This window comes from Cnephaeus nilssonii (assembly GCF_951640355.1).
Source record: "Cnephaeus nilssonii genome assembly, chromosome: 14".
NCBI lineage: Eukaryota > Metazoa > Chordata > Mammalia > Chiroptera > Vespertilionidae > Cnephaeus > Cnephaeus nilssonii.
In genome coordinates this window covers 25,294,950-25,583,307 of record NC_137085.1, presented here as the reverse complement: position 1 = coordinate 25,583,307, position 288,358 = coordinate 25,294,950, and the positions used below count along the sequence as shown (strand labels likewise).

Genomic DNA, 288,358 nt, shown 5'->3' with positions numbered 1-288,358 from the left:
TAACTTCTCTAAGCCTTGGTTTTCTCATCATACAGTGGGTATTACAATAATCATTTAATCCTAATAGCTAATATCTTGTGCCAGACACTGTTGTTCTATGTCTTCTGTGGGTGTAACACATGTAATCTGCTTCTCAGGATCCTTCTCAGGCAACTGCATAAAGTACCTGATAGGCTAATAGGCACTGGACAAGAATGAGCCTTCTCTCTGCACCCTTCTGCCCCATAAAATTTGACTGCTCTAATGCAGCCAATTTTCTTTCCTTTATCTACTTACCAGCTGTGTAGCCCTGGGCAAGTTACTTAACCACTCTGAGCCTCACTTTTTTTCATAAGGTAAAACAAGGAGTAATGACCTCACAGAGTTGTAGGAATGAAATGAGATGAAGACAAAGTGCTGAATGCAATGGGTAGCACACAGTAAATTCTCAATGAATATTAGTTGTTTTGATGATTATTTATAACCCCTCATATATGTGTCACATTTTTCACCTTATGAAGCCTCTCCATATCTCTTAACTCTTTGGATTTATATTCTGAATCATTATTAGAATTATTATTCCTATTTGACACACAAAGAGATGGAGGCTCAGAATGGTGGAGTGACTTATTCAAGGTCATGTGATGAACGAGAAGCAGAGATGAAACTTAAACCCAGATCTCCCCCCCCCCCCCCAGTGCTTTTTCTTTTCCAAGAAGCTGCTGAGAGTCACAGGCAACTGTGGAAGTCAACCCCTTCGAGCTGTCTCTTTGATCTGGAAAGGAGTCCCATCCGTGAAGCCAGTGGCAGTTGATGGTGGGTGAAAGTCAGGGACCCTGAGTGAGCCCAGAGTTTCCGTGGCTGCTCTATGAATGGAGGGCAACTAGAAGCCCTTGAGGATAACTTCTAGTAGGCACGTTTATGAGTTAGAGAGAAGAGGGCCATGGCTCTAGGTGGAAACAATTCCTGTTGAAGTCCTCAGACATCATAGGGTATCATAGGGTCCCACAAATTAAACACTAAACTGTAGGCACAAAGCCTCCAGATAGTTTTCTGGGGAGAAAGTCCAAAGCTTTTAATAGATTCTCAGAATTAACCCTGACCCACAGAAGGAAAAGAGCAGCTATTCTAAGCTGCCATGTAAGTTCCACACCTGAGTCACCCTCTTCCAAGTCCTGCTCCCTGGGAGTGGCTCCTATTGACCATGACCATGACCATGACCATGACCATGACCATGACCATGACCATGACCATGACCATGACCATGACCAAAGGAAACAGCCACCAGCCTCTATCTGCCTTGCCTGGTGTGATTTTTATTTTCTTCTTATATTCTTATCTGTATTTGTCAAATTTTCTTTAGCAAATAAAGAGTACCTCTAAAACAACAAATATATATATTTTAAAGTTTTAAGTTCATTATTTAACCCAAGAAACACAAGTTAACATAAGCAGGGTTTACCACTTTGCCTTAACAAATACAATTTAGTTGTGCTGTTTCTAATGAAAACCAAAACAGAGCAAATAATTAAGTTAAAAACAACAGCATCAATTTAGTGGTTTACCAATTAGCAATTCAGTCCAACATGTATGGAGTAAACGCTGAGCTCACAGAGCACCATGCTTAGTGCTCCTGGCTTAATTGGCGTCTCTGCAGCATTTGGCATATCTGGCCTCTGTCATCTCACCACCACCTTCCCTTGGTCTTGGTGAAACACACTTCTCTCACTCTCTGTGGGTTCCTTGTGCAGATTCTCATGTAGGTTTCTCTTCCTCTGCCCTCTCCTTAGATACTGGCTCTGCCCACAGGCCCCTTATTTTCTGGCTGCGGTCTCCCTGATGGTTTCATTTGCTTCCATGACTTTGGTAACCATTTATATATTAATGATACCCAAATATGTAACTCGAGTCCAGCTATCTCAAAAGAATTCTAGGCCAATAATGCCAATCTCCTCCTGGACACCTCCATCTGAAGGTCCCACAGGCATTGCAACTTAACATGTCAGAAGCTGAACTTATCCCCAATATTAACCCACCTCCAAACCATGATGTCCCTCTTGTGCCTCCTATTAGAGAATCTAAGCAAGAATCATGAATGTTTGATTTCCTTTTTCCTACTGCCATGTGCAGCAATGCTAAACATGCTGGTTCTTCCTCAGTACCTTCAGTAACTGTCAAATACCTTGGTTACTCTTTTTACATTACTCACCTGGATGATGGTACAGTCTTGTATAGGTGTCTTTGCCTCCATTCTTGCCTGCTTTGACCTATTCTTTATGTAGCAGCCAGAGTAATTTTACCAAAATGCAAACTAAATCATGTCACTCTATTGACTACAACTCTCCAGTGGCTCACCAATGCCTTCAGCATGTCTTACCTGTTCCTCTGTGTCTGACCCCTGTCTCTCTACCTTCTTCTTTAGACTCCATCTACTGCCATCTGCATTAGTTAGGATTGAGGCTCCAGCTGCTATTACAAATACACAAATATCATAGTGTCTTTAAAACAAGGTAGATGACTTCTCTCTCTCTCTCTCTCTCTCTCTCTCTCTCTCTCTCTCTCTCTCTCTCAGCAATCCAAATGTAAGCAGTACATGACTGATACAGGAACCCAACTCCTTCTACCCTGATGCTCTATTAGCCTCACTATGCAGCTCCCACCTAAAGTGATTTGACGTGATTGCTCCTGCTCTCATCATCACTTTCCTTTCCACCCAACAGTGAAGGGCTAAAGGGGCAAAGGAAGAATTCAGAAGAGGTAATACACCCAACCTCATCCCATGGCTTATAATTTAGTTGCTTGCCCACACTTGGCTTCAAGGGTAGCTATGAAATGTAGTGTTTTGCTGAGAAGCTATGTGCTAACTCATACTTGCTTCCACTTAAGTCTTTGTAACCACCAAGAAGCCTTTCTGCCCCTGTGCTTCCCCTCCTGAAGAACTTATTACACCCAATTTTAATCATCTGATTACTTATCTATTTTCCCATCTAGGCTATGAGATTCTTTAGAGCTAACACTGTATCTTGTTCATCTTTGTTTCCTTGATGCCAGACAAAATGTCTCATGCATAATAGGTTATAAATAAATGCTTGCTGGTTGGATTAATGAAAGAAAACACTAAAAATAGGATCCCAAATTGTATAAACATGGTATGAACGTAACTATGAAAAAACACAAGCAAACAATAACAACAACAGAAACCAACAACATAAAAAGAGTCCTGAATGAAAACATGTCAAAATGTTAACAGAAGTTCCTTGTAAACATCAAGATTATGAATGGTGTTGTTCTGCTTCTAACATCTCACCACCCTCTATTGTAATGGGGGAAAGGGGGTAACATTAAAAACAAAGTAGAGAAATTTTGTTCCTTTTAATTCATATGAAGATCTTTAAAAGTTTTACTTAAGAATTGACCATTGTGGAGAAACCAAGATGGCGGCATAGGTAAACACCTAAACTGCTGCCTCACACAACAATTTCAAAACTACAACTAAAAGACAAAACGGACATCATCCAGAACCACAGGAAAGCTGGCTGAGTGGAAATTCTACAACTAGAAGGAAAGAGAAAAGCACATGGAGACTCAGAGGAGCTGCAAAAGGCTGAGGTATGGAGACGCACATGCGGAAAGGACAGGTGGCTGAGTGCCTGGCTGCCTTTCACAAGCTGGAGGATGACGGAAGCTCCCGACTGCACTGAACCCCAGTTCCAGGTGAGAACCTGGGGACCCAGACTCATACGGCAGGAATCTGGACTGTCAGGAAAAGAGAAAAGCACACGGAGACTCAGGGGAGCTACAAAAGGCAGAGGTCTGGAGGCGCGCATGCGAGAGCAAGCGGAGAGGACTGACTGCTGAGTGTGCCCCTGGCTTTCTTGGGCAGGAGGGAGACGGAAGTTCCCGACTGTGCTGAACTCCAGTTCTGGGTGAGAATTTGGGAACCCAGACTCATTTGGGGAGAAACTGGACTGTCTGGCAGCGGGCGAAACTCGAGGGCGGCTTTCTCTCAGAGGTGCTTACAGCAATTACCGAGGGACACTGAGACCCAGGGGCCTCATAGGGCAGGGCTGATGGGAAGCCAAGGCTGTCTGCTCCGCCCTGAGACTCCGCCCCATCCAAACTGAGCACAGAGGCTTTTTCAATTTTGCAAGTCTTTTCTCATAAGGGTGTCTCCAGCACAGAAGTTCTCCCAGCATAGACACAGCTGATCCTCACAGCCAATTGGCCTGGAGGTCAATTCCTCCCAGTGATACCAACAACAATCAAGACTTAACTACAACAAGGCTATACACACAGTCCACAAAGGGGTGCACCAAGCGTGTCCACCTCAGGTAACTGGGGAGGCTGAGCCACTGGGCCCAATAGGACACCTAGTACACAAAGCTACTCTACCAACTCAGGGAAGCAGCCAAAATGCAGAGACAAAGAAATAGATTACAAATGAAAGAAATGGAGGAAAGCAAACGACTGGATATAGAGTTCAAAACCACGGTTATAAGGTTTTTCAAGAATTTCCTAGAAAAGGCTGATAAATTTAGCGAGACCCTTGAGGATATAAAAAAGGACCAACTAGAAATTAAACATTCACTGACTGAAATAAAAAATGTTATACAGAGACCTAACAGCAGACTAGAGGACCGCAAGAATCAAGTCAAAGATTTGAAATACAAAGAAGCAAAAAACACTCAATCTGAAAAGAAAAAAGAATCCAAAAATTTGAAGATAGTGTAAGGAGCCTCTGGGACAACTTCAAGCGCACCAACATCTGAATTATGGGGGTGCCAGAAGAAGAGAGAGAGCAAGATACTGAAAACCTATTTGAAGAAATAATGACTGAAAACTTCCCCCACCTGGTGAAAGGAATAAACTTACAAGTCCAGGAAGTGCACAGAACCCCAAACAAAAGGAATCCAAAGAGGACCACATCAAGACACATCATAATTAAAATGCCAAGAGCAAAAGACAAAGAGAGAATATTAAAAGCAGCAAGAGAAAAACAGTTAATTACCTATAAGGGAGCACCCATACGATTGTCAGCTGATTTCTCAACAGAAACTATGCAGGCCAGACGGGAGTGGCAAGAAATATTCAAAGTGATGAATAGCAAGAACCTACAACCAAGATTACTCTACCCAGCAAAGCTATCATTTCAGAATTGAAGGTCAGATAAAGAACTTCACAGATAAGAAAAAGCTAAAGGAGTTCATCACCACCAAACCAGTATTATATGAAATGCTGAAAGGTATTCTTTAAGAAGAGGAAGAAGAAGAAAAGGTAAAGATAAAAATTATGAACAACAAATACATATCTATCAACAAGTGAATCTAAAGTTCAAGTGAATTAAAAATCTGATGAACAGAATAAACTGGTGAATATAATAGAATCAGGGGCATAGAAAGGGAGTGGACTGACAATTCTCAGGGGGAAAGGGGTGTGGGGGGTGTGGGAAGAGACTGGATAAAAATCGTACACCTATGGATGAGGACAATGGGGGGGAGGTAAGGGCAGAGGGTGGGGTGGGAACCGAGTGGAGGGGAGCTATGGGGGGAAAAAAGAGGAACAATTGTAATAATCTGAACAATAAAGATTTATTAAATTTAAAAAAAAGAATTGACCATTGCATTGTTTTTGAGCTATTGTTCTTTCAAAACAACAAGGAGCCACTGGAATAAACATTTTTTAGGTTAATATTTAGAGTGATTACTAGGTGCAGCCTGGTCATTTCATAGATGGGAAAATCGAGGTCCAGAGAGAAGATGGGCCTCCATGTTTAATTATTATTATAATTATTATTGTGGTATGAACATATAACATGAGATCTACCCTCTTTGTTCTGGGCTCTCTATTCTGTTCCATTAGTCTATATATATGTTTTTTATGCCAGTATATTACTGTTTTAATTACTTTACAATATATTTTGAAATCAGGAAGTGTGATAGTGTGATGCCTCCAGCTTTGTTCTTCTTTCACAGGGTTGCTTTGCCTATTTGGTGTCTTTTGTGGTTTTTATTTCTGAAAAAAACTGTCACTGGGATTTTGATAGGGATTTTATGAAATCTGTAGATCACTTTGGTTAGTATGGACATTTTAACAATATTGAGTCTTCAAACTATGAATACGGGATGTCTTCCCATTTACTTTTGTCTTTAATTTCTTTCATCAATGTTTTATAGTTTCCAGTGTATAAGTCTTTCACTTCCTTGGTAACATTTATTCCTAAGTATTTTATTCTTTTTGCTGCTGTAGTAAATGGGATTGTTTTCTTAATTTTCTTTTCAGATAATTTGTTGTTAGTATATAAAATGAAACTGATTCTTATACGTTGATTTTGCATCCTGCAACTTTATTGAATCCATTTATTAGTTTGAATTAATTAGCTTGTGGCTCTGGATGTATTAGGCTTGGTTTCATTTTTTTTTTTTAAGGAATGCCTTTGATAGGTATTTTTCATTTTAATTGTTCTCATTTTCAACCATGATGAACCGTCAGTCTAGAAACAATGCATCCCACTGTGTGCACAGCTCAAATTGGCTCATTGGCCGGCACATTGGATATAAATGATGAAACCAGTCCTAGTGGCCCATTCTAGATGCCACCATATCATAGCATCCCCAGACAAAGCCATTTGTCGGCAGCTCTTCTAGGAAGAGGACTCTGGCAGAGCCCATCAAAATAAAAGACGAGGCTGCCAAATGTGTTTCTTTTTCTTGATATGCGTGTGGAGGCCATTTTGTAGTGATTAAAATACATATGTGAGTTTATTCTTCTTTCCATTTAACTCTTTACCCATTGGTTATGTGGGCAGCTAGAGGGCACAGAAGGGTGAGTAATTTTTTATGGACTTTAAAATCAAACAAATTCAAGGGGAATTGGAGACTTGTCTCTCTATCTCTCTTTTGTGTGCCATGCTCTGAGAGATTAGACTCCTTTCTCAGCATAAATACACGAGCATGCCTAGTTTGGCATCTTTGCTCACAGCTTCTCCTGTTCCTTGAATTATCTCTCCCAACCCCCATATCCAATGGTTCTACCTCCTCCAGGAAGCTTTCCTGATCTTCCTGGCTCTCTAGTCTCACCTGCCTCAGAACTCCTAGTTTATGGTCTATATATGTGTACTAATTCTTTTGCACTTCCCATATACACCTTAGACTGTGATAAAATTTTTCATGTGAATCTGCTATGTTTCCCAAGATCATGGCTTTCCTGAATCAAGGGCCATATCTAATTCAACTCACTTTATTCAATGACTTGCCCTCGCTAAGCTCTCAGGAAATTCTGATTGAATCAATAAGATCATCCAAGATCCAACCCTTGAGAGCAGCTTTACTCTGGGGTTTGAGCCAAGATTCCCTTCCCAGCTAACCCAGAGCTTCCAGCTTTCATTCATAGATCTTTTGAACCAAGTTGTCCATTTAGGCCTTCAGCTTGAGGGAAAATGGAAATAAAAAAGTGTGGAACTGGTGAGGAGGAGTCCCGGGTGCATGTCCAATTTCATCCACTGCTAATTGAATGAGTCATTTCATATTTTCCAAAAAGAGGGATTTTTTCCCAAATGCAAAATAGTTGTTGTTGTACTTCACAAGTTGTTGTAAGGATTCAATATAGTAGTACACACACAAAAAGCTTGCAGGCAGGCTAAAACACGAAAAGGCAACTTTGTGCTTTTGTGCGTATTACTTTTCCTTCTCCACTTACAGCCATCACTATTTTTCTCTTTCCTTTCCATCCATGTCTGACCTATTCACAATGTTGCTATTCACCCTAGCATAAGATGTTCTTGCCAGAGCAAAGAGCAGTCTTCAGAAGTTCAAATTTCGTAACTGTAAATGAATCATCCAAGAATACCAGGGTCAGGTTTCTACATAGGGGCTCCAGAAATAGCAATAAATATCAAATGGCCCCTCTATTTTTGTAGAGAGTCAATATAGTCTGGAGAGATTCATTTGAGTAGCAGGAAGGTCCAATGACAATAAAAGGGATGTGTAAATGGAATTGTTACAAATTACACTGGGCATCCTGTGCAAAGGCCCAGTGTCCAGCTCCCTTTGTTTATAATGCTGCCAGCACATCAGCATTCTACATTTGCCTATGGTTGAGGCCACTTGGGGGAACCTCAGAACATTTCTGCGGCCGTGTGTGTGTGTGTGTGTGTGTGTGTGTGTGTGTGTGTGTGTAGTAGGGCCTGGTCATCTAAATACAGCATGGATCCTTCACCTTTCCATGATTTCTATATGTAGAATTTATACAATGTGAGTGTTCATCTTTTCTCTTGATGCTAGACTTGGGGGAGGGGAGTGGCTCATACATGAGTCAAAGAGAAATATCATTGGTGCCAAAATGGGAGGAGGGCCAGATTCATGTGAGGCTCTTGGGGGCTCTTATATAATGGATTATGCCCAAAGGCCAGAAGAAGAAAGTATTATTGGGTGAGACTTTAGAAGACAAACACTTCTGAATTGGGGGCAAAGGTCACAGTGACAGGTTGTTTATTCTGTCTCTTCTGCAAATACATTTCCTATGGGATGGGGGTTGTTATGGTGATGGAGGTGGGGTGGGACTGAACTTAGAAGGAAAGAGGACATTTTGCTATTGGTCATGGCTTCTCTGCTCTCCTGCCATCTTCATGTCTCCATTCCCAACCACAGTCAAGTCAACCTTTACCAGCCATGGGCCTTCTACCTTAAAGCCACTGCAACCCTTCCCCCACACATCTCTACCCAGTAGTAGCTCACTCTCAGGTGCTTCTTCTCTAATGGGTTCCTTTCAGACTTGACTTCTCTCCTATGCACTGGAGGCCCAAGGCAAGGGAGGCACCCACAGTTCCTGAGACACTGCCCTTGCTTAGACATCTGAGCGCCAGGTCCTCCTTTCGGAAAGAGAAAGCTGGACGTAGCATAAACATACTCTCTATGATATGTGCATAATGTCCTGTAAGATTATCTCATTGGATTAGAGCTCAGTCTGACCCTTTGGAAGAATATACTTTCTTTGTCACTAAATGAGGAGCTCCGTTGTCTTTAGCTAAGGGTTGAACTACACATTGTTTACTCAGCTAGAAGACATCTTTGTGAGAAAGAGCTTGGAGCTGAAATTGGCTGTGGGCTCAGCAAGGGTGCGCAGTGCGACATGACCGCTTAGCAAGCCTATGGCATCTTGGGCAGCCTTGGTAAATGAGAGGAATTCAAATGAATGGGAAGGAAAAGGGCAGCCCCATTCTACCCTGTGCTGGTAAGTCCATAGCTGGATTACCCTTCTTCCTATGACAAATCCCTTCACAGAAGACAAATCATCTGAGTCCATAGTAGGAAGAGGAGCAGGGTAGACAAAGAGTCAGATATATAACAGATCTGAAGAAAGTGGACATCTTTAACTGGTGGAGATAAAGGCATTTGAGGCTCTTGGAAGAGTTGTCTCCAACTACCTGGAAGGCTGTCATTTGGAAATAAGATCAAACACGCTCTATGTGAAAACTAAACCAATGGCTGAAGATAAGTTCCTTTAGGCTCAATGTTAAGTACATCTTTTCTAACAGAGCTGGCTGTCAGTGGAAGAGGCTGCCTTGTGAAGGGAAGAGCCCCCACCAGTGGGAGCATTCAAACAGAGGTCCAAAACAAACTATTAACCCTTTGCACTCGCTTGCTTTTTTCTCGATTCCTTTATTCTAATGCTAACCGTGTCGAGTCACACTCGACATCCGAGTGCAAAAGGTTAAGAACATGGTCTCAGAGATTCTAAATTGTGGGACTCAAACTTGATGACCTCTGATGGCCTTCTCAATTCCACAAAGTGTCAATGCCAAAAGGGAGCCCAGAACCTAATTCCAAAGAGCAGCCCTTTCTCCACCTCCCTTTCAGTTCCCAGCACACTAATTTTCTCTCCACCGGTGCTAGTAGGAAGCAGGACTCCATGAGAGCTGGTAAGTGAGACAAGGCTCTGCCCAACCCTCTCAGCAGGACTGGCAATTAGCTGGACTCCAGCCCCCCAGGACTCACAAGCTCTCAGCAGGTCTCAATACTCCACCAGAGCTTATTCAGAACCCAGGGAAGGAGGTAGCCACAGGTAGCAGGGGCTTAATTCTGAACCCACGCTAACCAAACATTAACATTTGCATTTAAAATCAGGAGCAGAAAAAAAGAGCAATGAAAACTCTACTCAATTAAAGCTGTCTGCAAATGCAAATATGCCTGACAGAAGAGAAAGGGGCTCTCTAGTGGCCACCCCTCTCTGCTGACATTTGTGACCAGATAGGAGAGGGTATTATATACATATGTAGGAAGAAGAAATTAGACCGGAGAGAGGAGGGTGAGTGGAGGATGAGGAGGGACAGAACATAATTTTGATCTATACCATGAAACCTATAATTTCACTTTGACATGAAAATTGGCTCTGGAGCTAATTAGCTTTCTAATATCATTTGCTGCCATAGAAAAGATACAGTTTATGAATTTATGAACCTACCTGAAAAAAGAAAAATGGAAGTGTTAGTTTGCAAGAGGGTATTAGCTGATTCAAATTACAGGGGCCACTTCAGGGGTTAAGCCTATCCTGCCTTTGAACCCCGAAGAGCCTCCAGAGCAGGCCTCCTGCGATGCTGTGCACCATCAACCCTGTGGCTGGCTTGGCCTCTCTGAGTGAGCCTTCCAGTATCTGGAAAACCCTGCTGGAAAGGGTATCCTCATACTATGCTGACTCTCTCCTCCACAGCTCCCCACCACTTGTCCTAATGGTGTCCTCTGGAGCCACTGAGCACAAGACTCACCTGCTGTGACTTGGAATAATTTATGAATCTGGCCATGAGTCCACTTGGCAGTTGGTCAGGTTACCCTATCAAGCATCCTTCCTTCACCTCTCTGGACTGCTCTAGTCCCCTTGGCCTTCCCTACCAAGCTCAATATGACCCACTTAGAAACTCAGCCTGGCCTTGGGCAATTTTTCCTTCATTTTAATTTTCTTTAAAATATAATCATAGGATGTCATCAAGATGGCAGAATAGGAGGTTGTAACCCTCACAACTCCCACAGAAGCACTGGTTTTTAACAACCACTCATGGATGAGAGTACCTTTATTGACGTCCGGCAGTATAGCTGAGAGGTTCCAGGTGGAGCTAAATATCCTAGAGCAGATGCACTGGAGAGCAGTGTCACTTTACCTCTGCCAACCCTCCCCCAAGGTGGAACAATAGTGTGATGCCTGCAGCTTTGTTCTCATGCAGGATGGTTTTGGTTATTCCAGGTCTTTGCAGCTCGCTGATTTCCACTTTCATTAGCTCCATGAATTCTCCCCTTCCCTAGGGTGTAAGCGAGCCGCACAGAGATTGAGTGGCCTGCCCCCTGTCCACACCTGGCAATTGGTGGTTCTGGGGTTGGGACCCAGACTCTGTTCCATTCTCTCTATACCACAGTGCACTGACATACACCTACCTGCTAACTATTTTGTCTTATTGTCCCTAAAATTGTTTTCTTTGTATTAACCAACTTTCAGGATTATTACGCCTTTCATAAAATACAACCAAAAAGATTTAACAAGTGAGATGACACAGAGCGGGTGTTGAATGCCTGCCAGTAATTAAACTTATTTTTAAGGCCCTTTTCCATCAGCCCCTAAACATGATGCAATTGCATTCTAAGGCTTCTTACATGCAGATAAATACCAGCTCCCAGCCACATGTAACCACCAGGCTCTGGGTCCAGACCACCACAGTCCAAAACTCCTGGGGATGGGAATCCTTCAAAGAAGGTCCTACCCAGCTCCCCTTCCACACCAAGCTCTCCCCTCACAGGTCCCTTCCAGCTTTGACTACAACTCCCACACTGACCCCTAAGTTCCTAGGTCAGAAATCTCCTGGGCTGGGGCCCACGAACGGTTCCTCTTCAGCCTCCCCAACCATGTTTGAGCTCCAGGCCACCTGTTAACTATAATCAGACCCTACTTCTTACCAGATTTCTTGATACCCACGGTTTGTAATGAGCTCAGCCCCAGATAAAATACTGTAAAAATAAAGAATAATATAATCTATTTATCTAGTAAAGTCCACAGTACATGGAGCCTCCTGAGTACAGTGGGTCCTCAGTAAAAACCATTAATTAAGCTGAATTTAAAAACATATCTAGTTAACACCCTCTTTCCAAATATCACTATGAATTAGAGTTCCTTAAATGATTACCTTCACTAGTTGTAAGAAATTTATTTAGAGATGTCTTAAAAAACAAACTTGAAGAAGAATCAAGCAATGCTCCCTGATACTGAAATTGCTCAACTTCTCATCCTATCTAATAAAGAGGGAATATGCAAATTGACCCTCACGTCCTCACAAAGATGGTGGCGCCCACAGCCAATAAGGAGGGAATATGCTAATTGACTGCCAAGCCCTCAAATATGGCGGCTCCCACAGCCACAAGATGGTGGTGCCCAGTCCCCTCAGCCTCGCCAGAGCAGCAAGTGCACTGCACGGCTGCCCCCTCCCCCCGCCTCCCCCCTACCCCCCCGCTCCAGGTAGGTCCGGCCACTCTGCGTGCCTGCCTCCAGAGTTCCCCAGTCCCCTCAGCCCCCCAGCCGCCCAGGACTGGCTCAAGGCACAGGCAAGCCTTGGATGGCAGCTGCCCAGCCGCCCAGGGCTGCCCGAGGCTCAGGTAACCAGGGCCAGCTGAGGCTTATGCTGCTGGCAGTGGCAGCAGCAGAGGTGTGATGGGGGTGTCGCTTTCCCCTGATTGCCAGGTCGCCTCCCACCCCTGAGGGCTCCCAGACTGTGAGAGGGGGGCAGGCTGGGCTGAGGGACCCCCCCCCCCCCCAGTGCATGAATTTTCATGCACCAAGACTCTAGTAGAATATAAAAAGAAAATTTACTTTTAAAATATTCTCTTGCAGGTTATGGGGCTTAGGAAACTGATTGCAACTGCTACTTGGCTACATCTATAAAAGGTCTGTGATATTCAATAATAGTATTCTCAAAGAAAAACTAACATCTTTAGGATACAATTCATGAATATTACTCATAGCAGCTTATGGAATCCGATCAAAAACACAGCCAAGGGACCAATGCCTGGTGAGTATCCAGAAATAGCCAGACCTGGCTGTCTGGTCAGAGGCCTCAGCAGTCCAACCAAGGAGTGGAATGGGACTCAGGGGGCATGTGAGTAAATGCTTCCCACAGTACCCCGAAGGTGGCCATCTGGCTCAAGTGCCCCCCAGATTCAATGTCTTCATTCCCAATAGTGCCCTTAAGAAAAAGTCAGCCTTATTTATTGTAATAAGAGTGCATCCAGTTTTGATGCTCTCATGCCTTATTTAAGAATGCATCCCTTCTTTCTGTTTTTATAGACTCTATAGCACTTTTATAGTTGAGCTTCACCCATATTTTGGTAATGATTTCTGTTTTTCAAAACTTGTGCTGAACTCCTGTTTTCTTCTTAAATGATTAAGAGTCCCTGTTGTCCAGGGAGCTGCCTTTTTTTCTTTCTTTCTTTCTTTCTTTTTTCCTGCCCATGCATTGTTAAACCCTGCAATTCCCTTCTTTAGTCTCTCTGAAGTGGGTCTCACCTGAAATAGACTTGCTACTCTGTTCTCTAGATGGGTCCTCCATTCATTTTTCCATGCATCTCCTACCCAGCTTCTCATTTCTTCTGTGGACTTCCAACTCAGCCCGGACATCTGAGCCATTCTGGCAGCCTGCTTCAGAAGGAACTCCTTTGTCCCAGCTGTTTGTTTGCTGTGCCTGGTGTTTAGCCTTAATGATTTTGTTTGCTTGTTTTATCTCAGTGTTGTTGTTGCTGTTTTTTCACTTTCCCCATCTCCTCTTGACGAGCATCATCTTGATTTTCCCGTTGGTCACTAAACCCCTTCAGAATATAATGGAAAGGAAATAAGGTGGGAAGGATGGCTTTAGAAAACTTGAATGCAAACTGCACTGCTAACAAACTGTGTGACCTAAGGAAAGTCGCATAGTATCTCTGAGCCTCCATTTGCCGTTTTGTAAAAGCGAGTTTATCTTCCCAGGATTGGAGCAAGATAAAAGGGAATGATAAAAGGGAAGGAGCTCCACAAATCACAAAGAATTGTCCAGTAGAAAGATGTTTACATTCCTGCTTTCATCTGGGCAGCTGTTAGCATAAATTTTGAGATGTGATGGGCAGGGGTTTGAATTCTGCCATCAACCCTTACTAGCTGTGTGGTTCTGGGCACGATCAGCTGCCTCCTGTACACACCCGACCAGGAATCATACCCACAGCCTTGTGGTGTATGGGACAACACTCCAACCAACTGAGCCACCTGGCCAGAGAGAGCCCCTGGGTATGTCTTTTAACTTTTGTGAGTCTCCGTGTTCTCACCTAGAAAATGAAGACACTAACACCTCACAGAGACACTCAGTAGATAATCGTTATGATAATGATTACATTATAGGAATTCAGAGAGCTTGTTTAAGGAGCATCTAGTTTTACTGCTGCTTTCACTGGGATTGTTAACACTTCCTAATAACTTGTTAACCAAGTCCTAAGGCTTTCTGGGGCCCCCAAGCTATTCACAGGCCCAAGGAGGGAAACCCTTCACAGTCCCCTGGATGACCTACATTCTAGGACATCTACCAAGATAATCCCCTTTCTCATACCATGCTCCATATCTCCGGAAAATGGAAATAATAAAAACATAACTCTTGGATGAATTCCAAACTAAACCACTCACTGTTTCCCCAAATAAGCCCCTTATATTCTTGCCTAAATCCTAGTCTTTGTCCAACTCTCATGCTCTCTCTCTTCCCCCAGTGTTCAGAGTTCTTGGTTAACACATCTCATGTTCTCTGCCTAGATGGCAGAGACTCCGCTACTGTCTCATTGGGGAGTTCAGAGTGGGGCCTAAGGGGAAGAGAGGGTAGGGATGGTGGAACCAGTGACTGATACAGGAAAAGAAAGAGCAATTGCTGAAGTCAGGGAAAATCCGAATATGAGGACAACCCCATGTTCAGACAGGATTTTCATGAAGGGAAAATGCAGTGTAGTGTAGAAACCACACGAGAGAAGAGCTTTGGAGAGTCTTTGCCCCGATAGAAAATATCCTCACAGGGCTTTCAATATACAATGTTCTAGAAATCCATGATTAAAATCCATAAATAACAAGAAGCTAGATGTGAATGTAGAATTAACATTAGTGTTCAACCTGTGCAGGGATGATCATCACCTATTAGGCAAACTGGAGAGTCTCAGAACAGCAGAGATGTTCAAGGCATGCCAGAGGGCTCCCCTCCTCCGGGGAGTTTCGGTGTGTTTAACATTCCTTTTCCCTGCAGTATCCTGTGTATTATGATTGTCCTCTTATGGGGCTCCTCGGAGACAAAGCTGAGTCTGATTCCTGCCTGTCCTCTTGGTACCCGGCAGAGGCTTAGCCACAGAGTCCTTCTCCATCCCTGGGTGCTGGACCATGACTCCTCACACCTGAATGAGCCCTCCACACTCAGTCACAGAGTTTTCATTCTGAGATCAGCATGCTTCCAGTGCAATACAATCATCATGCTAGCTGAGAGGCCTCCATGAATATATGCTGACTGAGACCTGCCCACCTCCTCATCCCCTCTTCTTTTGCCTGTCTAATCCTGTCAATCCTTCCTGTAGCCCCCCAATTTTTGAGATAGACTCTACTTGAGGCTGTTGGTCTATTACATGCTTACTGACTTGCATGGTCAATGCTATCACTTTTAATACTACTCTATAAAAAGTAGTTGATACCAATGGTTCCATCCAGGGGGCTTCTATCCCACACAGTTACTGAGAAACTGCTCCATCTGACTCCTGGAGTACAGTGCTAAGTGAGACAGGCAAGATTTCTGCTCTCATGGATTTCACATTTGAATGGTTCTCAAACCAGGCTTTTTTAGAAATAATGAATTCTTGGGACCCACCCTAAACATACTGAATCCACCCAACATTTGGAAACCAAATGTTCTCAACTACTTCACCTGCCATTTACCCTATAATCCACAGGAATGGTTTCCCCTCACCACTTCACAGAAGTGGTTCTTGTTAACATCGCCAGTGAACTCCTGATAGCTAAGTCAATGGATTAGTCCTCCCTTCATCTTACTTTCTCCCTTTGTGGCATGATGTATACAATTGGCCTCACTCTACTTCTTAGAATCCACCTCCCTTGGCTTTTGACAATGTTCTCTTCCTACCTTCACTCTGGTTGCTCCCTCTCAGTGTCCCCATGTTAATCCTCTTCCTTTCCCACTTGATCAATGCTGGTGTTGCTCAGCATTCTGGCTTCAGTCATCCCTTCTCACTCTCCAAAATGTCACTGGGTGATTTTCTCCATAACTCTGGTAGTCTATGTCAGTAACTTGTGACCCTGTATACCAGACAACTTTCCCCAAGATCAGTAGCACTCTGTAGCATACAACACTCAATAAACCCAAAGATGTAACTCATTAATTCCTGAAGGATATGTTCATTAAGCTCTGGACTACCATCTGGGATTACCTCTGATTATAATTAAACCCATGAAGTAATTTAATTCAAACTACATGGTGAACTTCTTCTTTATGTCTGTGCTCTCACATAATTGAGGATACTTTATTGAGAATATAATACAAAATAACCAATTGAAAAATTGATTTGCATCTGGTTTCTCAGGAAAAAAAAAAAAAAAAAAAGGAAAATGTTAGCTTTTCCTGCCCCAAAAAGTTAGCTAGACTTTTGTTTTAGAGAAATCACCAGATGAGAGTGGGCTCTTTCAAAGATGAGTGCTAAACAATATTTTTGTGTTTTTAATTCTGAGCCTGAGAGGGAAGAGGGGATGAAAGCTGTTTATTGAAGGCTGAAGGGAAAGGAAGGACAGGGAAAAAGACAAGGGTGGCATTAATATGACATGCTTTACATATGTGTGAACATATGTATCCTATATAATAAAAGGCTAATATGCAAATTGTCTCCTTGACCGGGAGTTCGACCAGGGAGCCGGGCCGGCTGGCCAACTGCCCATGGCCCCTCCCCCCGGCCAGCCCCGCCCCGATTGGCCCCCCCAACCCTGATCAGGGTGAACTGGCTGGACCCCACCTGTGCACGAATTTGTGCACCAGGCCTCTAGTATAGTATATGCATATATATGTATATATACATACTATATATGACAATATATGGAGATTGAATGTATAAAATGAAGTAGTAGTACCTACCCCATGTGATTATTATGAAAAGTAAGTTAACTAATGTAAATAAAACACTGAGCACATATCTGGTTCTCAGTAAGGGTGCATTAATGTTAGTGCCCTTCCACTCTCTCCAAAATCCTACTTGCTTAAGCAAATACAAAAAATTTCTACTTAAGTCAGACCCAATTGTTAAGCATAACCATAGGCCAGAGGGTGGGTAACTGCACTCTTGAAACTTTAAATGTTGTACAAATATGCATATGTTTCTTTTTCTGAGGATAGAAGCCATAATTTTCATGAGATTCTCAAAGGAGTCCTTGTCTCCTAAAATGTCCAGAATGCCCGGGTATTATCTGCTGCTCAACATTTCAACAATTATTACCATTCTCTCTGGTTCCCAAGCCCAACACTTTCCCATCAAGATATGCACCAGTGACAAAGATGCTCCTTTTCAAGCCTTCATTCATTTATGCATTCATTCATTCACTTGTGCAATAGGCAATCATTTGTACTGCTTCTTTATGTGGTCCATAAATTTACAAAGCGATTCTAGGGAGCTAATGTTCTATCCAGCTATTCTGTTACGGCCAAGATGGCATTAGCTTTTGTGACTCGAGGATAAGACGGCTTCTTCCTGAAAATGGCCAAGTTTGGGCCAAGTTGTAAACATTATTTACATCAACCTTAGACAGCAGCTGAGTCTGTGGTCAGGGTGCCAGTGACTATATGAGAAAATCAGGCAGCCTTAATCTCTGTAACACGTGGGAGGAAATAAAGACCACCTTGACTGATGGTTGGCTTGATATGTCTGAAGAGGATTAAGTCTGGCTGCCACAGAAATGGCTAGGGGACCAAAGTGAAGAGAGCTCGGTGAGGTATGGCCTTCAAACTTTAAACTTCTAATCTCCAAGGACCAGAGTGACTTCGTAGAGAATTCAAGAAGAACGCAATTTACTCAACATATAATAAGATCCTGAAATCCTAAGAATGTTTCCTGAGGCCAGAAAAAGGAAAGAAGTGTACTGGTGCCCACTGTGGGGTGACAAGTATCAGGCAGATGGCAAGTGCTACTTTGATAACTCACTGCTACGCAGGTATTAGAGGATTGATGACATTTGCAGGTGTTCACACCTACCCAAGCTCATCCTTGGAGAGCTTAATAGATTGAAGAAAATGGCTCAGCATATCCATGCATTCACCCAAACTAGCAAAGAGGCAAAGCCAAACCCAGAAGTAAATAGTTTAATTTCTGGAGTTTAACTTTAAATTCCATCATTGGATTTTTGAGGAGATTCTCTGACCTCCCCCCCCCCCACTCCCCTCCCACTGTTTTTCTTTCTTTAGGGGGAAATAAGCTCTTGCTGCATTTGCAAACTATAGACAGCGAACTTCCAGACTGACTTCTCAGAGGGCGAGGCAAACATGAGGGAAACAAGAAACCCAAAAGTCAGAGGCAAGTGGGAGTGTGAGGCTCTCTTTTCCCTCCATTCTCTGGGGAGTCCAATTCATTCAACACGCTCACATTCTGGTTTCATTTCCATTTTCTATAATAAGAGATGAAGATGTAATATGTCAATGTTGATGTATCAGAGAGATGATGAATTCCAGGCTAAAACACGGCGACATCTGCTTGGGAACATGATGGAAGAAATTAAGATGCTTACCATGATTATTTTCCTCCTGAGCAAATTTATAGTATCTTTGGTCTCAAGGGCAGAAATTCCAGACAGATTAGCTTTTCATCTCCTAGGTAACTCTCTGAACTGCATAGCTATAGAAATTCATTGCTTTAACACTGGGTGTCCTTATTAGGGAAATATCTTAAATTCTGTGCCAACAAAGAAACTCATTGACTACTAAGCAATAGTCATGAAAATATTTATGACATGGACTACAAACAGGTGCTCCAAATTGAATAAAAGCTGGAATTATTTCACCACTTGGACTAACTGGAAAAAAATTATTTATACCTAGCACAATATATTTTATGCTTTTAGTAAATATTGTTTCAGCGTTATGTGTCCTTATATTGTAGGAATGGCAAATTTGCTTAAGTACCAGAGGGATTAGCAAATGTGAACAGAGCTACATAAATGGTAGGTGCTAGAAGTATAGAATTGCCTACTGGTATACTACACTCATTCCTAAATTATTCAACAAGGACTTATCCATTCCCTACTACATGGTCCGTGTTAGACACTGGAGACACAAAAGTAAATATTCTATGACCCTGCCTAGTTCAAAATTTGTTTTATTTACTCTTTGCAAACACCTTAGGAAACTGTGCAGGCATAGTATGTCCATTTTATAGATTAGGAAGCTGAGGCTGGGCAAGGTCACACACCAAGAAGTGCCAAAGTCAAGACTGGCATATCCTCCTAACCTTCTTTTTTCAAGTCCAGCGCTCTGCCCACTCACTCATACACTGACATGACTGAAATGAGACATGAATGGGATTTCAATGACCCAAGGGCAACCACTCACAGTGTCTGAGGAGACCAAGGCTAGTTTTGACCCAGTATTAACATTCCAATGCATCCCATTTTTATTTTCATCCAGATGTTTAGCACCATGTAGACACAGCTGTGGTCTCAGTCAGGACTAAGTGATACTTTTCAGGAATTACTGAAATGCTCATTGCAAAACTGTTCTCTTCTAATTGTGTTATGAAGTGATCCAATGGGGGAAAGGGTTTAGGCCTTTTTGAGTCAGCTTTCTCTTCTCTCAGAACTTCAGCAACAGGAGTTAGTTGTAAAACGTTCCCCAAAATATTGCTTGGCATGAAAACCTCTTTCAATGCAAATCAGCCATTGATAAAAAGAAATTCATTAAGAGAGACACGAGTTGGGGTGAAGCTCATTAGCCATTTGGTTGCCAAGGGAGCAAAGCAGCCTGAGAAGTCAGGATTGGAGAGGAATGCCCGAGGGGGGGCGAGAGAGAGGGGGAGAAGGAATGAGGGGGGGGGGCAGGGGGAAGCTTGGCTAAGCACATGGGTTATTTGCAGTCAATAAGGGACAAAGAGGACATTTTATACCCATCTCAGGTACTATTGATTTGGTTTTTTATATTGACATAATTAGTATGTGACTATTCCAAAATAATCATGACAAAATGGAAACAAATGGAAATGATTTTAGGGTCAAAAAACCTAGCTTGAGGTTTCCCTCACCTACTAGTTGTGTGATCTTGAGCAAGTCAGTGAACTTCTCTGTATTTCCATTACCTTGTCTCTAAAATGAAGATAATAAAGCCTCAGCCGGGTAGCTCAGTTGGTTAGAGCATGGTCCCAAGGTTGCAGGTTCGAGCCCTCATCAGGGCACATATAAGGACCAACCAACGAGTGCATAAATAAGTGGAACAACAAATCAATGTCTCTCTCTCTCTCTCTCTCTCTCTCTCTCTCTCTCTCTCTCTCTCTCTCCCTCTCTCCGTCTCTCTTCCCCTCTCTCCTCTCCACTCTCTCTAAAATTAATAAATTGAATAAGGGCCCCACAAGAGTAGCATTTGGTCTTTTTTATTTATTGCCATAGCCCCACCACTTAAATTAAATTGGTACTGGGTGGACACTTTCAGAGGCTGTGTGATGCATCTCATCCCTGAGCTCATCAGGAGACCAGAGCTACCCTTTCGTTGGGGGCATACTGAATCCAGTTTGGTCCGTGGTATAATCAGACCATGCATCAGTTCACAGGTGTTCCAACTGGAGCTGAGGAATACCAAGCAGTGACTAAAGAACATGAAGATCCCGAGGATTGCAGCACAGCCAGGACAGAGGTGCCTTGAGCTCCAGCACTCCTGGGGGCTGGCAGAAACCCTCTCAGAACAACAAAGGGCCCTGGCCTCAGGAGTGCATCCCCAAGCCCAGTTCTCCTGGATCTGATTTCACCAAGGAGCTCCATGATCATGAGCCCAAGAGAGATGGCCATCCTCTAAGTCAGTGATTTTCAACCTTTTTCATTTCATGGCACACAAAAACTAATAACTAAAATTCTGCAGCACATGTAAAAGTAGTATTATATTTTGACGATCTGACCAAAAAAAAAAAAAAAGGTATAATTTTGATTCATTCACACCAGGCAGCTATTGCTGTGTTGGCTATTGTCACTTTTTAATGGACAGTCTAAGAGAAAAGAGGTCCATGCCCCTGACTAAATAGTCAGGTATTGCATGTTTTGAAAATTCTTATTGCACACCGGTTGAAAATCGCTGCCCTAAGTAAATGAGCAGAACAAGGAGAAATTTCTACTTCCATTTCTTCTCTTACTGACAAAGGTTTAATGTCATTTGTTGAGGGCCTGGTGCTAAACAATGTGCATGTGTTAACATCATTTATATTATTAAGAAATGAGATGTTATCCCTACCTGACAGGTGAGAAAACTGAAGCTCACAGGAGTTAAGTAACTTGCCCAACATTGTACAGATAGAAAACAGAAAAATCGAGATTTGAATTGAAGGGGCTCAGAACATGCCACCCCCAAACACGCCACTTTGGCATCTGGCTTCTTTTGAGCTGAAAGCACTTGACAAACAGCAGATGCGGGAAGGGCTCTCTGACCGCCTCCTTTCGACCTAGAAATCGGTTATAAAATTTTCCATGAGAAAGGTGACCTCCCTGCACCAGGAAGAGAAGATTGCTTTATCACCGAGGAGATTCAACACCAAATGGAGCTGTACAAACAAACCTACCACCATGGTCCTTACTGTCTGTTAGTTCCCCCACACAGTTCCTAGTCACTTTCCCACTATCTAGAAGTTTGTTTTTTTCCTTTGTCTTGTTACTTTTCTACAAATGTGTCATTCTTTGTTAAGAACAGGTATGTAAGCTCTCAGTCCTAAGGGCTTCTCAAGGTCTTCATTCTTTTTCAGGTGCTACTATGTGTGTGTAAAAATACTTAATAAAAGTTGTATGCTTTCCTCCTGTTCACCTGTCCTACGTCAGTTTAATTCTCAGGTCCGGCCACAGAACCTAAGAGGGAAAAGGAAAAGTGTTTCCTCTTCTATAGCCAAACTCTACAGAACATTGCTACCTCCCTAATGCATCTCAACCTAATGGAGTGTCCCTGCGGTATCCCCCAGAGGTAGGCGAGCTGAACCTCTGAGTCAGTCCCTGCAGATACTGTAGAGTGTCTAGTGCTGATCAGCAGACACATTGAGCCTGGACCATGATGGCCACCCCAAGGAGCTCTGGTGGCTGCTCCTCTGACACCCAGGAGGCTGTGTGAGGTGCGGCCTCTTCTCGGGCCCTGGGAGTGTCTTCTCAAAGGAGACTGCAGCCTATTGGCCCAGCCTGAGCTGGTATCATGGGATTTGCCCACAGAAAGGGTGAACTACAGCTTGGTTAATGGTTGTGAAACTCTGTAGGTTTCAGTTCCTAGGACTAACTCTCTAATTCTCTTGAAATCTCTTAGCTATGAAAGCCAGTCTCCAGGAAAGTGTTTTTAAATATTTTTCAAGGAGGCTGTCCTCTTGGAAAGGACATCCTGATCTCAGAGGCTTACCAGGTCCTCCAAAGTTGGCAAAGGAGATGGGCCAACGTGTGTCCACACATCTAAGGAAGGGGACACCACTGAGCCTTGATAGAGACACTTCTCTCCTGTCTGTGAGAGGCTGAGTCCTATCCCTTCTCCAAAATCCTCATGCACTCTGAAGTGTTGTCTTAACCAAAGACAGACTAAGTGAAAGTCTTCAGCAAGACATTCAGATCTCATACAAGTATCAGTTCTGTGGCACCCACCCCCCCAAACTCTCACTATGCTCAATAACCACAGTTCTCTCCAGAGCATGCTGAGAGAGAAAGCTATTTCACTGCAGATTGTTTCTTTGACATTCACGCACCAACAAGGATGGTCTCTTATGGGCCTAATTTGACTTCTTTATGTGCCAAGAGGAAACTTTCTACCTGAAGGGCAGGCATACAGATATCTGAAGAGGTCTTCAGGAGGCACTTTATAATTTCCTTGAATTTCCTCGAATGTTTGAAGAATGATGTGTATTGATTAACTGTCTCTTTCGAAATGCTTAAAGTTCTCCTATCCTTTCGTTTTTTAAAGGGAATTAACAGTGAAGAAAAAATACATACCGACTCACCCATGTTTTCTAACTACCGTATTTTCCGGTGTATAAGACAATTTTTTAACCCAGGAAAATCTTCTATACACCCAGTCGTCTTATACGCCAGAAAATACGGTAAAAGGAGTGTGGCCTAAAAATCCCATGAACTGTGATGGAGTCCCCCAGGACAGAGGAAGCCATGCGGCTATTCCTGATACACTTGGAATTGGAGCCATGGACATAAGAGAGGTGGCAGTGTCTCCATGAGACCATGTCATAATCTGAATCTGGCACTAGGATGGCCGGTGTGACTGCGCTGCGACTCAGGAGTCTAGGATTGAGATGAGGGACACATGACCTTCAGCTGCTCAGCACAAAGGGCAGTGGGCATCTGACAATACCACAGACAAAGTAGTCTGTGCCATTTAATATACAAAGCAGGGGACACCCTTAGGCCAACGTTCTGATATAGAATTCTGCTTCCAAACAATGACTTGGCACAAAAACAGTAACAAAATGTAAAGCTATGGCCAATGATATCACATAATAGCAAGACTAGCATATCAGAGGTTGTTTGTTTTTTGTATATATAGTGCCATACATGCGGGGTTTCAGAACCTTTTTCTTGCAGTCCAGGCCTTACGTGGTTACCTCAGGAGATCAACATTTTGGCATACTGACGACCCCTTGGTGGCACATGGATAAGCCATGGCACGCAGGTTGAAGCTTTGCTAGTGGAAAGAGCACTGGATTTAGAGACACAATATCTGGGCTGCATTCCTGGTCGTTGCTGCTAGCTGCATAACTTTATACAAATTACCAAATTTTCTGAGTCCTGTTGCTGCATCTATAAAATGCAAGAACTGGAAAATTCAAAGGCATTAAGATCCCCATGTACAGGTGAGGAAACTGGCCATGGAGTTAATAAGGGAAAGAACCAAGTAACATGATTCAGGTTACATTTCTAGTGTCTGTCTACACCAAGCACGTCAAACTCAAAGGCTAACACAGGCCAAATAAATGAGGCATGTGGCCCATGGGCCACAAGTTTGACATGCTTGGACTACGCCATGATCCCTGGGACAGCCTTGAGGGGAGGACAAGGAGGGTAGGGAGTGGACGTCCCAGCTGTGAGAAGCCCCGGAGGGGTGTAGCACAGGGAAAAGAATGGCAGTGGAGCTGCTGCTTACCCATCCTACACAGCCCACTCCCACCCCTGGGATCTGGCCTCATGGCTTTTAAGCCTCTGAGGACCAGGTAAGTGACGTGCCTCTCAAGTGCAAACAAAGTCCCGGTGTCCACTCAAGGGACCGGATGATTCTGAAGCCTTTGCTTTTACATTAAATGCCTTTTGCATTCAATTAATTAATTAACCCATCATGCAGTAAAAGTTTCACATTAAACTTCCTCCACTCAGTCCCATTTCCAGTTTGAGGAGGCAAAAAATAACAGCTCCTGAAACCATTTTCTCTTTTTTTCAAGCTGCCCTTTGAGGAAGTTTCAGTTACTACAAAGGAAGTAAAACAGAACCTTTGTTTGGGTCTTCTTTCCAGCTCTCCCATCACTCTTGGGTCCACCCTCAGTGCCAGCCCCACCTCCTTTCCTCTAATGGGTCTCAGCTGCAGCCTCACTTCCTCAGGGAAGCCTTCCCTGGTTTCACTTGTCAATGAACTCCCCACCCTTCCCATGCAAATCATCTGGAACCCCCCCTCTCCTCATGTCGTACACTGATGCTTGTCATCCAACCGTGGCATGTCTTCCTGAGAGGCACTGAGCTCCATGAGGACAGCGACCATGAATGCTTTGTTCACTGTTGAGCCTGCAGAGCCTAGGACAGTGTCTGACACATGTGTGTAGGTGCTGGATAAAGAGGTATTGGCTGAACCCACCCTGTTCAGTAGTTTCTCCCTCCCGCTTGAGACCTGAATCACCCACCATCATGCCCAGTGTGTGGTATTGTGTTGGGTGACATGGAGCCCAGGAACTTGTGTCCACTCTCTGAGTGAGCTGGCACTGAGACAAGAGGCAGCTGCCATTGTGGCATCTCAGAAACAAGTTTGCAATCAGGACACTCTGCTTTGAACCTCAGTTTCCTCATTTGAAAGAGGAATATAAACCCCTAATACATTTACCTTCCCAGATCTAAATTCCTAACTCTGACTTGTGAAAACCACAAGAAAATCCAAACACACATACACACACAAAAACAAACAAACACAAAAAGACCCAAAAACAAGGATCTTTAGTGAGCTAGAAACACAGTCTTAAGCTCATAAGGCAAAATTTAACTACATTTGACAAAGTAGAGTGCAGTCAGCTTGATATTTAGCCTTGAATGTGAAAACACTTCAACTAAAGTGGTTTCTTCTAGTCATTAATTCTCCCAAAAAGAAATTTACCTAAAAGTCACCTCCTTTAAAGTGTTTTGCAAATGAGAAGATATTAAAATAAGGATGCTAAAAAATAATTAGGCAATTGTTTTAGGTGGCAAGATTTTACTTTATTGACCTAGAGCCTTGAATGTCAAGTTAGAGAGTTCTACTATTCTAGAAAATATAGGAGAGATCACCAAAGGGCAGTGAGCCAGGGGTGTGCTCTCTAGAAAGGCTAACTTGGCCGCCATGAGAAGGATGGATTAGAGAAGAGACTGGAAGGCCATTGAGGAGGTCATGGTAAAGATCCAAAGGAGAGAGCTGAGGCAAAGGCAGGGCCAGGAGGGGCCGGGTGAAAGGGAAGCTCAAAGACATGGCAGATGTACAATGGCATTGACTCCTGGCTGGTGTGGGGAATCAAAAAGGGATAAAGCCTGGATTTTAACAGTCAGACAAGGGTGAAAGGAGAAGAAGGAGCAAAAGTAGGCCGGAAGATGAGCTGGGTGTTGGCAACAGTGAGGTTGATGTGACCATGGGAACCCCAACCAGTTAAATGAATTTCAATCTGCTCATTTCTGAACTTTGTTTTAGTGACAGAAATGGAAATTTCCATCTTGTACAGATCACTGATATTTTGGGTTTTCTGTCCCTTGAAATCAAACATAAACCTAACTAATGCCAATACTGGGGCTCTTTGTGGTCCTTACAACTGTAATATCCTTTGAAGAGATAACTATTCCATCCCCAGAATATTCCACAGTTTTGAAAAAAGCTGCTTCTCCTTGTAAGAGTCGCCATATTCAATCTGCCTCCAAAGCTTACAGGTTCTTCTTTAAAGACAAGCTTCAGACTTCCCAGGCTAACGTCTCCACGGATGCTCCTGTGTAGGTAATCACTCACCTGGTAAGGTACGTCTCCTCTCCATGTCACCAATGTAAACACGGCTTATGGTCTGCCAGGCACTGCCCTCACTGACAGCCTTACAACCTGCCCTGACAGTCCCTAATGCCCCACTTAATTGTCAAGATTCTCCCAAATCTAAACTCAGATCTTTGGCTGATCTGAAATTATTTCCCACCTTTCTCCAATATGAATTCTAGTTCTAATCAGGCCAGTCTTCTTTCCAAAATACCATGCCTATTCCCAGTTCCACAATTCACTCCATTGATTCTTTATGCATGGAATATTTCCTTACCCTTCACTTGGCTACAGTATGCATCTAGCTATCTCCACCTTTCAAGGACTTGAGAAAATTAATAAGCACCAAATACGGAGCAAGTAGGACTTGAACCAAGTAAAAAAATCCAGCAAGACTGTAAGCAAGTTCACAGCTAGAGACCATAGCAACTTGAGAGTAGAGATCCTAATATCTACTCAATATCAAACCCCTCCCCATAGTTCTGAGCCAGCAATACTTAATCTTAAGAGATTCTCCAAATGAGGGAAGAAAAATAATGCAAAAATGAAAGTGAAATCATTAAAAATTCACAAGTTGTTAAAACTATGTGATAAAATAGATTCCCACACACAAATATAATTGGATTAAAAATTAGAATCTGTAACTTCATACCCATGAAGATAGATACTAAAACCAGAAAATAACAAGTGTTGGTGAGAATGTGGAAAAATTAGAACCTTTGTGGGGATGTAAAGTGGTGCAGCCACTGTGGAACAGTATGGCAATTCCTCAAAGAATTAAAAATAGAATTACCATATGATCCAGCAAGTCCTCTTCTGGATATATACTCAAAAGAATTAAAAGCAGGGTATCAAAGAGGTTTTTGTACATCCCTGTTCATAGCAGCATTATTCGCAATAGCAAGAATGGCGAGTGTCCACTGATGGATGGATGGATAAACAAAATGTGGAATATGCATACAATAGAATATTATTTAGTCTTAAAAAGGAAGGAAATTCCAACACATGCTCCAACGTAAATGAAACTTTAGGACATTATGGTAAATGAAATAAGCTAGTCACCAAAAGACAAATACTGTATGATTCCACTTATGTAAGGAATAGGCAAATTCATAGAAACAAAGTAGAATGGTGGTTGCTAGGGGCTGGGGGCAGGGGGCTGAGAGTTCTTGTTTAATGGGTTAAGAGCTTCCCCATTTGGGAAAGTGAAAAGAGTTCTGGGGATCTGAACGTACTTAACACTACTATAGTATATATTTAAAATGGTTAAGATGGTAGGTTTTATATTATGTGTATTTTACTACAATTAGAAATATACACTGAGTGGCCAGATTATTATGACCACCTGACGTTTGTAGGCAAATTAGCCATACACTGCATTGTATGGGATATGGAAGCCAAAGGCCTGTTCGAACACCTTTGCTGTCTGCAGTTACCAAGATAAAACGTCTCCAATTCACACAGGAACACAAGGATTGGACAGTCGAGCATTGGAAAAAAGTCATGTGGTCCGATGAATCATGTTTCCAGTTGCATCATGCAGATGGCAGAGTGAGAATTTCGCGGAAACAGCATGAAAGCATGCACCCTACATGCATGAGTACAACCCTTCAAGCTGGTGGGGGCAGTGTTATGGTTTGGGGCATGTTTTCCTGGCATGATTTTGGCCCTTTAATTTGTGTGGAACAATGTCTGAATAGCACAACATACCTAAGTATCATTGCTGATCAAGTTCATCCTATCATGTTGATGGCGTATCCCAATGGAGATGGCTTCTTCCAACAAGACAATGTGCCATGCCACGGTGCTCGTATTGTGCAGGAGTGGTTTCAAGAACATGAGGGAGACTTTACCTTGCTTAGGTGGCCCCCACAATCACCAGATCTCAATCCAATTGAGCATTTGTGGGACGAAGTTAAAAGAGCCATCAGGCAGCTGGTTCCACAACCATCAAATCTCACAGAACTGGACAGTGCTATTCATCAGGCATGGTGTCAGATTCCTCGCATCACCTTTCAACATCTTGTGGAGTCAATGCCAAGAAGAATCGCCGCAGTATTGAAGGCAAAAGGTGGCCCAACGAAGTACTGATGGGGTGGTCATAATAATCTGGCCACTCAGTATATATATATATATATATATATATATATATATATATATATATATATATATTTAAATCAGTGTCTACAGAATTTAGTGTTTATTTCTGGCAATGCATTTGCATCACCTGGGGAATGATTAAAATAAGACATTGATTCTTCCCCTAGAGATACTCATCTAATTTATGTGAGATAGGGTCTTGGATGATTCTAATGTATAACCAGGGAATTACTGGTGTAGGAATTAGGAAAAATTGTCAGCAGATCTCACACATATTTTATAGACATAGATTCTTAGAAGAAATGTGTGAGAAGAAGGAGAAAGAACTTGGACTTCAGTTGAGCATACCTGAGGTTGATTCCCATCCTACTACTCGCTAACTTTGTGACATTAGACAATGTATGCCCCAGTAAAATACTCAGTGTCCAGCCTAATACCTGTCCTGGCACTAAATATTAATATTTAGATATTAAATAAATAAATAAATAAAATCTCTCTGGGAGCATAATGACTATATTGTCACATACTCTGAGAATTAGCTACTAGATAGGAAACAATAAAGGCAGAGTCCCAAGATAGTGCTTGGCACACAATAGGCATGCAATAAATCATAGATATTATCAATGTTATGGAAGGATCTTCAAATATCACCTAATCCACTCTTCTCATTTAGCAGATGAGAACACTGGGAACCAGTTAAGAGAAAGGATTCTTTATCCAGTGTGTTTTTTAAATTATGTAATAGCCTTTCACTTTCTTCTTGTGTCTGAATTGTTTTCGTGTAAATGCCTACACTAAGATTTCCAAAAAAATCAATGCTTCTGTTCAAACCATCACTTATAACAGGAATTGGGATGTGTTCAGATAAGCCTGCAGGTGACTCACTCAGCTATGTTAGATGGCAGAATGTAGCTCTTTATAACAATCTGTGGAACATCAAATCTGAGATGATGACCTCGAGATGCCACAAGTCTAAGTCACTCTATATATTGAAGGCAATTTCCCAAGGTTCCCCAGGGAGTAAATCACTTTTGCTGATTTTCAAGAGTTTTCTCTAAAATGAGGCTTCAAAGCTCCCAAACTGTCAAGACCTCAGTGACCTACCAGCAATCCACAATACCCTGAGTCTCTCAGTTATTCACTGACAGGCCCTACAGAGTGTGTCCAGAGGGAGGCACGCAGACCACCTGTGGGGCCTGTTAAAAATGAAGATGCCAAGACCTGAGTCTTTATTTTCCTAGACTCCCTAGTGACTCTGACACTTGCTAAAGTTGAGAAGCATTGTCATTCTGGGAACCATCTGGCAGTGCATTCATTCTGGTGTTGGACATTTTATTGAGCAGGTACTCCAGGCAGGCCCTGGCCTTAGCACTATAATTATAAAGTCAAAGAAGACATCATCCTTATCCTCAAGGAGCTGAGAATCTTCCAGAGGACAGATAAATAGAAGGTAATGTGATACAGTGTAATCATTCATTTGTTTCATTTAATCATTCAACAAATAATTATCAAGAACCTACCATATTCTAGGCATAGAGTCACAAATAGAAAGGTTACATGGTATAGTGGTTAAACTATGAACACAGCACCAATCCTAACTGGGTTTGCATTCTAACTCCTTTACTCACTAACTGAATGACCTTGGGCAAGTGGCTTAACCTATGTATGCCTCAGTTTCCTCATCTGTAAAATTGAGGTATTAATAAAATGTCCTTCACAGGATGACTGTAATGATTCAATGAGTTGATATATGTAGATCTTAAAATAGTCTCTGGTGCATAGTAAGTCCTGAGTATGTTTTCAAAGGAATCTAAGCTCATGAAAGCAAGGATTTTTTTTGTATGTTTTATCCCTAATACCACATAGTAGGCAATCACTAAATATTTGTTGAATGGATAAGTGAATTTCTGTAAGAGATTGCCAGTTGTATGACAGGCTGACTTGAAATTAACTGATTCTTTTCCCCAATTCCAGCACATATTTATAAAGAAACATTTTAAAAATACATATCTGGGCTCAAAAGAAAAATAAATTCCCAGGTACTAAAAATAGCAAAGAAAGAAACCACAGGCAGATTTAAGGAGAAACTGGGACATTAGGAGCCTCAAAAATTGCCAATTATTTTAATGGTGGTTATGATGATGGTGATGGGGATTGTGATGATGATGAAAATGATGGCTAGGTGAAGATAAGTCTCAAGAAGAATTACAGGGCAATTCTTTCTCTATCAACTCCTTAGGTAGTTATTCCTTCCCCAACTTTTGCCTGTGGCACCCATATATTTACCATATAAACTGTGACCTCCATGAAGATGGAGCGACCTAGCTTCTCTCTTTATCTCAACTGTTTGGGTTCTTTGCATGATTATTGCACTTCATAAACTGAACTAGGCTTAGAGACTTTCCTAAGGCACTTTCTTCTGGTCTTGGAGCATCCATACACAGAGTCATAGACTCACAGACTCAAACATTTAGGAAACACTTAACATGTCAACCAGTTCAAACTTCCACCCTGTGTTCAACTTCACGGCTCACCATAGCCACCAAAGTCGCCTGCCCAGCCTACTGATCAAACTTTCATAAGTCTGTTTGAAGAGATTACTGTTGAGAATTCCTTACAGCCTGCTGTATATAACCTATTCTAGCTCTAGCTGTTTAGCATACCAATCTATAAGGGATGGTAAGACATTATTGGGATAAATAGGAATATGGTCCCAGCTAATTCAGGTTTCCACACAGGTCCTTTAAATAACTGACAAAATATAAATGGGACCTGCTGAAACCAACATAGACAGCACATTGGAATAAAAATTTTAAAATGATTCTTAGCTGGCAATCCAAGGTGAGTACTTTAGTTCTTTGCATATGCAAAGTGTACAGTACAACTACGGGATGCACCACCAACTCTGAGACCAGCTAGCTAATATTCTAAAACCAAACAGTACATAGTGTAGAGTTGTTCATTGGGAACAGGTGATTCATTTTATTACTCAAATTTCAACCCCTCCCGAAAAGCTTTCTGATTCTAAAAAATCACAATTCCCAGACAATTCTAAGTAAATTAAAGTGTTATGGTACATTGAGTAAACACAATAAAGCCTTTATTTTTTAAATGTAAACAGGTATACTATTTTTATTACTAGAAAACCAGTTTCTCTCCAAACTTACTAGAATATTAAACAAGTATTTAGAGGTTCTCTTTCGCAAAGGTGCTCACATGTCTCGGTCTAGCCCTGGTTCTGTCATTACAAAAACCTTCCCAACAACCACTGCCTCTGGTCCTCCAAACACCCGCCTCATGCCTGGGCAGTCTCTGAAAGCCCAGGTTGCTTCTGGATAGTCAGGACTTCCTGGAGGAAAGGTGACGTGTGGACACCTCAGTTTCCTTTCCCACGGTCAGAGGCAGCCTGGTGCACTGATTAAGGCCCTGGAGTCAAACCACCTGGCTTTGCTTCCTGGCTCTAGAATGATCATGTGACCATCCAATAACCATCTGACCTTCGGCCAATATCTCAATTTCTCTGAGTCTGTAACTCATCTATAAGACAGGGATGAAAAATAATATCTTACTCATAGTGCACCTGTGAGCTACAATGAGTAAACACATGAATAGCACGGAGAAAAGTGCTTGGCACACAGTAAGTGCCTGATACATACTAGATATTATTGTTGTTGTCACCATGCCTTCTCTAATTCTAGATGACTCTTTCCTTCCTCTCCACTGGCTCGGGTTCGTGCCACCTCACACGCAAATTTCTGCCAAGATTTGGGGCTGGTAAGGGAATGCAGTAGTAGGCATTATGAAAGATTTCATGAGGGCAATAAACATTAAAGTTGGACCATAAAAAAAAAATTACTTCCTCCCATTTGGGTACTTATCAGAAAATTAGGAAAGGAAGAAATTAAAGAATTGAATAACCTTCAATCAGATTATGCAATTCATTATGGGCCAATCAGGGCCCCCTCAACTTCCTTCTATATATTCTCAGACTGGTATATTTAGCATTCTCTCTCTCTCTCTCTCTCTCTCTCTCTCTCTCTCTCTCTCTCTCTCTCTCTCCATCTATGTAACATCTTTCCAATCTTGTTGTTACTCATTTTAGCCGTCAGAGCTTTCCCCCTAATTTTATCTGTTCTAAACTTTCTGAGCCCAAAGGAATGCCATGTGCCAGCTGCAGTAGCACCAGGCCTTAGCGGAGCAGGGTAACACATCCAAATGTTCCCTGTGCTCTCTAGTCCTAAGAATATGATTAACTTTAGAGAAACCACACACCAGGAGAGCACTCTTAACTGCTTCTGTTGCTGCCTGATTTGAATAGATTTTTGCTCAAATAAACTCATAAAAATTAAGAAATCACACACAAGACTTTAGGCAAAAATAAAATGAAGTGGCTTACTGGACTCAAATTGCTTTTTATTTGTGCCATTCCTATCAGTGTCACACTTGAATTTTAATTACGCTAAAAGAAGAATTATGGGCTGTCAAGAGCACAGACTCTGAAAATGGCAGGGTTGCTGCAGGTTACGAACGTTGTTCAGTGCACAGAGGCAACCGGCTGAGGGGTTGGGGCCTGAAATATAGCCTCTCACTCAAAGAGCCATGTACAGGCTGGATTTACTCAGAAAAGGCATCTTTTTCTATTTTATACAAAGATACCATACGGATTAGTAGTCTTACATTCAGGGGCATTGATTAAATAAGTAAATATATTGAGAATAATAGATCCAAGACTTCTCATTGTCTGAAAAGGGAGTTTCAAATATGGAAAGGGTAGTAGATTGGATTTGTACATATCAATGTGAATTCATAGTTTTTAATATAAGTGGATATAGCTTATGTGGATGTGTGGAGGTGTGTACGAAATATATTTTCTGGCTGTTTCCACCAAGAGGGCCTAGAATCCAGGATACAGGAGTAGCTGTGATCATACTCATGCTCATATCTTGGTTTCTAAAATCTACTCTTCACTAAAAGAAATCAGAGCCCTTTGGAAAGAAGGAGGATTCCAGGGCTGGGACAATAAAAGGGAAGATGAGCAAGGAACATCCGTGGTTCTAAAAAGTATAAAAGTGCTCAGAAATCTTGGGAATATGTCAAAAGTTCACAAGGCCAGCTTGAAAGGGCTCTCTCTTACCTGTGTCTAGTCTCCCAAACACCTATACTCAAACTTGGCCAATCAGAAAAAATCTGAGCAGCAAAATAAGCAATGACAGACATAACTTTATAACCCACTGAGTAAAATTATAATCTATGAATCCATACCAAAACAAGTGAATAAAAATAAAGTAATGGGAGAGAAGGTAAGCTGTACCTTAAAACAGAATACCAACTCGTAAATGTAGAATGAATGATAAAATTTGAAAATTGTCATTTGGTAACCATCACAGTCATAAATGATTCAGGAACAATCATCAATGGATGCTAAAAATAAATGGGATAAAGTCTGATGGGGAACAGGATATTTACATACTCCCAAAATATCATCCCATAAAATACTTATTAATTAGTAAATACAAAATACATATTTATTACTTAGTACAAAGTAATAAATATTCATTAATCTTAGAGTGGATAACCTAGCAGACACAATCTTAACCAAGTGACAAAAGTTAACATCACCAATAATGGGACAAGTCACATTAGGTGCCACCTGACATACTGTGCTGAGAAAAATATGTCATCGTGTCTATGGTTTTTCTGACAAATATACATAATCTGAATCCAATCGTTAGGAAACAGACAAATCCAAATCGGGAGACATTCTACAAAGTAATGGGACTATACTCGTTAAAATTTCAATATCATGAAAGGTAAGAGTAAAGAATGATGCCAAAGTACAGTGGCACATGACCCTGCGTTAGAAGGATGTCTGTAAAACACAGATCTGAACTCTGTGGAAATGTCTTACCTCTGCTGAAAAAATTCTTTAAATTCCTTAATGTTGTGCAAATTCTGGCCACCTGTCCCCAGGCTGGGGCACAAGCACCTTCCAAAACAGATCAGCCCCAACCTCCTGGCCACTGTCCCCACTCCTTTTGGCTGTCCCAAGGCAGGTCTGGTCCTGCCTCGCTGCCTGGCCCTTTGAATGGTGGGCCTCCTCAGGCTGTAAATCTGGGCCTGGGCCTGCCTCACATCTTGGAAACACTCTGTGGACCCTCCCCCTCTTCACTCCACATCTGGGGGTGAGCCTTCATCCAGCCCTCACTGCCAGAACCCCATACCAAGCCCAGGCTCTGGGTACCCACTTGCCTAGGAGGAGAATGTGGGTAAGAATCGTATATTAGACTGATAATAATCTGGCCACAGTTCAGCCTCCTGTCTCAGCCCTCAAAAAACCTGAGAATATTTACCAATCCCTCAATGCACTGTGTTCTTTAACACGTGCTCTTCCCGCTGCCTTAAATGCCTCATCCCCTCCTCACACACAACTGCCTTTCACCCACCACATCTGTCTGTGGAACTCCTACTCATTCAATCAAGGCCCAGCTCAAATGTCACCTTCTCTCTTCATGCACCCCAGTCAGAATTAAATATGGTTTTGGTGGTTATGCTATACTCTGACAGAGGTATATGTGAGTCTCAGTCTACAGATCAGGGGCTTCAGAAATATGGAGACCTTGTCCTGTTCAATGTTATATACCTAAAGACTAGCTCTAAGAATTAAAAGCAGGAATTGTGCCATCATTCAATGAACAAAGCTGATAGGCATTAACAAATTGTCTTTTAATAAACGAATAAATGTTTTAGAGGTGGCTTCTGTTTATTACACTCTTGAGCACCAATATCCCTTATCCCTGTCATCATCAGCATGAGGGTATACATTGAATTCATTGATTCATTCATGTACTGAACCCCTAATATTTCAACATAATGGGCTAAATGCTGGGGATATGAAGGTAAATAAAACATAGATCCTGCCTTCAAGGAGGTCAGATTCTCCTACAGTCAATTGTAAAACAATGTCAATGTGTATTAACAGACAATGCTTAGGGTTAATACAGTTTAAAGAAGCATATTCTTTTAAAACAATATGAGTTCACATGCTTATGAAAATGTTATTTAGTGGCTGGTAACACTGTAGAAATGTGGAAATGGTTTTATCACCAGCCATTTAATTCTCTGGGTGACTTTGGTTGACACCAAGCTCATCAAGCAAGCTTTTAAATAATACTTATTTAAAGCTGAAAATGTGAATGAGTTTCCACCTGAAAGAAATGATGACTCCTTTTCCAAAAAAAGAGATAATTGTTAGCAATTTCAGAAGGTGAACTAGTAAAGGATTCATTCTCACATTGTTCTCAACTGTCTGATGAAGATGGAAGGTTTATATAGGCTTGACTAGTCCCCATGGCAACAGCCTTTCTTCTGGGTTACCATAGGAATTGCGAAGGCCTTTCTAAACCTCCATTAGCAGAGCCTAGGCCAGCAGCAGTCAGAAACATCTGCCGAGGAAGACACTGCAAAGTGTCAGCAAGGGCATCTGGGAGTTAATTTACCTTAGAGTAGCTGTGCGGGTCTGTTCGGCCCCCACATCTACATCTATGAACACTAGATAACACCAGAATCAGTCCAATACCTTGAACACTTCACACAAAAGAGTTTTCAAAATCTAGCCACAAACAGATATGAACAGATTTCAAAAGATTTTTGAGACACTAGGAAGGAGCCTATTCTGACAAAGCCTCACATAGAAGAGAGGTAGAGTCATGCCCCTCACCCTAGGAGAGGGCATTAAAGCCATATTAATAAAGAATATAGTGATGGATGGTGGTGATGGTTATGCAACAGTGTGAATGTTCTCAATGCCACTGCACTGGACACTTAAACATTGTTAAGATGATAAATTTTATGTTACGTGTATTTCACAAGTAAAAATAAATAATAAAAGGGTTGTGATTATGATACTACCATTACTGAGCATTGACTATATCCCACACATTAATGCTAGGAGCCTCAGATATTCTGTGTCCATAATCCCACAAATCTGTGCATAATTATCTCTACACTGAAGATTATTATTCTTCCTACTTTGAAGATGAGGAAACTAAGGCTTATAAAAATAAGTGGCTCCATGGTACACACAGCAGTCAAGCCCAGGTCTCTCTGATTCTGGAATATTGGCCCTTAACCACACAACTTCATCATCAACGTCATATATTCTACAGCAGCTCATTGATACAGAATGTGTTGAACTGATGCAAGGAAGCTGTTGTTGAATTCTGTTTAAATGTTTGTTGTTTTCTTTTTTAAGACATAAAGGATAATCTATTAGGATGCCAATGTCGGAGGACTTTCATTTATAATCTAACCTTTGAATTTTTTTTTACAACAGTCATGTATCTTTAGAAAATACAAAGATATTTCTATTTTTAAAAAGTTGCATGGTATAAAAATAACTTCTGGAGCTTCCAAATAGCAATCTGTATTAAAAATAAAACCATCCACTAAAATCTACAGGAGAGTTGCATATGTGGAGAAATTGCTTAGTAAATAGCTGGAGAATTGCAGGCAATTTTTACACACTGGAAAGCCACCTCTGATCAGGACAAAGAAAATTATCATGTGTCATGCTAGAACATGTGGAATGCATGTGGTAGTAATCTCCCCTTTGAGCTTTGGTCAGGCCGTATGGAAGAAATACAAAAAAAAAAAAAAAAAAAAAAAAAAAGAACTCTAGGGAGAAGGAATTCTAAAACATTATGGAATTTCTTCAGTAGCAAGAAGGAAGTCAACAACAGGAATTGATTCTTTAAAAATGAGCCTATGGGCCCTAGCCAGTTTGGCTCAGTGGATAGAGCGTCAGCCTCCGGACTGAAGGGTCCCGGGTTCGATTCTGGTCAAGGGCACATGCCTGGGTTGCAGGCTCCATCCCCAGTAGACAACCAATCAAAGATTCTCTCTCATCATTGATGCTTCCATCTCTCCCTCTCTGTTCCTCTCTGAAATCAATTAAAAATTTATATTTAAAAAAATAAGCCTATGGGGCATGCCACCAGAGAAGACAACACGTCCCCCTTCAAGGTTTCTTCTGCATGCCTGTCATAGCAGTGAAGGACACTAAGTGGGATCCTTCTACCGAGGGCCAAAAAACTGGGTCACGGCCCCTGAAGCTCTCAACCCTCAGTAGGTAAATGGAAGAAGAAATTACTTTTTTCTCTTCAAATACTTAAGTGGAAAAGAGGATACTAATTAGCAAGCCATGAAAATATACCAAAATTGCATCTACTTTTCTTTATTTTGTTTTTGAAATACAGTTTCTTAAATATCTGGCAATGTTTCTCTTTAGCTACTTTAATAATTATTTGTTTTAGAAAGTACAATTGAAAGGAAATGGGGATTTGTTGTTTAATGGGTATAGAGTCTCAGTTTTGAAAGATGATAAAGACCTGGAGATCTGATACACAACAGTGTGAATGAACTTGACACTATTGAACCGTACACTTAAAAATGGTTAAGATAACCAATTTCGTTATGTGTTTTATACCACAATTTTTTTAAAAGGTAAAATTGATGACATCTCTCTTTGTTAGCTCAGGCTACTATAACAAAATACTATAGGTTGGGTGGGTTACGCGAGAGACATTTATTTCTCACAGTTCTGGAGGCTGGTGAATCCAAGATCAAGGTCCTGGCAGGTTCTGTTCCTTATGAGGTCCCTCTTCCTAGCTTGCAGAATGGTCACCTTCTTGCTGTGTCCTCAGGAGGTAGAGAGAGTAAACTCTGGTCTCTTCCTCTTCTTATAAAGATACTAATCCCATCATGCGGGCCCCACCTTCAGGAATTCATCTAAATCTAGATGAATTCCGAAAGAGAGGGCCCTGGGCACTGAACAGACAAAATTGAAAGCTCTCTTGCTTTGCTCTCATTTGACTTCACTTCCAGTCCTATGTCTGCATTCACTCACCCCCTGATCTCTTACTCTGCCCTTGCTCCTGGAAATTATGATGGACATGACTTCTTTGACCTTGACCCTTAATTGTTCTCCTGAGTCTTCATGTTGAACTTGCCCTCAGGGTTGATCTATTTCTGACTCATTCTGAGCTGCCATCTGGGCCCAGGTCTCTGAATCTTATTCCACCATAAGGGCCCAACCTGGCCCACCTCAAAAGTCGGATGTGTTGGACATAAAACCAAAGATATTATCAACTCACTGGACAAAAAATATTATAAAACAATAAGCTAAAATTTAACAACAATAAATTTAACACTCTGCTCTTCAAGTCAATTGTTTCAATCTAGAATTCCAGATGTGGCTTGATAGTAATTCATATAATATAGATTTAGGGTCTTTATTGACCAATACTGGCAAATCCAATATTAATCAACAGTATGATAAGGTCACAAAGATGACTAATATGTTTGGTTACATTAGAAAGTTGGCAAACATTTTTTTGTGAAGGGATAGCTATAAATATTTTAGACTTTGCAGGCCACACAGTCTATCATAATTACTCAACTCTGTCATAATCTATGAAAAGCAGCCAGTGTCACTGTAAAAACTTTGGTGTGGCTATGTTCCAACAAAACTTTAGGGATCAGTTTGCTGGCCCCTGGGCTATAAACTATAAATCCAAGATCACAGAGTTTATATTTTCACTGCATCCTGCAGGCATCAAGCCATAAGGCAATTCTTGAGTTCATTTCTGGGCTCTAAAAGTTTAATTGGTCAAAAACTAGAGAGAGAGAGAGAGAGAGAGAGAGAGAGAGAGAGAGAGAGAGAGAGAGAGACCTCCCCATTGGTCATTATTGGTTTATTAATTCATCAACTTTGAGCACAGTTTTTCAGTTTGCTAAGAATCTACCTAGAAGTACTGACCTTCCATTTGAACGTTTCCATCTGGTCCCCAAGGGGAACATTACCATCCCTATCAAAGTCTTGCTGGAATCAGACCACCCAAGTCTACCACAGCACTGCCAATCAAAGAGGGGAGGGATGTTAGCGTGTGGCATGTTGGTCCCTAGTGAACCATGTAGCTCCTAAGGACCATCAATCCCTTTAAAGTGCTTGCCAGGTGATCTTGTAATAGATTGTACTAGTTTCTTAGCTATAAAGAGACAGATTTATGGGCAGAAGTCGCAAAATGGTGGCCTCTTGACCCTATCTGTCCCCACACTTGTTTAATACACTCTGCAAAATGTTTTTAAGCTTTAAACAGTTATCCCCATTTGAAAATAATAAAATTCAACATAAAAATGTTGAAGTTCTAGCAATTTGGGACATGGCTACAGCCAAGTGGAGCTAAATAACAGCTGTCCCTTCAAGAGAGAGCCTGCCCTTTCCAGCTCACTAAGGTCTCCATCCACCCTATGTGATTCTTTTTAGTTGTACTCTGGTCTGATAAACATTCCAGTTTACAATCCCTCTACATAACCCACTTTCCCTCTTTTAGAAAATCATGACTATGCTTAGCTGATTCCAGTCTTCTGACAACCCCCATTTTTCACAGCTCCCTCTGAGATAACCAAAAGTGTCTCAGTAATCTCATTTGCAAGGTCTCACAGTTCTCTAGAATACAACGTTCCTGGGCAAGAGACTTGAAGCTCACAGTCTCTCCACCAGTTTAGCCTTCAATGATCTTTTTTATGCTCCCGTTTGTTCTACCCTTTGCATTCATAAGGTCATTCTCCTTGGCAGAGCAAACAAAGGCCAACAGTTTTTGAATAGCTTTGAAAGTATTTACCCAGGACATTTTCTGTTGCCTTTCTTACTCTTCAGCTTGCTCCAAACAGAATTTTGTGTCTTTTATGATGTCCTGAGCATTGTCCACAAGTTACAATTTATCCCGAGCTTTTGCTTTTCTGACGTCATTTGTACAAATCGTCATCATCCTTTATATTCATTCTTTTGTTCTGGTCATGTCTTTTGAAGACCTCAGCTTGAATAGAGTGGAGGATTCTTTCTATTTAGAGACCACTCTGTTTCTTCTTCATTGGGATTGCTTACAGTTTCAGAGACAAATTGTCCATACGTGGACCTCCCCAACCCTTGTGAGACATCTACCACTTCAGAATTGCAAGACAACTGAATCTCTTCTCTGGATTTTTTTTCCCCCATGGCTAATAGAAGCTATTTTCAATTTCTCTCCTTTTTAAAAACTCAAAATTAAGTACAGAAAGGGTCTCATCACTTCATCTACCTGCTGGGAGGAAAAACATTGTGGGGCAAAGAAGGAGTTATTAGGAGGTGGGTGAAATCTGAGATTTGCTTAGGTCTGACACCCTCTGGTTTCTATCTTTGTCCTTTGAATTATATGGGAGTTGAGGAGCCTCCCAGTGGGGGAAGAACTCAGATATTCATGGCTCATCAGAGTAAGTGAGATAGGGGAACTTAAGAGAAAGTAAACTGCAAAGGACTTGCAGGACCTCTTGGAGATAATTTCTTCAAAACAAGAGCAGCCTGCATGACTAGTTGAACTCAGTGATGAAGTCTGTGGGTCTGTGGGGAGAGAGGTTCCAAGTATCAAGATGGGGAGATTTATTTGAACCCACTCTGAGGCCTCAATCCAAGCAGATATGTACGCCCTAGAAGGATGGGAGCAGTGAGTCAACTAAAAGTTTTCCATCAAAATTGGTTGTGGGCTCCTCTAAGACACTGAGATGTGGAGGAAGGAAAGGACCAGCCAGCCAGAGTAGCAGTGGGCATCAAGTGATGGTATAAAAGCAAGCTGGGGACAATCAAGATACCACACCTACACACCTTGCTTCCTTACCAGACCTACGATCTGGTCGTGTCTTCTGAAGACCTCTACCACTTCAGAATTGCAAGACAACTGAGTCTCTTCTTTGGTTCTCTTTTCCCCCATGACTAGTACAAGCTATGGGTCAGGAATACATTTCTTCCATCTGGCTGGCTAATCTTCAGGAGGTCCTCATGTTAATAATAGCTTCTTTTCTTTTATACTTCTGCCTTTTTCAATATTTGATTCACAGGCCAATGCATCTCTATTCAAGTATTTGTCTTGTGATATGTAGCACTTCCACACCTCTTCTTCTGAAAAATCTGTTTCTTTATAACAAGGTGAACACCTCTATTACAATATTTAGGTGTGAGGATTCACCCATCAAGTCTCTGAGAACCCCTAAAACCATATATTCCTTCTTGTATTAAAATATCAAAATTACTCTATTTTATAATGCTAATAAGTCTTTCTAACTCCTTTCTTAGTTTCCATCTTTCATTCCCTGAGCTTATCTGCCTCAGTCTTATGCTTCTGGATGAGTAGTAACCAGCTCTATAATTATATTTGAAAAATCACTAGAAAATGCCCTGAGTTTGCCAGTTCTTGTGTCATAATAGCTACTAATAATGATAATGATAGGTACCACTTACTGGGTCTACTATGTGATGCTTACATATATGGTATTCTCTCTTATCTTTGCATGTGATATTTTCATCCCCACTTAACAGATGAAAATACTGAGATTCAGGAACCTGAATAACTTCCTGAAAGATCCAAAGTTATTAAGTGGGTAGGCACTTATTAAGTCTGACAGGGTCCAGATGAGAAATGATTGAAGAGTTTAGTGAATAGACCATTTTAGGGTATGAGCAGAGTTATAGAAAACCTGCAAGGAGGCATAAAACAACCCATGGATAGAAATAGCAGAAAGCTTTTACTATCCTTGGGCAAGAAGGGACAAGAAGGGCCAGTGGTCAGTAGGGCCTAGAGAGAAAGCTGTAGGAGAAGGACAGGTATCAGAAGCATCCATGGCCAAACTGTAGCCCAGCAGAGAGAGAGCTGGGAAAATAAATATCCTTACCTCACTTCCCCCCATCTGAATACCAGCAGTACCTTCTCTTGGCTAAACCCAACAAGAAGCAAGAGAGCAAATCTTAGGTCAACCTCCCAGCACACAGAGTAAGGTGGAGAAGGTTGCAATGTGCATCTGGAGGAAAATGGAGAACATCCCAGAGAGCTGATATTTGAACCCTGCTTTGCCTAACTCCAACTCTCTTTTCAAAATGCCATGACACCTTTATCTCAAACTAAGAGCTTATCATTTCAGTTTCTAATATCTTGGTCTCCAAATCCAAATTCTATACCCAGATATGCATCTTAGGCAGTGAATACTTCCCAGATAACCCTATTTCTTCTGAGTTATTCTTCCAAATAATGGCCTGAAGAAGCAGAGAAGAAAGCCATACCAGTGCCCATCAGTGCTGCAGTTTCCTGTTCAGCACAGAAGAATCCCTGGAGATACTGATGATAACATTTGCCCACACAAATGATTCATTGAGAGGCATATCTTAGCAGACTCTGCCACAGGCCATACAAGAATAATTCTCTCCTAATTGGATGCCTAGCCCAATCCACAATCCCTTCAAATCCTTTACTCCTATATTTTTCTCTTTGGCCTTTATTCTCCTTGCCTCATCTATTGCTTTCTTTTCTTTCTTTCTGTTTTGTTGTTGTTGTTTTAAGTCCTCACTTGAGGCTACATTTATTGATTTTAAAGGCAGGGAGGGAGGAAAGGAACAGTGATCAGTTGCCTCCCATACGTGCTCCAACTGGGGATTGAGCCTACAACCTAGGTATGTGCCCTGACTGGGAATCGAACCTGCAACGTTTTTGGTGTACGGGATGATGCCCCAACAAACCCCTTGGCCAGGGGTCATCTGCCTCTTTCTTAAGGAGGAGTACCAAGAGGCATTCATCAAGCTCTTTCACATCATCTTCAGTCAGGGAAATCTGTTAAGACTTCCCATGACTGCTGGTTACTGACTCACTATATAACCAACATGCCCTCATCTATGCAGGTTATTGTCCATGAGTTTCCCAAAGATGGGGAAATTGTAACTGTATTGGTCAGTTTCCAAGACAAGAATTGAGCAGTATCATTACTTTAAAAATTTATGTGAAATAAAACACAATTACATAGGCAGAAAATCCAAAATCTACAAAAAAAAAAAAAACCAAAAAACAAAAAAACACCCCACCACCCTGCTAAAACTAATAAGTGAATTTAGCAAGGTCACAAGTTACAAGGTAAATATATAAAATCAATTTTATTTCTTATGGTCTATCAATGAAAATTTGAAAACAAAATCAAAGGAACAATACCAATTATAATAATAGAAAATGAAATAAGACATATATGCAAGACCTGTACACTGAAAACTATAAAATTAAAAATATCTAAATAAATTAAAAGGTATACATGTTTATGAATTGCAAGTCTCAATATTATTAAAATATCAATTCTCTCCTAATTGATTTACAGATTCAATGCCATCCCTACCAAAATCTGAGCAGTCTTTCCTGGTAGAAATTGACACATTGATTCTAAACTGTATATGGAATTACAGATGATCTGGAATATCCAAAATCATTTTGAAATAAAAGCACAAAGTTGGAGGACTTGCCTACCTGACTTCAAGACTTACTATAAAACTGCAGTAATCAAAACAGTGTGATGTTGGTGTAATGACAGACAAATGGGTCAATGAAACAGATTAGAGAGTTCATGCATACATGTTTTCAACACAGCTGCCGAGATAATTCAATGAGGAAACGGCAGTCTTCCACCAATGTTGCAGTAATGACTGGATAGCTATATGGGAAAAATGAGCCTCAACCCTTACCTCACATCACACACAAAAAGTAACCTGGGATAGGCAGTGCCCTCAGCGATCCCCAGGCTCTGTCTCTTGCTTCTACAGTGCTTGGATGGAACAGCCCCAGGAATGCCCCTTCTTCCATGGATGCCTCTTCTTCCAGCCTCCGACCACCCCGCAGCCTATTTTCCAGTCAACACCTTCAGAATCACCTCAGCCATCCTCAGCCTCCAAGACCAGCCAGCACCGCTTTTTGTGTTGTTGTTGTTGTTGTTTTTTACTTTAACTCTTTATTGCAGAACAACTATGAGCTCCCAATTTCATCAGAATTATTTCAGCGAGGTGGAGGCTGCCGTCAACCACCTGGTCAATCTGCATCTGCGGGCCTCCTACACCTAACTCGCTCTGGGCTTCTATTTTGACCTCAATGATGTGGCTCTGGAGGGTGTGGGCCACTTCTTCCGAAAGTTGGCCAAGGAGAAGCATGAGGGCACCAAGCATCTCTTAAACATGCAAAACCAGTGTAGTGGCCACCTTAATTTCCAGGACGTGTGGAAGCCTTCCCAAGATGAGTGTGGGTGAAACTCAGGACACCATGGAAGTTACCATGGCCTTGGAGAAGAACCTGAACCAGGCCCTTTTAGATCTGCCTGCCCTGGGTTCTACCTGCCTAGACCTCTGTGACTTCCTGGATAAGGAGGTGAAACTTATCAGGAAGATGGGTGATAACTAACTAACCTCCTCAGGCTAGTGGGTCCCCAGGCTGGGCTGGGTGAGTATCTCTTTAAAGGCTCACCCTCAAGCACCACTAGGAGGCTTTGGAGCCCAGAGGCCTGCATTCCCCTAGTGTATGGCTTTTGCCAGAGCCTCTCCCTGAAACCACTAGTCATCTTTTTAACTACCCTGCAGCCCTCTCCCATGCATTGGACCAAATGGAAACAATAAAGCTTTTTGCAGGGGGGGGAAAAAAAAAAGAAAAACCCTGAAATAGATCACAGAATAAAACATAAAGCTACAACCATAGAGGAAAACGTAAGAGAAAATCTTTGAGACCTGGAAACAGGCAAAGATATTTTTACTCAGGACACAAAAGGCCTGAGACACAAAATAGAAAACGGATGAATTTAACAGCAATAGTCCTGAGGCCACTGCCCAAGCAGTTTAGGCCACCTTGGCACCCAGATGAGTCTCTCTCTACTTATTTTTGCCCTTGTGTTCACAAGCGTGTTGAACTGAACCTTGGCTGAAGCTTGAGGGAGAGTGCTCCAGCCCAGCCTATCAAAGTTCTCTGCATTAGCCTCAATCCCAGCTAACAATGAAATGCGAAACTGCCTTTGTTCTCTTAAATGCACATTTTAAAAAATATATTTTATTAATTTTTTACAGAGAGAAAGGGAGAGAGATAGAGAGTTAGAAACATCGATCAGCTGCCTCCTGCACACTCCCTACTGTGTATGTGCCCGCAACCAAGGTACATACCCTTGACCAGAATCGAACCTGGGACCCTTGAGTCCGCAGGCCAACGCTCTATCCACTGAGCCAAACCAGTTAGGGCTGTAAATGTACATTTTTGTAAATACACAAGAAAAGAAGAGGCTGAGCCAAGACAGAATTTCTGTTTTCCTGAGACCTACACCAAAATAATATCTAACACTGTCAATGCTCTGTGACTAGCATAGGCTTTATGCACTATTGTCACGTTTTGTCTCATTCCATGGTCTAAGAACAAGTGTCCCCTACTTGTTAAATTAGAATCTGTAAATGGAATTAATTAGAGGCCACATTTTCTGACCCTATCCTGAAGAAGGTAAATTCTTCCCAAGAGGATGTTTCAACCGTAATCCACACCGCCACCTTTAAATAACAGTTTCCCAGCTTGTTGTGGCTATTGTCCCCGTTACTGAAACTAAAGTCCCACTAAAGGACCCAACCCTGACTTAACTAAGGATATGGACATTGATAAAAATGTATCTCCACTTAGAGGGCCCACAGATGTTTTAACTGCGTGAAACTCCCGTAAGTTCCCCTTGAGGGTTAGGACAATGAGATGGACCATAGAAACCTAAAGATAAAAGCAGCTGAGCCCGAATACATCCTTTTTCAGAAAGAGCGCACATCAATGGTTTTATGGCTATGAATCCATTGACCCTACCTCTGACTTCGTCCCTTTCCAGCACTGGGCCTATGGACTTGAGTCTTTATTCTTCTGTATGAACCCAGCAGTTTCTGATCATGCTGAAACCTCCCCTCAGCCCCATAGGATTCTAGTGATGTCTACAGTTCCTTTGAATGTCCCAGCCATTGGTCACTTATTCTGTCCTTTAATAAGAGCACAGAGATGAGGAAGGCGTTTGAGGTTTTGCTGCAGCTCCGTCTCAGACTGTTCAGTTTAGTTCTTTACTGGCCCATGGAGACACAAAATGGTCCTTGACTTCCAGAAAATTACCCTAGAAACTAGAGCAAGTCCCATACTTTTTTGAGCTAAGACCTGCCCTGCTGACATGTGTAATGACTTCACATACACTCTGAACATGAGGAATGTCACATAAAATGTGTCTTCTGTTAGAGGCTGTGTTACTGAGATCTTCATTCTGAAAACAATGAAGTCCTACAAATTAAATAATTAGCAGGAACCTTACTTGAATTCTAGATTGAAACCCAAAATATAATGACTTAAGCAGTATGCTGTCTTGATCTCCTTTGTATTTCATTAAAGATGGTATTTCAGGTACTGTTTTAAAGTGTTTACTGTTTTCACTTAACAAAATAGCCCCTTCAACCAGACATCTGGGCCACTCCTCTAGCCAGAAAGGACACTCTACATTTTTTTAAATTGTATTTTATTGTTTAAAGTATTACATATAGTAGTACATATATCTCCTTTATTTTCCCCATTGACCTTCCCCAGCCTCCCTTATCCCCGTCACATGCAGGAAGGCTGGGGAGTGTTGGGCGGGGGGGAAGAGATAAACCGAAGGACTTGCATGCATGCATATAAGTACAACCAATGGACACAAGACACTGGGTAGGGGGGTAGGGATGAGGACATAGGACACTCTACATTTAATAAGCTTCGGAGACAATACTGAAATGGGTCCTCTGCTGTCCCCAGAGCCTTCTTGGACTCTACCCTCATTCTTCAGAGAAAGGGCTTATAAGTACCCTATTCTCAATATAAAAGTAAAGCCTTATAGCTGGTAAGTTAGACTTAATGCATGCTTAGCTTTCCACTCTTTTCCTCCTCACTCACCCCTACTCTGTCTCATTTGTCTACATGTTCACCTCCACACTAGATCCTAACCTCATTTGAAAACAAAAAACTGTGTCTCTCTTTTTGAGGAGGCCTCTAGCACTGTCTAGTTCAACGCTTTGCACACAATACATCCAAATACACATTTGAAAATAAATTGATCAATACTCTAAAGCCCCTCTCTCTCTCTCAAAAAAAAAATTATCCCTGGGAGCTGGATATGACCAGTAAGGACAGTGGGACCCTTGCTCCTTTGTCTGGGGTTTGGGCAAATGTGAAATGGTCAACAGAGAAGTGGGGTTACAAAAGGCACTGTTGTCAGAAATTGGAAAGTTGCTAATGTGAGCCCAGTCTTTCTCAGAGGCACCACTGGGAACTTGGGAATTACACACCATTAAGCCTCACCTCGGTATCAGGACAACAGATTGAGATTTAAAGAAGGACAGGCTAGTACAACACAGATAAGGTGGACGTGACACTAGGTCTCAGCATGGCTTTCCCTGGGGAGACTGAGCCTCTGCAGCCAGGGAGAGTTCTTTGATAAGGAGAATGAAGAAACAGACCTTTCAACACGGTCGTACTAGGATCAGATTTGCTCATGTTTTCAGCCAGTTTGGGTGGTGAGTAGAACACAGATGCTCTAGGAAGAAGTAATAGAAAAGTCTGCATGGGATCTTGCCCTGATTCAAGCATCTTTCTAGCAGAAAACAAATATGATTAACTTGGGTAGCAGTGGGCTGGGAATTCCTACAGTCGCTTGATAGAAGAAATACACTCTTGCCAGGTTTGTTATAGGGGATGTTCTGTTGGTGAATCTTATATCCCTACTAACTGTATTTTTTTAAAAAATATCAGACGAAGGACTTGTGTGCTTGCATATGAGCCTAACCAGTAATCACGGACAACAGGGGGAGGGGGGCATGCGTGTGGGGGGTTTGGGAAGGGAATGGGGGTGGGGTTGATGACAAATATGTGATACCTTAATCAATAAAGTAATTTAAAAAAATATATCAGACGGATATCCTTTTGGAGTAGAGACCAATACTCCAACAAAGTATACCAAAATATTGATCATAGGCAGGGTGCTAGACCCAAATGGCTGTTGATTCTTCCTACCTTGATAGCTTGCCAGCATCTGAAACACCTGGATCCCACACTAAATCATAGGCCCTCCCAAACTCACTTTCCCACCTAAGCTTTCTGTTTCTGAACTGTCCTCCCAGTCACAAAGGTGGGAAACACAGGAGCTACCTTTAATAACTCCCTCTTGGCAGTTCTACTCCACTTCTTCATATCCATGACCTCTGCCCTAGGTCAGATTTCATCAGGTCTCACTGGACTAAAATAATATCTTCCCAGTTGGTTTTTCTGCCTCTGATATTTCCCTTCAAGCTCATTCCATACAGTGCCTTCCAGTTCAGTCTTCAAGAAGCATTTATCATTGTGTCACACTCCTGCTCATAACTCTCAAAGGCTCCCCCTTGTCCAAGCAAAATCGAACTTTGTAACCTGGAATTCAAGAGCTGCATAATCTGGATCCAACATATTTTCCAAATCTTTCGTTATTCTCCTGAATTTCCACTTTTCTTGAAATTTAACATTAATTAAAACAATATCTACTAGTTATTGAATATAGGCCATTTTCTCTATCTCTATTTCTCTCTCTCCCTCAGCCCCTCTATGAGATATATACATTGATCCCACATGACATAAGAGAAAATGGAAATTGAAGTCCAAACAGATCAAATAACCAGCCAAAGGCCATCTGATCAGTAGGTGGAGGTCACTACTTCCAAAGCTCAGGTTTTTGGCCACAGCCTCTGCCCCCTATAATTTCCCAGTTCAGGGAGTACTTGTACTGCCTCCTCTTCCCTATAGAGGGGAAATGTTTATGTTACTCCTGCCCGATGCTTTTAGTTCCTTAAAGTTTTGTACAACCTGGAACTAACTAGGAGTTAGTGGGGACTGGTTCACGATGGACCAGGGACTCAGGGGCACAATGGATTGGGGTGGGAAGTTATTGTGAGAAAAACTTGGATCAGTCAAGAAATGAGTGGAAGACCAACAGGAGAAGAGTCAGGTGTGGCCTTGCATGATGAAATAGAGAAATGCTGTGATGAGAGGCCCAATCAAATATTCTAACTATGGCCCTTGTACCTGTGATACCAGAATGGGCCAGGGTCTCAAGCAGCGTCTGCCTGGTCTCAGGGAGACCAAGAAGTCTGCTGGAGGTTTGCAAACAGATCTCGAGAGCCTTCTTCTTGTCTCCCAATATTCAAAAAGAGTATTCTTAGCTCATCCCAAATTATTTTTTTATCCAAAATAAGTCTTCCAATTAAAAAAGTCAACTCTCAGTCTTTTTAAATATGCTAAATTAAAATGTGCAAAATGACTATTCTCTTCTTCCTTTAAAGAGAAACAGAGAAGCCTTTACATCTGCTTTTTCATATTTCAGAGAAAAAAAAATGGAGCAAATGATATGATTGAAGCCAAAGTTGTCTATAAAGTGTGAAAGCACTTCCTTTCCTTTCCCAGGAGCCAGGGCTAACACTAGGAGAGAGAGGAAATTAGCATGAAGGTTTTACTTAAATTACAAGATGGGTAAAGACCTTGCCCAAAGATGATATCTCCCTGTCTCCTGTGACAGACAATGAATGGCTTTCAAGACCAAGGTCATTCTCTTTGTTATGTAAATAGCTTCCAAGAAGCTCATAGAGTGCTCTATTGGAATGAGTGCCATGGTGCTGAGAGCATGCTGACCCAGGAGTTTAGAGTCTTCCCACTGCTACCTATGCACCTCTTGACTTAGTTTGATTCTCTGTTTCCCCATTTTCAAAAAACCTAGAACCTATGCCACAGAATATCTATGAAGATTAAATGAGATGACGATGGGGAAATTGCTTTATAAGGTGAAACGCACAAGATGCATGTTTGCACAAGATACTAGATTGACCTAGAATTGATGCTTCTGTATCCACAGTCTAACCCTTGGCTGAAGTAGTAACAACAGTAAAGGCAGAAGGGTGTCCTCAGGTCACAGAATGCAGTGAGACAGAAACTTTAGGCAGGTCTTGAAAGCATCTTAAAGCACAGTGGACGGGAGCCCTTCCTTTATCTGACTATAACTACCCCGCATTCATCTATTTGAAAAATTTTCAGAGTGGGAGTAAGAAAACACATTATTGTTATAATTTTCTTTATAATCCAATCAAGAGACAAAAGAACTTTTTAAAAATTACATTAAAGACATATACATTTATCCTCTATAATAAAGAAGTAATATGCAAATTGACTGTCACTCCAACACACAAGATGGCTGCTCCCATGTGGTCAAAGATGGCCACCCCCATGTGGACACAAAATGGCTTCCACAAGATGGCTGGTAGGGGAGGGCATTTGGGAGGGACCAGGCCTGCAAGGGAGGGCAGTTGAGGGCGATCAGGCCTGCAGGGGAGGCAGTTAGGGGTGACCGGGCCAGCAGAGGAGGGCAGTTGGGGGGGACCAGGCCTGTAGGGGAGGGCAGTTGGGGGGACCATGCCTGCAGGGGAGGGCAGTTGGGGGGGACCAGGCCTGCAGGGGAGGGAAGTTGGGGGGGACCAGGCCTGCAGGGGAGGGCAGTTGGGGGTGACCAGACCAGCAGGGGAGCATCCCTTGAGGGGTCCCAGATAGGAGATGGTACAGGCTGGGCTGAGGGACACATACTCCCTCCTGTGCACGAATTTCATGCACCAGGCCTCTAGTAGTTACATACGTATGTAAGTCATAGGTTATTTTCTATTTGAGAAATACTTACATATATACATATACATGTATATATACCACAAATATAAGTAATCATATGTGTGTGTGTGTGTGTGTGTGTGTGTGTGTGTGTGTGTGTGTGTATATATATATATATATATATATATATATATATGAAAGGTAATATATTCAATTCTTGTGTACATCCCCAGTTGGTTGCCTACCAGTTCCTTAAACTCAAAGCCAAAAGTGGAGAAAGAAACTTAGTGGTTTAAAACAATTTATTGTTTTTCACAACTCTGTGGCTTGGTTGGATAGTTCTTCTTGCCTGAGATCATTACTGTGGTTCATTCAGCTGGCAAATCTGGGGGCTGGGCTCAGCTGGGGCTGTTGACTGAAGGGCTCTGTTTCCCTGCCCAGGGCCTTGGGCTTTCTCATGGCATGATGGTCTCGAGACACTTTTCCAAAAAGAAGCATTGCGAGAGTGTGAAAACAGAAGCCACAAGGCTTCTTAAAGCCTGGACTCTGAAGCTATAGTGCCACTTCAGCTATGTGTGTGTGAAGAAAAGCTAATATATTCAATAAAAGTTGAAGCAAGTCACCGGGCCAGCCCAGGTTCAGGAGAGAGAAAACAGACTCCACCTGCTGAGATAGCTACAAGTATCACTGCAAAAGGCATGCAAGATGAGCGATATTATTGCAGCCATCTTTGGAAATAATCTGCCCCATCTGCTCCAGTCCTTCCTTCCTTTCTTTCTTTTCATTAAACTTATAATAACTGAGCATCTTCTATGAGCCAAGCCCTCTTCTAGGTGCCAGGGACAAACTCAACCAAGACAGATCAGACCCCTCCCCAAATGGATCTTAACTCTAGTGGAAGTAAGCAAATAGATGAATAAGCTCATTTCAGCTAGAATGAGGTGAATAAAAACCTGAGGTTGGAGATGAGGAAGGAGTGAGACAACTTTAGACTAACTGAATCAAAGAAGCCTCTTGAAAGTGGTGATGTGTGAGCCAAGTGTAAAAGCTCAGAGGCAGGAGCAGATATGGGCATGCACAGCTGCAGCATCATGACTTGGGGAGAAGGGCAGGGCACGTGTTTCCCATATCAGCCACAGACAAAACTGTGCATCAACCTTTCAAGCTAGAAATGTCAGCGTCATTCTCAGCTCCTTCTCTCTCATCCCCAGGTTCACTGGGGACAAAGTCCAGTTAATTCTTCTAAAACCTCCCAGATAGGTCTTTTCCTTTTCTTCCCTCCTGTCACTCTTCTTGGTCTCTCTCACCTAGATCTTGCATTCATTCTCCTGCCTGCCTCTGCTTTCTTCCCACTTTAATCCCGTCTTCAAAGGCTATCTGAATCGGCTCTTGAAGATACAGCTCAGCTATAGCTCAAAATCCTCAGTGGCTCCCGTTACCATTGGATGAAGTCCAAACCTCTCAGCTTCTCTCTGGAAACCTCCATAATCTGGCCTCCATCCACTTTTTGAGTCTATCTCCCCACTCTGTATCTAAACTCTATTGTGAGAAAGCCATTCTTCTGAGGTTGAAGTATTGCTCCTCTCCTGAAATGCAAGTGAAATGAGAACTGAGGCCATAACCCGCCATTAATGTATGTATCTTTCAGCATACATTAGAAAAACACGTTTCTAAAACCAGCTGTTTGGGGCAGCAGAAAATTGGATCAGAATAGCATCAAAATGAAGAGGGAGGAGAAAAGAGATAGGGTAAGAGCTAAGGGTAGGGATCAAGTTTAAGCCTGAACCTGGAGTAGCTCTTAGGGACAGGTAAAGTACATGAAGAGTTGGGGTGAAGGAAAGATCAAGTGTCATTGACAGATGGTAATTTGTAAATAATCCATAATTCACAGAAAACCAGACCTGGAAATGACCTTAGAGGTCATCAAGTACTATCTTTTTACATGAGAGTAACCAACCCAGAGAGGGAAAGTGTCTTGCTCATGGTCACACAGTGAGTCCATAAGAGAGCCTGCCTGGCCCTCAGGCCCCAGACTCCTGGGACAAGCTCCTCCTGTCACTTCCCACTAATCCACCCTCCCACCTCTCCAGGGTGGAATGACTTCATGGAATCAAGCCTGGAAGCAGGGAACCCAATGTTGCTTTAGACTGCAGCAAAACGCCAAGGGGTGGGGGTGTTTCTCCAGCATGCATACTTCCCCTGGCCTGCAATGGAGGCACCAGGTCCAAGCGCCTGAGTCAGAGACAGAGGCTCCTTATCTTTGGCTGTGCTAATGTGACACGTCGAGAAGCTGACAGGAAAACAACCAAGTCCATTTATTTGACTGTCATGATAAGTGAGTTGGATCAGCTATGCAGTCGGACCAAGGAATTGCTTAGAAAGATGTCATTAGGGTGGCCAAGAGAAAAGAATCAATCCTTGGCAGCCAACCTAGTGGGCTCTTAGTGCTAAAATTAGCCCTAGCATCGTAATATTTCCAAAGAGGTTTCAGATCCATTATGTCAAATTCTCCACCCAACATGTCTATGAGGTAGGTACTATTTTCACTATTCAAGGATGAGGAAATGAGAAGCTGAGGCCGCACTCAAGGTCACATGAGCTCATCAGTAGAAGAGTTGGAATTTGGGCACAGGTCTTGTGATTCAAACCCACATGACTAATATTAGTTAGCCTTAAAAAGGAATGAAATTTTGACATATGCTACAACATGGACAAACCTTGAAGATATTATGCTAAGTGAAAGAAGATGATACAAAAGGACAAATACTAAATGATACTTAGGAGGTGCCTAGAGTAGTCAGATTCATAGAGACAGGAAGTAAAAGGGTGGTTGGAAGGAGGAGTGGGATAATAATTGTCTACCGGGTACAAAATTTCAGTTGGGAAGATGACGTCCTGGCAACAGATAGTAGTTAAAATGGTAAAATTTATGTTACATATACTTTACCTCGATAAAAAATAAAATTAAAAACTATTTTTAAAACAATCCACATGAATGCAGTGATACACCTTTTCTAACAATTCCTTTCTAAGTCATAGTTTGCCGAGCACTAGAACTGAAAGCAACCCTTAGTTTACAGAAGAGGAAACCAAGGCCCCGAAAAGGACATGCGTGAATTGGGGTCAGTCAGAAAGTTAGCAACAGAGTACGTCCTCCCAGCTCTCTTAGTGCTTTCTAGCCTAAGTAACCTCTGCCTTTTGTCAAATTCCCATGGCTCGTGTCTTAGACAGCTAGGGCTGTCATAACAATTCCACAGGCTGGTTGCTAAAATCTAAACAATTCTGGAGGCTGGAAGCCCAATATCAGGGGGCCAGCCAATTCCATTCCCGGTTAGCAGCCTCCTCCTGGCTTGCTGATGGCCACCACTAGACTCAGGACTCCTGCAGGGCAGAGGCCATGGCTTTGCCTATTTGCAACCCCATCCCAGGACCTGCAAATAGCAACAGCAATAACAACAGTGGGAATTTATTGAACATTTGATATATGCCAAGTGCTGTTATAAACACTTTACCTGCACTCCAATATATTCATTGAGTAAATGTTAAATAGATAAAGCCATCTTTTCTCATTATCTTTAGAATATAGCAATAGCCACAGTTTTAGCCCCATCTAATACTCAAGCTCAATACCAAATGTGCAAATTAAGTCATATTAAATTGGAGAGGCTCTGAAATATCAAGAGTAGGTTTATTTCTGTCTTCTGGTCTGAATCCAGAATCCCAACTCATCACCAATCAGCCTGTCTAATGAATGAACAGTTACTGTGAATAGATTTATCCATAGACTCTGATTGGACAAACTGGAAAATAATGACTAAGATACACAGAGGTGTTCCCGGTTTCCTAACCACTCTCCCATATACATTTATTTCTCAGAATAGCCTGTACAAAAGCAAAAGATGTATTATTGCTCTCATTTTATGACAAGAAAGTCTAGATCAGAAAACCTAAATAGCTTGCCCAAGGTCACCCAAGTAGTGAGGTCATAGTCTAGATTTCCTGTCTTCTAATTCCATACTGTCCTACTAGGTTGTGCTGCCAAGTAGAACATCATATGCCTTTTAGAAAGGGGACCGTCCATGCAGAATGGCAAAGCTCAGCTTCCATGCGGATCTGTGGTCTCTGCCAGCTCCTCGGGTATGGCTTGCTCACTCTTTCAGATCACCCAGCTCTTCCAATTACAAGGTTTACAATTTCTCAGTCTGCACAATGAAAGAGAGGCCCTAAGAATTCAAATCACTCCATAAAGTCTACACACACACAAAAAAAGGAGATGGAATAATTGCTGTTGAAATGGTTTTATATTTGTCCTGAAAAAAAAAATTTTTTTTCCTGAATATAAATTCTGCATGACATGGGATTCAGGGAAAGACTTTGGCAAGTTTAGGAGGTTTCTATTTTGTTTTCTTTCTATCCACTTTTCTAAGCATCTTTTCTATTTCCACAGTGCTTTAAAAAGAATGCAAGAGAACTGAGGCGCTGGGATAAAGAGAGAAAGAAGAATCCTAGAGTTACGGAGCCTGGCTAACCCCTTTTCTGTGAAGATCTGTGTGCTCTTTTGTGCCGTAATGAAGAGGTGCAAAGAAAAGAACTGTCCCCACATTATCCACCACGAGGCCAGCCAAAAGGACCTCTGACTCGAGGAGCAAGTGCACCCCACTGCAGGCTCGTCCCCCTCACTTCCGCGCTGCCAAACAACGCTCTCAGAGGGTGATTCTGTCCCCGCAGCAATTGTCTGTGAATTTTGGGTCAGGAGCTGCCACAGGAAAAGTATCTAATTCCACTTTCACACACTTGTGGTGTCAGCAACTCAAATACAGAAATCTATTTTGGCCACATTTTAGCTGCTCAAGTTAAAGGCACAGGAAAAGAAGCCCACCTGTTGGAATCAATGAGGAAATCTCCTAAATCATTCCTGGGCTAAAATCATACAAAACTTGCCTCACCAAACAGCTTACGAGGTTTGGTGTTTCTAAGATCAGTCCACACTGCACACTCTGGCCAGACAGAACTTTCTAAAGTACAGATCTCTGCCCTTCAAGTCTGTTTTCCAAATTGTCACCAGAGTGATTTTTCTAACACACACACTCATTTATTCCACAAATACATATCCGATCGCTATCAGGTGCCAAGCACTTTTCTAGTTATGTTAAGTGATCAAAGAAGACAAGTATTTGTGTTTGTCTAGAGAGAGGAGACATTATGTAAGTAAACAAATAAACAAGATTGCTTCAAGTAAGTGATTAATAATAGAAAGAAATCAAAATGGGTCTTGGAATAGAAAGTGACCTGGGGGAGATACTTTAGGTGGTATGTCACTTTTGAACCAAGATCGTAGAGATAAGAAAGAAATTGTGCTAAGATCTGAGAGAAGAGCCTTCTAGACAAAGAAAATGGAAGATCCAGAAGGTAGAAATGAGCGTGGCTGTTTGAAGAACGCAAAGGAGGCCCAAGAGGCTGGAAGATAGTGAGTAAAGGAATGTGGTAGGAGGTAAAACAAGAGAAATGAGGCAGCAGCTGGGATGGTGGTGGTAGGAAAGAAAATTAAAGAGGGTGAGAGCTCAAAACATATTTTTGAGGTAGAGTTCACAGTAGTTTCTGATAGATTTGACATGGAGTAATGGGAAAAAGTAATCAAGGATGATGCTGGCTTTTGGGGTTGAGCAACTGAGTGGATGGTAGTGCCATTTTGAATGGGAACAATGAAGGAAACTAAGTTGGGTGAAATATGCTTTGAATATGTTATATTTTAAGTATCCATTAGACATTCAAGTGAAAATGTCTAGTCTATAGCTGAATACACAAATCCAGAGGTAAACAGAAAGTTTGGACTAACTATGTAAGTTTAAGTGTTATTGGCATAAAAACCTGTTACCTAAAGCTATGGAATTCCTAGGGAGAGGGGTAGAGAGGGAATAGAAGAGCCCCAGGGTACTCTAATATCCACAGGTGTAACAGTGGAGAAGGAACCAGACAGAGTGGCCTTTGGGGAGGAGAAAAACAAGGGAATGTCACATATGAGCCAGGAGAAGAAAGCACGATAAACAGTCAAATGTTGATAAGCAGTCTAGTAAAAAAGAGAGAGAGAGTGAGAGAGAGAGAGAGAGAGAGAGAGAGAGAGAGAGAGAGAAAGGAAGGAAGGAAGGAAGGAAGGAAGGAAGGAAGGAAGGAAGGAAGGAAGGAAGGAAGGAAGGAAGAAAGGAAGGAAGGAAGGAAGAAAATGACGAAGGAACAGGAAATAATAAAAAAGAAAAGAAAAAGGAAGAAAAGTGCCCAGGGACTTGGCAAAGTGGAAGTCACATGAGTGACCTTGAGAGAAGCAGTTTCAGTGGAATGGAGAGTTAAAAAAAAAAAAAAGGAGTAAAATTTTGTCTTATCATGACCATTTTTCCATTTAAAACCCATCAGTGATTCTTGTCCTTCAAATAAAAGGATAAAGACCACATTTTTATCCTTAAAAGTAATTTCCCACCATCAAACTCTATGGAGAATACCAGTAATTGTCGGGGTTCTTAGTTACAAACAGAATCTGCTTTAACTTAGGTGAGCAGAAAGGGATTTATGAAAGGATATTAGGTATCTCACAGAATGTCCAGAAGGGCCCAAGAACCACACTTGGACACTATTATAGTCAGAAACAACAAGTGCAGGAGCAACACTGTCAGGAAAAAGTCCCAATCAGTTCATAGAACAGTTCTGGCATTTTGAGCCAAGAAACTCCACCAGTTGCCCCAGAAGGAGTAGATGCCACCAGCACCTGTCAGAAGAGCCAACCTGTCCACATGGTTAGCAGCTCCCATTGTTCGCTTCATACTCCAGTTGGCAGATCCCTTGGCACATGTAATCCCTTAAATGCTAAGGCGTCTGTGGAATCTACAATGTCTATCATCTATTTCCCCTTGTCTTGACAACTACTCAGATGTTTTGTTAACCTGGTCATACACTGGATTTGGAGGAAGCCGACTCTAGCCTTAACCTATGGATCATACTTACGACTTGGTCCAGGGCACTGAGCATAGTCCCCACTGCTGGCCACAGATATAGGTACAGGGATGAACATATGACCTAATTCAGGTTAATGAAATGAAAGGAGACATTTGCTTGAGTTTTCTGTGAAAGAAGCTACCTTAATCTTCCGAGAGAGTTCCCAGAAGCTATCATCTCTTCTACTCCTGGAATGAGGCCTGCCACACAGAAGAACAGAGCCCTGGGAGGGGTTAGCTGACAGCCATCTTTTGGGTACCAGCCTAGAATGAAGCTCTGACCCTGCAGAAGGCAGAGGAGAAAGACTGAAAGAAGATAGACTTGAAGAACATTACTAAGCCACTGAAATAAACCAATTCTGAAATCTGCCCTACTCCTGGACTTTCCAGTTCCCTAAAACAATAAATCCCTTGTAATGGTTAAGCAAGTTTGAACAGACTTTAATTAATAGCAATGAAATGCATTATAATTGGTTCAGTTCCCAAACCCACCTTTCTGGGCTAATTTCTTAGCATCACTCATATCCAGGCACATCAGCCCATAAGCATTCTGTTAAGACTGGTCACTCTGCCTGAATACCCTTCCTTAATTTTCTCCTTTGCTGCCTGCCTACTTCCTACTCACACTTAAGACCCAGGTACAATGTCACCTCCTCCCTGAAGACTTCTTGATTCCTCTTAACTTGCTTTATCATGGTATGCATGACTCTGATCTGTATTATAGCGACTCTCTCCAGTGATTGCAAAAAATATGTGGAAGGTGGAGATTTTCTCTACCGTGATCTTATAAAGTCGTGTGATGAGATCACCTTGAATAAATATTCTCACCCAATGCCCAAAGAACTAAATGATCCTTGATAACAGCTATTCCTAGAACCGCTGAGTTCTCACAGATCACCTAATCCACCATCTCATTTTACTAAAGAAGAAAGTGAAGCCCAGAGAAGGGAAGGTCATGGGCTGTTAGGGCAGAGGTCAGCCTTGAAACCAATGCTTCCTAATTCACTGTCTATTCTATAAAACAATTTGCCCCTTTCCTGTCGGCCCTGAGAGTTTGGGGTAAGCAGGACGGATCATCACCCCTGACATCTTTGGCATCTGTGATATGCCCTTTTGCCACCCCCATCTTTCAGGAGCCCTCCTGCTCTCTGCCTCCATCACAGCTAATTGAAGAAGGCACAGATGGGAACTCTATAGGGAGTGGACGAATATCCCTTCCATCTTACCTTTGATGGGAAGGGAAAAATCTTATTCCTCTTAAAGAAATTTCTCTGCCTCATCCCTGCTTTATTGAGGTATAACTGGCAAATAAAAATTGTATATATTTAAGGGTACAACATGATGTTTTGATCTATCAAATGTATACATTATGAAATGATCACCACAGTCAAACTAATAACACATCCATCACCTCACATAGTTATTTTATTATATGTGGTGAGAACACTTAAGATCTATTCTCTTACCTATTTTTAAGTAAGCCATATAGTATTATTAATTATAACCACCATGCTGTACATTAAAACCCCAGAACTGCCCTGGCTGTTGGCTCAGTTGGTTGGAGTGTCATCCCATACACCAAAAGGTGGCTGGTTCCATTCTGAGTCAGGGCTTGCACGGGAGGCAACTGATTGATTTACTCTCTCTCTCTCTCTCTCTCTCTCTCTCTCTCTCTCTCTCTCAAACAACAACAACACATAACAAAACAAAAAAAGAAATAAACCATAACTTGAAGTTTGTACCTTTAACTGTTGGAGGCCATCGAGAGGATGTGACTGCTAATTGACCCATCAGCTGGACCCAGGCACTCAGAGGCTCCTCATCCCTCCTCTATCCTTGGAATGTATATTCCTCCCACTATTCCCACACTAGGAGCTGTTTTCAAGGACACGACCTTAAGAAAGCAATGTGTTATTGAGACCATCTGGAAAATATACATGACTGAGCCTACTAAAGCTTCTCTATAAACTTTTAAGGTTCTGGTGAGTGGGTGCAGAGCACCACTTGTCTTGCAGTTGCCTAAGACAAGCCTCGTGTGTGAGTTCCCCTGCTTATTAAAACTGCCTCCTACCAATCTGGAGTGATCTGCCTCTTTCTTCAGTTTCTTCTTGCCCTCCATCTATGGGGAACAGTTTCAGATTTTACATGGGGAACTCCCAAGGTTGTGAACTAACATTGGCTGACATCTCCCCATTGCTCCCAACCCCCAGCCCATAGAAATCACCATTCTACTCTCTGCTTCTGTAAGTATGACATTTTAAAATTCCATGTATAAGTGGGATCATACATTATTTGTCCCTCTTCCTGGTTTATTTCTCTTAGTATAATGTCCTCCCGTCATCCTTGTTGTCCCAAATGGCAGGATTTCTTTCTTTTTATGGTTGAATAATATTCCATCCTATCTAATAAAAGAGTAATATGCAAACTGACCATCACTCCAACACACAAGATGGTCGCCCCCATGTGGTCAAGATGGCTGCCCCCATGTGGACACAAGATGGCTGCCACAAGATGGCCGGCAGGGGAGGGCAGTTAGAGGTGACCAGCTGGCAGAGGAGGGCAGTTGGGGGCGACCAGGCCTGCAGGGGAGGACAGTTGGGGGGGAGACCAGGCTTGCAGGGGAGGGCAGTTGGGGGCAACCAGGCCGGCAGGGGAGAGCAGTTAGGGGTGACTGGGCCAGCAGGGGAGGACAGTTGGGGGCGACCAGACCTGGAGGGGAGGGCAGTTGGGGGTGACCAGGCCTCCAGGGGAGGACAGTTAGGGGTGACCAGGCCAGCAGGGGAGGGCAGTTAGGGGCAATCGGCCCAGCAGGGGAGCAGTTAGGCATCGATCAGGATGGTAGGGGAGTGGTTAGGGGTGATCAAGCTGGCAGGCAGAAGCAGTTAGGGGCAATCAAGCAGGCAGGCAGGCAAACAGTTGGGAGCCAGCAGTCCTGGATTGTGAGAGGGATGTCCAACTGCCCATTTAGGGATCGGGCCTAAATGAGCAGTCGGATATCCCTTGAGGGGTCCCAGATTGGAGAGGGTGCAGGCTGGGCTGAGGGACCCCCCCAACCCCCATGCACAAATTTTGTGCACTGGGCCTTTAGTATGTATATAACACATTTTCTTTATCCAGTCATCCACTGATGGACACTTGCCTCCATATCAGGAATTTCTGAATTTGTATGAAAAGGATGAGAGGTTTTTTGAGGGTAGGAGGGTTTTCTCATAACCTCTGCAATTTCAGCTACCTATTTCTTCCCAGCTACCTCTACTTTTACTTCTAAATTCCTTTGAGAATCTGCCACAGGCTGGGGTTAAAAATTGGGGGTAAGAATATCTATAAGTTCCTTGGAGGCCCTTTGCACCCTCCCTCACAATGTGTCTCTCTCCTGCCCAGCACTGTGCACGCACCTGTCTGACCGGCTTCATTCCCAGACTCAGGCTATCATTGCCTTCCAGGCCAGTGAGCCATGTGCTACAGGGTCGTAGAGGAGGCCACACGTGACAGCACCTGCGGGACTTGGGGAAGGCTTTACGCACAAGGTGATGTTTGAGCTTCTATTTTAAGGATAAAACAAGTTCGCAGGGTGAAGAAAACATGCTGAGAGTGGACAGGTGGGAATGTGGTGAAGGACATCAAAGGTAGAGAGAAGAGAATCTATGCAAAGGCACAACTGTGGAAGGACTTGGTATGTCTTGGGATGGTGTAGTGGTTGAATGGTACCCCCACCCCACCCCCAAAATATGTCCATGTTCTAACACCCGGAACCTGTGAATGTGACCTTATTTGGAAAAGAGGTCTTTGTAATTGTTAAGGACCTCGAGATGAGTTCATTCTGGATTAATCTGGATTATTATGACAAGCATCCTTATGATAGAAAGGCAAAGGGAGATTCGAGACAGAAGGTAAAGATACACAAGGAGAAGGCGATGTGAAGATGGAGGCAGAGATCAGAGGGATGCTGCCACCACCAAGGAATGGCTGGAGCCACCAGAAGCTGGCAGGGGCACTGGAAGATTCTCTCCTAGAGCCTTCAGAGGGAGCAAGGCCCTGCCAACCTCAATTTCAGACTTCTGGCTTCCAAAACTACAAGAGACTACATTTCTGTTATTTTAAGCCACCAAGAGTGTGATGACTTGCCACAGCAGCCCTCGGAAACTAATACAGATGGCCAGAAGTTCCCTGTGGCCAGAAGTTCCCTGTGGCAGGAAGTCAGGATGTTTTGCTGGGTGCCCCCTCTGGTAGGCCTTTCTATCAGGTGTGGATCAGAGCCACACTATCCTTTCCTGGGCAGCAAAGAAAGCAGCCACTCAAGGAAAGCCAGGCTTGTTAGTCAAAACCAGACACAACAGTTGAGGGCACCTGGGTTTCTAAAAGGGGCAAGGCCAAAATGTGCTAATGGACAGAAAAATCCTTTCCTGGCTAGGACTTGAAATAGGGTTGATTTGTTTAAAAAAAAAAAAAAAAAGAAAAGAAAAGAAACAGAGAGAAAAACCCACTGCTGTTTGGATGAAGCATTGTTTGCCTCAGGTAACCATGTAAGGAATCAGCCAGTGCCCTCAGTGGGAGGAATCTGAACTGGAACTGTGGATTTAGTCACCCCAGTGACGAGAGCCACCTTCACCTCTCCCTCTGGGACCTGCTGCTGAAACCTGAGGTGTCACTCATGTTTGCAGGATCGGAGAGCAGAGACCTGCCTCTTGGGCAGAGGTGTGCAGTGAGGACACCACACTGAGAACTGCAGAGGAAAGCTGTGGGGGCGGGGCTCGGTAGAGACAGGAATGCATTGGCCTTCTCCCAGGCTTGGCTGTGCCTCGCTGAGGCGGCAGACATCTCCTCTGGGGGGACCTAAGGCCTTTTCTTGTGTGGCATAAAAGGACAATGATTAAGTATCCGGAGTTTGTATCTTGATACTATTATGTCCCTTCCTAGATCTGGGAAAGAACCTCATATAATGACACCATTGTCCGGTGGATGGGTCTGGCGGGCGGGGTGGGGAAGGCGGACACCGCGAAGGGACTGGCCTTAGTTGCCTCTGATCTCTTGCACTGGATGGGGTGCTGTCCTCCGCGGCAATTCCTACGTAAGAGAAGTCACCATGGGCTACGACGGCGGCAAAGACCCCCACCCTCCCGCAACTAAGCTGGGAGTACAACCAAGGCGCCCAGGTTTTTCAGCCCAGGAGGGGCATGATTGGATTTGCTTTTTATAGAGTCCACTCTAAGTGCAGTGTGGAAAAGGGAGTGCGTGGAAAGAAACTGGTAACAGAAGGATCGCGTTCCAGAATGTTTAACTAACAGCCCAAGAGAAAGATGAAGAAGACCAGACGAAGGCAGTGGCCGTGTGGGCAGAGCGCTGACTGGAGAGGGGGTTCTAACTTGGGAGCTGAGCGGAGAGCTGTTCTACCAGGATCTGGACAGAAGACAAGCAGCAGAATTCTCCATCTGATTCCTGTGCCCAGAAAACGGGGGTCCTCGGGGGTGAAGAGAAATCCTGGGTATTTCTATGTTTGAGGCTTTGGTACTTAAGTCAAAAGGAAGAAATGCAAAAACAGGACCAGACAAACCGTAGTATCTCTGAAGTATTTGCTTTTTAAAAAATTATGGCTTTTCAACAATACGCACAGTGCAATGTATGCATGTTTACTCTTCAAAGACAATTACAGAATTTCCCAATTTATTTAGGGCTCTAGTCTCATGAAGAGATTCAACTGTCAGTTGTATGAGAAGGGTCTTCTCCCAGGCGTGGCCGTGCCTCCCTGAGACTGTACAGCCCTGATTAAAGATAAGATTACAAACAGGCATGGGGGACCATCACCAGTGTGAGGCCTGGGCATGCAGTCCTCTGGATAGACACCAAGGCCTGGTTGTGGACGCTCTGAGCGCTGAACCCTGAAAAACCACCCAAACAAATAGCTAATTTAAAGGTGCTAGCTGGAAAGATCTAGAAGCTAGGGAGACCCGGCTGAGAGTAAAAGCTAGAAGCAAAGGGGGTGGAGCCCAGAAGCATTCCCAAGCCCACCAGCTGGCAGCCACACGTGTGGGGACTTGCTTTGAGAGTTGAAGGAGGTAGCCTGGAGCTGAATTGATCTTAGTCTCTCTGGCCAGCTCGGCAAGAATAAACTCACGTTCCATGGGAATGCAGAGGTTTCAACCAGGTGGGAATTTGTCTCCTCTCCATAGCACTCTTTGGAGCCCTAAGTACACTATAGTGACTTTTCCTGATTCCGGCTTATCTTTTCTTACTCTTCTGTCTCGAGCACCTGGCACACATACTATGAAGCAGTGGTCGGCAAACTCATTAGTCAACAGAGCCAAATATCAACAGTACAACGATTGAAATTTCTTTTGAGAGTCAAATTTTTTAAAACTTAAACTTCTTCTAACGCCACTTCTTCAAAATAGACTCACCCAGGCCGTGATATTTTGTTGGAAGAGCCACACTCAAGGGGCCAAAGAGCCGCATGTGGCTCGTGAGCCGCGGTTTGCCGACCACTGCTATGGGGCAATATAGGACCATGAGAAAAGCACTGGTTTCCAGTCTCACACATCTATCTTCAAATTCTTGGGCACAGCAGTGCGTTCTGAGCCTCGGTTTCTCTACCTGTGAAATGTGGGTGACAGTACTAACCTCATAGGATTTGTTGTGAAGCTGAACAGAAAACTGCTGGGAACGTGCCTTGTGGTCTCAAAGCGCCACAGACACCACCAGCCCAAAGTGAGACCATCCATATTGTAATTGACGTGGGGAACTCCTCCTGGCCTGGGGACCAGAGTCAGGGCTTGTAGCCACAGCATTATGACTTGCAACCTGAGGTTCCACACAGCCGCAGCCCCCTCCCTGTGACTCAGTGCCATGGGGCGCCTTTCACCCCCACTTCTCTTTCTCTGCTTCCCATAGCTACCTGTCTCACTTCAGCTGGCTCTTGCATGGCCCAGTTTGGCCTTGAGCACCATCCTGAGCCCAGGCCCTCAGTGGCCCTTCACCACCACACCCGTTTGATAAGGGCTCTCGCTTAGACACTGACTGCCAGCGTATCTGTCTCTATTGGCTGGAGGAGCAGAATGGGAAGAGGAAACATGGTCGCACTGACCTTTCAGCAAGCATGCCTCCCCCAGCCCCATGAACAAGGCTCCCTGGTTGGTCTGCGAAGTCCAGTAACGTGTAACCTCCTCTAGAAAGCTCCTTGATGTTCCAGAGGTTTTGATTCTGAGTCCCATCTGCCTCCTCTAACAGCCCTGAACACTCTGGGCCTTACATGATAGTGATCTGAATTCATCTAGATATTTCCCCCACCATACCATGAGCTCCCTGATTCATTACGTGTCCCTTTCAGTGCCGGACATGTAGTAGATGCTCAGTCATATTTATGAAGGTCATAACAAATTCTCTCATTAAGGTTTTCTATTAACCAAAGGTATCTTTCCCCTCCTCACCCGCCCTCCTCACCGCCCCCCACCCCTGACAATCTCAGTGCTTTATAGCAAAGGTTAGAAAACTATGGCCCACCATCTGCTTTTGTAAATAAAGTTATATTCAAACGCAGCCACGTCTACTTGTTTATTCAGTATCTATCTCTGCTTTTGTGCTACAATGACAAAGTGGAGAGTCTTAACAGAGATCTTAAAACCCGCAAAGCCTAAAATAATTACTATCTAACCCTCTGCAAAAATGTTGGTCAAGCATATTTTATAGCAAGGGAAGTTTACATTTTTTCATGAAACACAGGGTTAATAGCCAACATCACAGAGATGTCTTTTTTGATCTTCACAACAGCTCTGTGATGCTGGGGTTGAGTGCAGATGTGAGGAGTGTGAAGGTTCACTTGGGGGACAGCTTGTCCCATCAGAGGTGACACCTGGTAAGTATGCAGTGCCTGCACAAATACAGAACTCAAATATCTGAACACAAGGAGTCAAATTAACCCCACCCTCTAGGGTAGAATCTCCCTGACCAACAGGAATCCAGATGGGGCTCTGGCTCCCGGAGAGAATGAAATAGGCCCCTGAATGTTCCTGCTCCTCATCTGTGACAAACGCCCTGAGAAGTAAGGAAGCCCTTTAATTAATGCCATGGGCAGATTTGCATAACTACTGGTTAGGGGAGATAAGAATGATTTTTTACCAGATTTGACAGAGCTAACATGCAAACCCCAAAATATTTTCGATTAGCCTCCTAGCTAGTTCTCAACATGGTTCTCTTACTTCCTAAAGCGGGCCTCAGAGTCTTGAGGAAGTGGCCTGTTTTAAGACGCAAGAGAAGTGTGGGTCATGGTATAGGCAGGCGGGGGCACAGCCTGAGTTTATACGGAAAGAAAAGACACTTCCTTGTGACTGAGCTGGAAGACGGGCTTGTCGTGAGGGCAGAGCTGGGGCTGAGATGGGAAGGCCATGCTGCTTCTCGCCACGGGCTGCCCGCGGGCGGGGATGGCGGAATGGGAGCTGTTCTCCTAGTAGGGGCTTGAAGTGCAGCTACTTTTGTCAGGCTGAGTTGTGTCATCCACCTTAATGAGATATGAAGTCTTCCCAGAAGGGGGGAGAAGTGTCAGTGGTGAGAGAGTCAGGGATGGCGATAAGCTTGACCCCAGGCTCCTCATACCCACTTGGGCACCCTCTCCCCACCTCATTGCCTTCACTGCCATCATCACACTGAATCTGGCTAGGAAGGAAACCGGGGGATGGTTAACCCTCAGTTGTGCAGAGGAGGAAACTGAGGCTCAGGAACTAAACACTCCATGGGGCCTCCCGGCAATGGCACACACAGATGGAAAACCTGACCCAGCGCTGTGGTCCTCCTCTCCACCACGCTGCCCACTGTGGGAATGGCCTCCTGGTTCTCCGGTCCTGATTGCAAATCTCCCAGCTGGCCCTTGTAGTCCCATCGCCAGCAGTGACGCTGGACCTCTGCTCAGACCAGACTTTCCATCTGAAATTCCCCCCACCTGGTCCATGTGTCATGGATGCACGAGTCCTTCCAGGGCTGGGACCAGGGGGAGGAAAGTGAGGCAGCAGGGCACAAAATTTAAGGAGGTGCTCACGCCTTGTTGTGAGGATTAAATGAAAGAATAAAGTGCTTAGAAACAGAACCTGGTGCACAGGAAGTGCTATAAAAATATTCGGAACTTAGCGGTAGTAGCAGTACTTGTAGCAGCAGTACTGAGAGAACCTCTGTTTCTTCCTTTGTTAACAGGGCAGGAAAGTAATTTTTGTCAGTGCATAGACTATGGACATGATAAAGTTATGTGAATGTATGAATGTGAGCTATTGCTCCAGAGGGGGCTCAACTGTCCCTGAATGAGGAACAGTTAACTTTGTCCTATTCAATGGCCACAGTGACCCTCTACCCTGCCTCTCCCCACCTTGCACACTAAGAAGTTTGGTTCCAGGTTGGAGGTAACAGGAGCCACTGAAAGGTTTCAAGCTGGGAGTGATATGGCAAATCTGTGCCTGACAAAGACCCCTCTGGCAATGGAATCCTGGACTGGAGCAGGCTGGAACTGAGGCAGGGAGGCCACTAGAGGCAAGTGAATGGTCCTGCCAGGAGGCAATGGGACCTGAAGTAGGGCAGTGGTAGTGCGGATGAGAAAGGACCAAGCAAGAGAGTGGATGAAGAAGTAAAATCTGTTCATCGCTCCTGGAAAAACAACTGTGAATCAGTGATACCATCTTTATCCCCAAAGCAAACAGATCCTTCATTAGTGCTAGCAATTGAGAGCTGTGTGAGGTTTGGTACTCACTAGCTGCTAAACATGCATATAAAAGGAAGCACACCATATGCTGTGATGAGTTCATGCCAATTGGCCCCACTCAGATATATACTACTTTAATTTTAACACTTTATATGAACAAAAGTCTACTTCTAATAAAGCTCAGGATTCCCAGTGTTTCTTCTTGCTGGCCAATTCAACTTGATTTCTTTCCTCGCTGATGAAATGTCTCTTTTCAATTAAGTATGGCTAGGATTTGGATGTCAACTCCATAGAATAGAAACTCTATGGACAGATGAAATGAGATGCCTTTGAAGTAGTGAGTTCCCTGTCATTGGAGCATTCAAGAAAAATCTGGATGACCACTTGATGGAGTTGTTGCAGAAAAAATTCAAAAATCAGAAGATGAGTGGGATGAGGATGTTAGACTTGCTGACCTTTAAAGTTTTTAAGAACCATGGAATTCTAGGAGGTTGAATCACAAATGTAGTTCTTGGTTGATCAGGGGATTCCCAGAATCATTGCAGCATGAGAATGAGGATCTAGGATTTTTCAGGCAAATTCAGAAATTAGAACCACCTTAGGAAGAAATCTGAATAACTCATCAGTTAAGATGGCCCCAGGGCATAAAATGGAGACCATTGGAAGAAAGAGCCTGGCACAAATGAGAAACTTCTGGGACTAACAATTAGGAGAACTGTGATCTTCCTTTCTATAGAACTGACCATGTGTCTTTTCACAGTGGCCATTAGGAAGCTCATAACTTGATTTGCACATGAAAATGGTAACTGTGCGGACACTTGTATTCTGTGGTCATCGGTGCTCTCTCCTACCCTACCTCACCACCATTCTGGCCCCTTATTTTAATGTATACCTTTCCTAGTCCTAATTTTGTTTTTAATCCACAGTTTACCTTCTAGTGCTTCCTATGAATTCTGAGAAACAAGGAGGGAAGTAAGTAATAAAATAAATAACAAACCACCAGTCACTGGCTCCCACTAGCAAATCGAGGGAATAGCAGTGGGAACATTAGACAGGGGGTCACTTGAGTTGTCAGCATTCCTCTACCAGGATGGGGGCATGGGGAAGATGCTTCCTGAACTCAAGCTCCCCTCTGTAAGACAGGGGGCTGGACACTGGCTGGGACTGGGCTTTGGCTCCCAATAACTCCCTGTCTGCCAATTGTCCTGCCCAGGTTCCCAAGTGCATCTCCGATCTGTCCCTCTACCAAGTTCAGGCCTCCCCTGGACTTTGGGGTCTCCTGCGTAGAGACAACAGCCTAGGATTTTTATTTATTTCTTAAACAGCACATGCACATAGCAATCATTATGTTCCTTTCACTATTCTGAATAATTCCATATAGTAATTAAGGTAAAGTTCATAAAGATTTTATGAGAGAGGTATTCTTATTTTGTCCATTTTACAGATAATAAAACCAAGGCCTTTAGGGGTTAAGTAAATCATAGATAATTGGCAGGGTCAAAACCAAGGCAACCAGGCTCTGAGTTCATGCTCTTAGCTAGATGTTCTTTGAAATCTAATCATGACTTTGGCTCAGCTCCCTGACCTTTTCATAATCCCTAACCTGGATTATTAGCTCTCCTGGATTATTGCCCTCCTGCATCCAATTAAGCAAAGACTTTTCTGAGTGCCTACACTGGATCAAGCTATATGCTAAATTGGGGATAGGCATGCATCCAATATGGTCCTACCCAACATGAGCTGTCCATTTGAGGAAGGAATCAAACATATACCCCACTCACCAGAATCCAAAGAAAAATTAAATAAATGCTATGTGGAAGTTCAAGCAGTGGATATGTCAATGGGACTTCCACTGTGGAGATGGTGATGGAAGAGGGTAGGAAGAGCATTTCAGGCAGAGGGAAAAGAATGAGTAAGTCCCAGAGGCATGAAAGTACATGGTATGTGTCACAGAGTCTGATGCTTGGCTTTTTCTCCAGTCATGTCTTATAGTACTCTTCCCACTCAACTGTTATTAATATATATTTGTTGAGTGTCAACTATGAGTCAGGTACTGCTATAGGTGCTGAGGATAAATCAAGAATCAAGAAAGTAGCTTTATTCATGACCCTCACAAGGTAATGGAGAAACCCAGTTCATTAATAAATAAAAATGATATGTCAGGGGGTGATAAGTGTGAAAAAGAAACAACACGCAGAGTAATGGGACAGAGAGCAAGAGAGGGCCACTATTGCAGGAAGAGGGATCAGAGGAGGCCCCTTTGGTAAGATAACGTTTTAGCAAAGTGGCTCCCAAATGGAATCAGGGAGTGAACTATGACAATATCTGAAATGAGGCAGAAAAAAAAAAGCAAGTGCCCAGAAATTGAACTATGTTTATCATTTTAGGATAGAATAATGAGCCCAGCAGGAGAGGAGAAAGGTGAGAAAATGAGATCTAAGCTACAGTAGGGCTGAACCATGTGGGATCTTGTTTGCTAGAATGAGAACTTTGAATATATATATTTTATTGTTGATAGTATTACAAATATCTCCCATTTTTCTCCCCTTCCTCCCTCTTCCCAGCCCCATTCACCTCCCACCCTCAGGTCTTCACTGCCCTATTGCCCGTGTCCATGGGCTATGCATATAAGTATATAAGTTCTTTGGTTTATCTAGAACAAGGCCTTTGGATTTTGCTCTCAGTGCAATAGGAAGCCATTGCAGCCTGTCCTACCTCAGGGCCTTTACCTGTGCTGTGCCTTCTGCCAGGAATGCCCTCCCCCATTTTTTTTTTTCTGAGCAATGTCCTATTCCCCTAAATATGGTCCCTTGGATAAGCTGATTCTGACCCTCCTAAACAAATTAGATTCCCCTGCTAAACAACCTCAGCACTCTACTTCCCATTTGTGGTATTTATCAAAACTACAACTTCTTAATATAAACCATTACATAATATAACTTTCATTTTTTACTGTTTATTCCACTAGATATGGAGCTCCATGAACTGAAACTGTGTGTCTTTCCTCTTTACCCTTGTATCCTCAGTACCCACTCCAGGGTCTGAGTCTTAAGAAGTGCTCAATAAATATTGAATGAATGCAAGAACAAACGGGGTGAAAGATAAGGATGAGAAGGGAGGTTGGAGCCTCTAACTCTGGGCTGGGGAAGCAATTTTTGGCCTGTAAGCCATAGAAAGGCCACACAGAAAGCTTATGAGGGGTGTGGTTCAAGGTACACTTACACCAAGCCCCCAGTGACACGAGAAACTGAAAGGTATTGAGACTGGAGGCAGGAAGAATAGAACGCAATTTTCAAAACTGTTTGATGGACTCCCTGCCCTATGTAAAATTTTCATATTAAAAAAATTTTATGTTATAGATGCTGTCATGAATTTGGGGATTCCCAAAGACCTCAAGATTTATCCCTTGGGATGTTGCTATGGATGATGATAATAATCAGTGATTGCTAGTAGATGACCAAACAACAATAGCAAGTGCCAAGTAGGAGAAATTACACTTTAATGGAAGTCAGGAAAACTGGGTTTGTTCATTCACTTATTCATTCATTCATTTATTCATTCATTGTTCATGTAGTAAATACTGGTTATTGACCACAAACTAGGGACTAGGCCCTGTGTGATAAGCATTGGGTTTAGATTCTGTTTGTCACCTCCTAAGTATACAAACTTGGACAAATAATTTAAGCTCTCTGTAGGAGGAGGAAAGGAACTTTCATTTATAAGGGAATGGTCTTCCTTCTTTAAGGAAAACACAAAGCCCCCCGTACTTGAGCTGGGTCTCCACCTGGGAAGGGATAATGCTATAAAAGTCCTTACGTTGGTCCCATGGAGTTTCCTTTTCCCCTTGGAGTTCTCACTTTCATTCTGGCTGACATACCCAAAAAGTCTAGAATGGTTGTCATCATCTGCTTCGAAGCCTAGCAAAATCCCTTCTTGTTCCTCAAAGCCCATATCTAACATCAGGGCTCCTGAAACCTGCCCTGGCTCCTTACTCCCTGGAGCAAAATGAATCTTTCCTATCTTGTCCTGCTTTGAACACTCAGCTCATTGACTATTATACAGCTGACCACTCTGTGTGACTTATAGTTGGGTTTGTCTGTGAATTGTGTTTTCTCCCCTCTGTTTCCCCAGCCTTTGGCTGACTGTCTGGCCCAAAGCACATTTTCTATAGCTAGATGGATAATAAGTCACCAGACCAACAGAACAGCTGATGAACCATGCAGGGGTAGGAGGAAGTCCAAACAGACTTGCTATGACCCAGAAATAAGAGACCAATTAAACCAGCTAAGAATATCAATACCTACGTACTGAGGGGCATTGAGAGACCATGGGACATTGTGGGGGATTGAGGTCAATGCAAATTGCCTGTTGAGAAGACAGAATGGTGGTTGAGTATTTATTTTCTTTAATAAAATTACATCATAGCCCATACCTTTGCAATTTAGAGGCTGCTGTAAGCTTAGGAAAGGCATTTAACCTATCTGTATAAGAAAGAAAAGAAGATGGCATATTGAACAGTCTATGCAGGGATGTTCCCAGGTCCCCAGATGGGAGTTTGAGCCTGAAGTGACACTCTTGATGCCTTTTATGCCTTGGGCACCTCTGACTCGGGGTTGCTAATACTTAACTTTTTCTCATAGAATGTTAATAATTAAGGGACAAATACAAGACATGAATTCTTAAGTAGAGGAGTTGCCACGTGTTTCACTACATTGTTTTCACTTTGCTTAAAAAAAATGAACTTTTGTTTGTTAAGTATTACTTTGTGCAGACATTGTACTAAGGGTTTTTATGCAAAATGGAGGACGCTGTTTTTATATTTTCCCTTAGAATATCTCAGGGAGAAAACAAATATTATTGCAAGTAATATCTTGATAGGGCATTTGAGTGAGAAATGAGATCTCAAAAGACATGCTAATAAGTGTTAAAATTCCTTCTGATAGATGATAGTCTGATGTTCACTTCACAGCAGGGCTGCTGGGAGGTGAGATGACTGGACAGTGCAATGGTGTGCAAGTCTGGGTCAGAACTGAACTGCTCAGAAGTAACAGAGGAGAGGCTGAGGACAGTGCTCAGGAGGGATCTTGGGATCTGTGAAAATCCCACTGTGGGACATGTCATGAAATGTCCCTCTACATATCCCTTAGGACATTATCAGAAAATTCTTCCTTATTCCCCAGTCCTCTCGTCAAGACAGAAAGAAAATCTGACGTCAGAAAAGGCAGCAGATATAGAAAGATAGCCATAAATCTGGATGACATTTAACCCACAACCTTATTAGCAAAAAGCACTACCTTCATTTTAAGGGTGAGGAAACTGAGGCTTATACAAGTTAACAAACTTGTCCAACACACGTGGTAGCTAAAAGTAGCTGGGCAGCCATTCAAAACACGTCTGCTTGATTCCTAAACCTCTAATTTTAATCCTAGGAGATTCTTCCCTCTATGATTCTACAACTATTTACTGATGATAAGAAGGTTGATAAGTGTGATTATTGTTCCCTCTAGTTGTATTTTAAGCCATATTAATAACAGGAGAAATAGTTGTACATAGAATGGAAAGAGAGGAATCTTCCCGGCCATGAAGTATAAATAGCCTACTGATCTCCAGTCTTCAGAAAGGGACCCGAAGTGTAAATTGCATGTGAGGGAGGGGAGCAGCCTCTTTGCACATGGGCACATGCTACCGAAAACAAGGTTTGAGTTATCACTGCCATAGTCTCGACAAACGCCCACCATGGAATGACATCACTGCCAAAGCCCAATTAGCTCAGAGAAGACCCTGGCACTGGATGATGTTCCTTCAAGATGGCATGAAATTCCAAATATAAATTGGGTCTGGGCGATGATTCAATGGATCATATTGGCCAGTTCACAGGACGCTTGGCAACTAGAAATCCTTTATCCAGACTTTTGAAACTCTAACACCTCCTAAAAAGACAGAGGTATCATTACACCCCAGATACCTCAGTAAACATCTAGAAAAAGAAATGCAGAAGTTCTCTGTAATGATGTTGCTACCATATTATAAATTATATTTACAGAAGATGGAGGAAAAATCTATTAAAATGCATCATCTTCTGGAGTTACTTTGTCTTTTCAGGAAAACAATTGATGAACATTTAAAATAGGAAAAGTCAATGCAAACTTCCATGTACTTTACCAGTTCTTATTTACCCTTTCCAACAACCCAGTGGGATGGATGCAGTTATTGTTGCTATCGCATAGACAAAAACCTAAAGTTTAGAGAGGTATATTTTGAGGATTATTTGCGAGCAGGGATTTTGTGCTACCAGCATATTTCCTAAGGCCTGACATATGACAGGGATACTATACATGTGAATAGAATGGAATGGAATATATTGGTATAGAACTGAGTGACTTGCCTAAGCAAGAAAATAATAGCAACAGGATTCACAGTTCAGTGTTCATTTCTACCTGGTATGCTACTACATTATTTGGTCAGATGTTGTCCATGCACCTGTTTGGTGTCTGGGCATTTTATATACACTGAAGGGCCAGAATATGATGGGGGAAATCCTTGTGCAATAGAAGCATAAGACATGGCCCTTATGAAAGACTAAATATATGGCCAGACCATCTATAAAGATAGAACTCTAACACACAATTCACCATCAGTCTCAGAAGCCAACCCACTAGCTACAATCAACACTCAAGAAGGCCAAACAACAACTCTTTTAGCAATCAACCCAAAATGGTGAGAATTGATTAATAACTGATAGCTTTCCTAATCTTTTCTGGCTTCCAAACTTGGGACCAATCAGAGAAAGTCAAATGTGTACCCTTAACCAATCACATTGAATGCCCCACTGCTGGCTGGCCTGCCTCCAGCTTCCCCATGCCAACAGCCTCCAATCAGGGCACACGTGACGCTTTCTCTTTTTTTCCACAATAAAGCTTTCCAACTCTTCTACCTGCTTCTGAATCTTTGCAAAACCCAAGTGATGATGGTTGAGTCCCTTGCTATGACAAAGGCTGAATATATAGCTTTTGCTTCTACTCATTTGTGTGGTCTTTGTTTATTTCTACATGTATATTTAAGGAACTTATACTACAGTGAGTAGAGAGGAAAGAATGATGTATACATAGGAAACAACAGATGGGCAATAAAACAATGCCAAAATAAGCAGTCAACTGCCTGAAAAAATAAGAATTCTTAAGTGCTAGCAGTGAAAATAAATCCTTTATACCTGCCTGGAGGAGGCATTTCATGATCAAGGTTGACTTGTCTTTGTTGAGGGGTGAGGAGGTAGCCTGGATGGACATGATGTTAGAAATACAGTCACAAAATATCACAGAAATGACCAACTTCCTAAACTCACCAACTACTACACATGTCTATAGATCCATAAAGCATCCAAAAGACCAGGGACTGCATCTCTTGTCACTTTGAAGTACTAGCTAAAAACGGAAAAACTAGGGGGCCCACTTCTTCCCATTGAAAGATGTTATCTTGAAAGATAAGCAACTATGGTAGATGAACATTTGGCTACATAAGAAGGGTATGAGAGTTAGGTATTTAGGGCTGTGGTTGGCAATGGGTTTTTGGAAAAGTATAAGGGAATCCTATCAGAACTAAAAAATTCTTTATTAACCTGCTAAGACATTAATTCATACAATAGTCATTGAACAGTTAAGCTGTGCCAAGTATTCTTCAAGGGGCTGTAGATACAATAGTGAATAACATGGTCTGTGCCCTCACAGCCCTTTCAGCCACTTGATTTCATTGAAAATTTGAAGTAAAAGGAAGAAAAATGGCAGGAAATTTCTAAACTAGATCATAATAAAGATATAAGACATCTTCTTATATTGAAGATATAGGAAATATCCAATAGTGATGAGAATCCATTATAGGCTATCCCTATATCCTGGGAAATCTATATACCAACACCCAGAGTATGGACATAAACAAAATCACTCTAAAATGTTAGCATTTACTAGAATGTATGTAGAACTTAATAATACTCATATGTCAGTCTTGGTATCAACTGAGCTTCCTCCAATCCTTGCCATCCTCCAAAGGCCATCAGGATAGTGTCTTAACTCCAACATATTTGTGATTATGTCACTCTTCTGCTCAAAATGTTTTGGTGGCTCCCATTACCGAGTGCATGCTTTGCAAGGCCCTCTATTATCTATTTTGTGACTTCAATAAATCTTCCAATGCAATCTTCCAAAATCCCTATTCCCAAAAGATCTCTTGCTCTAGTCTATTTGTCTACATATGACTATTTCCATTTAAATTGATTAAAATTAAAGATTTAGTTCCTCCCTTGCACTAGTCACATTTAAAATGCTCATGGCCACAGGTAGCTAGTGGCTCTCATATCAAGCAGCACAGATACAGAACATGTCTGTCATCGTGGGAAGTTCTGTCAGACAGCACAGTTTTAGACTAATCACCAGTCTAAATACATTCTTTGATTTCTCACTTCTATGTCTTTAGCCATTCTGGTCCTTTGTCTAAAATGCCATTCCCCATCTATACCTATTACAATTCTAGACATCATTAAATTTTCAGTTCAAACATCACTTCCTCTAGGAAGCTTTCCTGAGTAAATATTAATCAGCTGCCTTCTGTGTTCCTTTGAGCTACTTGGAACTACTACTTTGTCATTACTCTGCCTTGTACTAAGGTCCTTTTGTAAGTAGCTATTTCCTCCATCGAAGAGCAAGCTCTTTTAGGGCTTTGTATATAATAAAGTGTTATAAACATAGTTAAGGACCAAAAGACTTTTGGCTTTCTGTTGCATCCTGATGGAACTGACTTCTAACTAAAACAAAGCAATAGCAGGTAGAAAAACAATAACCAAATGAAAGAATGGTGGTAGGCAGAATAATGCCCCCACAAAGATGTCCACATCCTAATCCCCAGAACCTATGAATACGTATATTAGGTGACATGACAGATGGGGAACTAAGATTGCAGATGGAATTAAGGTTGCTAATTAGCTGACTTTAAGATAGGGAGATTATTCTGAATGGTCCAGGTGGGCCCAGGGTAATCATAGGCATCCTTATAAATAGAAGAGGGAGCTAGAGAGATGGCAGTGTGAGGACCTGACACAACATTGCTGGCCTTGAAGATGGAGGAAGGGAACCATGAGCCAGGGAATGCGGGCAGCCTCTAGAAGCTAGAAAAGGGCAGGAAATGGATCCTTCCTAAAGCCTCTGGAAGGAACACAGCCCTGCTGACACTTTGGTTTTAACCCAAATGAGACCCATTTTGGACTTCTGACCTCCAGAACGTTAAGATAATAAATTTGTATTTGTTTGAGCCATTAAATTTGCGATGATTTGTTACAGCAGCAATAGGAAACTAATATAGAGTGGCAAAATGTTATTATCAGTCAAGATGCATGATTCTTGTTTGGGTCAAAAACTGACAATATTTGTATCCTTCATCCAGAACTTTACCTCCAAATATTCATCCTAGGAAAATAACCAGAATTTTCATGAAAGTTTACATCAGGATGTTCATTTACAGCATCATCTATGTGCCAATAAAAGTCCAATAAGGAAGGGACTGCTACACGTGCTTATACAATCTTCAAACCTCCCCCCTAGACCCTAAGCCAGGGCTTGGGCAGAGAAATGGAGAGACAAAGAAATTAGTTACATGGCACCTGAGAAATCTCAGAAGGGAGGACCCAACCTTAGCCTCCCTCCTCCCAAGTGCAAAATGTGTAAACAGTAAATGGAAAACAAAAAAGTGCAGTTAAGTGGCTCCCTTTCCTTCTCCCTGGTATTTTGGGGGGAAAGGATATAGAGGCTCATAGGAGGCAAGTTGGGCTTTTCTACTGCCTGACTGCTTGTTGAACATAACCCGGTGAAGCAGGGAGGGGCCAGTTTGCCCTTACCCACAGATCTAGGGCAGTCCTTGTTCTTCATTTCCACAGCTGCCAGTTAGGTGAATTGGTCAAGGGTCAGTCTTTTGAGCCTGACTTAAGGCTTGGATAGCCCTGTCTTTCCCTGTTGATTATGTGGCATATATATATATATATATATATATATATATATATATATATATATATATTATTATTTATATAAATATTCCTATGTACAAAAAAAGAGAGAAGGGATTGCTAGTCATTCACACAACACAGCATTATATGGATATTTTTTAAAAATCTCTTTTTTGAAAAATATTTAGTGACATGGGAAAAGATGATCAAGTTTAAGAAGCAGGATACAAAATGATATATGATCCAAATTTTGTGAACGTTGAAGAAAACATACCAAAATATTAATGATGGATTTTAAAAATGTTTTTAATGTTAATAATGGTTATCTTTCTGGGATAAGATTAAGGGAGATTTTTTGTTTTCTCTTTATAAATTTCTGTATCTTCCAGGTATTCTATAGTGAGCAGGAATTACTTTTATAATAAGAAAAATAAGCCATTTGTTTTATCAAAAGCAAGCCCCTCGGGTAACAAAAACACAAAATTAATCATGCCTTTGACTGAGTAATCTCATTAATGGAAATATATCCTAAGGAAATGATTCAAAACAAGAAAAAAATATTATAAATAAAAAGGCTTTTATAGCAATGTTGCTTATAATATGAGCTACTTGGAACTACTACTTTGTCATTACTCTGCCTTGTACTAAGGTCCTTTTGTAAGTAGCTATTTCCTCCATCAAAGAGCAAGCTCTTTTAGGGCTTTGTATATAATAAAGTGTTATAAACATAGTTAAGGACCAAAAGACTTTTGCCTTTCTGTTGCATCCTGATGGAACTGACTTCTCAGTTTAAAATTGGAAGCCATCTGAATATCCAGCAAATTTTAATTATAATATATTTGCTTGGTAAGTGAAAGAACAGGACTTGAACACTGGCCTTCAGATTCATGCAACCTCTACTATAAAGGGACAGGCTGCCAGGGCAAGAGAGGGCAAAAGAGGGTGAGGGGATAAATACTGAAGTCACTAACAATGCAGTCAGCATTTATAAGATGAGAAAGGGCATTTTCATGAGAATTAAGATAGGCTATGAAGATCAAATTCAGAGTGAATAGGATATATGTTATACCTATAAAATAAAAGGTAGAATGGGCTAAAAGAATGAATACAAAAATTGAAAGAAAATCAAATGAATTCAACAGAATGGGCCTTACAATCTTACCTGGAGATTCCAAAATAGCAGACTAGTCTCTAAAGTAGGAGCCAAGTCCTATTTTTCTCTTATTCCAAGTACCTAGAATAGGAGCTGGCACTAAAGAGGGACTCCAGACATGTTGAATTAATAAATGAATGAAAAGATGTGCTATTAAAAAGTACAACGAGGTTTTAGCTTTCTTGTTTCTCCTCAGTCACTTGGTTCTTTCTGTTTAGGGGGACTGAACATCAATTTCTTACATCTTTAGTAACTCAGATCCTGAAGTACTTCTCTATTGCTCAAAACCCAAACAAAATATTCATTGCTTGAGCCAGTCAACAAACATTTAGTAAACTGGATTTAGAATATGTCACATAAGAAACACCTGCTCTATTATCCTAACCTTAACATTTAAGACATGAACAATGCCTGGTTTGAAAGGCACACAAAAAAATCCTCATGCCCAAAAGTCACAGATCCAAACAACAGAGAATCTACAAAACAAGAAACCTTGATCTGACATAGAGAAATGGCTCTGATGAAACTAACAGGAGTATGGAACAAAAAGACATCAATGAAAAACTCAAAGACTTTTGAACCAGCCCATGGAACACCAATGGCTATCTAGTTTATAAGTGGATTGTAGAAAATATATTTTTGGAAAATTGGTCATTGGACAAATCAGCCTTTAGGGAATTCATTTTTTACCAACTAATCTTGGAGAATTGACCTTGAGCCAAGGCTGGATACTGACACGAGGCACTCTGTGGCATTTCATAGCCTGCCCATTGACGCAACCCATAGTTCTTAACTGACCATGGTTCTAGGATACATGTCAGGAAAAGGACAGGTCTAGTTTCAGATAAATTAAGAGGCAGTGTTTGCCATAAGAAAGGATTTAAAGGATGTGCCAAGAGGTGCCTATCCCAGAATGAGCTAAGTGTCTTATCCCATCTGCCTTCTCTCTGTGCCTTATTATGTATTATCGTCTAGCCAGAGAACGGAGGGTGTGGACAGAAATCCCACTCGAAGAACTAGGGCTGGATCCTCCAAAGACAGTTCATATGTGCATCTACTCCAATGGACGCTGCCATCCCCCAACCCAAACATCATTTGCTCATTCTCTCTTTTAATAAATACTTATCAAGTGACTATACACTACTCTGGGGTGCGAGAGGGTGCGGAGGGGGGATGCAGTAGTGAACAAGACAGGTAAGGCCTGGGTTCTCACCAAGCTTACGTTCTAGAAGGAGGAAACAATAAGAAAACATCAGAGACTGAGAAAGTTGAAATCACCCGGAAGTTTTTGCCACTGGAGTCAACAAAGTGTTGAGTCTTCATTCCATCTCCCAGTGACATTAGACAAACACGTGCCATTAAAATGCAGACCAAACAAACAGCAGACCTACGGGGGCTGGAGAGTAGAGAATTTCTCTATTTGGTCCAATATCTAAATGGGAACTCACAGTGTTTGATGAATAATGAATGTGGATAATTAATGCATTTGAGAAAGGAAAATTTCTTACCTGTCAGTTACTTATCTTGGAGATTACACATCTATCACTCCTCCCCCGAGGGGCTAGACTCATCTCCATAGAAACTGGGGGCAACCCAGAATGTTAATTATGCCTCAGTGACAGATTTCCCCGCTCAGAAGGTGACTCACCAGAAGACCTTCTAGGGCTAACTTGTTCTGAAAAGTAGAAAATTTAATTTATCTGACATTTTTAAAAGCCCCAAGTAAGTACCTTAATGAGCCTAAGAAACCATCAAAAGACTGACTCTGTGCACACATATGGGAAAGGATTTCATAGAAGCACATGCATCCTCTGGGAAAAAGGTTGAATGGAAGTAATGGACCATTGATCCATTAATGACATAAGTACCAGCACCTAGAACAATGATAAGCACATAACAGATGCTCATTGAATATTATTTTTATTTTTGAATGAACTACCAATTCTATGCTGTGAGGATATAACAATTTTCATTTTTATGATGACATTGTACACAATGTCATTTTGATACACTTTATTTAATTTATTCCTTATAACCTGAAAAATAGTACAGGTACACAATATATTATCTGTAATTTAAAACACTCCAAAAATCAAAAGTTTGGGGGGAATTCATATGATTGATTACAAAGCCTGATTTGAACTGAAATAGGCCTCTTCACAGCCTTTATTCTATTTACTTAATTATCAATAAACTTTGCTGCAGACATATTAATGTGTTGAGGGCTACCCAGGTCCTGCTGGGTTTGTTTTGCTCTATCTACATTGTATGCAACACATACAATGTAAAATCTGAACAAGTCTAAATTCCAAAACACATCTTGCCCCAAGAATTGTGGTTGCAAAGATCATGGACTCACAGTGTCATTCCCATTTTATAACCGAGATTCTTTGGCTCAGGAAAGTGAAGCAATTTATCCAAGATCATAGACCTAGTAAATAGATACTTCAACCCAAATCCTCAAGTGCGAAATCTGTGGGGGTTTTTTGCTGCCCTCCCCCCAACATTACAACTTCAAATAATCTGAAATTGAGTATTAAGATAATTGTCTGTCCTATTAGCATAAAAGAGGTCAATGGACCAGAGACAGCACCAACTTGGTCATTGCGGCAGAAACAGGGAAAATGGCACAGGGTCTGGAACTAGGCGAGGGCTATCTCAGGTGGAGAGACCTCTGCTCCCTGAAGAAACTGACCTCTGAAACTTAACTCGTTCTCCAGTGCCGCAAGTGCACATGAAGCAGGAGCCAACCAATGACTGTCCTGCAGTCATCGCCAAATAAGTCAGATGTGGCCTTACTTGATCCTATAATGCCACATCCACTTTTTTTTTCTAATATTGAGTCTTTCATTTGAAGGCGAATGATACCCAGATATCTCTCAGCGGGGAGAGAGAATAAGAAGACTTGATTATAAGATTGGTTCTTGTATCAGTCAGGATAGTCTAGGTTAAACTGCAGTAAAAAAACAAAGAAACAAACAAACAAAAACACCATGAGGCTCTGTGGCTTAAAACAACAAAGGTTTGCTTCTTGCTCATATTACGTGCTCATCACAAGAAATCAGGAGAGGCTCCATTCATTGTGATCACGCTGGCATCCAGGCTGATGATATAGCCACTATTTCAAACACTGCTATTTGCCTGACAGAAGGAAGGAGAAGGCAACAGAGCATGCACTGTCTCTATAAGCCTCTACCCAAGAGTGATATATTGTCACTTCCACTTACACAGTTCATTGGTCAAAGTAAGTCATTTAGTCACACCTAATATCAAATGGGTAGAAACACAAAATTCAGGACTTTCAAGGTTTTCAATAAATTTTCCTATTCAATAAATATTTTCCTGAGTGCCTGCTAGTGCTGAGCACTGTTCTATGCACTGAGTGTTGAGTGCTCTGAAGAAAAATAAACCAGGGTAAGGGATAGTGAGTGATGGGGCTGGGGATGCAGAGGTGAAAAGTGAGTCCAGGGAAGGAGTCTTTGAATAAGAGACCTAGAAGAATTGAGAGCAGGAGTGGGGGAAGGGACATTTTGTCTTGAGATCTAAATGAGACCCAAAGAACTCAAATTCCAGGAAAATCCAAAATGAATCCTAAAGTGGAGACAGAGAGGTGCAACATACTGTGTGTATCTGTGGGACTGAAATAATTTGGCTGTTTCTACCCGTAATACACCTTCCCACTTCCTTTTTTTCAGCCTGAAGCAACACATGCCACAGAACACTTCCTTTTTCCCCTGGTTAAGCCACATGCAACATGCAGAAACATTTTATTTCGGGAGAGAATAAAAATCAGCAAGTGTTCTGTAAATAAATAAAATTATCCACCATTTATTGAGCAAAATCCATACTTCTGCAAGAGTCCCAGGTGTTTTCCTTTATGTCATTGAATAGGGTTGTTGTAAAACGGTTGCGATCTCTAGGGTTGGTATTACCATTTTACAAATGAAAAGGCTATGAAGAGAGGTAACTGACTTTCTGGAAAGGCATGCAGATTTTTTGTGGCAAAGATAGAGTCTAAACTACCAAGCCTGTGCTCCAAATTTCCATGAAACTTAGTAAATGTTAGACTTTCAGGGAGGAAAACTTGTGAAAATCCACGTCCATGTGAATTCTTGGTTGGTAATTTAAAGATGGAATCGCCCCTCTAACAGAAAAACAAACATTATCTAGGCCTCTTTGCTAAAGAGACTTCTGTGAGGGTGATCGGGTCTTCCTATGAGTAAGACAACCCGGGCTACTTCCTCACACCTTCAAACACTCCTGCAAAGGTCACCTTCTCAGTGAAGCGTCTGCCTATTTAGAATTGCAATGCCTCTTCCTCAGCCATTCCCAACCCCTCTCCCCCTGCTTTGTTTTGCCCCATAGTACTTATGGCCTTTTCATAAACCGTATGTTTTATTTGTTCACTGTTTGTCATCCACCACTAGAATGTAAGCTCTGTGGGTAAGGAAAATTCTTGTCTGATTTTTTTTATCACTTTTATTTCCCCCAGAGCATAGAAAAGCACCTTATACTCATTTAGTAATGAATGAATAGCCAGAATGAAAGAAAGAATGAAAGAAAGAAAGAAAGAAAGAAAGAAAGAAAGAAAGAAAGAAAGAAAGAAAGGAAGGAAGGAAGGAAGGAAGGAAGGAAGGAAGGAAGGAAGGAAGGAAGGAAGGAAGGAAGGAAGAAAGAAAGAAAGAAAGAAAGAAAGAAAGAAAGAAAGAAAGAAAGAAAGAAAGAAAGAAAGAAAGAAAGAGAAAGAAAGAAAGAAAGCATTCAGAAAAGGATCTCTTAAAGTTCTTAATCTTCAGGGGTTCATTAATGGGCTTGGGGGTATCTGCTAATATCTTAGAGTTACATGCAATTTTGTAGGGAGAAGAGTGAATTTATGTGTATGGTCAGAGTCTCAAAGAAGATTATAACCCAAAGGTTAAAAACCTTTATGTGGTATATCCAGGCAACAGAATATTATTCAGCCATAATAAAATATCAAGTACTGATCTATGTTACAACAGGGATGAAGCTTGGAAACATTGGGCTAAGTGAATGAAGCCAGACACAAATTGTAGGATTCCATTTAGATGAAATGTCCAGAATAGACAAACCTGTACAGACAGACAGCAGGTTAGTGGTTGCCAGGGGTTGGAGGGTAAGGAGAGAACAGAATGGGAAGAGACTGCTTAATGGGTATGGGGTTTTCTTTGGAGGTGATGAAAACATTCTGGAAATAGATAGTGGTAATGGTTGTACAACTTGTAAATGTATTAAATGTCACTGAATTGTATACCTTAAAATGGTTAAAATAGTAAATTTAATGCTATGTAAGTTTTATCACAATTTTAAAAAGAACCACTTGTGCATAAAGGGAAAGAAACAGATGACAGTCACAAGGTAAATGATCTCGAACCTCTGACAGGGTGGATGGGGGAACCTCAGTCTGAAAAGCTGTCAGTTACAATCGAACATCCTAACAATACATAAAATTGGAGTATACCAGGAATAACAACTTATATTTGTATCAGGTTGTGTGGCTTTGAACAAATTTCTCAGTATCTTATTCAATTTAACTCCTAGAAAAAAACTCGTGAGGTAGGCAAGGTCAATACAATTCATGATTATTTCCATTTTATAAATGAGAATGATGAGATTCAAATAATAACTTTCCCAGAGTTGCAGAGCTACCAAATGATAAAATGAGGATCTAAACTCATATCTGTTTATGCTTTTGGCAATTTGATTCCCCCAGCTCTTTCAACTTTTCAACATCTTTCCAGAAATCACAAGTTTTCCTGTGATAAGGCTCCCTAAGAAAGGTCAAAGGCCAAGTTTCTTCCATCTGTAATTATATTGTCTCAGTGTGGTTATACTTGATACTTCATTATACCAGAAGTTCTCACTAGAAATGATACACAACTATGATAAATGAAAGCACTAGGACAAGACAGATTATTACTTATGTAAATTTTTGAGAGTGAGAACGTTTTAAAATGTGGGATCAATGGTAAGAAAAAGGTAGTCAAAGCAAATGAACCCAACTTCCTCATCTTACCAATGAAAAAACTCAGGCACAAAGAGAATAGTAGCTTGTCTAAGATGACTCAAAGAGTTAGTGTCAGAGGTAAGACTAGAATACAAGGCTTTTACGCGCTCTGTAAAAACGCAGGGTTCCTAGGGACCTAGCCTTCCAACAGAGTAACTGGGTAGAGATTATTTAATTTGTGTATTTAGCAGTACAATGATGAGTTGACATTTATTAGAAACACAGAAAGGAAGAATTAGGGATTCAGTGGTAATAAATGGCCCAAATACTTAAATCTAGCCTCCAATGAATCTTTTCTCCACCCTTTCTTGTCTCCACAGAGCTAAAGCACAATGACATGGTGGTTTTCTATTTTACCCAGAAGTGGTCAGTTATCCAGCATTTACCAGTCATGTTTTGTACACGTCTGTGGCTGGCTGAATAATGCAGACCCACAGTGTCACGTCCATCCGTGGAGACGCAGATGGTCAGAGCTTAGGGCCTTAGAGATCTTCCAGTCTGGGGTTTCCCAGCCACAGTCAGCTGACCTCCAGGGAGAGTGTTGGCACTGCCTTGAGCCAGCGTCTCACTCTACCTTTCTTCTCAGAGGCAGAGCTTATGTTTGGCTCCCCTCTCCCTCCTCATCTTATGCGCCTTCATTCTGAGGTAGGTTGAGGGTTTACAATAAATGCTCCTAAGATGGAGCATCAGCCATCTCAGAGAAGACATGGAGGAGAAAACTTGAAAGAGAAGAAAGAACCTGCTAGAGCAAAGTAAATTTAGCAAAGCTCCTCAGTGTTTGCTCTGAGCTGGGAAGAAGGTGGTCAAAATCATTTAAACTAAGCCTCACTCCTTCCATGAAGAAATTCAGAAACAGAAAATGGATATGACTTGTCGAAAGTCACAAAGTCAGGAAGTAGCTGAATTAAGACTAGAACTCAAACCCTCCCAATTCCAGCTGAGTGCCTTTTCATGATACTTTCTATGTTTCCATCTTTCTCTTTTGGATAAAATAACCATGATTCATAACACATTGGGGCCACATCAGGCACTGGCCACACTACATATTGTTCACAAGTTTCACAGGGTATATTTTGAACTCATGACATGTGAGTGACATCATAGGTTTTTGTCCCATGTACCTATATCTCTTTGTAACTAGCACATGGCCTGTCTCATAGAAAGTATACATGATTTGTTTGATGGATGGATGCTATAGATGAGACAGGTGAGACAGGTAGGGTTCTACTATGGTTACTAAATTCTCTCAAAACACACCATCCTTTCCTCAAGGTGAAAGCCTTCTCTTCATGTCCCCTCTACCCACCTTTTCCATCCGTTGAAATGTTTTCAAGCTGCAATCAAAAGCTGCCTCCTGTTATCTCTAGAAAGAAAATTGCCAAGACTCTGGCATCAAACAACCTTGAATCTGGATGCCACCCTGGTGAATGCTCACTGTGTGATATAGGTGAATTACTTAACCTCTCTGATATTCAACTTAGCCAATTATAAAAGAGTTCATAATACAGACCCCATTTGATTTTTTCCATGGAAGAAATACCATTCAGTCTATAAAATTTCTTGCACAACATGTGCTACATAGAGAGTCCTCCTTCCTCGGTGTCCCATGACTCTTTGCTTACTCTTCACTAATCTATTTGCATTATTTTACAGATATTGGTGACTCTAGACTACTTCTGTCTTCCTAGTAGATTAGAAACTTTCTTTGAGGGCATGACTATATCAGAGAAATCTTTGTATTTGCCCCGCTGTGACTTCCCATCGCATCTAGAATGATGCCTGGCATAAATGTGGCACACAGAATTTGGTTTTGTAGAATTGAATTGAAGTGTATGTGTATGGTGGTGATGAGGGGAGCTTATAATGTATGAGGCCTTTTAGATAATTTGTCTGAAAAACAATTGCCCTTATGTTGGTGTCTTCATCTTATGATTGTTTCCTCCTCAGAGCAGGCAACCAGGTGTTTGCCAACGACACTCTTCCATTAAAAATGAGCATCTGATGAGCCGACACCCCCTCCATGAGTGCTGGGCTGTGTTTCTGTTGGGTCTTCATGCCTCCACAAAGAGGAAGTGGACTTCAGGGATGGCAGATGACACCGTGATGTCACCCATCTCCGTCAGTGCTCATTTCATTTCTTCAATTTCAACAAACACATAGTAGAAAAGGTTGTTCCTTTATCTCCCAGAAGGCCCATCTTTATTATTTATTAGTAAAAATACGGAAGGTTCTCTCTTTACCCAGCCTGCCACTACAGAGCTTCCCATTTCAGTTCTTACCCTCATACCCTAACTTTCTAGAAGAAGTAAATTCCAGTAACTGAAACTTAAATGGTAAACTCATAGATCATAATCTAACAGAATAAAAGAACAAAAGTTTTTTTAAAAAATTAGAGTGTTGATATCTATGCATTCCTAATAATAATAATTAAAATTAATAAATGTCTATAAATGATTATTACCCGACAACAATTATTGAGTTCTGGTTGTGATCAAGTCACTACACTTTATGTTCAATTACTTCGTCTACTCCTCAACCAGCCCTATAGGGAGGGTAGTATTAGCAGAGAGTGTAAATAACCTCTTTAATTTCCTACATACAGCTAGCAAGAGACAGGGCTGGAATGTGGACCCATGTTTGTCTGACTCAAGAGGATGCACTTATAATATTTACCTATACTGCATCTGTGCTGGGATTCAATCATGAGTTAGTAACATGGAAGATGAGGATACACAGCCCTCTCCCTGAAGGAGAAGCTAACAGTTTGCATATAAATACATATAATAATATACATGTGTGTACAATACATATATAGAGAGCGAATATATGTAATTATAATATAGAATGATTACTGCTGTATTAACACTACAAAAAAGGGCTATGGAAGTTCTCAAAAGGCAGAACTGAACTCTAAGTTGAAGTCTGGGTAAAGAAAAGAACTGAACATCTGATTTTGTGCCAGAGGTTGTTCTAGGTGCTGTCACATAGGCAATCTTATATCGTTTTCTTTCATTACAAAATACTCCTTGTATGGTAAGTGGGTAATACTATCTCACTTTACAGATGTGAAAACCAGGTCTCATATGATAATAGCAAACACCTATTTAACACTTATATGTATTGGGTGCTATTCTAAGAACTACAGGTGTATCAATTCATTTAATCCCCACAACAATTTAACCATGTAGGTACAAAACCCATTTTAGAAATGAGGAACTTGAGACCCAGAATGTTTAAGTCATTTGGCCAGTGTTCTACCATCAGTAAGAGGTGAAGCTGGGAGAAGGAGCTCCTGAGTCCTTGCTCTCAACCATCATGTTACTGTTCTGTGGGGTTAAAGTAATGTGCCCAAAGTTACCACCTAAACTGGGCAGAGCCAGGATTTGGACCCTGTCTGCCTTTCTGTAATATTTCTAACAATGCTTTTAATTTTTTTTTAAATATTTTATACCAGGAAAAAGAGACTAGAAATATAGGTTAGAGCAAAATGCTATAAATGCCATAATAAAGAGTGAGAACTATATTCTATGACAAGGGCAATCTTAAAGGATTTTGAGCAGAAATTTTAAAAAATCAATATGATTAAATTCCCCTTTGAGAAGGAAAAACAGCTCACTAGAATGTAAAGAATGACTGAGAAGTGGGTGAGGCAGGAAGTGATTAACCTAATCAGGAGGATGCTGTAAAACCCCAACGATACAGGTGTGAGAAAGGACAGGGTCACGGTTAATAGAGGATGGGGGTGGGAGGATTCAAGAGAGTTTTCAGAGATATCATTGGCAGGATTTAGCCAATGTGGAAGGAAAGTGACGTGTCAAAGAGAAACCCAACATTTGTAGCTTGAATGACTAAGATAGCTGTGGTGCTCTAAAATGAACTGGGTAATGTAGAGGAACAAGAAAACTTTGGACATGTGAAGCTAACCAAGAGAGAGTTATTTCAGGAACTAAGAATTAGTCTCCTGGTCTCTGGCAGAGATGTTCCTAAGTAGCCTTCAGGATGGAAAAACCAATCTGCTCTTTGTAAGCTGTTCTAGCCAATAAAGCAGCAATTAAACCTCTTTTCTGTGGCAACACATGGGGAGGATGCCACTCATGGATAGCATCCCCTTAGCCACACCCAAGATCTCTTAGAACCTTCATGTTAATGCAGATGGTACATTGGGCACAATTCCCAGAGTGCCAGACACCATTTCAAAACAAAACGTTTTTTTCTTTAGAATTTCTAATGACTTGGGGAAATGATTAGGTCATAATCAGGTTAAGTGGGGAAAAGGTAGAAAAAAAAATATATATATATACACTATATGCCGAAAATATACATATATATTACACATAGAAAAAATACTGGGAGGAAATGCATCACAATAATAACAGAGGTCCTTCACTAAGAAAATATTTATTGAGTGTCTATAATATGCCAGGTATGGTGAGGGGGAAAAATAGACCTATATGATGCCCTCATACAGCTTAGAGTTAGTGGACTAAGCTAAGCTAAGAACTTAAAGATACCCATGAAGCAATCTGAGTATAGAACCCTTCTAGTCTTTAATAATTGACAAGAGGCCTGGTGCACAAAATTCGTGCATGGGGGGGGGGGTAGTATCCCCTCAGCCCAGCCTGCACCCTCTCCAATCCAGGACCCCTCAGGGGATGTCCGACTGTCAGTTTAGGCCCGATCCCGGACCACTGGCTCCTAACTGGACCACTGGCTCCTAACTGCTCACCTGCCTGCCAGACTGATCGCCCCTCACTGCCCCCCCTGATGGCCCGATCACCCCTAACTGCCTCTGCCTGCTGGCCTGATCACCCTCAACTGCCTCCCACACTGGCCTGGTTGCCCCCAACTGCACCCCCTGCCGGCCGGGTCGCCCCACGCAGCCTGCTGCTCAGTTGTTTGGTCACCCCTCACTAACCCCCCTGCCAGCCTGGTCGCCCCACGCAGCCTGTTCAGTCGTCTGTTTGGTTGCATCGGTTGCTTAGGCTTTTATATAGATAGATGGGGTCTTTGCTATCACTCGTTGTGTTAATGCTTTGTACAATTGAAAGAAATACAATGCTAGAGTGGGGGAGAGTCAAACTGTGGACCATGTCTGTCTCACACTCACAATGGTACCAATTCTTTTAGTGGCTCACCATTATCAAGTGTTTCTAAAACATTCCATTTAGTTCTCATAGAAACAATTCTCTTTTGCACATATATTTCATTGATTTGCATAATATTTAAGTAAGTTCTAAGTTCTATAATTATAATAACAAGTATAATGACATTTCCATACTTATGAATAAACACAAGTGATTCTTGGTAAGCATGGACCTACCTGGTGGGGACGCAAGTGGCTGAGCACACTAGAAAATAGGTCACTGGCCACCAGCATTCAGCATGCTGTGGGCATTGGTCCATATAATTCACAGAAATAATCGAGAGAATGCATCAGTCTAATATGTCAATTAAATGGAAACTGATTAAGAGAACATATTTTCTGTCATATTTTTAGTCACACAGCTTGAGATTGCCATAGCTTTAGGCGTCCAGTTAAATCATATTGACCTCCCTGTCAGCTGAAATCTTATTTGCATTTTTACTATATCTGCCACTAAGTCACAACTTTGTGCTTGTTATGAGCAGAATTGTGTTCCCCCAAGATTCATATGTTGAAGTCCTAAACCTCTAGTAGCGCAGAATGAGATCACATTTGAAGGTAGGGCCTTTAAAGAAGTAACTTGAGTAAAAATGAGGTCATATGGGTGGCCCCTGATCCAATATGACTGGTTTCTTTATAAGAAGAGGAGATTAGGACAGATAGCAAACACATGTGAGGACAAAACGAGAAGTTGGCTGTCTGCAAGCCAAGGAAAGAAGCCTCAGACTTCTAGCTTCCAGAACTATGAGAAAATAATTTCTTGTTGCTTAAGCTACCCAGTCTGTGGTTGGTTGTTTTTTGTTTTGTTTTGTTTTGTTTTTTGTTTTGTTTTTTTTTATGGCAGCACTAGCAAACTAATACAGTGCTATCTCAATGACTGGTACATGGTCAGCACTTCAATGTTGATTAAATAAATAAGTGAATGAGGAATGCATTTTGTGATTCATTTATTTATTTATTTTTAATCCTTATGGAAGTATTTTATTTTACCGTATTTTCCAACATATAAAACGACTTTTTAACCCAGGAAAATCTTCTATACGCCCAGTCGTCTTATACACCGGAAAATACGGTAATCATGCAGAGGTGTGCTCTAGTTATCTGCTAACACTAAGATTTTTAAGATAGGAGAGTAGGCCTTCCCTTTCATTGATTCTACCTCTTGATCATAGGACTGAGGAAAGGAGTTCCTATAAGTTCCAATTTAAGAGCATGTCAAATGATCAGAGCCCAAATCCCAGCACTATTAGAACAGAGCCAGTCCTCTACTGCTTCTTGAAAGCCTTTAGCTCCCCTGTGCTGGGCAACAATGTCTCTTGGGGCTTCACTGAGGCCCCTGGTACACACAGACAAGGTTAAGATGTGAAAGGGCCAAGAAAATTGGCAGGCAGCCAAGAAAATCTCCCAGGCCTTTGATAGATAGATAGCATGTGAGGTCATGGGAACCAAAGCTGAACTTTATTCCTCCCTTTTCCCTAAGGACAAGAATTAAGGTACTTGAAGAACCTGACACACCCACCTGGATGTGCTCTTAGCAATGTGACCTCAAAACTGGAATGGTAAATTACCTGGATTGTTAGCATTAGCACAGAATGCCAGAGCCCACCTGAACTGCGAAGGTGGTCCAGTCTTCTCATTTTGAAAGAAAGCAAAATGAGGCTTTGAAAGGGGGAAAGGTCTACCCCTGCTCTTGTCATCAGCATTTCTTAAGCCTTTGCCACAGAAGCCAAAGACAGAATTGAACACATCATTCTTTCACATTGTTACTTTTTTAAAGATAATTTCTTCCCCAACATTCCTAGTGAGTGGCCACTAGACTTTGCTCAAACTCGGCTAGGATTGGGGAACTCACTCACTGTTCCCTGGGGGAGTGAGGCAATCTTTGAACAGATTCAGTTGTAGGTAATTCCTTCTTATTGAGCCCAAATCTACCTCCCTACATCTTCCAACCAGTGGTTCTCATTATGTCTTCTGAAGTATCATGGAATCAATCTAACTCCTCTTCTCCATGGTGGACTTCAGATATCTGAAGACAAAAAAAACCTTTTAATAGTATCTTATAGGTCATGGTTTTGAGCTATCTACTCATCCTTGTCACTATTGCCAACTGCTTTAAATCCTCATAAAGACTAGTCAGTGACACATCAAGAGAAATATAACCTTCTAATACATGAGCATGGGTCCCTTGACCCAGAATAAAATTATCTATGTATCATCCCTAAATGGGTGAGAAAAGTGAAATGGGAATGCTTACCAATAAAGAGAAGAATGGGCCCTTCCAGAACTAGGCATCCTATCTGAAACCCATAACTTTCCTATATAACCCCTAGACCTTTTTTAACAAGCTCAGCCTAAAGTTTTCCCTGGCCTCCTCCCTGTATATTGGTCACTACTGCTCCTGCCCCTTGCCATCCTCAGCCTGGTTAGTTTTGCCCCCAAACCTCTGGTGGTTATTTGACTGGATGTATGGAAGGACAATCCATGAAGCCTCAAGCATCTGTTAAATTTCTTCCAAGGGAAGCAGCTCCAAGCAATTTTCCTGCTTTCTCTTGCTATTTTCTTCCCAATATACTTATGTTGAAGTGAAATCAACACCACTACCCTCATCACAGTGGATTGGAATAAAGACTAGTGCCCATGCTAAGGCTCTTACATGAGCAGGAACCATAAAGACTATCTGCCCCTCAGGAACTGCTTACTGAGGAATCTTGGGAAGCTGAGCCAACCAAATCCTCCTTGTTGAGAAGCAAAATGAGTCAAATAAACAGAGGAGGGCCACCAGTTCTCTTGAACTGCTTGAGACTGGATGGGAAATGTGTATTGAAGAAGTGGAAGCCTGGGTGGCTGAGTGGTTGATAAAGGGACATTCCCATATTTTCTTGTAATAAACCTACATGTCTAAGATGAAAACTCAAGAGTGGAAGGTTTTTAAATCTGTTTGTTCCTGCTTTTTTTCCCCCCTCAAAGTTGAAGGGCAAGCTATTTGCATAAGACTTTTCTTTGTTCTCACTGTTTTAGGATCCTTCTTCTGTATTTAGGATATTCTTAACAGGGATTTGATTTTACCTTGTCTGGTAACTGAAACCTATGTAGATTGGATATCAGAAGGGTGTACAAGGATTTAGAATTCTTTTGCATGCAAGGAAGTCTGAATGATTAGAGATGTCTAAAATAACAAATGACTTGGTTGGGGGTTTCTGCAAGGAAGAAGATACTCCCTCCGTAGTGCCATAGGACCAGGGCTTCTTCCCCGTTGCCTCTTTTGTTTTGTTCATGTTGAGATGTGACAAGGAGGGATGAACTTAGTAAGGAGCAAGAAAAGAATAGGCCCCAACTCATCCCAAACTCCAGACGCTTCTGCTTTGCCAGAAATAAATACCCTGCTTTCCGTTTCTACACATAAGCCTCATGTGAGATCAGGTTTAGACAAAAAGGACTTATTTAACAAATTAATTCAGCAACTGCTCAAGTTGTTGAAGATATACATTGGTCATGTGGGGATAAATAGAGCATACACGGTTCTTGTCTTCATGGAGTCTATAATCAAATGATCTCTGTGCCTCCTTCGATTGGAAGTTTCGCAAATGGAAGTCTTTACAAATGGTAGTGGTTGGGGTTGGGAAACAATCAATCATGCCCTAAGTATCTTGCTATAAATTAAATGTTTATATTGCCCCAAAATTTATATATTGAGATTTAAACACCCCATGTGATGGTGTTTGGCGATGTGGCCTTTGGGAAGTAATGAGGTCGTGAGGGTGGAGCCCTCATGATGACTTGGTGCCCTTATAAGAAGAGACATGAGAGAATTTGCTTCCTCCCTCTGCTCTGCATCATGTGAGTATCCAACAAAATGACGTCTATCTGCAAATCAGGCCCTCATGAGGAACTGAATTGGCCAACACCTTGGTCTGGGGCTTCCCAGCCTCTAAAACTGTGTGAAATAAATTTCTGTTCTTTAAGCTACCCAGTCGATGGTAATTTTGTTATAAGGGCCTGAACAAGACACATCTACGTGTGCCTAGCTGTAAGCACACACCATTGAGGAAGTAGTGGTGTACAAAAGACATCAATGTGGATTCTGTCCATGATGAGCTCAAAAATCTAATTGGGAAAATAAGATACACATGTGAAAACTGTTGGTCAACAGAGTAGTTTATAATAAAGTGCTACATTGAACGGTACAGATGGTTGATAACTAGAAAATATACAATAAAATGTTACGTACATGGTCTTGGCAACAAATGTTAAAGAAGTTTAATTTACGGAAGAGCACTATAGAATAGAGACAACAGAAAAGGCTTTATCAAGAAAGTGGTTCCAGAGTTAATTCTTAGAGGATGGGCAGGAGGGGGTGGGCATTCTGGGCAGGAGTAAAGATACAGAGTCAAAAAAAGAACCCGGCAGTCACTGTGTAGGGGTAACGGAGGAGAACCAATTAAATAACCACAAATTGTGAATGTTATAAAACAAAGCCAAACAATTCAGATCACACCTAACAAACAAAATTATAATAGAAATACCATGTCTGCTCCTCAAACACATGCACATTCTAACACATTCTTGGAAAGAGTGCTGTAACGTTGATTTACATCTGACAGTCCAAGGAAAAAAATGAAAGAACTGCCAAATCTGCCTATATAAATCCCAGTGATTTCACATGTTTTTATCCCATGAGCTGAAGGCAGAAAAAGAGATTGAAGCCTTTGAGATAGCAGACAATAAAATGGTACCCTCGTGGAGCTCCTCAGAGGAGCCACTAGAATCACATTTATCATGTCCAAGACTGACATTAATTCTAAGGTGCAGACACTCTTCAGCATTCAGATGCACAATATTCAATAACTAACAGGTGAAGTTAGTAGGTTAGGCAGAGGTGCATTGAGTTGTACAGAGGGACATTCTGACTGGGTTATTACTCACAGTCACAGGAGCCAAGCTAAGTAAGCTTCTTCTAACAGCCAGATGACTGAGAGGGCGCTCCAAGATCTACCTGGTTTGAGGTGATTCTCTTTTTCTTTGTGGTATCAAACTCATGGACTGCAACCTCCTCAAGCAACTGCTCAGAACCAAAACTGCTTCCTAAATAAGAGATGTCTGGGCCATGCTTTTGGTAACCCTGACCGGGCCATGACACGGAGGAGTGAGATGAAAACATCATTGCGGCTGCTTCCTGGCTCCTATAAAGAACGCCTGGCTTCCTGACTTCACTTGAGTCCCAAGTATTAGCTAACAAGCTACTTACTGCCCTGATCAAAATCCCAGCTAAGAAGTAAGAATCCCAGGCACAGGGCTCTATGGGGCAGAGCCAGAAATCTGCATTGCTGACAAGCATCCCCAGGTAGCAGTTCCCTCATTTAGTTGATTACCAAAAGCATCTGGGAGCAGTTTCAAAATGTGGATTCTCAAAACAGACCCCTTGAATGGAATCTCTTATTTAGGAAGCAGTTTGTAAGTTATTATCGAAGTCATGGATCATTATTATGCTGTTCAGAGTTGTTTACGTAATGATGAAAGTGAGAGATTCCAGTTGGTGTACGTGTCGCTTCTCTCTAAATGTTTGCTTCCTTTTATAAGAAAAGAAGAGTTAGGGAGCCCATTGTTTCCATTCTTGCCTTGGACACCAGGAAACTGAAAGCTGTCGGTAACTATTCCTGGCTTAGATTTCTAGGTATAATTGTTTCCCTTTCTATTATTGGGTTCTTGATTCTTTGGAAATGTAACTTTGAATTCAGTCACCTAGAAGTAGTCGGAGCATAAATTACAAATAAATGCAATATAAAAAATGTCAATTCATGCTTTACCTTAAGTTTCAGAAAGTCACCTTCTCTATTCAGCTTGTAAATGTGGGTGAATCATACGATGATGGGCCGCCCTCCCATCAACCTGCCTCCCTGGACAAATGACAGAAGATGGCGGTTCCAGAAGAACTGCTCTACCTGACAGAGTGGAGGAACCAAGGTCTTGTTCTGTCTCTCCAGATGCCCAATTGCTCCCTTTCAACCCAGCTATCTGCTAAGGAGGGCCAGCTATAGAGCAGAGAAAAATCAAGGTGTAAACTGGGGTTCCCAATGTGGATGGCACTCCACAGGTCATGACTTCTTCGGGCCTGGTTCCCTCATTTGTGAAATGAGGGTACCAACTTTCACCTTACCTGTCTCTTGGGAGTTACTATAAAAGGCTTTGTAAAATGAAATATTTTATAAGATACAAATTATTTAACAAATAATGAAAACAGGTCAGAAATGGTAAATAAAATATACTCAAATTGGATAACTGACTCTTCATCGAAGAGGGCTTTCTTGCTCCTAGGAAAGTGGGGGTAGGTTTTAAAAAGAAAGCGGGTGTTCTGATGGGCTCCTCAAACAGATGAAAATTGGCAAGAGGACAGCGGGGAAGGATGGCCTCTGCGTGTCAGGGCGTTTAGGTTTACATGGACTTTGCACCGATGAGATGAACGCTTGGAGCATTGCACTCCATCCTACAGCTCACCGTAGGAGGGCTTCACCCCTTATGTAGTGTGTCCGTAGGAAACAGACCAGAGAAATAAGGGGCCTGGAAACCGTGACCCCTCAAAAATCGTTAAAGGAACTTGGCACATATGGGCTGGAGCAGACTCGGGGGCATGGCCCTGTCTGCAGATGTATGCAGAGAAATAGGATTGCCATGGAAAAGAGGAAATCGTTTCCTTCAGTGTGGATGCCCCAAAGTTTGAAAGTTGCTGGAGACAAGACGCCGATTCAGAGGAAGGCCAGTTTCAGAATGGAGTCTACTAACAAGTGAAATGGTGATGCCCACAACATCAATTTTCCGATGTTCCGAAAGGAATTCGTACCCTTGGTGAGAAGTTGTCATGGATACTCTTGGTCACGTTCCGATCACGGGATGCTCTAAGCCAGTCCCCTTACCGTTGGCAGACCCGCTGTTTCCCATACTTGGAGACAAACTAAAATCCTTCTGCTAAAGAACCTAAATTGCACTTCAGGTTGCAGAGGTTGGGAGTTATCACTGAGAAGGACTTGCCTTTGGACTCTAAGCCCATCCCAGGCTGAAAGTGGTCCTTTTCAGCATCTCCTTCTGTTTACTACTTCACTTTGACTGCGGGGCTCCTTGGATCGAAGCCGGATGCGGGGCCCTCCCCCACGCAGCCTCCCTTGGCGCCAAGCCAGAAACCCACTGCTGCCATTTGTGTTTTCATTTAGTAAATAAAGATCAGAAATGGCTGCTGCTTTAATAGATTGAAAACTCTGGTCTGCAAATAAGTATCTTGGGGGAATTAGAGGAGATTTGGAGAACAACAGTCAATCTCAATATAATTAAAAATAAGCCTCTCACCTGCTACTAATTTCCTTCTTGTTTCTTTGCTAACAGAAGTCTTTGTTTGAACAAAGAGGTAAAAGGCACAGTTAGAAGCTGTTTACACAGTGCAAATGAGAGTGCTAATTGTAGGGAGCCTGCATGTTAATGAGAAAGAGGTTATTTATCAGTGTGAAATTCTGAGTGCAATAAATTGCAGGTGATATTTCAGGAAACACTCATTTTCTAATGATTTCTCTTCAATGACAACCGTGGCCCCACATCAGAGTGTAGTGTGTTGTAATGAAATGAGAACTGGCTTGGAAGCCAGGGGATCTGGTTGTGATCCACAGCTAGCTGTGTGCCCTGGAAGAAGCTGCTTTCCCTCTCCAGGTTTCAAGAAATTGGACATCTCTAAGTTTCCTTCCAGCTCTGAACCCCATAGAATAAGAAGTACCAGGAGTGTACCTAGTGCTTCTACTGAGAAATGAGTTTCTCTCTCTTGGGATAACCTTTGTTGTTCTAAAATCAACTTACAAAAATACATTCTTGGAAAGGGCCTGGCTTCCAAGCTCAGGGAAGGTTTTCCCCTACCCTGGCTGCGAGGGTTCTGCCCAGCTCTGTTTGAGGAACTCGTTGAAGATCCCTGGAAGCAGGCCTCCTAGCAGCACCACAATATCACATGCCTCCGACCTTCCCCTCAGGCCCCCTGTGATTTCTGAAGAAGCTCCAGCCACCACCACCACCACCCCCCACCCCGCCGAGCCCCCAGTGATTCATTCTTTTCCCAAATACTCTTTGAACACCCACTGTATGCAAGGCACCATGCTAAACACTAGGAACACAGAATTCTGCAAGGCAAACATAGGCTTGCATGAAACCATCTAATGGGGAAGTCAGAGATGAAGCAAATGATTGTCCAAAGTAAAATTTGTTGGGTGGTTAAGCGTTGTTGCCTCCCTCCCCTCCTTTCTTTGTGCCTCACTCACCCTCTACGGCCTTCCATCCATGGTAGCATTTGTGAACCTCCATTGCAGTTGGTCGGTGTCTACTGGCTAGACTGGTCCCCTTGGCGAGACGGAGAGCACAGCCTCTAAAACAGCAGCCCCTCGAATTCCCCACCCCTCACGGGGTGGCCATAGAAATCTACCTCCGCATGCCAAGGCAGCCTGCTCTTTGGGACTGGCACAGTGACTGTTTCACCACAAAATCCTTGGTAAAAGGACTTGAAAGTCCTTGCTTCTGATCAACAAGCCTCCCTGCCACGCAAGGGCATGCCTATAGAGCGAATTGCACACAGAGCAGTCTCATGATCTTGGACTGGAAGCCAGGGCCTGCCTCTGAGACTCTGCCCTCCCTCTGCTGTGACATCTCTGAGCGGTGGGCCCACCTGGTAAGCCAAGCATGCACACAGGGAGTAGGAAACTGAGCCGAGCCCAGCCTCCCGCCAGGGCCAAGCTCCGTTCCGGAGGGCACAGGACGGGCACTTAAGGAAGGTTTGATGAGTGAGTGAATAAGTGAGGGCCGTTTTCTTTCAAATATTCTGGAGGCAAAATTTCACACCAATTTGCTCTGGATATTCAGACACACAAGGAGCGCTAGTTACAGTAAATGCAGAGGCGGAGCCCCACCCACTGATAGGAGCGTCATGTATTCCTCTGGAATCTCTACTGAATCCTGTGGGGCAAGAACTGCCTTGGTCTGACACACTCCTCCCTGCTCCTACCTGCCTCCCAGTGCTGCATTCCTCACCCCCAGCCCTTTGCCTCCTCAATACATTCTTCAGCTCAAAGGTCAATTCTAGGAAGCCTTCAGGAAGGAGGAGCTGAGGGAGCAGGATGCCAATGCTCTTCCTACCACAGCATAGCTTGTAGTGGGGAAAGAGAATGAAATGTAAGGCTCACAGGCAGGGGCCATGTTTACCAAGGGAGGGGAGTGAGGAGCATTAGATGGGGTTAGTATCCACTCTTCGGTAAGACAAGGAACCAGTTTTCTGTGGCAACAGGCAGGGACATTTCTAGGGGGGCCCAGGAGCCAGCTAGCTCCCAGTGCAGCCAGGAGAGAAGGTTTCATTTGTGGTCCTGTTTCCCTTCCTACTGGAGATAGAGAACAATAGGGGCTACAAATGGTCTCCCCCTAGAAGTCACAGTGAAGGGTCTCAAAGAATACCTTTCCACACATTTGGCTTGCGAGGGAAACTGTATTCAATACAGCATCTGTGTGGGGAAGCAAATAAGAAAAATATTCCAAAGAGGTAGGAACTTAAAATCAATGTTAGTAACCTAAAAGGTGGTGAAGAAAGGAATGAAACTCTCCTGCCAAGTCCACCAGTTCTTAGTATGATGGGAAAGTCCCTTTTCTAAAAAAGTTTCTAAAAAAGCAATGACATATTCCTTGTAACAAATTCGGAAAGACTGGGGTACTAGGAAGTACTAGTGGGAAATATCTTGTTACCAACCCCCACCCCCCCCCACACACACACACACACATCCCTCCCAGGAGAAAAAGAAGTACTTCCCTATACCGATTTTTGTACACCGGCCCTCTAGTTTATCATATTAGGGATATAGTGAAAATTTCAAAGTCCCAAAACAAACTTTCACAAGCTGTATCACTATGTCATTGTCCTGGGGGAAAGGGACAAGAAATCAGAAAGTTTTGATGGGAGCCCCTGAGCACGTGACATCACCTTGTTCTAATTAAATGACAGAGATATGACCATCATTAGTATAAATATTTTTCATATATATGCTGAGATTTCCAAATTAGAGGGAAAAAGATTTTCTTAACTGATTAGCACAAATTAACATAGAATAGTCATTAATAGTTTGGGGTTCTCCCCCCCCCACCAGTGTTCAAATAAAAGCTTTAGTAACCAAAGAGCAGGTTAAAAATAGATGAAATATCATTTTTCATAATATTAAAGTTAAAAGTTTGCCTTAGATAACATGAACATTATTTACAATCATTTTTACTCTCATTAAGACTGTAGTTCTAAAGTAGTTACTCTTATGGAGCAGGTAAGAGTAGAAATCTTTACCCGGATGCTATATTAGTGAGCTAAAACACCTGTTTTCTCTCTGTCACCATTTCATCACCTATTATTGGAGTGCCTAGACATTTTGACAAGGGTGTTATTTCACTATGAAAGCTTACAAAAGAGGAAGAATATTTCAAAAAAAAATATGATGAAAAAAATCCAAGGTCGTTATGCTCCTCATTTCTTTGAACTGAATTTATTTCCTTTTGGTATTTTGCTATGCACATGAAAAATTTCAGTGTAGAAGAATTTAAAAATCCCCCTCTCCTCCAAAAAGAAAATCTTTTAAAATTATATCTTTTCCCCAGTGATTTGATTTGTTTTAAGAAAAACCAAATTGAATGTTAACAATTCGGTATAGAAGTATCAGTTACATAAGTTCTCTTTAATAAAAATTATGTATGACAAGTGTAACACCTGCATTTAAGAAGATAAAGTCTAGCCCTGGCTGATGCAGCTCAGTTAGTTGGAGTGTCATCCCGTGCACCTAAGCGTCTCAGGTTCGATTCCCAGTCAGGGCACATATGGGAAGCAACCAATCGATGTTTCTCTCTCTCTCTCTCTCCCTCTCCCTTCTTCTCTCTCTAAAATCAATAAGAAACATATCCTCAGGTGAGGATTTAAAAGAAGAAGATAAAGTCTAGTTACTACAGGATAGTCACCATCCTTTAATCTACTTATCATTTCATTCGTAGATCGTCTCAGTAATATCTGGAGGGGAAGTGGCTCAGGATATCAGGCTGCATTTGCAACACACACACACACACACACACACACACACACACAATTCTTAATAGATGCCTTTTGAAAGGTCCTGTTGACGAAGGCTTGAGCGAGGAAGTAGTGATGGGTTGCCTAATGAGAGAGACCCCTGAGAACAGATAATGAGACATGGGGTTTCAGATCTAGCAATCAGAAGGAAAACCATGCCAGAAGGGAGAATGCTCATTGTTAAGTGGGAAGCAAAGCAGATGGGCCACGCACCCCAAAAGTTAAATTTGAGTGGGTTGCCAGTATGGTGTAAATGGAAAGACAGAGAAATGAACAGGTACCAAGATAGAATAAAATAAGATAAGATCAAGCACCAAGTGAGTCAATAATAGCCAGTACAGGAACTAATCTGGTAAGCACAGCCAGTCTGCCATTCTGTCCTTATCACTGGGTTGGGCTGAGGACATGTCTTTTAGAGCAGCGTTTTACAAACTGTACTGTGCACAGATTTCCCTGTGAATCTTGTTAAAAACACAGAATCTGAAGATTCCGATTCAGTAGGTTTAGAGTCAGTAGGTCTAGGGTCAGTAGGTCTAGGGTTACTAGGTCTACAGTCAGGCGAGTCTGCATTTCTAACGAACTCCTGGGTGCTGGTCTAAGAGCCACATTTTGAATGGCAATGAAAGGACAGAATCTTGTCATAAGTCAAAAAGGATTGCGTTAGTGACACCTTTTGCTGACATATTTATTCTTTCTTCCTAGCCATTCTATTTATTTTGTATTTTTATTTGTTTTAAAATCTTTATCGTTGAAAGTATTACATATGTCCCCTTTTTCCCCCCTTGACTCCTTCTAGACCGGCCCTACCCCCTGTCCCAGGCCTTCACCGCCCTATTGTCTGTGTCCACGGGTTATGCATGTATGTATACAAGTTCTTTGGTTGATCTCTTCCCACCCATTCACCCATCCTCACCTTCCCTCTGAGATTTGATAGTCTATTCCATGCTTCTATGTCTCTGAATCTATTTTGCTCGTCAGTTTATTTTGTTCATTAGATTCCACATTTGAGTGATTTCATGTGATACTTGTCTTTCTCTGACTGGCTAATTTTCTTAGTATAATACTCTCCAGGTCTCTGGCATATTTATTCTACAATAACTTTTCAATCAATCCTCTTAAGAAATCATACACAGGTAAAGAATGGGCCAAGACTGTATTTGAACAAGTGCCAAAAATCTCTGCCAGGCAAGAAATACTCTGTGTCCTCAAGGAGATTATGATCTATAGAAAAAAATAAAAGGACCTCTTTGAACTCCTTCTGTTTCAGGAGGAACCTAGGGTGTAAGATGGCGATATAAAAATGGACAAAGATAAAGCCTGCCTACATCTTGAAAAATGGCAGGAGATTCAACTCTTTAAAGTGGTGTGGCTCTGAGTTTCTGCTTAACAGCAACTCCAAGAAGGAAGAATAACAAAATATTCCAGGAGCAAAGGTAGTCAGGGAGGCTGAGTTAAAACTTCTGAATCCAACATTAAGCCCAAGTTCATAGAATTGAAAGCTTTTATTGCAAGTCTTAAAAAAAAAAAAAAAAAAAAAAGCAAACAACAACAAAGAACAATGATGCTAAGACTGGCTTGTAACCTAAAAGACTTTAGGAAAGAATGTTGGTAATCCAGTACCCCCTTGCCAAGAAATCATCTATAATAATAAAAGCGTAATATGCTAATTAGACCAGACAGCCGAACAACCTTCTGGACGTCCTTCCAGATGGCCTTCCAGATGAAGCCAGGGCTGTGAGGGCCGAGGGCAACCTCCACGGCTGCGAGGGCCTTGCATGAATTTTGTGCATGGGGCTTCTAGTCAAATAATAATAGCTATTTTAATTTAGCATTTCTGTGATCCAGGTACAAGTCCTCTATAAGAATTCTCTTATTTAATCCTCAAACAAACCTGTGGAGTAGATACCACTGTTAACCCCATTTCATAGATGAGGGATCACCTTTCAGAGAGATTAAATGATCTGATGCAGGTCATTCAGCTGGTAAGAAATACACTAGGATTCCAAACCAAGGCTGGTTAGAATGTCTTCATAACAAAAAAGATTTTATAAAATTAAAAGATTATTTAATTCTAAAGCCAAAACACCATTTAAAATGATTAAAACCATATCTACCCAAGCTACTTCATAAGGGGTTTATGAAGCTCCAATGAAATGATTAGAAATTTGAAAGTGCTTGGGAAATATCTGTGGAAAACAAGAAAGAAAGACAGAAAGAAGCTGGCAAACAAAGGCACTTTGTGAACTCAGAGGATGAGTTTAGTTGTTGATGAGATTTATCATTATTAGGTCCCAAGATTGTGGAGCCAAGTCAAGGCTGCAAACATAAATCAATGCTTCTTCCAGCTTCAGGAGATAAAAGGACCTCTTTGAACTCTAAACTTCAACTTCTTTTGACCTTGGTATCACCCTTGGTAATTTGTATAAATAAAGCCTAATTGCGAGGAAGAGTATTTCTCTTTCCCCATTGAAATACCAATGGAATTCATTCTCTCTCTCTCTCTCTCTCTCTCTCTCTCTCTTTCTCTCTCTCTCTCTCTCTCTCTCTCTCTCTCTCTCTCTCTCTCTCACACACACACACACACACACACACACACTTATATCTAAAACTTAAATTCCTCTTCTTGTGAAAGCAAAAAACTGAGACCCAGAGAATAGTGATAAGCTCAAGGTCTAATTAGACAATAGAGGAGTCATCATTTTAACCACTGTCGGACTCCATACTACCTCTTCTTTGAAAAAAAAAATGGAAGCCTTAGAATACATTGTTTTCTATTCATTCATAATTCAACATGTTTATCAGAGCCAGAAGCTGTGTGAATGTTGGGATCACATAGGTGAATGAGACAGTCTATACCCTCATGAAGTTGGAATCCAGGACTTTCTCTGTGTCTTAGCCACTTTGGGAATACAAAAAATAATTCAGACTCAGCTCCTACCATCAAGGAACTACTACCTAATGGGAAAGCAAACACATAAACATAGAGATGTAAGAACCTGAAAAATTGATAAAATTTTGAAAGGAAAGAACAAGAGCAAAGGGGCGAATTGTAGAATGTTTTGCATACTATTCTAATGAGCTAGAATTTATCTTGCAAGTAATGAAGAACCACTAAAAGTTATTGTGCATGGAAATACAATCATGAACACAGGGCTTAGGAATGACGCTTTGGAGAAAGGAGAGAGAAAGAGAAATCACTTAGGAAGGAGGTAAATATAGTGTCCAGATGTGCAGTCTGGCATAGAGGGCCTCCCTGTTCCAGAAAGTGGTGAAGAAATAGGAACCAGGCCTGGAAATGCTAGCTTGGGAGGCTATTGTACAGAGAACTCAAAGAAGACCAAGACTTGGGCTTGCTGATGAGGAAAATAGCAATCCTACCAACACAATAGATTTGAGGAAAAAGACAATGAGCTTAGTGGAAGATGTGACTGTGGTAGAGATGACTGAAAATAGAGAACCAATGATTGGGAAAGATTTTACATACCTAGTCCAAAGTTGAGCATCCTACCAGCAAAGTACATTTTATTGGATAGGTAACTTTTCAAAGCATATCCTGAGAAGTTTCAGGGGCTGGGGCCTTAGTCATTATAACTGGGTTATTAATAACTGGTGTTATTAATATTTTTTTCTTACTCATTTTTCCCAACATTTAAGAGAACACACATGTAGCTGGCTATCTCTTCAAAGTAGAATCAGCTTCCTATTCATTCTTGGGAGGCTCTAGGACCAGCGAGGAGATGATATTTGATTTGTGGAAATCACTGCTCTGAATTGAACTACTTTCCTATAAAAAAAAAAATCCAGAAGAGAGCTCCAAAGCCTACCTTAAAAACTTTAACAAAAGAAGTTCCAAGCTTCTCTACTACAGGACCTAGACCTTGACTAATAGGGTTCCAGAGCTTAAATTTTGTTGACACAGAGTCCCTCCCCCATGATTTAAGCTCATTCCCTCTTCACAAGGCTTCAGTGGAGACAGCTAACCCTAAACCATCTCTTAATGATTAGTCAAACCTAATGCTATGCTCCAGGGAAATCTGGCCTGCCCCTTTCTTTCATATTTCTTCACTGGCATTCAATATTTCTGAGCTCTTCCTGTGTGTTGGGCTATGTGTCAGAGACTGGGGCAGATACAAATAGAATCAGACATGATTCCTGTTTGAGTACCTTAGCTTCTAATATAGAAACCATGTAGTAAAATAACTATGGGAACAGGGAGAAAATGCTCAGAGGCATGAGACAGAAGTATAAAGTACTAAAGAATTTGAAAAGAAAGAGATCACTTTTAATGGGAGATCAGGAGGCTCCTGAGAGGTTTTGTGGAAAGGAAAGATAAGATTGTGCACGTGTGTGAACTTGGAGAGGAGCAAGAATGGCCAAACCCTTGAGCAGAAGACAGGACAGCAGATTAGTTTGGCTGAGGGAGTTTGAGGGCAAGGTGGACCACAGAAAAGTGGCATATTCGTGGGATCTGCATAAGGAAGCAAAAACTAGGTTTCTAGACAACACAGCATAGATTCTATGCTAACCCATGAGCCTTTTTCTGTCTACATTCAGTCAAATGAACCTGGATTCAGAAGGAAGGGTACATAAGGGTTTGAATTTTAATCTCAGAAGAGGAAGTTAGTATCAGAAAAAAAAAAAAAAGGCTTAACTTGATAAGGTAGGACAAGAGTAAGAGGCTTGCTCTTACATCAAGCATAGCTCCTTGGCAGGGATTCTAAGGTTTTATTTATATAGCTACACCAAGGAGGTGTCTGGATGAAAAGTCATCTTTCAGAATGAAGTCTTTCTTAGATGTTAGACTGTGTAGCAACACATAGCAAGAAGGTCAACACAGTCGATCCAACAGGGAAATAAGTAAATCTCCTTAAAAAGTGAATGTCAGGAAACAGTCATTTTCTCCCAGTCTTGCCAGGCTGAGTAATGTGCCTGTGAGTTTTATCCAATAGTATCCGAAACAAGAGAAAAACACAGAACAATGAAATTAAGGAAAGATCTGGCCACCAGATTAAAGACTCACAGGTGGAAAAAAATCCCCAAAATAAATGTGTTGGAAAACCCATTTTGGTAATCATGCCAAGAGCTAAGCCCCACTTGAACTATTGGGGATGTGTGAACCCTCCTTAATGCCATTTTCAAGAGAGGGCACCTAACAAATACAAGTTTCCCTGGGAGAATCACAATGGTGCAATGGCATTTTTGTTTGTTGGTTCAAATGCCTTTTTTGCATGTCCTTTATTTGCCTTCTGCTTCATTTTGGCAAAATACTGCTGGGTCCTTGTCCACTTCATGCAGCTCTGTGGGTACAACAGGAAAAGAAACATTTCCTTGGGGATGGAATTAAGAATAAAAAGCTAATATCTTGAGCTTGGGTAAATTTGATGGTAAAAATTTTAAAACACAGGATAGCTTATTAAGAAATATGCATCAATGGTTCTTCTCTTTCTTTTTTTTTTTATTGACACTATTACAGATGTCTCCCATTTTCCCCTCCTTTGCCCGCCTCCAATCAGCTCCCACCTGCCCCCTCCCCAGCCTTCACCACACTGTTGTCTGTGTCTATGTGTCATACATATATGTTCTTTGGCTAATCTCTTCACCTTCTTTTATCCAGTCCTCCCCATCCTCCCCTCTGACATCTGCCAGTCTATTTCACATATCCATGCCTCTAATTCTATGTTGTTCGTCAGTTTATTTTGTTCATTAGATTCCACATATCCATGGTTCTTATAAAAGTAAACCATCTTCAGAAAACTAGACATGGCTGTTATGAAAACAGAATGGCATTTTCTTTTAGCAAACAGACTATTTATGACAAAATAACCCTATCTGGGAAATATTGGTGGTCCTCATTGAAAGCCACACAGCTCAGTAGGGGTGGTCCAGCCTACCCGCCCCAGTGGCAGCAAGGCAGATTGAGCCAGTAGGACTTTTCTCTGCCCTATTCCCCCCTAATTCAACTTTTCTAACAAAGACGGATGGTCAAGGTATCTTATTTGGAGGAAGGCACTGAACAAGCTATACAAGGCCATACACGTTTATCCACATTGACATCTGCCCTTCTGTAAGGAAATGGAGACAGAAAAAGCCTCTTCATCACATGAGCGAGCTAAAATGAAAAAGGGAAGAGAAACAGAATAAAGGTAACCAGCTCCCCCAAAGGATCACAACATGTGTTTTTGTTTGAAAGAACTAGAAAAGAAAGGAGTGACCATCAGCAACCAGTATGAGTTCCATAGGAGCTGGGAAGGCATGTTTAAAATGCCAGCACAACCCAGCCAACCGGGCATAATTTCTGAGCTTGGAAACACCAAGCCAGTGTGTGTGGGGCACAGGATAAGGACCCGAAATGCACAGAGCCAGCCTTTGAAAGCAGCACCCTTGGTAGCCTCTGGCAGGAGGTGCTGATCCGGCTCTCCAGTTATCTTCTTCCTGAACATTTGGAAGTCAGACAAATTCCACCCTGTAGGTTCTCAGATGAGGCAGAGATAGGGGTTGCTGGGAGGCCTCAATAGGGACATACTGAACTTCCTGCTAGGATTGGCTACAAATGATTACATAATCCTTTGGGGTAATTAGAGCAATATAATCACATTTGTATCCTGAGTAAGTAAAGCAGGCCATACACATAATATTAATTATCAAATAAATGTATACTAAAATAAAATAAAATATTAGCACATAGATATCTGTCACACACACATACACAAACACACAGCAATTTGGCATTTTGAATGCCTATGATGACCCTTCTACTCTACCTTTTTCCCTAGTAAATTGGCCTATGTAACTACAAAAAGCATAGATCTCATTCCAAAAATAAAATTGGGTAAAGAAGTCTCAAAAAAATAAAGGAAAAGGACGTCCTGATTCCTTAAACATTTTATCTGTAAACAATCTTAACTACCTCTCACTTTCTGTACCCACTTGTAATTCCAGTGAATGTTGCATCCACAGTGGCAAGTGGCCACTTTCTCTGCTGTCTGAGGCCAGCCTGCCGCTGCTTTTGCTTTGGACAATTGTATTTTAAGCCAATGGGCATGACAACACTCCAGATCTGAAGAAACTATAAAACTGACTTACTTAGAGAAATCTGCTGACTTCTCTGGCTCTGGGGAATATAAATCCACTAACCACTTCATCAACAAAGCACCGTAGCATCCCTGGGGTCCCTGTCTTGACTGCACTCTTGATGATGTCTGTCCTGCTTTTGTGGCACTATGGGAAAGAAAGGGAGTCCTCAGAGACCCTGAGATCCATTGAGACATCCTTGAGACCTTTATCTTACATGGCATTCCTCAACCCTGTAGCAAGTTTCCTTCTGATTAAAAGTACTATATCTTCCTTGGTTTATGTAATTATTTTTTAACTTTATTTTTATTTTTGACACAATTACAGATGTCCCCATTTCTTCCTCCCATTGTTCACCTCCATCCAGTCCCCCACCCCCTCCCTCTGGCCATCACCGCACTGTTGTCCGTGTCTATGTGTCATGTATATATGTTCTTTGGCTAATCCCTCACCTTCTTTCATCCAGTCTCCTCTTTCCCCTCCCCTCTGACAGCTGTCAATCTGTTCCATGTAGCCATGACTATTTCTATAATGTTCATCAATATATTTTGTTCATTAGATTCCACATATAAGTGAAATTATATGGTATCTGTATTTCTCTGGCTGGCTAATATCACTTAGAATAATAATTTCCAGGACCATCCATGCTGTCACAAGAGGAAAGATGCCCCTTTTTACTGCTGCATAATAGTCCATTGTGTAAATGTACCACAGATGTTTTCATCCATTCTTCTACTGATGGGCACTTGAGCTGCTTCCAGTTCTTGGCTATTGTAAATAACACTGTAATGAACATAGGGGTGCATTTATTCTTTCAGAATTCTTAGTATATATTCCAAAAGTAGCCTCATTGGGTCAAAAGGCAGTTCCATTTTTAATTTTTTGAGATAACTCCATGCTGTTTTCCACAGTGATTGCACCAGTCTGCATTCCACCAACAGTGCGTAAGCGTTGCCTTTTCTCCACATTCTTACCAGTACTCGTTTGTTGATTTATTGATGATAGCCATTCTGGCAGATGTGAGGTGATATCTCATCATGGTTTTCATTTGCATTTCTCTGATGATTAGTGATGTTGAATATTTTTTCATATGTCTATTGGCCATCTGTATGTCCTCTTTGGAGAAGTGTCTGTTCAGGTCCTTTGCCCATTTCTTAATAGGATTGTTTAACCTTGAAAACCACAGAAGAGAAAAAGTCAGCCTAAGTGGTCTTGGGGGAGAATAGATTGGTCAAATACTATGACCGGGGCTTAGTTCCTCAGCAGCCAGGAAAGAGTTAGAAATGGCAATTATACTTTGAACAGAGTCCCCTCACAAGCCAGCATAAGTTCACCACCAACAAGACAGAACAAATCTCATCTACTTTTCTGATATAGGAGAAGACCACCGATATAAAGTACCACTGTGTCTCACTCAGTACTATATATGACCAAGTGTCTCATGATATGTTTATGTATTAGAATGATAAATATGGATTGAATCATGTAGCTGCCCAATAAGTTTTGCTTAATGTACTAAGGTCACCCCGGAGGAATATTTCCATTGGTATAAACAATTGTTTAACAAGCTTCAACTCGTAACAGCTCTCTCAGACCCTGCAAATGTGCTATTAACCTGGAGGAACTGGTACCTATGTTAGAGAATCAATATGTGCTGTCTTTCAAGGTTACTATATTAGTTATACATGTTCTGTGCACTGATATGGGAATATCTGACCCATATTTGCCCTGAGAATTTCTGAGCACTGTCTCCATTGGCTTCTTCTAGGTCCCACCTGCGGGAATCCATGTTGTTCTTACATTTAGCATTTTTATTCTCTTCTCCAATACCCAGTTACAATTCCTCCTGGTAGATAAGTCTCCTACAAAAAAATTATTTCACCCTAGTCTTTATAAGAAATATTCTGAAATATTAGTGTGAACCATTTTCGTAAGTCAAAGAACTGATCAAGCAGCAATTTTATATACATAGTTCTACACAGGAAACCAAATCCAAATGTCTTCTGCTAGTAATTCACTGGAAATCATCACAATTTGGGGGAGGGGGACTTTAGTTTATAGAAGTCATGAAGATGATAAAAGGATGCATTTGAAGTAGATATTACATTAATGTTTGCTCAGAAAAAGCATTAATTGGACAAAGTTCCATGAGTTTCAAGCATGTTGTTCTCCTTCTCCTTACGGTTCTATTCCTGAAAATGAGAATTTTCTCTTTCCGCTTGATACCGCAAAGGTCACTACTTCGGCGAACTTAAGAATTTACCATGCTGTATTCTAATGATTTTCTCTGTCCCCAATCTTTTAAGGCTTCCTATAAACAGGCTAAAACAAAGAAATACTCTCTTCTTAGAATTCAACAGCTGGAAATTCCATTTTAGAGCAAAATAAAAATCATGTAAAAGTAAATATAGTCATTCTATTTAAAATTATTAATAAACATTTTACAAAAAATATATCAAATAATATGATAAATGAAGTTATGCATAAAAGACTTCATATTTGTAAAAAAAAAACCTGTGATCTGGAAAGAGTATTTTATTTATCTAATCTATTTTCTAAAATATAACTGCTTTTTTTCAAAGAAAAGTATTTTTATAATTAAAAAATATATATCTTCTATCTATATTCAAGGTGTTATTCTGTCTCACAGTCTGAATTATAATTGATAACAATCTATCAATGACCTTCCAAAAGAAAGACCTGAATTATTCCAGAATGTGCCTTATTATTGAATATATCAAACATAATTTGCCTTCAACTTTTAAAAAAAGAAATAATTATGACTAGATTGAACAAAATGTAAATATCCAAAATGCTAACCTATTTATAATACATGACTGATTAGAAAGATGGGAAAGGGGAACTGAGAGCATGTTGCCAAAAAAAAAAAAGAATGACTAAAGGGAGATTTTGATAATTTTACTAGGTTTCTGAATTTAATATTTTTCATTGTTTCTGAACACTGAAAAAAATATGAAAGTGCAATTTAATGAATCTGTAGAAAACTTAGGAGGAGATGGGAGGATGGTGAATGGATACATCTTTTATTTTTATAGTGTCCAATTTCATCATTTTTAAAATAGTAAAATATCTTATATAGAGATTATTAAAGGCATGAGACTTAAAAACCTTGAACATAAGTGCCAAAGAGGATCACTCCAACCCTGAATTTTTTTTCTACTGTATTTTCTCAGCTTTATACCTAAGAATCCATGACTTACGCAGAGCAGTTTACTGTGAAACAAAAAATGAATGTGAAAATACTTGAAGTTATTATATTGTTAACCTCCAACCATATGTTCATTTTAGGCAGATATTATTTCATCTTGCCTAGTTCTGTAAAATTCTCTCATAAAAGTCCCTGAGTCTCACCAAAACAATCAAGATCTGAGGGAAGAACTACTTTTTTGAGTTTGTGACTCACACAGAACTTCACTTGCAGTATCAGAGTTTTAGTTTAAGTTCCCTTTATTATTCTCTCTGAGGATGTAGAAAGTTAGAAGATATTCAAACACTTCAGGTAAAAGAAACAGATATTGAATAGAAATAGAAGTAGAAATAGAAATTACCATATAAATTACTTATCTGCCTGGTTGAACCATTCTGCACTTAACTAAATAGGCCAACTATGGGCAAGACACAATGCTAGCTGATTCTGAGAATTAAAAAAACAGGTATTTCTCTATTGGTCTGTTTTATACTCATTGTATTTCACATTACAAACACAAAGAAATACAATAAAATTGAAAAACATAAATTAAAATAACAAGACAAAGTAAAATATAATAAAAAAAATAGGCAAAGGAAACAAAAAACAAAACAAAAAAACCCCACAAGCTCTCAGGCAACCTGCTGCCCTCACACAGTCATGGACCTTCACTCTGACCTTCCAGAGACATAGCAAAAGTGAGCCATTATTCTTATTAATCATGATGCTGAACTACCCCTCTAGAGAAGGAAAACTTTTAAATCACTTACCTCTAAAATAAATATTTCTCAGTTGGATTGAGGAATGTAGTATAATTCCCTTAACCATGGTGCTAGTTATTTTCCATTTGTTCCTACACCCAAATTCACTCTGCCTTTCTCCCTATTCTGTGCCACAGGAGGCTCACCCCACAGACTCTCTCTCCCAGGATCCTTACTGATCAGCTCCAGGCTGGGTTTGACTGCAGGTTGGAGGTCGGGAGAAGAGTTTGGAGAATCCTTTCCCGTTCCTCTCTGCTTTGCCCACATTTCTGTTAAAGGCTGCATTCCTTCAGGGCCAGCTTTGTTGGCACTTCCCATGTCTCCAGTAGCCCTTTAGCCTGAAATGGTAACGGCTTCCTAATTTGCTAAACTCTGGGTGTTTCAACATTTCTTTGTAAGTTCTCTTAACTCTATCCACTCTTAACTGTTGTCCTTTAAGACTCTTCCTTTGAGCCTGGCTGGAGTAGCTCAGTTGGTTTAGCGTTGTCTTGTGCATCGAAAGGTTGCTGGTTGAATCCTCGTCGAGGCACATACCTAGGTTGCGGGTTTGTTCCCACAAGAAAATCTTCACTGAGATTTTTGAGTTTAAGATTAGGCTGGACGATTGAACAAATTTTCTATTAGTTTTCTATTTCCTTTTTTTTATACATACTAATGACCTGGTGCACAAAATTTGTGCACATTAAAAGGGGATTAATTAGAGGAAATAATTTAATATTGCTATTTGCCCTTTCTCTATAATAGAAGTGTCAGAGATGAAAGAAAATTAGTAAAATGTATATGAAAACCTTTCTCCTGTCAGAGTCTGGGGCTCACCATGGGACCCAGAGTCAAGTCCCTGCCCACCCACATGCACCTCAAAATCGCGTGAGACCCAGACCCGGCCGCGCCCCCCCCCCCCCCGCCCCCCATTGGGCTAGATCCAGAACCGGCCAGTCCCACCCTTGTCAAGCCCTGCCGGGGTGTAACCTCAGGTCCCCTGGCCCGGCGCCAGGATATGGGGGTGTGGCCTGAGGTCTCCCAGCCCAGACCAGGACAGGGAGTGTGCCTTGAGGTCCTCTGTCAAGCCCCGCCAGGTGGGGGACACAGCCTGAGATCCCCTGTCAAACCCTGATGGGTGGGGGGCATGGCCTGAGGTCCCCCGTCAAGCCCCGCCAGGCAGGGGTGCATAGCCTCAGGTCCCCCGGCCCAGCACCGGGAGGGGGCACAGCCTCAGGTCCCCCGTCAAGCCCTGCTGGGTGGGGGTGTGGCCTGAGTTTCCAAGACCCAGCACTGGGGGTGCACCTTGAGGTCCCCCATTAAGCCCTGCTGGGTGGGGGGCGAGGCCTGAAGTCCCCTGTCAAGCCCCACCTGGTGGGGGGAGCAGCCTGAGGTCCCCTAGCCCAGCACCAGGACAGGAAGCACACCTTGAGGTCCCCTGTCAAGCCCTGCCGGGTGGGGGGCGTGGCCTGAGATCCCCTGTCAAGCCCCACAAGGGCGAGGGAGGGCATAGCCTCAGGTCCCTGCTGATTGCTCGTTAAGGCTCCTTATGGGAACTTGTCCTCAGCTGTGGGTGCAGCCATCTTTGTGATGGAGTGATGGTCAATTAGCATATTCCCTCTTTATTATATAGGATTTTTATTGATTTCAGGGAGAGGGAGAGAACGATAGAAACATCAATGATGAGAGAGCATCATTGATCAGCTGCCTCCTGCACACCCCTCACTGGGGTTGGGCCCGCAACCCAGGCATGTGCCTTGACTGGGAATCAAACCGTTACCTCCTGCTTCATAGGTTGACGCTCAACCACTGAGCCACACCGGCCAAGCAGTCTTCTATTTCTACTAATAAACTATCACACACTTAGTGGCTTTAAAAGAACACAAATTTATTATCTCACAGTTGTGTGGCTTAGAAGTTCCAAAGCATGGGTCTCCCTACCCTAAATCAAGGTGTCAGCAGGACTACAGTCCTTTCTGGAGGCTGCAGGGGAAGTCACTTCCTTGCCTTCCCAGCTTATAGAGACCATTAGCATTCCTTGGTCGAAGGCCCTCATCATCCACTTTCAACAGCAGCAATATTGGATCTCTTTGTGCCTTTTCCCCATAGATGCATGTCCCTCTGACCACAACCAGGAAAAATTCTCTGATTACATTGGACCCACCCAGCTAATGTGGGAAAATCTCCCCATCTCAAGATCTCTAACTTAATCACGTCTGCAAAGTGCCCTTTGCCATGTAAGGTAACATAGTCACCGGTTTCAGAGATTAGAATGTGGACATTTTGGGGGACCAGTATGCTGCCTCCCAAAGATTTGCTATAGTAAGAGGTTAGAGATGCAAAAAAAGAGATTCCAGGAGGAGGTACAGGCTAAGAGCAAGGCAGAACCACAAGAATTGACAGGGTAACCACTAGAATCCATTAACCAGCTCACCTGATTAACCAGGTTCTCTAGTCCCTCTGTAACACCTATGCTGAGCACTTGGGGCTGGTAGGCTGCTCTAGGACACCTGTGCACATGCACTTCCATCACATGAGTTACATGCTTATCAAGTTTTAACATATTTAAGATGTATATGTGTATACGTTTTATGCATTTTTATAATTTCCTTCTCCAATGACTTTTTTTCAATAACTTGGTCAATGAAACATGTTACAAAAGAGGGCTTTTGATGTATTTAAAAAAATAGAGATGGTACAATTACAGGTGGGGGAGAGTAGAAGGAGAATACACCATGGATATAAGCTAAGTAGACATGGAGAAGGATCTCCAATGTCACAGTGAGGACTTTGGACACTGCAATAGACAATAAGGGACTAGTTAAAGGTTGTTGTTGTTGTTATTTGATAGTAAAGGTTTCTGAGCATATCAACAGACATGAAATTAATTTCTGAAATTAATCTGGCAGCTAGTAGGCTTAACTGCTTCTGGTCTCCATAGTTCAAGTCATCCCCCTGTCCCCGTAGCAAAGGCTGCTGGGCTCTCACCCACAGGCTGATTCTTGCCCCTCTGGCCATAGACCTGTGTTGTCCAATATAGTAACCACTAGCTACATGTGCTCTTGAGTTTAAATGTGGCCAGTCCTAACTGAGTATGCTGTAATTGCAAAATAAACCCAGATTTCAGAGACTTAGTATGAGAAAAAGAATGTAAAATATCTCATTAATAATGTTTTATTGATTAGATGTTGACAGAATAATACTTAGTGTGTACTGAGTTAAATAAAACATATCATTAAATTTCATTTCACTTGTTTCTTTTTACTTTCTTTATTGTGGCTACCAGATATTTTAAAACTGTATATATAGCTCACACCTGAGACTCAAATTACACTTTTCCTCTGGACAGCAATGCTCTAGTCTAGATCACTCCTGTGGGTTCTGATTTTAAAGAAGGGGTCTTTGTCACACTCTTCTTTCTCTACCCTGAAACAAGATCTGGTTTCCCTGATTCCTGCTTTATGGTGTTCAAGGCTCAGATTGCTGGTTCCTTAAAGATCTGCCTTCTCTCTCACTTCCCATCTCCCTAAACCCGTGTTTACTCTTTGTGGAGACTCTTTGCTTCTGCTGGAGCAGCAGAGACTTCCAGGAGGCTGGATATCAAGAATAGGGCGCGAAATTTGGCGATTATGGGATCATCAGTGACTTTCAAGAACAGTGACCATGTCACTGTTTGAGTGGACAGCTGAGCAGTGGTCAGGATGTCAGGATTGCCACATCAGTGATCTCACGGGGCATATAGACCAGAAGAAGAACACAATGGCATCTAACCCAAAGGTAGGAAAACGGTGACAAAAGCACTTGCACATCCCTGGCCCGGTCTTTGTCTACTAGTGTAACTAAGACTTCAAGAATGGAGGGCCTCCTCACTGTCATTTATTATCCTGAAGTAGAGTGTTAACCAAGTGTACACTTAAAAAAAACAACCACCCAGCTAGACAGTTAGGGATCACATTAAGGTTTAAAAGAAAAGAAACAACTTTGCAGCACTAAGACTGTATTCAGAAGTGAGAAAAGATGACCCCTGCAAATCACCTCGCACTCATGCAAACAAAGCTAAATGTACCCTGATTTATTTGCCCATCCAGGGAACTGGCCAGATTTTTCTAAAACTCCGAAGGGCACTTTTTGTGCTCATGTTGCCTATGGACATGGCCTGGGAGACAAACATCCGATTCTGTTAGAGGCTGTTCTAATTCTTTTGGGACACTGGGGAATCTCAACATAAAAATGTTTTAGTACACATGAGCACATACATATCTGACTATATGTACATGTGCATATGTACATCTATCTTATGTTTATACGTGTTTATGCATGCAGGCATACTCGCTGATACATAGCAATTGATACCTAAAAACATGGCACAAGAAATCAAAACAGACTATTCACTCTCCAAATAATGCTTATAAAGTCAGGTAGGTATATGGTGATGTCTTGTTTTTTAAGTCCCTGCATCAAACTACATCACCTCTTACATTTTTATCCTAAGGTATTTCATAACTGCTTCCTCCTGTAAAAAAAACTGCTTCCTCCTGTTCTTTAATCTTGCAAAATGCTCACTGACTTTGCTGTTAGAGTCTAGAACAATTTAAACCTTTAGCATTGCAGTTACCAAAGAGATCTCCCTACCGACCACACTGAAGGCAGTATGGCATGGTACAAAGCATCCTAAACAGAGAGCCAAAGGATGTGGGTTTAAAGCACTCCACTCATTACAAATTCAGGCAGGGCCCTTCACACCCCTAAGTCTATTTGCTCATTTGTAAAGTAGGACTAATAACCCTTGACCTGTCTTCCCCACGGGAGCTTTAAAAGAGTATCTGCGAATGGGCTTTGTAAACTTTGAAGTACCACATAGAGGACCGGGTGGGTATTACATTCGCTACAATTGTTAGAGTATGTCTCATGACTCAGAAGCAGCTCCAGCGATGAGCTCTTTGGTGCAGAGAGATGGGAAGTCCAGGATTCCAACCCGCACCTGCCTTGTGACTTCACTCATGAAATTCAGGGTGGACATTTAAAGTGCTTCCCTGGAATTACATTGACTTCAAAGGAGGTCAAAGTCAAGATGTAACAGAAATTTTTATTCTAATTTGCTCTGAAATGTGGGTTTTCAATCATCATGATTCCTTAAATTAGAATGGATCTGCAAAAATAGATACATGCAAACATTTTTCCCTAAAATTTTTTTTCATATAAGAGTATGCAGCCTGCTATGTAATGTCACACCTTAAAATAACATTGGCATAGAATGGGAGTAAAATCCTTTCTCTGGAAATAAGCATATGTTATTAAAATTACATATCATTTGTAGCCAACTAGTAGAAAAGAACCCACACAGCAGTGTTTTAAGTTTAGGGTTGACTTGAAGTACTGTGACATAGGGCAATAAGCACAGGACTGTGAAGCAAGAGAATTGGGTTCTACTTCCAGATATTCCAGTAATTAACCTGATAACTTGAATAAAGTGTTGACTTCCATGAGCCTTAATTTCTTCATATGCAAAATGGATTAGCACCACATACCTACTTCCCTGTTTCATAGGGTTCTTACGGGAATCAAATGAAAGTATATATAAAAGTGTCTCTGTAAACTGTGAACTGGTGTAGTGAAATAAAGAATTAAGAAAATGAGCTTTATATGAAAGTATTTATAGTATTATATAGCTGTTTACCAGCTTGTCATATACATAGAGATATGATGGCAATTCTGTTTTTCATCTATTAGCCCTAATCATGAGGTTATAATAACCTTGACCTTAATAAACCAGCTAAAGGAAAGTTAAACATGCTCTTCATCCATCATTGCTCTGCAGAGTTTTAGAAGACTGCTCTCTACACCCCCAACTCATACAAACATTAGCAGCTCTGACAAAGTTGTATATAGAGCGAGTCATAAAAATTGCTATTATGAAAATAATAAGAAGAATGTGAACAAGACCTTTGAATATTAAAAATATCCTATAAAATGTATTTACAGAATAATAATTAAGAATACAATAGCATGGCTGAACCTAGAGGGTATTGTGCTAAGCAAAATCAGTCAGAGAAAGACAAATACCATGATTTCACTTATATGTGGAATCAGAAAAACAACATAAACAAACGACAAAACAGAAACAGACTCATAGATACAGGGAACAGACTAATGGTTGCCAGAGGGGAGGGAGTTAGGGGACTGTGCAAAAGGTGAAGGAATTGAGAAGTACAGATTGGTAGTTACAAAATAGTCATGGGGATGCAAAGTACAGCATGGGAATTACAGTAGATAATATTGTAATAACTATGTATGGTGCATGGGTACTAGAAATGTTGGGGGGTATTTTAAAGTATATGATTTAAAGTATATGATTGTCTAACCACTATGCTGAATACCTGAAACTAATACAAAATAACATTGAACATAACCTGTTAATTGAAAAAAAATTTATAGAAAACAATAGCAGACAATATATAAAATTATGTCATTGAAAACTCAATGTGTCTGCTGAATGCAGCAAAAGTAACTCTTAGAGAAAAAAGTCACAATGTTATTCATCTCATTTTTAAAAAATTTAAAGAATATCAGCTGAATATTTTAGAGTATAAAAAGAAAACCCAAACAAAAATGAGAAAGGGGAAAAATAAAATTAAGTAAGCAATTAGAAAATTGAACAGACATGTAAGTGAAAAATAAAACCATGAACTGACTTACTAAAAACAGAGAAACCAATAGCAAAAATTTAACCTGGAGTAAAATGCAAATAAATTAAATTGAAGTGAGAAAGAATGCATAATCAAAATACAAAATAAAATGAGTGACTACACAGTTGTGTGAATATGAATTTCATCTAAAGAATAATTTCTTTTTACAAAATATTATAAAAACAAATTGGAGACAATATCAAAGAAAGGAGAGGGATTATATAAATCTATTGATAAATTAGCTTAAATAATCAGGGAATAATATCAATGTATCATAAGCCTTTTTTTTATTTTAGAGAGGGAGAGAGGGAGGGGGGGATCGATGTGAGAGAGAAACATTGATCCCGTATGTGCACTGACGGGGGATCAAACCGGCAACCTAGGTATATACCCTGACCAGGAATTGAACCCACAACCTTCTGGTGTACGGGATGATGTGCCAACCAACTGAGCCACACCAGCCAGGGCTATCATAAACCATTTTCAAACATTGCAAAAATGTTAAAACTATAAGTAAACTATGATCTTGGTGATAAAACATAGTGATGATAATACAAAAAATAATATACATATAAAAGTGTTAGACAAAATTATTAGCAGACAGAATTCAGCCATTTACTAAAATCCAAATACACCACCACAAGTGGTATTTGTCACATTAATTTAAGAAATATTCAATATAATAAAAATTATCAAAACAATATACCACATTAATAGTATAAATAATAAACATCATGTTTAAATATATGCCCAAAGGGTTTTCAAGAAACATCAGAACTTATTTATAAGTTTTAAACAGAAAAATGTAGGAATACAATGATATTTCATTTTAACTTCACAAAAAATGTCAGTAATTACTGTGGAAAGATATTCAATACAAAGGAGTATTTACTTAAAACTTTGAGCTAGCATTCTACGTAACTGGAAAAAAAAATGTTCTCATTAACAACAGAAACAAAATTTAAATGCCCATTGGCACTGTTTACTAATTAATAGTAGTGTTGAAAAGAGTAGGGGCATGCCTGGCTAGCATGGCTCAGTGGTTGAGCATCAACCTATGAACCAGGAGGTTACAGTTTGATTCCAGGTTGGGCCACATGTCCGGGTTGTGGGCTCAGATCGCCAGAGTGGGGCGTGCTGAAGGCAGCTGATCAATGATGCTCTCTCGTCATTGATGTTTCTATCTCTCTCTCCTTCTCCCTTCCTCTCTGAAATCAATTAAAAATATATATATATATGTATTTTTTTAAAGAGTTGGGGCCAACAAGAAGCTGACCTTAAATACATAAAAGTAAAATCTGGTGAATGAGATACCCATAAGGGGCTTTGATAAGCTCCAACATACTTCTGAAATCCAGAAAGCCATGTACATGTGCCCAGGAAAGACCTAAGACCTAAGAGGGTTCTAACTTATCACCTCTGAACTTGAGGCTTTGTGCTTACAGGAGGTGAAGGCTAAGGCAAAGTAGTTAGCTGCCTTTCTGAGTGTTGAAGGTATGGCTAATACTTAAACAGAGTCTTTCAGCAAAGGCTTAAAAAATTATTGGCAGAACATTTAAGGAAATATTTGTCCAAAAATTAACTGATCATTAAACTAGCTAAGCAAAGACTTCAATGGCCACATGTAACAGAATACAGACTTAGTTCAGGACCATCACTACGTAAACTAGCAAACAGCAACAACCAAAAACAACAACAAACCCTTAGGAAAGGAACGATTTGATTTCCAGAGTTGCAACATTATATTATTTTAAATGTCTAGTTTCTAACAAAAAAGTAATACATGCAAAGAAAGTATGACCCATATACATAAAACAAAAATCTGAAACTGTCCAGAGGAAGCCCAGATTTTGGTCTTTCTGGACAAAGACTTCACATTAACTACTATCAATATATTCAAAGAACTAAAGGGCTCTATGTCTAAAGAAGTACAGGAAAGTGTGAGAAAATATCTCACCAAATGAAGAATACAAATAAATACAATTTTTAAGGAAACAAATAAAAATTCTGGCATTAAAAAAGTAAAATAACTGAAATGCAAATTTTACTAAACGGGCTCAATAGCACATTTGAACTAGCAGAAGAAATAATCAATAGACTGAAGTTATGTTGATTGAAATTACTTGGTCTGAGGAAGTGAATAAAAAAGAATGAAGAAAATTAGTAGAACTTCAGAGACCTGTGGGACCTCATCAAGCATATCAACATATACATAATGAGAGTCTCAGAAGGAAAGGAGAGAGAAGAGAGCAAAAAGAATATTTGAAGAACTATCCAAAAGCAATAATCTGCACATCCACAAAGCTCAATGAATTCCAAGTAGGATAAAGAGATCCACACAAGACACATCATAATCAAACTGTCAAATGAAAGTTAAAAACAAAGAGAAAATCTTAAAGCAGCAAGAGAAAAGAGATCTATTACATTCAAGTTATCCTCAGACTAGCAGCTGCTTTCTCATCAGAAACAGGGAGGACAGAAGGCACTGGAATGATATTATTCAAGTGCTACAAGACTTTTAAGAATTTCATATCCCCCAAAACTATTCTTCAAAAATGAAGGAGAAATTAAGACACTCCCAGACAAACAAAAACAGAGAACTGGTCACTAGCAGACCCACCTTATGAGAAATGCTAAAGAGAGTTAGTCTTTCAGACTAAAATGAAAGGACATAAAATTTTTTTTAATGAAATTAAAAGACACTAGACTGTAACTTGAATCCACAAGAAGAAACTAGGTAAGGTAACTACATAAATAAATATAAAACAGGTAAAAGTAAATATAAAAGACATTATAAATGTATTTTGTTTGTAATTCTTTTCTTCTCCTATCTGATTTAAAAGACATCTGCATAAAGCAGTAATTTGAAAACTGTTGATAGGCATATAGTGTATAAAGATGTAATTTGTATAATAATAATAGCACAAAGAGGGGGATGAAGCAATATAGAAGAGAAATTTGTATATGATTGAAATTAAGTTGGTATTAACCCAAAGTGGATTGTTAGAAAATGTAATTCCCAGGTCAACTGCTAAAAAAATAATAAATATGTAGTAAAATAAATGACAAAGAAATTAGAATGGTACACTAGAAAATATTTAACACAAAAGAAAGCAGTAATCGAACAATAAAGGAACAAAAATAAAAGGCTTAAGTCATAAAGAAACAAATAGCAGCCATAAGTCCTACCTTACAAGTAATTTACACTAACTATAAATAGACTAAATACTGCAATCAAAAGACAGAGATTGGCAGAATAGTTAAAAATGAAAACATGAGCCTACTGTGTATACTCTCTACCAGATACGCTCAAATATTCAAAGACAAATAGATTGAAAGGACAAGGATAGAAAATGATGAACAAAAGAAAGCTGGAGTGTCTGTACTAGTAGTATAAAGCAACAACTAGACTTTAAGTTAAAAATAATTAATGAAGATAAAGAAAACCATTTTTAAAATGGGAAAAGTATCGATTCATCAGGAAGATGTAACAATTATACACATATATAAACCTAACAATAAAATACATGAAATAATACCTAAAAAATTGAAGTAAAGATAATTTAACAATATTCGTTGGAGGATTCAGTACCTCAATTTCAATAATGGATACAACAACCATGCATAAGTTCAAAAAAGAAAGAGAAGATTTGAAGAACCCTATCAGCCAACCAGGTCTGACAAACATAACAGAATGCTCCACCCATGAACAGCAGCATTTACATTCTTCTCAAGTGTATATTGAACATTTTTCAAGAGAGACCATATGCGAGGCCACAAAAAGTCTCAATAAATGTAAAAGATTGAGGTAATACAAAGTATGTTATCTGACCACAATGAAATGAAATAGATAAATAGAACTAAAAAGAGAACTCAGCAAGGTTGTTAAAAATAAGACCATCTGACAAAAATCAATAGCATTCCAATATCATTGAGAAACTGTATTATAAAATAATATATTTGCTATAAGAAAGCCCAAGGTTACCTAGCAAAGAACAAAGGGAAACCCCAATAAAAGACATCAAAGGTTTGAGTACATGAAATGCTACATCAGGTTCATGGAGAGATGATTAACTTAGTCAATTCTTCGCATTTAATCTACAAAGTTCATGGAATCACAAAGGCAATTTCAACTTTTTTAAAACATTCAAACAAATAATCAAAATTTCAGGTGGAATTATAAAAGTCCCAAATAGCTTGGAAAACTTTGAAGAAGAGAAAGGAGGGAGTGATTTCTTCTAACTATGGTTAAAACAGTATGGTGTAGGTCAAATAGGTCAATGGAACCAAATGAAAAACTCAGAAATAAATTCATGTATGTATGCAAGTTTTATCTTACCTTACAATAGAGAAACATGCAAATTGACCGCACCTCCGCTATGCCCACGATTGGGCCGGCAGGAGGCTGGGGGCGGGACTCCAGGTGGCATATCCGCCGTTGAGAAGTTTAAGATGGCGGTGCCAAGTGGCCGGGCCCATGCCGCCGCTCCCGGGGGTGCCTGGGGCGATCGGCACCCTGGGGGGCGTGGCCGGACCCATGCCACTGCTCCCGGGGGTGCCTGGAGCCATCGGCACCCCGGGGGGGCGTGGCCGGGCCCATGCCGCCACTCCCCGGGGTGCCTGGGGCGATCGGCACCCCGGGGGGCGTGGCCGGGCCCATCGGCACCCCGGGGGGGGGCGTGGCCGGACCCATGCCGCAGCTCCCCGGGGTGCCTGGGGCGATCGGCACCCTGGGGGGGCGTGGCCGGGCCCATCGGAACCCCGGGGGGCGTGGCCAGACCCATGCCGCTGCTCCCGGGGGTGCCTGAAGCGATCAACACCCTGGGGGGCGTGGCCGGGCCCATGCCGCTGCTCCCAGGGGTGCCTGGGGCGATCGGCACCCTGGGGGACGTGGCCAGGCCCATGCCGCCGCTCCCCGTGGTGCCTGGGGCAATCGGCACCCCGGGGGGGCGTGGTCGGGCCCATGCCGCCCCTCCCGGGGGTCCCAGGGGCCGAGGCTTTCCGGGCCTTGGGCACCAGCGGGGAGCCTGCACCGATCGCAGGAAACCACTGGGGGTCGGCTCCTGTGATCAGTAGCAGGGACGCTGGGTGCGGCGAGCCCAAGGCCAGGAAAGCCTGGGGCGGAGGCTTTCCCGGCCTTGGGCACCAGTGGGCAGCCTGCACGGATCGCAGGAAATCACTGGGGGTCGGCTCCTGCGATCCTTAGCAAGGATGTTGGGTGCCGCCGAGTCCAAGGCCACCGCCCGGGGCCAAGCCCCGACCCTGAAAAAGGCAGAAGGCGGTGGCCACAGCCAAGGCCTGGGTCCCTGGTGCCGGCAGAAAACTGGTGCAGGCAGCCAGGTGAATGAAGGTCTATTGCACGAATCTTCGTGCAAACGGGCTACTAGTATATGATAAAGATCCATTGTAAAACAATGGAGAAATAATTTTCTAGGTGGTATTGGAAAGATTGGTTCACTTGAATAGAAATTAATTTGGGCCGAAACCGGTTTGGCTCAGTGGATAGAGTGTCGGCCTGCGGACTGAAAGGTCCCAGGTTCGATTCCGGTCAAGGGCATGTACCCTGGTTGCGGGCACATCCCCAGTAGGGGGTGTGCAGGAGGCAGCTGATCCATGTTTCTCTCTCATCGATTTTTCTAACTTAACTCTCTATCCCTCTCCCTTCCTCTCTGTAAAAAATCAACAAAATATATATTTTTTAAAAAGAAATTAAGTTGGACCTCTGCCTTATACCATACACAAAAGTAAACTCAAGATGAATTAAAGACCTTTATGTATAAGGTAAAGCTATAAAGCTAATAGAATAAAATATGAGAATGCCTTTATGACCTAGGGATATGAAAAGCTTTCTTAAATAAGATTCAAAGTGTATAAATCATGAGGTAAATATATAGACTAGAGGCCCAGTGTATGAAATTTGTGCATGAGTAGGTTCCCTAGGCCTGGCCAGCGATCAGGGCCAATCTGTGGGGCAACCAGCAGGGTGACTGGAGCCCCCACTTACACCCACCTTGGCTGGCCTGGGGCCGCCCACTCACTTGCTCCACCCCCTGCCACTGCCACCAGTCACGGCCTGCGGGCTGGGGGCAGCTCCTGCATTGAACGTCTGCCCCCTGGTGGTCAGTGCGCATCATAGCAACCGGTCATTCCACTGGTCCTTCCACTGTTCAGTAGATTTGCATATTAGGGTTTTATATAGATAGATGGATTTTACTATCAAAGTAAAAAAAATTTCTTACTTAGTGATAAATCTGGGGGAAAAGAAACATGAGCAAAACACTGCTAAGAGAAATTATAGATAATTTAAATAAATGGAGAGATTTATCTTGTTCAGAGGTTAGGAGACACAATATTGTTAAGACGTCAACTCTTCCTAAATTGATAGATTTCACATAACATCAATAAAAAATCTAGTATGTTTTTTCCAGATATTGACAACCCAATTCTAATACTCATATAAAAATCCAAAGGACCTAGAATAGCCAAAGCAAATTTGAAAAGGAGAAAAAAAGTTTGAGGATTAACGTGGCCTGATTTAAAGGTTAATTATAAGAATGACAGCAATCAAAACACTGTGTTGCTGATGAAATGACAGAACTAGATCAATGGAACAGAATAGAAAGTCCAGAAATAAGCCCATAGATATAAGGACAACTAATTTTTTTAAAAAATTAGATGCAAAGGCAATTCACTCAAGGAAGGATCATTTTTCAACCAATGGTGCTAAAACTATTATATACCTATGTATTTTAAATGATCTGCTATCCATACTTTGCATTATATATAAAATTAACTCAAAATTGATCATAAACATGAATATAAAACTTAAAATTATAAAATTTAGAGAAGAAAAGATTAGAAAAACTCTGTGATCTTGGGTTAGGTGAAATGTCATATGTAGAACAATAAAAGCACAATCCATACAAGAAAAATTATAATGAGACTTTATCAAAATTTAAAACTTCTACTCTTTAATAGACATTGTTAAAAGAATGAAAAGATACATCAGAGACTAGAAAAAATATATTTACAAAGTATTTGTATTTAAAACAGAAATATACATACATTGAAATATACATACATAAATACAAGTATATTTAGGGTTAATAAATACAAGTATTTATATAGATACAATCTTACCTAATAATAGACAAACATGTAAACTGACCGTACCTCCACTACGCCACCAGCCAATCAAGAGTGATATGCAAATTAACCCAACAAAGATGGTGGTTAATTTGCATACACAGGCATCGAGTGATAGGGGCAGGCGTTCTGCCGCACCCCTGGTCTCTCAGGGCCTCTGGGCAGCATGGGAAGGCGGAGCCAGAGCAGAAAGAGGTGGCTACCGTTGCGGAAAGAGGAGGCTCCGGGGCCTAAGCGGAAATGGGCTGGGCCGGCGTGGAAAGGCAGTGCCGGCAGCCAGGGAAAGGAAAGCCCATTCTAGCACGAATCTTTATGCATCGGGCTTCTAGTATATGATAAAGGACTTGAATCTAGAATAAATAAAGAATACTCAAAATTTACTAATAAGAATATAAACAACCTAATTTTTAAAATGGACAAAGATTTGAACAATTACAGAAAATGGAGTAAAAATAAGCACATAAAAAGGTGCTCAACATAGTTAGTCATTAGCGAAATACTCATCAAGACCACAGTGAAATACCATTCCTTACCTATCAGAATGATTAAAATTAAATAAACTGACCATATCAAGTGTTGGTGAGTATGTGGAGGAACTGGAACTTTCATGTATCCAGCTGATTGGAATGAAATATGGTCCAAACACTTTGGAAAACAGTTTGGCAGCTTCTCGTTCAACATTATGTATCGTGTGTGTAAAAATCTAAATCTATGCTGCATATACTAAAGTTTATTGACTTTTACTACCATATAGTATTCCATATCTATCCAGTAGATCTCTTTTAACCATTCTCTGCAGAAAGAAAGCCATGCTTATCTTCAATGTTCTAACCCTCACTTAATCATCATCCCTTTTTATCTTTGTAGGAATTTGTATCCGAAAGTAAGATTGCTGGGCCATCAGACATATGCACACTAAACACTGTTACATTGCTTTTCAGAATGGCTGACAAGGATAAATTCCAATTGGTGGTGCACATGTGTTTCCATTTCCCTTCTCTTTGATAATTGCCAAATAGTGATCTTTTAATTACATATTTCTTTCTATGTTTCTTACTTGGCATACTAATATAAGGGAGAGATTTTTTTATCTCCACCTGTGCACTTATTTATTCACTTATTTATTTAATCAGTATGGGCTCATGGATTTCTATTTTGTTCAAGGGATTATAATCAATCAAAGTCATTATTTTGATGCTCAAATTGTCTTAGAATGGGAGTCTATTCAAGCTGGTACCTGTGTCCTTTTTAGACTTTTTAAGAGCAGCTTTAGATTTACAGAAAAATTTCACAGAAAGTACAGAGAGTTCCCACAAACCCTTCTCCACACAGTTTCTCCATTGAGGTCAGATAATTAATTACATTCACCCTCAAATCCCCAGCATCTAGTACAGTAGTTGACACATAGTAAGTACTCTATATATCTGAAAAATAAAGAAATAATCATTTAATAAATATAATCTGAGATAAGCTACCAGTGATCAAGTTTTTAGGGATTATGAATATCCTATTAAACCATGAAAGTATTGAGCATATTTTCAGAAATGGGATTTTTCCAGTCTATTGTTGCCAACATGTTCCCTCATATAGGCTTTATATCTGAACAGCAAACTTCATACTCTGTGCTTGGAGATATCTTCCCAGCCTGACAACCCTCAAATAATTCTTCTCTTTAATCACAGAGGAAAAGAGAATGTTTCAAGCCAATTACCTGTTCCCTGGAAATATACCCCATACATGTCACAAGCCCTAATTTCTTCACAAGACAAAATCAATTGATCATAGAGTCTCAGAGTTCGAATTATAAGAAATTTTTGCACTCATTTTATAAATGGAATATCTGCGGCCTAAAAAGGTGGCATTACTTCCCCAAGGTCATAAAGCAAATTAGCAGCAGGGCTAACCCATGTCTGTTGATCCCTAGTCATCTTACCAAATATTCCTAAAGTGATAAAATTAATTCATCCACCCACACATAAGCCTTGCAACCAATGGTTCATTTACAGATTGTTCCAGAATCATTGTTGATAATTATTACTAAACATGAATAGGTTTAGATACTAAATTGTAAAACAACAGACAACTCCCCCCCCACCCCGCCACACACACAAACACACATGCAATTATTGCTACTGATGTAAAACTACGTGACATGGTTGACCAGTGTCCTACCTAACCAATAGGTTCCTTTGGTTTGTTTTTGTTGCGTGTATGTGCGTGTTTGATTTTTTTCCTCCAATTTCTATTAGCATTACACAAAAAGGGAAGTTGGAATGTGAAAGCTCTTGATGCACAGACATGTGACTTGTCTAAATGACATTAAAGTTGTTCAGACATTGAAATGAAAGCACATGTGTGTGTACCTATCACACTACGTAAGGAAACCAATGTAGGCTGGGTTGCATGTCACCAAATGCCCCCCATGTGACATACAGGGAAAATGACATAATCCAAGTATTCGGCAAAAGCAGCCCACAGTAACAAATGCATCATTTCTGAAGAGGAAGAGAGAGCAGATGGCTCAGCAAGCAGTTGTAGAACAGCCAGCCTCCCCCTCCACACCTCCAAAACAAAATTGCGTTCTCTGTGTCTCATCTTCGGCCCTGGGGAAACTCAGGCTAAACACTCAAGTGCCGCATTAGCAGAGGCATGGCAGGAGTCCTAGGTCACGGTAACTTGGGCTTGACCCAAAGCACCTAACTTCACAGGTAGATTCTGCTTCTTACCTTCCATGTTACCTTAAACAGTTACTCAATTTCTTTAAATTTTATTTCCTCATCTATAATAAAGGATTAGTACAACTCTATAATGTTAAAGGATATATTGAAATGAAAGTTGCTTCATGAACTACAAAGTACTCAGTAAATGTTAAAGTTCTTTAATTTAAAAAAGTAACAGATTAGTTGAAACTAATAGTTCAGAGCCAACCTGAAACCTAATAGCATATATTGTACACAATGTTCAGACCAAGCTGATCAGAGCTTCATTGTTCCTTGTCAAGAATGGTCAGTGAATTTTGTCTGTCTCTGTGTTAAAAAGTCACCATGATTTTATTCCTATCACAAGAGTGGCCTAAATCTATTCCATTCATTACTCATTCAATAAACATTTGTTGAGCATCCACTCTAAGCCATATATTAGCTAAGTGACAAGAGATATAGTAGCTGAGGCTCTGTGGCTGCTAAATATTTTTTAAGATAATTATCTCTTTTTCTTAGTTGCTATTGCTTAAAGGGCAGGCATAGTAGAAAACAAAGTAAATATTTAATGACATCAAGAAAGTAATAGACATTTCTGGATGATTTGTATGTTAGTGTAAGAAATAATAATGACTTACACTCCTAACATTTTCTTAAAAAGTTATTTTATAGATGCTAACTGATCATACAAATCCTATGAAATAGGAATTATTTCCCACTCTTTGAAGTCTGAATGCAAATCCCACTATTTTGGTTCCAAGCCCAAAAACTCACCACTATTCCACATTTAATGCCAAGGGACAGCAGGGTGAGAAGAGAACAATGACTTCTCTCCAAATAAATCATAATTATATTCAATTTATGTCTAGTGTATTTTGCTGAGGCAGAGTCCCAGGACTCTACAGTCCTCAACCTCATAAATGGTAGAGAGGCAGATAAAGCAGGCATTAGAAAAACCATTAAAATGATACTAAGTAATTTCAATAATCCCTTTTGCTATTGTTTTAATCCCGCATAATACAATTACTTGTTTCTTCACTGATATTCTGTTAACTACAGAAAAAACTCCCAAATGATAAAACTAGACCAAAATAGAACACTACTAATTAGCAGATCAATAAAGTACTCCATTCTGTTTGCATAAATAGACATTTTTGATGGCAATCCTTTGCTTTGATGGCAACCAAAATAGATTAACTGGATCTTTAATGGATGTATATAATAAGCACTTAGACGCTATGCCCCCGAAGATCGTCATTCAGGCAGATAGTAGAAATGGAAGAAGGGAGAGAAAAAGGGAAAAAACATTCCTGGAGCGGCTGTTGCAAGTGGGTGCCACACTGGGCATTTGATGTATTTTAACTCTTCAAAGCTTCATAATAACCTTAGGTTAAATTTTACAAATGAGGACACAGAGGCTCAGATAAGACCCAATCTCATCTCCTTGCCCCACCACCTCACATTATCTTTGAAATGATCTAATGTGGAAGGGCCAGGGCACAAGTGTGTTATGGAAGAGCACCTTGGCTCCCGATACACCTTGGAGAGGCCAAGACTCAAGTGTCGTGATTCAGGAATTGGGTGTGCTGTCAAGGTCACCCATTGCACACTTGAGATACTTTAGTCTGTGAACAGAGTGGTCCCAGAGAAAGGTAAGAACTAAGGGCAGAGCTTTAAAACACATAAATTTGGTGTGGCTCAGTGGTGTGGCTCAGCATCAACCTATGAATCAGGAGGTCATGGTTCAATGCCTGATCAGGGCACATGCCCAGGTTGCAGGCTCGATCCCCAGTGTGGGGCACACAGGAGGCAGCTGATCAATGATTCCCTCTCATCATTGATGTTTCTATCTCTCTCCCTCTCCCTTCCTCTCTGAAATCAATAAAAATATATTTTTAAAAAACACAAATTTGGAGGCTAGGGAGGCAGAGAGGGAAATGCAAGATGGGAAAGAACTAGAAAAGTACAAATCCATAGAAGTCAAGTATGTGTTAAGAAAGAACGGGTGGTCAAAAGCTACGGCAACCAATAAAAACAGAGGCTAAGAAATGACCTCAGGACTTAGTAAAAATCTTAAAACAAGAATGTCAGTAAAATGGGTGGCATTGACTTTACTTTTTAAGTGATTGTAAAATATGACAATGCATTTTAGGATAGAAAGTTGGTGGGCCCCAGAGGGCAAGGGTATCACCATAATTCCAGCCTGATGTGATTAACTTTTTAAAAAAACATTTCAGCATATTTTCTTCAAACCTGCTGAGAACTTTACACAGCTGAAATCATATCAAATATGTAATTTTGTGTGCCAATTATTTAATATGGCATGATTATGAACATTTGCCCAAATCCTTAAAAACTCCTATTACTGCTTAATCTTGCATTCTACTGAACCATGGATACCAAGGGTAAGGTCAATGTTTTATTCTTTTTTTGTATATTTCCATAGAACACAGCACAGTCATTTAGATATTTAAAAAATAGATGTAGATATTAAAAAAATATTTATTGAGTGGAATGTGAACACCAGTGCACTCTCATCACCCCTTCATTTCCCAATCCTCTGAAGCCCTGTGTCTGTGGCTCATTCTATGGTGTCTGCTCTCAGGATGTGTTATTTTACCTGTTTCAGATATATACGCTACCCTAACTAGATAATGTGTTTTTATGAGAAATAAGTCCATATCTTCATTCCTCTTATATCCTTTGCTTTCCAACTTAAACAACAGTGCCCACCATAGTGTTCCTTCCACAGAAGACAATTTAACCTCATTAAGTTAAGATAAATTATATCTATAAAAATTCAAAGAGCCAGCATACTTCTCCTAGCACCAAGAGAGCCTTTATTTTTTCCTAAGTTTCAGTCCTTAATTTCAAATCCTCTTTATGCTTTTTCTCCCCCTTCTCTTCCCCTTACAGTCGACTGAAACTATATAGGGGTGTGTGTGTGTGTGTGTGTGTGTGTGTGTGAGAGAGAGAGAGAGAGAGAGAGAGAGAGAGAGCTGGGAAATTTTGTAGATCATAATGGAATATGATCTTTCTTTCCTTGAACTCTTGACAGGTCATCAAGCAGGATAATTCAAACTTGGGCTGAATTAAAAGAAGTAAAGTATCCAGAACTAGGAAGGAAACATCATGCTCTGCTCTGTAATGTTCAGTAATCCTAGGAATACTGTGTTCAGTTCAAAAGACAAACACTATAAAAGAAAATTTGGAGGAGAATAACATTCAAAGTGAAATGCCCAAGAAGGTGGTAAGTGGTAAGTCTCAAAAACATGAGCGATATTAAGGGAGCTATTTCCATGTAGGGGATGGATTAGATGACATAGGGGGTCTTGTACATGGAAAGTTTTTTTACTTTTCTCTTTAAGAGCTGGAAAATAGGTTTTGAGCTGAAGAGTGATTTGATTTGGAGGAACATTTTGTTGAGAATAGATTATAAAGTGGTAAGAGTGGAAGTAGGAAAACCAAGTAGGAGGCTACTGCAAAAATCCAGAATCTATGAATCCAAAGAGTAGAGCCTCCATTGTGTGGAAGTCATAGGTGAACATATGAGTTGACTCAGAAGGCAGTGAGCTCTCTGCCATCAGAGGTGTACAAGTAAAAACCACTTCGCAAAGGACATTTGAAGAACTGAGCCTTCTAACCAAAAGATCATTTCCAAGCCTTACCTACAATCTACCCATACCCTCATATAGCCTAATAACTCTACAACCATGTTCACAATTTATGTTTTATTATAAAGGCACTAGAGGCCTGGTGCATGAAATTCATGCATGGAGGGAGGGGGGTCCCTCAGCCCGGCTTGCCCCCTCTCGCAATCCAGGACCCCTCGGGGGATGTCCGACTGCCCCTAACTGCTCGCCTGCCTGCCTGTTCACCCCTAACCACTCTACCTGCCTGTCTGATGCCCCTAACTGCTCACCTGCCTGCCTGATAGCACCTAACTGTTCACCTGCCTCCCTGATCACCCCTAACTGCTCACCTGCCTGCCTGATGGTCCCTAACCACTCACCTGCCTTCCTGATTGCCCCTAACCACTTGCCTGCCTGATCACCCCTAACTACTCTGTCTGCCTGCCTGCCTGATGCCCCTAACTGCTCACCTGCCTGCCTGATCACCCCTAACTGCTCACCTGCCTGCCTGATCTCCCCTAACCAGTCACAAGCCTGCCTGATTGCCCCTAACCGCCTCTGCCTACCAGCCTGATCACCCCTAACTGCTCGCCTGCCTGCCTGCCTGATCACCCCTAATCACTCGCCTGCTTGCCTGATTGCCCCTAACTGCTCGCCTGCCTGCCTGCCTGATCACCCCTAATCACTCGCCTGCTTGCCTGATTGCCCCTAACTGTTCGCCTGCCTGTCTGATCGCCCCTAACCGCCTCTGCCTCAGCCCCCGCTGCCACAGCTTCTTCCGGAAGGACGTCTGGAATGACGTCTGGAAGGTCATTTGGCTGTCCAGTCTAATTAGCATATTACACTTTTATTATTATAAATAATAATTCACTGTAGAAAATCAGAAATTGGAGATCTAGTTAAGTCAAAAGGAAAGAAATAAAAATACAGTTCTAACATCTAGAGGTATTCACTGATAGGACCTTGGTATATATTCTCCCATTTCATTTTCTTGGCACCGATATCATTAAATAGATGATAGAAAACATAGGGTTTTTTTCTAACTAAATAAGATTACTATCTTTATGGTATTTCATAACCTTTTAAAATTCAATATACGATGAATATATGCCCCTGTCAATTTATACTAACTTCCAGAATCAGACATCCCCTAGAATTGCCCCTATAACAGCTGTGAAGTAATAGGTAATGCTGACAGGATACACTCAGTGTTTGGAGATTTAAATGATAAGATTATGTCTTCCTCATGAATGTCTCCACCTAGCTTTAAAAGGGATATTTTGAACCATCTCCCATTATGACATTTCACAGTCCTCTCCCAGTTTCAGTTCCCTATCCTCCATTATTATAACAAGCTATATCCCATGTCAAGTGACAAGAAAATAATCATGAGAGAGTGAAGGAACACCCATCATCCTAATTGAGCCTCAGAGGTGTCATCTTACTTTTCCCTTGTTACCACCGGGCATCTTGTGATATTACAGCAGTTATTCATCTGATGAGCACTTAAAAGTTTCCAAGTGACTGTGAGCTTTATCCATCACCTTAGCACCAATGGTAACACCTTGATATTTTCTCAGATACAATATCTGTAGAATATTTCAACAACAAATATTTGTTGAGTTTCTACTATGTACCAGGCACTGTTCTCAACATTTGGGGGAAAAACAGTGAACAAAATAAGAAAAATCTCTGTTCTGGTAGAGCTTTTATTCTTGTTGGAGAAATCAGACAATAAAAAAAAAAAATTAAGCATGTTTGATGATGATAGCTGCTATGGAGGGGAAGAAAGCTAGCAAGAGGCCTAAGCAGTGACATGAATCTTGAAGAAGGACATTGTGATTTTAAATAACATTGGCAGGAGAGTCCTTGACACAGAAGGTGGATTTAGAACGTAGACTGAAGTAGGGGGAGGAAGGAACCATGACAGCAGGAGGGGAAGAAAATTCTAGGCAGTAGCCTAAGGCAGGAAAGTACTTGGGCATATTCTAGGGACAGCATGGAGGTCAATGTGTGTGGACCAGAGTAAGGAGAAAAGTAATAAAAGATGAGGTCAGAAAAGGTGGCCAGAGGCAAGATCACATAGGGCCTTGTATATCCTGGAAAGTCTTGAACTTTTCTCTTAGGGAGATGGAAACCCGTGGTGAGTGTTCAGCAGGGAAGAGGGACATGACATAACTTGGGTTTGGGAAGGATTACCTCGTTGGGAATAGATTGTGGAGGGCAAGAGCAGAAGCAGGAGGACCAAGTAGGAAGCTAGAACAATCCAGGAGAGTGACTTGGAGCAGAGGGCAGCAATGTGGGTGGGAAGAGGCACTCAGATTCTGCATAGATTTTGAAGATGCAATGTCAGGTGACTGCTTTGATATGAGGTATGAGAAAAAGAGGAGAGTCAAGGATGCCACCAAAGTTTTTGTCCCTGGAAATGGAAAGAATTGAGTTATAGTTTACTTAAAAGGGAGCACTGTGGAAAAAGCAGGTGTGCAGTGGGGGTAATTAAGAATTCAGGTTTGGACATTTGAGTTGATTAGCCATCAAAGTGCAAATATTAACAAAATAGCTGAACATATTAGTCAGAGTATTGGAGAGAAGTCCAGGTTGGAAATTAGGGAGTTACCAGCACTTATATGGTATTAAGACTAGAACAGATTACCAAGGTAGTAAATGTAGATAGAAAATAAATAGGGAGCCTGTGAAGTCAACAATCCTTTTAGCAGAATATCTGTGGACAGTCTTCATCTGATTTTTTTTTCAAGCTTCTAATATCTAGACACCCCCTTGGTTCTTATTCTGGCTTTAGATTTGGGTTTTCAGGATCTTCTCCCCCCGCCCCCAACCACAACCCCTGATTAGGTTGCTCCAGGGTCTCATCCAGTCCCTGAACTTGCTTAACTTTGCTGACCCAATTCCCATTCCAGATTTGGTACAGTCATATTTATTTTATCAATCCGGCACACCTCAGGAGTTTGCCTCATTCAAGCCCCAAGAGCACAAAGAAAGAAAATCCACCCATCTAAGTACTCTCACCCTGGGAAGGGGGAGAGGTTGTTGGGGACCACCTGTCCTGGATGCTTATCTTCCAAGGACCCTTTCTGAAAGCTGTCCACCACTAAAGCCTTCCTTTATTCTGGCCCAAGAAGAGACTAGTTTTCCTCACTCTCCTGACCCTGGTCAACCTCAGTGACCTGGGACAAGAATAAGAAGAAAGAGTGGAACCTCCATAGTGACCTCACCTGAGATTCACAATATGAAGTACAAATTTATACAATCCTATCATGTGCACTTGAGAACTAAGAAAAGCTTCCACTTTTAGATGAAAGGTCTTACTTTCCCTAAAAAACAATGCTTATTGAGATAAATGAAAAGAAGGGTGGTTGTTTTAAATCAGCATGACTAATGTTAAACAGCTGGTAAGGAATACTAGGTAATCACATACACACAAGCTACCAACTGGGAACACATCAGTGTTATACCTACCATAATTTAGTCCTCCCTTCTCCTTGTAGTCATTCAGAGTGGCAGCTGCGATCTTGGGCTTTGCACATTAGAGACCATTAGGAAAAGCAGCATGATTCATCATCTTCTGCTTGTGTTATTTTAACTTAGTCATCTGGGGGCAGATCTTCTGAGGCACCAACAATAGTCTGAGACTAGATTGATTTTCTTCCTTAAATAACTTGTGAATTTTTTTAAACTGTTGAAAATTTTTGCCATTTCAAATAAAGATGCTTAAAATCTTAGAGTTAGAAGGGAACTTAAAGGTCACCTAAAACAATCTCTCATCCTCATCAGGCTATTTACATATATAAAAGCCTAAGCGACCATCCGACCATCCGACCATTCTACCATTTGCCTGGTACCTATGACGAACAATGACCACCGGGGGGCAGACGCTCCAACCAGTAGAGGAGGGAGCCCAATTCCTTGCAGAATCAACCAAGGGTTACGTTACTGCTGGGGCACTATCGGCCCCGAATCTGCTTCACCTGCACCCGACCTAGAGAGGAGGGAGGAGGGAGCCCGATTCCTCACAGAATCAGTTGTGAGTTAGGTTGCTGCTGGGGCACTGTCGTCCTCAAATCTGCTTCCCCTACACCCCGGACCCAGAGAGGAGGGAGCCCGATTCCGGGGTGCATCACCCAGGAACCACCCTCTCGCAATCCAGGACCCCATGGGGGATGGCCGAGGGACCCAACCAGTGCACGAATCCATGCACTGGGCCTCTAGTCCTCTATAACATTCCTGGCAATTATCCAGACTCTCCTTGAGTTCTTCCAGTGATGGGAAGCTCACTACTCATAATAAAAAGCATTTGGTTTTTCAGCTAGCTCTCATTTTCAGAACATTTTCATTAATGTATTCCTATATAATCAATCAACAATTTATCATATTTCCTTCTGGATTAATCCAGGAATAAATTATTTTCTTATCCACATAATACCTCTTCAACAGAGTCAGATTTTATTTTGTTTTGTCTTCTCATATTCAGGATAAGCATTTGTGGTTTCTCTAAAATATCCTTTAGAATTCTCAGTATCCCAGACACTCCCCTTTGAATGGATTTCTCTCTTGGAAAAATGGTGCGAAACTTTAACATGAGGCTGCAGGTGTGATCTGGCCAGGGCAGAGTTCGCCGGGACTCAGTGGACACAATGCTTCTACGGGTGAGAATTTACCTTTCTTGGAAGCCGTGTCACACTGTTGACCCATTGAGTTTGAAGTCACAAAAGCTCCTGGGGTTCTTTTCAAATAGTCTGCATTGCTTTCAGGGTGTCCCTGGTTCTATAACACAAGGACTTGCTTTTTAACCTAAATCCACTATTATATATATAGGGTGTCCTCCCAAAATGTTATACACACACTTTGAATAATTATAAAGGCAGTGTTTATTAAAATACATTTCATTTTCAAAACTGAGCTACCAGCTGTTAAAGTGTGCAATCATTTTTGGGCAACACCCTGTATTTACAGCTACCAAATTTTAGCTTGTAGCCTTTGACCCAACATTTCAGGTCTTAAGACAATTTAACTATATCCACTGTCCCTCCAAATTCATTCTCCAAAAATATGAGGAGTGTCTTCAATTGCTTTATCTTTGGTGGCAGTTCTGGATATCCAAAGATAGAACCAGAGCAGTAGAGACATGAGTCCTTCAATCAATGACCTTGAATAAATCAGCTGTCGAACTAGGGGCCAGTGGTAAAAGTATTCCCCTGACTACCAGAGAGTTGCTTATCTTGATGGCATTCTCAAGACCCCGAACCCCCAACTGCCCATAGATGTTTTTTACATGATAGTGCTTTTGCCTACACTAAGAAGCAGCCTTTGAAACTCACCATTGCATTCCATGTAAGGATGTCCTGAGAAGATGGTTTCCTATATGACATATGTCCTCTTTACAAGAACCCACAGAAGTTTCTCTCTACTCTCAATACTGTTTTTCTTTTTCATAGACACTCTTATTTATGATGTTTCCTCTTTGCTTGGATTGTTAAAAAGCCCACAGCAAAATTTCTAAACCACCTCTAGAAAGTGTATGGAACAAAGAATATAGAATAAAAACTTTCATGACACAAATTTTATGGACCCACCACACACTCGTGGTTTTGTCTAATTCTCCCTAACCACCTTGGTTTAGCTTTAATTTACTCACTTTTTTGCCTCATTTTATTGAATTTTAGGATTGTTAAAGCCATCAAAAATCTTTTTAGAACAACGATAAAGATGGGCCCAGCTGGCATGGTTCAGTGGTTGGGCATCGACCTATGAACCAGGAGGTCAAGGTTCAATTCCCAGTCAGGGCATGTGCCTGGGTTGTGGGCTCGATCCCCTTTGGGGGGGGAGGTGTGTGCAGGAGGCAGTCAATAGATGATTCTCTCATTGATGTTTCTATCTCTCTCCCTCTCCCTTCCTCTCTGAAATCAATAAAATATATATATATATATTTTTTTTTAAAGATGCAAGAGTGACAGATAACCCAGGCCACATTTCTCTAAGTGTTTTACCCACAAGGATATCATAAGAATTTTGTTAGATGCTTTGCTACATCGAAACACACTGTGTCTACAAAATTCATAGGTTCCACAGGACTTACAATCATTGAAAAGGGAAAAAAAAAGAAAAAAAGGAAATGTCCTGATCCTGGTGAATTCACACTAGCTCCCAACAATCACTGCTCTCTTTTCTAAATGCTTACAAATCATAAGCAGAGTTACATTTTTAGAATTTTTCCAGGGATTGTCATCAAGCTGGCAACTCTAATTTGGTGGGGTGCGGGTGGGGTGCATATTTTCTTCTTCCTTTAGAAATTGGAATATTTGCTTATTCCAATTTTTCTGGAATTCCTCCTATCCTCCATGTCTTTTCAAAGATCACTGATAATAGCTGTGAATCCTTAACTGCCAGTTCTCTCAGTATCCTGGGGCAAATAATAAATGCAGTGAACTTTATATTTAAGTCCAAGAAAAATTAGGCATCATTCTTTTGAGAATGAGGTTTCAAGTATGTTGCAAGCTGTTAGAGTGTTTAAATTATAATAATTAGTATTTTGTGCAAGTAATTTTACCCCAATTATAAATCTCAAAAGAGTTAAGTAAGAGATATTAAGGAATAAAATGTGTTACTATGCACAGGTACCATGCTAGGTGGTTTATATATTAATTCATATTCACAATAGTGTTATGATTTTCGTTATTGTCCATTTTACAGATGAGAAAACAAGGTTTCAGAGAGGATAAGTAGCTGTCCAAGATCACAGAAATTGCAAGGCTGGGTCTTAAACTCAAAGCTCATGCTTTTCCCCTCATATCAGACATGAAATTAGGAGGAATAATGTAAAAGTGGTTGGCCAGTTATAACCTTTATCTGATTGGAAGATGCCAGCCATGAGGTTTGTGCCTTCTTTGGTAATCTTGTTCTTTCAACACAAAAGTCATGCCTACAGCTGAGAAGACCTACACAAAAGAATTCTGTGTCCCTACGAAAATAAAATTTTTTCACCCTGGTACTAAGATCTTGCAATGTGGTTCATATCAAAGGCTGAGGAAGAAACTCTTATTGAGAGCTAAGCCCACATACCAAAGTATGAGAAAATAAGACAATGTCCTTACAGCACAATTAAGAAAAGGGAAAAAAACTATTTAAAATTATATCGTGCAATGACAGATTATGTTAAAGCTTAGTTAAGATAAAGGTATCTAGCCTGGCTGGAGGTCATGGTTAGATCCCTGGTCAGGGCACATGCCTGGGTGGTGTGCAGGAAGCGGCCGATTAATGATTCTCTCTCATCATGGATGTTTCTCTCGCTCCCTCTTCCTTCCTCTCTGAAATCAATAAAAACATATTTTTAGAAAGATAAAGGTATCTAGACGTAGCTGCTTTTATTTCTTTAAATCTGCTTTAAATTGCAGTGGAAGCCACAAGAGTAGGGCATTTAGGAGAGGCTGATCCAGGAGGCTGGAGTAACTTCTACATATTTCTCCTTTCATAATTCTCTCTCGCTAACCCTGGTGCCTAACTCCAGGTGAGAAGTTTGGGCCATTGATTTTGTACAGTATGCTGCCCCAGCCTCTAGGAATAAAGCAAAGAACTGATGTCTTCTAAAAGTAAGACTGGTAAATAATTAGTATATAGTAGAGTATATAATCTTCTGTAGAAGTAACTCATCTTAGGAAAAAGTTTATAAATGTTTTGCTAAGAAGAAGAGTGTGGTTCTCAAGTCTCTATCAACACTGGAGTATTTCCCAAATTCTTTCAAGACAACTACAATTTATTTCTAGGAGGACATGACTAAAGTCAGTTCAATGGAGTTTGTAAAGGTGGTGATATATCCGATTTTTTTATTTACCTTGCTCAAGGCTACCTCTGATAAGTGATAAAAGAGTGAACTTTTATAGGAAACATTTATCAGTTTTTACCCAGCATATACAAGGAAGAGGGTGTTTCTATTGTATACGAGCAATATTGATTCCTTACATAGAACCATACTTACAACAAAAAGGGCAATCCAACCAAATGATTTTGCCTAATGGAAACAGCCCCTTAAAGCATGCAACTATCTGTTCCATCTCTTGTATTCTCACTATATTCATCATAATGTCCGCACCCAATCAGACCCAAGCCTGGTGCAACTTCAGGAGCCCCATCCCACTGGCTACAGTCCCTATTGAACCCTATTACATGTCATTCAGCCCCTAACCCTAGAACCTGGTACCTTGCATCACCATTTACCTGATAGAAGCTGCCACTACAAAAGCAAATCTTTTGAGTATCTACAATGTACCAGCAGGCACTGCGCTTTGCCAGTTTCGTCATTAATCATAATTAAAGTTCATCACAATACTACCAGTTCAATTAATAACCACAATTTAAAGATGAGGAAATGAGGTCAGAGAGCCAGGTTGTGGTAGAACTAGACTTGAAACCCAGAAATGTCCAACTCTAAAGCCCAGGATGTCACATTGTCTCTCAAACTACAGAGTACCCTCTTTCTCTCCAATGCCCACTCATTTCTCTGATCTTTTATAAGGAAGGAAGAGCCATGAATCCCCAACAATACCATCCATGGCTCCCATCAGTGTAACGAAAATGAAACCCAAATGCCATTTTATAAGACAAGAGTGAAATCTCGACAGAGTATAGGTATCCTTAAAAGATGAACTTTTAAACAGAAATTTTAGATGATCTAAAGATTAATAATATCCAGAGAACTACCTGGAAAGGGTTTGAATGTGAGAGTAACCAGGGTGAGAACTATGTGAGAATCTGAGCATTGGGGTCCCAGATCCATCGTCTCATACCTGAGTCAGACTGAGACTCAAAAATAAAAAATTCAGCAGCTGAATCCAGGTCTCAGAGGACCAGCCCATGTGGCATGTGTCTTCTTGAGAGAGGCCCCTGGATTTCAGAAGTCTAGAAATGTGTATAGAGAAATAAGGCAAAACACAGCAGGTGATGCCAGCTGGAACCTTTTCTGTTTTATTCATGCCTTGCTGGCAGACGGCTCATTCCCAGGAGGTGGCTGAATCTCACAAGGTTCAGATGTTAGAGGAAACAAATAACTAATTGTGCTGAACCTCAGCTTGGATTCATTTTGGGGTGTGGACAAGCGTTTGTGTCTCCAGAGCTTGCAGTGAAGTGGAAAGCGTGTATTAGCCAGCTTGGTGATCTGAATTGAACAGAATAATTGAACTGTTGCCAAATCCATGGGTGACTAGATGTCCTGTGTGAGTCCTGTAATTGTCAACCATGGCCTATACTTGAAAGGTAAGGCATGTCCTTCTTTGCTCCTAGTAACACGTTGTACATCTCTCTAAACTTACAATTCAGTTTAATAAACTTACATTTAAGTTTGGTTAAATTATTATAGAACTTATAGAGCCTATAGTCTATATTCCTCTTCTATATTCTTCTACCTAGAAGATTAACAAGTTTAGTTCCTGCTGTAAAAGAATAGTTCCCTTTTATTTGCTTTAAAACTATCTGAGGCATTAAAACCTGTCTTGTTCCAGCTCAGTTTAGAATTAGAACTGTTTCTGAATGCTCCCCTATCTGCAAGATATTGTGCTCAGAGCTGGGCAGGTGACAGAAGAAGGATGAAAAAATGGCTCCTTACCTTCAAGCAACTTCCAAATATAGGGGATGCATACACAATTTTTTATAATAGAAATCTATGACCACGGGACAATTAAAATGACATAAGGTCTCAAGTGATGATTCATTATATTATAGGAATGTGGGGAGAGTCTTAGTGGAGGCAACTCTCAGACTTGCAGAGAAGTAAGATTTCAACAGAAAGCTAAAATAGTAGTTTGAATCCTCTGAGATTCCTTTTGAAATAAGGTGTGGTGTAAATTCAAAATAAAATAAACATTTAAATTGTCATATTTGTGCAGCTGGCATGGCTCAGTGGTTAAGCGTTCGACCTAAGAACCAGGAGATCATGGTTCAATTCCTGGTCAGGGCACATGTCCAGGTTGGGCGCTCTATCCCCAGTATGGGGCATACAGGAGGCAGCCAATCAATGATTCTCTCTCATCATTGATATGTGTATCTCTCTCCCTCTCCTTTCTTCTCTAAAATCAATAAAAAATATATTTTTAAAAAATTGTCATATTTGCAGGTGTCTACATGAAGACATCTAGTTAGAAATTCAGGATTGTAAGTACAGACATAGAAGCCAAACACTCGTGGAGATAAGCGTACCTATGGAGGTGTATATAATGTAGCAGGAGAGGAGAGTCGGAAGAGAAAGCTGAGCATGGAAACACCTGAGTCTGAGGCAGCGACAAAAGTGGAGACTGCAACCTGGGCAGAGGAGCAGTTGTCAGGAAGAATAGAAAAGTATCAGCATATTGACAGGCAAGGCTTCTGAAAAAGATAACACATAGGATACTTAGGATCAAGACTAAGAAGAGGATATAATATTTGACATTTAGAAACCATTTTCAATGTTCATAAGAGAAGTTTCAGTAAAGCAGTAGGGGTGGAAGTCTGATTGAAATGCACCAAGAAATGAGGGAGGTGAGAGAGTGTTGGGATCTCTCTCTCTTTTTTTTTTTTTTCAGTAAGTGGGGTAAAGGGGAGATGACATCTTGAATAGAAAACTGGGTCAAGAAAAGGATTTTGCTCATAGCAGTGGTTACTCACTATGTAAGTTAGCTGAGCCAAGTGATTATGGCTTATAGTCCAAGAGAGAGTTACCACAGACAGTGCCAGGATGGGCAAGTTATACAATGCCTAAGTTATTTATAGACATTATGTGTGAGTTACAGATGATAAATCTAGCAGGTGTTGGGTTTTGATTCTTTAAAAGGAGCTCTTTAGTTTATTGAAGAATTCAACAATTTTTCCGTTTTACAATTCATTAGTACTATTTTTAAATTTTAACTTTTCTAAAATTTCACTGTATCTTTCAATAGATGTCAAAGACATTTGGCAGTGGCCAAGTAGAGCAGTAATTTGAGGCCTGGTTGTTGTTAGTACATACATGATCTTAGCCATGCATGGAAGGCATGCTCATCCAATTGTCACATTGGATGTTATTTGTATTAATAATTCAACATAGGGTTAAATTTAACTTAAAAATGTAATCCAAAATATCATACCATGCAGCACTGAAATGAAAATGTTGTGTATGCAGGTGATTTTCTGTCTCATACAAAGCAACACAATTAAAGATAGTAGAAAATGACAAATTTCTCAGACGAATAATAGAACTTCCAAAGCTAGGAATGGGAGTGTGACCAATGCTGGCTGACTTTGTAGAGATGCTAACTGTCATCTAGCTATATGTACATCTACTAAGAAAAAAATTATTTTAACCTAGTAGAAATCATTTAATCTAGTAAAAAAAAAAAAAAGCAAGTGAACCCCTTTTAGTGTGCTTTAAAATTAAATTGTCAATGCTAAAGGTGAATAGTGGTTATGTTCAGAAGAACAGAAATGAAAAGCAATGTGTCACCATTATGTTAGACAAAAATTGATGATTGCAAAAAGAAATGCAATCATTCCAGACTTTTAGTGTGAAGAAGGCTCAAACTAAAAATTTGGTTGTCTATTGAAAAAGAAGAAAGTAGCATGTAATTCTATTAATGAATATGTACTATACTAGTACTGTATTTATTTAAAGATGACATGATTGTATGTTAGAAAATGCTAAGAAATCTACCCAAAACAATCCTGGAACTCATAAGTAAATTTAGCAAGGTCACAGTATACTAAATAAATATACACAGATTAATTGCATTTCCATATAGTAGCAATTAGGAAATTATATTTTATGAAAACAAGATACAAGATAAAAATGCAAACTCAATTATATTTAAATATACTAGCAATTGAAAATTAAATTAAAGCAATATCTTTTACAATACCGTATTTTCCGGCGTATATGACGACTGGGCGTATAAGACGACCCCCAACTTTTCCCGTTAAAATATAGAGTTCGGGATATACCCGCCCTATAAGATGACACCCGACGTATAAGACGACCCCCGACTTTTGAGAAGATTTTCCTGGGTTAAAAAGTCGTCTTATACGCCGGAAAATACGGTAGTATCAAAACATATAATTTTTTTAAAAAAATGTGCAAGGCCTCTACAATGAATACTAAAATATGTACATAAGAGTTAAAATTTTAAAAAAGCTAAAAGTATGGAAAGATTAAATATTGTTAAGATGTCAATTCTCTCTGAATTAATAACTAAGTTTAATACAATTCCAAAATTGTATTAAAATCCACCAGGCATTTTGTTTCTTTGTTTGTTTTTTTAAAGAAATTGACAAGCTGATTCTAAAGTTTATATGAAATTGTAATAAACCTAGAATAGTCAAAATAATCTGGAAAAAGTAGAATAAAGTCTGAGAAATCATAATATCTGATATCAATATTTACTATAAAAACTAAGACTAAATGTGACATTAGTATAAGAACAGGCAAAAAGATCAATGAAACAAAAAAGAGAACCCATAAACAGACCCACATACGTGTAATCAACTGATTTTCAACAAAGGTGCTGAGGCAAATCACTGGGAAAAGAAAAATCTTTTCAGTGAGTGGTGCCAAAACAACTAGATATCTGTAATGAAAAGAAAAAATGAATGTACACCCCTACCTCACACCAAATATAAAAATTTATATAAAATAGATAATACACCTAAATGGAAAAGGCAAGACAATTAACTTTCTAGAAGAAAATTTAGAAGAATATCTTCACAATTTTGGCATGGTTGAACACACAGGACACAAAAAGCACCAACCACATATTAATAAATTGGACTTTATAAAAATAGATTTCTCATTATCAAGATATACCATTAAATAAAAATTTAAGCCATAGACTGGAGGAAAATACTTATAACATATTTATCTTGAAAAGGATTTCTATCCTTTTTAACCCAAGAACAAGTTTTAGAACAAGTTTCTGAAATTATTAAATTTAGGCCTCTTCAGTTATAAAGATTTAGCCAAGCTTTACTTAAATTTTTTTATTGATGTATACTATCCATGCAATCATACATCAGCTCTGAAAGAAAAATCATTTATAGGAGATTAACTCCTATAAATCAGTAACAAAATACATAAATAAAAATTGTGACTTAAAGATATATGAATAGCTAATATGCACATTGAAAGGTGCTCAATATCATTAGTCATCAGGGAAAATATAAATTGAAACCACAAAGGGATATTAGGCTACACCCGCTAGAATTAAGTACATAGCAAATGTTGGCAAGGATGGAGGAGCTGAAACTTTCATTCATTGCTGGTGCAATTTGACAACTACTTAGAAGACTTTGTTCATCTATAATAATAAAAGCATAATATGCTAATTAGACCAGACATCCTTTCATCCTTCTGGACGAAGCCGGGACTGTGAGGGGAGGGAAGCCCAGGTCCCGGGTGCCAGAGGGAAGCTGGTGCCGGCAGCTGGGGGAAGGAAGGCCTATTCTTGCACAAATTTCATGCATCGGGCCTCTAGTTTTTTTATAAAGTTAAATATACACCACAGGTACATAAATTGGCAATATTTATCAAATTATACTTAATCTCTGAATATTTTATTGCAAGGATAGTATACCTTAATAAAAAAATTTCACGTAAAGCTTGGCTAAATCTTTATAACTAAGGAGGTCTAAATTTAATAATTTCAGAAACTTGTTCTAAGCAGTTTGCTGTCTGAAGTTTGACTCTTAATTTCTTTTATTGCCACAGGTATTATTTAGGAGATTATTTTTTAATTGTTCTCAAATGGTTGAATTTTTGTTATTTAAATGCAATCATTAATGTCTAGGTTTAATATATTAAAGAATATAATTTTATAATTTCTACTATTGATATTTATAAAGATTTTCCCTTCAGAGCTAATGTATGATGAATTTCTGTAAAAGTTTTATTAACAATTTTAAAAAGGAAGCCTAAAATATCCAAATAGATATAAAAGAGAGAATTTCAAAATATCAAAATAGATAAATAAGATATAGAACATTATAAAAAATGAAAATAGAAAAGATCCTATTTTTCATATTTTTAAATAATCTGTAACTATTGATTTTTGTTTATATTTTGAACAAATTTTGCAGTACATATCTCAAGAGAATGTTATTTGGTCTGCTTAAATATATTTACATTTGAAATTGTACCCTTTACTAAAATAATTTTTTTATTTTAAACTTCTTGTGTCATATTGCTTTAGATATATTTCCTACAACAGAATTTAGTTGAATTTCATAGAATTTTTAAAGCAATCTGATAATTCAGGTCTTTTAATATGTAATTTATCTCAATTATTTACAACTTTGACTGATATTTCAAATCTTTATTCTTTCATCTAGTTTCCTGTTTTCATTTTTCCTTACTGTTTTATGGAGGTTTTTTAGATAGGGTACATTCTTTTTAAAATTATTCTAATAATTGCTTTACTTTTTCAAAAGCCTCTATTTCCTAACTGCTAGAGTCAAGTAATGGTATCTTTTATTTTTCCCTGCTCTAGACATACCCTCACAAGTATTCCCATATACCCATCAGTTTACAAATTCCTTTACTATTAGATTATTAACACATTAATTTATCCATTGTAAATCTCTTTTTTTTTTTTTTAATTTCTTTATTGATTAAGGTGTCACATATTTGTCCTCATCCCCCCATTCCCATCCCACACCCCTCCCCTTGGATGCCCCAACCCTCTGTTGAACTTAAGCATTGGTTAGGCTCATATGCATGCACACAAGACCTTTGGTTGATCTCTCCCCCCTCCCCCCACCCTCCCCTATCCTCCCTCTGAGGCCCGATAGTCCGATCGATGCCTCCTTGTTTCTGGTTCTGTTCTTGTTCATCAGTCTATGTTGTTCATCATTTCCCCTAGATGAGCGAAATCATGTGTCATGTAAATCTCTTGATAATCATTTTTTATATTTGCATTCAGCTCTATAAAGAGATTTACAATAACTATTTTTTAAAATAATTCTGTATTGTTGAAAGTATTACATATGTTCTCTTTTTCCCCCATTGACCCCCTCCAACCGCCCCCCCCGACCCCCACTGCTCCAGGCCTTCAGCACCCTATTGTCTATGTCTATGGGTTATGTATATATGCATACAAGGTCTTTGGTCGATTACCTCCCACCTACCAACCCTCCTTCCGCCTTCCCTCTGAGATTCCACACCCTGTTCCATGCTTCCATGTCTCTGGATCTACTCCGTTCATCTGTTACTTAGATTCCACATATGAATGCAATCATATGATACCACTATCTTTCTATGACTGACATTTCACTTAGCATGATACTCTCTAGGTCCCTCCATGCTGTCTCAAAGGGAAAGATAATCTTTTTTACTGCTGCATAGTATTCCATGGTATAAATGTACCACAGTTTTTTTATCCACTCATCTACTAATGGGCACTTGGGCTGTTTCCAGATCTTATCTATTATAAATTGTGCTGCTATGAACATAGGGGTGCATACATTCTTTCTGATTGGTGCTTCGGGTTTCTTAGGATATAATCCTAGAAGTGGGATCACTGGGTCAAATGACAGTTCCATATTTAATTTTCTTAGGAAACTCCATACTGTTTTCTATAATGGTTGCACCAGTCTGCATTCCCACCAACAGTGTACTAGGGTTCCCTTTTCTCCACATCCTCGCCAGCACTTGTCATTTGTTGATGACAGCCATTCTGACAGGTGTGAGATGGTACCTCATTGTCATTTGATTTGCATCTCTCAGATGATTAGTGACAGAGCATTTTTTCATACGTCTCTTGACCATCTGTATGTCCTCTTTGGAGAAGTGTCTATTTAGGTCCTTTGCCTACTTTTTAATTGGATTGTTTGTCTTCCTTTTGTTACATTGTATGAGTTCCTTATATAGTTTGGATATTAACCCTTTATCAGATGCATCATTGCCAAATATGTTTTCCCATACAGTTGGCTCTCTTTTCCTTTTGTTGATGGTTTCTTTTACTGTGTAGAAGCTTTTTATTTTGATGTAGTCGCATTTGTTTATTTGCTCTGTAGTTTCCTTTGCCTTAGGAAATGTATCTGTAAACATGTTGCTATGAGAGATGTCTGAGATTTTGCTGCCTATGGTTTCTTATAGGATTTTTATGGTTTCATGACTTACATACAATAACTATTTTTGAGCAGTGTTTTTCAGACTTTGTTCCATGGAATCCTCAGGTCCTGAAGAGGTACCACACTGGTTACCAGTGGGCGGATTTCTTCCTTCTTCATACACTCTTTAACCAGAGAATGACGACTGTATCTGTTTCATATTTTTAGTTTTCAAGAATGATATTCTCTAGATATGAAATTTAGTGACTAAAAAGCATTTGATAAGCACTGATTTGGACATATCCCTAGTTAGTTGGTTTCAGACCTAAGACAAAGTTCTCCAATCAAACTTAGGCTTGTCCTTCAAGTAACTATTTCCAAGGAGGGTACATATTTTGAGGCCTTGCATATCTGAGATGTCTTTTTTCCCCGCATGTTAAAGATGATTAATGCTGGATATAAAAGTAATAAGTTACAAACTTTTGTTCTCCAAACTCTGTGTATAATTCTCCATTTTCTTTTAAAGTTAAGCTTTCAGGGTAAAAACCAGAGAACAGTTAGACTTTTGTCATTTTTTAAAGGTAGTCTGTTTCTTCTGCTTATATGCTTGTGAAAGTTTTTTCATATCTTAAAAATTAAAATTGTTGCAGGTTATAACCTGTGTGTGTCTTTGTGCATTGACTTGTCAGGAAGACAATAATTATTTTCAATATGGGTCTTACTCCTGCTCATGAATTTTTACCATTAGTTTAACTGTCTTTTTCAGGAATACCAATTATCTATATATTTGCTCTCTGGTCTTTAACATCCATATATTTTGTATCTATGTCAGGAGCCAAACAGCTCCCTGAAATCCTCCAGTTTCTGGACTCTGCTGTAAACCATTTCAGAGATGGGCTCTTCCTCTGGATCTTCTAGATACTCTTTCCTCCTTTGCAGTAAAGTCTTTTTCACACATTCCATATGGTTTTTTCCCCACTCCTTATTTATATTTGAACAAGTGGAAATTTATTCATATTTGGTATTTGTCAAAAAACAGGAGAGTTGAAGTACCTTTGGCTCCATTCTATTCATGAGATGTGCACAGCATCTGCTCAAGCCCTGGTTTCCAGCATGCCTTCCCCTAACGCACCCCTCTTCTACTGAGGTTCCACCTTGCTCCACCAGCACTGTCTAATCTCCTGGTACTGTGAACCTGCAATGTACATAAAAATCTGTAATTCCCAGCCTGCACTGTCCCAGGGTTCTGGTGGTGGTGGTGGTGATAGTGATGGTGCTTTGGTTTTGTTATTGTTATTTCTGACCCAGCCTAAACCTAAGAAGCTTTACCTGCAAGAAAATTTCCCCTGAAAATGCAATGTACCTCCACCAGTTTTTCATCTCAGCCAAAGCTGACCTTGTTTTCTGAGAATCCAAGCTCCTTTCTGAGAATTTTAATTTCTCTGGCTATAGAATGATGTGACAATACTCTGAACCTCACTTATCAACCCACATGGGTAAAAGCCTACCCGCCCAGTTTTCCTGATAATGGACAGACAATGGAGAGGACATGGTGCCTTCCCTCCTCATTTTAAAGGGTTTCTGTGTCATGCAGTAAAGCTGACTTGGTGTGCCACAGAAAAGGACTGAGGTACGTTTGTCTCAGACTTGCTCTATAGTTAGTATAGATTCTTGCCCAGTTTTGAGATTACACTATCCGTTAGTTTTATTTTTGTGTTTAAATTGTTATAATTTTTCTTTGTCTTTATAGGCATTTTAGTAGGCACATTGGGAAAGACTTCACCAGGGATTTCTAGCCAGGCTACATTTTTAGCTGGAACTCCTACAGCTTCTTAGTGAATAATTAAAACATGTCTGGGGAAGATATTCAACAACTAAATCAATGCTGGAGATTATTATTCAGTAAAGATGTGAAATCTGGCTATCTCACTGTGAAAGAGAGAGAAAATATTATTTTTCAGGAGCAAAGTAAAATTCCTAACAACTGACTAAGACTCCTTACAGAAATGATGACAAAGAATGGTATTCCCAAAATAAAAGGCTCATGCTGACAGCTCAAGTTGCTCTCCACCCAAGCAGAATTAAGAGTACCATTCTGCAGACTTGGGATTCATGTCACCACATCGAGTCCGAGCTATAATGAAGGCAATACTGTTTTGTAAAAAAGAACACCATGTGGCGGCCTTGCTAATCTTCTGGATGAGGATCAGTTGGAAGTTGGCAACACGTATTGACATGCCTCGGACTAAAAGGAGTTCTTAACATGACACTGCAGTTTTCGGGGCTATCCAGAATTAATAAGAGATGTATGGTAAATATAATGTGGAATATGGGCAACTATAAAACAGTTGAATACTACACACCTAGGTCCAATGAATTTTTTAAAAACTGGATAGTTCAAATAAAACCCCAGAAGTAATAGGAGAACACAGTTAGTAGTTGGTATCTGAGGGGGATGCGGGGAAAATGCTACTAGATGAGAGTCCATTTAAGATTGAATCTTGTCATAAGTTTTAAAACAAATTTAGGTTAAGCTCTTTAGTTAAAGGCTAAAAAATAAAAAAACTTAAATAAAGGGATGGGTAGATGGCTCACTCTGAGAGTTGAAACTGCTTCCACCAAGAATAAAATGTTCCCCCATGAGAAATATGAGCTCTCCACGTCTAGTGCCCTAAATAAAGGAGGCCCAATCACCTTTCTGAGTTGAACAGCTCCAAGTTCTTCACCAGCCAAAGGAGCAGAATTTAACAAGGAAGAGCTTGCCTTCACCACACTAAAGAAAGGCTAAAACAGCAGCCTGTTTAAACCTAAGTTCCAAAGTAAGAGGTGCCAGAAAGGGAGACAGGTACAGGGCTACAGAAGGGGGATGGGAACTGAGCAGCTGAGACTGGGATGGAATCGGGAGGTGGGCAAAATATTTCTTAAAAGCAGAACCTCAGTATTCTGGCAATACATGACAGGGAAACATCTTGTTTGAACTTGTCTGTCCTGTCCATTCAATAAGAGGAGCCTGGCTAATCCTTGGATAAAATTATTTAGAGCTGAAAGAGAATTTATTCCAGCCCCCTCACTTGAGGACACTTAGGCCCCAGGAGATTAAAAGACTTGCCGGGCTCATGTGGTAAATGAGTTGCAGGAGTAGAATTATAACCCCTGATGCTTCTATGATGCTCTTTCCACTACAACACCAATCCCCTCGTGGCTCTTCTTGTGGAAAGTCTAAGGGAGGCAGTGCGATGCGGTAGGAAGAGAACTATAACAACTGTAAGTTCTGAGTCCTAGTCTTCGCTCTCGTAGTTTGAATGACAGAATCCTAGAAGTCAAGACTTTATTTAGTTCAACTTGCCACGCAGAACGAGAAGCCCTTATAATATCCCTGGGTGGGCAGCCAGGCTCTTGTGAGCCCCTCTCAGGGGTAGATATCTGCTTCTCTGAAAACTCTATTCTGATCTCCAAGAAGAGGCTTTCATGTCTTCTCCATGATAACTCTGCTCACTCAGCTCAGCAAGCATTTACTCACAGCCCCATACTTGCTAGATTCTGGAGCTGTAATCTTAAAATTATAAACTTGACATTGAGGAACACATAATATAGCATAATATAGTTAGGGAGATTATCCTTAATCACTATTAAATATGATAATGCATGCTGATAATGCATGCCTACAAGTGCCAAGCACATGCAAACACTCAATAAATATCAGACATTATTCTTATTAATGATTACATAACTCTTTTATCATCTTATGTTCAGGTGAAATTTCTACTTCCTTCAAGAGTGCAGCATAGAACGTGGCAGCATAGAGGTCAGCAAACTTTTTCTATGAAGGGCCAAACATTAAATATTTTAGGTTGTACAAGCCATACATCTGTCACAACTACTCAACTCTGCACTTCTCGCACGAAAGCAGCCTTAGAGAATATGTAAATAAATGGATGTGGCTGTGGACCAACAACCCTTGATTTATAAGATAGAGATTTGGCTGGATTTGACCCACGGGCCATGGTTTGCCAACTTCTGCACTAGATGTTCCCCTATCCTTAGCACCTCCTTTAGCTTGTCAGCGTCCCTTTTGAAATGTGTCACTGAAAGCCAAGCACTGCTCTAAAGACGGCAGAGCCAGTGTAAAGTACAATAGGGCGATTAAATACCAGCAAGTAGGACACTCTAAGTCAAGTGCCATGGTTCCAAGGTGATCACTTTTTAAAATAAGCAGAGTACTCATATTAATTTATTTTTAGTTTACAATGTGCTTTCAGAAATACTCTCAGTGCTTCATCCCACTGCTGGCTTATATTAGTTTTGAGATCAATTAGAAATCCTGGGAGTAAGGGTGTCATGTCTGGTTAAAATGGCAAGAGTAAGTGAAAGTCAGCATTCTGAACATTGAGGAACCTCCAGCCCCTTCCCCAATCGGCTCTCAAAATTCAAAGGGAGACCCAAGTCTCTGATCCCACACCAGTGTAAAAGATTAAAGAATTCCACTCTAGGGAAACAGGCCTAAAAAAAGATACTGGTGAGTGAGTGCCCTCAGCGATCCCAGATCTGTCTCTTGCTTCAACAGTGTTTGGATGGAACAGACCCAGGGACGTCCCTTCTTCCAGCCTCCATCCACTCTCCTGCGTCTTATCCAGTCACCACCTTCAGAACCACCTCCTGGACCAGCCAACACACCGGGGGTTTTTTCTACTTAACTCCTCATTGCCCAACAGCCATGAGCTCCCAAATTCATCAGAATTATTCCACCGAGGTGGAGGCTGCGGTCAACCACCTGGCCAACCTGCATCTGTGGGCCTCCCACACCTACTTCTCTCTGGGCTTCTATTTCTCTCAAGGGTGTGGGCTGCTGCTTCTGCGAGTTGGCGGAGAAGATGTGCCAGGGCGCTGAGCGTCTCTTAAAGTTGCAAAACCAGCGCAGTGGCCGCATTCTCTTCCAGGACATGCTGAAGCCTCCCCAGATGAGTGGGCAAAACTCAGGACACCATGGAGCCACCATGGCCTTGGAGAGGAGCCTGAACCAGGCTTTTTTGGAGCTGCCGGCCCTGGGTTCTACCCAAGCAGACCCTCATCTCTGTGACTTCCTGGAGAACCACTTCCTGGGTGAGGAGATGAAACTCATCAAGAAGATGGGCTACACCTGACTCACCTCCACAGGCTGCTGGCCCCTAGGCTGGGCTGGGCAAGTATCTCTTCCAAGGCTCACCCTCAAGCACGACTAGGAGCCTTTGGAGCCCAGAGGCCTTTGAGAGGCCCCTCTGCATTCCCCTGGTGTCTGGCTTTTACCTGAGCATCTCCCTGAAACTACTAGCCATTCTTTAACCACCCTAAAGCCATCTCCATGCATTGGACCAAATGAAACAATAAAGCTTTTTGCAGGGGGGAAAAAAAGATACTGGCATTTGAGAATCCCCAACTAATATGCTGGGTTCTTTCTGAGTGGATACTGAAGTTCACGCCAGCAACAGACGACAAGGATCACTAGTCATTTCAGAAATATCTCTAATCAGTTTTTAAGACAGAGACTAATAAAAACATGCCCCTAAAAAAGTGCAAAGAACTAGAAATAATACAAGGAATTTCAAAAGAAAACCTCCCCCCACAAAATCTGTAATTAATATCTTCAGAGAGATCTTTTAAATGCCTATTAGATTCACTAAACATGAATATGTAGACTGCCATGAAAAAAATAATATTCAGAGAATAAGAAAAAAGTTCTTGGTATTTAAAAATATGACAAAAGGAAAGATAAAATTGAGCAAATCATCCAGAAAGTAGAACAAAAAGAAAAAGTGAGAGTATCAGTAGAGAAGATCTAACATTTAACTAATAGGAATTCCAAAAAGAACAAATAGATAACAAAGGAGAGGACACGATCTAACAACACAGGCAAATTTCCTAGAACTGAAGGAAATTAGGTTCCCGGTTCAAATGGTCCCTGACAGCACAGCACAGTGTGCTGAGCACCTTAGCACTATAAGTGTCAGAAGTTACGCGGCAACTAATCTTTATTGACCTGGGCTAGGCACTGGTGACCCAACAGCAAACAGGAAAGATACAATCCCTGACTTGGGAAATTTATAGGCTAATCGAGGATCAGTCCTCTTCATGTATCCCCCAAACGATTCTGCTAAAAGACACAATTTTCCCCCGGACTAAAAAGTGTTTGGCTGTCAGTAAATCATGGGCCTGGTCCAGGTGATCATGCTGCCCCATCATGACTAACAGACCCACTCCTAGCCCTGGTGGCTGGTAAATTAATTTTCCCTCCCAAGGGCTTCCCTCTTCCCCCAGTTCTCTGAAACAGGTTGCATGTGAATGTTTATACTTCCTTGCTGCCGTCCATCCTGACAACTGGCTTCTCCAGAGTTGGCTTACTAGTAGAAGCCATGTCAACAACAAGTGATGTACATATGCCTTCTCTAATCCCTTTTGATAAGTAAGGGGGAGGGAGGGTTGATAGATATATAAAATTCAAGAAAATGAGGCTATGCCGAAACTGGTTTGGCTCAGTGGATAGAGCGTCGGCCTGCGGACTCAAGGGTCCCAGGTTCGATTCCGGTCAAGGGCATGTACTTTGGTTGCGGGCACATCCCCAGTGGGGGGTGTGCAGGAGGCAGCTGATCGATGATTCTCTCTCATCGATGTTTCTGGCTCTCTATCCCTCTTTCTTCCTCTCTGTAAAAAATCAATAAAATAAAAAAAAGAAAATGAGGCTAGATATATAAAATTCAGTTTAGCACATTACTGGTTTTTTTTTCAGACATTAGTTCTCTTTACAACCCTGTTTAATCCTCTTTACAACTTTGCAAAGTAGATATTTTTGACCATTTATGTGCCAAGTTCAGAAGGGTTTAAGTAACTTATCCAGGGGTCCACAGGTAAGGAATGGTACTTCTAGAGTCACGCCTGGGTCTTCTGACCCAAATCACAAATTTTTCTTTCTATTGGACAACTTACTTGTATACTGAATGAGCCTCTTAAACGCCTCTCAAAACAAACAAAAACATATTAAGCAACATCTACCATAAAATCACCTCCAAAATTAATCATTCATAATTATGAATCACAAATCAATCTCAGAATTAACACAATGGAACACCTGATATTGCCAGGAAGCCTATATGAGGTATCAAGACCCTAACATGAGAAAGACAGCAAACAAAGCTCAATGGCATGGGGGTTTGGGGGTCAGATACCAACCATAATTCTGTCTTAATATTAGGGTCAAATCAAATAACCTCCCTGGATGTACTGGTCATTATTATAAAATGAGAGAATGAGACTAAACAGGGCTGAATTCCCTTTCAGATGTAATATTACTTCCGAAAAAAGGAGGACTTGAATTTAGTCCCTATTTAACTACACTTTATTAAGTAATTAATAAACATGGAAAATTGTTTAAACTCGCTAGTAATCAAAAACACAAATTAAATCAAGAGGCCAATTTGCCTAACAAATTAGCAAATATTTTTAACTTTTAATATTTCTTTAAGATCTAGGTAATAATTGTTTCCTGGGGGGAAACTAGAAATAGAGCTATGGTAGAGATCATCACCCATAATCTTACCAGTCAAAAATAACTACTATTAACATTTTAATGCATGTCTTTCAAAAGCAACATACTGCTATGCTTTTGGTGTACTCCCAAACGAAACATATTGTGAATATCTTTCCATTTCAATATAAATTTATACCATCCTTTTATGTGGTTGTATCATCATTTATTTAAACAATTCCCTAGTACTAGACATTATTAGTTGCTATTTTGCTATTATAACCAGTGCAGCCTGGGGTTAAGGTTGTCTGATTATTTCCTCAGGCTAAATTCCTGTAAGTGGAATTTCTGCTATGCACATATGTAAGGCTTGTGGCAACTTTTGCCAGACCATCTTCAGAAATACATTTCACTCTCCAGCAGCCCCATATAAGACTGCCTATTTCCCATACCTTTACCAACACTGGGTGTAATCATCTTAACTTTTACCAAACTGACAGGTAGCCAGTTTAACTGGAGTTCTCTCCTGACTAGTGAGTTAAAGCTTTTCATACATGGCTATCCTACATTTTTAATTATTTTTTATGATGGTTATATCCTTTGCCTGTTTTTCTGTTGGGAAGTTCATGGCTGGTGAACTGGAAAGTATCATATTCCCTTGGAATTCTTCCCATGAGGAATAAGTGAAGGAAAAGAAGTTTTTCTTAGCCTGGGGAAAAGAAGAAGTTTTTCTTAGCCTGGTGAGCCCGGCTAGCGTGGCTCAGTGGTTGAGCGTCAACCTATGAACCAGGAGGTCGTGGTTCAATTCCCAGTCAGGGCACATGCCTGCATTATAGGCTTGATCCCCAGTGTGGGGCATGCAGGAGGCAGCTGATCAATGATTCTCTCTCATCATTGATGTTTCTATCTCTCTATCCCTCTCCCTTCTTCTCTGAAATCAATAAAAATATATAGTTTTTAAGAAGACTCTGGTTAGTCCTAGCCAGTTTGGCTCAGTAAATAGAGCATTGGCCTGTGGACTGAAGGGTCCCGGGTTCAATTCCAGTCAAGGGCACATGCCCAGGGTTGCAGACTCAGACCCCAGTATGATTCTCTCTCATAACTGATGTTTCTCTCTCTCTCTCTCTCTCTCTCTCTCTCTCTCTCTCTCTCTCTCTCTCTCCTTCTCTCTCTCTCTCTCTCCCCTCCCTCTCCCTTCCTCTCTGAAATCAATAAAAATATATATTTTTAAAAAGACTCAGGTTAGATATAATTATAAACTATAGACATCTGAAGAATTGCTCTTGATTCAAGAGACTGTACAGGATACAGAATGCAGACTCATACATTAGGTGTTAAAAATAGGACAACTGGAATTTGTACAAACTAAATAACATAAGAGAGATCTTAAGCAAGTCTAGGTGTCATTTGAAGGTGATCTCCCATCCATGGAATTCTATCCATCCCACCCCGAAGCATAGCAGGGGTCCATGGGTCCAGTGTCCAAGCTCATTATTATGCCAGCTCTTCACAACTAGTCCATCAAATCAGGATTGAGTGGAAGTGAATTATTGTATTCAGGAGATGTTTAGTCATGGAAAAACTGTGTTCATCCTATTTCTTATCACAGAATTCCTGAAGATTATACAGGACAAAGAAACCTTAACCACAAATTTTTGTCAGTGTGTTTTCAGAGGCCTCCAGCTCCAGTTTTAAGAGGAAGTATATCCCTTTAAGCTGTAATTCAATTCTAAGTGCAAGGATAATTTCAGACTCTCAGATAATGGCAGGCAACTTCATGCCTGTCTTCTTGCTCTGAGTACAACTCCTAAAAGTCCACCTCCTTGGAGGGCAGGCTTTGTGGTGGCCTTTAGCACCTATTAATTCTGAAGGCAGTATAATCACCCCAGGCAAGGGTCCTCAAGGTAGCCTGGACCCAATACCCAAGGTAACATGGGAAGTTGGGAATTCAAATATGAACAGCTCCGTGTTACCTTCTGCCTGGATATTCAGGAGTAAGGTCATCCACGTGGCAAACACCCCCAGGGTAGCTCCCTATTGATGAGTCACTTATTCCGGTTGGATTTCAGCGATGCTAGAAGTTACATTGCTAAAAACAAAGCATAATCTTTTAAATCTGTCCAATATTCTACAGTCCGTTATAACCATAGTCAGCAGGCAAGTTACAGAGTCTTATTATTCTAAATCCAATAGAAATACTCTAGAGTAGGTTGACAACCGTAAAAGAACAGAAGGCACAAAGCTGGACCTGGTCAGTTCCCCTTTTAGAAGATAGTTCAAAATCTACCCCGCATCTGTAGGTAGGTCATCAAGGAATTACTGCAGCATAGACAGAGCATCACTCTAGCTGCCCATCAGTAAGCAGGCAGGTAGGAAAGAACCCTCACACTGCCTGGATTCTTACTCATACAAGGGCACACACTGTGCCAGGGCCCCAGCAGGTCTGGTGAGCTGGTAAGAGTAGTGATCATTCTATCTTCTTACTAATGACCATACACAAGGAGTCAAGCTTGGACATACATCCATGCCAGCTTATTTAAGAAGGATCTGGCAAAGCCCTCAAAGAACTGGACATCTAAAATGATTGGATACTACCCTTTCTCATGTCTTTATCCATTCTCCCCAATCAGAAATGGCACATGACCCATGCTGGGATGCCGTACCTTCACTGTAGCACACATAAAAAAAATTCTCATACACAGGGAATTTCTTTAGCCTGAAGGTTAGCATGACATTTCTCCACCTTCTCATTTAAGAAACATTAACACTTTGACTACTTGAAATTTTTAAATTGTATAAATAAAATCATAGCCAAAATGAAAATGCAAACAACCAACTGGAAAAAAATATTTACAGCAAAAAAAAAAATTAAAGATAAACAGTTTGTATCTTTATTGTTTGAGAGACCAATAAAAAATATGTCATAAAGAGACAATTAACCAAAGAGAAAATACAACTATTATACAATATACACGCACTGGCCATCAAAAATGTTTATTCAAACAAAGCACAATATTTTACTTATTACTTAGTCTGTCAACAAAATGTTTTAATATTTCTCAAAGCTTCAGAACTGTAATGTCAATGGTCCTGAATATTCCATGGGAGTTTCTAAAGACCTCCAGAACTCCCAGGATTTAGAGGCAGAGTGTATTCCTTTAGAACAGATTGGTGACTGAATGGCAACTGGAGACCCCTGGAGACTCCCTACCACGTTCCCCTGTCCTAGACCACTATGGCCTTTACTTTGTCCTTTTTGGCCACCATCCCTCCCCCCAGCCCAGGAGTGAGGTGACATGAGCTCTTCAGAGCCAAAAGATCCCAATGTGATGCATCAGGCTAGTTGGTTTTGTTTCATCACTGAACGGCTCCTATCTCTTTCTCTGGAATTCTTTCGTGATGAGCAGAGCAAGGGAGAAATAAGTCTGGAGATCAGGAGCCTCATACTGAAAACATATTGGCCCTTTCATAAAGAAGAATAATTCTAACTCTGTAGCAGAAAGCACGTGTAGAACAGATTGGACTTGTGTGAACGGGTTTGCTAAGGGTACAACGTAAATTACTAATTCACTCACTGAGGAGTGTAGAAAGGATATTGCTGACCAAGGACCTACCCTGGCTTTCACACTTTCACAGTTTTTCATAACACAGGGATCACTCACTAAATATTGACAGGCATTCTTAGCATAGAGCAGAGGATCCACTAGAAAAGAAAAATTTGCCCATTGCCCTTTGATTGGTCTACAAGCAGACCAATGGATTACCTGATTAGCTAGTTCAATTAAATCCCAGGCAGCTGAGAACAACTGGGAGGAAATACCTAGGAGGGAATAATAGAATTTTAGATTGGAGAAGACCTAAGAGGCTGTCTTGAGATCCAAGTACCTATACAATACATGAATGACCTCTACAGCATTCCAGATGGGTGAGCATGCAGTTTTCCCAAGAGTACACCATCTTACAATCGAATAGAGCTTCCTTTTTTATCTTAAGCTAAAATCTTCCCCCTCCCCTATAAAGTTTAACTTTAGACTCAAGGTAGTGTTGTGCATGTCACTTGGAAATCAGTCCTAGGTGCTTCCATCTAATAAGGACTATGAGAAGGCAAAATGTTACTAATCTGCCTCAGAAGAAGAGGTTCTCTCCTCCAATGAAAAGGTAATCTTCATATTTGTGCTCTATTCTAATGTTACTCAAACTGTAAGGTGCATCAGAATTACCTAAAGAACTTAATAAAATACATATTGCTGGTTACCACTCAAAGTTTCTGGGGTGTGGCCCAAGAATTTGCTTTTTTTTTATTTACATATATTCCCAGGTGATGATCTTCTGCTGGTCTAAGAACCACTGCTCTAGATCAGGGATCAAAAACCTCTGTCAAGAGCCAGATAGCAAATACTTTGGGCTTTGCAAGCATATGGTCTCTTCTGCAACCACTCAACTCTGCTGTTGTAGTGGGAAAGCAATGAAAGATGAATGGCAGGAATCATAGAACTTTAGATTGGAGAAGACCTAAGAGGCTGACTTCAATGGCTGTGTTCAAATAAAACTTTATTTCTAAAAACAGGCCATGGACAAGCCTTCAGGCTGTCATTTACCAACCCTTGCTCTAGACTCTTGCCGCTCAGAGTTCTACTTCCATCCTGCCTTTTGTAGCAAAGTTTCTTGAATACATCAACACTCACTGCTTCCACTTCTTCACTCCCTCATTCTCCCTACAATCCTGTAATCTGGATTCTGCTCCTTCCAATGCACTGAAATTGATTCAGCAAAGTCATCAGTGCTGTCATATGACAATTTTCAGTCCTTTCCTTTTCTATGTTTTTCTCTTGCAATGACTCTGCTGACTTCTCCATCTTTCTTGGAACATCTTCTTCAATCAATTTCTTTGATACCACTTTCTTACAGCTCCTATCAAAATTCTCTTTCTTCTGCTCCCTGGAAAGGGCCTGGGCTTGGTACTGGAGGGATCAGGGTTGGGTACCCAAGCCATTCCTCTGCCAAACTATCAGCACCATGGCATGCATGGCAGGTGAACACTGGACACTGAGTCTTGGTCCAAAATCCTCTTGGCCATTCCCACCCGGGTACTCAGCATGTATTGTGGCACAGAGGTTTAAAGATCCTTGGGGGCAACCAACTCATCTGCATGATTTGGGACAGTAGACTGTGGATAGAGGAAATGAATGGCTACACTTCCCTAATTCAGCTTTGATTAGGGCTTGATGCAGAAATTCCACTTTGATAGAAGGAAAAACCATGGGGCAGGGCATGCCCTTGCCAACAAGCATCCTCTTGCCTGGAAATACTCTTTCAGACAGCTGTATGGGAGCGGGGAGGAGAATCCTCTCTCTTTCTTCTTTCAACCTTCCTGAGTTTGGCTTAAACTTGTCTCTTTTGGCCAGCTCAAGGCACCCGCCAAAAAGAAGCCATAGAACATGAAATGTGTTATTTCGGTAATTCCTTATACAAGTTAAGTGCGCTGATGTTTGCATTTAAAATTGGCATTGCTGAGAGAAAGTCAGTCCCCCCAAAAAAACCTATTGTATTATTCCATTTATATTAAATGTCCAGAATAGATACAGCTATAGAAACAGAAAGTAGATTAGTGGTTACCTAGGGCTTGGGAAGCGGGTAATTGAGACTGGAAATGGGTAGGGGGATTTCTTTGGGGATGATGAAAATGTTCTAAAATTAAATGATGGTGATAGTTGCATAACTCTGTAAATGTACTAAAAACCACTGAACTGTGAACTTCAAATGGGTGAATTTATTGTATGCAAATTATACCTCAAAGCTGTTAAAAAAAATACTGGTGTTGCACAATATAAAGATGAATGATAACATTCATGCCAGTAATTTAAACTTTTAATTATTCTTTATTGAAATGACCTTACATCACAAACAAAAGCTACCATGATGTCAAGAGAGAGACCGTAGAAGAAAGGGAAAAGCTTTGTAATCTAACTTAAATAGCACTTTTTTCCTAATTTTGAATAATAGGTCCTATATTTTCATTTACATTGGCTCTGCTTATAACCTCTTAAATATTGATGATTCCCATGACTGATACAAATTTGAAATGCTTTCTCATTGGGTTTAAATATGCATTTTTGAATTAATAATGAGACAGAACATGTTTACACATGGTTTATCTTCTAGTGAAGTCCTTGTTCAAATGTTTTGCTTATATTTCTCTTGGATTTTCTTTTCCTTATTGGTTTGTAGGAGTTCTTTATATATTCTGGATATTAATTCTTTGGGTTATATGGGTTCAAATAGCTTATCAAAAATCATACTGTCTGATAATATCAAAAGTTGACAAGTGTGTAAAACAACCAGAATTTTTTTATTTTTTTAATTGATTAAGTTATTACATATGTGTCCTTATCCCCCCATTGCCCCCCATGCCCCCCACTCATGCCCTCAACCCCCTGTTGTCTGTGTCCATTGGTTAGGCTTATATGCATGCATACAAGTCCTTTGGTTGATCTCTCCCCCTTACCCCCACCCTCCCCTACCTTCCCTCTGAAGTTTGACAGTCTGATTGATGTTTCTCTGTAACAACCAGAATTTTTACACATTGCTGGTGGGAGTGTAATCTGGTAAAAACCACTCTGGGAAATCATTTGGGACTGCCTATGTATTTGAATGGTACATACCCAATGACCCACCAGAGTCACTCCTAGATATACATCATAAAGAAACTTTTGGGAATGAAGAGTACAGGATAGGGAATATAGTCAATAATATTGTAATGACTATGTATGGTGACAGGTGGGTACTGGAAATATTGGGGGAATCACTTTGTGAAGTATATGATTGTCTAACCACTATGCTGTATACCTGAAACTAATACAAAATAAAATTGAATGTTACATTTAAAAAGACACTTTTGAACAATTGTAAGAGGAAGTATATGTATATTGCAGTGCTCTTTAAACTATCATTTATAATGGGGGAAAAACTGGAATAAATCCAAATGTTCATTACGGATACTAAGTTGTGGCCATATTCATATAATGGAATACTTTACAGCCATGCAAATGAATGCAATATAACACACAATGATATGAAATAAATAGGTGCTTAATATTAGGTGAAAAAAATCACAGAAAAATCATCTGGTATGAATCTATTTAAATATAGGTTAAAATAGTCATGAAAATACATGTTGTTTAGGGATACAAGCAAATGTAGAATAAAATCATAAAGAAAATCAAGGGTACAATAAACACAAGATTTAAGATGGTGATCATGTACCTCTAGGAGGTAAGAAAGAGGATGAGATAAATAGAGGCAGATGGGGAACTTCAAACTTATTGGTAATGTTCTTTATCTTAAACTGAATGATAGGCGGATGGGTGTTATTTGTTGATTTTTTTATAACATATGTAATTTATAAATTTTTTTGTATATCAACATTGAATGGATATCTACTAATGTGAAGATACATGTTTATTGAAATGATCATTACAAATTATATCATGTAGCAACATAGAAACATGCTTCTGATGTGTTACTTAAAAACTAGAATAAAACCTGTATATCAAAAGCTATGATTTCAACTACACACAAATTATAATTATAAGTGGATGCAAACTAAATGTAAGCAAGGGAAAAGAAAAGACACTTGATTTTTTAGTTTAATTTTTCTTCTTTATTTCCATTAATGTGGTCATAATTCTGTGCCAATAATAAAATGATAAATTAAAACAGAAAATCAATGCTCTAAACAACTCTTCCATTAAAGTTATTTGGACCATATGCCAGACAACCAAGACACTACCCTTCTCAATTGCAAAGTATTCAAAGGAAAAAACAATGTCATGATTGCTGCACTTGTGAATCTTGCTTTATATAGCAACCAAAACACACCTCATCAGCCTTCTTCATCCATGTCACCTTTGACCAGAATCCTGACAACCACAGAAACACGGTACCCAGACAGCTGAGAAAGGACACTGCCCCAAAACCTTTCCTAAGGCAAACTCTGCAACCCAATTACCTCATTTTGTGAAAGAAAGAAGAGAAAGTTTATGACCAACGTACTCCTTGTTACCAAGGGACTAAGAAAATGGAATATGATTTTAGAAAACTGCATCAGTTTCTATTTGATTTGCAATCAAAATCACTCTTACTATTCTGAGTAAAAGTATCATGAGTAATCCAAGGTCATCAGAAACACTTTATCTCAATCATATTAAGAAATAATCTAAATGTTTCTCAAAGAGACACTTAAAAAAAAAAACTTGAGGAGCATTAATACTTACAGTTGTATCTGTCCAATTATCTAAAGTTTGCAAAAGAATAGAAAATAAAGTACAAAAGAGTGAAGGTGTTTTAATGACTTTAAATCATAACTAAAGTGTTCATACCGTCAAACTTAGGAGAAAAAAATCACTACTGCTATATTGAAGTTAAGAATAAATTAGAGGCATGTAAAAGTCTGGAATAACAATATGCTATAAAAATTACTGATATAAAAATATGCCATTTAACAAATTTGATACTACAGAGACATAAAATTCTACAGAGAGTCTGGAAGCAACCATGTGAACATAAGGAGATAGCTGGGGTAATGCCAACATGGTTAATTCAGAAAGAAACTCAAATTTATAACTGGTTAGATTTAATTTCTGTTTTGAAGATAAATTACAATGCCAGAAATCTATATGCTTCAGAAATTTTTCTACTGGTATTTAAAGGCAAAAACTGGACAATATAAAAATATATTTTCAGTAAACAGCTTCCCTCTACTCTCTCCCAAATCTCATGAACATCTCAGTTCACACAGATGGATGCACACACTCACACATACATTTATATACACACCTCCAAACCTAGAATTTCAGTAATGAATTCTAGGTTACCAATTACGTATAATGCAATATATAGATTAAAAAACATTGTAATTGTTTTAAAACCAATTGTATAATTTTGGCGTTCAGAGATTTTTTAAAAGAAATTGATTTAGAAAAAGTTGGAAAAGAAGCCCAAGTTGATTGACAGTTTGGAGTTTGTGTTTCCTCCATCTGATCATAGCCAAAATGCAAATATGATTAAGTTCTGAGAGACAGGAATCTGCAAAGTGTCTGCCGCTTACTAGCATCTTTCCTCTAGGTACCATCCAGCCAGGGCATCAAGGCATCAAGGGTGACTTTTTAGCTTGTTGCCTCACAAACCCCTTGGATTAGGAAAGGGAAAATAATCGTTATTCCATGCTCCAAATCTGATGCAGTGGTGGAGTTGTTATTGGAAGGTAGGGTGTCGAGTTTGTGTCTGAGATCAACGGGAAAGAGAACTGAAATGGACTGTCTGCCATGGGCACACAAGGAGAAAATGGTGGCAGAGGTGCCATGTGGTTACCATCTTTGCCTAAAACAAATTCTACACTTACCTACATCATTAGGAGGTAAGACGTACACACATGTACACACCCTACAAGTACATGTCTTTATTCTATGAGTCACTTAAATAAAAATTGCATAAACATAAACCCATCTGGTATAATCATTCAACAAAGTCATTCAACAGTTCATTTAGAAAACCCATTTACAAACTAAGTCATAATTAAATGCACTACACATTGTTCTAGGTACCCGAAATATAGAATAAGAACTGATTCAGCCCTAGCCTGTTTGGCTCAGTGGATAGAGCATCGGCCTGCAGACCAAAGGGTCTCCGGTTCGATTCCGGTCAAGGGCACGTACCTTGGTTGCAGGCTCCTCCCTAGCCTGGGCCCTGGTCAGGGCTACTGCAGGAGGCAACCAATCAATGTGTTTCTCTCACATCGATGTTTCTCTCTGTCTTTCCCTCTCTCTTTCACTCTCCCTAAAAATCAATGGGGGAAAAATATCCTCAGGTGAGGATTAACAACAAGAAAAGAATAATTGGTTCATGCTCCCAACAAACTCACAAGCTAGACTAAAAGATGTAAAAATCATCATCATAACCAATGCCAGTGGAGGAATGGACCAAGGATTAAGGAGACAGATCAGCATTTGTCAAGTGAGTTGGCCAAGGCCTTCCATTCATCAGTTAATAAACAAACAGGGTGTTTGAGTTGTGCCAGGGTCTGTGCAAGTTACTGGAGATAGAAATAAATGCCAAGTCATATCCTCCAGGAGCTGTGGTCTGGAGGTTTAGAGGCAGATGAGTTAGATCCAATAAAGAAACAGACTTGAGTGGTAATAGGAGTTGGAATGGTAACAGGGATTGCAATTCAAATTACAAAAAGTCATTTTACAAAGTGGAGAATACCTTCATAAATCACCCTCTTGGGCGTTCTGTTTCCACCAAGGATATAAAAAGCTGGTAACAGCTCAGTCCAACCCTAACAACAATATAAAGCTGGATAGACTCAAATCATAACTTCTTCTGAACCATCAGAGAGTTACAGTCCCATGACAGCCAAGTAGCCTAAATTTTAAGGAAAGGTGGGACTTTCCAAGGAGCCAGGAAAATGGAGGAAGCAACCCTGGGTGCCATACTGGTGGCTAATAAGAATTCAGCTAAATTTCTAACTAATTGCAAAAGGTCTAGCTTTTACCTTTCTCAACTCATGGCAGCTATACTGTAACTATTTAAAAATAATAAACTTGAATAGAAAGGCAACAGCTTATTTGGGCTTAGGAATAGTTGTTTTTCTCAACCCTGGCAAGCCTTGCATTTCTAGATTCTCTCTATTCCCTCTGTTTCTGCTCTCAACCCAGCTAATTCTTGCCTGAGCTCATCTCATTCCTGAAAGATGTTGCTATAAGCAGCAAGTAAAAGCCAATACACATTAACACGCTGGCTCTTTATAACAACCTCCCCTGGAGTACTCACATGAGAATCAAATAAGTGATCTTGTATTCACTGAACACACACAAAAAGTCTTCAAGTGGTGAAAATGCTTACTGTGGGACTCCTATACTAATTCATAAACCTCTGTATACCTAAGAATCTTAATCCATTTCTATTTTAAAACCATTACAACACTTAGAAAAGAAAACAGGACTAGTAACAGAATAGAGTCCAAAAAGAAACCTAGACACATACAGTCAAATGACTTTTGACAAGACACCAAAGCAATTCAGTGAAAAAAGCGAAATTTCTTCAACAACTGGGTTAGAATAACTGGATATCCATACAGAGAGAGAGAGAGAAGAAGGAAGAGGAGGAGGAAGAGGAGAAGGAGGAAGAGGAGGAGGAGAAGAGGGGGAAGGGAGGGGGAGGAAAGGGGGAGAGGAGGGGGAGGGGGAGGGGGAGGGGGAGTGGAAGGGGGAGGGGAATAGGAAGGGGAAGGGGAAGGGAAGTATCTTCACTCTTCCCTCACATCATACACAAAAATCAATTTGAGAATTAAAGGTAAAACAATATAATAATAAAGTTAGGGGGGAAACTTAGGAGTAAATCTTTACAACCTTACAGTAGGCAAAAACTTTTTAAGAAGGACAGAGAAAGCATGAACCATAAGAGGAAAACATTGATAAATTTTAATACATCAAACTACAAAGTGTCTGTTCATCTAAAGACACTATCAAGAAAGTAAAAAGGCAAGTCACAGACTGGGAAAAAATATTCACAATACACATATCTGATAAATATGCCCAAACCACACCAAGAAATCCTATAAATCAATAATAAAAAGAAAAAGAACTCAATTTTTCAAATGGGCATAGGATTTGAACACACAGCTCACGAAGAAGTTATACAAATGGCCAATAAGCACATGTAGAAGTATTCAACATCATTAGTCATCAGGTTTCTACAAAGTAAAATACAATGAGATACACACACACACACACACACACACACACACACACACACACACAGTAACAACACCAAATGTTGGAAAGGATGTGGAACAACTCAAAGTTTCACTTTTTCTGGTGGACTATATAATGGTACAACTACTTTGGAAAAATGTTTAGCAATTTCTTACAAAGTTACACATACATCTGACCTATGACCCAGAAATTTGATTCACAGATATTTTCCCAAGAGAAATGAAAATGTGTGTTTATAGAAATGTCTGTTTATAGAAAGCTTTATATAAGAATGTGCATAGAAATTTTATTCAGAATAGCCAAAATCTGGAAACAATCCAGATGTGCATCACAGGGAAAGAGAGTTTTTTAAAACTGTGGTGTATTCAAAGAATGGAATACTAACTACTCAGCAATAAAAACAAATGAACTACTGGTACATACAACATAAATGAATCTCTAAAATATTATACTCAATGAAAGAAACAAAGTACAAAAGAGCACATACATGATTCCACTCATAAGAAATTCTAGAATAGATAGAACTAAGGCATGATGATACAAAGCCAATCAGTAGTTGAAGGGTAACTATAGGAATTGACTGGGGGGCATGTGGGAACATAATGGGCTAATGATAATATTTTATCTTGATATGCAGTTGTCAAAACTAATGAACTTAAACATCTGAGCATTTCACAGTACAGCAGTCCCTGCTTATCCATAGTATCACTTTCTGTGGTTACCCACAGTCAACCAAGATCTGAAAATTTAAATGGAAAATTCCAGGAATAGAAAGTTCATAAGTTTTAAACTGTGTGCCATCCCAATCCATCCTACCTGATATATGATTTATTTATCCCTTGCAGCAGTGGGAAACGTCCGGCCCGCGGGCCATATAAGGCCCTCAAAATCATTTGGTCTGGCCCTACCAAGGCATTAGGGGTGAATTAATTAAATATTTTACCAAATATAGCTGGCTAATTTTTAAGTTGATAATTTTGTATGGCTCGTGAATAATGTTATAAATATCCAAATGGCCCAATGTTCCCCACCCCTGGTCCAGAGTATGCGCTGTATAGGCTACCTGCCCTGTAGTCATTTGGTAGCCATGTGGGTTATTAGATAGACTGTCATGGTATCGCAGTGCTTGTGTTCAAGGCAGCCTTATTTTACTTAATATTGGCCCTCATCGCGCCTTACCTTAAACCACGAGATCCCCATGGTGTTTGTAGTTGGAAAGCAAAACTAGGTGGCCATTCCTTCTGTTACACAAGATTACATCAGCACTCCCTTCATCCTGTACTTCATTAGCTTTTGTAATTCCTGGAAATAAAGCATTTTCTATTTTTGCAAAAGTAAATTTTAAATAAATAAATAAGCAATTTTTTTTCCTAGAATCTTAGAATTAAAAGAGATCTTTGATGCCATTTAGATCAAATAAATCCTAATCAAATACAATAATGTCTACTCTAATATGTCTCAATTTAGACATTTCCAGTGAGAGTGTTATCAGTGGGGTGCCCGCTGTGTCCCCACCTGTTATTGGTGGAAGTGGAGTTCTTGGGGTGCCACGGGAACAAGAATTTCCTGAGGCCCCCCACAGGAGGATGAGGTATAGTGGAAAGCTTTATTGATGATATGACATTAGGGGAATTCCTCTCCAAGGTCCCATCTCCTTCCCTCTAGCCATGGAAAAAGTTCAACCTGTATCTTCAATAGAGCTAGGATTAAAATCACTGCCCAGAGTTTCAGCTCCATATTAAAGCACAATCCAGTCCAGCATACGGCTAGCTTAGCTTGTGTTCCCAGCTGCAGTCCATTGCATGTGGGGTCCGCATGGCCCATGGCCACATGGCGGGCGAGTGCAGGTCATGGAGCAAGCAAGAAATAGAAGTGCAAGAGCAAGCAAGAGCAAACAAGAGAGCAAGAACTCTTTGTCTGGGTTATAATTAGGAATTTAACCAATTAAGCCTTCAAGATTTCACATGCTTATAGTGTTTCCACACCCTAGCCAATTATCTTTTTTTCCAGGTTAGACTGACAGGCAAGCACCTTCCAAACATCTCTCCAAATTCACTGCGCATGCACCCATCTTTGACGGAGCCCCTTTCCCAGTGTTTTGCAGGGAATAGACTGGTGGCTCCCTGGGGGCTGGGAAATTGCAGCTTCCTGGTGAAGCTGCCCAGATGACCATGCTTATAATGTCTGGCCTTCCCTTTGCTTTCTTCCTATTAATAATATTAATAAACTAGCTACTTATGATGGTAACAATAGGAAACCCACTGTTTAAGAAGATAACCCATTAATAGACCAATCCTAATTTCCACTTTAGAGCACATAATACTCCAAACCCTGATTTCACAGATTATGAAACTGGGCCTGTAGAGTGGAGAAACTTGATATCTTACAGTAATTTAGAGGCAGAGCTAAACCGGGCTTCTGCCCTCTCTGCAAGTAACAAAGTTAAAACACTTTTGCACCCTACCTTTTATTCCTACCTTTTACTCTTTGCTTCTGGTTCTGTCTCCAGAGCAACAGGGTCTCTAATTTCTTTTCCATCTAATTTCTTTTCCACATGACAGCCCTTCAGATTTTTCAAGGAAACTTTATTTCATCTCCTGAGTCTTTTTCCAAAAGAAGTCATTCTCTCTATCCCAGTCCGTTCAATTTTTCTTCATTTGGCATGAGTCTATACTCTTCACCTCCTTCAGCACTCAATTTCCCACAGGTTGGAGACACTTTTTTTAATTATGGACACCCAGAACTAAATAAAATCCCAGCAGTAAAGAATACAGTGGGCCATGAGCTTCCCTTGATCTTGATAGCTCACTTCTATAATTGTACTCAGTCTTACCTTTCTAGCAACCAGATCACATTGTTGAATCTGTTATTAAAGTTATCAAATGAGCACTAACTATGTCCCAGGCATTGTCCTAAGTACATGAGTTTAATTCTTATAAAAATGCCAACAATATTAGTTGTAACTAATATCATCCTCATCTTCCAGGTAAGAAAAATAAAACACAGATTTTAAGAAACAGACCTTAGATCACACATCTAGTAAGTGGCAGAGCCAGGATTCTAACCTAGGCAGATGGCTCCAAAGCCTGAACTCTTAATGTCTTGCCACAAATTACAATGAAAAATAAGCATCTTTATCAAAAATTGTTGATATTGTTCACTGCTGTGAAGGGAGATCTCTCACATCCGTGAAATAGAATATTTTGCATTCATCACTATTAATTTTAAGATTGTGAGTTTTGGTTTCTCCTTCTTTAAAACTTGCAATTTATAATTCAATATATTAGCTATTTTTCCCCAGGTTGTGTCATCTTCAAATCTGATAATAAGCTTTCTAGCTTTTCAGTTAAGTTGTTGATTAAAAATTATAACTAGCAAAAGGCCTAGATATGTAAAAACTTGTTTGGCAGCAAAAAATAACCTAAGGGTTGACCCTTCTTTGCTCTTGTTTAGCCAGTTAGAAATCTACATGATAATTCTATATTCTGGCCTATATTTGTTCATCTTGTCATAAAAATTGGGATATACTAAGATAGAATTTCCTAAACCTCTGTGCCTAGAATGTTATCAAAATATAAAAGAAGCTAGTATGGTCCAACTTGTTCTTTGGGAATCCATGCTACCTCTAAATTATTACAACTTTTGGTAACTATATGAAAGCTCATCTTTTTAATGCTCTATTTTAGAAAGGGTGGCTGAAGTTGTCATCAAGACTACTGATCTATGGTCTCCAATATTTATCTTTGCCCTTTTTGAGGTTGTTTGGAACTAGTTATGGCTTTCTCACTCCACATCCACTCTCAGAACCCAAAAGTTTCCAACAGTGCTATCTCAAACACATATGCACATTCTTTTAGTATCATGAGCAGTTGGTCATTTGAACTTAGGAAATGAAACGTATTTTCACAACTTCAGACTCTTACATTTATTTGCCTCCTTTACATCTTTATTCAGACATCTACAAGGCATTTGCAATTTAATGTTTCCAATGAAGCTTCTACTTTTCACCCCATTCCAAAACCTGCTCCTCTCACAGTCTTCCCCATTTCAATAAATGGCTAGGTCACAAACCTTGAAGTCACCTTTGATTCTTCTCCTCTTATATTCTATAAGCAATCCATTAGCAAATCTTATGGGCCTTGCCCCTCCCCCAATTTATCCAGAATCCAACAATACGTCTCAATCCCTCTACTGCTACATTCTAATCCAAGCCACCTTCATCTTCCTTCTGGACTATTGCACTTTCCTCCTAATTGGTGTCTCTACTTTCACCCTTATTCCATGTAGAAGATGCTATTAGCTCACTCAATCAGACCCTCTGAAAAGCCTTTTATCAATTGGTTGGTGAGCCCCTTACCCAGCTGCTGTAAGTGCATCAATGATAATTGCACTTGGGTAATGGAAGCCACTACACCTGGAAGGGCCTGGGATTTACACCATCCATCCCTTTCCCCCCAGAGACTTCATCCAATAACCAGGGTGAAGGTAAAAAGCCCCTCTCCCTCATCTCAAGTGGGAAAAAACTCTACAGTGTAATTTATGCTCCAGAGCTTCCCATGAGATCAGGCTGAATGTTTGCCATTCTCCTCCTCTTCTACCTGCTTCTTTTACTCTCCCCCAGTTTATCCATAAATCACACACACATCCCCCTCTCGGGTTCTACTTCTGGGAACTCAGCCTAATACTCTCCCCTTACAACAGTCACAGCTAACCTGTTAAAAAGTTCACATCAGCCCGGCTGGTGTGACTCAGTGGTGGAGTATTGACTTATGAACCAGGAGGTCATGGTTCAATTCCCAGTCAGGGCACATGGCTGGGTTGTGGCTCTATCCCCAGCGTAGGGCATGCAGGAGGCAGCCAATCAATGATTCTCTCTCATCATTGATGTTTCTATCTCTCTCTCTCCCTCTCTCTTCCTTTCTGAAATCAATAAAAATATATTTTTTAAATGTTCATATCATTCCTTTGCACAAATCCCTCCATTGGCTTCCCATCTCACCAAGATAAGAAAGAAAAAAAAATTCAGAGATTTTTAGCATGGCAAAAAGACCAGCCAGCTAACTTTCCAACTTCATCTCCTTTCCCTCCCTGCCTCATCCATTCCACTCCACTCTCACTGGTCTCCTTGATACTCCTCCAAATCCTATGCGACCTCCTCTTTCAAGGCCTTTGTACCAAGATTCCTCCACCCAGATATGCACTAAGCTTGCTCACTTCCTTCAAGTCTTTGTTCAAATGTCACTCATTATAGAAGCCTTCTCTCACTATCCTACCATAAAATAGCACGCATACCCCACTTCCTGTCACTCTCTTCGTTATCCATCTCCCACCATAAGAATGTAAGTTCCCTGAGAATGCACCCATTGCTTTGTACTTATATCCTCGGCACCTAAATCGTGTCTAGCTTATATTAGGCATTTTAAAATTTTATTGATTTTTTTTGAGTAGGCTATATTTTGACTTCCTACACACAAACCACCCAAACACACATACACATCCAACAACTGTCATTGATTTCAAAGTCCTATTAACACTATTTGTCCGACTTTTTATAGCCTAGGAACCATTATCAGTGATGGCCACAACAGAAGCAAAATAGAAGTTGAGTTGTTAGGACTCTTTTGCTCTAATCTATTAATGTTGTTCCACTAGAAAAAAAAAAAAGGATAATATGTGGAAGTCAAGAAACAATAGAGCTTTGCAATCCAGAAAGCTTGAGAATTGTACTGTTAGCTCAAATGGCTTTTAGTCAAGTTGCTAAGCAGATTACTCCAAAATATAAAGCATAGTTGCTATCGTTAGTATAAATTAAATAAATGAAATTTAAAGTTAGTAAAAACTTAGGTAACAGAGATGTTTTTATATTTAAAACCACAGAAAGCCCGTAATTATTCAATCATATAACGAATGGATAAATTTCTCTTGTTACTCATAGGAAGGCTTTTGTGGTAGGTCTTTGGAATGGACAAAAAGTAACAGAAGAATTTTGGATTTGAGCACAGAATTATAAGTGGATCATGGAAATAAAACTGATGTGTTTAAACTTTACTTTTTTTTTTAATCCTCACCTGAGGATATGTTTTCATTTATATGAGAGAGAGAGGAAGGGAGAAGGAAAGAGAAAAAAAACAAAAACACAACACATCAATGTAAGAGAGAAACATCGATCAGTTGCTTCCTGTACTCACCCTGACCGGGGGATCGAACCCGCAACCTGGGTATGTGCCCTGACTGGGAATTGAACCTGCACAGGATGACACTCCAACCAACTGAGCCCCACTGACCAAGGCTAAACTATAATTGTTAAAATGTATAAAACTGACCCTCTAGCAGAAGTACTGATGTCACTCAATAATCTAGAAAAACACACTTTACCCCACAGCTTAGGACAACTCCCTCCCCTATCTCAGGTACTCTATATATTCCCTTATTTTTACAAAAACATTAGTTAGTCAGAAACGTCATAACAGATCTGTCTTCACTGTGACTTCAGTAGCTACGCGGCCTATAAGGAATATTCACACTTGTTTGCAATTATTGGAGGGAGTGGCGCCTTCTGAGCTTCTTCCTATACCAGCCCCCACAGAGCCTCTTCTTCCTCAGCTTTGTGCTCAAGATTCTGACCCTCTAGGACATGCCCACTCTACCCTGACCCTTCTGCCACTCCCCTCCACTCAGGTTCCCCAGAAGCTGCCCGCACCACATGTCCCTCTGGTATGACTGCCCACCCCCACAGTCTGCTCATTCAAACAGTTCCTCACTTGCTCCCAGCCCTCCGCAGTCAGGCTTCCCGGTCAACCCTGCCTCTGCTCTCTCTCCTGCCAGGGCCCTTGCTCGTTTCTTTATTGATTGATCCTAGGGGGGAAACCTCTCTCTAAGACAGAGTCTTCACTGTTCCCAGGGGGAATCATCACATATTTCCCAAAGGGGACTTCTATAATTTGACCTTCCCCCAACAGCTGCCTCTGTAATCGGTAGCAGGGCTTTTCAAAGAGTAGTCCCAGACGCCCTGAGCCAAGATCTTGGGTCTGGGCCAGAAATTCTCAGTGCATCGTAGGTCGTTTCTAACAAGCTACCAAGGAGAGTTTGTTGCCGTGTAAGTTCAAGAACCACTGCACTCCTCCATCACAGGGGAATATCTCTGTAAATCCCTCTAGAGCAACCACTCTTCCTCCTTCTCTTACGGAAGGCCACCATGCCCCACGGGCAGCATCGAGGGCAGAGAAAGTCTACAGTCGGGGCCTCTCAGAGTCCAGAGAACTTCCAATTTCTGAGAATGGCAGGATTTTAGAAAGTGAAGAAATGCCAACAGGATTACAAGAATTGTGATATACCCTAATGTTTACACTCAATAAGTATATATAGTGCAATATAATCGTTCTAGTCACAGGTTTACAAAATATAAAATTGATAGTACCCAACAGCTAATATGATCTGGTCATAGAACACAAGTTTAAAGTCTTGTGTGATGTCCTCCTTCCCTTCCTCCCCCTCCCCAATTACATCAGTGTGTGTCAGTGGCTGTGTGTTTAACCTCATTTGGAAATAACATCCAAATTCCACGTTTGAGGCTGTTCTCAAATGTGAGGTCTTGGCAATGTGGCCCTCCCGAGACCTACTGTGCCTGGCCCTATACATTATCACTTCAAAAGTGGACCCCCTTCCTGGGATATATTCCTAGATTTGTTGAATATGGAAAAAAAAAAACAACAAAGACCACTCTCCCGGAAGGGGAAAGTATGCCCCATGTCCCCAAACCACTCCCCTCCCAAGCAGACACTTTTGTTTGCGGCAAACCCTGCAGACGTTACTGACCTGGGAGAGAAAACTGCCAGATCCCTGTGCACTTGTCATTCTCCATGCAGGACACCTCTTTGTCCTTCCCATTCTCTTCCCCACCCCAATCCTGTCTTGATTAAACTCCCAGCCAGGTCTCCACTGTATTACAGGAAATTAAAGAAAGATGTGAGCGTGGAGGCCATGGGGGCATAGGCTACCAAGGAGACAGAACTGAACCTCACATCACCCTACTTGGCCCCGGAGGATGGCTGGTTAGCCAGAGACGGGTAAGATTCCTCAGGGAAGGAACAACCTAAGACAGGCACAGTCGCAGAGGGGCCATCAGGAGAGAACTTGGGGGTCAACAGAGGTGGGGCACAGACCCTCACCCCCTCCAACTTTTCAGGGGTCTGAACCTTCACCCCTTCTGAGGGAGGTCTCCTGCCCCCATGACTGCTTAACTTCCCATGCCCCGCTCAAATCGGGACCCGGGTAACAGACAGAGACTTGGCCGACAGCAGCTGCCCTCTCACTGCAACAAGACTTGTTTGAGTTGTCTTGTACCCATGGTGTGGGGAAGTGGGTTTTTGATATCTAAATCCAGCCTAGGAGGAACCAAGATGGCGGCAAAGTTAAACAACTAAACTGCTACCTCGCACAACAATTTCAAAAATACAACTAAAAAACAAAACGTCTACCACCCAGAACCACGGGAAAGCTGGCTGAGTGGTAGATTTACAACTAAGAAGAGAAGGGAGCGCAAACGCTGGAGAGCTGAGGTACGGAGGTGCGCGCGAAGTGGGCTGGCGGCGGGCGACTGGGCGCGCTGCTTTTCTTCAAACCGAAGGGAGACAAACTCCCGATCACTCTGAACTCCAGTTTCTGGGGACACGCGGGGGATCCAGACGCCTACGGGGAGAAGCTGGACTCTCGGCCATCGGTCGGAGAGTGAGTGACTTTTCTGCAGAGGTGCGCCCAGCAATCAGGGTTTGCTGTGCTGGAGCGTGGGACACAGGAACTTGGAAACATGGAAAGGCAGAGATGGCTGAAGGCAGCCATGGCCGTTGGCCACGCCCCAGCCTAGTGATGCTCTGAGACCCCGCCCCACCCTGAGACCCCGCCCCGCACATTCTACAAACCCGCCCAGGCTCCACACAGCAGCTTTTACATATAAATGGCCTGTTCTGTGGCAGCTCAACCAAATTAACTGCAGCTCCAGTCAAACAGCTCCAAAACCGCCCAAGCAAAGAGGAGAAAACTGTAGCTCTTGCTGTAGCTCCTGCTGGGAGGCCTCAGACCTGCACACCATTGGAGATCCAGACACGAGGGTATCTAGTGGTCAGTGTGGACGACACCAGATTTCAACCACTCTCATAAGGGACACATTCAAGAGACAGACTCAGTGAGCACCAAAGCCCTACTGTGTCTCCATCCAGCACAGCAATTCTTCCGTTATAGACACAGCAGGTCCTCACAGCCAATTGGCCTGGAGGTCAATTCCTCCCAGCGTACCAACAGCAATCAAGGCTTTTAACTACACCAAGACTTTCCACTCAGCCCACAAAGGGGTGTACCAAGAGCGACCACCTAGAGTGATTGGGGAAGCTGAGCTACTGGCCCCTATAGGTCACTGACCACACAAAGCCACTCCATCAACACAGGGAGGCAGCCAAAATGCAGAGACACCGAAGTATGTCACGAGTAGGAGAGATGGAGGAAAGCAAACTAATGGACGACACAGTGTTCAGAACCACATTTATAAGGTTACTCAAGAATCTTCTAAAAACTGCTGAGAAACTTGAAGAGACCTTCAAGGACCTTAATGAGAATACCAAAAAAAAAAAAAATGGGAAAGGACCAGTCATAAATTATGCATACACTGTCTGAAATAAAGAATATACAGACACTCAACTGTAGACCACTGTACCCAAAGAGTCAAACCAAAGATCTGGAATATGAGGAAGAAAAAAACACCCAACCAGAGAGGCAGAAAGAAAGAAAAATCCAAAAGTGTGAGGATAGCGTAAAGAGCCTCTGAGATGGCTTTAAGCGTACCAATATCCAAATTTTTGGGGTGCCAGAAGAAGAGAGAGAGCAAGATACTGAAAACCTATTTGAAGAAATAATGACAGAAAACTTCCCCCACCTGGTGAAAGAAATAGACTTACAAGTTCAGGAAGCACACAGAACCCCAAACAAGAGGAATCCAAATAGGACCACACCAAGACACATCATAATTAAAATGCCAAGGGCAAAAGGCAAAGAGAGAATCTTACAAGCAGCAAGAGAAAAACAGTTAGTTACCTACAAGGGAGCACCCATACGACTGTCAGCTGATTTCTCAACAGAAACTATGCAGGCCAGACGGGAATGGCACAAAATATTCAAAGTGATGAATAGCAAGAACCTACAACCAAGACTACTCTACCCAGCAAAGTTATCATTCAGAATTGAAGGGCAGATAAAGAGCTTCACAGATAAGAAAAAGCTAAAGGAGTTCATCACCACCAAACCGGTATTATATGAAATGCTGAAAGGTATTCTTTAAAAAGAGGAAAAAGAAGAAAAAAGTAAAGATAAAAATTATGAACAACAAATACATATCTATCAACAAGTGATCCTAAAAATCAAGTGAATTAAAAATCTGAGGAACAGAATAAACTGGTGAACATAATAGAATCAGAGGCATAGAATGGGAGTGGATTGATAATTCTCAGGGGGAAAGGGGTGTCTGTGTGGGGGGTACAGGAAGAGACTGGACAAAAATCATACACCTATGGATAAGGACAATGGGGGGGGAGGTAAGGGCAAAGGGGGGGTGGGAACCGGGTGGTGGGGAGATATGGGGGGAAAAAAGGAGAAACAATTGTAATAATCTGAACAATAAAGATTTATTTTAAAAAATAATAATAAAATAAATAAATAAATCCAGCCTAGCACCAGGAATGTTCAGGTCCTACTGAAGAAGGCAAATAATCCTTTCCACTAAGGATAAATATGTGATACCTTAATCAATAAAGAAATTTTAAAAAATAAGATTGTTGTTAGAGTATTAAATTTGACAGTAAAATAGTAGTCAAGTTTTCAGGCTAATTTAAATTGGTTAATTGAAATAAGCAAATATTCTAGAAAAATTAATTGTACGGGACAAAAAGCTGTTCCGAAAGTGTTAACTAAAATTTTTATTGGTAGTTCATCTCATGGTAAAATTGCGTAACATGTAATGAATCTAAAGCAGTCATATTATAGTGCAAAAAATTAAAATTTAAAAGCTATCAAGACTACATTATAAAATTTTCAAAAGCCTCCTAATATTTAAATCAAAAAAGGGGGGATAGTAGAAGAATATCATGTAAGGAAAAATATCCTGTAAGTAAATTACATCTAGAAAATTTTTACTTTAGAAAATTAACTTTCATTTGTAATGCTAACAGCAAGACACCCAGGTAAAACATACATGGGGTCAAAACAAGCCAAAGAAAAATCGTTTGGGCAAAAAATGAAAAAGGATCACAAGTCAAATTTATAGAAAAGATTCCTTTGTTAACTTTTGGTCGAGAATATCTTTGTATATTTTCAGAAAACAACTCTGAGACCATGTGGATTCCTGCAACAGAGAGGAATTGACAGGACTACTCCAGCCATGAAGACAGAAGAGAAGCAGTCCAGAGATGGAAGACGCTGACGACGCCTTGCCATACTATCAGTCAGCAGCTGTGCGTCACTGCAGGTTGCCCAAAACCAAACCAGAGAGGGTCGGACCTACATTGTCACCATTTGTCCACCATCCAGAACTGAAATATCATTGCTGACATGTACACATAAGGAACTGTTTGACATTGAAATTGGGACTCAAAAGAACTGTTGGCCCAGAAAGAAACTCAAAAAAAAAAAAAAGAAAGAAAGATGTGACTGATGCTTGGGCCAGGGCAGTGGTCGGCAAACTGCGGCTCGCAAGCCACATGTGGCTCTTTGGCCCCTTGAATTTTTAGCAAAGGCCAGCTTAGGAGTACCCTAATTAAGTTAATAACAATGTACCTACCTATATAATTTAAGTTTAAAATATTTGGCTCTCAAAAGAAATTTCAATCATTGTACTGTTGATATTTGGCTCTGTTGACTAATGAGTTTGCAGACCACTGGGCCAGGGGAACCCTACTGGTGGCCATGGTAACAACTAATGAGAGATTTCCAAAGAGGAGGTGAATGGCAAGGTCACATGACCCCTGACAATGCCCAGTGACACCTGGAGGGCTAGGATTTGGCTTCAGGAAGGGAGCGGGTGGGGTTTATTCTAGTTACATAAACTAAAATTTCTCTTCATGCTCACCTTATTTTCATCAAGAAAATCTTAAAATTTTCAATCAGTGACACTCAATAGAGAAAAGAAGTTGTATAAGAAAGGGAGCTTAACCTCTTCCTTTGGGCCTCATTCCCACTTCACCCTGAAAAATCCAAGATTGAAATTTACAATATCTATCTGACACTTATAGTTGGGGTTGTTCTGCTCATACATTTTCTCCCCCCGAGAAAAATAAAAGTACTTCCTTTTTTAAAATATATATACTTTTTATTGATCTCAGAGAGGAAGGGAGAGAGAGTGAGAGATAGAAACATCAATGATGAGAGAGAATCATGGATTGGCTGCCTCCTGCATGCCCCATACTGGAGATAGAGCCCTGACCGGGAATCAAACCATGACCTCCTGGTAAATGCTCAACCACTGAGCCATGCAGGCCTGGCTAAAAGTACTTTCCACACCTGAAGGTGTTCTGCTTTCCCATCATTGTACCCAAGTAAAGCAATATCTCCTTGGCAACTTGTGCCCAGGATAAGAAAAGCTGCCTGTCTGAGAGGGCAGGGGTCTCTAAACTCACTTTCTCCTCTACCAGCACAGACGTTCCAGTGCTACATTCGATCATAACTATGTGGATTTATTTAGCTACAATGTTATCATCCCCATTAAGCCACAAGTAAGAGACAATTCTCTGCTTTTATTTATAACCTGAAGGGATTATTTTTGAGTTAAGGCTTTAAGAATTCAGATCTATCAGGAAAGAACAGCTTGTGTAATGAACTTCCTGTTTTCATCATATTTGGACACCAAGCCTCCTAGTTGCCTGTTATTATTACCCAGTTAATATGAACTGCCTGAGGTTTATTTTTAGCTGCACTGACTCTATTGTAAGGACTGCATAACTGCTTTCAAAATGGGAAAATGTAATTACGGGATCTAACACTAAGTTGGGGGTATTCTTAGGTCCTTTCGCAAAGCAATGACTTCAAAAAATGAAAATAACCCTTTTAAATGGCTAAAGAAAACACAGTTATTTGATCCAAAATAGCCCATTGATCCTTTTACAAATGAAGCACTTATTTCACAGAATAAAGTCTCATTTTTGTTTAAGTGGCCTAAACCTATGACTTTATTTCTAAGTTCAGAGTAGGGGGAGTAGAGTGCGGGAAAAAATTGGTAGAGAACAGAGGCAGGAAGGGTGTAAGCATCATTTACCAAAAGAGCGAAAGAATAACACTAAGCTGAAAGTACCAAAACCCCTAACAGCTGAGGGCTGAGGAATGTGGGTCTCGGTGCATCATGACTCCCACTGTGAGCACCAAACGCCTCATTCGTGGGTGTGAAGGGAGCCAGCGGTCAGTGGACTACACGGGATCGCCCCTTCACGTTTGGTGGCCTTGAGGTAGTCACACACACTGGCCACTGCCTCAATGCCCACATCTTCCATGCCCCCAGATCTTTGCCCACTCCAGTACTCATTCGTCCAACAGAAATGTCTTGAGCATAAAAGTATAGTAGACTCCAGGAATAAACGGATAATTAAAACATCGTCTTCACTCCAAGAGTGACAAATGCATCGGTAAAGGGAAGTTCAGGGGATTCTGCAAGCACAAAAAAAGGGGATACCTAACCCAGCCTGGACGGAAAGGGGGAACGCGTCCTGAAGGAGGTGACATCCTGAACTGAGTCCTGAGGAACAGGTTGGGCTTATTCTGCAAAAATGGTGCCATCAGCCCAGGAAAAAGCTGAGGCAGAGATCCAGATGTGGAAAAGACTGGGGCAAGGTCAGGTAGCCTGACTGAAGTGGAGAGTCAAGGGCACGTAAGTAGAATGAAGGCTGCAATGTTAGGTGGAGGCCCTGCAGACCATAATAAAGACTTTTAGCTTTATCCTAAGAATGATGGGAACAAGTTGCTGTACGTTTCTAGGAGTGGTAATATTTAATAAACATCACTGTGGTTCCAGCAATGCATAAATGGATAAGCAGAACGCAGTATATCCGTTCAATGAATATTATTCAGCCTTATAAAGGACAAAAATGCTGACACGTGCTGCAACATGCATGAACCTTGAGGACATGATGCTTATGTGAGATAAGTCAGTCACAGCCAGTGTAATAGCTACTTCATTCTTTGCATTCCTTGAAGCACTTGCTCTGACCAGACACTTATCTTTCCTTCCTGACTCCTATCCTAACAGTCAGCAATCCCAGTGGCTCTACCTTTAAAATAGATCCAGAATCCGACCACTTCTCCCACTTTCACCATGGCACGCCAAGTCCGAATGACCATCAGATATCTCCTCACTAGGTTTCCTGCACCCACTTTTCCCACATCTCCTCTCTACAGCGTACTCTCCACAAAGCCACCAGATGATGCTTTTAAAACATGTCAGATCATGTTACTGCTCTGCTTGAAATACTTCCTTTTTCCCCATCTCATTTTTAAAAGCCCTTTAAATGGTCTATATAACCTGGCTCCCTACTCCCTCTCTGGCCTCCCACCACTCTGCCCCCACACTCCGTTCCTGCCCCATCGGCCTCCTTGCTTTCCTCAAACACACTGAGCACACTCCTGCTTTGGGGTTTTTGCAAAATACATCCTCCAGACTCATGCAGCTCTTTCCTTCCGATCTCTGCTCACATGCCACCTGGTCACACTGTTTAAAATAGCAAATTCCACCCTCATATCCAGTGCATCTTATCTCTCCCTTACCCACTTAACTTTTCTCCATAGCACTTAACACCAACTGTCATACCATGTATTTTTATTTGTTTATTATTGACTGCCTTCCCCCCTCCTCCCGCCACACACACACAGGTTAGAATATAAATTCTGTAAAGGCAGGGAGTTCTGTCTGTTCTGTTCACTGATGAATCCTCGGCACCTAAAATGGTCCCTGGAACATGTTAGATTCACCTGATGAATGATGGAAAGAATAAAAGAGAAAATGAACGAATATGTTCCCAACTAGATCCACTGGTGTGAAATCTACAAAAGCAATGCTACTCAATTTCCTATACTTTCTCCTAATAAGACACCATCGTTTTACCCACCAGTTTTAACGAATTTCTTCTTGGGATTTAGGCAAAGGTATTGGCTTAATTTAATGATGAGCCTTATGTCATAATTTTCTTAAATAATAGAGCTGTAAATGCTATAATAACATGGATCTTTTCAAGGCTTAAAAAATCTATGAAGAACATGCTCATCTAATTTTGATTTTTTATGAATAGTTATAACGATGAGTAATTAATTTTGATATTTATAGAAAATGAAATGCATTTCTTCCTTTATGAAAATCTAGCACTTCAAGAACAACTAATTCTTGGAGAGAAAAAATTCTAATGGGATCATTAAAATTGGCAGCATGGTACTTACCTAAGCCATAACAAGCATAGCAATAAATGGGCACCAAATGGTATCCTCCTTGTTGTGACCAACTCCGCTGAGCTCATCACCTCCTCTGATCTGTATGGAATGCCCAGTGGATGAGTATGAGAGATAAACCATAAGTTTCCTGGTACCTAAGGCAAAAAGAGAAACACCCAGTTTCTAACCTGTGTTCCAAGCAAAGAAAAGCTGATGTTCTAAATCCAGAGGGAATTTATCATGGATATTTTTAATAACAGATTTTAGCTAACATAAGGCACAACATCCTCAGCAAAGATATTTGCCAAAAAATTCAAAAACATTGTTCCCATGGGCTATTATTGATATTGAATCTCATAAAAGCTTAAAGCAGCATAACATTAGATATTCAACTCAGTGAAAGCATTTTCATCAGGAGCAGAGGTAACCCAGCCCAGGAGCTATGTTGCTTCCTGAGACTATGGCGAATCACAAGAACAGAGATGAGAGCCCCTAGAAGAGGAATGGAGAGATCGCCCCTCCATTAAACTGTGTCTCCCCAATATGATGTCTTGGGTGAGCCTTAGGTAGTGCGCAGTCTTAAGTCACTTCAGGATTGAATTCCCTGACAGGTGCCTGAAGTGCCAATAGTCTATGCTGTTGATTATCCATCTGCTTTAAACACCAGCTGTGCAGGAAGTGAGCTGACATTCTGTTGTCAGCTTCTTAAGAACCTGACTTGTATTCTTGCCATTTCATTTCTGCACACAAAGATGAGCTGTAGGGGTGCCTGCAGGTGACACCAGTATTTCTCTCAAAATGGAGATGGGATCCACTCACACACTTAGATGAATACTTTCAAGGACCCTGTACTGTAGATGAGGATTGGGTCCAAGACCTTTCTTAGGGCAGGTGTAGCCAATCAACCTTTTCAACTATTTAAAAAAATAATAATAAGATAAAAACAACAAAACCAAACACCCTCCTTGTGGCCCCAGTTGAACTAAAACCTGGTATGCCAGCCAGAAGGACTTGGCTGCGGGGAATGCTCCTATGGACCAGAAAGAGTTGACTCCTTGGTTAAGGTTACCTGATGTTATCAGCCTAATAATGGTGGGGACCCTCTGCCAACAGCAGCAGTTGAGCTCCGATAGAGTTGACGCTGAACTGCTCTTTCTAACAATAATTAGTCAGCAGGTTCGGCTGCCTTTTTTTTTATAGCATTGTTTATTATAAAACATTACCAAAACATTGACAAAACTCAAAATAAAAGAAGGAAAAAGCCACCCAAAATTCTGCCATCCTACAAACCAAACTGTTTATTTTTTTTCATGCTCCCTTTCAGTCCCTGTCCATATGCAGATGGAATTTTTACAGTTGCAATCACAGCACAGATACAGTTTGGTAGTCAGGTTTGTCTCCATCCGAATGTTCAATGCACTTTTCCCAGTTTTCTCCATCATCCTCATTTTTACTACTAGGAACATTTCACCCCACCATTCTTCGCGGCCTCCCATGGGATCCTAAGAGGTGAGAACGGATTAAAGAGTAATAATCACCAGAATAAGGAGAAAGTTATTTTTAAGTTCCCCGTTTAAAAAATGAGTTCTGTAGAATTCAACTTACATGGAAAGGATTGCTCTCACCCTTTGTTCCCGTAGCTGGAAACCTTTATGAAAATAGCACCTTTTCCCCCCGCCACCAGGCATGTTTTTGTTATCTTAAGAAAGACCCCTTGCAGGTATTTCCTCTTTACCTGGTTTGTTTCTAAGGCCTGCTTAGTATTTAGGGACACAGGCACAGAGACATCTTTTCTTACAGCTGCTATAAGGATTTCTGTAACTTGGGATTTTTTAAGTGTGGATGCTACATGCTGATTCCACATGAATGTCAGGTGGCAAACTCAGCTGTCAAAATGTTGGGTACCTGGATGCATCTTTCTACATGTTCACCTGTAGCTCTTCGGTCACTGGCGTTCACACAGGACTGCACATCAGATTTGTCTTGGGAGAGGAGGGGGGACTGGTAAAAAATAGAGACCCCCCCCCCCAGGACTCTGAAATGGAATCTCTGAGGCTGGTCTATGGACTGATGTTTGTAGCCTTGTACATCACAAAACGCCAAAAGTCTCTCTTTCTTAATAACAGCTCCGATGATTATTATGGTTTGTGGATTTTAATGCAAATAGAAGGGAAAGGAACTGTAAGGATTTGGAGAAGGAATGGACCACGTGGGCTCTAGAAGTTCTGCTGAAATTTCTTTATTTGAGCTAGGCAGGCCTGGAATGTGAATACCTGCTTCAACAATCCTAGCAAGCATTCCGAAGTGAATAGTTTCCCGCCTTGTGGTCAGCCAACCTAGCCTCAAGCCATACACAATCCTGAAACTCCAAGGGGCTGTGGTGACAATATTGAAGCAGTATTTGTCAAAATTATTTTTTTAATTAGAATGGTTTGATCCTGGGAAACGTTAACTTTTAATTCTATGTCCTATATTATTAGAATTTTTATAAGTATGGATTCATGTATTAATTGGTTTTTTAAAAAATGAAGAGTGGGTTATACTCACTATGGGGTCCTTTCAAAGAAATTAACTCATTCGTGATCCAATCGGTGTCCTGGCCCTTAACCAATCGGATTGCTAGCTTCTCCTCTTCAGAGGAGACAAAGAAGGGCAAGGACAGGACAGACTCTTTTCCCCTCTTCCTGCATTAGGCAAAGAAGAAGAAAGCCTTTCCAGGAACAAACAAAACAAAACAAAACAAAAAAGCAAAGGAGAAGAGTGGTTCTGCATAGCCTGGTGTGTGTGAAGCGTTTGTGATTCACCACCCAACTCCTACTTACCAACCAGGGGCAATTTTGCCCACCAGGGGACATTTAGCAATGTCTGGAGTTACTGTTGGTTGTCAACTAAAAGAAGGGAGTACCACTGCATCTAGTGGGTAGAGGTGAGGGATGCTGCTAAACATCTTACAATGGCACAGGACAGCCTCCCCGCCCCAACAAAGAATTATCCAGCCCCAAATGTCAGTAGTGCCCCAGATGAAAGACCTGTTGCAGCGCGAAGTGTTAGGCAGTGAGCAGCAGGTAGAAAATAAACCTGAGAGGTTCATGGAAGCCAAATCACAGAAGGCTTAGATTTTATGCCAGGAGCTTAGTTGTTATTTTGTTTGTTTGTTTTTTCACTGGGGATGATGGAGAGCCATTAAAAGGAAATGGACTGATCAGATTTGGATTTTAAATATAATATTCTGCAGGATAAATCAGAGGATGTCATTACTGGTGACAAGAGAAAGCCCCTAGGATGCTACTCTAAAAGCCCAGCGAGTAGGGTGAGGACTGGAGCCTGTATAGTGCCGGAAGGGATCGAAGGAGAGAATAGGATCAACACACATTTAGGATGTAAAAGTCAGCAAGTGTTGGGAATTGAATGGATATGGGGAGGGCAGGGAGAAGATGGGGAGGGCAGGAGGATACCAGGATAACTTCCAGGTTTCTCCTTCAGATTGTTGGACCAATGATAGTTAGATGCAGGAAGAGAAGATTACAGGGGAAAAGTAATGTATCCAGATAAACGTTTCACAAAAGGTCTCAGTTATTCTTTAGAGGAGATAAAATAAATAACAGAATCCACTCATTCAACAAATATTTTAATAGTAATTATCTGTAAAAAAAAAAATAGCTTATACCTAGAACTGGCTAGCTCCTATGCAAGCAAGCAATTAGATTGAGATTTTTTAAAGAAGAAATGTGATGTTTTTTTGCAGATGTCTCTGACAGCCTTAATGCAAGGTTCTGCAATTCCAGGAGATGGAAGGTTTCCCTTTTTGAATCTAGAGTCAACTACGCTTAGTGTTCATGTCGAGTGAACCATATCTGTGGTGTTAATTAAGGTAAATAGGTTGACAAGGACTTCAGTCAACTACTCAAGCAAGATCAATATAATTCTGGCAGCAGAGATTTTCTTCTTTTTTTAATATATTTTTATTAATTCCAGAGAGGAAAGAAGAGGGAGAGAGAGATAGAAACATCAATGATGAGAGACAATCATTGATCAGTTGCCTCCTGCATGTCCCACACACCCAAAACCTGGGATGTGCCCTGACCGGGAATGGAACTGTGACCTCCTGGTTCATAGGTCCACACTCAACCACTGAGCCACGCCCGACAGGCTTGGCAGCAGAGATTTTCTTCTGGAGCCCTTTTCAGCCTCAAAAAACTGGGTTTTATTATTTTTATCTTTTTAGAGTTGATGAAAATAATGGATTCTGGCTATCAAGAATACTGGAGACAGCAAAATAGAGGCAGCATGGAAATTGAAATGATTTGTGTAGAAGTCAATTCATGCACGTGATTTTAATTTCCTCATACTGAAGTGACACCAAAGAAGATGAAGTCCCCAAATCTGCATTGTCAGTGTCCCTGCAGGTCAGCCCAAAATATTCCTGCACATTTTATGTAATTTAATTTTTGGAAAGGAGAAGTCATTTTTAAAAGAATTGTATCTTAATGAGTCTCTGGATGACTTGATTTCAGTTATATTTAAGATAATATCTTGATAATATGGCCTGGAATTTTTTTCTGATCTCTTTTATGAAGCAAGAGATGAAAGTACTTGTTCTTGCATAGTCCAGCAACATAGTAGTATAACCATGACTTGTTAATATTATAAATAATTATTCATGAAGACTTCCAGAACAAAATATGTGCCATAAATCCTTTGTTATCATAAATGTATTTGTTCACTTCAGTTTTAACCTTATCCCTAAAATCTCACTGATTTGAGTTACGTGTAGGAACAGATGCAAGGACAGTTTTGAAAGCTCAAATTAAGTTTAAGAGGAAAACGCTTACTTTCAACCAGTCTGAAATATCCAACTGAAGGTTGCAAATAAGTTCTGACGCGCTAATTCTTCAATCATCAATAATGCTGCCCCTGGTTTGAAACGTAAGTGAAAGTCCGCAGATTTATCCCACAGCCTGCTATTTACCGTTATTGGACTATGATTATAAATAAGTTTGACCAGATATTTTCCTCTTTGATTCAGACAGTTATTCCTGGAGAAGTGCCTTAAAAGGAAAAATCTGACAATTGCAGGTTTCTGATGGATGTAGCTACGGTGGAACCGCTGCCAATCCTGGCATTCAAGTCCCCTGAAATTATGTCAGCTAATGAGTACTTAGAAAACATAGAGTTCAGAAGGCTGTCAAATTACTGTAGTTTGAAGTAATCGGTACATGCACTGTAGGAAAAACATATATGTTAAAACCTAGGTCAGGGGCTGGATTAGTTCATAAACTCCTCTAGCTACAAAGTTAATTTTATTCAGTAAGTGCCACCTATGTGCTGGCCACCATGTGAGTTTTCCCAACAAGGTTTCTCCATTCATCCATAAAACAGTCCTTTGAAGCAGTCATTGTCGTCTCCCATTTAGAGATGAAGAGCTATAGTCCAAAGACATCTTTCTGATCATTGCTGGAGCCAGGATTTGATCCAGGTCTTCAAATAAATCTCCCCTTTTGGCATTACACTCTTCTACTTTCTAAAACTCCAATTTCAAGAACCCGAGGTCAACGTGAGCACAGAGCAAGATGGCAGCCACCTATAAGCCAAGAAGAAAGACCTCACAGAAAACCCATGATGCTTGCTTCCTGATCTCAGGCCTCCAGCCTCCACAACAGTGAGAAGATAAATGTCTGTTATTTAAGCGGTCCTATCTAATGCAGTTTGTTACAGAAGCTTGAGCTGAATAATACAAATGAGTGTCCAATTTCAGAGCAATAAGTTCTAGAAATCTGCTGTACAAAAGTATGCATGTAGTTAACAATATTATATGGTATACTTAAATTTTTTTTTTTTGGGGGGGGGGGAAGATCTCAAGGTCAGCATGTCAATCTGAGTTGGTAGTTTTCCATCCCAATTTAGCTCCTTCTATGAAAGCTCACCATTCCTTTGTCTCCTTTCCACCCCCATGACAATCAATGGTCAACTCTTCCTGTTCTGAGGGCTCCTGTCCTGCCTTCAAAACCCTTGTTATTATTCTGAGTGGCAGCTGTAAACTAGCATCACAGGCCCCACCCAGACCTACTAAGCCAGAACCTGCATTTTTCCAAGATCCCCAGCAGATTCCTGTGCACATTGAAGTTTAAAAAGCACATCTGCAGTCCAAGTGACAGGTCCGCTCCATCCCTGCTACCATCATTATTCATCAGGCTCTCAGAGTCTCTGATCCCAAGTGTTTACCAATCTCCTAATTAGTCTTCCCCATTTTGGATCTCTCCTCAATCCTTCATCACCCAATTCCTATTCATAAAACACCAATACATTGACTTTTCTAAAGAAAATATTGAGGCCCTCTCCCCTACCCCCTGACCCTAAACTTTCAGTTGCTCTTCAGGACCTATGAAAAAATAATAAGTACACAGTCTGTGCCACGTGTTTTATAAGCTCTTTCCTGAACTAACTTGTATACTCCTTACACCAGCTCTATGAAATTGGCCCTAGTATTTTCTCCATTTTAGAGATGAGAACTCTGAGACTGAACAAGGTTCAATAAATTGCCCCAGGTCATGTAGCTGGTCAATGGCAGAACCAGGATAAAGGCTCCAGCAAGTTCCTCACCTGGAACTCCAGTGTTCACCAGATTTACATAAAAAAGGAAGAAAGGCCTTTTGTCCAAGCACCTACTTTTTGCAGGAATTTTGCTAGGAATTTCCATTCTATTATGCTATTTAAAACTCACAACAACCCTGCAGCAAGGTTATTATGTCATTATTCCCATTTTTACAGATGAAACTAGGAATTAGAGAAAGTTGAACCGAAGTTCAGTTAATACCAAGCCAAATACTTTCCTACTATACCTGAATAGGGCTACTACTCTTTCCACTTAGAGAGTGTTCCTGCCTCTCTAAATGCCCTAAATTTACTATCTTTTAAAGCCAGTATGGATTCTAAGCACAGATTGTTCCCTTTTCTTCCAATTCGGAAGTGCTCTTTCCCTCCTCAGAAATCTTAATAGCTCTTTACCTCCAATTTTCCTTTGGCACTACTTTGTATTTTCTTTTACGGTTATTTTTGTATAAGTGTGCATATGCATGAACATTTTCAGAATACTGGACTCTACCTCCTTTCAGTGATAACTGTGATTATTTTTCCTAAAATTTTAGAAGATTAATCTAAAGAGACAAATGAAATTAGAGCCATAATGTTAAGAGAATTTAATATTAATTCATGAACAGGAAAAAATGCATGTGTGATAATTGAGGACTGAGACAAAAAAATATTACCCTGAATAAAGACAGAATTTGAGAAACAGAAAGTTGCCATTTACTCTTTAATTTCTTCCCATAAAAATCAAACAAGATGCTTTCTGGATTTTCCACCAGTTCATCTGTTATTTTCTGTCACTATCTTACATCTTTCATTCTATTTTATTTTTCCTATCAGCTATTATTTGTTACAAACAACTATTTCAGCTGCACCCATTCTGATAATAGTTCCAAAATTACCTCAATATAATTCCAACCTTTTCTTACTACATGGCCACAAATAGCTCCCTTTAAATTAAATGGAATATGAAGGGAAAGGAAGAGAAGGCTTGGCTTAAATACCCTTTTACGGACTCCTACTGTGATAGTTCCTGTAACACTAATAACCCATTGACAAGTAAGTTTAAAGATTTACCAGCCCATTATTTTTGCAAGGCATATGTCACATGCTATTTGTCAGCCAAAAAATAAAATTTACATTTTTACCGTTATTATTTATTACTATTTTACTCATCACAGAAAAGAGCTTTATGGTCTACAACTAAAGGCAATTATATAACTCAGTAAGTATTGACAGCAATAAGAAAATGCTAATTTCCTCATCCACTGATACTGACTCCAAAATCTAAATAAAGGCCAGTGGTAATTATTCCAGTTTGTTTTTTTCATGTGTGTCTAAAAGCAGAGATTTGAAGTGTATTTCCAAAGTGTCTTAAGATCCACTTTAAGAAGGGGATGGAAGTAGTATGCAGCTTTTGACCTACATCCTTTCTAGTAGAGCATCTCACACTGGTTTCCATGGAACACCCTGTAAGACAAACTGTGAGGTATTTATTTTAAGTTGAAGGAATCCCCAAAAGCCAAAAACAAACTTCACACATGTGACATTTTTTTTCTATCCTGTTCAAAAGAGATTTTGGAACCAAGTGGAAGTCCCATCCTATATAATCCTATATAATAAAAGACTAATATGCAAATTGTCCCCTAGGGAGTTTAACCGACCGGGAGTTCGACTGCTTGCTATGATGTGCACTAACCACCGGTGGCAGTGCAGAACAAAGGAAGGCCCCAGACAGCAGCTGACAGCCGGGGAAGGAGGGCCTCGGCTGGCAGCCAGAAGGTCCCAATTGGCCCTGACTGCCGGCCAGGCCTAGGGACCCTACCCGTGCACGAATTCCGTGCACCAGTCCTCTAGTTTATTATACAAGGCAGGATAAAAGTGAGTTTACAGTTGTTCATGTGGAAAATAATACAATAACTAATATATATTAATACAAGAATAAACTCTGTTTCATGTACTGTCACCTGTCAAACTACTTTTGTCCCATCCTGTACACATAGGGTTAGAAACTCAAGCATTCCTTGGAGTTTGTACCATTTAACATAGAATACACATTCCATGAGGGGAGGCATCTTGACTCTTTTGCTCACTATAGGTTTTCCAACACCTGGCACAGTGCCTACCAGATAATGTGTGCCGAATAAAATACTTGTCGAATAAATGAGTAAACTTCCCTAATTTCACAGATAAGGAAACTGGAGGGCAAAGCAGTCGAATGACCTAACCAAAGTCACACAGTAACTTTGAAGCAATCCTAGCACTGGAACCTACAATTCCTGCTTGGTATAATTCCCACTGATTTCAGCATAAGCAAATGCAGGTGTCAGGGTGGGGACAGAAGTGAATGAGAACCAAAAATAAAAAGGAAGCCTGGAACTGTTTTTCAAACACCTCATCAGAAGACAAGAATAAAGTTGTACATCGATTGGGAAGAAAGTTTCCCCCCAAAAAAAAAAAAAAAAATTTAATTAAGAACTCGCCCATGAACCTGGCCGGTGTGGTTTAGTAGTTGAGCATCGACCCATGAACCAAGAGATCACCGTTTTTACTTCCTGTAGGTCAGGGCACATACCTGGGTTGCAGGCTCAATCCCCGGTGGGAAGCGTGCAGGAGGCAGCCAATCAGTGATGTATCTCTCTCATCGATGTTTTTATCTCTCTATTTCTTTCCCTTCCTCTCTCTCTAAAAGAAATAACTAAAAACACTTTTTAAAAGAACTCTCCCATGAATAAATGAACAAATAAACAAAAACCCCATTTATCTAGTTGATGGGGGGAAAATAATTTCCAGGGGCTTTAGAAAATTAGTTTTTAATAACAGAAAATTAGCCCATATAAGGGAAAAAAAGAAGTCCACAAAACATAGCAGGTTAGCTATAAACTGAAAACTAGACCAAATATAACTTGAGAAATACTTTGAAAAGGATTCCAAAGGCAATAAAATACTTTTTATAACTTTTTTTTTTTAAAAAAAAAAAAGTGGGCTGAAGAATCTGAATAACAATTTAATGATCAGGGTCTAAAAGAGGTACACTCAGGGAAAAAATCAGATAGCAAATTGGATAAGTGAATCATTTTTTCTTGGTCTTCCTGGGGGGAAAATGCTAGAGGGGAGATTCATGCATAATAAGTATCTTGAAATATACAAGTTAATCCTTCTATATCAAATACTGGCAAATGCCCATGAGTGAGCAGGAAAAAAGCAAAGAGGTTTCACTCTGTGTAAAGTACATATTTATGCAATTGAGGAGAAAAAAATACTCTCAAGCCTAGATTATGACACTACTCTAACCCAGAGACAAAACAGAAATTCCATGAAGGACATTGCCTCGACATGAGGCTGCAGCCAAGAATTCCATTGAAAATGCTGCTAAACAGCACCAAGTTGAGAAAAACTAGCAAAAAACATTGCCTACTTTTATTTAAAACTATGGTTTATCCACAGTTATAAACATTTCTGACTACTCATATTATCCTAATTATATAATATATATAATATATAATATATAAAAACCCAGGGTCCATAACGACCAACCGAAGGCTCGACCAAACACCGGAAGTCAGTCCTGCAGTCAGTGCTGGGTTGCCGTGGCGACCCAGCACTGACTGCCACTGGTGCGGGTGCAGCGACCCAGCACTGACAGTCGAGGGGGCTACAGATTAGGACTGGAGAGAACCCCGAAGAGAGAGGCAGCGTCTGATCCGCAGCCTCTGTGGCAGCCGTTGATCAGCCCTTACCTCTCTCTTTCTCTCCAGGCTTCACCAGCAGCCGCACCTCTGTTTCTCTTCAGGCCTCTGCGGGGGCTGCTAATCAGCCCCGCCTCTCTGATCAGGCCCAGAGACGATGACTGGCTTAGAAACCAACCAATCAGAAACAAATCTGGGTCAACTGTGAGGAGCCAATGGCTGCCTAGGAGGCAGTGCTTTTGACACTGACTTGGCATAGAAACCGACCAATCAGAACCAAATCTGGGTCAAATGTGAGGAGCCAATGGCTGCCTAGGAAGCAGAGCTTTTGACACTGATTGGCATAGAAACTGACCCATCAGAACCAAATTGGCCAGCAGGGGAGGGCAGTTAGGGGTGATCAGGCAGGCAGAGGCAGTTAGGGGCAATCAGGCAGGCAGGCAGGTGAGCGGTTAGGATCCAGCAGTCCCAGATTGCAAGAGGGATGTCTGACTGCTGGTTTAGGCCCAATCCCTGTGGGTTAGAGATGGTGCAGGCTGGGCTGAAGGAACCCCCACTCCATGCACGAATTTCGTGCACCGGGCCACTAGTGAATAATATAATAGAGGGACTAAAAAAAAAAAAAAAGAGAGGGACCAATGGTCAAGGAGATTATGGAACTAATATAAACTATCAAGGCAAAGTTTATGATCTTGAGAGTTGTACTTAACCTGGGAATTACACCATCCCACTGAACAGTCTATTCCAGTACCTGAATGTGGCTACCATTTTGCTAAGTGCTTACTCATATACCAAGCATTGTTCTAATCACTTTATATCCATCATCTCATTTAAACTTCATAATAAGGATGTAGGCATTAGTGTTGTCACTTTACAAATAAGTGGACTGAGGTTTAGATAATTTAAGAAATTTGTCCTATTAACACACCAAATGAGAGCCTGAATATGAATCAACGCTGGTCAAACTTTTGGATCAAGATTTTTAACCAACCTGTTACACTGTTTTCCCCACCCTATGCCTACCCATTCATTGGATTATTTTTTTGTTTTGTTTTGTTTTGTTTTGTTTTGTTTTGCACTTTGTGTGTGGCTGACTCCCCTCTCACCATGATTCAGCAAATAAATAGCTATAATTCTAAATACATACATGACAGACAATGTCTCACTTGACTTTTATCCTCAGAGCATAACCATCACCTACAACAGTGATGGCGAACCTATGACACGCGTGTCAGCACTGACACGCGTAGCCATTTCTGATGACACGCGGCCGCTAAGGCGGCTGCATGCCGAGGATGAAACATTTGCTGCTCCTGAGGATGAAACATTTGCGAAATAATGTTTTTTCCTCAAAGTGACACACTACCCGAGTTATGCTCAGTTTTTTGGCGAAGTTTGACACACCAAGCTCAAAAGGTTGCCCATCACTGACCTACAACAAGGTAAAATGTTTAGTAGGTGTTTGCAAAATGAAATGAGTTGAATAAATATAATGCATATTGTAGTAATACAGCCAATTTCTGACAAAAAAAACATTGTTGATTATGTCTGGGAGCAAAGCCTATACTTTAAAAATTGAGATTTAAACGACTGCAATAGACAAAGGTTAGACATTTCTACAATTAGTACATTTGCTCTGACATGGCCATTGTAGCAGTAGGAACAGAACTGGATCAGTGGATCACAGAAAATCCATGCCTTAGGCAGTTTCCGGTTAGAAACAATAAGACCAACCCTGGTTAATCACTGAGAAAAAGGAATTCATTGAAAGAGCTAGGCTTTAAATATAAGCAGAAACCAAGAAAATATAGGTAACCAGAACCACTGCCAAGGCCACATAACAGGAATAGCTGGGTTGACACTAAGCCATCACCACTGAACTTTGGATGGTAAGCTGAACTGCCCCCACCTGCCCCTTAGAAAACTCTGCTACAACTACTGACACAACCACCACTGGATGCTGGATACCACAGCCACCACCACCACAACAATCCTACACTGTCCCTGCTTCTTCAGGTAACTCACCTCAGATTCAAATTTGTGGGCTGCAAATTCAAGCTACAAGGGTGGGAAATAAACAACAAACTGGCTCTTTTGGCCTCCGCCATGGAGTGGGCCCTGCTTGTCCCCACATCTTACACTAGATTCCAAAAGCACAGAAAGTGAATTTGAATACTAGGTGACCACAACAAATATATTTATGTATGTATTTGCTACAAAATTGCAATCTGAGAATAGGAACTGGAACTGGATTAGGACTGGCCTTTTAGCTAGTGGGGTCTCCAAAATCTAGCAAGGGGGAATAACACCTCAAAAGTACAGCAAGTGGGCTGCATCCTTGGGAAATGGAGCATGAGCTGTATGGGCACTGCATGGCACGTTACCACAGGGTCCCATGAAAACACACTCCCTACGTCACAGATTGGCAATCATGGCTTCCTCCTTTCCAGAGTCCCTGAAGTTATGGCATACCTGTGGCCATCATTCTTACCACACCTGTTCAGACATTTGTTGATTACTTCCTCCTAGGCTGCAGTGATGCTTCTGGTGCCCTCATAGTAACAACAGCAGTGCTTACATTTACTTAGTTCTTACTAAGTGCCCAGAGCTATGCTAAGGGCATTTCATATACTGAATCATTTTATTCTCACAATGACCTTAGGAAGTAGGTTCTAAGATTACACTCATTTTAGGGATGAGGAAAATGAGCAGAGAGGTTACTTAACTTGCCCAAGGACACACACAAGCTAAGCTGCAGTGTCAAGGCAGGAACCAGGCGGTCTGGCTGCAGAACCTGTCCTCTTCACTGCCTCCCTTTTGAGAGGATTTCGGGCAAGCCCTACTTGGACTGCAGGGTTTTACCATGTACTTCCTTAATAAGATCAACTGCTACAGAAAATTAGGGTTTGACACTTCCAGCATCATAGTTTTGTAGCATCTCTAATACTCCCACTTGCACACCCTTATTGGCCATTATGGATCATATCTAATGACCAGAATGAAACAGTGGGAATGATGTTGGAAAGAGAAATCACAGTAGAAAAGACACAGCAAACTGGGTGGTGAGTCCCACTCCGCAGCTCTGGCTAACTGAACTTTTGATGGATCTCAATGTGTTGCGGTTGCTGAGGGACCATGAGGAGGGTCTGTGTCATCATAGTGCTCAGAGCTTGAATGAATGTATACACGTATGTATTTCTAATATAAAAATACTAGAGGCCTGGTGCATGAAATTTGTGTATGGGGGGGTTGGTCCCTCAGCCCAACCAGCATCCTCTCCAATCTGGGAGCCCTCAGGGGAGCCCTCTTCAATCCAGGAGCCGTGATGGCTTAGGCCCACTCCCCGTGGTTCTCTGCTCTCTGCGGGGCCTGGCCACTCCACGCCCACTGCCCAGAGGCCCTCCGCGGCTGGGGCGGAATGCTTGCCTCATCGCTGCAGTGACGAAGCAAGCATTCTGCCAGGCCACTCACGCTGCCCGCTCTCAGTGGCCACCCCCCCCACCCCAGGACTGGGGGACTCCAGCGGGGCTGAGGGGAGTGGGCACCGCCATCTTGTGGCTATGGGCATCACCATCTTTGTGACAGAGTGACATTAATTTGCATATTACCCTTTTATTAGATAGGATTTCTGAGGTAGTCAGCACTATTTCAAATCAGCATTGTTTGGGGTGTGTGTATATATTATTAGTCATTTATTATGTGGTGCCAATATATTTATGGTTAAGCTGGCTGTTCAAAGAACTTTATATAATCCATTTGTTAATATATAAGCAGTTCTCCTTGGTTCCATTTTGCTGTTTATTTTTTCCATTACCTTATCATGAAAAATTTCAGAGAAAAATTGAAAGAACTCTATAGTGAACATACATACACCTACCAACTGAATTTTATAATTAGCATTTTGGTACATCATCATCACATATAAATCCATGATTCCTTCTACCCACTCATCAATCCATCTTATTTTTAATGCTTTTCAAAGTAATTTGCAACATCAGAACACTTTCCCCAAAACACTTTGGTGAGTTTAATATTTATTTACAGTTCTTTTGAGATAAACTATATGTACAGTTAAATGCAAAAATCTTATAAGTAATAGTTGATGAGTTTGACAAATGTAAAGGGGTGTAACCCAACCCTTAGGAAATTATAGAACAGTAGCATTAACCCGGGAAGTTCCCTCTTGCTTTTTCCCTGTTGTTCACAGCCCACGTAGCCCCAAAGGCAGGCACTGTTCTGATTTGTTTCATCATAGACTAGTTTCACTTGTTCTAGAACTACATGTAAATAGAATCATAAAATACTTACTTTTTTCATATATTTTTGTTGATTTCAGAGAGAAAGGAAGAGGGAGAGAGAGATAGAAACATCAATGATGAGAGAGAATCATTGATCAACTGCCTCCTGCACGCCTCCTACTGGTGATCAAGCCTGCAACCCAGGCCTGTGCCTTAGCCGGGAATTGAACCATGACCTCCTGGTTCATAGGTCGACGTTCAACCACTGATCCATTCTGTCCGGGCTACTTATTCTTTTTTATACATCTTTCACTTAGTATAGTTTTGAGGGTTTTAAGATTTTATTCATGTTATTATGTATAGAAGTAGTTTGTCATTTTTATTGCTAAGTAGTATTCGTTGTTTGAAAATACTATAGTATCTTTACCCATTCTCTCATAAATGGGCCCTAGATTGCTTTCCAATTTTTATTTATTATGAAAAACATTGTATGAACATTTAAGTGTAAGTGTTTTTGTGCACATATTTTTCATTTTTCTTGGGTAAATACCTACAAGTAGAATTGCTGCATCATTAAGAAGTTGTATTCTTAATAAACTTCCAGACTGTTTTCCAAAGTAGTTAAACCATTTTACATACCCACCAACAATGAATGAGTGTTCTGGTGATTCCATATCCTCCCCAACATTGGGCGATATCGGACTTTTTAATTTTATCCATTCTAGTGAGTATTCAATGTTAGCTCATTGTGGTTTTAAAATACAGTCCCTAATTACTGATGACGTTGAGCACATTTTTCACGTACTTATTATTGGCCATTTGTATATCTTCCTTTGTGAAGTATCTGTTTAAATCTTTTGCTTGTTTTTATTAGGCTGCATTTCTTTTTATTATGATGATTTTTTTATAAGATTCAAGTTAAAAGAATTCTTTCAAGTCCATAAAACAAGATATATTGAACTAGACTGCCCTGAGTCACATTTTTAGTCATTATGTTAGTATCTAGATTAATAAAAACTTTGCTTTCCTATTTAAAAAGCTGAAACCCAATTTTTCAACAAATTCTTTTTAACACAAACAAACTAAAACCTCCTTCTTCTCATATTGAACCTGTATATACAGGGATATATACAGTGGGTATATACAACTGTTGGACTCCTAAGCAAATGTTAAACTCGCTGGCCTATGTACACATTTCTGTAAAACAATATGTACCACTTCCCCCCATTCTAAATCAGTACTTAATGTAAGGCAAGTCACTATGCTGTACGCCTTAAACTTATACAATGCTGGATGTCAATTATATCTCAATAAACTGGAAAAAATAAATCAGTGCTTATAATCTGCTGACAATCGTTTTTTTCTCTAGATTCTCTGAACTTCCGAATTCAAACCCCAGATCTTTCCATTCCTTTCTAGATAAGATTTTGATCTTCTATCTTCTAGAGAACAATCTTGACTAACCTTAGACATGAATCAGCCTCCTGACTAATCTTCTGGTTGTTCTTAAGTCATCTCACTTGTTGTACCTGATTTCCTAATGACGTTGCTCACTTTGAACACTCCGTATATGCTCAGCAAAAGTGTTATCAATGCAAGTCATCTAATGGAACAGATTATATAGAGGAAGAGATGAGAAAATGGACAGCTTGAAACTCAGTTTGCACTGTAACAGAAATTCAGCTTGAATTAGCTTAGGCAAAAGGGAGGAATGTATTAGTTTGAGTGCTACAAGAAGGACAGGACTACAGCCGGACCTCAAAGATAAGACACTTCAATATCAGCAACTTTGGAACCATAAACCTGAATTCCACCAGAATTTTCTGTCTCATTGCTTTTCTATGCAAATTTATTTTGTTCCTTGAAACTAGCTGCAAGCATATGATGAGGAAAATAGCTACCATTCTTCATCTCTGCTTTACCACCACAGAAGTACAGGCCATGCTTTCACTGGTCCCTGGTTCAAAAATCCAAATGGTGAGTTCTGACCACCCATCAGCCATCAACTGTGGCCAGATAAAACATATTTCCCGTGGCAGGTCCAGAAGAAGCTGCCCGGGAGATGGTTGAAATTGTATGTCCATCATCTGGGACAGAGATCTGAGCTACAGAAAGACATTTTGAACCCACAAGCAGAAAGGTGGTAATTCAAGCCATGCAATTGGATGAAATGATATAGGGGAGTGTGCAGAATAAAAAGAGGAGAACCAAGAACAGAAGCCTAGATTGTATCACTTTAGCCTGTTTTACTACAGCCTGTTTCTCAATTATAAAATATACTTATTTATAAAAATTAAAAATATAAGAAAAATTGAACATCAGTTGAAAATTGGCATACAACATATAAAGGGACAATTTTTTACATGAAGCACACACACACACAATAGGTGTGGATGATTCACTTGGAAGGGTGTAATGACATTTGACAGGATAACCCCCTCAAAGGACCTTGAGTGGAAATATTCTGCTTTCACCTCAAGTGGGAAGTAGGTATAGGAGAAGACAGATGGTATAACCCACACAGATATTCTCTCTGAAAGCCAAGTGCTAATGTAAATACTTTTTGAACTAGTTCTTTGATAGAGAGTGTCTGGAAGTCCCTTTAGAATGGCCTCTATTTTGCCCAGGTCATGAAAGACCTATGATACGAGAGATGCAGTGAGTTGAAGGAAACTAGCAGGGCTGCAGACAACAGCAGCTATGGAACTGAATACCATAGAGTGTAGCAAGTTGTGATATGAGAGGTCTATGGCATTTAAGAAAGGTGGATCCCAAAACTTCCTGTCAGCTGATATCAATGACTTGAGTGACAGGTAGAATTGTTTACATTACATAGTTATAACACTTGGGTATGGACACAAAGCAAACCACCCTTTTATTTTTTTAACATATTTTTATTGATTTCAGAGAGGAAGGGAGAGGGGGAGAGAGAGAGAGAAACATCAATGATGAGAGAGAATCATTGATGGGCTGCCTCCTACATGCCCCCCACTGGGGATCGAGCCCACAACCTGGGCATATGCCCTGACCAGGAATCAAACTGTGACCTCCTGGCTCTTAGGTTGATGCTCAACCACTGAGCCATGCCTGCTAGGCCCAACCACTCTTTTACTGACATAATATGTTTCTCTGACTTGGAAAATCTCTGAAGGGAAACTGAGTCTCACTCTTGGGTTCTCAAGTACACATTTTTCAGAGTAGACCTAGAGATACTTCAGGAAGCTTGCAAAAACTATCCAAAGCAGGGACTTATATGACAGCACTAATAGAAGTACTAGAGGCCTGGTGCATGAAATTTGTGCACGGGGGGGGGGGGGGGGTGTCCCTCAGCCCAGCCTGTACCCTCTCCAATCTGGGACCCCAATCCTACTGGGATCGGGCCTAAACGGGCAGTCGGACATCCCTCTCACAATCCAGGACTCCTGGCTCCCAACTGCTCAGCTGCCTGCCTTCCTGATTGCCCCTAACTGCTTCTGCCTGCCAGCCTGATCACCCCCTAACCACTCCCCTGCCAGCCTGATTAATGCCTAACTGCTCCCCTGCCAGCCTGATTGCCCCTAACTGCCCTCCCCTGCAGGCCTGGTCACCCCTAACTGCCCTCCCCTGCAGGCCTGGTCACCCCTAACTTCCCTCTCCTGCAGGCCTGGTCCCCCCCCCAACTTCCCTCCCCTGCAGGCCTGGTCCCCCCCAACTGCTCTCCCCTGCAGGCCTGGATCCCCTCCAACTTCCCTTCCCTGCAGGCTCGGTTGCCCCCAACTTCCCTCCTCTGCCGGCCTGGTCATCCCTAACTGCCCTCCCCTGCAGGCTTGATCGCCCCCAACTGCCCTCCCTTGCAGGCCTGGTCCCTCCCAACTGCACTCCCCTGCTGGCCTGATCGCCCACAACTGCCCTCCCTTGCAGGCCTGGGCCTTCCCAACTGCCCTCCCCTGCTGGCTATCTTGTGGTGGCCATCTTGTGTCCACATGGGGCAGTCATCTTTGACCACATGGGGGCAGCCATCTTGTATGTTGGAGTGATGGTCAATTTGCATATTACTCTTTTATTAGATAGGATATGTTATCATGTCCCCTAAGAAGACTACGATTCCTCAGTCACAGCACTCATCTAAGATGTCGTTCCACAGGTGTTGGAAGATGACCAAGGAGTGCAGATGCCAAATGGCCTCACAATATACAGAATGGAACAAAAGTAGATTTATAGTTGTGAAGACATGAAACACAGCATATATTCCTGTATTATTATTTATTAATTACTGCATTATTTTCCATAAGAACAACTGTAAACCTACTTTTGCCCAACCCTGTATTAGACTCATCAAAATATGCCTGGAAGGATGTGGTTTACTTGCCACTTTTCCAAGAACAAAGTTATAACTTTCATGGCTGTCAAATTTCATAAAGATTTATTGCCCATGTTTAAGAAGATCAGTGATACTGATGATAATAGCTACCATTTATTGAGTTCCTATCATGTCCCTGGCCCTATGCTAAGACCTGTACATGCATTAGTTATTTTAATTCTCACAACAGTCCCATGGTGGATAAACAATGCTAATAGCTACCAGGTCACATATTTAGGAACTAGTGGTGTCATAAGTCAAACTCGGTTCTTCTTGGTCCTCATGCTTATGGTCTTTGCTTTATGCTATAATGCCTCTTCCACTGAGAGCCAGTATGTATTGTATATGATGAGCATGCTGAGGTCACAGTTGTCTTGCTAGAAAAGGTAAACACCTTTCCTTTTTTTATTAAAGAGAGTCAAGATAGCCCCACAGGAGATGCAGAAAATTGATCAATTCTTCATCATAAATGTTGTCATACTCATAAAGGACTTCAGCCTTGGGTTGAAGAGAAAGAACAGATTTGGGTCTGTGTCAGTAGAAATACCAGGTTCCAGCAACATCGTGTGCCATCCTGGTGATGAGCACAGAATGTGGGGGCAAGGGAAGCTCGTCTGCCTTCCCATTTGAGAATTCTTACCTGTACGTGGTAGAGTGTTTCAGAACTCGTGGCACAGAGGTAGCAAAATGGATGGCACGTAGCCAGACACCAAGGAAATATTGGTGGCAAAAATTTGAAGTGAACTAAAAGGTGTCTGGAGCAGACTTCAGGGGAAGTTAAAGTAGCTTGAGTATACAGTGAAAAATAGCGCCAGGCAGGCACTCTTGACTTACTCCTCAGACACAGTTTAAGGAGACATATTTTTAGAATGTGGCCTCACAAATAGGATCGTCATGGACAATGTCCAGGCTTTTGAGTCAGACAGGGAGCATGGCCTGCCATACCAAGGCTTCATCCTTAGAAATGCCCAATACTTGATCATGGAAGCTGGATTCTTTGGTTAGGAATACCCCTGACATGCAGAACACCCCTTCCTAAACTGAGATCTAAGAGATAGAAAGGGTCAGAAATAAGCTGCTCCCTTGTGTGGACATGAGTATGGACTTGGGCTGCCAGCAACAGTGTACACACACACACACACACGCAAGCACACACACACACACACGTGCACACACACACACACGTAGAGATAGGTATATCACTAGCATTACCTCTGACCCAAGGACAAGTTCTACCAATTCAGAAAAGTGTTAAAGTTTTCAGTACCAGTTCAGTGTAAAGGGCTCTCCCGCGGCCTCCTTGGAATTCAACCAAGAAAACTGAATCATTCCATTCCAGGTCCTGGGCAGTAGGCCAGGACTATGACTGACCCCCACCTAACGCTGAAGCTCATGGACATCACGGATGGCATTCCCATCTGCTGTCACAGCGGGATAAAAGATAACCAACTACCACAATGTGCTTTGAAAACACGAAATGTCTAATAAAACTCATATTTTTCTGAAATCATTTTCTATTTAGTTTCAATAACCAAAAAAAAAAAAAGGCTAGAGAATTTGCTAGACTGGAATAATAATAATATTCTACCTGTTACTGTGACAATTCTGTCTATTCTCTATGTGGCTACTAAAGTTATGAGTGAAAATGACACAGAAGAGCTATGATCATTTAATTTAGCCCCTAATGGTCACAACTGAAATTCAATAGAAAGTTATTATTTGATCTGTCCACAAATACAAATAAGAATATTACTTTCTGGGGGCAGGGGTAGGCTAGAAGGGGTCAATGGGGGAGAACGGGGGCATATGTAATACTTTCAACAATAAAGATTTTTTTAAAAAAATTATTACTTCCCTACTACCTCTAAGGAAATTTAACCTTTCTTGGATCTCTGCTGAAAAATGAGTTTTCAGTAATTCAGTCTAATTTTTATGATGATTTATAGAAACTTAAGGGACTGTCTTGAGATCTGAGAATAAATTACTTTTTAAAACATTTTAAATAATTTTCTCATTCCATTGCTAAAAATGATTACTTCTGATTGTATAATAATTTCTCAGACTATTGTCCACAACTATAATTTTCACAGTGAAAACTGGCCTTTCATTATAGAACGGGCACTGTGTTGCTTTTCTTTTTTGTTTTATTTCATTGATTTTAGAGAAAGGAGGGAAGAGAAAGAGAGATAGAGAGCAAGAAAGAAACATTGATTTGTTGTGCCACCTGTTCATGCACTCATCAGTTGCTTTCTTGTACGTGCCCTGACTAGAGATCGAACCCACAACCTTGGCATATCAGGACTATGCTCTAACCAACTGAGCCATCGGCCAGGGCTCTACGTTGCTTTGAGATAATAAGTTAGTTGTCAGTCATTTTGTATAAATCAGACATTTAAATATTTATATGCAAAATTAGAATTGTTTTGAAATTTTAAAAATATGCTTACCTAGCACACACACTATAAAATATATAATCATTTACTGTGACTCACTGACCAGCTATCACATTTGTTCAACATACATTGGCACAGATCTTTTGGTTGGGTCAATTTTATATTTTCCAGATTCAGTCATATTTCAGATTTAACCAATTCCCTAAATTAACTTTATAATCAACTGTCACTTCTCTTTTCATGCAGAAAGAGGGTGGGGGGTTGGAACTCCAACAGACCCATGAGTAAGTAGCTTGGAATTAAACTACTTGAAAATGAGTGAGGGTGAAATTCTTTGAGTACTACTACTTGAAATAGTTTTCATTTTCTTGATTCATCTCTCAGCTTCTCATCCTTATTTGTCTCTTTATTACCGTTCAAAACGCCTCTCACTCACCTCATATTAATTCCCTGTTCCATTCCCTTTAGTGGCCTTTCAAAACTTTCTCTTCCTCTATATTCCTGAAATCCCCAATCACAAGACTCCTACTTCTAGCCTGCTACTATTCTGAGAAAATAGAAGCTGTGTGAGATATTTTTCTTTTTACTTCCCCTGTCTTCCCCTCTGAATCCCTCTGTGCTGTACATTGTATTCCTCCTTTCAATCTTTGGCTCCAGAATGAAATGGCTCTCCTTCTGGTAATGTTATCCTCTCCATCTTTATTTACACTGAATCATAAACCCTCCTGTCTCCTTACTTCCTTGCTCTTTCAATTCCCTTCCTTAATTTTTTTTTTTTTTTTTTTTTATCTCTCCTGACCAACCATCTCTTCATCTGCCTACTCAGGTAGACCCAGTTTTTAAAAATAAACAATCAAAAATCTTTTCACGCCCTAACTGGTTTGGCTCAGTGGATAGAGCGTAGGCCTGCAGACTGAAGGGTCCCAGGTTCCATTCCGGTCAAGGGCATGTACCTTGGTTGCGGGCATATCCCCAGTAGGGAATGTGCAGGAGGCAGCTGATTGATGTTTCTCCCTCATCAATGTTTCTAACTTTCTATCCCCCTCCCCTCCTCTCTGTAAAAAATCAATAAAACATATTTTTTTTAATCTTTTCACCTTGCCCCTTCCTTCAAGTTTCCTCCTTACCTCCCCTTCAACACCCAAATTATTAGAAAAATGGTCTATATTTGCTTCCTACATTTCTTCACTTGCCCTTTACTTAATATTATTTCTAAGACCTCCTACACGTCAAATCCAAATTCATTCTCTCTAGCTCTCACACTATGGGTGGCCTTGTGTCCCCTAAAACCCTTCCTTCCCTGGAGCTTGTGATCCTGTACTATCCTGGTTCTCCTGACTGTCCCAGCCATGCATCCCCTTGTTCTCCCTTCTTCTGCCCTATGACACCAGGTATTCCCCATGGTTTTACCCTTGGTTCTCTGTACACCACTTCACTCTATCCTTTGAAAATCCATTGCTTTGGGGCTCTATTGAGATCTCATCTGGATCATCAGTCCAAAAGTTCTCTCTCAAGCTGCTCCACACATATGTCTCTACCTGACAGACAATTTCGTCCATAACACTAGGGACTCCTCAGAGGCATAATTATGTTTTATTCATCCTTGTACTTCAATCCCCCACTTCCACCATCCAGGGCCAGGAACAGGGTAGTGGGAATTCAAGAAAAGTTACTTAGGCTGAACTAAACAGTATTTCCCACCACACCTGAAACTGAACAGAAACAAAACTAAACAGCTGTCTAGCCCTCCACAACCCAAAACAACCCAGCCTCCTAACTTCCCTATTTCTTTTAATGATATTTCTAACTTCCAAGCCTTAATATCTGAGCTCCAACTCTGATGTCTTTTTCCTTGTCCTCTATATCTAATAAATTAACATGTGTTATTGGTTGTTCCTTTGTTAGGTTTTTACACTTGTCTTTCTGTCATATGCTCAAAATAAGGCCCTAATTACTCCCGCAAATCTTATTTATTAGCTTCCCAAGTCAGCTTCTCCATCTCTCCTACACACTACTTCTAGTTTACTCTTCATTTAGCACACTTCTAATGATATTACTATGCATCTCAAAAATAGTTCATATTGACCCCCTGCCTTGCAAATTACAAACATCTTGCCCTAGCATACAAAGTCCTTCATAATATGGCCCCTCAAACACCTATATGCTAGGAAGGACTCAAGTTACCACAAGAAAAGAAGACATTTACAAATACTTATTGATCAACTGATAGCTGTCAGAAAACAAGAAAGGTCTGAAACTCTACCATTCTCTGTTGCTGTCAGTGTTTCTGCTTCTCTTTTCAGTTTCCCTTCTCTCTAATGCTCTGCCTCCTCTGGTGATTCAGTTTCCATTCCCTTATGGTTTTTCAACTAGCATACAGCACAATATGACAACTCTCAATACCTTGTAAACCTTGGCAACGCTCAATGCTTCTTTGCAGTTTCGACCCCCACTGCCAATTAGTTCAGTTTCTTGATTTCCCAGTTCCAATTCTAAAGAGTTCCACCTAGTCTGTTATTTCATGCTAGATCACAGAAATGCCACACAACGGCCTACGGATTGTCTGCACTTGTATCATCTGCTCAATCAGCTGGATCTAAACACATGGGGACTGGGCAGGATCACAGGTTCAGAGAATGGACCCTTGGGAAACAAGGCTGTGGGCAGAAAAATTCCTTTGGAAGGACAGGCAACCATCAACATCTCGAAGGCATTACCTTTTCCTGCTTTATTCTCCTACGTGTACATGACAATCTTGTCAAACAGGAATTGCTATCTCAAAAACTCAGTCTACAATTTTATAATTCTATGCCTGTTCTCATGCTGTTCTCTCTGCTTAGAATAATCTCTTCCACCATCTTACTATCTACAAATCTACCATCCAGAGGACAAGAACAGACATAAAAGGAATTCCAACACAGTCAATGTACAACAAGAAAAGAAAGCTATGAAAAATAATTTGAGCACAAAGAAACAAAATTCAAATTAAGGTGCAATTTTTGTCAACTAGATTAGCCTCCCAAAGTTAGAATGATTCATGTACCTTATGATGATAGTTTATCTTCCTATAAAATATAGCTAAAATGAAAGGCATTTAATTCTTGTCAAAATTCCACAAAGATGTCCAAATATAATTTTTTTAATAAAAGGAAGCACACCTACGATGAAGAATTTTTAAAGTAAATGCACCAGATCAAGTAATGCTGAGACTACAACAAAGCAGTTAATATTGTAAATGGATGGTGGCATTGCAAAATACTATAATTCTTTGAGAAAGCACAAAAGATTTTGAAAGTTTTGATTCATTTTGAAATTACAGAAAAACTTAAACAGGAAAACAAAATTACTTTTCAATATTATTAACTGGAGAAAATCATTTTTAACATTTTGGTATATAGCCTTTCATACCCTCTTATATACTAGAGGCCCGATGAATGAAATTCATGCAAAGGTAGGCCTTTCTTCCCCTGGCTGCTGGCACCGGCTTCCCTCTGGCACCCAGGACCCAGGCTTCCCTCGCAGCCCTACCTTAATCTGGAAGGACGTCTGGTCTAATTAGCACATTACACTTTTATTATTATAGATTTTTTCCTTTGCTTTTTTTATTTTATTTTTTAATTTGATCAAACTAGATATACTGTCAACTGGCTTATTAGCATCTTTTTTGTTCATTAGGTCATAAACCATTGTCTATTCTATTAACAGTATTCCAAAATGTTACTGTTAATGGTTCAAAACATTAATAGTCTATCATATGAATAAGTAATAATGTATTCTTAGAAAAAAAAGTTCTAATGCTAGACCAGATTTTTTCAACTTTTTCATAATTATTGATGGACTGTAATGAACATCCTAGTATATAAATCTTTTGTGCACATCTCTGATATTTTCTTAAAACAAATGTCCAGAAGTATATTTGATAAGGCATAGAGTATAACCATTAAAAGGAATTTATAAATATTTTAATGAAAGAGCTTATAAATATTGATTTAAGCAAAACTCTTATATGACTATATTAGGAGAATGAGGAGTGGGGAAGGAGGAGGGAAAGAACAGATGATAGAAGAGCTAAAGCTCCATAATTTATAGCAGAAAGTCATTGAACATTCAAAAATGTTCTAAGTTAGTATAAGGGCATTATTTAGAAAAAAGGAGATAAAAAAGCTATTAATGAAGAATAGTAGATAGGAATCAGGTGTAAGAAAATATGGCACAGTAGCCCTGGCCAGTGTGGCTCAGTTGGTTGAGTATCATCCCACACACTGAGAGGTCGGGGCACATGCCGGGGTTGGAGGCTTGATCCCCAATAAGGGGCGAGGTGGCCGATTGACACTGATGTTTCTCTCTCTTCCTCTCCATCTCCCTTCCTCTCTCTCTCTCTCTCAAATCAATGAAAAAATAAAATATGGCACAGTATACTGATGTTTTTCATTTTAAGTCTAATTCTCTTTGATTTTTCAACCATGCATTTATATTGGTTTGATAAAAATACAAATTACGTATATTTAAAAAGATAAAGTCAGCAGTGTAATTCATATATAAAATATAACAGATGCACAAGTTGGCTTAAGAGCCCACAATTCTCATAATTCTTTAGGTAGAAAAAAATTCTTCTTATGTGTATACCATTGCCTGTAAAGACTTTAAAATTTATAATTTTGTGAATTCTTACTGAGAACCTTCTGTAAACAAAGCCTGTGACTGGGTGTTGTGGGAGATACTAAGAAATACTCTGTCTATTCTTTCCAGAGAGAAGAAAATTGTTGTGAACACCAGAAATACTCTCTCCATGTGACTCAGCTATGGAATGTTAGAAAAATGCCTATGCAGAAAATCTTCAAATTTTCTCTCAAAATTTTCTTTAATAGAAAAACATTAGGATACCAATTCCTCTACAGTTAAGAGAGAGCAGTAGAGTTTTCTTCAGAAAAACCCTTACATTTTTCCACATAACATACCAGTCCTCACCAAATATGTCAGAAAATTGGAAAAATAAAGGGAAATTAGGATAGTGGGAAAATGAAGTGTTAGACCCTTAAATTCTCAAGCAAATTCCTCACAGATCTTTCCATGTGTCCTTGATTAATGTGTAGTTCTTCCTTAGTTCACTTCATTGTAGGTAGAGAAAAGAATTTTCTCAAAACTCAGAATATTAGTCCCCCCCTTCCCCTCCCCCCCCCCGAAGGAATCATCATAGTGGCACTAAGTCTGAATTATTTTCCCTCTTTATACAACTGATTTGCAGGACACCTGAATAGTAAATGATGAGTCTCCATTGGCAACAGTTGTTAAGTCTCTGTCTGCATCATATTACCTCCAGCTAGGCCACAAAATGGAGCTATTAGACCCAGACTCCTGTCAGTTACTCCCTCCTCACAGCTCTTTCTGATCCTCTTTCTCCTCTCGACTCTGCATTTCTCCTTTAATCTCTTCCTGTCACTCTCTCCTTCTTCCCTTCTTCAAACCTCATCCCTGAGTTTTTCCTTCCTCTGTCTTCTACCACTGTCCCACCCTTATCCTAACCACATCAAAGAATAGAGGTGAGGAAGAAGAAGCTTTCTTGTTCTTTCTCTACTTCCCTACATGAAGAGCCATAAATTCTACCTTTATATCAATAAAAGTCTGGTAATAAAGACATCTAACAAAATGCCAGCTAACATTTTAAGTATAATTCAGACTAAACTATTTGTAAGTTTATCAGAATGTCATGAGTAATTTTCTCTTTGCAGTTGAGCGACTATCATTTGGGTGTATTTATTTTGGTTTTCAATGGTAAGCTAAATGTATAATTGTGTTCTCCATTTCCACATTTAATACATTCTCTTTAAAATGCTGTGTCTAATGGCTATTATGTAACTTCAGCATACACTTATATAGCGCTTCCTTCCCCAACCTTTCCTAGAATCTACTTCTCTTTCCCAAATGGTGGGTATTGGGAAGAAAAAGGTGAATGTTCCTATCCTCATCCAAGCCTCTGTACTGATCAATGTGGGTCCTTATGCCAAAGAGTAAACAATACAATGTTCATTCCTTGGGAGCAGCTACATCCAAATGGCCTATTGAGTAAAGTTCAAGTGCACACAGTACATGAGCCTTTGAACTCTGAAAAATGTGGCTTAGAATCCCCAAATATCTGGCTTTGGAATAGACATTCCATTTTCCAGTCAGAATAGAGATATTATAAAAAATGCCAGGAAGGAGAGGATGGGATTAGTTTATCTGATGAATACATCAACTAAGAAATGGGAGAGAGCTCCAGAAATAGTTGGCTAAAAGTAATACATCAAGTATTTAGATCTTACAAGCAAGTCTTCGCAGATAATCTAAATTTCAAAAAGGTATGTTCAAAATTATTCTTAAAGTATAAATCATCCCCAAAATACCACCGTAAAATAGTTATATAAATTAGGATGGCACCCATGGGTCTAGGACTCTGGCAAAACCTACCATCAACATTTGTTGGTCATCCAACTACTGAAGTCTTTTTTTATATATTCAGATCTTGTCATAGTAATTCTACAAATTGCAGATAAGTACAAATGTACCAGAACAACTGGGTCAATAACTGCTCCCACCACACAGTTTCCCTAATTCTTTTTCAGCATCAAGAACTAATGAATTTGTAATCTATGAATAACGTATTGCTAGCCCACTATGAGCTAAGCTTTGTGCTAGGGAATTTGGGGCACTTCCCTGCCCCACACGATGAACAAAATATCAAAATTCCAAATGAAGACAGGATTAGTATTGCCTCTGGCTCCAGTGTGGCTTGGCACAGTACTATTTATGTTTGCTGAAGATTTTGATATTTTGTTCATCATGGATTTTTCGCATTAATATTTATTTTTAAATATTATATTAAAATGTTATTTAATCTTCATCACTGAGGGGTTGTTTTGTTTTCTAATATATTTTTATTGATTTCAGAGAGGGAGCGAGAGCGAGAGAGAGATAGAAACCTCAATAATGACAATCATTGATCAGCTGCCTCCTGCATGCCCCACAATGGGGACTGAGCCTGCAACCTGGAGATGTGCGTGTGCTCCAACCTGCTTCACAGGTCGAAGATCAACCACTGAGCCAGCCGGCAGGGCAATCACTGAGGTTTTCGGTGCCCCTTTTACATTCTGCTCCTTAGGTAAGCGCCTCACTCTTTCATCCTAGTCCTGGCCCTGCCCAGAGATTTTAATCCACACCAGGGGTTGGAAACTTTTTTCTGAAAAGGGCCAGACAGTAACTATTTTAGGTGCTATGAGCCAGGTGGTCTCTGTTGCAACTACTCAACTCTGCCTCTGTAGAACCAAAACATCATAGACAACATTTAAACAAATGAATGTGGCTGTGTTCCAATAACACTTTTTTTTTTTTTTTACAAAAAACAGGCTGCAAGTCACATGTGCCCCACAGGCTGTGTAGTTTGTCAACTCCTAATCTACACTAAATCCTCATTTAGTTGTCAGTGCTAGAGAATAAAGTAAGTCACATTAAATTTTAAAGAAAATTAAAAGCACCCATAATCACACTATCTAAAAATAACCACTTATATCTTTGGTGAATCATCTTTAAGTCTTTTTTTTTTACACATATTTTAATAAAGATTAGGGTATTGGGCAGGGTAGGCCTGATTATGCTGTGGGTAACAAATTAACCCCTCAGTCCCAATGGCCTAAAGCAATTAAAGCTTATTTCTCACTCATGTTACCTGTCCATCATGTGTCAGCAGGGGCTTTAGTTCATCAGGAACCCAGGCTGATTAGAAACCTGTAGCTGCATCTGGAACACATGACCCTCAGTCATCTTAAGAGATGAAGCCACAGCTGGAGGTTCTCACACCAGCTCTTTTAAGCTTATAGCCTATTATCTGTAACTAATTATATAATCACAGATGGAAGAATGGAAATGTCAGGAAGATGAAAGTGAATGTTTAGTGACCATTATTAGCCTCCTTGTCACACACACACACACACACACACACACACACACACACACACACTGAGTGGCCAGATTTTTATGATCTCTGAACGCATAATAATCTGGCCACTCGGTGTATATCCTATATAATAAAAGACTAATATGCAAATTGTCCCCTCGACTAGGAGTTCGACCAGCAGGCAGGCCGGCCAACCACCCATGTCCCCTCCCCTTGGCCAGGCTGGCTGGACCCCACCCATGCACGAATTCATGCATCGGGCCTCTAATATATATATATATATATATATATATATATATATATATATATATATATATATACTGAGTGGCCAGATTATTATGTGTTCAGAGACCATAATAATCTGGCCACTCAGTGTGTGCGTGTGTGTGTGTGTGTGTGTGTGTGTGTATAATTTTTTTCCTCTGCCCTTAAAATTATACCTATTATAAATTATAAGTATTTCCTGACATCATCAAATCTCTTCATAATCATATAGATAGATATAACCCTTGGTCACTGAGTCACTATTTCACTATTATAAATATTGCTATGTGCAAGGCATTATCCTAAGTGATTTATATGCATTTCTCATGTAATTATTACAACTAGACCATGACGAAGATACAACAGTATGCCCATTTTACAGTTCTGAAAATAGAGGCCTAATGAGCTTAAGTTCATTTTCCAAGGCCCCCTATCCAGTAAGTGGCAGGCCTGGGACTCAAACACAAGATTGTCAGACTTTAAAGCTAGTGCTCTTAACCAAGGAGCGTGAACTAAAGAACCACAGGGGAGACGCTCTGCCTCCATTGTCTCATGGCTATCTCTGTAACCAAATTTCCAGTCATTGGGCTAAAGCCCATCCTATTCCAATATGACTTCATCTTAAATTGATTACATCTGCAAAGACCCTATTTCCAAATAAGGTCATATTCACAGGTACCTGGAATTAGGATTTTTTTTGTAATTTATTGGGGTGACATTGGTTAAGATTATGTAGGTTCAAGTGTACATTTCTATGATACATGATCTGTATATTGCATTATGTGCCCACCACCCAAAGTCAGATTTTAACTATCTTTTGGGAGGGCACAATTCAAAACACAGCAGATGGCATAAATATGTCTTCAGGCTTTCCTTGGTGTAGGTGAAGAAAGCAGAAAAAGAAGAGTTACTCTCCACCAATTCTAGTGGAAGGCTCTGTGTTGAGTCTTGATAAATTTGTACCAATAGATCCACATTCAAATATTCTGCCATAGGGTTAAACACACAGAGTTTTAACTCTTGAATGGGTTTTGGGGAGTAAAACTTGGTATGGATACCCCATACAGAGCTTTGTTTACCAACCCATCAATAAAAAGGGCTATAAGTTCAAACAAACAACCTACAAACAAAATTTGGCAACCATCCCATTTGATTATAAGAAACTGCTTATTATTTTGACCATTACTCATTTTCTCTCTTTTTCCTAATGACTCTGTTATTTGGCATAAACTATTGGTAAATGCTTTGGGAACTTATAATAATCCCTAAACTAAATGGTTAGCAACCAATATTAACAGATGATGATGATAATAATAATAACAATAACGATGCTGCTGATAATAAGAATAAATCTAAATGGACATTTAAGAGTACTCTAGCCTTCTGTTTTTATAAGAAGTAAATTTTCAAAAGTAGATAACTGCATTCAAGTATTTATTATTTCTTACATAATAAGTACAGATAGAGATCTGGAGCTTATGTTAAAAATAAAAAATCAACCAAAGCTCAAAATAAATATACTCAGTAGGGAACAATGGTCTTATAACAATGTAGCCTTTCGCAGAGCACCTAGGAGTGATGAATCACTGCACTTGATGATCTTAAACAAGGTTACATATAATTAGAGAGGCATGGAAGTTAGGGGGCTGGTATTGTTATTCTACACAGAAATGTAGCACCAGACGTCTAATAAACATTCAGAGGTTTGTATTCGTATTATGTAAGAATTACAACAACCCTAACAAAAAAAAACCTCTAGTCAAACTGTAAAATGATTTTTCACTTCCGTTTCTGAGTCACTTAAACTGTGAATAGCAAGCCAAAAATAAAAGTACACAATCAGGAAGGGAATCAAGCTAATTTTGTATTATAAATATAGATAGATGATAGATATAGAGATAGATCTTGTATCTTAAGTTTATAATCCATACATTCTTAAAATCTGGGAAATTTTTGCAAGAGTATTCACAAATATGTTGTGATACTGTATTTTTATCTTTTAACCTATATTATTAAAACTTCGAGGGACCAAATTTTATTTCAAATTATCTTAGTAGAGGAATCTTTGGAACTATATGTTATTTAATACATACTACTCTTTTCTTCTAAAAATTAAAATCTTGAACAACATTCCTATCTCCCAAAATTCTGCCTTCTTATTGCTATTATCCTATGCCTGCCTACTAGGCATAACCTGGCTTATGTTATCTGGTTGTCCTTCTTAAAATTCTACTGGGATCCTTTTACTACTTTGAAACCTTAATTCTCCAGTCTCTAACTGTAGTTTCTCATCCCCACTGCTTCTCTTTTGGCATTTGATACTATCAAGGCCTGGTCCTCTCAGCTTCAACTGATAACTCCTCCAGTGCTGAGTAAGCAATCCCTTAACAAGGGGGGCAGAGGGCCTCTCCTTTACCAAATCAAATGTAATTGAAGATTTGAACGTATGAAGTGATTCTTCAGGTGCCTCTGACCTTCTTATTACTTGCTTACCCTCTCTTTGGCCTCTCTTTGGCCAGGAACCCATCACAGTTACATCTCAAGGGCTAGAAATCATCCTCCCTGGTTGTTTGGACTCTACTGGTCACCCCCATGTCATTAGGCTGTGCAACAAGCTCTATCTGTTTCCTCCATCCTGTCCTGAACCTATAAAATAAACCTCTGATATATAGATAAGGTTATAGAGGCCTCTTGTCTCGCCCTGGCTGGTGTTTCTAAGTGGTTAGAGCATAGGCCTGTGCACCGGAGGGTTGTGGGTTCTAATCCAGGTCAAGGGCACGTACCTAGGCTGCAGGTTTGATCCCTGCCCCTGATGGGCGCATGTATAGGAGGCAACCAATCGATGTGTCTCTCTCACATTGATGTTTCTCTCTCTCTCTCCCCAACCCCCTTCCTCCCACTCTCTCTAAAAATCAATGAAAAAAAATCCTCATTCCTCAGGTGAGGACTAAAAGTAATAATAATAATCTATACTAATAATAAGGGAATATGCAAATTGTCTGGGACGCCATCACAGTAACAGTAACAACCGAACAGCAGGCTGCGTGGGGCGACCAGGCCGGCAGGGGGGTTACTGAGGGATGACCCCAACCCCCTTCCTCCCACTCTCTCTAAAAATCAATGAAAAAAAATCCTCATTCCTCAGGTGAGGACTAAAAGTAATAATAATAATCTATACTAATAATAAGGGAATATGCAAATTGTCTGGGACGCCATCACAGTAACAGTAACAACCAAACAGCAGGCTGCGTGGGGCGACCAGGCCAGCAGGGGGGTTACTGAGGGATGACCAAACTACTGAACAGCAGGCTGCATGGGGCAACCAGGCCAGCAGAGAGGGACAGTTGGGGGTGAGCAGGCCAGCGGGGGGGATGGGGGGGTAGAAAGGGGCGACCAGGCGGGCAGGGGGGCAGTTAGGGGTGATCAGGCAGGCAGGCAGGTGAGCAGTTAGGAGCCAGCGGTCCCAGATTGTGAAGGGAATGTCCAACAGCCTGTTTAGGCCCGATCCCGGGGATCGGGCCTAAATAGGCCGTCGGACATCCCCCGAGGGGTCCCGGATTGGAGAGGATGCAGGCTGGGCTGAGGGGACCCCCCCCCCATGCACAAATTTCGTGCACCAGGCCTCTAGTAAAAATAATCAAAACCTCTCTTCTCCATGAATCCTAGAAAATAGCCAAAGCCCCAGAAAGATGTGCCTATTTCTCTTTAAATCCCTGAACACTCTATCTGAACAGGTCTATCTCAACTACCAATTCTGTCTGATTCCTAAACTCCCTAAAAGTCTGCCTGCTTTCCACAGAAACCTGCGGTTGTTTTTCCTATAGCCTTACCAAATCTGCAGGCTCCAATAAAATATCTTTCCTCCACAGAATCCATGAATCAAGTCTTAGCCAGATTCCCAACACATTGGGAACACTATTCCTGTTTCTTTCATGAGAATGAAAGAGAAGGTAGGATGATTTGGTCAATTGGTCAAGTCCAAAAAAATTAATGCACATTACACCAGGAACCTAAGTGAGCTCAGAAAAATTTAAGAAACAATCACGTAACTTTTGATGCACTGCTCAGTAGTAAGAGAGTAACTATGTTTTATGGGATCCCTTAGATTTTTAGAGAACAAGAATCCCAATGGAGGCAGGAATGGCTAGGATGTTCAAATCCCAAGAAAGACATGATAGTCCTCAAGTCCTCCTCTATAAGCCTGAACACCCACACACACACACACACACACACACACACACACACACAGGATTTAATAGTTACAAACTCAGAGACAGTATTATTGGGCAAGCAGAACTTTTACCTAGAGGCCAGCATACTCAAATGGACAAGGTCACTTGATAAATTATATCTAGGGAGTAATTCCAAATAAAGTATTCCAAAAAAAAAATGATCTGAAGCTGCTTCATATTGAAAATATATATCTTATAAGTACAGTCCTATATGTAGATAGACATATCCTTATTACTTTAAAAAATGAAATCCATTAGTGAAGTTAAGCAAGAGAAATCTTTACCAGTCTTTGCCATGTTCAATCTCACAGTTCTGGCCACTTGCCTTGGTGTGATGAATGGGGGTGATAATGGAAGAATTGCATCTGCCACCAGACATTACATTCATGAGTTTGATTGAGGCAAGGACAACTTTTCTCACTTGGAAAATTAAATTGCTGAATTAACAGCCACCAGCTCAGTTGGAAGGATAAGTGTTATTACTTATAAGAACAAATATGACATAATAACAACTAATGGCTCTACAAATAGTACAGAAGCAGGTTTCCTTTATGAAACTGAACATGATATGCACTGTTTCTTGTCAACACTGGTGGTACTGAGCTTGGCCATATGTGGAAAGACTAGTATTTATAAATGAATTTGAATGAGCTATAGCATCACTTGATAATTACATTCTAAAAACACGCATTTTATAATATCACTAGAGGCCCGGTGCACGAAATTTGTGCACAGGGGGTGTTCCTCAGCCCAGCCTGAACCCTCTTCAATCTGGGACCCCTCGGGGGATGTCCAACTGCCACGACCCACCTCCTCCACCGGGACCCACCTCCTCTGTGCAAGGCAGCAGAGATGCCGGGATTGGCTTCCTCTGCGCCACACGGAACTGCGGGAACCCCAGGCCTCACTGCGCAGAGCAGCCGTCAGGCCCCGCCTCCACTGTGCATGCAGCCATCTGTGGCGGCCATCTTGTGGTGGCCATCTTGTGATGACATCACGCACAAGGACCACCTAGGCTTTTATTAGTATAGATGGGACAGACATGACACACAAAAGAGATGCCTTAGCTAAATACACAACCAGAAGTTCAGTATCCACATTTCCATACCCAAAAGCACTATGAAGCAAAAGAATCTCTTTTATATTCTTAAAGTCAGGAACAGAATTTACACATAAACAGGGATTATTATACGTAAGTTTAATACTTGATTTTTTTTAAAAATCACTAATCAGTGAGAAGAGAATACACAATAAATGGTATGATGATAAATTTGTATCTGTATCTCATACATAAATTTCAATTGGATAACAGGTATATGCAAAAATTGAGTTTTATAATGCCTAGAGGAAAATACAAAGAATTATATGTAAAAAGGTATATTAGAAAAAAAGCCATGTAAGTCATCTTAAAAGTCATGATTTTTTAAAGTAAAAAACTCTTTTTAAAATTTTTATAGTGACAAAATATACATAATTTAAAACTTACCATTTTAACCATTTTTAAGTGTACAATTCAGTGGAATTAAATATATTCACAATATTATGTTCACCACTATTTCTAGAACATTTTCATCATACCAAACAGAATCTCTACCAAATAAGCAACAATGACTCCCCATGCCCTCTGTTCTACTTTTTGTTTCTATGAATTTACCTATTCTCTACCTTATACATGTGGAATCATATGTGTTCTTTTGTGTCTGGGTCATTTCACTTAGTATAATGTTTCCAGGACCATCCAAGTTGTAGTAGCATATCAGAATGTCATTTTTATGTGCATATCACTTTTTGTTTTATCTGTTCATCTGTTGATGGACACTTGGGTTGTTTACACCTTTAGTTATTGTGAATAATGTTGCTATGAACATTGGTATACACATACATTTTCAAGTCTGTTTTTAATTATTTCCAGTGTATCTAGGAGTGGACTTGTTGCACCATATGGTAATTCTATATTTAACTTTTTGAGAATCACCCTACTGTTTTCCACCATAAGATCTTATTGTTATCTGTTTAATCTCTGCAATATCTAAACATATGTTCCTTATTTTATGGGGGTTTTTTTCTTATGTTTCAACATATTTTTTCCAATTCTTTTCTTCTTTTAATTTTTTTATTGTGGTAAAATTTACATAACAATAAAATGTATCTTAACCACTTTAAAATATACTCATTTAGTAGCATTAAGTACATTCATATTGTCGTGCAATCATTACCACGATCCATCTCCAGAATTCTTCATCTTGAAAAACTGAAACTCTGTGCTCATAAAATAGTAACTGCTCCATTCCCTGGCAACCATCATTTTACTTTCTTTTTTCTTTTTATCTCTCCTTTTCCCCCACACCCCAGCCTCTTGTAACCACCATTCTACTCTCTGTATGAGATTGGCTTTTTGAGTTTGTTGGATTAGATTCACATGTAATTGAAATGGTAAAATATTTGTCTTTCTGTATCTGGCTTATTTCACTTAGCATAATGTCCTCCAGGTTCATTCATAATGTTGCAAGTGATAGACAGGATTCCTTCTTTCTTAAGACTGGATAATATTCCATTACATTTACCACATTTTCTTTATCCATTTATCAGCAGACAAACATTTAGGTTGTGAGTAATACTGCAGTGAACACGGGAGTGCAGACATCTCTTCCAGATACTGATTTCACTTTCTTTGGTGATATACCCAGAAGTGGGATTGTTGGATCATATGGTAGTTCTATTTTTAATTTTTTAAGAAAACTCCATACCATTTTCCATTGTGGTTGTGCCAATTTACAATACTACCAACAGTGGACAAATGTTCCCTTTTCTCCACATCCTTGCCAATACTTGATATCTTTTTGAAAACAGCCATCCTAACAGGTGTGAGGTAACATCTCATTGTGATCTTGATTTGTACTTTTCCCTGATGATTAGTGATGTTGAGCATGCTTTCAGATACTTGTTGGCCATTTGTATATCTTCTTTGGAAAAATGTCTATTCAAGACCTTATCACATTTTAAAATCAGATTATTTATTTTTCTTTTGCTACTGAGCTGTGAGAGTTCCTTAAATGTTTTAGATATTAACTTCTTATTAAATATATGGTTTGTAAATATTTCTCCCATTCTATAGGTTGCCTTTTCATTTTGTTGATTCCTTATACCCTAAAAGTATGAAATCAAAAATTAAAAGGTATATACAAATAGAGAAAAAATACTTCAGCAAATATAGCTGACAAAAAGTCAATATATCAAGAGCATGCACATTTTTTTTTATATATTTTGATTTTTTACAGAGAGGAAGAGAGAGGGATAGAGAGTTAGAAACATCGATGATAGAGAAACATCGATCAGCTGCCTCTTGCACAACCCCCACTGGGGATGCGCCCGCAACCAAGGTACATGCCCCTGACCGGAATCGAACCCAGGACCCTTGAGTCCGCAGGCCGACGCTCTATCCACTGAGCCAAACCGGTTTCGGCAGAGCATGCACATTTTAATAAAACACTAAAATTTCAATAACCAAATTACAAATAGCACGAGTAGATAATTCACAAAAGGAGAAATGCAGATGGCTAACATATATGTGGTTGTTATGTTAAATCCCAGTTAGGATCAAAATATAAAAACTTGAGTAAATTTTTGTTTGGCTATCAAGTTAACAATCATTTTTTAAAACGGCTCAGTTCTACTTAACTCTATCAGAGTTAACCAAAAAGAAACTGGCCCAGTATGATGTGTTTTTATTCAAATCATAGTGAATTCATATAATCATATAGATAATAGAGCATTAACTACCAGGGGTCCTCAAACTTTTTAAATAGGGGGCCAGTTCACTGTCCCTCAGACCTTTGGGGGGCCGGACTATAGTTTAAAAAAAACTATGAACATGACGAAACCGGTTTGACTCAGTGGATAGAGCGTCGGCCTGCGGACTCAAGGGTCCCAGGTTCGATTCCGGTCAAGGGCATGTACCTTGGTTGCGGGCACATCCCCAGTAGGGGGTGTGCAAGAGGCAGCTGATCGATGTTTCTCTCTCATCGATGTTTCTAACTCTCTATCCCTCTCTCTTCCTCTCTGTAAAAAATCAATAAAATATATTTTTTTAAAAAAACTATGAACAAATTCCTATGCACACTGCACATATCTTATTTTGAAGTAAAAAAAACAAAACGGCAAAAACACTCGCATGTGGCCCGCGGGCCGTAGTTTGAGGACGCCTGATCTACACCATAGAGATAATAACAGTAGCTAACCTTGTCATATACTGTATTTCCTATTATCCAGGCATCATGTTAAATATTTTATATATGTAAGAGGCTAAGCAGGGAGAGGAGAGTGATGGAAGTCCCCAGCCTTGTGGAGAGGACAGTGTCCAGAGCGAGGAAATTTCCTTTCCCTACCCTACAAACCCAAGTTTGTCGGAAGGAAGGGGGGTGCACTGCTCCCAGAGAACCCCTTGTAGAGTTGAGATTAGCCACAGGAAAGGGAGAAAACTGGCATCCCACCGTGCCCCGCGCGAAGCAGAGGAGCCTGGGAGAGTTCTAGTGAAGGTGCCATCTGGTGAAGATGGGGTGTGCACTTGAACACAGACGCTTAGGCCCACTTCTCCCTGGGGATTTCTGAAGGCAAGGGGGTTCCTGGAGTTGCCCCGCAGCAGCACATCAAGGAAGCAGACAGCAGTAATCCTGGGAAGAAAGGATGTGTGGCACCTCCACCCCCATTTCATGACAGAAGGTATCACAGAAAACCTCGATGGTTTCCATCCGTCCTCAGAAAGGACTAGGAAACAGAGGCGAGACAAAAGGGCTAACCACACAGCCAGGACAAAGGAGGTGGCACCCCCCCTAGAAAGGAGGTTGGAGCTGTGGACCACGCAGGGCTGCCCCTCTTTAACCAAGTCCTCGCTGACAGAGTGGGTCAGGTTGACCTGAACAAGAAACCATCGTATAGAGATCACTTCATCAGCAGAAGATGCTAGAAGCAGGTGGACCCAGAGTGACCTGAGTAAGACCCCCTTCCTACAACCAGCAGGTGGTCAAGTGTGTGAGACTATTGTTACCTCCTCTATCCAAGTGTCCCTCACCCCAGAGAGAAGGAGAGAAGATATCTCAGAAGCAGTCAGACTGTCTCTGTCGGTCGCTCGCTCTCTCGCTCTATGGCTCTCTCTATCCCCCCACGTCCCTCTTTCAAACCCTCTCCCTTCCAACACAGATTTTTGGGTCCCTGAAGCAACAGATTAGAAGACAAGGTTTAAATTGGACATGATACTAAAGTTTTGAACAGTATTAGACTGAGCTCTACTCATCGAAAATGATCAGGATGCTTTGATATTTACTTAAAATGAGATTAAAGGAAGGGAACAGTGGATTCTGCAGTTTAGTTAAAAGTGATCAGAAAAAAAGTTAAAGTGTTGCCCCGGCCATGGTCGCTCAGTGATTAGAGCGTCCACCGGGAAAGGTCACGGGTTCAATTCCCGGTCAAGGGCACATACCTGGGTTGTGGGTTTGCTCCCCTCACCCCAACCCACCCCCATCAGGGTGTGTGCAGGAGCCAACCAATGGATGTGTCTCTCTCACATGGATGTTTCTCTCTCTCTCTCTCCCACTCTCTCCCTCCCTTCCTCTCTCTCTGAACATCAATGGAAAAAATATCCTCAGGTGAGGGTTAACAACAACAACAAAAAAGTGTTGTCCTGGCAGGTGTGGCTCAGTTGGTTGGAGCATCGGCCCATGCACCCAAGGGTCGTGGGTTAGATTCCGATCAGGGCACATACCCAGGTTGCAAGTTCGATCCCCAGTGGGGGTGCATGTGAGAAGCAACTAATTGATGTTGCTCTCTCACATAACCATTTCTCTCTCTCTCTCCCTCTCCCTTCCTCTTTCTCTAAAATCAATAAAAACATATCCTCAGGTGAGGATTAAAAAAAAAAAAGTTAAAGTGTTTATCCCAACTGAGTTGTCAATAGGTAGATTACATTATACTACACTACATTGGAAGAAGTCTTATCAGAACCTTACCAAAAGCAAACCATTTTAGAGGACAATGATGAATGAGGTGCGCTCAAGTATTCTAATGCAAGGATGAATGAGGTGCACTCAAGTATTCTAATCGTTTTTTTTTCTTAAATCATTCAATACAATTTCACTGCCATGTCATTTGATCACTAGAAATCAGAGTACCACAAGTTTAAAAAAATCAAATTAAGCCATAGACCTAAGTCACATTTCTGCACATCAGATAACCCCGCGATGGGACCTCAGCCCCCTACTCTCTGAGTCATCTCCGTTCCACAGAAAGCTGTGACCCGGTGTTTCCAAGAGGACCAGGCACGCGGCTCTGCTGTGCAGATGAGTCATAAGAAACCTGGCCAACCATACGTGACATCCGCAAACCTCCTCCCCGGGAGCTGGCCATTTTCCTTCCACTCACCCGTATTCTTTCATTTCCCTCACATTTCTTTCCAGGAGCCATCCCTAACTGAATTAGTATAACGAGAATATCCTACCCGCTGCGCTATGGAAAGCACAAGAAGACTTTCAAACATCACTGCACTAAAAGTGATTCTACTACATGACTCCTACTTACGAAAGTAAAAGACTTTTTTTTCTCCTCCACCAGAAAACGGTCCAGATTCTCAACAGTCTCCAGGCTCAGTGTGGTACCATGATTGCCATAAATAAATTTCTTACGCACTAAACCCAGTTTTGCCCTTTTCCCAGGAGGCTTTTGAAAAGCTCAACATAAATTCAGCTCTCTCATATGATGCAATTGTGATTTAGGAAAAGCCAAGACCATCATCAATACACGGTTCCATCCTCCCACACCAACAGCCCAATCTAACTACCGCCAAGTCCCCAAGCCCTGAAACTCCCACCCACAAGCTGCCAAACCCTCTGGTTGCCCTGTCACTGGCAGATGCTACAATGCTTTGTCAGTAAAAGGTTTGTGAGGAACGGAAAAGTGTACCAAATCAAACAGAATGCAAAGACATTTTTACTAAATTCAGGATTTCAGGATCCTGGAATACTTAATGTTTAAGATTTAAGAGAGATTTGGGGCTTCACAGGCCTGTGCTTCTCTGTCGGGCCAACTTTACAACGGCTCTTCCCATCTACCCTAAAGGGAATCCGAGATGGCCCTTTGCGAAGACTTTGAACTTGTCCCGTGAAAAGCATTATGAACATACAATTCTGTAAAAGCAAACTATTTCAATTACAGGAAGACTCATGTGTGCCACGGTCATCCCTTCGATGTTGAACAATACGATGGACATGCACAAGTGGAGCGGCATTATCTGCTATGGGGAAGCCACATCCTACAGGCCCTGCATTGAGCTGTGCCCCAAGACACTGACCTAGTGACGCAGTGAGCTGAAACACTACAATCACAGTTAGGTTACCTAACTTGCTTACTAAGGTTTCACCACATCATGTAATACTTATTTCAGTCTGGAAAGCAATCTCCATACTCTGACCCCCTTTGTCACATAAAGGGTGGGGCAAAAGCAGGCTTAAGTTGTGAGTACTGAAAATACAGTTTGTTCTTGTATTATTATTCATTAATTATTGTATTATTTTCCATACAAACAACTGTAAACCTACTTTTGCCCTACCCTGCATATGGGAAAACAGAGGCCCAGGAAGTGTAAAGACTTACCTGTACCAGACAGCTCAGCCAGCAAAATGACCAAAATCCAGACTTCTTGATTTCTAGCCCCGTGCTCTTTCCACTCCCCTCTTCTGTTCCTCAGCTTAAAACAAACCCACTGTTTTCATATACTCTTTCCCCATCCAAGTCTCACCGCTCTATGCTACTATCTGTGTAAACCAAACCCCCCAAATTGCTTCTCTGACTGCTTGAGCTGCACCTCTCTTTCACTCAATCCCTCCCAGCCTAGCACTGTTCCCCTCCCTAAGGCTATGCTCCCTAAACCTTGGGCTTCTTGTCCTTCCCAATCACCACCTCCTGTCTCAGCTTTCACTACACTCAGCCCCGGGACTCTCTTCTCTCATTCCTGAGGCCAGGCCTCCTTCTTACCCTGAGGTCTGACTTACATAATGCAATAGTATGTTAGTTTTCTATGGTGCTGTAACAAGTTTCTACAGAGTCAGTGCCTTAAAACGACACAAATCTATTTTACAGGTCTGTGGGTCAGACATCTGACATAGGTCTCACTGGACTAAAATCAAGGTATATTCCCTTCTGAAGGCTTTGGAGAGAATTCATTTACTTGCCTTTCCCTGTTTCTAGAGGCCACCCACATTCATTGACTCATGGCCCCTTCTTCCATCTTCAAAGCCAGCAGGAAAGCATCTCTCTGATCCTGCTTCCATCATCACATCTCTTTCTCTGACTCTCCTCTCCTGCCTCCTCCCTCTTCTACTTTTAAGGACCACTGTGATTACACTGGGCCCACCACAGTAAACCAGGATAACTCCCTCTGTAAGGTCAGCTGATTAGCAGCCTGAATTCCACCTGCAATCTTAATTCCCCTTTGCCATATAACCTAATATACCCTCAGCTTCTGAGGATGAGGACATAAAAAACATTGGGAGCTGTTAATCTTTCCTCTTCCCTTCAACACCCTCTCTTCATACCTTGATGCTGTCCACCCTGACCTAGAGAAGAATGGATTCTAGATAGACTGCGTCCATAAATAACCATGGGATACATCTTACCTCATGTGTCCCAGTGGTCATTTGGGAATTCTGTCCTCAGAGGTCAGGAGGGACACTGGCCAGGCCACTTCACAGCCCTTTGTCTGCATAGAGCTAGGGAAGACTGAGCCTAGAAATGGGGAAGAGAAAGGCGGTATATGGTGTGGAATCCAAGGATCCAGAAAGACCTGCACACACAGTGCTCTTGCTAAGGCTGGCCTTGGTGCTGCTCAAACACAATATAAACACACTGAATGAGTGGGTTGAGCCTTCAATAGAAAATTCCTTGGAAATAGACTTCATAGTTAAATTATGAAAAGCCACAGCATTGTAGGGACCCAGGCCTACGTTTTATCAAAAAAAAAGAGTGCCAACTCAGACAATTGGGGAAGGTGTTATGGAATCAGCCATATAGAGTCCTATTAACCACCTTGTAAAAACTTAAAAATTAAAATTTTTGAAATAACTAAAGATTCACAGTAAGTTACGAAGATGTAACAGAGAGTTCCTGTGTGCCCTTTGCCCACTTTGCCCTAACAGTTGTACCTTACATAACTATAAGACAGTATCAAAACCAAAGGATTGACATTTGCATAACATGTGTGCATAGTTCTCTGCCATAAGACTGGGCTTGCAACACAGAAACTCATGGACACGAGAAACAACTGCTGACCCAGAGCCCTGCTGTTGCTCTCTGCATGTTTTTCTTGGAGTGGACACTGGACCAGATGAGAGTTGGTTTTGCCAAAATGCCCCAGGCTTAGTTTTGTCTTCCCAAAGGGAAAAGCCGGCCTTATTTGTTTACTTCATAGAGATAGAGAAAAAAAGAGAATGGGCAACTCTCAAGCACTATTAATTAAAATGTAAGTTCACAATGAAGAGAAATTTGGCAAAATTGTGAAAAGTTAGAGATGCATGAGTGCTGTAATCCTACTCCTAAGTATATGTCCAAGAGAAATGGATATGTCCACCAAAAAAGTCATATAAGATTGTCCAGAGCCTCCTTATTCCTAATAATAAAAACTGTAAATAACCCAAATGTCTAACAAAAGGATAAACAAATTGTAATATTGCCATAAAATGAAATATTACCTAGCAACTTAAAGAAAACTGACTAATATACGCATCAGATGAATGAATCTCAGAAATACTATGTTGGACAAAATAATCCATGCCCAAAAGTTACATGCTGTATGATTTCATTTACAAGAAGTTTAAGAACGGCAAAAACAAATCTAAACTAGGTCAAAATAATGGTTATCTCTGGTGGGACATGGGAAGCAGAGCTACTGACTTGAAAGGGGACATGGGAGAACTTTCTGGAGTGATAGAAATATTCTATATTTTGATCTGGGTGCTGGTCATATAGGTGTACACATATGTGAAAAGTCATGAAATTGTACACTTGAAATATGTGCATTTTAGCCCTAGCTGGTTTGTCTCAGTAGGTAGAGCATCGGCCTGTGGACTGAAGGGTCTTGGGTTCGATTCCAGTTAAGGGCAAATGCCCAGGTTGCAGGCTCGATCTCCTGGAGGGGGCATGCAGGAGACAGCCGAGCAATGATTCTCTCTTATCATTGATGTTTCTCTCTCTCTCTCCCTCTCCTGTCCTCTCTGAAATCAATAAGAATATATTTTTTAAAAAAGAAATAAGTGTATTTTACTGATCTAAAATATACCTCAAAAGGTATAAAATAAAATAACTATATTAGCACTCTAAAGTATTTTAAAGATAAGCAAAGGGAGTAAATAAAATTGTTCACTTCCTACTACTCAGATATAAATACTGGTTAACTGGTGTGGTAGCCATATATTTTTAATTTACAAATCATGCTACTTTTTAAATCTATTATTTCCTACTGGACATAGTTATCATATAACTAGAGGCTTGGTGCACGATTTGTGCACTGGGGGACGGGGGAAATAAACAAGTTGTAATCCTATCTAATAAAAGAGTAATATGCAAATTAACCATCACTCTGCTACACCCATAAGCCACGCCCACCAGCCATGCCCACCAGCCAATCAGGAGCGAATATGCAAATAAACCCAACCAAGATGGCTACGGCCACAGAGAGCAGGAGGGAGGCTTGGGTTTCCCCGGCAATGGAAGAAGCCAAGCTTTCCACCTGCCCTTGCCGGCCTAGGCCTCCACTCAAGGCTACAAAGTTTCAATGATAGAAGATACATAAATCCAGACAGAAATGGCGGCAGCCACAGAGCTGGAAAGAGCAGGAGGCTAGGGTTTCCCCCGGCGATGGAGGGAGCCAAGCTTTCTGTACACCCTGGCTGGCCCAGGCCTCCGCTTAAGGCTACAAAATTTCAATTATAGAAGATACATAAATCCCAACAGAAATGGCTGCCACCACGGAGCAAGCAGAAGGCTTGTCTCCGCTCCAGGCTACAAAGTTTCAATTGTAGAAGATAAATAAACCCCAGATACCAGGGCCTCCGTTTGGGTCGCCAGGGGACATGGCCGGCCTGCAAACCACCACAGGCCCCTCGCCCAGGCCACCCCATGCCCCAAGGGAACCCCCACCCTGATCCGGGACATCCTTCAGGGCAAACTGGCCGGCCCCCACCCCTGCACCAGACATCTATCCTATCTAATAAAAGAGTAATATGCAGATTGACCATCACTCCAACACACCAGATGGCTGCCCCCATGTGGACACAAGATGGCCACCACAAGAAGGCCAGCAGGGGAAGGCAGTTGGGAGGGACCAGGCCTGCAAGGGAGGGCAGTTGGGGGTGATCAAGCCTGTAGGGGAGGGCAGTTAGGGGTGACCAGGCTGGCAGAGGAGGGAAGTTGGGGGCAATCAGGCCTGCAGGGAAGGGCAGTTGGGAGGGAACCAGGCCTACAGGGGAGAGCAGTTGGGGGGGGGGGGATCAGGCCTGCAGGGGAGGGCAGTTAGGGGCAAACAGGCTGGCAGGGGAGCAGTTAGGCATCAATCAGGCTGGCAGGGGAGTGGTTAGGGGATGATCAGGCTGGCAGACAGTAGTGGTTAGGGCAGTGGTTCTCAACCTTTCTAATGCTGCAATCCTTTAATACAGTTCCTCATGTTGTGGTGACCCCCAACCATAAAATTATTTTTGTTGCTACTTCATAACTGTAATTTTGCTACTGTTAATGAATCATAATGTAAATATCTGTGTTTTCCGATGGTCTTAAGTGACCCTGCTAGTGGTTCTCAACCTGTGCGTCGTGACCCATAGGTTGAGAACTGCTGCTGTAGAGCCTAAGACCATCGGAAAACACAGATATTTACATTACAATTCATTAGCAGTAGCAAAATTACAGTTATGAAGTAGCAACAAAAATAATTTTATGGTTGGGGGTCACCACAACATGAGGAACTGTATTAAAGGGTCGCGGCATTAGAAAGGTTGAGAACCACTGGGTTAGGGGCAATCAGCAAGGCAGGCAGGTGAGCAGTTGGGAGCCAGCAGTCCTGGATTGTGAGAAGGATCCCAGATTGGAGAGGGTGCAGGCTGGGCTGAGGGACACCTCCCCCTGTGCACGAATTTCGTGCACTGGACCTCTAGCATTGTCATAAAATGAAATATTACCTAGCAACTTAAAGAAAACTGACCTCAGCCCGGCCTGCACCCTCTCACAGTCTGGGACCCCTCAGGGAATGTCCGCTTGACGGCTTATGCCCTATCCCTGAAGCCAGCACTCAGACATCCCTCTAGCAGTCCAGGGCTCTCACAGTCTGGGACCCCTCGCTTCTTACTGCCCCGCCTGCAGCAAAGGCGGGAGAGGGTCCCGCCACCACTGCTGCACTCGCCAGCAGTGAGCCCGGCTTCTGGCTGAGCGGCGCTCCCCTGTGGGAGTGCACTGACCACCAGGGGCAGCTCCTGCATTGAACGTCTGCCCCCAGGTGGTCAGTACGCATCATAGCAACCAGTTGTTTCACTGTTTGGTTGATTTGCATATTAGGGTTTTATTATATAGTTTGTTTTTATAATAAGTGATCTTCAAACTTCTTTTAAATTTATTTATTGTTTAAAGTTTTACATATGTCTCCTTTTTCCCCAATTGACTCCCCCCACTCCCAGCCATTCCCACCCCGGGCAAGTCCCCACTGCCCCAGTGTGTGTCCATTGGTTATGCTAATATGCATACATACAAGTCCTTTGGTTGCTCTCTAACCCCCTTCAAACTTTTTGATAGCACTAACCTTACCTGAAATAAAATTTTATGTGAACCCTCAATATGCCAATATTGCTCTGGTTAAAGCATATTTAGGAAGTCATGCCCTACTGCTAGTCCTACTCTTTGTCCACCTCTGGCAGCCTCTGAACCATTTTAACAGTACCCCAGCAGTCTGAAAACCCCTGTCTTGATTTCATTTGTAATAGCTGCACTCCAGTTCATAAATAACTCACAATTTACTTAACTCTGATGATGAAAAAAAATCAACACCTGAGCCCTGGCAGGGCGGCTCAGTTGATTGGAGTATCATCCCGACACCAAAAGGTTGCAGTTTCGATTCCAGGTCAGGGCATATACCTAGGTTGCTGGTTTGATCCCTGGTCAGGGAATGTATGAGAGGCAACCGATCAGTGTTTCTCTCACATAGGTGTTTCTCTCTCTCCCTAAAATTCACTTTAAAAAAAATCAACACCTGCCGAAACCGGTTTGGCTCAGTGGATAGAGCGTCGGGCTGTGGACTGAAGGGTCCCAGGTTCGATTCCGGTCAAGGGCACGTACCTTGGTTGCGGGCACATCCCCAGTGAGGGGTGTGCAGGAGGCAGCTGATTGATGTTTCTCTCTCATCTATGTTTCTAACTCTCTCTATCCCTTCCTCTCTGTAAAAAATCAATAAAATATATTAAAAATTAAAATAAAATAAATAAAAAATTTAAAAACTCAACACCTGAGTACTCACAGCCTCTTCTCTTTTAAAACCAACCACAAAAGCAGAGAATTATCAGCTGAAACACAGATATAGGAAAGGGAAAGCCAGGGAGGAAGAAAATAAAGCTGAGTCCAAAAGAGAATATGAAAGAAATTTTGGACAAAGAGATAGTGAAGAGGGTGGGAAAAATACTGGAAATTAGAAGAATTTGACATTGTGAAGAGTAACTGGAGCAGGAAAGTTCCAAAGGATTTTTCTAAGATGAGTGAACTAGTGCCCCATCCAATGCTATTATTTTAATAATACATTTTTCTGCTGATTTAAAATGAATCTATAATTAATTTTATGTAATGCTATACACCCTTGTGACTGCTCTGTACTTTTTTTTTGCTCTGTACTTTAAAAAAATTTTTTTTATTATTGATTTCAGAGAAGAAGGGAGACAGAAACATCAATGATGAAAGAGAACCATTGATTGTCTGCCTCCTGCATGCCCATCACTGGGGATCGAGCCCACAACCTGGGCAAGTGCCCTGACAGAGAATCAACCATGACCTCCTGGTTCCTATGCCGACTGAGCTCCGTGGGCTAGGCTGCCCTGTACTTTCGATTCTGTTCCTGTGACCTGCCTATTTCTGAACCAGTTCTATGCAGAACAAATTATCACAGCTTAGTAATTATCTTAATAATTTATAGGGCAAATCACCCTCCACTACTTCTAAAAATATTTTTCTTCGATATCTTGGAATGTTTGTAATGCCATCTAAACTTTGGAGTCATTTTGGCAAATTCCCCAAATCTGTCATTGGATTTGGTTAGAATTTAGGGAGTAATTTGGAAGAAATTCACATTTTTATAATTTTGAGTTATTTCATCCAGAAATATGGTTTGTCTCTCCACTTATTCTTCTCTTCTCCTCAGGGAATTTTGTAGCTTTCTTCATATAGTCATGTATATTTCTTGCTAAATTAATTCCAAGGTCTCTATTTTTATGTTGCAATTGTGAGAGGAATTTTGTTTTCTATCTATATTTTCTAACTGGTTTGTGTTGGTTCATATATGTATGTGAAACTAACATGCAGATATGTATCTGTATATACATACATATATAATGTGTATATATATGATATGTGGGGGTAGCATACGATATGAAATATAATGTCATGTGATATGGTATGTATGTATGTATATTGGCACACACACACTAACCAAAAGGCCTACCAAAATTCAAATTAGTTTTAAAAGTGTCTCTTCCTTTCCCATATTTATACTTACTTTTCCTCAGTTTAAAACAATGGCTAGAAAAAATAATAATAATAAAAAATAAAATAATGGCTAGAAACCCTCGTGATACTGTTAAATATTTTCAGTAATATTTGGCATCTTTAATGAAATGTTTCTAAGGTTCATCAATAAACAAGTTTATTCTTAGTTTCTCATGAACAGGCTCTAGTATGTTAAGAAAATCTCCTTCTGGTCTCACCTTACTAAGAGTTTTAAACCAGTAATAGGTAATAAATTGTACTAAATAACTTTATGGTATCATGTTTGTTCCTCTTTTAGTCTGTTTAATGTAAATCACATTAATAAATTTCATGTGGAACTATCCATAAATTCCTGAAATAAGCCCTGCATTAGAGGGATATAGTATAATATGTTTAACATAGTATAATATGTTAAACATTATACCACATCCCTATAGAATCTTTATATCAATTTTCTTAGGTGAGATTGATACAATTGTGTGTATACATTAATTCTGTCAGGGTTAGGTATCATGTCTGATTCAAAAAATATGAATTGAGAAGATTTCTGTATATTTCTTTTATCCAAAACCAGAGGCCTGGTGCACGAAATTTGTGCTTGGTGGGGGGATGTCCCTCGGCCCACCCTGCACCCTCTCCAATCTGGGACCCCTCAGGGGATGTCCAGGTTTAGGCAGTCAGACATCCCTCTCACAATCCAGGACCACTGGCTCCTAACCACTCACCTGCCTGCTTGCCTAATGCCCCCAATGGCCCTCCCCTGACGGCCTGGTCACTCCCAATGGCCCTCCCCTGCAGGCCTGGTCGCCCCCAACTGCCCTCCCCTGCCAGCCTGATCTCACCCCTAACTGCCTCTGCCTCGTCCCCCACCACCATGGCTTTGTCTGGAAGGAAGTCAGATGTCCGGAAGATGGCCAGTTGACCCGGTCTAATTAGCATATTACTCTTTTATTAGTATAGATATTTAACAAGCATTGAACATTTTCAGGAATTACCCATAAAATCATCAAAGTCCATTGTTTTCTAGGTAGAATATGTCTTTGATCATCTTTACAATTCCTTGTATGGGTCCTAGTATATGCAGATATTCTCTGATTTTGAAAACAATAGTCTTTTCTTTGGAAGTCATCTATTTTATCATGACTTTCAGATCCATTAGCTGGAAGATGAGCATTATCATGTCCACTTGTGATTTCTTATGTCCCTCATTATCTGTGGTTTGATACCCATTTCCAATCTTACTATTGTGTTTGTTTTCCTTTCTTCTTCCCTTGACTGGACTTAATTAGGCTTTATTATTTCTCAGCATACTAATTGAACTTATCATTTCACATTCTTTGTTTACCAATTCTGTAATTTTTATATTTAACTTTGGTATGTTCTATAGCTTCAGTTATATTTGTTGCTCTATTTTTAATTTTTCAATCATTAATTCTTCCCATTTCATATTTAGTATTAAATATATGTTTGAGATGATAAATCTGCTCTAAGTACTGCTTTAGTCATACTTTTAAGTTTTTAGGAGCAGTTTTTATTATTATTAATGCATACATTTTCTCTTTGCCCCAACAGTGATTTTGGAAAATGTCTTTTAAATTATTAAAGAGTTTAGATTTTTTTGCTTTAATCAATTGCAAATTTTTATGGTATTACTAGAGGCCCGGTTCTTGCACTGGTGGGGTCCCTCAGCCTGGCCTGAGGGGATCGGGCCGAAACCGGGTCTCTGACATCCCCCAAGGGATCCCAGATTGTGAGAGGGTGCAGGCCAGGCCGAGGATCCCCACCGGTGCATGACTGGGGCCTGGGAGGGACCGCGGGAGGGCTCCAGGGCGTGTCTGGCCCAGTCCTGATAGGCCGGACCCCAGCAGCAAGCTAACCTACCGGTTGGAGCATCTGCCTCCAGGTGGGCAGTGTGCATCATAGCGACTGGTGGAACAGTCGAATGGTTGGACACTTAACATATTAGGCTTTTATTATATAGGATAATTAGAGACCATGGCTTATACATTTTCTGCTTTTTGAAATTAAAGTTTCCTATCCTGATACACAATATAATCACATTTTATAAATGTTTAATATGGATATCAGGAAACAATGAATACTGTCTTTATTGGTGTGGGGGGGTTTTTTGTGGGTTTTTTTTTTAGTTTTTAAATATATTTTTATTGACTTTTAGAGAGAAAGGAAGGGAGAGGGATAAATAGAAACATCGATGAGAGAGGACGTCACTGATTGGCTGCCTTCCAAACAGCCTCCCCTGGGGATCAAGCCTGCAACCCTGAACATGTTCCCTGAACAGGAATCAAACCAGCAACCTCTTGGTTCCTGGGTTGATGCTCAACTGCTGAGCCACACCAGCCAGGCTGAATACTGCTTTACAGGGCATAGAGTTTAATATATATCCTTGGTTTTTCTCACTCAAATTTTATATATCATTTTTGTATCCACTTATTCTGTCAATTACTGAGTTGCAATTATTGTGCTCATCTCAAACCCCCCTTATATTTTGGTTTATATATTTCAGTGCTGTATCCTCCAGATACTATTAATATTTCTTATGAATTCTACCTTCTACCAATATAAAATGCATTACTTTATTTAATGTTTCTTGTAATGCTTTTGCCTTAAAATCTACATCTGATAATATTATCACCCATTTGTTTATTTGTTCTTTACTATAATTTTTGCCCAACAGGTCATTGCTATAATGGCATATGGTTAACTTTTGGTTTGGTTTTTGTAGCGATAAATATACATACAATGAAATGCCTAACCTTAAGTGTACAATTCAACAGGTTTTGATAAACATATACACCCATGTAACCAACACTCCAATCAAGATATCAAACATTTCCGTCATCCAGAAAATTACCATATAACCTTATAGGCAACCACTGCTCTTATTTCTATCAACATAAATGTCGACCCTTCTAAAATTTTTATTTAAGTAAAATTCCTTCAATATTGTGTCTGGCTTCTTTAACTCAACCAAATGTTTTTAAATTTGCTCTTATATTTGCTCCTGTCCCTACATGTATCAGTAGTTCATTTGTTTTTACAGAATAATATTCTTTTACATGCATTATACCATAATTTATACTTCTTTTGATGGATATTGTTGGTCTTTCATGTTTGTGGAGAGTCTGAATAAAGTGCTGTGAACAACCTTTTGTGGAACGTTTTCATTTCATTTGAATAAATACCTAATAGAATTTCTAGGCCACAGCACGGGTATACGATTAATTTTATAAGAAACTGCCAAAAATTTTTCCAAATGATTACATAATTTTATACTCCTACCAGAAGTTTCTCCACATCCTCACCAACAATTGGTGTTGTCTATCTTTTTCTAATTTCTTCATAAGGTTTGGATACGAGTAGGCAGTGAACAAGATTCAAGTGTGAGGCACGGCAAATTCAAGCCTGGGTTATCACTTTCACGTGAAACTACCTCCAGGTTGTCACACACACACACACACACACACACACACACACACACACACACACACACACGATGCTGGGGCTTTAGGAGATGTTCTTCATCCTTGGACACACAGTGTCTCTGCATATTACAGTACATTGCATGGGATCCAGAGTCAAAGTCCTGAAGGATCAGGTTCCCTGCTTTGAACACGTCTGGACAGCTTGCTGGTACGTCGTCATGGCCCAAACTAAACATGAGTCTGCACTGTCTGGCAAAGATAAGGTCCTAAAGTTTAAGCCTCTTTTTCACATTTCTAAAGGTTTTCCTAGGACACCAGTGAGAGGGGGGCAGGGGAGAGGAGGATCTAAGCATCACTGTCTATATTAAGTTTGAGTTCTTATAGATACCAGAATGATGAAGGTTATTTACTCTGGATCATGGGCTGGATATCTAAATTTTGCAGGTTTTAACATAGTGATCAATAAATAATGACAAACAATTTGAATTAAAAATTCTAAAGTGTTAATAGAGTTAGTGGGAGAAAATGTGTATGGGGGGACTGAAGTATCAAAACAATCATAAGAGACAATTATTACAATTTTAAATATAATTGATGATATAAGCAAGGGCTTAAAAACTGGAAAGTAACAGAATTAAGACTGCTGCCTACCCCTATCCCCCCAACATTGAAGTCTGGAGAAGCCCGTGAACAGCAAGGAGTGTTTAAACCTAGAAAGTGAGTTGAGACCATGAACTTGGGTTTTCTGGATATCTTCTACTTTCCACAGATTATTTTCTCCCACCACTTTCTAACAGAAAATAGTATGTCTCCAATGATTTATTAATTTCCTTTATGGACTTAAATCTGTGGAAACTTTTCCATTATAAAGTCATGCAACTGCAAAGGAACTTGGAAATACCATGAGATAGACCTGTCTCCAACCTGGAGATCCCCTCCCACATTTGCTGAGGTATCCATTCAGTTCCCTTACTACCAGAACTATACTCCGGGTAATCAAATAAATCTGGGAGCTGTGCGAGCTCTAACGTGGCAGTGGAGGTGAAAGTGGGGCACACCTGCTAAGAACAATCTGCTCTTTAAAAAAAAAAAAATTAAGGCAAGGCAATAATTTGGCCCTGGATCTCATTCAATTTTTCTACAATTGAGTATCATTAAGGTATTGAATATGCAATGTATTTTGCCTTTTAGTCTTTCAAGAACTATTTATTGAATGCCTACTACTATATACTAGACATTGTGACAGGGGTAAAATGATAAGAAACAGAAAAGAAAGCTAAAAGACAGTTATAAATGGGAAGAGTAGGAATGGGTAAGAAAACATGAGCTGCTGGTGGGCTCCTTTATTACAAAGACTGTGTGTTCTTAGGTCCTTGAATCAGAAAAAAATAAAGTAGCTATTCTGGATCCCTCTGACAGTCATGGCAAAGAGTGAGAGAGTGTGTGTGTGTGTGTGTGTGTGTGTGTGTGTGTGTGTGTGTGTTTGGTGGGTTTTGGAGAAGATGAAGGAGCATAAGGAGAATACCTCAATTTCTGCCCAATAGAAGTGGGAGGATGGAATCACTGATGTTCCAGAAGCTAAGTAAGGAAAAATGTAAATTATTTTCTTTACGCATGTGGTTTGCACAACATCCTCCAACATAAGACTCCCACTTGGGGCCTAAAGTTGGAAAAATCTAGGGAGTATGAAGAAGGGGAACAGAGCAACCAGACCTTCCACAGTATGTCAGGTGTCAACACTAGCAGACCAACTCCTAATGGGAGACCTCTGTAGGATGTTCTCCAGGTTCATTAGCCATGTGCATTATGAATATGGACTTAATGTCATTTACCTAAAATGTATTTCTCACGTAACTTATATACAGGCAGGGTATCAATGAATGAATTCAAGTCCCATTCTGTTATTTAGTCCCTAGTGCTCTTTAGTAAGTCTATTAGCTTCTCCGAGACTCCACTGGCTTTATTTGTAAAGCTCAGATAATCAAATCCGTGCTACTATCTATCCCCCAGAGTTCTGATAAGAATCAAATGAGATCATGTATGTAAAAACACTCCAAATACTGTAAAATCCTATATAGATATTAATTAATATCCTTATACTTTATATGCAATTTCAAATGAGGTTTGAAGACTGGTCTCTTTATTCAAGCTCACTGCTGCAACCCTTTCCACAAATCAATACTTGCCTAATTTTAGCAATACCAATATTGTATCAATTCTTAGTATCAAATTTTATTTATAGAATTAAGCTATCACTCTAGTGCCACTTTAGTACCGGGGTTTAATTAAGGTCTAATTACTACTAACTTATCATCTATTTCATTTCCCTCCGATATCTTCTAGTAATGTCACACTAATTTAGTAAAGAAACCACCCAATTGATTTATTGCCCCCATATATATTAACAAGTCAGTTCTGACTTGCCTTAAACAATGTCTTTAAATTCACTTACCATAATCATAATTCCTTCTCTGGCTGACCTTAATTATTCCATACTGAATTTTTCTCATCTAGGAATACCATTCATAACCTCTCCTTCCTATTTCTGGTTTTCCCCAATAGGTAGATCCTGCTCCACTGCCAGACCTAGTTCTTCTGTCCTGAAATCAAGTATATTTATGAAGTATAACCATAACTAAAGATACCAGTTCTACAAGTTATGCATAAAGGTTAATTTCATAACTCTAATCTCACTTTACCCACGTACAAGTTTGTATTTTCTAGAGAAATTTTCTATTTTCATTTCACAAGAAAAATCATCAAACATATTCCAAATTACTTAGAGGCTGGTTCTACTGGAAGCTTCAAATTTCTTCCCTTTGGAGAAAGGAAATTTGACATTAAAAATAAATAAATGGCACTTTGATAATGCAGTCTTGTACCAGAATGTATTTTCTTGTGCTTCAATCATTCTTTCCTGTAGTACAGTTGAGCAGCATTCAAATCTTCCTTAGGTCTGTTACAGAGTATCATAAATATTTTATTCTCTAAAATGTTGCTTCTTCAGAGTACTTTAAGTAAATTTAAAAGAATTCTTCCCAAACAAGAATTGAAACCGTAAAAACTTCAATAAACATTGAGATTTGTAATGTAATAATCACATGCAATTATTAGCATCTACAATATACATCCTTAAGATCAGATGTCCTTCAAGAATGCCACTGAATCGTGGATAATATGTTATTGTAATATTCTCAGCTTCATTACTTTCCACAAGTAGCAATTAAATCACTTCTAAGATGCAAATTAAACATTTGGTTCTCAGGATCGCCACTAAAAATTTCAAATCAAAAATCATACTTAGGAAATCCACAACCATTATTTTATATAACTACTGACAAATACTACTCTATGGCATTGCCCATAACTTTAAATATAGGCTTTATCCCCCTACAAATTGGTTTATCCCCCTACCTATTGTATCATCTGAGAAACAATAAGAAGTTTAGCAACAACAGTCTCCTAATTTTGATGATTTCTAAATGGTCTAAAAGTAAACTGTGAACCTCTTCCAACAACCATACCCTCTACATTTTCCAGACAATCGATTACATGTGAGAATATACTACATATTCTGTGAAATATGCTAATGCTCTTGATCTAAAGAAAATCTGGAGCTAGAGATCTTCCCTAATTATCCTAATTCTAGATTATCAGGATTCTTAAAAAGCCATCCACTCCCCAATCACCCATCTTCACAATCAAGTGTAGAATCTGGCCCCTCGCCACTAGAGGGGGTATTTCTTCTATTGGTTTCCCTTTCCCCTTACTTGGCTTACCAGAATTTCTGGTTGAACTAGAAATAAGCCTCAAGAACTACATCCTGACCTTTACTTCCCCTTCATATAGTGCGGCCTTTTCTTTTCATTTCGGGCTGTAAGCTGCCACAAAAATATCAACTTCAATCCCTAATTACTATTATGTCCCACATCTTACTTCATTGCCCTTTCCACATAGACTAACAAGCTACATAGAGCTGATTCTAGAGACTTTGACAATAGTTCACTGGAAAACAATCAGAAAATTGAACAAAGATTAAGTATTCTTTTTTAATTTTTTACCTTATTATATTTAAATCATAACAATATTATTGAAAAATTAGACAAGAATTAGTAACAAATTTCAAAGAAACACAATGTCTTTAAGTGACTCAAGTGTCCTGCCCCCTAGATTATTTCTGGTGCTACTTATTCTGTGCCAGGAATAAAAGGCACTAGGTGAGAAAATGGACAAAGTACCCATCTACACCAAATATCTTACGATTACTTATTTAACTTCTTAACTCACTATTTTTTCTGGCAAAGGTTATATACATCTGCTTGGAACAGCCCCACTGACCACAAGGTAGTCACAAAGTGGGAAGGAATGGATGAGAGAGATCTGGAGAAAGAGGAGCAGTGGGGAGAAGAGAGGAAAATAAATCTATTAGACAATCTTGAGGCCCGATATAAAATGCAAAATATGCAAGAGCAGGGACTGAGATCAAAGCAAGGAATCAGAATCAGGAAATAAAAGAAGGAACAAACAGGCACAGTGACACCACCAGATATCTGAACAATCCAAAAGATCCAGAAAAGATGGGTGCTGATTGGTTCCTTGCTGCTTTCTTGAAAAACCGTGGTCTAAAATAGAGCCCCTGAGAGAAGACTGAGATTAGCCAGTCAGAATCTGCAGCTAGAAGACAGGGGAGGGAAGAACGCCCAATGTTATCAGAATAAAATAAAATCCATCTGACGTGAATTTGCTTGGGACAAAGTGAGTATATAACCCAGAATGCTTTGGACTGCATGTGACAAAATCCCAGATCACACTGGCTTACACAACAAGGAACTGAATTATCTCACAGAACTGGAAGTTCGGAAGGTAAGGGAGACCAAGTACAATACAATCAGCAGTTCAGTAAGGTCATCAAGGGCTCAGGTTTCTTCTGTGTTCTGTCATCTAGATCAGATTCATCCAAAACTAGTTTCTCCTAAAATGGCTTGGGCAGCTCTGGCCATTATTTTCAGACAGGACATCATCAGGAGAAGAGGTACCATCTCCTTCTTTTATCTCTTTTTAGGGACAAAAAACCCTTTCCCAGAAGCACCCTCTTCTAGACTTCCCTTCACCTCTCACTGGGCAGAACAGGTTGCAGGCCATTCATTCTTAACTCTTCCTTGTCAGAGGAAATGGAATTAACCAAGATTGCTTAGACTAATCATCTGGGGTGGAATGAATGCTGCAGAGTCAATCACCATGACCAAACCAGGGGCAATTTATAATGATGAGTATTATTGTGACACTGTTTTTACTCCATAACAAACCTATAACTTAATTACGCTGCTTCCATAATCTCAACTATTAGGCATGTGCTCTGCCTGAGATTCAGATAATTACTCTTTGCTCACATCCCATATTTACCATCATAAACTTATTTATCAAATATAAAACATTTTATAACTTTCTTGTTCAATCCACTATTTACAAAATACTTTAATGTAACATTTTAGAGCAAGAATATTAAACAGCCCTAGCCAGTTTGGCTCAGTGGATAGAGTGTCGGCCTGCAGAATGAAGGGTCCTGGGTTCAATTCCGGTCAAGGGCACGTGCCTTGATTGCAGGTTCCCTGGCCCTGGTCGTGGTAAGTGTAGGAGGCAACCAATCAATGTGTCTCTCTCCCATCACTGTTTCTCTCTGTCTCTCCCTCTCCCTTTCATTCTCTCCAAAAAAAATCAATGGAAAAATATCCTCAGGTGAGGATTAACAATAACAAACAAAAAAAAGAATGTCTCTCACAGCAACTTCAGTAGATACAGCGACCTAGAATACCATTTCAATAAAGACTCAAAGCTGAGTTTGGATCCAATGGGAAGTAGTGCCGTGACTGAGTAGTGATATCTACCAGGGACTTGGGTTTGGACACAACACATGGCATATATTTAGAGAAAATCTCTAAATAATTTCCCTACAAAGATAATAACTTTCTTATTTTTATTTTAGTGGGAATCCAATCTAATCCTCCTCTCACTTAACTCTCCCCATCTAATTTACATACATATACACATAATATACATCAAGCATGAACTCCAAAATTTATTTTATATATAATGGGAGATTCCACAGGCATTTGGAACTGAGTCCCTTTTGTAAGTCCACAGAAAGACTTGGCAGAATGGCTTCATTTACAAACTGTCTCCCTTAAAGGAAGCAGGAGGGGCCTTTGGGGCTGGGCACAGGATTGAGGGAAAGAAGAAAAAAGAATGGCCACCCACTTCCAATTAAGGTGGACTGGCCCACACCTGCAAGACAAAAGGCAGAAAGGAACCAAAACCTAATCCTGGACAAAGGTGACTAATCAATAATTGGAGAATGCTTAAATAATGGCAGATTACAAACAGTATGTAATTTATGTGTATAAGATTTATTTGAAAAGACAGTAAAGGACAACAGTGGTTATTCCTGGGTGAGTTGATTTATGGCTTTGTTTTTCTTTTGTCCTTCTATTCCTTATCTACATTTTTCTGAGTGTCCTGTACTGCACATGCATTGCCTTTTTAATGAAGAGAATAAAAAATAAATAAAGGAAAATGTTTTTATCTTATCGCTCAATGTTTTAGTTGTTCCAATTAACCTCTTATTGCCTTGTAGTTAAGATCAAGCTTGTTCAAAAAGAAATGGGAGAAAAAAAAGATTAAGCTTGTTCAAATAGTCTCCTATTATTGGGCAGCTAAGTTGTTTTAATTTTTTTGTATCACAAACACTGACTGCCAGGTTGTAGCTGAAAATTAATTTGAAATGTAAAAGAAAAATTAGAAAGGTCCTTAGGAAATGAATCAAAAGTGTTAATTATCCTATAATACACTAAAATTATCACTACTCAAAAAACTAGTAATTTAGGACATTCCTTGTTTTTTTTGTTGTTGTTGTTGTTTTTTTACCAAATCATTGTTTTAACCAATTTATCTAGTTCAGTGATTCCTCATGTTGTGGTGACCCCCAACCGCTGCTCTACAGCAGCGGTTCTCAACCTGTGGGTCGCCTAAGACCATCGGAAAACACACATATTTACATTACGATTCATAACAGTAGCAAAATTACAGTTATGAAGTAGCAGTGAAAATAATTTTATGGTTGGGGGTCACCACAACATGAGGAACTGTATTAAAGGGTCGCGGCATTGGAAAGGTTGAGAACCACTGATCTAGTTGATTAGTTTGCTTTCAACTGAACTGTATTTGGCCAAAATTGGTTTCGGCCACAATAACTTCAAGTCAAATTGGTATTGGACAAACAATATACTACCATCATCAAGGGAAAGTCTGAAGGCAGAGATAAGAAATATGATCCCCCCAAAAAAGTTTAATAATAAAGAACCGACAAGATGCCCTAATTTGACAGAGAAAGATAATCTAGGGCAATGATTCAAAGTAGAAGAATGTATTTTATCAAGGAGCTGTAAAACTAGTCCAATTAGCTTCAAAAGTACCAGTAAGGGTATCAAATAAATTCATTTTCGTCTGCCTGCTTGGATACTTTCCCTTAGAACATTGTTGGGGTTTTCCCTAGATGAAAAAACTTAATCTTCTTGGGGCTCAATTAAGGATGCATGTTCCCCAAGTCATTCACCCACAATCACTTCCTCAAGTAAATGAGGTTCTGGAGTAGCCACTGCATGATGAGGAATCCAAACCACTTTTCTGGCATGTTATGGTTCCCGCTCCAAATTACAAAAGGTAATATTAATATGGCTAGAGAGAGCTAGAAGACATCTCTGATTTTAACAGCCTTCTAAGGAACCTGATTATAGTTAGGATTTCTTTTTAGCCAGTTATAGTCAATAAAAAATCCTGGAGAGCTTTCTGAGCAGCCTCTAATCATTCAAATATTCACTGTCTGCCAGGATGTTGCTGAGGAAAGCAGGAAGGTAGCACAGTGAAAGACATTTTTGCCATTAAAGAAGGCGTTCTATAGGAAAAAAAGGAAAACAGAGAACTGTATTCATATTCAGTCACAGCAAAGTATATAAGGGGGAGAGGGTTATAGATTTAACAGTTCTGTTGTTTTTGGTAAGAAGTTAAAAAAAAATGTAGAGATGGACTATTCACTAATGCTGTTGGGGCAATTGAGTAGCCATTTGGAAAAAAAAAATAAGTTGGACCTATATTTCAACCATACACCAAGAAAAATGGGTCAAAACTTTAAGCATAAAGCCTTGGCCAGGTGGCTCAGTTGTTTGGACCATCATCCCGTGCATCAAAAGGTGGCAGGTCCAATTGCTGGTCGGGGCACGTAGAGAGAGGCAACTGATCAATATTTCTCTCACATCAATGTTTCTCTCTCTCTCTCTCTCTCTCTCTCTCTCTCTCTCTCTCAAAAAAAAAATAAAAGCAATAAAAACATCCTCAAGTGAGGATTAAAAAAATATTTAAGCATAAAAATAGAAAGCACCAAAGTAGTAGAAGACAATGAGATAAAATTCTTTTATAACCTTGTAGTATGACAGGGTTTTCTAACTATGACACAAAATCCAGACATAAAAGAGAAGACTTACAAATTCAACTACATTTTAGAAAAATATCTACAGAGCAAAAGCACCATAAGCAAAGACAGAAAAATAAATAACAGGGTAAGGGGATGTGATGTTACAGTTCATATTAAAAAAGGCCAATCTCCATAATAATCAACTAGCTACGAGATTGTTTTGAAATGACCCACCCCTCCCAAAACAAAGACTACTGAGACACTTACAAATGGCTCTTAAACATATGAAAAGATATTCAAACTAATTCATAAGAGAAACAGAAATGAAAACTACACTAAGATAACATTTTCACCTATCAGATTGGAAAAAATCCAAAAGTTCAATAACACATTTGCTAGCAAGAATATGGGTAATCAGGCATTCTCGTACATTTCTGGTGGGGGAGGTGGGTGTAAACTGTACAGCCTCTATGTAGGGCAATTTGGTTGTACGTCTAAAACTACCATGATTTACACTCTTTCGTCAGCAACTCTACTTTTAGTAATTTACCCTTACAAATATATTTCACAAGTGTGAAATAATCTATGTAATAAAAGTATTTATTGCAGCATTACTTGTAATAGCAAGAGATTGAAAATTTCCCGAAAGTCTATCAATATGGGGCTGGTTAAATAAATGATGCTATAGACACACAATGACGTGGGAGAGATATCCAATTATGTTGTTAAAGTGAAATATATCTTGGATATTTTTCCACTGTTATGGAAAGAACTCCACATTGTTAAGTGTAAAACGCACAATAATACATATAAACTTCCATTTGTATAAAAAAGGAAAGGAAAACAGAATTTTTGTTTTTATTGGCTTCAATATGCATTTTATTAAAACTCTAGAAAGATGGGAAATAGGTAGATGGGAACAGGGGTAGAAGGGAAACTTTTCATTGCTAGACATTTTGTTGTTTGAATCACATGAATGCATTACCTTTGCAAAAATTAAATCTTAGAATGTTTAATAGATTAAATGTTTAGAAGATATAATTCAAGCTCCCAGGTAATAGTCTACATTTGGGCCCCTTAGTCTATGGATGACAGATCAAGATCTGGAGGCCTTGAATAGTAGCATCTAGAAATGGAAAACTAAGTCAGGGTTATAGATGGAAATCTGATGGCTAGAAGAAAAGAACTCCCTGATGACAGGTTGTATATGCCCAGGGAAGAGACAGTGAAAAAAAAGAGGGAAGAACACAAGCTTGTGAAAGTGTCATGGCAAAAGTAGCATATCAAAATAAAGAGATAAGCCAGAGATTAATTCTTAGGGTCCTGGGGTCAAAAGGTGGTAATTCCTTAGGATACCTGAATTGGTTCTTAGTGCAAACACAGGTGTCACAGAGTGGTGTAACTCAGGGGTACTATCCTCAGCATGGGCAACTGGAAGACTAGTTGCAAATGATGGGACAGGGAGGTGTAGTTAACAGCAGCACAAAAATGGACAGCAGGCCTTCTCTGCTCCTCTCTTATGCCTAACCCGAGTAAAACTCTCTCAGAAAAGTTAATAAGGCCTGGAGGCTGGTTAGGATAAAGAAAACAGTTACTCTTGATTGTTTTCTCAGTGGTTGGAGCATCAGCCTGCAGACTGAAGGATCCGGGGTTCAATTCCAGTTAAGGGCACATACCTTGGTTAGAGGCTCGATCCCTAGCCCCAGTGGAGGCGTGTGTGGGCGGCAGCTAATCGATGTGTCTCTCTCACATTGATGTTTCTCTCTCTGTCTCTCCCCCTCCCTTCCATTCTCTAAAAGTCGATAGAAAAAAAGTATCTTCAGATGAGGATTAACCACAAAAAATTAAAAGAAAAAAAATGATAAAGAAAATAGAATATTTTGAAAAAAGCTTCTTGAAAACTGCTTTCATTCTTTCATCAAATGTTTACAAAGAACCTACTCTGTGACAAAAATTGCTTTAAGTGCACAATAAATTCTTCCCCCAAAAATAAATATGGCCAAGATACGTTAAACAAAAAAGACATTTTTAAGAGATTTTGAGAAAAATAGAAGCTTCTCTCAAAAAAATTGAAATATGAAAAAGTCTCTAAAAGGTCAATTTACAACTCTAAGGTGCTACAAAACTATGATAAAGTGATTTCAAATTTTATCCAGTTTATTCTATTGTTAATATAGCAATTTAACATGTGAATTTTAAATAAGGCAATCATTTTCAGAAATTACAAATAAGGTAGTGTATTTCAATTTTACTAAATTTAAATAACATAAATCTTTAAAATATGACTTCCTATTCTCATCACTACAATTGATAAAACAGAAAAACATAACTGGAAAAGGAAACTAATGCAGAACAGATGTTAGGGAAGAATTTTTCCAGTAGTGGACTATAAACATGCGGAATAAATACTGGAAAATGTATTACGTTTTTTTTAAAAAAAAATCAATTACTAATTACAAGATCTAAGCAGGAAACCAAATATCTAAATATGTAGAATAGGCATTTAAAAAATTACCCTAAATTAATGGACAAAATTTTTTACTATCCAAACTTAGATAATACATTAACCTGCAATGTGTTAAAACTCGGGTATTTCCCAATGCCTGGTGGTGGGGAACCTTTTTACTGCCAAGTACCATTTGGATATTTATAACATTACTAGAGGCCTGGTGCACAAATTCGTGCACAGGTGGGGTCCCTCTGGGTGGCCTGCAGGGATTGGGCCGAAACGTAGTCTAACACCGCCTGCAGCTCCTACCTGCCACTCCCACTCATCCCGGCCCCACTGTGCCTGCCATGGGCTCGGGCCCAATCAGTCCTGATGGGGAGGCTCGCGCTGCCACAGCAGCACTCACCGGCCATGAGCCCTGCCTCTGGCACCCTCCCAAGGGAAGTGGCCTGCGGGATCAGGCTGAAATCAGCTCTCCAACATCCCCCAAGGGGTCCCAGGTTGCAAGAGGGCACAGACCAGGCTGAGGGACCCCACAGGTGCACGATCAGGCCGGAGAAGGACTGCGGGAGGGCTCCAGGGCGTGTCCAGCCCATCTCACTCAGTCCCGATCAGCTGGACCCCAACAGCAAGCTAACCTACCAGTTGGAGCATCTGCCCCCTGGTGTTCAGTGCATGTCATAGTGACTGGTCGACCAGTCAATTGTCTGCCCCCTGGTGGTCAGTACACATCATAGTGAGTGGTAGAGCAGCCTTAGCATATCATTAGCATATTACACTTGGATTGTTTGGTTGTTCTGCCGTTCGGTCTATTTGCATATTAACCCTTTTATTATATAGGATTCTCAGGCCATACAAAATTATCAACTTAAAAATTAGCTATATTTGGTCAAACATTTAATTAGCTCAACCCTAATGCCTTGGCAGGGCCAGACCAAAAGATTTCGTGGGCCTTATATGGCCTGAGGGCCAGACATTCCCCACCCCTGCTCATAATAGTCAGCTCTTATTTATCCATAAAGATGTACCCAACTGCAAACCTAAAAAGTTTGCAAACAGAATGTATTCTTTCTGCTCTCTTTGCTAGCATTTTTCAACTTAACCTTTTGCACTCGGATGTCAAGATTAAAATTACTCTTCGAATGTATCAATAATTTGAAATATAAAAAAATCCAAATAAATAAGTTTGTATGAAAAGAAACTCCAGTTTTTTACTCTACTGCCGCGCTTTCTGAAATCCGGGGTATTTAAAAAATTAAATCCCGAGTAGAATAAAGGAATCGAGAAAAAAGCAAGCGAGTGCAAAGGGTTAATAGCTACTTGGTACTTTTTTTTTTTACCTGCCTTCTTAATATTTCACTTTCTCCATTGACTCACCCTCTAAAGAGAGATATAAAGACTTGCAACCCCAGCATCACCAGTCCTTCTCTAGGAAAAAAGCAGACAGGACACTTCTGCCTTGGCTGTGACATTTAAGAAATGGCTTATTCTTAGCTCACAGTGAAGATCAGAAAAGAACTGAAAAGGAACAAACAACAGAATCCATTCCAATGAAAGTTTATTAATTTGTATGAAGTCAATTTGTGACTCATCCATATTCAAATGATTGTACAAAAACAAATTTCAAAGCTAAAAATATAAAATGACTTTTGGACTATCCAGGTTTCTGCTTGTTTCCACTTTACGGACAGGCAAAGGCTGTGATGCTGGCAGTACATTAACTCTGTCAGGCCACCAAGATCTCACTCAATGGCTACGGTTAGTTATCATGCAAGGCAAAGCATTTTAACATAATATTGCTACTATAAGCACACGTGTTAAATACAAAAAGAGTTCAGGCGCCTCCTGACTACAGCAATCAGACAGTGATAGAACAGGCCAGAGTTGACCCAGGAGTCACAATATTGAATGAACCTAAAAAAGCATTCAACTTTACAACTTGAAAGATTCTTAAAGATCATATAGTGAGCCGAACACTATCATTTTACAGATGATGATACCAAGGCCCCACCAAAAGATTAATTAACTTACCCAAGGCAGGGCTGCTTCACAGCAGCAAAGCCAGATTCAGGCCTCTGAGAAGCAATCTTGTGGTCTCCCTGAAATGCAGCATCCCACTCTTGGAGAACATGCTGAAGGAACTGAACTTGTACATGTAAAGCAATCAGGATTTTTTTTGGTGGGTTGTTTTGGGGTTTGTTTGTGTGTTGTTGTTTTTTTCCAGAGTTAGGTGATGGGAAAGAGGTGTACGGTTATATGTGGAAAGGGATGTTTACTTTATACATCAACTGTAGCTCAAATGCAGATCTTATTTCACAGGCATAAATAATATCCTCAATAGGTTTAACACTCATGAGTAATAACTTTTCTCCTCAAACCACTTGTGGTCTTCCAGAGTTTACCAGAGACTGGGGAAAACATGACTAAGAAATAAAAACTACCTTTTTAACTAGAATGCAAGCCTGTCCTGTTTTTTAGTAGTGAATAGACAAATATTACTTAATGAGATTTTAAAATATTATTAGCACTTATACTACCAAGTAATCTTTCCATCTTGGTTTTTCACTCTTTTCTAAAATTGTCTATAACATAAAAAGTCTTTCCTGATCTATTACTTTTTCTTTATTAAAGTAAATTTTAAAGTCAGATGGGTCTCTCTCTGAAACTTCTAACAAATCATAATTCCAAATTTTCTTTGCCTAGTTTATTTCTGCAGATATATAGAGTCAGACAAATCTATATAAATATACTTTGGAAAAGGTAAAGGATTCAAGAATTTTTATATTTAACTGGTTCTCAATTTTCCAAACATTAAGAAATTTTTCCAAAAGAAGTTATTAACATTTCCTAGCCTATAGCATCCAGTTTATCACCGAGACAAAGCAGCCCAAGAGAAAGTGCAAATAGAGGAAAGAGGGTAGAATGAGAGTCAAACCAAAAGTCTACCAGGAAAAAAAAAAATCATAGCAAATCTTCCTACGCAGATATTTCAAATATAAGCCAAACTGCAACTTCCTTGTATCACCATGCAGCTGTCTGGACTTGTGGCAGGCACCTTGACAAGGTATGTTCAATCATGAGTATCGAAGTTCAGGTAAAGAAAACAACTAATGTGTGATCTCATATACATCCACTCATGTCAAGATACCCATTCATACAATTTGTTACTTATATTATTAACTCAAATTTAAATGGGGAAATATTTACTATGGTAAACTGAGTTGCCACAGAAATCTCCAAGATGTGTGAGACATGCTTCTGAAGCTTATAGTTTGACAGGGGAATAAGCAATGAACACAAGAGCACAAGAACAAGGCAGTAAAATAAGAATTTTATGAAAGACTAAAGCACAAACTGAGCTAATTTTAGAGGAAGGGTAAAATTTCAATAAGTAGAGAAGGGGAAGAAGGAAATGCCATAAAAAGGGAAACTATGAATAAATGTGGAAGGGTAAAAGAATGTTTGAAGAACAGTGAAGATATCAGTTCGACGAGAACAGAGAAATCCTGTGGAAATTAAGAGGCCACGATATAGAGGCTTTGGTGTTTTATGGTAGAGATAAGATCCAACTGCTGAAGACTTTTGAGCCAGAGAGTTATATAACAAAAGCTATATTTTAGGAAGATTAATCTGGCGATAATAGAGTTGATAAAGAAGGGATGGTATGCGGGTAGGTCAGATAGGCTACTGTAGTAGTCCCACGTACCTGAGTCCCATACACTTAAGTATATGTCAATGTACCTCAGGTTACTAAATTTTATATACATCTCTTAAATACAATAGAGAATGTCTACACTGATTCTAGAAAACTTGAAGTTACACACAATTTTTTTTTTAACTTTCCTTCCTATATTCACCTTAGTTAACTTCTGGCTTGAAATTTTTATTTTGCCTTTCTTCACCCAATCTTTGCATTAATAAGACTCACCATCATTCTTTACCTATTAGCAAAATCAACAAGATTATATGTCATTGCTTAATCAGAAGAGCATTTAAAGCAAGTAAGTCCCACTTTGTTAAAGCAATTGCTTTCTATCACACATAATAAATGTCCCCAAATGTTCATATTTTATTGTCTAAGAGAAAGAGCACTTTCGTTCTTGCAGATAGATTATACCTACAAAACCAAAACAAAATGAAAGTTAATTATCCAGTGAATCTGTAATAAGTTACTTCATCGAAAGAGCCTTTAACAGATTGGCTGCTGTAAGTATTATGAAAGCAGAAACTAACTACTTTCGTTGCTGAGGCCACACATAAATGTCCCTCTTCTAGAACAAGGGCAAAACCAGGTACAACATTTCATAGATTAAGGTAGTCTTATTCTACTTGATTTCCTAAAATGAGAGCTTTATAAAGTATTAACTTTCCTTTAATAAAAAAAAAAGTCATCCAAAAGGTAGATTACTGAAATAGTCATACACATGCCTTATAGAATATTACCCCTGACTTCTAGTAAATCAGACTTTTGAAAAGTTATAGAACACATATTAACTTGAAAAGAGAATGATTCCACCATAACTCAGTGGACAGAGCATCAGCCTGCAGACTGAAGGGTCCCAGGTTCGATTCTGGTCAATGGCTGGGTTTCGGGCTCAGTCCCCAGTGGGGGTCATGCAGGAGGCAGCCGATCAATGATTCTCTCTCATTGATGTTTCTATCTCTCTTCCTCTCTGGAATCAATAAAAATATATATTTTTTAAAGAGAATGATTCATTTCATGTGAGGTTTCCTAAAGAATTGCATATGTCTAGGGACCTAGGATTAAGCAGGGGATGGTGTCCCATTTTGTAACAGAGCCAGGTCTCTGCTTCCAAGACTTTCCATTTCAGTGCAAAAATGTTACCACTTATCAGTGACCACTGGAATCCTCCAACAGTCAGTCCAGTTTCCTACTCAGAGAAGCCCTACACCAGCTGATTGGTTCAGGGCAATCAGACAACAGCCCAGAACCTAATAGTCATCAAGGAACAAAGATTAGTGACCACGGGGGCAGGGAAGCACAACATTAACCAACACAGATGTCCAGAAAGATACACTTACTCAAAGAGAAATGCTTTACCTGGAGATATTCAGCAAGGAATAGGATTATTTTTAATTCAAGGTAAACAAAAATGCAGGGTTAAAACTGAGGGAGCACAATTCCTAAGAACTTGGTTAGTAGTTTTATAACTACCTTGAGTGGGCAAGGACCTTTTGTATATTTAGAAAATGGAGCTTATTAAATAAATTCGTTGAAAGATGTCCCGTTTCCTAAAAACTGTGCCTAAATTTAGGGTTCCTGCTTTATTTAGTGTGATTCCAATTCTGTGTGAGATTTCAAATTGAAGGGGGAACGGGTGGGGTGCAGAACACATGAAATTTTTACCGCATGGAAATAAAAGTATTTTTAAACCTTCTTGGGGGGGGGGGGGGGAGGTGAAGAGTTAGGCAAGAAGTAATACGTGGAAATTGTCAAGTGCTTCTCTACACACCCACCCACCAGATACCATCGCAGCCGGCTAAGGGAGTCTCCCTCTTCTTGCCTGACAGCTTCACTTTCTTTGAGGTCTGAAGCTGGTGATCACACTGGCCCGTCATGGTATTTTCAGTTAACAAAGCAGTTACTCAACAGGGGAAAAAGCCACAAAGGAGCAGAGCAGCTGCTGTTGCACCCGTGATGCAAGTGCAGGATGAGCCCGGGGCCGCCACCGCCGCCTCGGCTCCTCCGTGACGTTCGGGAGGGGTATCCCCGGCTCTCAGGAAGTGGTGGCCGCGGGCGGCTCCGCCCCCACGCGACTCGGGGCTGGCCAGGCCGCGGGGTGGCAGGGCCGCCGGGATCAGACGTCCGTCCGCTCACGCTCGCCCCACGGGCCGTGCGCCCCGCTGCCTCGCCCGCGCCACCCCTCCCGGCGGACCCCGCGCCCGCGCCCGCGCCCCACCCTCCCCCCTCGGGTCACAGCCCGCGCCGCCCTCGCTCCCACAGCTCACACCCACTCACCCCGACCCCCAGCGCGGAGCCCGGACCAGCGTCGCCCGCCACCAGACGGGGTCGAGCGGAGTCCAAGATGGCTACTCCGCCCCCGCCCGCTCCGCACCCCTGGCGGGGTCAGGGCGCCCCCCTCGCGCGGCGCGCTCGCCCCCGAGCCCGGGCTAAAAATAGCCGGGCCCGACTATATTTGGTGCGGCCGGATCCCAGCGCGGCGGCGCGCAGCGCGCCCCACCCCGCCCCTCCCGGCGCGCCCCGCCGCGCCCCGCCCCGCCCCGCGCGGCGCTGAATGGAGACGGGGTGGGGGTGACCGACGGGGAACCTACTCCGCTATCTGCCGCGCGCGCCGGCGGCGGGGCCGGGCCAACCGCCGAATTTAGTAACATCGCCTGCGTCAATCATGCGCCTCGCGTGCGTCAGCGCCGCGCGGCTCCAGGTCCGCTCCCCCCACCGCCCAGCCTTTGAATGGATGCGAGGCAGCAGCGCCCTCCTTCCTTCCGCGGCTGGACTGGAATCCGCGGCAGGGCAGAGGCTGGGTTCCTCTCCGCCGGGTCAACTTTCGGAGCATCCTCCCACGGTCTCCTCCACACCACCCTGTCTCAAGTGGGAGCGGAGGCGAAGAAATAGACCTATGTCATCTGTAACACGAGTTTGGTTTCCAAGTTTCTGGTGCTAGCTAGAACCTTCTTCGAGTCTGAACCGCTGCACCCTCCCCTCTCCGTCCCCCCCACACACTCCCAAGATTGTGACAGGTCGAAGAAATAAAATGTCAACATATGATCCCAGCGGACACACGGGAACCATGTCTGTCTGCCATTGTTTCACTCAGATATTTTCTGAAAAAATTCATATCTTTAAAAGAGGATGCATCCAACTCAGAGGCAAGCTTAGGAACGAGGAGCTTTTAACGCTTCTAGATTTTTGTTTTTGTTTGCGGCAAGAAATTCACACTTAAATTCATCATTTCCAGTAAGAAATGGCTCTCCCTCATACAGTCGCCCAGGCTCTCTGCACACCACTTAGTGACAAATGTGTCCCAGGAGACCAGAGAAAATCCCTTAGGGAGGAGGGACTGGCTAATAAATCTTGTTGATTGATTTCGAAATGTTTAATTTGGGAGATGGGAAGGGAGGCCCGTCTTCCACCATCAAAAAGTGAAAGTGCGAACTGAGGGTTCCATTTCTGACGGGGGGGGGGGGGGGACATTTGCAATAGTCAGACCCGCTCAGACGTTCAATACGTTTGTGTTTGTTTGACACACATTTAAATAGTTTCTGCTGCAGCGCGCGCGGGGGGAATGGTGAAGGTACACTTAGTTGGGTTACATTTACAAAACGCACACCTTAAGTATAAAGGAATAAAACCTTATCTTCCCAGAGCCATCTGCATCCCTGTGTAAAACACACAGCCAGTCAAGGATGGGAGGCGCAGAGGGCCGGACAGACGTAAACAGTTCTAGAACTGTGGCTGGCGGAAAGCGCAGCTGCACCTCAGGGGAATCTTTGGTCTGGAGCCTGACTCCTTCTGCACCCCCTGCCAGGTCCCTCGGAGAAGCTGGCTGGCGGAGCCTTCCTTTTCGGAAGAGCTGTCCTCTCTCTTACCCCCTCGCCCTGGCTTCCTGCCTTGGGGCAGCCTCGGAGGCGCGCCAGCAGCACTCCTCCAACGCTGCTCCACCCGAGCCTGACAGCTGGGCGGTCCCGCCTGACCCGCGGGCGGGCCGCTGCTCTCTCTCTCTCAGACTCGTGCCCGGGCGAGCAGCGCCACTGCAAAGGGGGGTGCCAGCGCGGGTCGGAAAGGCCTCCGGGCTGGGGCTGGCTGCACCGCGTAGTTTCCATTGTGCCGCCCGGCGAATGGCCGGGTAACGCGCGCGCGCGCACATTCACACGCGCGCGCGCACACACACACACACACACACACTCCCTCGCACACGCGGAACCGGCTGGGCCAGGGGAGGGAGGAGGAGGGTGACGTAGCGTCCCATGGCGTCACATTGACGTCTCGCATTCCAGGCACTCTATGGAGAGGCCGCTAGGGCTCCTGTGGCATAAATGACGTGCCGAGAGAACGAGCGAACGCGCAGCCGGGAGAGCGGAGTCTCCTGGCTCCCGCCCCCCACCCCTCCAGCTCCTGCTCCTCCTCCGCTCCCCACACACAGACAAGCTCACACCCGCTCCCTCACTCGCACACACAGACACGCGCGCACACACGCTCCGCACACACACTCCACTCTCTCCCGCGCGCTCACACCCCTCTCGCCCTGCACCCTCGCGGGTGCAGCGCGGCACGGCAGCCGGACGCCCCTCCCGGGCTCACTTTGCAACGCTGACAGCGGTGGCCGTGGAGGTGGGAACGGCGGCGGCATCCTTTCCCCTGGTCGCGGCCGGAGCCGGGACGCCAGCGGAACCCCTCGGCGGCGCTCTCCCATGAGTCGGGATCGCAGCATCCCCTGCCAGCCGCTCACCGCCTCCGGGAGCCGCTGGACTTGTACACCGCAGCCCTTCCGGGACAGCAGCTGTGACTCCCCCCCAAGCGCAGATTTCGGGGCAGCTCTCTAGAAACTCGCTCTAAAGACGGAACCGCCACAGCACTCAAGTACGTATTTGAGATTCGCCCGGTTCATTGGGGGACTTGCTAAAAAGTTGGCACACTGGGAAGCGTCGCTCCCGAAATTGACAACTTTGAGCGTGGGGTTTTCCTCCCTCACCTCCTCGCTGCCGCTTTGGTTGCTGAGAGGCGGGGGGGTTCAGATCTGAAACTTTTCCCCGGCAGCGGACCCCCGGGGATCTCTGGAGCTAGTGGGATTCCAACCCCCACCCGGAGGGGCGAAAAGCCTCTAACAAAGAGGAGGACCGGGGTTTGTGCAGTAGCAGCTCCAGAGATGTAATTCAGGGTATTTCAGCTCTAGTTGTCATGGTAATGATGCTCTCGGCGGCGGCGGCAGCGGCGGCGGCGGGGAGTTGCAGCTCCGGTGATGAACGGCAGTAATTTTCCTGCCTTTTAACTAGGATTGAACCTAGGGGCTCCGGGGGTCCAAGTGAATACACCTAAGAGTGACTCCGAGCTGGTGGACGGGGAGGTAGCTTGGGAGGAAAGGGGCCAGGGCAGCAGCCGCCGGAGTTTGCAAAGGCGCTCGGAGGATCTCAGGAAAGAGGGCATAACTGTAGGAATGTGGCTTATTGTATTGAAATGAGCCTGGGGCTCCACTAGGCACGTCTGCCCGGCGTCGCCGACCTGCCCGTTTACACTTTTCCCTTCGGAGGTGCTCGGGTGTAATTGCGGACTCCCGCACTCCGACACGCGTGGGGACGGCGTCCCTCTCATCCAGGCTTGGCGCACTGTGAGAAAGGCATGTTTTCCTCTTAACGGACAGAACTCGCGCTTTTGGAGAAGTTGCTCCGAGTGTTTTCATAGAATTGAAAGTTCTCGGTGGAGAGGAGAGGGCAGGGCGGTCGTGCCAGCGCAGCCTGCGGAGACCGGCTCCCAAAGGCACCTCTCGAACCTGCTGGGAGTTTGGGGCGCTCGTGAAGTTTCAGCATTTGTCCCTTGATTCCAAAGAACGTGTTTCCAGGCGCGCGGAGGCTTTGCCTAGGTATTGCCTCTTCTTTATGCCTCCATACTCCAAAGGGAAGAGCTAGCTAGCTGCAGGGAGTTTGGGGATCCGAAATCTCGGGCCGTTTGTGATCCCAGAGCCTTGGGGTGCCGGGAGAGACATACAGGGCGCCTGCTTGGTCATTTCATCGTAAATTCCATCTTCTTTTCCCACGACCAAGACATGTTTTCTAGAACTAAGTTTGGGAAAGAGGAGCGTGCCCAACGCGGCGACCGGGCACAATGAATGAAGTTAGAGTTTATTCGCGTTGTCGTAGCGGAACACGATGCTCCCGTGTGAGTAACGAAGACTCCTCAGGCCACAGCAGCCTCCACACCCGCTCCCTCCCCCCCGCACCCACCCACTCCCTTCCCTGGGACCTTGCGCCCGCAGGATTTCTCCCCGCGGTTTGTCTCCTCTCCCTCGGTCTTTCTGAGAATCTCTGTCTTTCCCATTCTGTCGGTCTCCTCCACTCCTCCTGCCCCCGCCCAGCCTCCGCCCCCGCTCCCCAAGGTTGGAAACTCCGCGGAGGGGCCGGGGTCACAATGGTGCGTTTCACGGTTTCCTCCACTCGCTTCACCACCGGGAGGGGAACACGGGGGTGTTCCTTTCGTCTGCCCACGAGAAAGAAAGGGGCTTTGACAGAGGTAGTTATTTCTTCCTGATTTACAACCTCGAGGCTCCGTGCTCCCGGCCCCGCGGCCGCGAGCAGGAGCCACCGAAAGTGTTTCCAGGCGCGGAGGCTTCGCCTAGGTAACCGGACGTTTTGGGGGGCGGAGGGGGGGCGGGAACCGAGGGGCGCTTGGCTCATCTGTAGGAAACGTGGTGTGGCTCTTCCCCTCCAACGCTGGTGCTCCAGGAAACGCGACCCTTGTCCACCAAGTCAAAGGCCGATCCTTAGAGAAAGGCTCCGCTTGAAAGGCCCCGGGGCAGGGCGGGGATGCGGGCACCTCTGGGAGAGGTGATGGGAGGTTTCTGGAGACCCCACTGAAGATGGGGGGCGGGGGGGAGAAGGGCTGGAAGCACTAGCTACAACCGTGGGAAGATCTTTCCGTGCTTGTACTAGAGTTCGCTCAAGCTTTCCGTAGGATCAGCTGGGGGCTGGGGCTGGGGCTGGGGCTAGGCCTGGGACTGGGGAGTCAAGGGACTCCCCCATTTCCTTCGAGGGCTCCCCGGACCTGAAAACTCCGAGTACCTCTCCTTCTTCAAGGAAGCCATGGGCGTAGAGGTTGCAGGCAATGAAACTTACACGACCCTCTCGCAGCCCGCGCGCCCGCGAGGATTTGGGGGTTTTGTTTATGTTTGGCTCCACGTTGCCTCCCATTCGGCTGGGCATGGGTCCGGACCAAGGTGGCGCTATAGGCCGGAGTTGGCGGCAGGGGGATCCTTCCTCGAGGCCCGCGGAGCTGTGCTTCCAGCTACAAAGTTTCGCTGAGACGCTGGGCCGCGAGCCGCGCCGGCGCCCTCCGGCTGTGCCCCCTCCGGGCCGCCCGGGGGTCCAGAGCCTAGAAGTCGCCCACCCTCAAGGAGACCGCCCGCTGGGTGCAGGGGGCCTCCCTCCGACCTCCCCTTCAGCTGTAACCGCCACCCGCCTTCTCGCCTGGCTTCCAGCGCGGGCCTATTTTCCCTGTGCCCTTTTGTTTGCTTGACCCCTGGCCCCCGAAACTCGCGGCTAATAGACGCAAAGCTCCATTAGCATTTAGAATGAAAAGCGGACTTTCTTCATTCCTCGGGGGCATGCACGCATTCGTTCCGGACCTTGTGCATTTCCTATGCGACGTGGAAATTTGTGTTGGAGGGGTGGGAGCGGGCGGAATTGGAAAATGACTATTTCCCCCTCGTGCACACTCACTGACCCCCCCCCCCCAACCCTCCGAATTTGGGCGGGACTCTTTCCTCCACTGTTTTCTTCGGTTTTCCTAACTTCGTGAGCTCGGAACCGATTGTGGGGGGCAGAGGATCGATTTCTGGGCGATGTCAGGCTTTGCCATTGTAGCCTGGGTTCGGGTGCCACAAAAGGGCGGTGAGCGCGGCTGGTAGGGACCACCTTTCCTCGGCTACCCCAAGGTGGTGCGATGCCTCTTGTTTCAGGACTCCAGGCACCTTAGATTTTTTTTTTTTTTTTTTTTTGTCATTAACATGGCATTTCTAGAGGCCTCCACCAACTCCCCATACGCCCAGCCCAGGCCCCGGCGACTCAGCCTGGACTTGCTGTGACCTTTGTTCTCTCTCCGGGTGCCCGCAGGGCCCACTGCGGAAGAGCGCAGCCCGGCGAGCCCCGGCCCTGAGACTGGACCCTCGGCGGAGCTGGGCAGCACCGCCGCCGCTTCGCCTAGTCGTCCGTCTCCGCCTCCTTCACTCTCAGCCTCCGCTGGAGAGACCCACAGCCCCACCATTCAGCGCGCAAGATATCCTCCAGGTAGGTCTGAAGGCACGACCCACCCCTTCTTCCAACCCGGCTGGGGGGCGGGGGAGGGGAGCCACACTACCAGCGGGCAAGGCGGTCGAAGTGCCCAGCGGCCAAGACAGTGCCTGCGGGCTGCGCGTTTCACAGCACAGGTGGCTTCCTTGCAGGAAGCTCCTCTGGATACCACACCCTGTTGCTACCGAGCGGAGCCGCCAGATTAAATTAAGCATTGCGTTTCTCAAAAAAAACATTTGTCCTAAGAAAAATACAAATACACCATAGATTAGGATATTTTACTTTTAGTGTCTTCATTTCTGCTCTTCCTTTATGTGCAGTTTATTCATTAAAGAATGATGGGGTCACTTAGAGCAATACATCGAGTATTTTTTGTTTATATAAAAGCCAAATCACTTGGGTGCAGAAGTGTGGATTCTTGAAGCTCAGAGGGAAAGAGAAAAAAGCATTTGACCTGAAACCCAAGGAGTCAATTTAAGTTGGCAAAAGGAAGGACTGCAGGCTTGGCTTGTAACATCTCTTTATGCATTTGTCAGAGAGATACCAGGTGCCAGGCCTGTGTAGGCACCAAAGATAGGCAGATAAATAGAACTCAGTCCCAGCAAGCTCACTGTCTAGCTGGGAAACACAGAAAGACACAAGAGCAATAGGCAGGGATTGGCCAGGAAGAATGACTAATAGGGAAATCCTAGAGGTCTAAAGGGAGAAGGAGAAGAGATGAAACCTCACGCAGTGTTCTTGCTTTTAAATGACTAGCCTTTCATTTCACCCCAACAACTGCAAAGCAGGATAGGTAATCCTCTAACTTCCATCCAGTGAGTGTTTTTAAGGCCCTGTTTGAAAAATAAAGGCTTGAACTGGCCTCTCCTCACCACTGCTTCTTCCAACAGGCCCACATCACCTTTTTTCAAGTCAAGATTTCATCCCATACACCCATGACTCAATCAGATTTGGAAATGTGGGTAAGAGAAAGATGTCAGAGGAAATGTGCAGTACTCACTCTTCTATTAGTCACACATTTTACACCATAGGCTCCAAATAGACATTAAGCACCTGGTTTTCCTTTGGTTCAGAAAAAAAAACCAACCACCAGAAATTGCCCATTTTACCACTTACATTTAGCCATAAAGAAAGGGAAATCATTAGGTAAGTTATTCATTAGATCCAATACTTCTCAGGGCCCTCTCATCCAGCTCAACCTCTCTGAACAATAGTAAGCACCCTGGGTACCAGTTGCTGTGGGGGGCTCGATAGAGTCAAACTGGCAGAGAAACTAATACTAAGAAACCGCTTTCTTTTTGTAGGGGTCCTAATTATTCTGTCATCAGATAATATGTAAAACTAACTCACCTATTATGACAGCTATAATGTCATAAAACAGCCACTGATGTATTTTATTAGTCAGAATTGAGGAAAGTGTATAATATATATATATATAGACATATATATAGACATATACATATATACTGTATATTGTATATGGCAGAGCAGGTTTGGTGGGTGCTATGTTGCAGCTGCTGATCTTTTTCTTTGCAGATGGTGCAAACTTCCCCCAGTCCACTTCCTGGGCCTACTCTCCCACCTCAACACCTAGCTGGCTGAAGTCATCAGCAGGGTCCCAGCTTGTGCAGGCTGCTGGCCCTGTCTGGAAGAGTGGGAAGGGGGTGGAAGAAAAAGCGACCACAATATGTGTGGGTACCCTTAGTTGGCACTTACAAAATGTTAGAATGTCACTGTTTCCCTTGGCCAGTAACTCCCATGTAGGACACCTTTATTTGTTTTGTTTGTTTATTTATTTATTTATTTTACTAACTCATAGAATTTATAAGTCAATGTGTGTGACTTGGGAGACCAGTGACCTCTTCCCCCAAAAATAAACCAACAAGGCATTCACTGGCTTTCTTTATGCACCCTCCTCTCCCGCCTCCACCCCCCAAACTAGCGGCTGAAGTCACTCCAATTAACTTAAAAACATCCCTGGGCCTATGAGAGAAGACATCAAACTTCCCAGATCTGGTGGAGGATAGGGCAAGGGAAGAAAGGTGGTGGGCACAGAGGTCCCCAGGAGGCTGGGTTTTGACATCCTGTAGGCCCTTTGACAGTCTGTAAGGGATTCAGCTCTCTCCCCAGCAATGGAAGGAAGGAAACACTGGGCTTGTAGATGTGTGCTACCAGGAGGAGAAAAGGATGTCACTTCCTCTCTGTCTCCTAGGCCTAGAATTCAAGAGCCATGCTAGCAAAGCGTGCTGACTTGCTTCTGAAAAGACCCTTTGCCCTGTCCCTGCAGATATGCCCTGCGTGCAAGCCCAGTATAGCCCTTCGCCTCCAGGTTCCAGTTATGCAGCGCAGACCTACAGCTCAGAGTACACCGCGGAGATCATGAATCCCGACTACACCAAGCTGACGACCATGGACCTCGGCAGCACCGACATCACGGCCAGGGCCACCACGTCCCTGCCCAGCTTCAGTACCTTCGTGGAGGGCTACAGCGAAGTCAAGCCCTCCTGCCAGTACCAAATGCAGCCCCCTGGGCCGCGACCCTTGATCAAGGTGGAGGAGGGCCACCCGCACAGCTACCCCCATCTCCCCCACCACCACCACCACCATCACCACCACCACCACCACCAGCAACCGCCGCCGCAAGAGCCATCCATTCCGCCCTCCTCCGGGCCGGAGGACGAGGTGCTGCCCAGCACCTCCATGTACTTCAAGCAGTCCCCGCCGTCCACCCCCACCACGCCGGGCTTCCCCCCGCAGGCGGGGGCGCTGTGGGACGACGCGCTGCCCTCGGCGCAGGGCTGCCTGGCGCCCGGCCCGCTGCTCGACCCGCCGATGAAGGCGTTGTCCGGCGCGCGCTTCCCGCTCTTCCACTTCAAGCCCTCCCCGCCGCACCCGCCGGCGCCCAGCCCGGCCGGCGGCCACCATCTCCGCTACGACCCGACGGCCGCCGCCGCGCTCAGCCTGCCGCTGGGAGCCGCCGCCGCCGCCGCGGGCAGCCAGGCCGCCGCGCTCGAGGGCCACCCCTACGGGCTGCCGCTGCCCAAGAGGGCCGCCGCGCTGGCCTTCCCGCCGCTCAACCTCACGGCCTCCCCCACCGCGTCCAGCCTGCTCGGGGAGAGCCCCAGCCTGCCGTCGCCGCCCATCAGGAGCTCGTCCTCCGGCGAGGGCACCTGCGCCGTGTGCGGGGACAACGCCGCCTGCCAGCACTACGGCGTCCGCACCTGCGAGGGCTGCAAGGGCTTCTTCAAGGTGAGCGCACGCCTCCCCCTGGCGCCCCTCCCTCCGCAGCCAGCCAGCCTCCTGAGCCACCCGCTCGAGGGAGCCTCTGAGTGGGTCCTTCCCGATCTGAGCGGCGTTCCTGTAGCCTAGCACCTTCACGTCCACTTTCTCGGGGTGGCTGAACCTGAAGGCCATGACAGGAGGCCGCCCCGGATGGATTTGAGGAGCTGTGAACTTCCTGACTTGGCCTTCTCTTATGATCTTTTTTTTTTTTCTGGGGGAAGCTTTGGGCAGGTTCTCCAAGGGGCCTGTGATCTCAAAAGTGCACAAACCTAATTGCATTTCTCCCCTGTCCGTCCTGAGGAGAAGGGTTTGTGTGCCAGGCCATGGACATTTGTATCTCCTTTAATCCTCACAGTTAAGAGCTAGGACTGTTGAATCAGACAGACCTGAGAGTGGATTCTGGCCACTTACTAGCTATTTTTATTAAGTGCCTTGAAGGTAGATCTTAATTATCCATGTTTCATACACGGGGCCATGGAGACTTGAAAGGGTTATTCAATGACCCAGGACACACACTCAGAGAGGGAGAGGGAGACAGGATGCCAGCTCATGTTTGCATGACCCACAAAGTGCACATGGTCTTCACACCTCTGCAGCTGTAGAACAGGCCACTGACTAGATGCAGATTGTGACAGTTCCCTTCGTAGAAGAGAGAAGCTGGGGTTTCACCAATTCACTCTACCTCTGGGCCACACACCGTGCCAGGTGTGGAAGTTGTTCATGATCTCATTGACCCAGAGGAGAATTTTGCAGCAGGAAGGTCTCCAGCCTCCACCTATGTGACCCATGAGGAAGCTGACGCCCAGGGAAGTGAAGCTCTGGGTAGCCTGTAAACAGTGATTTATCAGCACGTGGTGACCCTTGAGTTCGGTGCTCTTTATAACACGCAGGGGAAAGAGGCCTTGTCCTCTTGCTGCTCTGCTTTTGCTGTTGACTCCCCGGCTTCTTCAGACACTTAATTCTGTGCCACTTTCCCCAATCCCCACTCCCCTGGCCATTATCTCAGGCATTTGCAAAACCACACATGTTCTCCCACACTGCAGTGATGGGCAACCTTTTGAGCTTGGTGTGTCAAACTTCGCCAAAAAACTGAGCATAACTCGGGTAGTGTGTCACTTTGAGGAAAAAACATTATTTCGCAAATGTTTCATCCTCGCCATGCAGCCGCCTCCGCGTGTCATCAGAAATGGCTACGCGTGTCCGTGCTGACACGCGTGTCATCGGTTCGCCATCACTGTCCCACAGTAATCACTCCCTAGCCTACATGCTGGGCAGGTGGAGGGAAAGGGGAAGCTGGGTGCTGATTGGGTAATAGGATTTAGGAGGCCTACAGGATGTATCTGGGAGCAGGCTGGACACTCAAATAGGAGGCCTTGATCTGTCCCCTACCAATTGTATGACATTGGGCATGATACTTCTTTCTAGGCCTCAGTTTCCCTATCAGGTGAATAAAATTCAGAGAAGGACTGTGAGAATTAAGTGGGATAAAACAATTATGAAGGCATTTTATAATCTTTAAAGGGCCATAAAAAAACAATAGTTTATTGTAAGTCAAAACTACAAAGTATTTGTAGAAATGCACGTGTTTGTGTATTGGTTATCATACCCACAAGCAACAGTTACTTTTGATCTGGGAGTAGAAATCATGTGATTAATTGCATTCTGCAGAAAAGTGAAAAAATGCTTATGGAAAGACTTTGCAACCATACAGAAGGCAAGTACAGGATCATGATATTTTAAATGTTGAGCCCTCAGGTTAGCCATTTTTTAGTCTTAACTACTCAAGCTTTACCAGGGCTACTTTCAAGAAACTGCATTCCTTTCACAAATTGGTTTTTATATCATTTCAGTGGAAATGCTGAAGGGCAGTGAAAACAGGTAGCCAAAAAGGGGAAAAGGAAGAAAAACAATTAAGAGAAGTGCAAGTAACTTCAAATATAACCATCCCTGAATAATTGAGAGTTGACCAAAATACAGGAGTGGTAATACATTCTTAGTCTAGAAATGTCAATTAAGTGTTCCCCAACAGGGTTCCTTTTCTGTAGCAATCCCTTGAAAACAAATCTATATTTGAAAGGGCGGGGGGTAGGATGGGAGAGAACCATCCCACAGATCTGTTAATTAAGGGAATGGGAGCAGGTTTTACCCAGTGGCTTTCTACCATTAAATTGAATTCTTTAAAAATGTGACATGAAATGCAGTTAATGATGGAATTCAGTGATTGAACTGTAACGATCTCTCCTTGTCCTTAAACTGTGCAGGCACACATGACTGTGGGAAAGGTTTCAGGTTATTGGAAAAATGTATACCTGAAGCAAAATGCCGCCAAGCACTCAGATTGGCATATAACCTTGAGGACAATGGCAAGAAATAGAGTTTTAGAAATTACTGCATGTTCGATGAAGAGAACTTCAATCAGGAAACACAAGTTCCCTACCCTTAAAGAGTGCTGAGAATTTAAATGCTGGAAACTCAGAAGCATGTTTGTGTTTTGGAATTTTGCATTTTAAACTAAAATCACCTACAAAGGCAGGGAAAATGTATCTGGCTTTGTTAGATTTTTTTTAAGTTTTATATAAGCAAAAATGATCTCCTAAAGTGGAATTAAAAGATGACAGGGTGAAAACTGATAAACGAGGGCTGAGAATTGCTGAAAGTAAAGATTGAAAATAAGCCTAGAATTTTGGGCAAAGAAATAGATTACCAACCCCAAGTTACCCAGATTTCTTTTCTTTTTTAGGCTTATCAAATAAATTTCAACTTTCTGCTCTATTTGGAATTGTATAGATTCAGGTAATTTCTGAATGATTTTACCCTAAGTGGTAAATACACACATCCAGTTGCACACATGTTTTTTGTGGGGTTTTTTAATCAAGCCTCCCTTATACTTGGAGCATAAAATTATGCTCAATTATTTCTCCATGTGCCATTTTAAAATTACATCTGAAGAATACAACATTATTTTATATCCAAGTCCAAGTTTTATGAAGTATGTTTTACAATATGGCTATTTTGATGTCTATGTCAATAGTCATTTATGAAATAACAAGTCAATGGGAATTTTAATTGAAAATATATGGCTCTCATATTTCTTTCTCTCGTTTCTTTTTGTTTTGGTTTTTCTTTATTCCTTTCTTGGATGTGATAGTGGTTTTTAGTGTCCAATTTTAAGATTTTGATTTTAAGTCTCAAAAATGGCCATTTACCCTATTAAATATAAATTACAAAGGCTGATAAAGGGATTTTTTGGGCACTTAAACATTATTTCCTATATATTTTAACTAGACAAATCCTGATTTTTGCTTTTTATGATTTCATCTCTATTGGGAAACAAAGCTAGTTACTGTAATATTTGACTTACAAAAGTGATAGCCAACAAAGTACATCCCAGATAATTTTGATTTTATTTTAATAAGGTCAGCAATAATCAGGGGAGTGGAACAAGTAGAAAATTGTTCCCAGAGGGATATTAAAAGTGGAGATAATCTAATCCTCCAAGGTATGATATGTTGACCTGGTAATTTCAGATATGATTTTATCATTCAGACTTGGATGTCTCCTGAGACTTGCTTCAGAACAATCTGAGATGATTTTCATTGTCAGCAGCTAACACTAATAAAATTGTTTTTCCTGCAGGCTAGCGTGTTAGGAAATTAAATTTATCTAATTATACGAATTGCACTGTCGCTTTTCACATTGTAATTAAAATACATCTTGTCAGGTTCTACCTCTTTCCAGAAACTATTAGTTGACTATCTCTGTATTGTATTTTCTCAGAGAACGGTGCAGAAAAATGCTAAATATGTTTGCCTGGCAAATAAAAACTGCCCTGTAGACAAGAGACGTCGAAACCGATGTCAGTACTGTCGTTTTCAGAAGTGTCTCAGTGTCGGAATGGTTAAAGAAGGTATGAATATAATGCTTTTTATCCAACTTGCTTATATGTATTCTCAGATACCACTGAAAAAAATGCTAATATTTACATTAGAATGGTGAATTTTCCTCGTTTTCCTTTCCTTCCAACGTTTTGTTGTTACAGTGTATGTTTACATTTAAAAATAGCTGAGGACTACTTTCTAATTTCTCAAAATCAATAGAGAGCTTGTGTACATACATCTTTGTTCTATTTAAGAAGGAGACTCTTAGGACTAATTCATTACCAAATATAAGTATGGAGTGGCTTTTATGCTGCTTGTTTCAACTCTCATTAAATCGTTGTGTGAATATTATTCCAAACTTATTGCCACTTTTAAATGGTTGGTCTCATTAATGATTGCTCGACTGTAAAGTGTTTTAATTCATTTTTGTGATTTATGGCTATGCATGAATATCTTTGAAGACATTCTTTCTCTTTTTCCCTTGCCATCAGTTGTCCGTACAGATAGTCTGAAGGGGAGGAGAGGTCGGCTGCCTTCAAAACCAAAGAGCCCATTACAGCAGGAACCTTCTCAGCCCTCTCCACCTTCTCCTCCGAGCTGTATGATGAATGCCCTTGTCCGAGCTTTAACAGACTCAACGCCCAGAGAACTTGATTATTCCAGAGTAAGTTTTATAATGTCCTGCTTTTGAATGAACGATCAGGGTCTCTACTCATGATACTAGTAATAAGAGTTGATTGATTGACTTTGTGCCTGCCACTGTGCTAAACAGTTTTCATACCTTTCCTATATTTCTCACTTCATTTCGCAATTCCAGTGCATCCATTGAACCAAATAATTTTGCCTTATTGGGTCTCTGAATCCCTTAACAAATGGTCTTGACAGTGCTGCATCTGTCATACCCATTGTTGCAGGATTCCTGGTGGTTGTGCCAATGAAAATCTGCGCAGGTGAATTACAATTTGCAGATTTCTCTCATGGTTTAGACAAAGTGACTACTGGTTTTTTCATATTGTGATCAAACCTTCTGGGTGAGCTTTAAGTTACCCTTAAGCAGTTTACCCAATTGCATTGGCATTGATTGATCTGCTGCTTATTCGAGGGATTAGACCATTGATAGAGAGGAGTGGCTGTGGCCTTGACATCAGGAGGACTGGGATGGAACACCACTTCTGCTGCTTCCTAGCTGTGTCACCTGGCTCCTGCTCTTGGCTTTTTCATCCCTACAGTGGACATGATTACAACAGTTAACCTCAGAGGGATGTTTTGATCACCAGCCACACAGGAAAGATGGTTGAGAAAACATTTGAAGACCATAAGTGATTACCAGTATTGTTATTTTAGTCAACCAAAATATATCAACATTCCTATTTCATATGGCATGTAGTAAAATATCATCAGTTTGAATTCTGAAAATTGCCAGAAATTTGGATAACAAAGAGAAGAACCACGAGAAAGGATTTTCTAAGCAAATGTATAAATATGACTCTAAGGCAGCTTTTAAAAAAGACTTGGAAAAGCAAACTTCTAGTAAGACAGAGTCTCACCAAAGATGGAAAGGAAAAAAAAAATCACAATTATTGGGCAATTTCTGCATGCTAGACATTGTGGTTTATTGTCTCATTTAACCACTTAAAGAACCATGAACTGTAGGGATAGTTATCCTCACTCTAAGACCAAAAAAAAAAAAACTGAGAAATACAGATTGCCCACAAATCAAAGAGAGACCAGTCCAGGAATCCCCACTTGGTTGGTCTGGCTTGGCAGCTCCTACCAGATTTCCCTGCCCAGGTCTAATCAGTATTTCAAACTTCTGGTTGAACAGCTGGGAAAGAGTGTGTGAGTGTGCCCATTGTGTGTTCTCCTTTTAGGTTACAGTGTTATGATTGGTACACCCGCTTTTATCCTCCTTCCCTCATTCCTACCCTCATTCTGGTCGGGGAAGCCTCCTCTCTGCCCCTGATCACAAGACTTCATAGGAGAAGCATGGCAGATCGTTAGCACCAAAGGTTGAGGACTCTTATTCTGATTACAAGTAGCATCTCTTGAAGTCAAGTCTCAAATAATAGTCTAGCATAATAATGCAGTGGTTAAGGGCTTAGGCTTTGGACCCATGCAGGTCCCTAGATTAAAATCCCAACACCATCATTTAGTAGCTGGTTGGCCTTAAGCAACTGCTTAAACCTTTTAATGACTCCGCTTTCTCATTAGTGTTATGGAATAATAATTATAATATCTACTTCCTGGGGTTTGCGAAGATTAAATAAGATGATACTTGTCAAAGCTTTAGCACAGTGCTCTCCCTGCCATTTGTTGAATGTTCTGAGTGTGAACACTTCACATATCAGGTGCCATGTAGCAATACCATGTAGGTAAGTGTTATGATCTCTATTTCACAATGAGAAGATTAAAACTGAGAAAGGCTAAAGGACTGATTTGCCCAAGGTCACAAAGCTAATATGCATCAGAAATAGAATTAGAAGCCAAGTGTATTGGACCCCAAAGTCTGAGCTCCTAATACCAAGCTTTACTGCACCTCTGGTTTCAGTGAGAGAGAGTGCTGGAAAAGCATTCTGGAATAAAGACCTCCTCCCTAGAGGAACTTTGGTCTCCTCTCATGCAATCTTTCTGAATTTATGAAGCTATTTCATACTATCCACACTGAGGCTACATAACACAGTCTGTCATTATTCCAGGATATTTGAAATCACTTTTGGTGGTCAATCCAGAGAATTTAGGCTCCAAAAGTGATATTTTTTTTTTGGCCCCAAATTATCCAATTATTCGTCTTTGTGGACTATTCAGTTATTCAGTGGCAAACTCTCCCCAGCACTTTGAGTTGTCCCAGCTGGGAACTGTCTCCACACGGAAAAATCAATCCAGCTTGTTTGCTTGCCTCTGCACCATTCAGTGTGTTAGACTAGAGTCATCATCTTCATCAACAAACATTTATCCAATTTAATTGTTAGCTTTGTCCAAAATAGCGGATTGACCATGCCAGAGTCTAGGTCATACTGATACTACCTTTGGGGCCTGGCTCAATTTTGTAAAGCATATTTATTTTAATTGCATTGTTTTGGAATCAGGTTGAACCTCATAGCTTGGATTCTTCTGCTTTTAGATAGCTTTACAAAATTATCAAAAATTGGACCCAAATCAATAAATTAAAAGACTTTTTAAAAAATACAGTGAGCTTTCATCAAAAACTTGGATGAAGGCAGAGAAGGCATGCTGATCACATTTGCAGATGACAGAAAGCTGGGAGGGATCGCTAATATGATGGATGTCAGCATCAACATTCAGAGTGATTTAGACAGGTTGGAACAAGATGGGCTGAAACCATCACGAAGAAAGTTAACAAAAATAAATGTGAAGCTAAGCATTTAGAATTTTAAAACATGGGAGGGCCTTGGCCCATCAGTAGTTAATGTTAAGAAGATCTTGGGAGTGTATACACTCACTATGAACCAACAGAGGACATGTAGTAGAAGAGAGAGATGCTGAATCACCTTGGGCTACAGCAGTATGGTACCAGGACCAAGTTGGGGGTGGTACATGGGCTCTGTCCTGTCAGACCACCCTTCAGGGTTGAGGCTAATTCCAAGCTGGGGTTTAAGAGGCATGTGGACATACTGTGTCTGGAAACTTGTAAGGGATGATTGGATGAAATGACAATATATGTGCAATATGTAGGAAGGGAGAAGGTTTGACAGGATTAGGTCACTCTTTTGCTCTGTGGCAAAGAGGACTGTTGCTCCCAAGGACAGAGCTAGAGGGAGAAGGAGGGGGCCCCTTTCAGATGACTCTGAAGACAAGGGTGTGTGATCATCACACAAGTAACTAAGGGGAACACATAACAGGATTTCTCACTAGCAGAGAGGTTATTTTGGATTTTATTAAGTTCCCCCAGTTCTAAGATTTTATGATTCTGGGGGTTTACCTTATTGTCCCTAAATGCAAGTGATTATATATACATATACATATAAACATATGTGTTGTTAAGTAACTTGTTATTTAATAAAATTGAACTTGCTTTGTTCTCTAAAAAACAATTAACCTAAAATGAATGAAGCAAAATTAATTTATTGAGTGCCTACTACTTAAGTCCCAGCTTCCTGTGATATAATTTATGGTTTTGGTAATTTTCTTAAGAATGTCCCTCAGCCCTGGTTGGTAGGAGCGTTGTCCCATACACCAAAAGGCTGAGGATTCTAGTCCCGGGCAGGGCACATTAACTAGGTTGTGGTTTCAATCCCCAGTCGGGTGTGTACGGGAAGCAACTGATTGATGTTTCTCTCTCTGTCTCTCCCTTCCTCTCTCTAAAACATAACCTCGGGTGAGGATTAAAAAAAAAAAGAATGTCATCAATTGAAACTCAGTTTTCATAATACCTTCTCCTTAAAGTTTTATATTTATAAATTTATACAACTGGAGGTGACCTTGAGATCAGATCATCTAATCCCACCCCCAAGGCTTCCAGGGGGTTAAGTGACTTGTCTAAGGCCAGTGGCAGAGCATGGCCTAGATCCAAATCTCATCACTCAAGGTGTTTGAATACATGTTTCTATTTCACCATACTGCCACTTCTACTTAGTGGCAATTTCACTAGGTGTGTGTGTGTTGTTGTTGTTGTTTTTTAAAGAAGCTTTATTTATTTTATTTTAAATTACAATAATAGTAATATATACCCATTCATTTTTAAAAAGGCAAACCATTTAGAAGTGAAAAATGAGAAGTGCCTTTATTTGTGTCTGCCTAATTTCACTCTTTAGCAGTAGCCGATAACAGCAGTAGTGTGTATTCATAATTTATTACATTTTTAATAAGAATGTGCCCTGTCAGGTTTGAGTCAGACGGTTGATTTGATGCAAACAATTTATAAAAGGTACCAGCTCGGCTCAGTGAATCAGGCTGATAGAGAAACGAGGAGGTGTTTGCCAGACAGGTGTGTTCTAACCTTCTTGTGCCAGCATTCGCGCCTTTAAGGTTGTAAGTGAGTGGTTTTTTCCTCATTTGTGGGAGAAGGAGGCGGAGGGGTGGTGTTCCAAGTCACAGAGGGAACGAGTGCTTCAGAACGCTCGCTTTGCGAAGTGTTCCTGGCTCTGGGACCTCCTCGTTTCCTTTGGGCCAAACTTCCATCCTTTAAAACCCAGCTCCGATCATTGTATATCAGTGCAGTCAAAACATGTCACATTTGATTTGTTTCTTCTTGAAATGTTGCTATTCTCTACCCCACAGTTGCTTTTAATTTAGCAATACAAGTATATATAGATACTGGGCTTGGCTTCAGAGCCTGCATAATTACTAACGAGAAAATAAACTTAACGTCCTCATTAGCTGGTCATTTCAAGTATTTTTCAGCAAACTACGATGTTTTCTGGTAATTGGTGTCACTTAGTGTAGTAACAGACGCCAAAACAAGAGATATTGCTCAGATAAAATACCAGGCACCAGCAAATGGCGTTTAAGTGTGTTACCAAGATAGCTTGAGAAACAACATGGCTCACACATGTTAGACCTAAACCAAGGAAACAGCCTGAAAACTCTGCAGAGAGAGGCTCCTCAGGGGATCCTCTCAAATTGCCACCAATTCATTAGATGCTTTCAGGCCAGTTCCTGCCCCTCTGTGGGCCTGTCTCCTCATCTGAATGGTGAGGAGATTGGACTAAGTGCACTCCCATGACCCCTTCCAGCCTTCTCCTTCCCTGATCGGCACGCCTGCTATAATTCCACTGGGGGTACAGATCAGCATTCCCCAAAGTGTGGTGCCCCGACAGCCTCTCTCAGAAAGAGCCAGGGGGTTTGCTTAAAATGCAGGTTCCCAGGCTATGCCCAGGCCTACTGTATCAGCACTGGGGGGAGGGACAAGGCAGGCAGGAATCTATATTTTAACAAGCACCTCGGATGACTCATTGGCACACTAAAATTTGAGAACCACCAGTATAGTTTAGTAAGAACAATTTTATCTTGAATCTTCCATTTTCCAGCTTTGCTTGGGCTGAGAAGGAATGAGCAATGGAGATATAAATTTTCAAGGAAGCAATTAAGTTATTTAATAGATATGTATTGAATGGCTCGTGGGTGTCAGGCACTGTTCTAGAGCAATGGACGCATTGTTGAACAAGAAACACTCCTGCCCTGGCCAGCATTGTTCAGTGGTAAGATCATCGGCCTGCACACCAGAGGGTCACAGGTTCTATTCCCAGTCCAGGGCACATACCTGGGTTGCAGGTTTGATCCCCACCCCTAGTCCGGGGGGGGGGGGGGGAGAGGAGTGCTAAGCAACCAATCGATGTGTCTCTCTGACATCGATGTTTCTCTTCTCTCTCTCTCTCCCTCCCTCCTTCCTTCCACTCTGAAAAGTAATGGAAAAATATCCTCACTCCTCCGGTGAGGATTAAACAAAACAAAACAAAACAAAACAAAACGCTCCTACCTTCGTGAAGGAAAGAGAAAGTAACCAAATAACTGTGATGCCATTGGGAAGGGGGGCAGTTTGTTTGTTTATTTGTTTCTGGTTTTGTTTTTAAGGGGAGTTAATTAGATAAGAAAGGAATAAATATGGGGGGAAATATATTCACTGCCAATTTTTAAAGTGTAAGAACCTAAGAATATGTATATATAGTTTGGCTTCTAGAGTGATCACATCTAAAATATATAAAGACCCAGGGAAAAGTAACATTGTAAGGGGAGATAAAATGTTCTTAGGATATTTTACATGTTTAGCCTGGACTGATAAGTGAGATAGAGTAAATGCCAGATTCCACATTGCTATGACAGCGTCATATTGCTAATTTTTTTAGGGCTGATGCTCCCATTCAAATAATTCATTTTAAGCCTAGGCTCTGCCTCACATCTAACCTGTGTAGCCACATTATTGCCATATAAAATGTGTAGACTTATTTCAGTTTAAATAGCTTACATTGTCGTTTGTAGCTCTAGATTCTCATTCCAGGTGCTTTGGTGAAATCACCATTAGACATCAGTAAATGTAATACTGTATCTTTGACTAGTTGTAAAGCCCGATTTTTTAAAAATATTTTTTTATTGATTTCAAAAAGGGAGAGGGAGAGAGAGAGAGAGATGGAAACATCAATGATGAGAGAGAATCATTGATTGGCTGCCTCCTACACGCCCTCCACTGGGGATCGAGCGTGCAACCCAGGCATGTGCCCTTGGCAGGAATCAAACCCAGGACACTCTAACCACTGAGCCAAACTGGCTATGGCGAAAGCCTGATTTTTGATGGATCAGTTATCCATATAGACTAGAATAAAAAGTTAGGATTCATTTCTAAAGGCTTTCTCTATTTGGCCTATGTTTGATCAATAAACACATATTTCTAGATTTCCTTTGGTGAACCCCAAACCTGCTTGGCCCTGAGAGAGTAATGTAGGGGAGCACAAAAGCAGAAATGGGGATCTGGTTCTTCCGACTCCAGGTCCAGTATCCTTGGTGAGGTTATTATAAAGTGCTAGGCCAGGCAGAGAAAAAAGTCTAAAATGTTTTGTTATGTTTCTTTAAGTCTTATATTCAGTAGAGGGGATACTTGGTTTGTCTTTTCCCTCAGCATTGGATGCTGACCCTCCATTCACCCCCAAGTTACTGGTGGCCCAGGCTGAGTCCAGTTTGGCTCCAGAATACTGGAACGTGGACTAGAATCATCGCAGGTGAAGCCCAGAGGGTCTGGCTGGAGCCTGGCCTGCCAGGCCCGCTGGCTTTTCTCCTTGCTGGGCCTCATCAGGGAAAACTGCACACGCAGGGCAGGCAGGGGCTGCATTTCCCTGTGTGCAGGATGCGTGAAATGTGAGCCCAGCAGGGGCAGAGGCCTGCAGGGGACCTGGGTGAAAGCTAAGTGCTCTGGGGGATGGTGAGCAAATATTGGAAGCACAGAGATTATTGAGTTGTGAGCCATGGTTTCAGGGAAGCCAGTGCAAGAGGGAGCTGTTAGGTCCCATGCCCAGGGAAAAGTTTGCATTCTTTAGTCTTTTTCTCTCCATTTTACTCACTGTTTTAAAACAAAACAATGCTGAATCAAGGTCAAATTCTAGGCAATACATATAAGCCTAACCAATGGACACAGACACCAGGGAGGTGAGGGCATGAGTGTGTATGGGAGGGAGTGCGGGGGGGAACAATGGGAGGATGACACATATGTAATACTTTAATCAATAAAGAAAAAATGTTTTTTTAAGTCTAGGCAATAACTTTATATCTGTGTGATTAGCCGTATTTAGAATCACTGAATGCAAGAGCCAGCACATGGAACATTGACCAGGATTGCTGATAGTCTGGGCCATAAAACACACCTTAACAATTGAAAAAGAAAGAAAAGAAATCATACAATGTCTGCTGTCAAACCACAATAGAATTAAACTAGAAATCAATAACAGAAACATGGCTGCATGCAAGAGGCAGAAGGAATCTTAGGGATCAGCTAGGGCAGTCACTTCCTACTTCAGAGGCAGAAACAGGCCCAGAGAAGTGAAGTGACTTGTCTAGGGCTGCACAGCAAGTCAGTGCCTGAGCCTGGAGGAGGACCCCATGATCTGCTGCCTCTGCTTTATCACTCGTTCGGGAGTTTCACATGTAGTGCTGTCAGCTTTCTAACCGTGGTCCTGCCCTGCTTTTCATCCTGCCCTTGGAGAGCATGTGGAATTAGGTTAATATCAGAGGAGAAATTAAGAAAGTAAAATAAAATCCCCTCTCCCACTCTCCTGCAGCTAATATAGAGAGTGTGAACTGAAAGGAGGTGATGGGAAGTATCCGGCACCAGGATCAGGCTGCCATCCTTGACTATCCATAGGAAGGAAGACTGGTTCTTTCTCCCGTGGTTCATTGAACCCATTACAGAAACATGCAGGGCTTCATAGAGTCTGGGCACTGAGTGAGATGATCCAGGGCTATGAACTGGACCTGATGTTATAGGACAGTGGTCGGCAAACTCATTAGTCAACAGAGCCAAATATCAACAGTACAACGATTGAAATTTCTTTTGAGAGCCAAATTTTTTAAACTTAAACCTCTTAACGCCACTTCTTCAAAATAGACTCGCCCAGCCCGTGGCATTTTGTGGAAGAGCCACACTCAAGGGGCCAAAGAGCCTCATGTGGCTCACGAGCCGCAGTTGGCCAACCACGGTTATAGGATCCTAGATAGTCAGGGCTGAAAAGTAGAAACCTTCTCCCATTTTATAAATGTGGAGGCTGAGGGACAGTGAGCGTTTCAAGTATCATCACCGTTATCAGTAGCATCACTGTCATCGTCTGTGAAACGTGTTCCATGTGTCAGGCCTTTCACATATATTATCACATGTAATCATCACAACAAAATACTGAGGAAGGCATTGTCCCCGTTTTACAGAGGGGAAAACTGAGGCTCAGAAAAGTGGAGTCGTTTACCCCAGATATCTAAAGTAAGCAGCGCAGCTACCCCGTTTCACAAATGAGGGGCCTGGACAAGTCAAGGATTAAAGTAGCTCGGCTCCTTGTCCGATGTTTCTTTTGTTACTTCATGATGCCTCTTGGGAAAGCACAAAAGGGGGTGTGGGGTGGGGCGGGGGCAGGGAGCCCAATTAAGACAAGTGCCTCATTTCCTCATACCTAAGTAGTTCTACAGTAAGGACCTGGCTGCTTATTGGCTGATTCTCCTCAGCCAGGTTAGGGCATTGTGGCAAGCCTAGGCGTTCCCCTGACTCTTCTTTCACTGTAGAGTATTCAACAACGATTGATTGAGAGTCAATCAGGTGCCAGTCACTGTGCTGCTGACAAAACATGGGACCAAATGAATACATACCTGGAGACCTCCAGTTACAGCAAAATAAAATGCTGTTTTTAAAACTATACCATGGGCTACCAGCGAGTAACATCAGACATATGAACAGCTAGGACCGGAAACCACAAGGCCACGTGGAAGTCTTGGCTATACCGCTGTTGGAGACTCTCAGACTCTCTGAGCTTCTCTGGGCCTCAGTTTCCTCATTTGTAAAAGAAGAATTAAAAATCTATACCCCAGGAGGATTAACCTAGAGAAGGGATGCAAAAGCACCCGCAGCTCTTAGTGTGAAGGGAATGATGTGCATATTCACATGCGTGTTGTGCAGGTCTGTCTGTGCTGTTGATTGTCCCTTAATGATTACCTTGCTGTATCAATCTTTTTGCCTGAAGTAGGAAAGATTGTCTTCCTGTGATTCCGGCAAAGCCCTGACTCTACCAGAATATCCAAAAGCTGGGTAGAGACTTTATTCCTACTTGTATCTTTCTTCTCCTGGGACTTTCTAGATCAATTCTGTTCAATAGAATGTTCTGCAGTGATGGAAATGTTCTATATCACATGTGGCTGTTGAGCTTGAAATGTGGCTGGTGTGACTGAGGAACTGAATTTTTATTTTACGTTCATTAATTTAAGTAGCCACAGTCCTGAGTCTGATGGCACACAGCCGCTTGGGCCCTGCCACTGAGACACCCTTCCTGTTCCTCTTCCTGGTTTGTCTTGTCTCACAGAAATCTATCTACAGCAAGCGAAAATCATTCTCTTCTCCTATTCCTTAATTCTGTCATTCTCAGACTTCAGTGTGCATGAGAATCACCTGGAGATCTTGATAAAACAGTGTATTAGGCCAACTCGCAGAGTTACTGATTCTGTAGGTCTGGGGCAGGACCCGAGGTGTTCTTTTCTGGTACATTCCCTGGTGTTGCTGATGCTGCTGGTCCAGGGACCACACTTTGAGAACCATGGATTAATTAAGCATCTTGTTTGGAGGCAGCTGTACTTTAGTGGAGTCAGAAGGTGCTGGAGGTTCACTCAGACACAAACCCCTGAGATACTGGTTCTCAACACTGGCTGCCCTTGGGAATCACCCGAGGACCAGTCCTCAACCCAGACCAGTTAAATTAGAATCTCTGTGGTGATGACCCAGACATGAGTGTTTATTAAAAGCTCCCCAGATGATTGCAGTCAGGACTGAAAACCACTGCACTGATGGGACTTCAGCAAATTTCTTTATTAAATGGTAACAACCTTCACTCTATATCATGGGGCCACTGTGAGAATCAGATGAGACTGTGAATGCAAAGGGTTTTATCAACTGTGGGACTTAAAAGTAAGGATTCAGGCTTAGACAGCCTTGGGAGAGCCCACTTGCAAATGATGCTGTCATCCCTGTTGAACTGAGATAACGCTGCTGCCTGTGGTTTGCATTCTAGTACTGTCCTTCTGACCAGGCCGCTGCAGGCACAGATGCTGAGCATGTACAACAGTTCTACAACCTTCTGACAGCCTCCATTGACGTATCCAGAAGCTGGGCAGAAAAAATCCCTGGATTTACTGATCTCCCCAAAGAAGATCAGACATTACTTATAGAATCAGCCTTTTTGGAGCTGTTTGTTCTCAGACTTTCCATCAGGTAATTACTATTATTTTATCTACTCCAGTCCACTCCTTCCTTTGAAGAACTTTGAAACCTGCTCTGTTTGCAAATGAGTCATCAGAGAGAAGGTTGCTCAAGAAGGAAATATCAAATATGATCAGGCATTAAAACACTGAGTAGTAGGTAGTGCATTGGACTGGAAGCCAGGACTCGTGGGTTCTACCCTCAGTTCTAATATATGGATTTGCTGTACGACCCTGACCAGGTCACTTGCCTCATCAGAAGTTCAGTTTCCTTCTTTGTAAAATGAGGAGGCTGGGTTTGGTGATCTCTGAAGCTCCTTGTAATGCCAACACTCTGGGATTCTACAGAGTCCCATGGTGCATAAGGTATTTCCTGGGAGCACGTATTTGTTGAGAACATTGCATTTACCTCACGGGTTTCTATTTACAAGTCACTGTTCTAGTACACCAGATGGGGCTCTAAAGAGTTCCCACTGCCTCTCAACCCCCAGTGTTTACTCCAAGAGAATAGCTCCTGGATCAAAAGGTTTGGTTCAGCCTTTCATGCTCAGTGACACCGAACACAAAGCGGAAGTTCTTTTCCAAAAAGCCGGGACCTAGAATCTCAGCATGAGTAACATTTTAAATTCCTTGCTTCCCTGCCGTTATATAATTTTAGGAGATGGTACCAACATTTCACCAAATATTACAGGGAAAGAATGTCCCTTCCCCCTCATTCTCTTCCTTACCCTCCCCTCCAATTTCATATTGTGTTAGCAGAAATTCTTGTTTAGAGTGCAGATTCCCAGGCCTCATTCCCAGCTATATTGGTTTGTCTTAGAAGAAGTCCACAAATCTGCATTTTAACTCATGCTCCAGTGATTCTGATGCCAGTGGTCTGAGGTCCAGGTTTTAAACTCTGAGATTGAGAGGTCCTTGTGTACCTCTGTGGAGGGATCTGTGGGAGAGACAGGGGGAATTACAACTGGTGTGCCAGTAATTAGCATCATTACAGCTAATCTGCTGTATGAAGGAGCCAAGCCAACGATGTGACTATCATCTGTTAGCCAGGCAGCATAGGATTAAGCAAATGATTAGCTCCATGTGGGCAAGCACTCTACATGCTCTAGTCACCAAGTTTCCTCCAGTGCCTGGCTCTCGGAATGGCACCTACATGGTGCTCAGGAAATACTTGACTAGTGAATGAATGAATGAAACTCTTCACCCAAGAGGCACAGTTAGAGATATTAACTCGTTGGTGCAGTAGGCTGAAAGAGATAAATATGTGGAAAGCAATTTGGAAATTAAAGGAAGGCTAAGATTAAAGTTAGGACCACATAGAGTTCAGAATTAATTACACCTAATACTCCTCTTTATACCAGGCATTGTGCGTGATTTCAGAGCCTGTATTTTATTAATCCCCACAACAATCTTAGAAGGTAGCCATTAGAACTCCTGTTTATACATAAGGAAAAGGAAACCCAGAGAGAGTAAAGGAGTGCCCAAGCCCCACGGCTGAGTGGTGATGTCCAACTAGAAGTTCCAGGGCACCTTTCATGAGAGAAGTATGGGATACTGATGGACTGATATACACCATCAGGACAGATTTAGAAATAGCCCTCTGAGCCCCACTGTGAAAAGCAGGGTGAGCCCACAACAGAGCCTGGCAGCTTCCCCAGGGATTGGTGCTCACTCAGGAAGTTAGCATAGACAAGTGGTGGTGGGTGTTCATCCAGGGTGTTTGGGCAGGTTTGAGGGCCCCATACTGGGTTCTGAACACTGCACCCATGGCTGTCTGGGTGCCCGTGTGTTACGATGTTATCCCATTGGATAGACTGAGCAGACCTATTTAATGTGTTTCTACCCCCAACCCCCCATGACTTTCACTTGTAGGTCAAACACTGCTGAAGATAAGTTTGTGTTCTGCAATGGACTTGTCCTGCACCGACTTCAGTGCCTTCGTGGATTTGGGGAGTGGCTCGACTCCATTAAAGACTTTTCCTTAAGTTTGCAGAGCCTGAACCTTGATATCCAAGCCTTAGCATGCCTGTCAGCGCTGAGCATGATCACAGGTAAGCACCACCCTGCTGTCACCCGAAGCGACCACGTCCCCCTTTCTCTCCTTTCCTGTGTTAAGGTGGAGTCTGGCTTTGGCTGTCATACACACCAGAAAATAGGAAAATGACTGCCACTGTTCTGAAATCTGCGACATTTTACTTAGTGTAGACAAGAAACGTATATCTGCAACTTGTTGTCAGGAACCTCCAGGAGAGAGGATTCCTATTGAGTTATCATTGTCAACAAGCCCAATATATGAACATGTAAATTTCCACAGGCGCTCTGTTGAGCGTTGCACAGGGTTATTTTCACATGGGTTTCAAAGGAAGATGAGCTTAACCAAACTGCTCCTGTGGGACTGAGGGGCAAGTCTTCCGCTCTCTCCAGTCCTTGGCTATCGACCTAAAGTAAAACCAAAGAAGTACACACATAAAACACACCTTTATTTATTGATTTACAACTTTGATTGGCAGGGGAGTGAGAAAATGGATACTTGTTCACAGCAAATATGGCTCAACTCAATAATTTTTAAAAGAAGAAACAAGCATAAAACTTATTCAATTTTTATATTATGCCTTTCTGTCCTTAGATGTGTCTCTCTTTCTATCTTTTGGGACATAAATGGTCCCAAGATGAAATGAGAGGGAGAAAGAGAGAAAGGAGAGAGGAGAGAGAGAGGAAAAAGAGAGAGAGAGAGAGAGAGAGAGAGAGAGAGAGAGAGAACTAGAAAGGCATATCGGGTAAGAGAGGAGATTCCATCTCCCTGGGGCTGGTCCTGAGACCCAAGGCCCCAGCTCCCTTTGTGACTTGATACTTTCAGAGTTTCCAGTGTGATCTCATCCTTCTTGGCCAGACTGGGGCCTAGTGAGGCAATGACAACAAGTGGAGCTCCCTAAGAGGCTAGCCACACCTAGGGCTTACCTCCCATTCTTTTCATCAGACTGAAGCACAGTCCAACCTCTATTGGACTAAGAATTGAGGTTCAGATTCAATACCCTCTTGACTGTAGAAAACATGCTTTTCAGGCAGGTGATGAGTTTCACGGGGGACCAAATGCATCCTTTGGCAAGATGGGCCCTTCTTTTTGATCGTCAGAGATGTGCATTGTTTCCATGCACCTTCTTGGGACCTCATTGTTAGCCAGCATGAGATATGTCTGAGTACCTCAAGACGCTAGGCTGGTTCATCACTGAATCATTTACATGGAGGCAAAGACAATTAAAGGGCACTAGCTTATTCCCTCGGTATTCCAAGTGGAACTTCACCTCCTCCCGGTGGTCTTTGGTCTTGGCTGAGAAACTCCCTTCTTTTGATGGGACCTGACAGAGATTTCCAAGGGAGACATAAACACAATAAGAATAAAGGCAGTCTTAAAGGATATGGACTCCACTTAAAGGACTTTCAAATGGCATACGGGAGCACCCGAAGAAAAATAATAAGCACATTCAAGGACAAGCATATCATTCCAGCAGGACTGTAATGAAATAGGTTCAAAGGCTGTCTTTCAACTAAAGCTCTTCAGCTCAATTTCAAAACGATTCAGCTCTTCCTAGGACAGTTAAACATTCAAAACTGGGGAGTATGGAGTTTAGTTAATTTAAAAAAAACACACACCCAGAAATACAATCTAGAGTCAGCCTTGGCTTTCTGTAAATAAACCCAGTACATTGCCACATCTCTATGGAAATCAGCAAATCTCTGTAGTTAATCAACAAGTGTTCGCTGATCTAGGCACTCTGGCATGTCAGTAGGTTTTCAGAGATGATGCATGTGATACAGGGCATTGAGTGCCATGGTGGGGATGAGGGAGTGGGTACAAAGTGCTGAGAGACCAAAGGTGGGGGGTGGTCTCTCAAAAGAGGTCACATGAGGTCTTCTCAAAAGAGGATACGATGTCACCAAACTAAAATGGGAGGAGCGTGATTTCTAGGCACAAGTAAAAATTTACTATAGCCATTGAAACTATGGCTGTTATAAGTTTCAGGAAGGAAATCTCTAAAAAGAGTAGAGTGATGGGAAATGAGACTGCCACGCTAGGTAAGGGTGGGGTTGGACATGAAGAACCTTTTCCACGTAGTTGAGAAGGTTGCAGGTTATCTTGAGAGCAGTGGGGAGCCACAGGAAAGTTTTGACCAGAGGAGCATCATGGGAAAGCTTGCACTTTAGAAAGATCTGCCCTGGCAGTGGGTTTTGAGCACAAATTATAACAGAAAAGAGACTCAGACGGCAAAGGCCAGTCCAGGTGTGAGAGCTGTAGTTTAAGAGGAGGGCCCAAAGTCAAGTAAATATTAGTAGGCAACTGTGAGGCCAGGAAGTCCCAACGTGGAGAACATTGGACAGTTCAGTGCTGAGAATACAGAGTAGGGATTAGGAGAAGGTGGTGCCAGTCCTGTCTCTGCCTGCACTTTGCTGTGTGTCCTGTGGTTATGGCTGCTCAGCCCACTGCCCATTGTGTGGAGACTTGCTCAGGAAGGAGGCAGTCTGGTATGGCAGACATAGCATGGACTTTGGGATCCAGCACCTCCCCCAGGTTTTAATATGGGATCCCCTCTTTAAGAAGTAGGTGCCATTGAATAATGCGTTTTGTTTCTCTGAACGTCAGTTTCTGCACCTGTAACATGGGAAAAGGAACATGTATTCCATGAGGCAGCAGTAAGGATTACATAAAATTAGGTTTGTGATGCAGCCAAACTGAATTCAGAATAGGCAGTCGAACCACCTGTGTTCTATCTGGAGGGATGGTGAGAGGGACTCCCTCAAATAAGCCTGTGCCTTCCCTTTGGGGTCCTAAATCAGTCTCAGTGACATGAGGAAACAGGCAGTGTGTTTGGTGAATTTCTCCTTGAAGGTTTGAGAGAGGCTCCAAAAAGGACAATAATTTTAAAGTAATTAAGCTGCACTTAGAAGAGGCCAAGTCTTTTATGGTGGAGTTCCAGGTCCTGCCCGCAGCCCTGCCAGCCCGTGCAGAGCGGGTTGTTTTAGGTGCTGTGGTTATAACATAAGCCCCCCTTCTCTCCTTTCTGGACCTGACAGTATTCTTTTTGTGATTTGCTGGATGGGAAGGGGTTTGAAATGTGTGAAAGCATCAGGAAGTGGCAGAAAAGACAATGCCTGGGAAGCAGCAGTGCGCCTTGTTGTGGATATTAATTTCATTTGTATATGGGCTCCCGTGAAATCTTGACTTCTGAATGAACTCCATTGATCAAAAAGGGTGATTGTGGGATATCATGGGCTATTGGCATCAGAAAACAGACAACCCAGAATTGTCTGTTCCTAAACCACAGTGAACTCAGGGATCTTTAAAGTCAAACCCATCTTGCTTCCAGGAAAATTAAGAATCTGGACAGTATTGCTAGTTTGTACAAACATGGCTTTTTTCTTTCTTTTTCTTCTTCTTCCTCCACCTCTCTCTCTGTGACTGGTGGAGAGGTGGGGCAGGAAATGGTTTCTTTCAGATCACTCTTCCTCCCTACAGTAAAAGGGAGTTCCCCACAGTTGTGGTTGTGAAATGTTTTTAGGTCCCAGTTCATCCACCCTAACCATTCCTTTCTGCCAGTGCCACATCCCTGTCCTAGGAGTAATGGAAGTGCTTAGCTTCTGATGGGATACCAATGAGGTGATAAGCTAGTTGCAGTTCATTGAGATTAGTAATAAGAAGCCCGCCCCCCCCCAATAGAAAGTTTGTGTGAAATTGTCCGTTTATAAGTATCCATTCATTAAACAAATATTGACTGCTGTCTATATTTCGGGCACAGTGCCAGTCTCCATGGATGCAACGATGAGCCATGCGTGAATTCTGCTGTCAGAAAGTATATAGGTTACTAGGAAGTCATATCTGATTATGATGCAATGAACTCATGTATGGTGGTTAGTGCTCAGGTCCTTAAAAGGGACAGAGTCAGTGCAGGGGAAGTCCAGATTACTGCTAACGTTTTGGGGGTGTAGATAGATGGAGGTGCTGATCATGAATGGCTTCCCAAGGAGGTGGTTTCTAAACATGGCAAGATATAGAGGAAGGACATTGCAAACCAAGGGAGCAGCATAGCAAGGTCATGGCAGTAGAACACGTCAGCACATTTTGGGGGAAAGCGGGTACAATGGAGTTGCTTTGAACATTTGTTAAACCACATATAAAATTTCATAGCAAGAAGAGAAAAAGAGGCTGTTGCACTCAATGACTGTATGTCCTGGAATGAGCATGAGAGTGAATCCACTGTGGGGCCTGGTCTCTGTGCTTCTGGCATCTCCTATGCAGTAGGCTTGGTGCTGGAGATGCGACAGTGAGCAAACACAGCCCGTGCTCCCATGGAGCTTACATTTAAAGGAGGAGGCAGGTCATAGTCACATAAATATCTGATTTCAACCTGTATATCCTTCAGAGACAAAATAATAATCTAGACTGAGAGTAAAAGGGAAAAATTCCTTGAAAAAAATTTGATCTGTGATTTAAGAATGAGTAGATTTTAACTAGGTGAAGTTAAAATCTCTCTCCTCTCTCTCTCCTCTTCTTCCGTGCCTCCCCTTCTTCTCTCTCTTCGCAGGGATGACTATAGCATGGATAGCTAAATACACAGTAAGCCAGCAGTGTCCTTAGGTACCACACAGGTTAGAAGCGTGATCTGTGGTCTGTTTTGTTCACTGCTCTAACCCCAGTGGCTATAAGTAGGTCCTCAATAAATATTTGTGGAAAGAAGTAATTAATCAATTAGTTAATGAGGTACACGAAGTGTAGGAGGGAGTTACAGGGAGGCTGAACGAGGAGGGACATTCTAACATAATGTTCAAGGCAGCCTGGTATTTCTGGACTTGGAGTGAAAGAAATTAACCACTTGTAAATTTTGACCATAGGCAAGTAACGTAACTCCCTGAGCCTTACCTTATCTATTAAACAAAGACGATGTGTGTCCTGCCTAATTCAAAGGGTTAGTGTGAGGGTGTGATAAAATAATCGAGGTAAAAGTGTAGTAGAAAGTGCTTTCAAATATACAGGGGTAGGCAAAAGTCGGTTTACAGGTGTGAGTATGCAAAAGAGAGTTTATTCTTGTATTATTATTTATTAATTATTTAATTATTTTCCATACGAACAGCTGTAAACCTACTTTTGCTCACCCCTGTATTTTTGTTATCAGGTGAAATAGTGAAAACTCCTAGTCCAGCTGGTGCCCGGCATTCTCTGTAGTATCTTGTAGTGGAGATTCTTATCTTAGGTGGGAGTTTGAACTAAATGACTCAAATTGTTTTGGTTCTGACACATACATTCGTTACTTAACCATTTCTAGAAGTTGTATTTTAAAGTTTTGAGTACATAAAGCTGAGTTACAATACTGAAGTACTGGATAAAAATGATGTAGATCAAAATGCAAGAAACACCGAGAAACTTGTTTTGTTTAATGGTGGACAAAGATCTTAAACTAAAATCTGTGTATAATTCCTAGGAAAGGGGGTAATTCAAATGTCTGATTTCCTCCCTAGTTAGTGAACTCTCTGAATATCAGCTCTGCAGCCATGTTTACCGAGCTGCGAGAAGAAAGGGGGTCCCTTAAGCTAAAATGTCAGTGATTGGGGTTTTGAGGAATTTCAAATTACTGGGAAGCGCCTAGACACTTAGTGACTCCCTAGTGATTTGAAAACCTTGCTGGCTGCTGGCAGTAGTTTGCATGGAGACTGAATTTTATCTCAGCCCTTTTGAAAAAGTAAAGAAGCCACAAATCCAGTAGCTGTTCAGAACAACAAAGGAGGTGCCTCTGGCTTCTAACAGGAGTGTCTCTGAATTCCTCAAGGAATTCCAGGCCTAGGGTTGATCCAGCTGGCAGGAGGTATCGATCTCCACTTGAATTCACTGAATAAATAATGGTTGCCATAGTTATTGAGCAGTCACCACTGGTTGGAGAGCAGGGAAAACTCCGAGGCACCTTTTGTGAGTTTGGCCATGAGAAAGTCTGGTTACAAGGCTCCATAATCAGCTCTCTCCCGAAATTCAGCCAACAACATCGCTCAGTTTCTTTATGCTGATCATGAATATGGTATCTTGAATATAATTCTAGACATGAGGCACGGAAAGGAAGGGAAAGCTTAAATCAATGGATTGGTATTTTATTCTGGGAGAAGCATCTCTCTCTGGGCTATGAACCTAATCTGAGATAGCTCAGTATTAATAGAATGTACTATCAGCAAGATGATTGTGTGATCAGGTTGCGGCTAGGAGAAGGCCTCACAAAGGACCGAATCCCCATTTGTTCTATTTTAACATTGTTTGTTATACAAATAGCATTAGCCTGAAATTTTTTTTTAAAAAGGAAAGTGTTATCTGACAATCTCATATTTTCACTTTTCCGTTTTCTTTCATCCTTCTCTAGATGAAGAAATAATCTTTACATAGATGTAATCACAGCTTAGAGACCATTTCATATTCTTTTCTCTATTTAATGTGATGTTATGTGTTTTTCCATGTTGCTTCATAGCGTTAGTATTTGTCCTTTCTGATGTCTAAAGAATCTTCCATTACGTGGACATACTATTTTTTACTTAACGGTTCCTCTGTTCTTCTACGCTTTATCTTTTCCAAGTTTTTAAAATAGATAATGCTTATCCAAAATATCTTCATGCCTACAGTTTTATTCTCCTGTGGAATTTTTCTTTCAGATAAATTCCAGTGAGTGGGATTACTTGGTCAGAGGCAACGAACATTTCATAGCTCTTGAAATATACTGCCAAATTTGCACTCTGTTTTTTGTTTTGTTTTGTTTTTGCTTTGGAGGGCAAATAAAACTTTTAGGCAGAACACTGTTGCAGGCTGGGTTACTCTTGAAGTTCACTCTTGAGTGCATGTATTGAGCAAAGGTAAACCATGGGGACAGATTTGCCTCTGGACTGATTAGCTAGTTTCCTGGAGAAAGCAAAATTATACACTGCAAAGCTTGGGAGTTAGGGGACTTTATTGGTTTGTTTTGTTTTGTTTTTGGCTATGCCATTTGCCACACGTTGGGCATTGTCCTAGGTTTACAATCCATTGAGATGCTGCTGGCAATGTTCATGGTTGGACCTGAATACAATTTTAACACCTCAAAGCTGGAAGGGACCTTAGAGGTCATTAAGTCCAACCGCCTCCTTTTAAGATGGGCCCTAGAAAGGAAACAACTCAAACTCAACGAGCCAAGCTGAGGAAGAAGGCAGATCTCCTGGTCCACGGGCCTCCTTTAATTTAGGGCAAGAGAGGAAGAAAAAAAAAAAAATGTCTGGAGAGTTGCTTCATTTTTCTGATGACTTATGCTTTAAGGAAATAACTTTTGTAACAAAAATATTCCCAACTAAAAGCATTACTGCTGGGAAAATTAGAAACTCAAACGTGATATCTGAGGGGATGGATGTTTTTCACCTCTCACAAATTATTATTTTACATGTCAATGTACTGAGAGATGAAAACTTTGACTGAGATAACTGGGGCCAAGGTCTTCACTAGGAAAGAGGCTTTGATACCTACCTGCTGAGGGAGCAAGGTGATTGGTGCCGGATGGCAGGCCCGTTCTCAGTACAGGGAGAAGTAGCATTGCTCCGGGGCAAGAGGCAGCATCTGCCTCAGAAGACTGGAAAAAATCACTTCACAGTATACATAAAATAAGAGGTCATAATATTTAACGTGGGGCTCTTTTATATATTGTTTTATTTAAATAAATAAAAAAGATACTGGTGTCCATGTCTAGCCACATGATAACATGCCTGCGCTGTCTCCTTCCGGGCCTCCTCCCTTCTCTGTGACTTTGCCATCTCTACAGCAGGAGGACATGCGTGTTTAGTACAGACTGCCAGGTACAGGTCCCTGAGTGTTTCAAGGCGGAAAACAAGGAAAAGATAAACTGGATTTTTAAAATGCTGGTTATCATGAAAACACAGGGGTGCACTTGGTTTGGGGTCTTGCGGAGGAGCCCTTGCATTAGCCGATGGGACTTAGAGCCTCGCCCACCAAGAGAGCTCGCCAACATGGGAACATTCATTCATTTGCCCGGATGTGATTCCCGGTCACTCCGAAAAGGAGTTGCCTCCTGACAGAGCTTTTGTAAGACCTCAGTAGGATAAGGTGTGCAAAATAATAACCATCCTGTCATTCAGTCCCTGTGGCTACATGCAGGAAACTGTGTACTTCATCTGCATTAGTTACCTAAGTTCGTCTTCCCGGAAACCCCTGAACTGGGTATGTTGTTGTCTTCGTTTTATAAGGAAACCAGGACTGAAAGGTTAAGGGACTTATTCAAGGGCACACAGTGAGTGACAGACTGGGATTCAAAGACCTACCTCTCAGAGGGAGGGCACTCTGTAAAATGCCATCTCAACTGGCAGAACAGGACACGGGCCTTGATTAGGGATTCACGGTCTCTTAAGATGTAGCTGCCTCCTAAACGTGTTCTTTTCTATGCCTCTGCAGAACGACATGGGTTAAAAGAACCAAAGAGAGTGGAGGAGCTATGCAACAAGATCACAAGCAGCTTGAAAGACCACCAGAGTAAGGGACAGGCCTTGGAGCCCACGGAGCCCAAGGTCCTGGGTGCCCTGGTAGAACTGCGGAAGATCTGCACCCTGGGTCTCCAGCGCATCTTCTACCTGAAGCTGGAAGACTTGGTGTCTCCACCTTCCATCATCGACAAGCTCTTCCTGGACACCCTGCCTTTCTGAGGAGGAGCCGCCTCATCTGCTAGCGCCTGCTTGCTGAGCAGCAGAGGGAGGGGTCTGGACACCTACCATTCCGGTCCTTCCTTCAGAGAAAAAGCAGCTCCTGACAAAATGAAAGACTTTTTTTTTTTTTTTCTGGCACTTTTCCTTACAACCCAAAGCCAGAAAACTTGCAGAGTATTGTGTTGGGGTTGTGTTTTATATTTAGGCTTGGGTTTGGGGCGGGGAGGGGGTTATAGTTCATGAGGGTTTTCTAAGAAATTGCTAACAAAGCACTTTTGGATGATGCTATCCCAGCAGGAGAAGAAAAAAAAGGATAATATAACTGTTTGAAAACTGTTTCTGGGGGATACAATTATAGTTTCTTTGTATTTAAAAACAAGAACAGCCAAGGGTTGTTCGCCAGGGTAGGACCTGTCTTGAGATGATCGCTTTAGAATATACTTCCTGTATCAAGGGTACGTATGTGGTGCAAACAAGGCAGAAATTCCCTCATCTTAATTTCTTTCTTCCTTTATTTTAACAAATGGTGAAAGATGGACGATAACCTATAAGTCAGACATAGCAAAATGATAATGGCTGTTCGCTTCCATATACAAGTGCAATTTTTAAAGTGCTGTCTTACTACGTCTTGTCTATTAACTCTCCTTTATTTTATACAGAAATAAAAAGGAGGCAAGTTAGCAAAGGACAAGTGCTAATTTCCTAGCAGAGGTTTTTGTCCACCTGCCCTATAGAACCCTTCTGAGGTATGGTCCATCCAATATTTCAGGCCATTCTTATGGATCCAGATCCCTGCCCTGACTGTCCAGCTGTCCTGAAGGGGGCTCAGATTATAAGATGGATTGCATACAACTGTTTTGGTTGTATTCCTTCAGTTATAGCAACTGACGGACACAGTCATGCAGAAGCCCAGCAGCGTTCAGTGAGTCTCAAGTGTTTGGTCCCTAGGTAAGAACATGCAAAAAATAGGAACTGGATCATACAGGGTAAACACCAGGGGTAATAAGGTTTTTAATATATACAATTTAATTTTTGTTATCAGTTACAGAGACAATTATGGAGAGTAAGCAAGTCTTATTTTTTAAAAAGTAGTATGAATGTGAGTACTAGGAAGGATTAATGGGCTGCGTTTCAACATTCCGTGTTCGTACTCCCTTTTGTATGTTTATACTGTTAATGCCATATTACTATGAGATAATTTGTTGCATAGTGTTCTTATTTGTAT

The 288,358-nt window shown here is 41.3% G+C and overlaps 1 protein-coding gene, 1 long non-coding RNA gene and 1 pseudogene across 4 annotated transcripts; 2 read left to right on the top strand and 1 right to left on the bottom strand.

Moving 5' to 3' along the window:
* The first annotated feature begins 44,417 nt into the window (after nt 1-44,417).
* LOC307111149 (ferritin light chain-like) lies at nt 44,418-44,923 on the top strand (annotated as a pseudogene). The gene has a single exon. The product of its transcript is annotated as a ferritin light chain-like (transcript).
* A 63,708-nt stretch (nt 44,924-108,631) lies between these two features.
* On the bottom strand, nt 108,632-251,967 carry LOC307110444. The gene is made up of 4 exons (XR_013814441.1): nt 251,880-251,967; nt 183,111-183,256; nt 168,834-168,956; nt 108,632-109,393 (listed from the first exon to the last, which is right to left on the bottom strand). It is a non-coding gene; the product is annotated as an uncharacterized lncRNA (long non-coding RNA).
* A 2,026-nt stretch (nt 251,968-253,993) lies between these two features.
* NR4A3 (nuclear receptor subfamily 4 group A member 3) lies at nt 253,994-287,315 on the top strand. Of its 2 annotated transcripts, XM_079790944.1 has the most exons (9): nt 253,994-254,459; nt 257,702-257,875; nt 259,415-259,569; nt 260,166-261,127; nt 264,938-265,067; nt 265,530-265,702; nt 276,243-276,442; nt 278,302-278,480; nt 286,886-287,315. In XM_079790944.1, the coding sequence occupies exons 3-9, from the start codon at nt 259,566-259,568 to the stop codon at nt 287,131-287,133; spliced, it is 1,896 nt and encodes a 631-aa protein (XP_079647070.1). In that variant the 5' UTR covers nt 253,994-254,459; nt 257,702-257,875; nt 259,415-259,565; the 3' UTR covers nt 287,134-287,315. The 2 variants fall into 2 exon arrangements, with proteins under 2 accessions (XP_079647070.1, XP_079647071.1); XM_079790945.1 differs by lacking the exon at nt 259,415-259,569.
* Nucleotides 287,316-288,358: the final 1,043 nt, after the last annotated feature.

Bases quoted from the DNA above. Each gene is read 5' to 3' on its own strand.
- NR4A3 (XM_079790944.1), top strand. The intron at 276,443-278,301 runs GTAATTACTATT...TTTCACTTGTAG, and splicing joins GTTCTCAGACTTTCCATCAG to GTCAAACACTGCTGAAGATA. The intron at 278,481-286,885 runs GTAAGCACCACC...ATGCCTCTGCAG, and splicing joins AGCGCTGAGCATGATCACAG to AACGACATGGGTTAAAAGAA.